General features: G+C 42.8%; 1 protein-coding gene across 1 annotated transcript; it reads left to right on the forward strand.

Moving 5' to 3' along the window:
* The first annotated feature begins 51711 nt into the window (after nucleotides 1–51711).
* LOC126259808 (G-protein coupled receptor 52-like) lies at nucleotides 51712–225369 on the forward strand. The gene is made up of 3 exons (XM_049956838.1): nucleotides 51712–51866; nucleotides 195239–195642; nucleotides 220029–225369. The coding sequence occupies exons 1-3, from the start codon at nucleotides 51743–51745 to the stop codon at nucleotides 220458–220460; spliced, it is 960 nt and encodes a 319-aa protein (XP_049812795.1). The 5' UTR covers nucleotides 51712–51742; the 3' UTR covers nucleotides 220461–225369.
* The last annotated feature ends 62989 nt before the right edge of the window (nucleotides 225370–288358 follow it).

Genomic DNA, 288358 nt, shown 5'->3' on the forward strand with positions numbered 1-288358 from the left:
TGTGAGCGTATGCTTCCGCAGCCGTGTTCACTGTCGATGAAATTCTTCTGAGCTGTTGACCACATTGTCAATATATAAAATTATCCGTTGTTTAGTCCACTATTGCAAGCGGCCTTCCTCACGGCTTTGTGCTGAGCTGCGATAGTTGCCGAAACGTCGGACAATTTTATGTATTAACAATGCGGTCAGTAGCCCAGAAGAATTTTATTGACATCACATATGAAACTTTCGAATCTCTATTGTCTTTTCCGTTTTTCTGCATATGGTTCCTGACGGAAAATTGGATGCATACGCTCTTAACTTGATTCTGCGATGGTCCTTGCACTTATCATTCCCTATTTCTTGCATGTCATCTCTTCTCGTATTTTGCCACGTCAGCATACAGTATATTTGCTATTATTTGTTGAATTTTTTTGCAGAACACACGGAGTCTTCCTCCTCTCTCACTCCCTCTACCCAGTCCGCTTTGTTGCACAACTTCGTCTCTTATTTCTTTCCCTACTTTAGTCACCAACGTTTATTAGACTTACATCTCTATTTACATAATGAAGTCCTTCAATATCCTCACACGGTTCCTCCATTTCTACACGCTTTTGTTATGACGTTCGCATGCGTACCCGAATGTTAGTTGTGTGTTGGTCATGTTGACTATTCTGGTGACAATAATCCTACCAGTTAATTGCTCATAGTGACTCATTGTCTGTATACTACCTTCATATTCATAACGAATTCTACTCTATTCATATCGAACTTCTGACATTTCCGACACGACACTATCTGTTGTTTATCCGGCCACAAAATCTTATTTTCTTTGTATTTCACTTCGATATCTCCAACTTTATTAGAGTGAGGCTCTGCGTTTCCTTTTATAGATTTTTTAATGTCCTTTCCACATTCAGATTTCTAACATCCCACGCTCCGCCTCACAGATAGGAACAGTTTCATTGGTTTTTAATCTGTTTCTCATACTCATCCTCCCGTTGGCAGTCTCCTCCTGGTGATCAGAATGACATATTATTTCCAATAAAGCCTTGATTACGATATTTTTCATCCTTATGGTGTCACACACTTCATCTTTCTTGGACTACACTTACCAGTTTCCTACACTGCACATTTCGTGTGTGATAACGTCGGCCAATTCGACTGAAGAAAACAAACTGATTGGATTGTACTGTTGTGTGGTGTCCAGCCGAGTGCAGCCGTTTTCGCAACACGATATATCGACAGCGTACTTTGTCGTTGCCTTCAGGTGATACTTGTAGAATGATCGTGGTTCAAATGGCTCTGAGCACTATGGGACTTAACATCTAAGGTCATCAGTCCCCTAGAACTTAGAACTACTTAAACCTAACTAACCTAAGGACAGCACACACATCCATGCCAGAGGCAGGCTTCGAACCTGCGACCGAAGCGGTCACGCGGTTCCAGACTGAAGCGCCTAGAACCGCTCGGCCACAACGGCCGGCTGTAGAATGATCGTCTTTGCTATATCCTGCCGCTTCATTCTCTTCTCGCCCCAACCCCTTCCTCCAGTGCCGGGCGCATTCCATAACGGATGAGGTGTTAGGTGAGACGGTGATACCGCAAGCTAGACGCCAATTCTGATCTCTCAGCATTCCTGTGGCCCGCGTCGGGATCGACAGTCGCTCTCGGCCGACGGTGTGGTTTTATTTGCCCGAGTGCTGGGTCCAAAGCTTTGCTGACAGTGAAAGTGTCTCTGTTTATCAGCCCGTCAGCCACTGGTATTTGAATAGCCTCCTTCAGAAGACGGTCCCAAAACGACGATGTCTGTGGTCATGCAGTGTTCTCTACGGCAGTTCTCGTTGTTTTCTTAAGTTCGGTGTTTCTTCTGCATTCCTTCCATCTTTCTTCGATTTTCCGTGCAATCTCCCCAATATATGCCTTACCACATTTGACTGGAATACGTTATCACCTGGTTTACGGATCCGCCAACCGTCTTTGGCCGTACCTGAAAGGGTACGGCAGATAGGACTTTGTCTTTTCCTCATCAACGTTTGCCTGTCTGCTGGACTTGTTGTTTCTGCCTGAAAGCACGTTGGAATTGTCTCTCATTGTATCTGTTTTTCTTGAAAAAACGTGCATGCCATAGGAGTACTGAGGGACCACGGTTCACGCCCAGCTTCGTGCGGCACCGTCGCTACCCCCAGTCCAACCGTCGCTTGCAGTGAAGGAATGGGTAAGAGGCGATAAGAGTATAAAGGCATCACCTGAAGATGACGAAAAGATAAGCTGTCGAAACATCGTGTTAAACGAAAACGACTGTACCCAACCGGACACCCAACAACAGTACTCAAAGTTGATTCGCCCTCCCGCCGGAGGTTCAAGTCCTCCCTCGGGCATGGGTGTGTGTGTTGTTCTTAGTATAAATTAGTTTAAGTACTGTGTAAGTCTAGGGACCGATGACCTCAGCAGTTTGGTCCCTTAGGAGTTCACACGCATTTGAACATTTGAGTTGATTCGCCGGGAAACCCTAAGATCACACATGCTGATCTGAATTTCACCGATTGGGGTCCAAAGTCTATACGCTCGGCCGATGAGACCGGCTATGTTGTAATCACGTACTTAGTGGCTCACTGATTCGAAGATATCGACGGTCCTAGGTCGGTGTCGGTCGTCGGCGTAATACAGCGGTGTCGGTGGCACTGCGACAGCAGCCTAAGCACCTGAAAATGGCAGATCGACGAAATCGGCCAGTCGTCTGAGGTAAATGACTGATCGTAAAAGAGCCCAGGAGGAGACAGGATTGTGTTTTGAATCACACTTCCCGCCACTGTGAGCGGCGTTGCCAGTGTGTGGCGTTTGGCGCAGTGTCGTGCGGAGTGGAGTCCGCGGACCCGGGCGCGGGTGAATGGGCAGGTGAGGCCTCGCCGCGCTCATCAGGTGGCCGGCACTCCGCACCACGCGCTGCAGCCGCGAGCTCAGCGCAGCTCGGGCGGCTCAGAGCCGCGGGATCGATACCGCCGAGAGCGGTCGGCCCCTCTGCCCGGGCAGCGCGCCGTTCTCGCCGACGACGGCTCAACAGGCAGACCAGCGCGGGAACGGGCAGCCTTCGAGGGCCGACCTGCGCAACCCGTTCGCCTCTTTCCCCGAAGAGGTCGCCTCCACAGCCGCGAACGCGGACTCCAAGCAACCGACACAAGCGCGTTCGTGAGATAGCTGCCCAGTCGCCACTTCCTCCTCCTTTCTGTGCTGTGGGAGTATCTACACTGGTATAGGCATGCGTTTTCAAATGCAGAGATATGTAAACAGGCAGAATATAACGCTGTGGTCGGGTACGCCTGTGTAGGACAACAAGTGTCTGCCGCAGTTGTTAGATCAGTTACTGCTGCTACAATCCCGCCCGGTTGGGGCTGCAGTACAACGCATTGCTTTCCGGGTGAGAAGGAGCGCCTAGTCCCCGGCACGAATACGCCCCGCGAACTTGTGTCGAGGTCCGGTGAGCCGGCCAGTCTGTGGATGGTTCTTAGGCGGTTTTCCATCTGCCACGGCGAATGCGGGCTGTTTCCCCTTATTCCGCCTTACCTACACTATGTCGGCGATTGCTGCGCAAACAAGTTCTCCACGTACGCGTACACCACCATTACTCTACCACGCAAACACAGGGGTTACACTCGTCTGGTGTGAGACGTTCCCTGAGGGGTCCACCGGGGGCCGAACCGCATAATAACCCTGGGTTCGGTGTGGGACGGCGGAGGGGTGAAGTGGACTGCGGCAGTCGTCGTGGGGTTGTGGACCGCTGCGGCTGCGGCGGGGACGGAGCCTCTCCGTCGTTTCAAGCCCCTGGTTAACATACAATACAATACAATACTGCTGTTACAATGGCAGGTTATCAAGTGAGTTTGAACGTGGTGTTACAGTCGCCGCACGTGCGATGGGGCACAGCATCTCCGGGGAAGCAATGAAGTGGGGATTTTCCCTTATGACCATTTCATGAGTGTACCATGAATATCAGGAATCCTGTAAAACATCAAATCTCCGACAGCGCTGCGCCGGGAAAAAGATCCTGCACGAGCTGTACCAACAACGAACTGCAGAGACTCGTTCAACATGACGTAAGTGCAACTCTTCCGCAAATTGTTGGAGATTTCAATGATCGGCTATCAACAATTGTCAGCCTGCGAACCGTTCAATGCAGCATCATCGATATCGGAACCAAAGGCCCACCCGTGTACCGTTGATGACTACACGACACTAATTCTTACGCCTCGCCTGGGCCCGTGAATACCGACATTGGACTGTTGATGACTGGAAACATGAAGCCTGGTAGGACGAGTCTCGTTTCAGATTGTATCGAGCGGACGGAGATGTAGGACTATAGAGACAACGTCATGAATCCATCGAACCCTCATGTCTGCAGTTGCCTGTTCAAGCTGGTTGAGGCTCTATAATGGTGAGGGGCGTGTGCGGTTGGAGTGATATAGGACCCCTGATCCATCTAGATACGACTCTTACTGGTGACACGTACGTAAGCATGCTGTGTGGTTCAAATGGCTCTGAGCACTATGGGACTTAACATCTTAGGTCATCAGTCCCCTAGAACTTAGAACTACTTAAACCTAACTAACATCACACACATCCATGCCCGAGGCAGGACTCGAACCTGCGACCGTAGCAGTCCCGCGGTTCCGGACTGAAGCGCCTAGAACCGCACGGCCACCGCGGCCGGCAAGCATGCTGTGTGATCACTTGCATCCATTCATGTCCATTGTACATTCCGACGGACTCGAGTAATTGGAGTAAGACAATGCGACACCCCACACGTCCAGAATAGCTACATAGTGACTCTAGGAACACACTTTCGTGTTTAAACCGTTCAGCCGGCCACCAAACTTCGCAGACATGAACATATTGGGCATTTCGGAGATGCCTTGCAAGAAGAGATCTCGACCCCCTCGTAATGTGACCGATTTATAGACAGCCCTGCCGGATTCATGATGTTAATTCCCTCCAGCACTATTCAGACATTTGTCGAGTCCATGCCACGTCCTGTTGCGGCACTTCCGCGTGCTCGCGGGGCCCCTACACGATATTAGAAGTATTAGTTTCTTTGGCTATTGAGCGTATCTCTGACATTGCGAGTACAATCTCGATGACAAAGCACGAAATAAATGATTCAATATCACCTCCATGCCCTCACTCTTTAGCTAAAGAAGGAATTTCCGTTACAACCCTCTTATGTCTACCAAGGGCGTTCAACAAATAATGCAACACATTTACTCTGAAACCAGGTTGCTTTTATTCAGCATTCCAGTACGATATTGACCACTCTTTTGCTACAGAACCCTGTTTTTCAACATAACCTCCGTTCAGTGCGACAGCCTTACCCTTCCCCACTGGGACGACCTGTATGACCGCGTGGTACCACCCGACTGGTCGACATCGGAGCCCATGTCTTGCTGCTTCTCTCATTGGGCCGAACAGGGTCATCCGAGATCAGAGCTGCAGGGTGGATAAGGAACAACAGTTCAGTGTATTTTTTGAGCTCTACTCAGGTGCGCAGACTCGTATGGAACCTTGCGTTGTCAAAGATAAGGAGAGACTTCCGTGGAGCCTTGCGTTGTCAAGGATAACGACAAGTTCGTTCGCATTTTTTTTAGCGAAGAACACGCAGAAATCGTTTCTTCATTTTCCTGAGGGCAGAACAATAGATTTGAGAGTTGATCGTTGCACCATGAGGGAGGACATCAAATAAAAAGACTAGAAGACGGTCGCCATTAATTTACAAGCTGAGGATACGGCTTTGAACTTTTTCTTCGGAGGAGAGATGGCGTAGCACCGCTACATGGATTGCCGTTTTGTTTCAGATTCGAAATTATGGACCCGTGCTTCATTGCCTATGGGGATGCTCCACAAAAATTGTCACCATCAGCCTCATGAGGCGCAAGCAATTCCGCACAGTAGATCCTACTTAGCTCTTTGTATTCTTCTGTTAGGTGACGTGGAACCCAGTGGAACACACATTTGAGTGTACCAACTGGTGGATTAGCGTGTCAGCAATTCCAACAGAGACATCCATTTATGCAGCGACGTGTCTGATTATGATACGTCGATAACTTTGTTTGAGAATGTCTGGACGTTCCAACATTGCAGGGGTTGCCGCTGTGTGCCGCCGGCCCCCATGCGGGACATCGGACAGATCTGAGCTATGATATGACGACAATGACAGACACGTCGTCCAACGGCTTGTGGTTTTTTGTTGACTTCCTCGTCTCCGTAGAAATTCTACAAGGCCATATGAATATCTGCGATGCTCTGACATTCCTCCAAAAGAAACTAAATGACAGCTCCCTAGTTGGAACGCACCTCCGTTACAGACGCCATTTTGAAGGCTACACATAGGGCAGTCAGTTTTCGGAACGTCATGAAACTATGAAGGCTGAAGCTGGAATACTCCGCGGTGTCCCACAGAAAATTCTGCATTTTTTGAGACCGAAATTGACCGAGAAAAAAATTTCTTCCATTCCTTATTGAAGGCCCTCGTACTTACATCAGATGGACAAAAATATGGAAACACCAAAAACACAACACATTACCATGCTCAACACGACATAAGAAACCCGTTGGCTTTGGAAAACCTTTCACCCGTCTCGAAATAGATAAATACATGTCCTGTATGGTTTTCAACAGAATCTTACTCCTTTCTTCCTGCAAAACAGAGACACGTGTAGGTAACGGCGATGGAGGAGGATAGTGATCACGCACAGTTCTGTCCACAGTAGACTCAATAGATTTGAGATTTGGTGACTATGTTGTTCCCAGGGGAGATTCGACACTTCATCACAGAGCTCATAAACCCAGTTCTGGATGATGCGAACTTTGTGAAGAGCCCCCAGTCGGCTTGAAATGCAGCATCGCTGTTGGGGAACAAACATTGTACCATAGGAGGGAGCTGACCAGCCAAAATGGTCACATAATGCTTGGCAGTAACGCGATCATGCAAAATAACCATGACGCCGCGTGGAGTAGCCGTGCGGTCTTGGTCGCCTTGCCACGGTTCGCGCGTTTCCCTTCGCCGGAGGTTCGAGTCTTCCCTCGGGGATGGATGTGTGTGTTGTCCTTAGCGTAAGTTAGTTTAAGTTAGATTAAGTAGTGTATAAGTCTAGGGACCGATGACCTCCGCAGTTTGGTCCCATAGAACTTACCACAAATTTAAATTTCATTAACCATGGCCCCATGGAACGCCACGATACAGCTCCCCAAATAGTCACGGAACCTCCACCATGAAACAAGACTCATCCGACCAAATGATATCCGTCCATTTCTCCAAAGGGCAGTTTTTTTGGCTTTGGCAACACGTTTTCCCATTACAGGCATTAGTGATTTTGGGATTTCTTTGTCTTTGGAGCTCCCATCGTATTTTTCTGGTGTTGACCGGGTTCATGAGTGCGACATTCAGTCCTGCAGTGACTTTTGCACCTGCCGTCCTCTTAGTTTACGTTACAGTCACCTTCAATGACGGCCCGTCAAGATCACTCGACACGCACTTTCGTCCGCGTTGTAACTTCTAAGACGATGTTTTTCCTCTTTCCCTGGATGGGGTATAAATATTCGGTTCGGTGTCTCTTGAAACGAGAGGCAAATGCCTTGCCGCAGTGGTCACACCGGTTCCAGTGAGATCACCGAAGATAAGCGCTATCGGGCGTGGTCGGCATTTGGATGGGTGACCATCCAGGCCGCCATGCGCTGTTGCCATTTTTCGGGTAGCACTCAGCCTTGTGAGGCCAATTGAGGAGTTACTCGACCGAATAGTAGCGGCTTCGGTAAAATAATACCATCGTAACGACCGGGAGAGCGGTGTGCTGACCCCACGCCCCTCCTATCCGCATCCTCAACTGAGGATGACACGGCGGTCGAATGGTCCCGGTAGGCCACTCGTGGCCTGATGACGGAGTGCCTCTTGAAACGCCAAACGCCTCGGCTACCTTGTTTACGGAAGTGCCTACCATAAGAGCACCAACAATTTGCCCACGTTCTAATTTACTTCGCTCCGACATAATGCACTCAGTACTACAGAGACACTGTCCTGACCACGAGTGACACTTGTAACGTATTGAGGATACTGCACGGGTGCCGTTCATGGTCAAATACAACAGCGTAACTTGCAGCTTTGGATGCCATTTGCAGTTCGAGAGGTGTTTCCTTAGTTTTTTGTCCGCCCTGTGTGTGTTCCGCATCCAGCATCGTGAGGGGTTGCATCACTTGTGCGATGTGACACTGCTGCTACGAGTCATACAGCTAACTGCGCCAGTTTTCGCACGCCGTAGCCTCCATAACACTCGAGAGCTCTACTATGCGATCATAGGAAGCGATCTGATGACGTCATGACCCGACTGTTGCGTTCCTACATATGAGCAGTTTGGCTTGTTGAGCTTGTTTAAGTCCTTATAGCCGCCGACGATATCTCCAGGATTAGAAGGTGAGGGGTTAGGCACAGAAATTACCACAAAGCACGATCTAATGGCCGTGTGATAAATGTCGACAAGGACACAAATACCGACCGCAGAGACCCGTGTTGTATGATTGATAAGCAATCGTCTGTGGTGTGTATATGGTGCAATTCATCACAGTTTACCTTTACAGGATGTAGTACGTGGAGATCCCGTCGAATGTAAAAAGCAACATTTCGGAAAGTGCGTCATCCTGACTCGGAGACATTGTTTACCTTGGATAGAAATAGTTGTTGAAGCCAAACAGAGCTGGAAAAGCTTCTCAATACACAATTGTTCGCACAGTAGAACTCGAGGCGATAAGACTGGATCGTCTAGGAGAACATTCATCTGAAAGAATCAAGTTCTAATTAAAAATACTAATCATCATGCTATACCACGAAAGCTGTCTTCCTACTGACTTATAATTCTGAAATCGCAGTCATTCAATGTTCATATATAATTGCTAGAAAACTAAAGACATTTGTCTTAATAAGATGTTAAACAAAACTTGCTCACAATTCGTATTTCAAACCGGGGCATACTCTTGTGGAGTGATAATGTCACTTTACCTCTCAGGTGAATGAAGCCCGCGAAAAGGGACAGAGCTTAAACGACGCAAGACGAGAAGCCAGACATGCGTGGGGCAGGTCAGACGTAGTAAGCTGAGGTGAGCTCGTTTGGAAACGGAAGGGATGATGAAGCTGCACAAAGACAACGAGTGTTCATTACGGCGGTATGGGCTTCCCTACAGTACTCGACAGCAAGTCGGCTTAACATCTGATGTCTTAAAATAGGCCGTTATACAGGGTGTAAGAAAAATACGTATTCTAAATTTATAGAAAAAATAAAAAGAAATACTTTTTTATGTGACAAAAAGTCACAGCTGCAACGTTTCCCCGCTAGGGATCCGTAAAGGTTTTGACGCAAGTGACGTCTGAGGCACGGTCTTCAACATGCCATGTGATGAATATTGTTTTAGAGATGTTATTTAAAATATCGTCCGTTTACATCAATGAACAAGTGGCGCCTGCGTGCTGATGACTGTCTATCACGCTCATAATAAGCAGGTGTTTCACGAATCATGGATGTAGCTTCAGCCAAACAGGCATCCAATTCTTCTAGAGTGTCTGTTGGTGTCTCGTACATTAAACGCTTCCACCCACGAGAAAAAATCCATAGGAGTGCGCCCACACGAAACAATCACAACAACTGTGCACTCTAGTTTAAAAGAAGTCCAGCATCAAGCCATTCAAGGAACCCTACAAGTTGCACGTTGCGGCTGCGACATTTGTGTTACATAACAAGCATTTCTTTTTACCTTTTCTAATGACCCTACAGCTTCCTTTATGAAGGTTTAAGAAGCGACTTATTTCATCGATCGCACAAGCACTGTAATTTCAGAAAACAATAATGATTTTGGAAAATTTTTGAAACAAATGCATCCACGTAAGAAGAATTTGTGACCGAACTTAGGTCTGAAAATTTTAAGAATCTATATTCATTTTAGGAGGATCAGAGTAGAGCTATGTGGTCAAATAATATTTTCTTTGCTTACTCAACTTTTCCAGTCTTGTAATTTGACTTTCAGCGTGATAGCTTCATAGAACTACAAAATGGTTTGACACACAGCTTAATTCCAAAGTTACCAAATGCAACTGTCTCTCTCTATCTGTCTCTGCTTCTGATATTTATCTCTTGTGATCCGCAGGTCTGACATATTAGTAAAAAAAAGTGTGAAGATTCACAAAATGAATGTTTACTCAGAGTATTGCGGAATTAGATCTTTCTTCAGCGGTATCAGAAAGTATTCCGCCTTTCATATTGAGTAAACCGATTGGTCCGCTGCGTAACTTACACGAGGCTGTTACTTTTTACCACACTCGCTAGCTGGATAGTGACGATTGCTGTATACTTTTGATGAGTAATTTCTTCCGAACACAGGTTGTGCAGTGATAGCTGTATGATTGTTTGTCTAAAATTGCACTGCGTGTGACGATGCTCGGATAATAAGCCTTACAGTCAGGTTACTTAGGTCACATGGTGGACATTTTGTTCATGACTCCGATAAGCTTCATACTCTATATGCGTTTAGCGACCTAGCTCGCACGTAACTCTGCACGTATCCGTCCGCAATGTCGCCAACGATCAACGGCCAAAAGACCGCGCTCTACAGCAGCCAACAGATCACTACATGGCGCGGCGCGAGGATCGGAGTGAATGCGGTTGTCAGACTCGAGATACGTGAAATAATCAGCTGGACTATATTAATGTATGTGGTAGCAGTTGCTTATCTTGTTGTTCTACACCTAAAAAAAGTGTCTTATCTTTAGGTGAATTGTTCCTTTTTGTTAACAACCTACACGTTCCTTGTGTGACTAAAACTGATACGTGCCTATCTTTTTGTGAACTGGCTGATGAATATTTGCAGCGCACATTATATGTTCCGTATATGGCAGATACATTGTATTATTACACATCTTACAAAATCAGACGTGTACTTGTCTGCATAATGCGAACAATTTGCTATGTGTGTGGATTTACATATGAATCAATTAACTTTGTGGCCCGCACGTACTTACGGTCAAGTTATGGTATGGATATTGATGACGTATCTATAACTGATTAAGTGAAACACATGTTTCCATGATACACTCTACTAACCATAGCAACGGAGTTAGACTGGATATTACTCTGTTAAACGTCAGGAGACGTTTATTTTCTACATTTTCAGTGGATCGTGACTCACAATTTAAATTGTCTTAGATTAAATAAGTTCCCGATACAAAAGAATGAACACACATTAATGCCGTTCAGATCTCTTTGTATGGTTTTGAGAAAAGAGTTTAGTTGCTTCTCTGTCGATTAAATTGTTCCGTATATAATCTAGCTTACGATTCCACCTGTCACTGTTAGATTTGACCACTGACATTATACCAGACCGAAAGATGAAACGCACACAAGATTAAAAAAAAAAAAAAAAAAAAAACGATGACTACTTTTTACTTTCAGCTTTCAGTGGAGACGAAATATAATCGCAGAATTATAGGATCGAGGATAATCTGAAAAATAAATTTAGAAAATAAAGGGACGATTTCAAAAAATTGGGCTTATGGGTGGGGCAAAACTAACATCTAACGTAAAACCTCAGAAACGCGAAAACATCACGAAAAATAACGAAACGTGGTATCGACAATCTCAGTTACTCAACTAGAGACAGTGATACCAAACCAAAAGAAGAAATCGTAAAAGAAAATCCCACAATACACGTAAAGAAAGAGAGGAAAAACACCCAAACGTGGTATCGACAACTTGAGCTATATAACACAGCTTATAATACCAATACGAAAACAAAAAAGAAAAACAACTACGTCCACGTAACACAAGGTTAAAGTGCACTTACGGTAACGGCGGATTTTCCGTTGCGTGCTGATTTTAGTAGCAGTTCACGAGATGAATGATCGGAAGTCAACATGACCAATGATGAGAAGTATGGAGATAGCTAATAAGATTCTCTTCGAAATTTCCTTTGCTTCGGAAGCGAAGTTAGCCGATACTTTGTTTCAGTTGCAGTAATTTAACCTATGCTCTTAGGTGTCTGCCTACCACAGACTCGGAAATTGCGACATATTTGTGATAAGCAAAAGTATATATGTGACTAATAATCGTTTCACTGGCACCAATTTAAACTGTGTCATTAAATCCCAACCTGAACACATCCCCGTAAACCGTGACACATTCGGAAAAAACAGCCCAACATCTGTGGAATTAGTAAACTAAAATTATAAGACTGAGTGATTCTCACTGGCTAATCTAAATTATCACCTGACTGGCTACGACCAAAACATCGTCCAACGAAAATCCGCAAATTGGATGCACTTCATTCGATGAAACTTACCTACCATGAAATATGATTTGAGAACAGACGTATATACCACAGAAACAAAAATACATACGCAACGTAAATTAGAACCGTAGTTCACACCAGTTGCTAAGACAATCACAAGTCACTTTTAATAAACAGTAACTTACATTCTCCTTCATCGTAAACTCATGACGTCACACATGACATTGCGATTCAAAGCTGAGAATTGGAATCACATGGTAGAGTGATCTATTGCTTCCCTACAAACTAGAAAGGAAAAAAAAACTCACCATTGAATTACTGCTATGCTTCCGTGAAACGTTAATGGTTTCATGACTCATGAGGAAGTACTGAACTTCCTACGCTGCTGCTTTGTGTGTCTGCAACCACCAGTCACGTAACACGATTTTGTTTACGTTTCCGCGGCAACGCCTCATTATTAACGCAGTTCTAGGTAACTCTGGTCTTCAGTCGGTACTGTGACAGCCTTCTTCACTCCATTGTTGAAATCTGGCAACTGCGATCCCAGGTGTCATGGAACTTATCCCACCAAACGGAATGTAGTATCATGCGGGTGTCCATGCTCCCATGAATCTACATAGAGGTGAAAGAGCAAAATATCATATAGTGTACAATACCAGTTATAAAAACCACTCTCTGTTGGTTTTCCTCCACATTTCAGTAGCTGCTGTGTGCTCTGCTACCTGACAGTATACGGAAAGGTTAATTTCTCCATGTAAGGAACATCTACCGATAAGAACGCAAAACACAGAATATCTCCTGGAAAATAAGGCGGACATTCACTAGAAATCCAAATCAGTGCTTTGCCCTGATTTGGATTTCGCCTTCATCTGCTCTTTAACTCCTGTTGAAATCTGTCAATGATACGTAGTACCTGTAGTCCATTGATCACCCACCAGTCACGCTTCAACAGAATAGTTCTGGAAAGTTTCTTTCTTTGCACTTTTTTTCGTTTCGGTAGCCTGCACATGGCATAAATGGTTTTTGTCAGACATAACGTCTGCAGTTTTTTGTGGCTTTTGCTGTTTCTATACCCAGAATCACCCTTACACTAAGATAGTAAGGAGAGCTGTTTCATGGTTTAAAATGGTTGATGAAGTGCAAAAGAGATGTACCAATTGAACGTCGTTAACCGCATAAATAGTACAGGTTGAAGAGCGTACCAAATCATTGAAGAGCGTACCAAATCACCATTGTGCTGATTCGATCTGTGTCTGACCAACTTGCCGTCTCGCAAGCTGGTGCGTTATGCATTAAGCTGAAAGAACTGGTCGAAACAGCGCTAAAACTATTAAAATGGAACCTGGACGCTTTACAACCAAACTGAGTGGGCGGCATGAACATTGTAACCTACTATCCATTTAAAACTAAGGAACAGGTAGGCAGCTCTTCAAGAAAATCCTTCTTTGCAGAATTTTGTAGTCTTTAGAGTAATGGGAGACTAAAGCTCGAAGCACATTATGCGAAAAGTTTCAGAATCTCATCAAATTTCCGCTGCCTTTCAGAGAAGCATTGCATTCAATAGAGAGGATATCGCGAAATGGAAGAAGAATTCCACCGACATCGTTGCTATTCAATGAGTTTCTTACAAATATACTAAAAGCATCAGACCAGTTGACGACGGAACACTGTTACAACATTACATTAGAATAGAGACTGCCTACATTACGCTTGTTTGTCATCTTTTTGAGTACTGCTACGCGGTATGGGATGCTTACCAGACAGGAATGACGGAGGACATCCAAACAGTTCAAAGATCGGTAGCTCGTTTCGTATTATCGCGAAATAGTTGAGAGAGGTCACGAATATTATAAGGGAGTTGGAGTGGCAATCTTTAAAACAAAGGCGTTTTTGTTTGCGGCCATATCTTTCCGGAATATTTCAATCATCAGCTTCCTCCTCCGAATCCCAAAATATTTATTGACACTCACCTACGCAGGGAGAAACGACCGTCGTAATAAAATAAAAAAAGTCACAGATCCCACGTAAAGATTTAGGTGTTCATTTTTCTCAAATGGTATTCGAGAGTAGAACGGTCGAAAAATAGGCTGAAAGCGGATCTATGAGCCTTGTTTCAAATCCATTAATGTGAAATGCTGAATTCCCGTGCGTGCACTTACGGAATGTGGAGAAGTGAACTAAATCTGAAGTCTATCAATGATGATGTTTGCAGCTGACTTCTTTCTGTACAGTAATTCGGTCCTTCAGAGTCTTTGGCTTGAGAGCTATCCTCGGTACAGTTTTATGCAGTAAGACCTGTTGACACTATTCTGCCTACACGCAAGGAAACCTCCCATACATCTGTTAACAACATTTGGTCTACCGCACAATATGCTGACGATCGAAGACTAGCAATAACGATCCACTTCGTCGAACCAGAAATGGATGGCAGCATCTTACCGGTAATAAACATGTAATCCTTTGTCAGAACTCACCACATACTCTACATTACCCTATTAACAAGAAAATAGGGTGAATTTTATGAAGTAGGAGTCTTAGAATTCGTTTCCAGTGCTAATTCAGAAAGTGTCAGTCTGTATTTCACAAGTGAAGCCCTCTCAAACCGCTAAACGATTACTTTTTATTGCAAAGAAATTTGTCATATGGTAACGTAGTCGTATGACCTGGGAGACCCTGAAGGATAGGTTCAGCCACCTAACTGGAAAAGTTTTTCCTATCCTTCGCGGCTGTAGGCACCTTTCCTTCGCGAAGTATGGGAACTGTGTACCTAAGTGTATCTGTTAATGGTAGGTTAGTGTGATGGGTGTATGTAGTGTAGTGTCATATTCGAGTTGGAGATGATAAGAGGGGGGGGGGGGGAGGGTGAAACCCGGTGCCGGCATATAGCCTACTCCTCTCGAAGTGCACCGAAGCGGTGGCCGAGGTTAACATCCCCACCCGACGGACGGAGGACCATCAACAGTGTCACATGCCCTCACTTCAAGAGAAACTATGGTGAGGTTTGGAGTTGAATCCAGGACACTTGGTGCCGTGACTAGTAATCAGACACTCCAAGCCACCACTCTTTCTGGTCCCTTTACCATAAAGGCGTAGGGCAAAATGCTAAGAATATTTACTATTGACAACAGTCTTGATCACAATTTACTTACGGGAATGGAAAGTGTTACCTCGTGAAACACTAGTCCGATATTTATTGAGTCATATGGAGAAGGTCATCACAGATCGAGTGGTCAACTTTAATTCGATTCAGAACAGATGTCTGTCAATAACATCAGTGTAAGATCTGACCCCACCTCACGAATAGACTTTTTCAATCGTTGTGTAAGCAGTCAAATAGGCTCTGCATCATCTCACGAAAATTGATGGCTGGAAGCTGGTTTGAAAGTATACCCCAATCCATCGCGTCCCAGCCTTCACCACTGGTGACAAATCAGGCAACCGAGTTGGTCAGTCAACGGTCTACACATTTTTCATCTGTACCTGAATTAAGTCTTTCTTTGCGGTTGGTACTGTACGGTAGACGTTTGTTGAACCTCTTCTCCCAACGGCGAGACCCTGGCGTGCTGCATTGCTGTCTTATAACTATTTGATCAAGTTCTACACATGCTATGTCGTTGAAGTCCTCATCGAAGGTTCTGCCAGCGCTACAAAATAAAATATATCGGTTCAGCGTTGTGCCAAAATTCGCCATCTATAAACTTTAAAAATTACTTCTATGGATGTCGGATGTTTGAGAATAGGTGGGTAGTGTGTTTCAGTGACTTTGGATTTCATACGAAAACGGCTTCATGAACGCTTCCGGAGACCGAATGGAGGCAAGGAAATATCAAGGACCAAGTGTAACGAAGCATTGTGGTGTTCAAGTCAACCTTCTACATCTACATCTACATCTACATCTACGTGATTACTTTGCCATTCAAAATAAATCGCCTGGAAGAGGGTTCAATGAATCACCTTCATGCTGTCTCTCTACCGTTGCACTCTCGAACGGCACGCGGGAAAAACGAGCACTTAAATTTTTCTGTGCGATCCCTGATTTCTCTTATTTTATCGTGATGATCATTTCTCCCTATGTACTTGGGTGCCAACAGAATGTTTTCGCAATCGGTGGAGAAAACTGGTGATTGAAATTTCATGAGAAGATCCCCTCGTAACGAAAAACGCCTTCGTTTTAATGATTGCCACTCCAATTCACTTATCATGTCTGTGACACTATCTCCCTATTTCGCGATAATACAAAACAAGCTGTCCTTCTTTGTACTTTTTCGATGTCATCCGTCAGTCCCACCTGATGCGGATCCCTCACCGCACAGCAATACTCCAGAATAGACCGGACAAGTGTAGTGTAAGCAGTCTCTTTAATACATCAGTTGCATCTTCTAAGTGTTCTACCAATGAATCGCAGTCTTTGGTTTGCTCTACCCACAATATTATCTATGTGATCGTTACAATTTAGGTTACTTGTAATTGTAATCCCTAAGTATTTAGTTGAATTTACAGCCCTCAGATTTGTGTGACTTATCACGTAGTCGAAATTTAGATGATTTCTTTTAGTACTCATGTGAATAACTTCACACTTTTCTTTATTCAGGGTCAATTGCCACTTTTAGCTCCATACAAATATCTTATCTAAATCATTTTGCAAGTCGTTTTGATCATCTGATGACTTTACAAGACGGTAAATGACAGCATCATCTGGAAACAGTCTAAGACGGCTACTCAGATTGTCTCCTATGTCGTTAATATAGATCAGGGACAACAGAGGGCCTATAACACTTCCTTACGGTGAAGTTTCTGTTTCCTTATATATTTATATACTTTAAAGAAACGCATAACACAAGCGTCGAATAGTAGCAAAAAAGGTTATCTTCGGGTATCAAAAATTCTGAGCTGACAACATTGTATCATGTCAGGCATAGGGGGCACTATTCTCTAATTAATTTCATAGAAATGCTAACTATACCCATCCTTTCTTAAGAGGAAATTATGGTCCATATACTATAAAGGAAGACATTTGAGACATAATTTAATTACTTGATATAGCCAGTTATCTCTTAAGTCGACACTGTAGCTGTTTTGGTTTCACAAACAAATATTTTCTCTGAATCAGTTAGTGCAAGAATTTGATACTGTTAGGAGCGGAATAGCACATGTTGGATCAGAGACGTAGCATGTTAACTCTGTGAGATCGACTAGGAGTGTGCATTATTGATTGCCACTTACTGCAATCAAACATGCTCGTAGTGTATCACATCTACCATCCAAAATACTCTTCTTGGTGCCGGTCGAGTGGCCGAGCGGTTCTAGGCGCTACAGTCTGGAACCGTGCGACCGCTACGGTCGCAGGTTCGAATCCTGCCTCGGGCATGGATGTATGTGATGTCGTTAGGTTAGTTAGGTTTAAGTAGTTCTAAGTTCTAGGGGACTGATGACCTTAGAAGTTAAGTCCCATAGTGCTCAGAGCCATTTTGAACTCTTCTTGGTAGTCCCGAAGCTGTTTATACAAGAAGGATGTCTCCATCAATGAGCTGTCGGCACGTAGGCCTCGCTAGGTGAGCGTGCGTCGCGTCATAACCGCAGGAACGCGTGGCTTTCTTGGCGGCGGGCGGCAGAAGCCGGAAGGGCAGAACCAGGTCACTGCCCGCCAGCTGCCAGCCACCAGCGCATTACGAATGCACGACGCCGTATCGATCAGACTGCCCACCTGCAAGTTATCTTTGCCGGGCTGTGACGTCTTGGGCCAATGCGTCATGCTTCGAATGCTGTGCCCCTCTATGCCCAGTTATTTCAGTCCACTGAATTTCTTACAACTATTCGATCGTCGGTAGTGTCGCTATAGTCCACTGATTCCCATGTGACCTTCCAAAAATAACATTTTGTTGTTACTTTTATGCTACTGTCGACTACTGTGGTTCGTGGTTACAGCAGCATTTTCATCCTAAATTTATCTGACTTTTTCTGGCTAATTAAAATTCATCATTACAGTGGTGGGATACATAACTGGACGGTAAACGGAAACAGATATTTTACTGACTGCTTCCAGTGCTAATTCTTACACAGCGACACTTTCTGGCATCATGTTGATATAACACATCTCTCACTTTTTTATCGCATAACACTTCAGCTCTTTATACTCATGAAGTAATAAGTGCTATCGACAGTGGATGTCAAATTGATTCCATATTTTTAGATTTCCAGAAGGCTTTCGGCACCGTTCCTCACAAGCGTCTTCTAATCAAACTGCATGCCTAAGGAGTATCGCCTCAGTTGTGCGACTGGATTCATGAGTTCCTGTCAGAAAGGTCACAGTTCGTAGTAATAGACGGAAAGTCAACGAGTAAAACAGAAGTAATATCCGGCGTTCCCCAAAGAAGTGTTATAGGTCCTCTATTGTTCCTGATCTATATTAACGACATAGGAGACAATCTGAGTAGCCGTCTTAGATTATTTGCAGATGATGCTGTCATTTACCGTCTTGTTAAGTGATCAGATGATCAAAATGACTTGCAAAATGATTTAGATAAGATATCTGTATGGTGCGAAAAGTGGCAATTGACACTGAATAAAGAAAAGTGAGATATACGTGAGTACTGAAAGAAATCAGCTAAATTTCGATTACGCGATAAGCCACACAAATCTGAGGGCTGTAAATTCAACTAAATACTTAGGGATTATAATTACAAATAACCTAATTTGGAACGATCGCATAGATAATATTGTGGGTAGAGCAAACCAAAGACTGCGACTCATTGGCAGAACACTTAGAAGGTGCAACAGGTCTACCAAAGAGACTGCTTACACTATGCTTGTCCGCTCTATTCTGGAGTATTCCTGTGCGATGTGGGATCCGCAGCAGGTGGGACTGACGGATGACATCGAAAAAGTACAAAGAAGTGCAGCTCGTTTTGTATTATCGCGAAGTAGGGGAGATAGTGCCACAAACATGATACGTGAATTGGAGTGGCAATCATTAAAACAAAGGCGTTTTTCGTTACGACGGGATCTTCTCATGAAATTTCTATCACCCGTTTTCTCCTCTGCTGGCGAAAACATTCTGTTGGCACCCAAGTACATAGGGAGAAATGATCATCACGATAAAATAAGAGAAATCAGGGCTTGCACGGAAAGTTTAAGTGATCGTTTCTCCCGCGTGCCGTTCGGGAGTGGAACAGTAGAGAGACAGCATGAAGGTGGTTCATTGAACCCTCTGCCAGGCACTTTATTGTGAATAGCAGAGTAATCACGTAGATGTAGATGTACATTAGTGTGAGGCTTTTTGTAGCTGGCGCTAGATGTACAGATTATTTCACATTCACATACGTTGGACGTTCAATATGTAATGCAACACAACCCTTATCTGCGCCAATTCCGGTTAAAAAATTGCAGAATTTTTTGTGGAAGGCACTTTGTGGAACACTCCCCCTTCAGCCACTATAGATTCATGAAGTGCAACAGGTGGGGGCGTTTTACGTAGCAAATTATGTGTATAACGGAGGTGTGTTCCATGCAGAGAGCTGCCGTAGAGTTTCTTTTGGTAGGAAACCAAAGCAGCGCAGATATTCATAGGTCCTTTGCAGAATGTCTAAGAAGAATTGGCAGTTACAAAAGTACGGTGCGTCGTTGGGTGATGCTACTGTTATTATCACAACAAGGTATAGCAAATCTGTCCGATGTCTCGAAGCCGACGGCGCACAGCTGTGACTCTTGCAATCTCGGAACGCCACGGCACTGTCATTCGATGTATCGACGGACCAAAACCAAGCACCTTCCTTCACGGCAGGACGTCTCTGTCAGTAGTTCTGACATACTCGTCCGCAAGTTGAGGCTCTCATAGGCATGTGCCAGCTGCGTTCTTCGCAGCGTAACAAAAGATCATAAACAGTTTCTATCTGTTTGGACCAATGAAGAAACCACTCTTCGGGAAGCAGTGCGTGGATGGTGGGGAGGTTATTGATGAAGCAAGACGTTGGCTCCGACGTTGACCAGTAGAGTGGTACCATGGTGGGCATACTGGCCTTCCTGGTAGAAGTACGTGGATGGTGGGGAGGTTATTGATGAAGCAAGACATTGGCTCCGACGTCAACCAGTAGAGTGGTACCATGTGGGCATACTGGCCCTCCTGGCAGCAGTATGTGGATGGTGGGGAAGTTATTGATGAAGCAAGACATTGGCTCCGACGTCGACCAGTAGAGTGGTACCATGTGGGCATACTGGCCCTCCTGGCAGCAGTACGTTGATGGTGGGGAAGTTATTGTTGAAGCAAGACATTGGCTCCGACGTCGACCAGTAGAGTGGTACCAAGGTGGGCATACTGGCCTTCCTGGTAGAAGTACGTGGATGGTGGGGAGGTTATTGATGAAGCAAGACATTGGCTCCGACGTCAACCAGTAGAGTGGTACCATGTGGGCATACTGGCCCTCCTGGCAGCAGTATGTGGATGGTGGGGAAGTTATTGATGAAGCAAGACATTGGCTCCGACGTCGACCAGTAGAGTGCTACCATGTGGGCATACTGGCCCTCCTGGCAGCAGTACGTGGATGGTGGGGAAGTTATTGTTGAAGCAAGACATTGGCTCCGACGTCGACCAGTAGAGTGGTACCATGTGGGCATACTGGCCCTCCTGGCAGCAGTACGTGGATGGTGGGGAGGTTATTGATGAAGCAAGACGTTGGCTCCGACGTCGACCAGTAGAGTGGTACCATGTGGGGATACTGGCCCTCCTGGCAGCAGTACGTGGATGGTGGGGGGTTAATGATGAAGCAAAACGTTGGCTCCGATGTCGACCAGTATAGTGGTACCATGTGGGCATACTGGCCCTCCTGGAAGCAGTACATGGATGGTGGGGAGGTTATTGATGAAGCAAGACATTTGCTCCGACGTCGACCAGTAGAGTGGTACCATGTGGGCATACTGGCCCTCCTGCCAGCAGTACGTGAATGGTGGGGAGGTTATTGATGAAGCAAGACATTGGCTCCGACGTCGACCAGTAGAGTGGTCCCATGTGGGCATACTGGCCCTCCTGGCAGCAGTACGTGGATGGTGGGGAAGTTATTGTTGAAGCAAGACATTGGCTCCGACGTCGACCAGTAGAGTGGTACCAAGGTGGGCATACTGGCCTTCCTGGTAGAAGTACGTGGATGGTGGGGAGGTTATTGATGAAGCAAGACATTGGCTCCGACGTCAACCAGTAGAGTGGTACCATGTGGGCATACTGGCCCTCCTGGCAGCAGTATGTGGATGGTGGGGAAGTTATTGATGAAGCAAGACATTGGCTCCGACGTCGACCAGTAGAGTGCTACCATGTGGGCATACTGGCCCTCCTGGCAGCAGTACGTGGATGGTGGGGAAGTTATTGTTGAAGCAAGACATTGGCTCCGACGTCGACCAGTAGAGTGGTACCATGTGGGCATACTGGCCCTCCTGGCAGCAGTACGTGGATGGTGGGGAGGTTATTGATGAAGCAAGACGTTGGCTCCGACGTCGACCAGTAGAGTGGTACCATGTGGGGATACTGGCCCTCCTGGCAGCAGTACGTGGATGGTGGGGGGTTAATGATGAAGCAAAACGTTGGCTCCGATGTCGACCAGTATAGTGGTACCATGTGGGCATACTGGCCCTCCTGGAAGCAGTACATGGATGGTGGGGAGGTTATTGATGAAGCAAGACATATGCTCCGACGTCGACCAGTAGAGTGGTACCATGTGGGCATACTGGCCCTCCTGCCAGCAGTACGTGAATGGTGGGGAGGTTATTGATGAAGCAAGACATTGGCTCCGACGTCGACCAGTAGAGTGGTCCCATGTGGGCATACTGGCCCTCCTGGTAGCAGTATGTGAATGGTGGGGAGGTTATTGATGAAATAACACATTGGTTCCGACGTCGACCAGTAGAGTGCTACCATGTGGGCATACTGGCCCTCCTGGCTGCAGTACGTGGATGGTGGGAAGGTTATTGATGAAGCAAGACATTGGCTCCGACGTCGACCAGTAGAGTGGTACCATGTGGGCATACTGGCCCTCCTGGCAGCAGTACGTGGATGGTGGGGATGTTATTGATGAAGCAAGACATTGGCTCCGACGTCGACCAGTAGAGTGGTACCATGTGGCATACCTGCCCTCCTGGTAACATTATGTGGATGGTGGGGAAGTTATTGATGAAGCAAGAGATTGGCTCCAACATCGACCGGTAGAGTGGCACCATGTGGGCATACTGGCCCTCCTGGCTGCAGTACGTCGATGGTGGGGAGGTTATTGATGAAGCAAGACATTGGCTCCGACGTCGACCAGTAGAGTGGTACCATGTGGGCATACTGGCCCTCCTGGCAGCAGTACGTGGATGGTGGGGATGTTATTGATGAAGCAAGACATTGGCTCCGACGTCGACCAGTAGAGTGGTACCATGTGGCATTCCTGCCCTCCTGGTAGCATTATGTGGATGGTGGGGAAGTTATTGATGAAGCAAGAGATTGGCTCCAACATCGACCGGTAGAGTGGTACCATGTGGGCATACTGGCCCTCCTGGCTGCAGTACGTGGATGGTGGGGAAGTTATTGATGAAGCAAGACATTGGCTCCGACGTCGACCAGTAGAGTGGTACCATGTGGGCATACTGGCCCTCCTGGCAGCAGTACGTGGATGGTGGGGATGTTATTGATGAAGCAAGACATTGGCTCCGACGTCGACCAGTAGAGTGGTACCATGTGGCATACCTGCCCTCCTGGTAGCATTATGTGGATGTTGGGGAAGTTATTGATGAAGCAAGAGATTGGCTCCAACATCGTCCGGTAGAGTGGTACCATGTGGGCATACTGGCCCTCCTGTCAGCAGTACGTGGATGGTGGGGAAGTTATTAATGAAGCAAGACATTGGCTCCGACATCGACCAGTAGAGTGGTACCATATGGGCATACTGGCCCTCCTGGTAGCAGTACGTAGATGCTGGGGAGGTTATTGATGAAGCAAGACATTGGCTCTGACGTCGACCAGTAGAGTGGTACCATGTGGGGATACTGGCCCTCCTGGCAGCAGTACATGAATGGTGGGGAGGTTATTGATGAAGCAAGACGTTGGCTCCGACGTCGACCAGTAGAGAGGCACCATGTGGGCATACTGGCCCTCCTGGCAGCAGTACGTGGATGTTGGGGAAGTTATTGATGAAGCAAGACATTGGCTCCGACGTCGACCAGTAGAGTGTTACCATGTGGGCATACTGGCCCTCCTGGTAGCAGTATGTGAATGCTGGGGAGGTTATTGATGAAAATACACATTGGCTCCGACGTCGACCAGTTGAGTGCTACCATGTGGGCATACTGGCCCTCCTGTCTGCAGTACGTGGATGGTGGGGAAGTTATTGATGAAGCAAGACATTGGCTCCGACGTCGACCAGTAGAGTGGTACCATGTGGGCATACTGGCCCTCCTGGCAGCAGTACGTGGATGGTGGGGATGTTATTGATGAAGCAAGACATTGGCTCCGACGTCGACCAGTAGAGTGGTACCATGTGGCATACCTGCCCTCCTGGTAGCATTATGTGGATGTTGGGGAAGTTATTGATGAAGCAAGAGATTGGCTCCAACATCGACCGGTAGCGTGGTACCATGTGGGCATACTGGCCCTCCTGTCAGCAGTACGTGGATGGTGGGGAAGTTATTGATGAAGCAAGACATTGGCTCCGACGTCGACCAGTAGAGTGGTACCATATGGGCATACTGGCCCTCCTGGTAGCAGTACGTAGATGCTGGGGAGGTTATTGATGAAGCAAGACATTGGCTCTGACGTCGACCAGTAGAGTGGTACCATGTGGGGATACTGGCCCTCCTGGCAGCAGTACATAAATGGTGGGGAGGTTATTGATGAAGCAAGACGTTGGCTCCGACGTCGACCAGTAGAGTGGCACCATGTGGGCATACTGGCCCTCCTGGCAGCAGTACGTGGATGTTGGGGAAGTTATTGATGAAGCAAGACATTGGCTCCGACGTCGACCAGTAGAGTGTTACCATGTGGGCATACCGGCCCTCCAGGTAGCAGTATGTGAATGGTGGGGAGGTTATTGATGAAAATACACATTGGCTCCGACGTCGACCAGTTGAGTGCTACCATGTGGGCATACTGGCCCTCCTGTCTGCAGTACGTGGATGGTGGGGAAGTTATTGATGAAGCAAGACATTGGCTCCGACGTCGACCAGTAGAGTGGTACCATGTGGGCATACTGGCCCTCCTGGCAGCAGTACGTGGATCGTGGGGAGGTTATTGATGAAGCAAGACATTGGCTCCAACGTCGACCAGTAGAGTGGTACCATGTGGCATACCTGCCCTCCTGGTAGCATTATGTGGATGGTGGGGAAGTTATTGATGAAGCAAGACATTGGCTCCGACGTCGACCAGTAGAGTGCTACCATGTGGGCATACTGGCCCTCCCGGCAGCAGTACGTGGATGGTGGGGAAGTTATTGTTAAAGCAAGACATTGGCTCCGACGTCGACCAGTAGAGTGGTACCATGGTGGGCATACTGGCCTTCCTGGTAGAAGTACGTGGATGGTGGGGAGGTTATTGATGAAGCAAGACATTGGCTCCGACGTCGACCAGTAGAGTGGTCCCATGTGGGCATACTGGCCCTCCTGGCAGCAGTACGTGGATGGTGGGGAAGTTATTGTTGAAGCAAGACATTGGCTCCGACGTCGACCAGTAGAGTGGTACCAAGGTGGGCATACTGGCCTTCCTGGTAGAAGTACGTGGATGGTGGGGAGGTTATTGATGAAGCAAGACATTGGCTCCGACGTCAACCAGTAGAGTGGTACCATGTGGGCATACTGGCCCTCCTGGCAGCAGTATGTGGATGGTGGGGAAGTTATTGATGAAGCAAGACATTGGCTCCGACGTCGACCAGTAGAGTGCTACCATGTGGGCATACTGGCCCTCCTGGCAGCAGTACGTGGATGGTGGGGAAGTTATTGTTGAAGCAAGACATTGGCTCCGACGTCGACCAGTAGAGTGGTACCATGTGGGCATACTGGCCCTCCTGGCAGCAGTACGTGGATGGTGGGGAGGTTATTGATGAAGCAAGACGTTGGCTCCGACGTCGACCAGTAGAGTGGTACCATGTGGGGATACTGGCCCTCCTGGCAGCAGTACGTGGATGGTGGGGGGTTAATGATGAAGCAAAACGTTGGCTCCGATGTCGACCAGTATAGTGGTACCATGTGGGCATACTGGCCCTCCTGGAAGCAGTACATGGATGGTGGGGAGGTTATTGATGAAGCAAGACATATGCTCCGACGTCGACCAGTAGAGTGGTACCATGTGGGCATACTGGCCCTCCTGCCAGCAGTACGTGAATGGTGGGGAGGTTATTGATGAAGCAAGACATTGGCTCCGACGTCGACCAGTAGAGTGGTCCCATGTGGGCATACTGGCCCTCCTGGTAGCAGTATGTGAATGGTGGGGAGGTTATTGATGAAATAACACATTGGTTCCGACGTCGACCAGTAGAGTGCTACCATGTGGGCATACTGGCCCTCCTGGCTGCAGTACGTGGATGGTGGGAAGGTTATTGATGAAGCAAGACATTGGCTCCGACGTCGACCAGTAGAGTGGTACCATGTGGGCATACTGGCCCTCCTGGCAGCAGTACGTGGATGGTGGGGATGTTATTGATGAAGCAAGACATTGGCTCCGACGTCGACCAGTAGAGTGGTACCATGTGGCATACCTGCCCTCCTGGTAACATTATGTGGATGGTGGGGAAGTTATTGATGAAGCAAGAGATTGGCTCCAACATCGACCGGTAGAGTGGTACCATGTGGGCATACTGGCCCTCCTGGCTGCAGTACGTCGATGGTGGGGAGGTTATTGATGAAGCAAGACATTGGCTCCGACGTCGACCAGTAGAGTGGTACCATGTGGGCATACTGGCCCTCCTGGCAGCAGTACGTGGATGGTGGGGATGTTATTGATGAAGCAAGACATTGGCTCCGACGTCGACCAGTAGAGTGGTACCATGTGGCATACCTGCCCTCCTGGTAGCATTATGTGGATGGTGGGGAAGTTATTGATGAAGCAAGAGATTGGCTCCAACATCGACCGGTAGAGTGGTACCATGTGGGCATACTGGCCCTCCTGGCTGCAGTACGTGGATGGTGGGGAAGTTATTGATGAAGCAAGACATTGGCTCCGACGTCGACCAGTAGAGTGGTACCATGTGGGCATACTGGCCCTCCTGGCAGCAGTACGTGGATGGTGGGGATGTTATTGATGAAGCAAGACATTGGCTCCGACGTCGACCAGTAGAGTGGTACCATGTGGCATACCTGCCCTCCTGGTAGCATTATGTGGATGTTGGGGAAGTTATTGATGAAGCAAGAGATTGGCTCCAACATCGTCCGGTAGAGTGGTACCATGTGGGCATACTGGCCCTCCTGTCAGCAGTACGTGGATGGTGGGGAAGTTATTAATGAAGCAAGACATTGGCTCCGACGTCGACCAGTAGAGTGGTACCATATGGGCATACTGGCCCTCCTGGTAGCAGTACGTAGATGCTGGGGAGGTTATTGATGAAGCAAGACATTGGCTCTGACGTCGACCAGTAGAGTGGTACCATGTGGGGATACTGGCCCTCCTGGCAGCAGTACATGAATGGTGGGGAGGTTATTGATGAAGCAAGACGTTGGCTCCGACGTCGACCAGTAGAGAGGCACCATGTGGGCATACTGGCCCTCCTGGCAGCAGTACGTGGATGTTGGGGAAGTTATTGATGAAGCAAGACATTGGCTCCGACGTCGACCAGTAGAGTGTTACCATGTGGGCATACTGGCCCTCCTGGTAGCAGTATGTGAATGGTGGGGAGGTTATTGATGAAAATACACATTGGCTCCGACGTCGACCAGTTGAGTGCTACCATGTGGGCATACTGGCCCTCCTGTCTGCAGTACGTGGATGGTGGGGAAGTTATTGATGAAGCAAGACATTGGCTCCGACGTCGACCAGTAGAGTGGTACCATGTGGGCATACTGGCCCTCCTGGCAGCAGTACGTGGATGGTGGGGATGTTATTGATGAAGCAAGACATTGGCTCCGACGTCGACCAGTAGAGTGGTACCATGTGGCATACCTGCCCTCCTGGTAGCATTATGTGGATGTTGGGGAAGTTATTGATGAAGCAAGAGATTGGCTCCAACATCGACCGGTAGCGTGGTACCATGTGGGCATACTGGCCCTCCTGTCAGCAGTACGTGGATGGTGGGGAAGTTATTGATGAAGCAAGACATTGGCTCCGACGTCGACCAGTAGAGTGGTACCATATGGGCATACTGGCCCTCCTGGTAGCAGTACGTAGATGCTGGGGAGGTTATTGATGAAGCAAGACATTGGCTCTGACGTCGACCAGTAGAGTGGTACCATGTGGGGATACTGGCCCTCCTGGCAGTAGTACATAAATGGTGGGGAGGTTATTGATGAAGCAAGACGTTGGCTCCGACGTCGACCAGTAGAGTGGCACCATGTGGGCATACTGGCCCTCCTGGCAGCAGTACGTGGATGTTGGGGAAGTTATTGATGAAGCAAGACATTGGCTCCGACGTCGACCAGTAGAGTGTTACCATGTGGGCATACTGGCCCTCCAGGTAGCAGTATGTGAATGGTGGGGAGGTTATTGATGAAAATACACATTGGCTCCGACGTCGACCAGTTGAGTGCTACCATGTGGGCATACTGGCCCTCCTGTCTGCAGTACGTGGATGGTGGGGAAGTTATTGATGAAGCAAGACATTGGCTCCGACGTCGACCAGTAGAGTGGTACCATGTGGGCATACTGGCCCTCCTGGCAGCAGTACGTGGATCGTGGGGAGGTTATTGATGAAGCAAGACATTGGCTCCAACGTCGACCAGTAGAGTGGTACCATGTGGCATACCTGCCCTCCTGGTAGCATTATGTGGATGGTGGGGAAGTTATTGATGAAGCAAGACATTGGCTCCGACGTCGACCAGTAGAGTGCTACCATGTGGGCATACTGGCCCTCCCGGCAGCAGTACGGGGATGGTGGGGAAGTTATTGTTAAAGCAAGACATTGGCTCCGACGTCGACCAGTAGAGTGGTACCATGGTGGGCATACTGGCCTTCCTGGTAGAAGTACGTGGATGGTGGGGAGGTTATTGATGAAGCAAGACATTGGCTCCGACGTCAACCAGTAGAGTGGTACCATGTGGGCATACTGGCCCTCCTGGCAGCAGTATGTGGATGGTGGGGAAGTTATTGATGAAGCAAGACATTGGCTCCGACGTCGACCAGTAGAGTGCTACCATGTGGGCATACTGGCCCTCCTGGCAGCAGTACGTGGATGGTGGGGAAGTTATTGTTGAAGCAAGACATTGGCTCCCACGTCGACCAGTAGAGTGGTACCATGTGGGCATACTGGCCCTCCTGGCAGCAGTACGTGGATGGTGGGGAGGTTATTGATGAAGCAAGATGTTGGCTCCGACGTCGACCAGTAGAGTGGTACCATGTGGGGATACTGGCCCTCCTGGCAGCAGTACGTGGATGGTGGGGGGTTAATGATGAAGCAAAACGTTGGCTCCGATGTCGACCAGTATAGTGGTACCATGTGGGCATACTGGCCCTCCTGGTAGCAGTACATGGATGGTGGGGAGGTTATTGATGAAGCAAGACATTGGCTCCGACGTCGACCAGTAGAGTGGTACCATGTGGGCATACTGGCCCTCCTGCCAGCAGTACGTGAATGGTGGGGAGGTTATTGATGAAGCAAGACATTGGCTCCGACGTCGACCTGTAGAGTGGTCCCATGTGGGCATACTGGCCCTCCTGGTAGCAGTACGTGGATGGTGGGGAAGTTATTGATGAAGCAAGAGATTGGCTCCAACATCGACCGGTAGAGTGGTACCATGTGGGCATACTGGCCCTCCTGGCTGCAGTACGTGGATGGTGGGGAGGTTATTGATGAAGCAAGACATTGGCTCCGACGTCGACCAGTAGAGTGGTACCATGTGGGCATACTGGCCCTCCTGGCAGCAGTACGTGGATGGTGGGGATGTTATTGATGAAGCAAGACATTGGCTCCGACGTCGACCAGTAGAGTGGTACCATGTGGCATACCTGCCCTCCTGGTAGCATTATGTGGATGGTGGGGAAGTTATTGATGAAGCAAGAGATTGGCTCCAACATCGACCGGTAGAGTGGTACCATGTGGGCATACTGGCCCTCCTGGCTGCAGTACGTGGATGGTGGGGAAGTTATTGATGAAGCAAGACATTGGCTCCGACGTCGACCAGTAGAGTGGTACCATGTGGGCATACTGGCCCTCCTGGCAGCAGTACGTGGATGGTGGGGATGTTATTGATGAAGCAAGACAATGGCTCCGACGTCGACCAGTAGAGTGGTACCATGTGGGCATACTGACCCTCCTGTCAGCAGTACGTGGATGGTGGGGAAGTTATTGATGAAGCAAAACATTGGCTCCGACGTCGACCAGTAGAGTGGTACCATATGGGCATACTGTCCCTCCTGGTAGCAGTACGTAGATGCTGGGGAGGTTATTGATGAAGCAAGACATTGGCTCTGACGTCGACCAGTAGAGTGGTACCATGTGGGGATACTGCCCCTCCTGGCAGCAGTACATGAATGGTGGGGAGGTTATTGATGAAGCAAGACGTTGGCTCCGACGTCGACCAGTAGGGTGGCACCATGTGGGCTTACTGGCCCTCCTGGCAGCAGTACGTGGATGTTGGGGAAGTTATTGATGAAGCAAGACATTGGCTCCGACGTCGACCAGTAGAGTGTTACCATGTGGGCATACTGGCCCTCCTGGTAGCAGTATGTGAATGGTGGGGAGGTTATTGATGAAAAAACACATTGGCTCCGACGTCGACCAGTTGAGTGCTACCATGTGTGCATACTGGCCCTCCTGTCTGCAGTACGTGGATGGTGGGGAAGTTATTGATGAAGCAAGACATTGGCCCCGACGTCGACCAGTAGAGTGGTACCATGTGGGCATACTGGCCCTCCTGGCAGCAGTACGTGGATGGTGGGGAGGTTATTGATGAAGCAAGACATTGGCTCCGACGTCGACCAGTAGAGTGGTACCATGTGGCATACCTGCCCTCCTGGTAGCATTATGTGGATGGTGGGGAAGTTATTGATGAAGCAAGACATTGGCTCCGATGTCGACCAGTAGAGTGGTACCATATGGGCTTACTGGCCCTCCTGGTAGCCGTACGTAGATGCTGGGGAGGTTATTGATGAAGCAAGACATTGGCTCTGACGTCGACCAGTAGAGTGGTACCATGTGGGGATACTGGCCCTCCTGGCAGCAGTACAGGAATGGTGGGGAGGTTATTGATGAAGCAAGACGTTGGCTCCGACGTCGACCAGTAGAGTGGTACCATGGTGGGCATACGGGCCCTCCTGGTATCAGTACGTGGATGGTGGGGAGGTTATTGATGAAGCAACACATTGGCTCCGACGTCGACCAGTTGAGTGGTACCATGTGGGCATACTGGCCCTCCTGGTAGCAGTATGTGGATGGTGGGGAGGTTATTGATGAAGCAAAACATTGGCTCCGACGTCGACCAGTAGAGTGGTAACATGTGGGCATACTGGCTCTCCTGGTAGCAGTACGTGGATGGTGGGGAGGTTATTGATGAAGCAAGACATTGGCTCCGACGTCGACCAGTAGAGTAGTACCATGTGGGCTTATTGGCCCTCCTGGTAGCAGTACGTGGATGGTTGGGAGGTTATCGATGAAGCAACACATTGGCTCCGACGTCGACCAGTAGAGTGGTACCGTGTGGACATACTGGCCTTCCTGGCAGCAGTACGTGGATGGTCGGGAGGTTATTGGCTCCGACGTCGACCAGTAGAGTGGTACCATGGGAGCATACTGGCCCTCCTGGTAGTAGTACATGGATAGTGGTTAAGTTATTGATGAAGCAAGACATTGGCTCCGACGTCGACCAGTAGAGTGGTACCATGTGGGCATACTGGCCCTCTTAGTAGCAGTACGTGGATGGTAGGGAAGTTACTAATGAAGCAAGACATTGGCTCCGACGTCGACCAGTAGAGTTGTACCATGGTGGGCTTATTGGCGCTCCTGGTAGCAGTACGTGGATGGTGGGGAGGTTATTGATGAAGCAAGACATTGGCTCCGACGTCGACCAGTAGAGTGGTACCATGTGGGCATACTGGCCCTCCTGGTAGCAGTACGTGGATGGTGGGGAGGTTATTGATGAAGCAAGACATTGGCTCCGACATCGACCAGTAGAGTGGTACCATGGTGGGCATACTGACCCTCCTGATAGCAGTACGTGGATGGTGGGGAGGTTATTGATGAAGCAAGACATTTACTCCGACTTCGACCAGTAGAGTGGTACCATGTGCGCATACCGGCCCTTCTGGCAGCAGTACGTGGATTGTGGGGAAGTTATTGATGAAGCAAGACATTGGCTCCGACGTCGACCAGTATAGTGGCACCATGTGGGCATACTGGCCCTCCTGGCAGCAGTACGTGGATGGTAGGGAGGTTATTGATGAAGCAAGACATTGGCTCCGACGTCGACCAGTAGAGTGGTACCATGTGGGCATACTGGCCCTCCTGTTAGCAGTACGTGGATGGGGGGGGGGGGGGGGTTATTGATGAAGCAGGACGTTGGCTCCGACGTCGACCAGTAGAGTTGTACCATGGTGGGCATACTGTCACTCCTGGTAGCAGTACGTGGATGGTGGGGAGGTTATTGATGAAGCATGACATTGGCTCCGACGTCGACCAGTAGAGTGGTACCATGTGGGCATACTGGCCCTCCTGGTAGCAGTACGTGGATGGTGGGGAGGTTATTGATGAAGCAAAACGTTGGCTCCGGCGTCGACCAGTAAAGTGGTACCATGGTGGGCATAATGGCCCTCCTGGTAAGGTGGTCAAAAGCCATCGCATGGAATGAATATTATGTTGAGAAATAAGGTTTTGTAGACAAAGAAGTGGGGAATAATATAGTGTACTCGTATTCCGAAAAAATCAACCTGTTTTCAGAAGAAACGTGTTTCATTATTCATTGAAAGCATCTCCTATAAAGAGGGAGAGGAACATGGTGAATGGAGGGGAGGAGTGTTAATGGTACCTAAACTGTCTGTTGAGAGAGTGGTACACAAGGAAATCGCTCGTAAAATGGAGTCCCATAAGACTTAGAAACAAGGTCGATTGTGAATAATGAACTTCTTGCAACATCAACAAGAATTCATCTCCTGCGTCAATCTTTTCACTTCAGAATAATACTTGAACCAACATCCGCAACTATTCATTGGATAAATTGCGACCTCTGTCTTCGAAGAAAAAGTTTATTCTCTATATCTCCCTCAGGTACAATGGCACTTTTTCCTTGATGTCTTCACGCATGTTTTATCATACAAACCCTTCTTATTATGAATGTTTTCCGTATGTTCCTCTGCTTCCCGATTCGGTTAAGAACCTTCTCAGTTTGTGTCTTACCTATCCACGTAATATTGAGCATCCTTGTGCAGACTATATCTCAAACGCCTTGATTTTCTTTTATTCCGGTTTTCCCACGGTCCATCATCCGCTTTCATACAAGCTGTACTCTGAACCTACCATATTAGAAACCTCTTTCTCACATTAACGCCAGTGTTTTTACCACTAGTGTACTATTCTTAGCCAGGAATGCATTCTTTGTCAGTGGTCTCTTTTCGTGTCCTCCATGAATCGTTCGCCATGTGGTATTTTGCTTCCGAGGTAGTCGAATTTCTTACCATTGTCTACTTCATTGTTCCTCACTTTGACGTTAAGTTTATGACCAAATTCATCACTATCGTTCTTCTTCTATTTACTCTCAATCCACAGTATGTAGTTACTTACTAGACTGTCCATTCCACTGAACAGGTCCTGTAATTCTTTCTCGCTTTTACTGAGGATACCAATGTCCTCAGTGAACCTTAATACTTATATCCTTTCAACATGAATTTTAATCCCAGTCCTTTAACTATCTTTTATTCCCATCATTACTTCTTCAATGAACAGACTGACTAGTAAGGGCAAAAAACAGCATTCATGTCTTACACTCTTTCTAATTCAAGTACATCGTTCAGAGTCTTCTTATTTTTCCTTCTTGTTTCTTGTGCATATGATATATTACCCCTCATTCCCTACATCATACACCTATTTTCCTGAGAATTTTGAACATCTTGCACAATTTTACATGCTATTGATTCAACATGGTTACTGGTACCAGTCACAGTTTATTTTATTTCCCTACGATATTAAGAGATTTAAACCTCCATCATCATGTGGATTTTGTGAGTTAACACTTTTATGTGTTGTGCTTATGACTTTGGGTAATCTGTGGAACCGACTAGTAGTAGAAGATAAAACAAAACACTATTGTAGCAGATATCTAATAGTTTTGTTGAGCTCTTTGGCTGCAATCGAAGGCTCTACCCCAAAGAATAGAACGCGAAGTCCACACAGTGAATATTCCATTGGCCATACGGGAAACTGCATTATTAAAAACGAAGTTGCGATATTGTGAACAATATATGTAAATACCAACTTTGCTAAGACTTCGCACCTTTTGTGGCCCAGAACTGTACTTCAGGGTACAAAAGCGAAGCTCTGCGAAAAATGTTTGTCTCTATTGGATTTGATATCGAAGATTCCTGAATAAATAAGCGAACGAGATGACAATTTGAAAGAAGGCAATCGAGTGGGAAGTTCAATATATATTTACACTTAACTTTTGTCCGGTTATTCATAGCGCACCTGTCGGTCCGTTATTACAATTAGAAGTACGTAGTCCTATGGTCTAACCATAGCTAGCAGAACCATACCTACACACATAAAAAAAGTTTTACATCACCCCTGTTCCCAGAACTCCTGAAGACAGACGTTGACTGTGGATATTGTATCACACACACAGTACATGTGACTGTTCAGAGATGTCACTAAACCCGTCCAAAGATGTAAACAACCATGCATGAGTATCGCGTATTAGACAGAAGGGGTCTGGCAGTCGATCAGTTGCAATCAGTTCCAGAGGTACACGGCTCGTATTGTCTGTAGTTCAACCATGCCTAGAAGGTCAAAAGCGCGGTTCGATCGCGTCCGTATTGTTCCTTTGTGCCAGAAGAGTTCTCAACAAGGGAGGTGTCCAGGCGTCTCAGAATGATCCAAAGCGATGTTGCTCGGACATGGAGGAGATACAGAGAGACAGGAATTATCGACGACATGCCTCGCTCAGGCCGCCCAAGGGCTACTACTGCAATGGATGACCGCTATTAAGGCTCGGAGGAACCCCGACAGCAACGCCACCATGTTGAATAAAGCTTTTCGTGCAGCCACAGGACGTCGTGTTACGACTCAAACTGTGCGCAATAGGCTGCATGATGCGCAATTTCACTCCCGAAGTCCATGGCGAGGTCCATCTTTGCAACCACGAGATCTTGCTGCGTGGTACAGATGTGCCCAGCAGCATGCCTAATGGACCGCTCAGGATTGGCATCACGTTCTCTTCACCGATGAGTGTCGCATATGCTTTCAATCAGTCAATCGTCGGAGAATTGTTTGGAGGCAACCCGGTCAGGCTGAACGCCTTAGACACACAGTCCAGCGAGTGCAGCAAGGTGGAGGCTCCCTGCTGTTTTGGGGTGGCATTATGTGGGGCCGACGTACGCCGCTGGTGGTCATGGAAGGCGCCCTTTCGGCTATACGATACGTGAATGCCATCCTCTGACCGATAGTGCAACCATATCGGCATCATATTGGCGAGGCATTCGTCTTCATGGAGAACAATTCACTCTTCCACCGTGCACATCTTGTGAATGACTTCCTTCAGGATATCAACATCATTCGACTAAAGTAGCCAGCATGTTCTCCAGACATGAACCATATCGAACATACCTGCGAGAGATGTAAAAGGGTGGTTTATGGACGACGTGACCCACCAACCTCTTTGAGGGATCTACGCCGAATCGCCGTTGAGGGGTGGGACAATCTTGATGGACTTGTTGATAATATGCCACGAAGAACACAGGCATGCATCAATGCAAGAGGACGTGCAACTGGGTATTAGAGGTACCGGTGTGTGCAGCAATCTGGAGCACCACCTATGAAGTTCTCGCTATATGCTGGTACAACATGCAATGTGTGGTTTTCATCAGAAATAAAAAGGGCGGAAATGATGTTCACGTTGATCTCTATTCCAATTTTCAGTACAGGTTCCAAACTCTAGGAACCGAGGTGATGCAAAACTTTTTTTGATGTCTGTAGAAGTATAATCCTTGTACAGTACAGCCAATTTCCCAAACTGCTGTCATTAAGTGAGCGGATAGCGCGGTGTGTGATCATCAGGGACAGCGTTGGACGACGTGATTTCCGTGGGAAGAGGGTGTAAACGCTGCAAATATCCAAAGGCTGTTGGTGGCGGTGTGTGGAAAGTGTGCACCGCCACGAAAAAGTTCTCTTCCAACATGTCGACGCTCGTCCCCGTACGGGTCAGAAAACCACGGCTACCATCGCTGAAATTGCGCATAGCCACCGTACTCCCCTGACTTGACCCCATCTGATTACCACCTATTCGGGGCTACGCAGAGAACTATGCGCGAACATCGTTTCGCAGACTTCCAGAAACTGATAGCAGCTGTCTCGCGATGGGTGCGACAGACTCAAAATTTGGCTCCAGGAGGGCCTACATAAGTTAAGGGACCAAGTCAGGAGAATATGATGTGTGTGGAAACACCTGGAACCACATTTCAGCGATGAAAACTGTGATTTTTTGGCTTAGAAGGGAACAAGCTTTGTCGTTTTGCAAGAGCATCTTTTCGAGAAAATGTACGCTTTCCACATACTGCCACCCATCACCTGTGAATATCCGCAGTGTTTATATCTTCCTTCTATAGAAACCGCGTCGTCCAGCGCTGTCCTTGATGCTCACACTCCGTGCCGTCCATTCACGTAACGACAGCGGTTGGGGAAATGGGCAGCACTGTGCAGGGATTCCATTTCTAATTATTGCTCTACCAAATTACTACATACTTGGAGCTGTAATGATGAGTCAATGATTCACAATGAAAAATGGGAAAAATAAACTGTAAATGAGTACTGAACGCTCTCCATTCATTAGGTTTAATTGGAAAATTTAGCATCAGAATTAAACCAGTAAGTAGGTACGTATACATTACATGACGAATAAATGCTATCAAAGTGATATTATCCAAAAGGTATTCTCATGTAAGTTCCCCGCTATGTTTTTCCGTAAGAAATTTAGCCCAAATTTAACTCCCATTCTATTAAAAGTCTACATATTACTGAAAACAAATACCCCCAAACTGTTATCCTAGTTAAACTCGTATGCTGACCTTTGACTAAAGAAAACCTAACTTGAATTGTTCTGTAACTGGTCTGAACACAACTTGTCTTTATATTACATGGGCAAGCGATGTAAAACAATTACACACCCCTAATCAAAATTTCAAATTGCCTCGCGTCTTGACGACATTGTTGCAGATTTCTGGAAAGCACAACAGAAACAGCAAGCTTTTAGCGGCTATGCTAGATTTCTATTTTTAAATAAAATTTCCAAATAATATTCATACTGTTACATACCACATGGTGCCGTGTGGTAATGCGTAATGATAAACATTCTTTAAACAGTGGGATGAAATGATATACCATGACAAGAATTTTAGAATGAAGTACGTATTCAAAAAGACAGAGTAAAACTTTGCGTGATCTTCACACACAACATTGGTCTGAACAGTACTATACTTAACAAAGAAAACAATGATTTAAAAAGGGCACATCGTTAACAGAGAATTTCTATAATAATCAAACATCTTAATCATGTGACATGCTAATGCATCACTCAGGGAAGGGGCGGTGGTCTTCGTCTCAGTTCTGAGCAAGTAAACAAAGTTAACCAGCTGACAATAATCATTCCGACTACCTGCGCAGTACTGCAGTCTTACCTGAAATTTCTTCTCTTCAAAAAATAGCATAGTTTAGAATTTATCTTTTCCCCTTTCAGTATGTACATCATATTTATCCTTGCTGTCTTTTCCAATAAATCTCTCTTCATCTAACAGATACAGTCACAAGTCAACACAACATTACTAAATACCTATCACACTTCAACTAAGAATGTATCGGACAGCACCTAGGCAAAGACTGTGTCACAACAAGACCAAAGATTGTTTAACGGTAACATGACCTTCTCTCTCTGATGAGCACGTCGATAACTTGCAAAAATCAAAATGACTTGTCCTCCTTACAGTCAAACAAAAGTGTTGGGCAATGTGCAATCTTTGTGCTATGGACGTAATTGATGTATAGGCGTGTAGCCCGTAACAGTTCTCCATCTGTATGAACAATGGAGTGCACGCTGTTATTTCTTCCCCTCCGTGATTCTAGGGAATGAACACGATGGTGCGTGGTACCTGCCTTCCTGTCTGTGCATTACATGATCACTCTCACAAACAAAGAAAACCCGGATGCACTCATCTCTTGGCCCAAGATCAATGACATTCCTGCTTCGAAGAGATCTATACTGGCAGAACAAAGATCTGCCCATATGAACACATCGATGAGCTGAAGTGGGAAGATATGTGTCCATATAAATGCTGCCAGTCTTTTGAATCAGGGCAAATATTAGAATGGTGAGAGATTTGTGAATTTGATTTCAATTGATGTAGAGTGCTCACAAACAGCTTGGCCCATTAGTATTAAGACTTACAACAGGGGAAGGGACAGTGGTGATGGGGGCTTTATTCTGAAAGATTTCGGGTGGCAGAGGAGATGTAGTTCGACAGCTGAGCCTCACAAACGCACATCTCGCATGACTTGTAAGCTGTAGTTAGCGAGTGTGTAAACGATCCTATTAACACGTCATATCTGTAACACCAATAATTCCACAAATATAGGCATCCAAAATGAAGAGTTCCTTACTATGATTCCGAGAAATAAATAGTCACATAAATAAAAGATCAACAACGGCAAAACAAGATCGACCACACGCTGCCAAAAGGAAATTCCATAAACAAAGAACGGGATGAAAGAAGTTAACTAACGGACAATGTCACTGTCCAAGATACTGATGATGTACTCTGCAGATACTGTAAAATGAAGAACATGTGTCACCTGGAAATGACACATAAACGCCCTGATTACCTGTGCTGCAGGCCGGCCGCGGTGGTCTCGCGGTTAAGGCGCTCAGTCCGGAACCGCGCGACTGCTACGGTCGCAGGTTCGAATCCTGACTCGGGCATGGATGTGTGTGATGTCCTTAGGTTAGTTAGGTTTAAGTAGTTCTCAGTTCTAGGGGACTGATGACCACAGATGTTAAGTCCCATAGTGCTCAGAGCCATTTGAACCATTTTTGAACCTGTTCTGCAATATAAAGGAAAAACAAAATTTTCTTCCTTAGTAGAGAAGCCTTAGGAAGCACTTTTGTTATGTTTTCCCCCCTTGTTTTTTCTTGTCTTTATTGAACGACGGGAACAGCTGGCTGTTCCTGAAACAATCACTAACATAGCGTTTAATGTTATTTTTGCTTCTTCGTTTCGCTCTCAAAAATGGCTCTGAGCACTATGGGACTTAACATCTGTGGTCATCAGTCCCCTAGAACTTAGAACTACTTAAACCTAACTAACCTAAGGACAGCACACACATCCATGCCCGAGGCAGGATTCGAACCTGCGACCGTAGCAGTCGCGCGGTTCCGGACTGCGCGCCTAGAACCGCTAGACCACCGCGGCCGGCGTTTCTCTCTCTTCGGACAAAAATTTAATGGCATTGCCTATAATCACACGTGCCTGATTATAAAGGACTTTCCCTATGGTGTGCAAATAATTTTCATATTTTACTTACTGCTTACATTAGTCCCGGTGCCTTATGCGGTATGACGGGTTGTATATCCACCTTAGCTGCTACTCCAGGGCCCAAATCCTAATAGTCCTCATTGATGAGTTTTTGGACCTCTCTGTTCACGGGCCTAGCGGTACACTGTGCGTGCACCGCGACGTTGAGACATGACACTTTAATCATTCATGTTTGATAACATCCCCATAGAGCACTACAAAATTCTATTTACAATAAAAGAAAAGCAGGATCAGCTTTCAGGTCAACAGTCCCATCTGAAAAATAGCGATCAAATCTGAATACTATACGTATTGTCAGAGTCTAACAAAACAAATAAAATTTGTAGTAACATTAAAAATTTTATTTTCTTGAAGTTTAGTAATATGTATCGCCGTCATTTCTCAGATGCACCTGATGATGGCATTGTTCTCTTGACACCTGTTTTTCCTCTCATTTTATTAGAAAATAAAATTTAGTGCAACTGTATGCGCATGTTGTCAATCACGAATAGCATATAAAATATTTGTGGATATCCTGTCAAGAGAAACATGGACTACTTAAATGTTTTCTCTCTTCAGCAGTTTTTTCTTTTAGTAATGAAACAAAGTATTAAATATAAATTATATGAACTGGAAAGCCAGAAACTTACAAATTATTTCTTGAAATCGCTGGAAGTTTAAAGATGATAGGAGATGTACGTAGATTCCGACCACCAAGGTCTAGTAGCGGAAGGATGTTGAAAGGGGGAAAAGTGGGGGGAGGAAGGGCGGAGGGTCGGCGGTGGGATACGTCGGAAAGACGTCGAACCATGAACCGACATCTGGTTCATATTGTGACTAAGCTACTTAACTACGTCTTCTTTAGAGGTTTTACGTGACTCTAGTACATTAAATAATCTGTTGAGGCTTACGTCTTAGGCGATTTACTCAAGAAAGTCAAAAATGGTTCAAATGGCTCTGAGCACTATGGGACTCAACATCTTAGGTCATAAGTCCCCTAGAACTTAGAACTACTTAAACCTAACTAACCTAAGGACATCACACACACCCATGCCCGAGGCAGGATTCGAACCTACGACCGTAGCAGTCCCGCGGTTCCGGACTGCAGCGCCAGAACCGCTAGACCACCGCGGCCGGCAAGAAAGTCATTGTCATGTATTGTTGCATGGATCAGTTTCACCATCTTCTTCTGATGTACCTGTCATGTTGATTGTGTGTTGTGTCCTTGGTCTCAGGTCCATTTTGTCGCTCATTTGTGTTCTGAATGTCAGACCTTGGAGATCGAGTCTACTGTGCTATCCATTTCTTTCCAGGCTGTTTCCTCTCTAATCGCATTCTATGACTCCTCGCATGTATACTCTAAGGAACTTCTATCCCCAAAAGTACATTTACTGCGCGTAAATGCATTGACTTACGCCCTGTTCCAGTAAGGAGCAAGTGAAGCATCTTTTCGCAGGGGTCAATGTATCTCATTTCTAACCGTTCACAGCTGTTGGGGAAAATGGTATAAACTCTCTGGTCCTTGTCACAGATGTCCCATTTCCGTTGCTAACTATCTGACCCCACCACTTTCAGTGGCATTTGTCTCTTATTCCTGCCACTGTTATGGTCTTCCCGTCTCGAACGAATACGATGTGACCTGATTTCTCATTTGTAATCTGTCAGATAGATTTCCAAGGGCACATACAGAGCTTCAAGTGATATGGCTCGGAAAGCCCCAGACAGTCTCACTGCAGAGACTGAGGTGCCATACTAATATGCATATCAAGAAAAGGTTTGCATCAAAACTTTATTTAGAAATTCATCGCACAGAAAACAAAAATTGTTTCTGAGCCATGTGTATGTATTCATTTGCAATGAGTAACCACATCTTCTCCAATCTTCATCTACAGTCTTGTGTATCTGGTGACGAAGCACTGGATTTAGGAATAATTTCACTTAGGGGATGCACTTCTGGGAAGATTTTCCAAAATCTGTACCAAGATTCAGATGCACACGGTAGTAACACTTCTCTTAATGAGATTTTCTCTCTGCAGCGAAGTGTGTGCCGATATGAAACTTCCTGACAGATTAAAACTGTGTGCCGAACCGAGACTCGAATTGGGAACCTCTGCAATTCGCGGGCAACTGCTCTACCAATTGAGTTACCCCAGCACGACTCACGCGCCTTCCCCAAAGCTTCAATTCTGCCAGTACCTCGTCTCCTACCTTCCAAACTTCACAGAAGCTCTTCTGCGAAACTTGCAGAACTAGCACTTCTGGACGAAAGGATATTGCTGAGACAAGGCTTGGCCACAGCCTGTCAGGAAGTTTCATATCAGCGCGCACTCCGCTGCAGAATGGAAATCTCATTCTGGGAACATCCCGCAGGCTGTGGATAAGTCATGTGTCCGCAATATCCTTTCTTCCGGGAGTGCTAGTTCTGCAAGTTTCGCAAAAGAGCTTCTGTGAAGTTTGGAAGGTAGGAGACGAGGTACTGGCGCAATTAAAGCCGTGAGGACGGGGAGTGAGTCGTGCTTGGGTAGCTCAGTCGGTAGAGCAATTGCTCGCTAAAAGCAAAGGCCCCGAGTTCGAGTCTCGGTCCGGCACACCGTTTTAATGTGTCAGGAAGTTTCAACACTCCTCTTCCTTCCACTTATGATTATTTTATAAGGATGATGGTGGTCACTAACACATAAACGGCAATCGGATTTTTCAGCTGGATGTCTCACGCTCTGCTACTCCTCTGTGTAACCCTAACTTATTTTTTAATTCATACATAAGCTGCCCTATCCCATTTGCTTGCTCCTGCTTCCAGGGTTAGATTAATAGAGGCAGTGTCCGGGGGTCGGCCTGTCTTCGAGGACCGATCACAATGTCTTTCTCACGTATGTCTACATCTACATCCACATTATACTCTGCAAGCCACCTAATAGTGTGTGGTGGAGGGTGCTTTCGGTACCACTATCTGATCCCTCCAACCCTGTTCCACTCGGGAATAGTGCATGGGAAGAATTATTGTCGGTAAGCATCTATTCTGGCTATAATTTCTCGATTTTTCTCCTCGTGGTCAACCCGCGAGAGGGGAGTAATATGTTGTTCGACTCCTCCTGAAAAGTGCTTTCTCGAAATTTCAATAGTAAATCTCTCCATGATAAGCAACGCCTCTATTGCAACGTCTACCAGTGGAGTTTGTTGAGCATCTACGAAACGCTCTCTCGCCAGCTAACCATTCCCGTAACGAAATGCGCCGCTCTTCGTTGGATCTCCTCTATGTCCTCTATCGACTCTATCTCCTCTATCAGTCCCTGATAGGGATCCCAGGTAGATGAACAATACTCAAGAATCGGGCGAACAAGCGCCTTAGAAGCCACTTCTTTCATGGATGAGTTACATTTCCTTAAGATTCTTCCGATGAATCTTAGTCAGGTGTCTGCTTTTCCCACTATGTGTTTTGTGTGTATGTCTTTTGACTTCCTATACGTAAGACTCTCTTTAATCAGTTATAAGACAGAATTTAGCCTATTCTTTCTCCTTTATATTTCATAACAAATGAACTCGATTCTTCCATAAACTCACCCGTCTGAAGTTAAATGAACTGCTTTAATCTGTTCGTAGGTAGTGTTATGAACTTCGAGTGCGATCGTAATATGTCTAGTTCTTCTTCTTACATTCCTTATTAAAACTCTTTGACATCTAATGCATCTGGCGCATCACTTCCTTTAGTTAGGTTATTTAATCTTCGTAGTTGTACATTGGCCGGATCACTGTAGGATCCTGAGGGTGTTGCATATTCTCATGAAAAATAAGTCAAACAGAGTAAACCTTGTTGATGAAGCCGGTGTGACGCTTTATACAAAAATGGTAAAATACATCCATTCAGGTGAGGTTTCATGCTTCGTTCCCACATAATGGATATTCTGTTTGCGTTCGATGTGTCCTTTCGTGTACTGCATTTTTCTGCGATTGGTACGCACCAGAGTTAATCTTCTCGATCTCCAGTACACATTTCCTCTTTAATATGTTGTTTAGGAAGTTTGTACCTCGGTTGATCAATAATACTGGCAGTATTCCATAGCTGCAAATTATTCTCTGTACTAAGACTCATGCTATTGTGTCAACATCCTTTTGTGCTGTGGGCCCTGCTACAAACTATTTCATGAGGACATCCTGAAACGTGAGTATATATCTATTCCCTTTCTCTGTAACCTGAAGTGGTCCTACTATGATGGTATCACAACGAGCGAATATCTGGTTGGATATTTCGGTCAGCAATAAGGTCATCTTCATCTGATTCTGCATAATCTTGTTCTTTGGAGAACTATCGTAACATAGAAGGTATTCTTCTATGTCTTTCTTCAATATCTCCATGATCTACATATATCTTTTGATATGGTCGTATGTGCGGCTGATTCCCTGTTATCCATCTACTGGTGAGTCGTGAAATAGCTTCAGGATAGTTCTCTTCTCGTCTTCACTGATCACCTTTTGCTGGTCGTCTTGTTCTTTCACGTCCATCTATGCCACATTCCTAATGAAACTACCTGGATCTTTTGCTATGTGTGACTATTCATCTGCTATTGTCCTTTGTGACCCCTTTTTGTTTGTTATTTCAAAATCTTATTCTGCAGGTTTATTGCTTAATTTCGTTAATCTTGACGATAGGTTGGTTAGAAGCGCCAGCCATGTCAAGAGCTTGTGATTATCACATACAGTGCATTTTCTTCCACACATGTAAAGTCGTTGGTGCTTCATTGGCCACACTATGGCTAAAAACTCTCACTTGAACATATTATATCCTCTCTCACCGCAGTTCAGCGTTCTGAGTGCAAAAGCTACTAGGAGATCCTAACCTACTTCTCTTGACTCGATTAAGACAGACACCAATCAATTGCTTGCAAGCGCCCCTTGTAATGATGAACTGCTTCGTAAAATCAGGATACTATACGATCAGGGGCTCACTACTTTTCTCTTTCAATTCCTGGAAAGCTGCTTCCTGCTAAGTCGACCACTGCTAGTTTGCTCCTCTCTTCAGTAATTCATGTAACAGTTCGCTATCGGATTGAAGACCTTCATAAAACGATGATAAGTTACACAATCCCTAGGAAGCTCTTTAATTGCTCTGTGGTACTGGGTCTTGGATGCAAATTTATGGCGTACACCTTCCGTGAGTCAGTTTTTAATCCTTCCGTCGTAATTACATTACCTAAGGAAGTTTCCTCTTACTGTAGGATTTCAGACCTGCCAATCTGCAGTTTTAAATGGTGCAATTGAAATCTCTCAAACGCTTCTGCATGTCTGGCATTATGCTCTTCTAACATAGCTCTGAACAGGACCACATCATCTAAGTTTACGAACATCTTGTGCCCCTGAAATCCAGTTTGTACTATGTTCATAGGTCTCTGAAAAGTGTCTCACATTATTCCCATTGGTTATCATTCGAATTCGTAATGCTCTTTCTGGAGGAGAGAAAGCTGTTTTCACCCTATCATCCTCATTCAACAGTATCTGGTGGTAACACTTTTCACAGCCTAAAGTAGTGAATTACTTAGTTTTTCATAAGCTCTAAAATATCATCAATACGCGGTAGTGATGACACAATGTTAATGCAGATGTCATTTGATCTCCAGTAGTCCGCAACTACTCTCTACTTTCGTTTCCCTGAGGCATCTATCTTCTTCGGAATCATCAACAACGGAAAATTTCACCCACCTGCGCTTGACGTAATGATATACTCCCTTAATATCGTGCCTATCTCGTTTCGGGGGGTTTCCTTTCGCGCCTCTGGCAGTCGATACGGGCGGATGTTTATCACATTTCCTTGGGCTTCTGGTTTCAGCTTACTTTGATGCTTCACCGTCTCAGTGTACGTTAATTTACCCCTGGGCTGGTGAAATCCATCATGATACGTAATACACAATTCTATAATTGCAGCCCTTTCTCCTTTGCTTAAGTGATCCACCGGCACCATTTCTTTTAATCTGTTGATTTGCGACTGTGTGTCTTGGTTCACTGAAACTATGCGACGTATGCAGCGTTCCTCGTCTTCTCCCATACCAGGTATTGTTTCCGTCTTCACTTTGAGACATTCCAACATGACTTCTCCTTGTGTTGCATTCAAAATACTCGTGACGCAAGTGTTTCTCTGCACGACCGCTGAGGCAGCAGGCAAATCCATTCCCGTTTGCAAGTGCTGCTTCTCCACCATTCCGTCAAAAAATGGTTCAAATGGCTCTGAGGACTATGGAACTTAACTTCTGAGGTCATCAGTCCCCTAGAACTTAGAACTACTTTAACCTAACTAACCTAAAGGACATGACACACATCCATGCCCGAGGCAGGATTCGAACCTGCGACCGCAGCAGCAGCGCGGTTCCAGACTGTAGCGCCTAGAACCGCTCGGCCACTTCGGCCGGCACCATTCCTTCGATCCGATCTGCGCTCTGCACTTTAATCCCTAAAATGTATTCTTTTCATGGTCTAATTCGTATAACGTCACAGAGATTCACTCACCCGCCTGTTGGTCATCTCTGTCCCTTGTTTCTGTTAGATGCGGCGTCCTATCGCATTTTATTCCTTCTGCATCCTCGCTTTGGATTTATCTCTCCTCTTTCTGCGCTACTGATACCTCTGGTGTCGCAATTGCTCTCGCGACCCATTTATCTCGGCGCGTTTCTCTCCTAGTCCGCAAGATCCGGCGGCAGAGCTCTTGTTTCGTCCGTAACCGGGCCTGTCTGCCCTTCACCAAGAGCGTCTTCGTTGCGTAATCTGTGGTTATTCTTACACTTTCGTAGAAGTCACTGCCTAAAATTCTTTCATTCGCTACATCTCTCTCCACATGGACGTCGTCATCTACGCTCAACGTTAACATCGCAACTTTGCGCGTCTTTGTCACTTCCTTAATGAGTCCTTTATGTTTTGTTCGTTCGTCAGCGTTACTGCCCACCACTTCCTTCAATGCCGATTCCTTTATTATGCTCACCTGATAGGCACTATGTGCAATGAATCTTAGTTCTCACCATTCCCTGAGCACGTCTTATACTGACAAAATCATTTGTGCCCCTGCCACTACTGAGTACAACTTTGCCGTTCTTTGATTTCCTGGTTTCAGGTTTCCAAGACTTCGCATTTGCTAGCTTGTCACCGACATTATACTGTCGGGCTAAGCGACCTGGTTCTTGACAAATGTAACATTTCACTGGTCTCGCCCGATTACATGGCCCTCGATGCCCTTGAAGATCGAAGTTACACCCCGTCAGTCGCAGGCTTCCAGTTTCCCTGTGGTGACCTATGCATAGTTTCCTCTTCCTTCTCGGAGGTGGTGGAGAATGGAGATACCGTTTCTCTGATACACTACAAATCGGCTGCATAGCGTCTATTTTTTTGATGTGTTCCTCCATAGTGGATTTCCTCGCATGCTGGTCTCCTCCCTTACATCTAAAACAGTTATCTGTCGGGCAACTGGACTCACAGAACTTTTGTTTGCAGGGAGTTCATGAATGCTTCTTCTGTTAATGTTTGGTCTTCTGCTTGCGCTAACGTTAAATGTGTATGTGTGTGAGAATTCCTAAGCGACGAAACTGCTGAGGTCATCGGTACCTAGACTTACACACTACTTAAACTAACTTATGCTAAGAACAACACTCACAGCCATGCCCAAGGGAGGACTAGAACCTCCGGCGAGAGCGTCCGCGCAATCCGTGACATGGCGCCTCTAACCACGGCCACTCCGCGTGGCTAACGTTAAATGCTCTCTTCTTGGTTCACGACTGTTTCAATCCCCTCATCTTCAACTCCTTGTGTGAAAACTGCTCGTGCCAGCTTCTCAATTAGAGCAAAGCTACGTGGAACGTCTGATGCCTTAACCACTACCTGGATGGCTTCCTGAAGTTGGTGTTGCAGACTGTCAACGCGACTCACCCTTTTTGATATACTTTTAGCCCTTTTCTATCTACCAGAGAACAATAAATAAACGTGGTAATCCATTTCCATTTTGACTCACAGATTGCCAGCAAAATATTTTTAACATCTGCTCAAGTTGCCGTCAAAACACATACGAGTAATTTACTAGGAGCTGCACCCACAATTCTAAACGAAGTTCAGTAAGACATTATGATTATGGCTTGACGTTAGTTCGAACGCTAGGTGGAGGTTCGAGTCCTCCCTTGGGTATGAGTGTGTGTTTGTCCTTAGGATAATTTAGGTTAAGTAGTGTGTAAGCTTAGGGGTTGATGACCTTAGCAGTTAAGTCCCATAAGATTTCACACACATTTGAACATTTTTTTGAACGCTAGGTCACAGCTCTCCACGAATTCCCCAACTTCATTTTTATTTCCGTCAAAATTTCTTGGAGTTAGCTTAAATGCCCCAGACAAGACTATGTGCTGAGAGCGGACCTCGCTGACTTTCAGACTCAAATTAATTTTTTTCGTCCTTTCTCGCAGCTGTAGACCTCCCATGCTTTGATCCACTCGCCACATTCCTCGGTCAGGAGGCAGTGCTGTGCTAACGTCGTGCAGCCTAAGGTTGGAATTTGGTGCGGTCAGCACTCACGTGCCACTGACTCTAGTGTCGGTGCCCCGATCTCGATTATCATAACTGCTGCGAAGGCGCCCTCTGTTGTTTACTGCTGCAGGCTGCTCGCTGCAGTTTCTTAATTATTCAACACAGGACGGTGACTTATTTCCGACTTCTTCTTGCCTGTCTCCTGCTGCATACTAAAAAGCACTACTCTGCCTGTGCACTTTACCTTGTCTACCTTGTAAGCCCAAGCCGATGCCTCCTAAGAAGGGGCTTGCTAATTCTCCTCAGGGAAAATCATGTCTTCCGTGCTCTAAGACACCTTACTTCTTTGTAAAGTTACTCAGCCAGTAATCGATGTCAATACCCCACTTCTCACCCCGGTTTCACATATCGTAACATTTCATGGGACGCGAGATACTTAAGAAGGTCAGTCGCTAATCGGAAGGGACGTACGATTTTGAGATCCTCTGTCTCTTGGTACACGAGCGGGTGTGTGCAGGAGTGAAACGGCAACGGGTTCAAACTGGGATTTTTCAGGTAGCTGTAATTGGAGACAGTACAGAAAGACTTATATGTCAGGCTAATGGAGGTAGTTATAATGATGACAGTGAAATGATGGGTTTACTAGAACTAATGCTATTCCGGGCTATAACTTTCTTAAGACCCAATAACATAGAACACTATTGACCACGGACCTTGGAAGTGCCAGATTCTGTTGTTTCGGCCGAACTCTTAGGCTCAAGTACTCGTCACTGTGAAAGAGACACAGAGACATAGGTACATGTAGACGAATGTCCAATGGAAATCAGTAACGCTAGTCCTGATGTGCCAACGGCAAGCTTTTGCAAGTCCTGAAACAAAACTGTTAACTGGATCTGATGCTCAGTTACATAGTATCAGATGTAGGCTCGTTTATCCGCGGCTGCCATCGTTCACTGGAGCTCCCGAATTCCACCAAACTCTTACCTTGCTTGGCGTTTGAAAGCCTTTATATATGCGACGTTTAGGGCTGTTTGTTTGCAGATGGCACGGGACCACGTCGGTATTTACTTTCAGTTCGTAGCCAACGACCTTGAAATTAGCGGTTTCCCAGCGCATGTGACCTCTTAATGGACTGACGAAAGCTGCTTGCACTGTTCGTCTCTACCTAAGTTACAAGCCTTACAAGTAATGTTTGTACCTCGATCATTTTTCTTTTACAGCCAATCTTTCATGATTCGGTCGTTACATAGCGAAGATTACGTGATCGTTGCCGACGTCCAAAAACAGTTCGTTTAAATCGATCCGACACATATTCAGTTGGGTTTATGTCCGCAGAAAATGCAGGCCACTCCATTCTGGTGATCCTAGCATGCTGAAAGAATGTGCTCACGAGAACAACAGGTTAAACAGAGGAGTTATCATCCATTAATATGAAATTCCCCCTAAATTTTGGGAAACGTGTATGGCGAGCCCATGTAATGACATCCCGGAAAGTCAATCCATCACCATCTTGTTGTACATGTGCAAAACAGTTTTAGAGCCGTTCAGTATTACCGGATTGTCTCCAGACACATTGTCTGCAATTATTATGGTGCCAAAAGACTCGAATTACATCTACAAACAACACCTTATCCTAATCCTGCGACGACCATTCTATATAATTTCTTGACCATCTCAAACGGACCCCTTGATGTTGTGAATAACGTGGTGCTCACCATGATCGTTGGGAACGGAGATACGCATCATGCAATCGTCTCCTATCAGGCTACTGCGATAAAAGACGTCCTATTGCCTCTTCTATCTTGAATTCAATTCTGGAGCACTTCCCACGGCTCCTTTGACTCAAAAGTCATAGATATCTATCATCCTGTGCACTTGTTGAATGTGAGCGGCCCGTGCGGTGTTGAGGACTCAACATTACCTGTTAACTGGAACCGATTTCGTGTCTGCAGTACACCACTTTGATTCCAGTGTACGCATGGGACAACACCCTTGGTTGACCCAGTCACAGGTCGCGATTGCCCTTCATGTTATGATGGGTGTACATCCTGCTGTCCCACAGATGTCCCTAATACTTCCCTACCGTTGCTTCACTTTCTGCTAAAATGCTGCAGTCCATTCGATTGAGTCGTTCTACTTGTAGGTAGAGCTCATGATAACTGTGTGTATGTTTACATACAACTACAGAGATGACCTTACGATAGTTACAGGAACAGTCACAATAGAAACTCCCCTGCACAATATATCGGGGTGATGCAACACTTTTTTTGGTGTATATACAGGATGTTTTTGACAATTCATGCTACACTCTTGCAAACGTCGTAGAGTGGAATTAGAAGGTCAAGTTTTACGCACGAAGCTATGTCCTAAAACGTCATCCAACAACGCTACAGAGCGTCAAAGTTCCAGACACCGGCGCTTGTAAATGTATGTATATGCAGGGCGATTTGATGATGATGTTACAAACTTTCAGTGACGATGGAGAAGGATAAATGTATCACTTTGAGGTATGGGTCCCTGGTTCGGAAACGAACGAGTCGGAAATTAAAAATGGAAACCGTTCCGATACCTCTGATAGTGGAATACGTGTACCGGTACTGTAAACTGCCCGGCTAGCTGCGCGGTCTAACGCACTGCTTCCCTAGCGGTAATGCGTGCCGGTCTCCAGCACGAATCCGCCCGAATGATTTGTGTCGAGGTTCGGTGTCCCGGCCAGCCTGTGGATGGTTTTTAAGGCCGTTTTCCATCTGCCTCAGCGAATGCGGGCTGGTTCCCCTTATTCCACTTCAGTTACATTATGTCGGCGACTGCTACGCAAATACTGTCTCCACATACGCGTACACCATAATTACTCTAACACGCAAACATTTGGGGCTACACTCGTCTGGTACGAGACGTTCCCTGTGGGACCACTGGGGGCCGAACCGCACAATAACCCTGAGTATGGTGAGGGGCGGCGGTTGGGTGGGGGACTGCTGTGGCCTGTTGTGGGGCTGTGGAACACTGAGGGCTACGGCTGGACGAAGCCTCTTCGTCGTTTCTAGGTCCACGGTTCAATACACAATATGCAATACACACGCCGGCACTGTTGCTGCTAAGCAAGTAGGGTACGCAACTTTCAGAGTTGCTAGTATGGACCAATATAAGGAAAAATGTTCAATAAACATGACCTCAGAATGCATACCTGAGGATCTATGAGCAGTTTTTCATCTTCATCAGTGTCAAACACATCTCATCTATTGAACAAGTGCTCGTAGCTCTTAAGGTACGCATTTTAGAGTACATGTTTACCGGACCTTTTTTCTTGTTTTGGACCATACTACCACCTCTGAAATTTACCTACCCTACAACCTTGCAAAAGCAGTACAGGTACTAGTAATCCACTATCAGAGGTATAAGAACGGTTTTCCCTTTTGACTTTCATCTTGTTCGTTTCTAATACAGGGAACTTTATCTCAAATTGATACATTTATCCTTCTCCATCATTCTCGATAGTTTGCATCATCACGGAATCACACTGTATATATTCGTACAACTGCAGGCGCCGACGCCTACAACTCTGACTTTCTGAAGCGTCGTTGGACGACGTTTCTGGCCGTAGGTTCTTTTGTAAAGCTAGATCTACTAAGTCCGCTCTACGACCCCTAGAAGTGTGTAAAATGAATTGTGGAACACACTGTTGTAAACAAATAGTAAGGGAACGCTCGAAGTAAGCAGATCGCCAGGCTACAGCCAACGAGGCGGCCGCACTTACAAAACAATGGGATGAAATCACTCAACACTCACGCCAAGAATGTGATTCTCCTCCAGTGCCAAGTTATCTTGCGCGAGTCCTAATAGCAGGTGTTGATGTTGCAGGAGGATGTATGGACAGGAACCGAGTGGCCGGTGACGGTGACGGAGGGGTGGCGGCCCACCGATGACGCGACGAGCACCGTCGGCGTCGTCGGCAGCAGCAGCGCCGCCACCCTCGCGTCGACCGCCGCCTCCGCCGCCGCCGCTGCCGCGGCCGCCGCCGCCGAGGGCCTGGTGGCCGCGGCGGGCGCGGGGGTGGGAGCGGCCGCCCCCGTCACCGCCGCCACCGAGCTCAACGCCACCGTCGCTGTCATGGCCGAGCTGCCGCACCCCTCCACCCTCGAGGCGCTCGTCATCACCGTCATCATTTTCATGGCTTGCGTCGCCATCATCATGGCTAACCTCATCATCATAGCCACCTTCCTCAACTTCAGAGGCAAGTGCACGCTATACTCTAGAAAACTGGTTGCTGTTATTGAGCTTATACGAAATCCTGGCATACTGTCTGCATGTTACTCTTACATAGGGCTGCTGTTAATGATCCATTCGTTTTCAAAGCTATATATTTTCCAAAGTATCACATGTACAAATATGACTGATGCGTGGATAGAAGCGTAAACTGACCAAGTGTGTATTTTACTCTCTACAAATGTTCCATGAGTGCCTCTCTGCTGGCATGACATATGTCCAAGTGGTAGTCAAGTTTGTTCCATACCTTACGTAGAAACATCCGTCAGCGGTCTTCACAGTAGCACAGGTGCGTTCTCTGACCTATTCCAGTGTTCTTGGTAGTGAGAGTACGTAAACACGATCCTTCATGTACATAAGAATAAAAAAAGTCACAAGGCGTTCAGGGGGCCTAGGGAAGAGAGTCACATTATCTACACCGCTACAGCCATTCCAGAGCTGTGATAATACGTCATTTAATTGGCGATGAACATCGATGTTGCAATGAGTGGGTGCCCGATCTTGTTAGAAGATGAAATTCTCAGAATCAGCAGTCAGTTGTGGAAACAACAAGAACTGTGAGACATAAAAGTAAGAGGTACCCATCACAGTCTTCTCACAGAAGAAAACAATGACCAATACAGCTTCGTCTGTGACATTGAACACAATCAACGTTCATGCACCGCAATTTCATGAGGATTTTCAGTGTCTCACGCTCTCACATTACAGCGATTCACCTCTCCCGATAAATAGATGTTCCTTCATCGCCCAGAATCAGCCCAACTGGTGGGCACAATGTAAGTTCAGTGGGCTCACGGCTCTATTCACTCATCAGTCTTAGCAGTACACGTAATATTTTGGAAAATATGGATCTCTGAAAACGAATGAATCATTTATAGTAGCCCCATACTTTTATATTTTTATAAGCCTCTTTCAGGAAATCGGCAGAGGAAGTTTCACCAATGTTGTGTAAAATATTATCCTTCAGCTAATATATATATATATATATATATATATATATATATATATATATAACGAAATTATATATATTATACGTTCTTATATATATAACGAAATTATATATATTATACGTTCTTATATATATATATATATATATATATATATATATATATATATATATATATATATATAACGAAATTAACAGCGACTTAGAACATTGACTGTTGCAATGGACTAAATGCCTTACCCGTGTGCTGAAGGCACAAGCAAGTGGTCTTCATTACTACCACGTAAATCTTCTACCCTGGGGAAAATACTGAGTTAATTACCTTAACAAGCCAACTTCATAACCACTCTTACTGGCAAGAAGTACCTTTACTTTGAAAGTAAATCGAACAAACCGAAATAAGTTCACACTCAAATGAGTTAACTGTCGCCTGATTGTAAAAGCGCTCATCTTCGATTAAGTATATGCGAGCCGATTTCCTGCACAAAGCTTTAAGTGAGCTGACCGTATTCTGCGTTCCACTCCCGACCCTTCTGATACGTCGCAGGCAACTGCTGTGTCCTGTGCAATTATCTCCGCTTGGCGAACGGAAGATCCGCGGCGACATCCAAATTCACGTGTAGTTAATGCTTTACTAAGATGTTTTTCCGTGCTATGACAATCGATCTTAGCAGCAGAGGCATGACAAAGCCATATTCATGTGATCACCACACCGACAAATAACCCTTTGCTAATCGATAAACGAGATAAATGAAACGTTAGGCAGTATACTGTCACCTTTCACCCTTTGTTAATCTTACTTTGCTTACCTCGTTGAATAATATCCACCATAACTATAGATCCTATCAGTTGAGACTGTAAGTTAGATTAAGAAAACTAACATTCCTGATTGGTCGTTTTTTATGGTCACCCACACACTAATCAATGATGTCGCTTGAGAGAGATCTAAGTACAGTTTGAATCCGAAATCCACCGACAAAATTTCGGAGGATGTTCAGGGATATTTTGGTATAATGGGCACATGGTCTTCGGTGATACGCTAGGGAGTAATTGTATTTAGTTTGACTTTCTACTATTTATATGTGCAACACACTGAAAATGTGTGCTCAACAGCGCAAATTTTAGTTGTATGTGCTATACCGGAGATCTTCGCACTAGCGATCGGCAATACTTCGGGCACCTCAGGCACGCGTTCAGCCTACATGGCCCCTGCACACCTCAGCGTCACGAACTCGCCCTGTCGCAGTGGCAAACGGACACGAGGCGGAGGTACCAGCGCTATCAGATGCCGACTCTTCCAAGGGACCTATTCACGTCTGCAACACACGTGACCAGAAAGATGTGCCGCTATAAAGGTCCGCATCAGAACTTCCAGGATCAGTTCTTCTGGCTTCGGGAGTCTCTCCCAGCCTGCGGGCGGGTGCTACTCACCGCACAGCCTTAGGACGCTTTCGAAGTCCATCGTAGGAATCGACGCTGATGTGTTCAGCTTTCGCCGCTGTTTCACTTGGTCCAATGAGACGGTATTCAGGATAAAATGTTCTGTTCCTACGTTCGTGTTATTCAGGACAGCTTCATCGGACTTAGAATATTTTCTATGCAAGGGTATCGGTCTGTGAAGATCCTAATTGAGCTACAGCGTCAGACTCTGGGATCACAATAGAATCAAGTCTTCATACCTATGACACGCTGTAATTGTGATTTTGTTATTATCGGAGAAGTATGCCGTTTTTTTCCTTCGTCAATAAAATTTCGTAATCTTTGATCACTGTTTTCCTTGTGTCGGTGTCAGCGCCACAGAATTATACATGTAGTGCCTTACGTAGAAACAAACATTCGGTGCTTGCTGTTGACAACAGTAATGCCCACTTTACTCTTCGCTGTCAAGCTTGCATTCAGTACCGCTCGTGTCTGTCCCAGATACGTTCCCCCGCCAGTGCTAGTTGTATGATAAATGTTACTCACAGCAGTGTAGCTAGATTAACTGATAAACGTTTTTTTTATTATTATTGGCAATTGGCCACCGCCATACAGTCATCAATCACATTTAAAAAGTATCTTTCTTAATGGTTATTCTACTATACAATTAGTGAATTGTTATTTAGAAAGATATGTAGGGTAGCAATAAGTGACTGATACATGCCATAACTATAAATTATTCATAAACTGATTACACCACAATAATAAAAAAGAAAACACAACATACAAAAATCCACACATCATGTACACAGTGTGCGAATATAGCTCCGTCTCACATATTTAAGTAGCTAAACTTCTTATTTAGAACTTCTTGGGTTGAAACTATATAGCAGCCGTCGTTGGAAGATCAATCTTTGCGTTAATCAATGCACTGATAAATGATTTCTGTTGTGTCTTGCATCTGGCATACGAGTACATTAGATGATTCACGTCTTCTGCTAAATTGCATACATCACATAGTGGAGATTCCTTCAATCCTATTTGGAACAGATGGGTTGGGAATTCGCTGCGATTTAAGCATTTAAGCGCATGGGCGTAATTGTCGTTATGCATCGTCTGCTCCTATTCCTACCAGTAAAACAATGGGATAACACTATTTTTTGCTGCATCTGGTCATATTGTACTCCTTTTGACACCTTGGGCGATTCCCATTGCATCCGCTAGTCGTTTGTCGCTTTTTCGTTGATGAAGCTCAGCATTTCTCATTTAGGATTTCACCTAATTTCACTACTAGCTTCAGTAAGCTCTCTACGTTATGAAAGACACACGACTGTACCCTGGAATCCACAACAAATTTGTTACTGATATGAAACTTCCTCGCAGATTAAAACTGTGTGCCGGACCGAGACTCGACCTCGGGACCTTTGCCTTTAGCGGGCAAGTGCTCTATCGAATGAGATACCCAAGCACGACTCACGCCCCGTCCTCACAGCTTTACTTCTGCCAGTACCTCGTCTCCTACCTTCCAAACTTTACAGAAGCTCTCCTGCGAACCTTGCAGGACTAGCACTCCTGAAATAAAGGATATTGCGGAGACATGGCTTAGTGAAAATTTCATTCTAAATTTGCTACTGTTTCTCTTTCCAAATTTGTAACAATTTCGCTAACAATGTTTATAATTGTAGGCGACTCTCTTTTATTCTATTTTTGTTTTTTAAGATTCTTTAGTATACTGAGAGAATCTGTTAATATCATCATACTGCTTCGTCTGCAAGATCTGCCGTACTTTACTGCTTAATTGCAATGGCTTTGGCGTAATAGATTGTTGCCTCCTGATGTAGAGAGTATAAGACTTGATAACTTTCTGCAGTGTTGTATTTGCATATCTTACTTCACCGCTAACGACGGTCTTGGATCCATCCGTGAAATTCAGGAAAACAGTATCGATTTAAACATCGATTTCAGTCTTCAAATTTCTAGAATCTATATACTGTACGATGTTATCAAAGGTTAGTATATTTTCTTCTTGGTAGCTGTATGGGGCTTGGAATTCTGGTAACACATCGTATTTCTGTAACTTATTTTCATAGAAGGTCCACCATTCAATTGATTTCATTGTCAGTGGTGTTTCTCTATTACTAGAGAAATAGTCAAATTTTTTAGTGTTTGACCAGTATTTCATTATGCCACTGATTAAAGGGTGTCCTATTGATAAAAAGTTATCCGTTACGCACCACTTATACGGGTTCGCTGGCTGCAATGGAAGAGCTGCTCACGGAGCCTATGTTGAGCTACTCCCGCAGCGATGGCTGCCATTGCGAACTAGCCCTATTGCTGTGTAGTCTGTTAACAAGAATCTAAAGATTAAATTCAGTATGCTTTACCTACTTTGCTTTAGGGCCTCCGTTTTCCTCAGATGCAGTCCTACAAGTTATGTAGGTTAATACCGTGTTTTGCGACTGTATACTTTTGCAGTGACCACTGAAGATGCTTTAAAATAAAGTGAAACGCATTTGGTCTTACCAAGATATTTATTACAGTCGTAAAATACGGTATTAACCTATATAACTAGTAAAGTAGCCTTTACTGTCGTCAATAGCAGGTATCGTAAACGAGTGCAACAAGCATTTATTTTTTAGAAAAGATATGCAGCAAATACCTCGTAAATTGCAATGCTCTGCAGATATTTTCAGCGTAATACACACACGAAGATAAATGAGGACAGGAAGCCGAACTAAATTCAATTATCCTGTAATAAAACACTGGAGATCTTTGGTCTTCAAATGGTTCAAATGGCTCTAAGCACTATGGGACTTAACATCTGAGGTCATCAGTCCTCTAGACTAAAAACTACTTAAACCTAACAAACCTAAGGACATCAAACACATCCATACCCGAGGCAGGATTCGAACTTGCGACCGTAGCGGTGGCGCGGTTCCCGACTGAAGCGCCTAGAACCGCTCGGCCACAGCGGCCTGCATCTTTGGTCTCATACACCAAAATATTCAGAAAGTATGGTCTGTGGACTTAGCGTTCACGCTGTGTACAGCAAGATTCATTTGGATACTGTATGTTTGTACAACCTAGCGTATTGTTGAAAATGGTACAGCCACCAACCACAGATACGTTTTAACCTGCAAACTTGGTTACGAGAGGCCGAGATACCAATCTGACATACACCGGCAGTAATGTTAACATAGTCATGCTGTCACTGACAAATATTGCAGGGTTCAGGAACAAGTACAGGAACTAAACACGTTTTGAGGTGCAAATTAAGGTAAACTCTTACAGAAAAGAGTAACATTATTGTAGTGGACTGACAAGGCAGCCAGTCCACAGAGACGGGTAGGCGAAAGGGCACACGTACACACACGCCGACTGGTGCGAAGTCTGGAACAGGATACGTGATGAATGTGATAAAGAAAAGAACGTAGCTACTAGAACACTTAACTTTTATATCGTCCTTTGGTATACAGCATTCTTGATGATACAAGTGAGACTATCTTGAGATACATGCAATGGTACAAATGGCGCCTTGCTAGGTCGTAGCCATTAACTTAGCTGAAGGCTATTCTAACTGTCTCTCGGCAAATGAGAGAAAGGCTTCGTCAGTGTAGTCGCTAGCAACGTCGTCGTACAACTGGGGCGAGTGCTAGTACGTCTCTCGAGACCTGCCTTGTGGTGGCGCTCGGTCTGCGATCCTGACAGTGGCGACACGCGGGTCCGACATGTACTAATGGACCGCGGCCGATTTAAGCTACCACCTAGCAAGTGTGGTGTCTGGCGGTGACACCACAATTATAATGATTTCTTTGTTTGTCTAGTGCAAATATATGGACGTATATAAAGTTTTAGCCCTCACTTACTGGTACTTACGTGACCATAACCAAAATGTTTTATATTGGAAGTAAGTAAATCTGAGTTTATTTAAAAATTTAACCCACCTGACGTTATCAGGCTACATCACAATACAAATCTTTATGCTTACAGCTGCTTGTATTTCAGGCATCTATGTCGTAGAAAAGCAACGTGTGGTGCCATACCTAATAAGAATTTTGCACTAAGACAGTAGGTAAAGGCACAATATATGTTTCTTGATTTCAGTTTCCACGACTGACTTCCTGAAGATTAATTAATGACAACACTAGGCAGACTGTATGGACTTTACGTAACAAATAAATACATATGTACATTTCACTGCTCTCAACTATAGCCAGCCACAGGCTGACTGGCATTGTGCACGACGCCTATTTGGAAACGCTCGTACTTCTATTTCTACGAAACGATAACTTATACTGCTATAACATCTTCAATAGTAACGAAAACGACAGGAGAAGAATAGAATACATATGTACATTGACTGTTAAGATACTTTGATTTATAATTCCTTAAGTAACATTAAATTTAAATAAATCATGGTTCTATTTAATGAAGTGGAAGTTTCAAGGTTCACTGGGATTTATAAAAGCCAGCCAAGATTTTTCTAGAAGCTCAAATATTTTATTTGAGATATTTCCTTAACTAACATGCTACTGGTGAAAGTACACATGTTTTGGAATCAGAAAAATTAGAACAACAAAACAATGGCCATGGATTTTTGAAAGGATTATATTGTAAGATGAGGGTATTCCAGGATTCTAATGACGACAATAAATTTGAATAAAGAAAACTTTGAAACACAAAATTTTCAGGAGGGGAAAAATAATCTTTGGAAAGAAGAAATAGAGGGCCTTCAGTTAAGCTGTGTAAATCATAAAATAAAGTATTATTAGTGTGCGCGAATTTTGAAGGCAAATGATATTTATACATTGTTACTTTTTAGTATTTCTTTGAACAAAACGTTAATGCGTCAGCTATGTACACAGTTGTTATCAACAGCCCCGGAAATATACACTGAATAATAAGGAGTATGAAAAATAAAATTTGGATGAGAATTTGTATCTTTCCTATCCACACAATATATGTAATACAGAGGATCAAGAGCAGAAAACAGAAAAATAGTAATGTATAAAATGCATGTTAGACCATCAGCTTTATTTTTAATTTTAAACACAAATATCAACCGGTTTCGGTCTTGGACCATTGTCACGGATAAAGGATCTTACTATGTATCGTTTTAATCAGAAAAAGAATTAGAAACTGTAACAGTTGATGTTGTTGTTGTTGTTGTTGTTATTGTTGTCTTCACTCCAAAGAGTGGTTTGATGCTGATATTCACTCTGTTCTGGTCCGTGCGTCTTCATTCTGCATAAATAACCGCAGCAGACACCCTTTTGAACTTCCTTACTGTATTTAAGCTTGACATCCTTCTCCCTCCTCAATTTTTACGATCTCCACACCCACCAGCACTTTCCTCATTCTTCCAGCACAAAACTGACGATTCCTTGATGCCTTTATCATTGTTCTGTAGCACCAAGTTTCAAAAGCTTTTATGCTCTTCTCGTCTGAACTGTTTATCGTCCACGTTGTACAAGACTACAGTCTGAACAATTACTGCCAGGAAAGAATTCCTAACATTTAAATTTACAATAGAGTTTACCATATATCTCTTTCTCACAAATGTTTTTCACACTACTGCCAGTCTACATTAATAACTTGTCTACTTCTGCCATCATCAGACATTTTGCTGCCAAAATAGCAGATTTCGTCTGCATCACTACTTTCAGTGTCTCATTTACTAATGTGACAGCATCAGCATCGCCAGATTTAATTCGACTGCATTTCATTAGCCTTATTTTTCTTTTGTTGATATTCATATTATAACTTCTTTTCAAGACTCTGCCCATTCCTCCATTTTGTTCAGCTGGTATCCTAAGTCTTTTACCATCTCTGACAGAATTGCAATGTCATTGACAAATATTTTCTCATCACCCTGAACATTAGATCATTTTCCGAACTTCTTCTTTGTCTCCTACACAGCTTGCACAGTGTAAAAAGTAAAGTAAATGAAATCCCTGTGGTAGCTTTACAGAGTGGATGAGGTTATATTTGTGAAAAGGGGCCAAAATAAGTTACTGTCAGTGGCACTCAACATATAAAATTTATTTGTTAAAACACACAAGCACACAAACAAGAATGGAAAACGCTTAAGGTTTTAATGAAAGAAGTCCTTTGATTTAATTTAGATCGTCTGAAGACCACATCGAATATCCAAGGCACAAGGCCTAAGCAAGGAATTGAGGTACAGAAGTTCTTCTGGAGATTTCACTTCTTCAAAAAAAAAAAATTATTTTATCTTCAATATAAATGGGCTGAGAGCCTTAAATGTTTTCCATAGAACTCGGCTGAAGGCCACACATTAACCAAGAACAGTGTTACGACTTAAGTCCAAGACAAAGATTTTCAATGTTTAATATAAATAGGGTGAAAACGCGGCTGAAGCATATCAACAAAACAATTTAACGGCTTAAGGCCTAGGAAAAAGAAGTTTCAATTTAAAAAGGAGGAAAGCACTCCGTCTTGAGGCCGCGAGTGGCCTATCGGGACCATCCGACGGTTTCAGCACACCGCTCTCCCGGTCGTTATGATGGTATTCGTAACCGAAGCCGCTACTATTCGATCGAGTAGATCCTCAATTGGCATCACGAGGCTGAGTGCACCCAGAAAAATGGCAACAGCGCATGGCGGCCGGGATGGTCACCCATCCAAGTGCCGACTACGCCCGACAGCGCTTAACATCGGCGATCTCACGGGAACCGGTGTATCCACTGCAGAAGGCCGTTCCCGAAAAGGCTGAAGGCCTTATCCTAAAATATTTCGTGTAAAACTCGGCTGAAGGCCTCATACTAAAGAATAACAATCTAATGACTTAAAGAGAAGACATGGATTCTTAATTTTTAATTTAAGAGAGATTAAAACTCGGCTGAAGGCCACACACCAAGCAGAAAACAATTTTACAGCTGAAGGCCTAAAGGGAAGAGATTCTGAATTTTAACTAAAATAGACTAAAGGCTTTATCCTAAAATGCTTCACATAAAACTCGGCTGAAGGCCACATACGAAACACAAACAATCTCACGGCTTAAAGCCCAGACGAAGAAATTTACAATTTTTAATTTAAGCTGGAAAATTCGGCTAAAGGCTACATAAAAACTAGAAAATATTTCTTACAGCTTCAGACCTAGACAAAATTTTTCAACTTTTGATTTGTAAAAGCTGAAAACTCAACTGAAGGCCACATACCAACTTGAAACCCATTTACAGCTTAAGGCCTAGGCACAAGGAATTTTCAATTTTAATTTTGAACGGCTGATACTCGGCTGAAGGCCACATACCAAACAAGAAACTTTTTTTTTTTTTTTTTTACGGCTTAAGGCCTAGGGAGAAAAACGTTGCAATTTTAATAAGCTAAAACTCGGATGAAGGCCACACAGAGTACTTAAAACTAAAAGGAAATCACTATGTAAAACACAAGGAGCAGAGCTCAGAAGGTTCCAAGGATCGGCCTGGGAAGGTAACACTAACGCACTTTTGGGTGAGACTGACAGTTTCTTCGAAAGCCAGCCGACGAACCAAACAACAAGATCAGTTCTTCTCCACCCGGTCAGGAAAACGACAGCAAGATGTCAATAGCACAACGTTCTGGATACTCTTGCCCAATCCAGCCAAATCAGAAAAAACGCCCAATACTACCAATAACACCTCAGCCGTCGAAATACACTCCGTGCTGCACAGCATCAACACGACGAGGAAAATACACTGCGGAAAACTACGTCAACGACCAAGGCAGGTAACCGGAACGTCAACCGCCCCAAGGAGAACATACCGCTGGTATACTTCATTAGTGAAGGAATGAATTAAATTAAGTTAAACACCACACAATAAGACGGCTGCAAGCCTAGCCGGCTTCAATGCACACACGTTGTTGCTCGCGGGAGTCTCCCAGAAAGCGACAACCAGGATCAAACGAAGAGAAGTGATAACAGTTGAGGCTTGATAGTAGGTTAAGTGAGCACTCAGTGTGTCCAGGATCGGTGGGCGACGAAGTTTTTAACCCTCTCAAGAAGCGCCTGACAACTCCAACAGCGCGTGCACGCCGCCAGCAGCTCTGGCCTGACTTCCTCACTGCTCACCCCCAACCGACCGACTGCTACACAACGCACACACATAAAATATATCTGCCACATCAAAGACAGTACAGCAGTACTAGTATCGATACATGCTGCTGCTGCCACTCACGGAGAGAAGTCAGCAACGTTATGACGGTAACCGTACTACAACCAATGATAAAAAAACATGGCACGACGCGAGCCAGCCACGGCTCAGTAAAGTCGTAAGGTGTCAATAGCCAGGAGACCACGAAGGTCCAGATAAAGTAGTCTAATTGGATACATTTCTTCTACCGTCCGTGGTGTATGAGAGCTGTGTGTATATCTGCAACTGTAGGTGGCTGTAATGGTGGGTGTGTTCAGTGTAGTGCTCTGTTTGTGTTGAGAGATGATGCGAGAAGGAAAAGGGTGCCGCCACACAGCCTATTTCTCTTGATCAACGGACTGTTCACCATCACATAGTGACACATAACTTTACTTCAGGAGACGCTACAGAAATGCCCGGAATTTAATCCAGGACATTGGAGAAAGACTGGTGATCAAGAACGTTACGCCACCATCCCTCCGCCATTACCGACAACATGCTGTGAAACTTTCATCCACCACAAGGAATCGAACCGGCGCACTTTTGGGTCTACCGCTGCAGCCCAGACGTGTGTGTACAGAAAGAATAACACTGGGAAAGGTTACAGCTCTGTCTCACTCCCTTTTTAAATATTGCCTCCTTCGGCTCTAATTAACTCCATTCTCTTTTCTGTGCAAGTTAGGATAACGTTTCGCTTCCTGTCTCCTGCCTGGAACCTCATGGACTGTAGTAGAATTGTCTTCAGTGATAAATTGCGCTTCAAACTGAACCTCGATAGGGCAGCGAAGACGTGTAAGGAACTCTCCGGCCTGCACTGGGAGACCAATCTGCCTCTAGCCGCCACACGGCCTGACAACCAGGTGTGATGGTATGAGGCGCCATTTCTTTTCATAGCAGGACTCCTTTGGTCGTCATCCGCGACAGCCTTATAGACAGCGGTACACCTACGATATTCTGCGCCCTGTCTCGTTACCTTTCATGGCAAGCAATCCCGGACTTACATTTCAAGAAGATAATGACAGCCCATATATGGCGAGTTTTTCCACTGCTTTTCTTCGTGTTTGCCAAACCCTACCAAGTTGACCAAGATTGCCGACTCTCTCCCCTGATAACGTCTGGGGCATCATATCCAGGGATCCAGCTCGGGATTCTGACGATCTAGCGTGCCAGACGGATAGAATTTGGCACGATGATCCTAAGAAGGACATCCAATCATTCAATCAATGCCAAGCTGAGTAAACTATTGGTTTGCCAGAGGTGGACCAACTTATTGAGTTGCATAACTTGCGAAGCCCGCCAAGAACCATGGACCTTGCCGTTGGTGGGGAAGCTTGCATGCCTCAGCGATACAGATAGCCGTACCATAGGTGCAACCAAAACGGAGGGGTATCTGTTGAGAGGCCAGACAAACGTGTGGTTCCTGAAGAGGGGTAGCAGCCTTTTCAGTAGTTGCAGGGGCAAAAGTCTAGATGATTGACTGATCTGGCCTTGTAACACTAACCAAAACGGCCATGCTGTGCTGGTACTGCGAACGGTTAAAAGCAAGGGGAAACTACAGCCGTAATTTTTCCTGAGAGCATGCAGCTTTACTGCATGGTTAAATGATGATGGCGTCCTCTTGGGTAAAATGTTCCGGAGGTAAAATAGTCCCCCATTCGGATCTCCGGGCGGGCACTACTCAAGAGGACGTCGTTATCAGGAGAAAAAAAGACTGGCGTTCTACGTATCGGAGCGTGGAATGTCAGATCCCTTAATCGAGCAGGTAGGTTAGAAAATTTAAAAAGGGAAATGGATAGGTTAAAGTTAGATATAGTGGGAATTAGTGACGTTCGGTGGCAGGAGGAACAAGACATTTGGGCAGGCGAATACAGGGTTATAAAAACAAAATCAAATAGGGGTAATGCAGGAGTCAATTTAGTAATGAATAACAAAACAGGAGTGCGGGTAAGCTACTATAAACAGCATAGTGAACGCATGAACGCATTATTGTGGCCAACTAGCTCTGCAGATGACGAAGAAATTGAAGATATGTATGATGAAATAAAAGAAATTATTCAGATAGTGAAGGGAGACGAAAATTTAATAGTCATGGGTGACTGGAATTCTGTAGTAGGAAAAGGAGAGAAGGAAACGTAGTAGGTGAATATGGATTGGGGCTAAGAAATGAAAGAGGAAGCCACCTGGTAGAATTTTGCACAGAGCACAACTTAATCATAGCTAACACCTGGTTCAAGAATCATAAAAGAAGGTTGTATACATGGAAGAAGCTTGGAAATGCTGACAGGTTTCAGATAGATTATATAATGGTAAGACAGAGATTTAGGAACCAGGTTTTAAAGTGTAAGACATTTTCAGGAGCAGATGTGGACTCTGACAACAATCTATTGGTTATGAACTGTGGATTAAAACTGAAGAAACTGCAAAAAGGTGGGAATTTAAGGAGATGGGACCTGGACAAACTGACTAAACCAGAGGTTATACAGAGTATAAAGGAACAATTGACAGGAATGGGGGAAAGAAATACAGTAGAAGAAGAATGGGTAGCTTTGAGAGATGAGGTAGTGAAGACAGCAGAGGATCAAGTAGGTAAAAAAGACGAGGGCTAGTAGAAATCCTTGGGTAGCAGAAGAAATATTGAGTTTAATTGATGAAAGAAGAAAATATAAAACTCCAATAAATGAAGCAGACAAAAAGGAATACAAACGTCTGAAAAACGAGATCTACAGGAAATGCAAAATGGCTCAGCAGGGATGGCTAGAGGACAAATGTAAGGATGTTGAGGCTTATCTCACTAGAAGTAATAGATACTGCCTACAGGAAAATTAAAGATACCTTTGGAGAAAAGAGAACCATTTGTATGAATATCAAGAGCTTAGTTGGAAACCCAGTGCTAAGCAAAGAAGGGAAAGCAGAAAGGTTCAAATGGTTCAAATGGCTCTGAGCACTATGCGACTTAACTTCTGAGGTCATCAGTCGCCAAGAACTTAGAACTAATTAAAGCTAACTAACCTAAGGACGTAACACACATCCACGCCCGAAGCAGGATTCGAACCTGTGACCGTAGCGGTCGCGTCGTTCCAGACTGTAGCGCCTAGAACTGCACGGCCACTCCAGCCGGCGAAAGCACAAAGATGGAAGGAGTATATAGAGGGTCTATACAAGGGCGACGTACTTGAGGACAATATTATGGAAATGGAAGAGGATGTAGGTGAAGATGAAATGGGAGATACGATACTGCGTGAAGAGTTTGACGGAGCACTGAAAGACCTAAGTCGAAACAAGGACCCGGGAGTACACAACATTCCATTAGAACTACTGACGGTCTTGGGAGAGCTAGTCCTGACAGAACTCTACCATTAGGTGAGCAAGATGTTTGAGACAGGCGAAATACCCTCCGACTTAAGAAGAATATAACAATTCCAATCCCAAAGAAGCAGGTGCTGACAGATGTGAAAGTTACCGAACTATCAGTTTAGTAAGTCACGGATGCAAAATACTAACACGAATTCTTTACAGACGAATGGAAAAACTGGTAGAAGCTGGCCTCGGGGAAGATCAGTTTGGATTCCGTAGAAATATTGGAATACGTGAGACAATACTGACCCTAAGACTTATCTTAGAAGGTAGATTAAGGAAAGGCATACCTTCGTTTCTAGCATTTGTAGACTTAGAGAAAGCTTTTGACAATGTTGACTGGAAAACTCTCTTTCAAATACTGAAGGTGGCAGGGGTAAAATACAGGGAGCGGAAGGCTATTTACAACTTGTACAGAAACCAGATGGCAGTTATAAGAGTCGAGGGACATGAAAGGGAAGCAGTGGTTGGGAAGGGAGTGAGACAGGGTTGTAGCCTCTCCCTGATGTTATTCAATCTGTATATTGAGCAAGCAGTAAAGGAAACAAAAGAAAATTTCGGAGTAGGTATTAAAATCCATGGAGAGGAAATAAAAACTTTGAGGTTCGCCGATGACGTTGTAATTCTGTCAGAGGCGGCAAAGGACTTGCAAGAGCGGTTGAACGGAATGGACAGTGTCTTGAAAGGAGGATATAAGATGAACATCAACAAATGCAAAACGAGAATAATGGAATGTTGTCGAATTAAGTCGGGTGATGCTGAGGGAATTAGATTAGGAAATGAGACACTTAAAGTGGTTAAGGAGTTTTGCTATTTGGGGAGCAAAATAACTGATGATGGTCGAAGTAGAGAGGATATAAAATGTAGACTGGCAATGGCAAGGAAAGCGTTTTTGAAGAAGATAAATTTTTTAACATCGAGTATAGGTTTAAGTGTCAGGAACTCATTTCTGAAAGTATTTGTATGGAGCGTAGCCATGTATGGAAGTGAAACATGGATGAAAACTAGTTTGGACAAGAAGAGAATAGAAGCTTTCGAAATGTGGTGCTACATAAGAATGCTGAAGATTACATGAGTAGAACATATAACTAATGAGGAGGTATTGAACGGATTGGGGAGAAGAGAAGTTTGTGGCACAACTTGACTAGAAGAAGGGATCGGTTGGTAGGACATGTTCTGAAGCATCAAGGGATCACCAATTTAGTATTGGAGGGAAGCGTGGAGGGTAAAAATCGTAGAGGGAGACCATGAGATGAATACACTAAACAGATTCAGAAGGATGTAGGTTGCAGTAGGTTCTGGGAGATGAAGATGCTTGCACAGGATAGAGTAGCATGGAGAGCTGCATCAAACCAGTCTCAGGACTGAAGACCACAACAACAACAACTTGCGAAGTTCTTTCTGTTGAATAAATGATTCAATTTTTCTGTAATAGTAATTATATATTTGTGTGAACATGCACATCTTCCGGTTTCCGACCTGTTCGGATAATTCTTTCTTGGTGCGTTGGTGCGTCGTTCCCTTTTCTTTTTTTCTTTTTTTATCTTAGAGTATATCTTTGCAGTGATGTGGTAAGCAACATATTTCTATGACACCAGAATATGTTCTCAGTTTTTCGGATACAGGTATGTTACATACAGAAAAAGATAACTGTTACTTGATTCGACTGATAAGTGTGACATTTGGTCCTTAGAACTTTTGACACTTTCATTCTTCAGTTTTTTTCTTGAAAAATACCGTATTATAATTTCAACCTCCATTAAGTACACTACTGGCCATTAAAACTGCTACACCACGAAGATGACGTGCTACAGACGCAAAATTTAACCGACAGGAAGAAGATGCTGTGATATGCAAATGATTAGCTTTTCAAAGCATTCACACATGCTTGGCGCCCGTGGCGACACCTACAACGTCCTGACATGAGAAAAGTTTCCAACCGGTTTCTCATACACGAACAGCAGTTGACCGGCGTTGCCTGGTGAAACGTTGTTGTGATGCCTCGTATAAGGAGGATTAATGCGTACCATCACGTTTCCGACTTTGTTAAAGGTCGGATTGTAGCCTATCGCGATTGCGGTTTATCGTATCGCGACATTGCTGCTCGCGTTGGTCGAGATCCAATGACTGTTAGCAGAATATGGAATCCGTGGGTTCAGGAGGGTAATACGGAACGCCGTGCTGGATCCCAACGGCCTCGTATCACTAGCAGTCGACAGGCATCTTATCCGCATGGCTGTAACGGATCGTGCTGCCACGTCTCGATCCCTGAGTCAACACATGGGGACCTATGCAAGACAACAGCCGTCTGCACGAACAGTTCGACGACGTTTGCAGCAGCAGGGACTATCAGCTCGGAGACCATGGCTGCGGTTACTGTTGACGCTGCATCAGAGACAGGAGCGCTTGCGATGGTATCCTCAACGACGAACGTGGGTGCATGAATGGTAAAACGTAATTTTTTCGGACGAATCCAGGTTCTGTTTACAGCATCGTGATGGTCGCATCCGTGTGTGGCGACATCGCGGTGAACGCACATTGGAAGCTTGTATTCGTCATCACCACACTGACGTATCACCCGGCGTGATGGTATGGGGTGCCATTGGTTACACGTCTCGGTCACCTCTTGTTCGCAATGACGGGACTTTGAATAGTGGACGTTACATTTCGGATGTGTGGCGACCCGTGGCTCTACCCATCATTCGATCCCTGCGAAACCCTACATTTCAGCTGGCTAATGCACGACCGCATGTTGCAGGTCCTGCACAGGCCTTTCTGGATACAGAAAATGTTCGACTGGTACCCTGGCCAGCACATTCTCCAGATCTCTCACCAATTGAAAACGTCTGGTCAATGGTGGCCAAGCATCTGGCTCGTCGCAATGCGCGAGTCACTACTCTTGATGAACTGTGGTATCGTGTTGAAACTGCATGGGCAGCTGTACCTGTACACGCCATCCAAGCTCAATGCCCAGGCGTATCTAGGCCATTATTACGGCCAGAGGTGGTTGTTCTGGGTACTCATTTCTCAGGATCTATGCACCCTCATTGTGCGAAAATGTAATGTCATGTCAGTTCTAGTATAATATATTTGTTAAAAGAATACCCGTTTATCATCTGCATTTCTTCTTGGTGTAGCAGTTTTAATGGGCAGTAGTGTAATATTCCAGGAACAGATATATTGGCACTCATTACGAGATGTCAAGGCTCCAATGGGAAGCATCTAGGAAGCTCAGTGGCGGTAGACAGACGGCCGCCAGCGGAGGGAAGCGCTGGCGGGGCAGCAGGGAGGCGACCTGCGTGTCCGCTGCCACTAATTGCGGCCGTAATGAGCCCGACCCGCCCGCGGCTGCTTCCCGTGCCTACTTCTGTCCCAGCCCACCTGCTGGCCCAGTCACCAGGGCACCACCCACCTTGCTAATACGTCACAGCGAGATCCAGACGCGCCCAGTGCCTTATCGCCGGAAGCCCTTCGCCACTTTCAAAGCCTGTCACTACTTTAACTTTAATCCGTGATCAATAATTGAAGAACAGTATTAATCGCATTTATTATTATTATTATACCGCCAACCTGTTTCAACCCGACGTAGGGGCCTTTACACCATTCGTCGACTGCTGGTGGTGTCACTCCTGTCTACATCACGGCAGGAAACTATCAGTTTAGACAGGAGTGACACCACCAGCAGTCGACCAGTGGTGTAAACGCCCAGAAGATGACCCCTACGTCGGGTTGAAACAGGTTGACGGTATAATAATAATAATAAGTGCGATTAACTCTGTTCTTGAATTATTGATTAATCATACTAATCGCTGCTTCTCTCCACAACCATGTTGTCCAAAAATTTAACCCGTGAGTTCATAGCAGACTATTACACCAGTTTTCGATGCGCTGAAATATTTCTCGTTCTATAACATCTAATCCATAAGTAAACAAATGCAATCCGAGTAGCTTGAAGCCGTCCTAAGAGACAGTCTCCACTCCTTCCAATCTGAATGTGTAAGCGCAGACCAGATGTGGTTTAAATACAAAGAAAGAGTATCGGTGGCTATTGTGAAACATATATCAAATACATTAGTAAGAGATGTACTGATCCCCCACGGCACACTAAATAGGTCAGGACACTGTTGCAGAAGCAAAGACAAAAAGCACGCTAAATTTAAAGGAATGAAAAAGTCTCAAAATTGGCAAAGTTTTACGGAATCTCGAAATGTAACGCAAACTTCAATACGAGATGCTTTTAATACTTTCGACAACGAAAGTCTGTCTAGAAATCTGCCAGAAAATCCCAAGAGATTCTGGTCGCATGTAAAGTACACCAGCGGAAAGACATAATTACCACCTTCACTGCGCGGTAGCAATGATGATGTTACTGGTGGCAGTGCCATTAAAGCAGAGTTGCTATATACGGTTATCCGAAATCGCTTCACTAAAGAAGACGAAGTAAATATTCCAAGATTCCTGCCAAAACAACTGCCAACGTGAGTAACTTCGAAGTAGATATCCTCGGTGTAACAAAACAGTTTAAATCACCTAATAAGGGCAAGACCTCCAGTCCCGATTCTACATCATTCAGGTTCCTCCCAGAGTACACTGACACAATAGCTCCATATTTAGTAATCATAAACAACCGATGGCCCGTTGAATGATCCGAACTTAAATACTGTAAATTTTCACAAGTCACGCCAATACACAAGAAAGGGAATAGGATTAATCCGATGTATTGCAGATCAATATCACTAAAGTCCATTTGCAGTATGGTTCTGTAACATATACTGTGTTCGAGCATGATTAATTACCTCGAAAGAAAAGGAGTTATTGACAAATAGCCATCACGAATACAAACAATATCATTCTTATTCTCATGAAGTAATGAGCACTATCGTCAGGGGATGTCAGATTGATGCAATATTTTTATATTTACGGAAGGCTTCCGACATCGTTCCTCATAAGTGACTTCTAATCAAATTGTATGCCTATGAAGTATCGACTCATCTGTGCGACTGGATTTTTGATTTCCTGTCAGAAAGGTCACAGTTCTGAGTAACTGACTAAAAGTCATCGAGTAAAACAGAAGTTATCTGTCTGTTCCCCGAGGAAGAGTTGTACGCCATCTGCTATTCACGATTTATATAAACGACACAGGAAATACTCTAAGTTGCACTCAGATTGTTTGTAGACGATGATATCATTTAGCGTCTTTTAAAGTCATCAGAAGATCAAAACAAATTGCAGAACCTTCTAGACTAGATATCTGTAGGGGGCGAAAAGTGGCAATTGACTTATAATGATGAAAAATGTTAAGTCATCCACATTAATGCCAAAAGGACTCCGCACAGTTTCGGTTACACGATAAATCACGAAAATCTAAACGTTGTAAGTTCTACTAAATACTTGCGGATTACAATCACGAATAACTTAAGATGGAATGATCATATACATAACGCTCCGGGTGAAGCAAACCAAGGACTAAAATTTATAAGCACAAAACTGAGGAAATACAAAAGGTCTACTAAAGAGACTGCCTATACTAAGCTTGTACCTTCTCTTCTGGAGTATTGCTGTGGAGTATGCGATCCGCATCAAATGGGATCCACGGAGGACATCGAAAAAATTCAAACAAGGGCAGCTCGATTTGTACTATAGCGAAATAGTGGAGACAGCGTCGCGGATATGACACGACAAATGGGGTGGCAATCGGTAAAACAAAAGTATTTTTCGTTGCGGCAGTATCTGCTGATGAAGTTTCAATCACCAACTCTCTCCTTAGAATCTGAAATTACTTTATTGGCACCCCCCTACGTAGGGAGGAATGATCATCATAAGAAAATAGAAGAAATCAGAGCTAGCTTGCACGGAAAGATTCATGTGTTCGTGTATCCCGCGCGCGGTTCGATAGTCGAACGATAGAGAAACAGCTTGAAGGCGGTTTGGTGAACACTCCGTCAGGCACTTAACTGTGAACCGCAGAATAATCATGTAGATGTAGATGTAATGTAGATTAACTTTCTTTTAGATCTCTTTGTGACAAGGAACTTTATCGTGAATTACATTTTACAGATATAATTCGTCCAGTGCTAGTACTTCTTCTTTCTGTAGCTTACAATACCTGAAAAACTGAAATGGTATCAGCTGGTGTGATAACAAAATATCAAAGTCTCCGTCGATGCAACCACGAAGCCTTGAAGTTCCACCGGAAATCGAACTTACCTTACTAGCCGGAAATTTCGTGCAAAGATACGAAAATGCCGCAAGCGCTGAAGGTAATTTACTGTCTCTATGCTTGAGATATACTAAAACTGAAACGTGATTCCTACAAGAACACAGTTGTTAAGTTAACACACGTAAAGTTTTCAATAAGGATCAGAGGTGTGAAAAATAAGCTCGTAAGCATCCCAAATTTTATGAATATAATTAATATACATTGTTCATAAAGGAATACAAAGTATCATGTCTCAACTCCAAGTGCTCTTGAACAGACCACATGATGCTACGTCATCAACCACATACCAAAAGACGAGAAAAAAATCAGCCTATATTTGTATTAATGCAAATGATATTACGTACATACGACTGAAGCGACGAATTAAAATTTGAACCAAGGCTGGGATTCGAAACCGGGTCTACTGCTCGCTAGGCAGATTCACTTATCACTACGCCACGCATGCACCTTTCCGATAATCAACTATACCAGGATGATATAATGGTTAACGCATCTGTCTAGTGAACAGGAGACACGGGTTTGAATCCCGGCTGCTGTGGTACAAATATTCATTCGTCACTTCAGTCTGCATATATACATAATTGATATTTACGAGAAGAAATCTGTCTCTGGAACCACGCGGTTCCATTTGACACATGATACTATTTAATGAGTGGGAAAGGGAAGAGATAAACAACTTGCAAGCCCAGATTACTGAATAGAAGCTGGATGTGATTTCTAGGCCGTCCAACGAAATTGTTAACTTAAACGAAGAACTTACAACGAGCACTCCAATTTCACGTGTCCTCAATTACCCATTCTTTGATGCGGCGAAGCACATGTAATCAAACCTAATACATCCGTAACAGTGTTTGTTTTATCATTATTGCGTAATGACGCGTATGTGACTTAGTTACTTCTTTTCGATTCGGTTTATATCATTCTTATAGTGGTTACACTCAAAAACTGCCGATTGTTCGACAGTTCGCGCAAACTCGTTGTGTGACCTTGGCTGAGCAGCGTAACGTAAGAATTTATTATCGCCACAAACGGTTACAAAGCTTACAGCCCTATTTTATCCAACTGAGCAAAGGCTTTTTTCTTATAAAATACAAACATATTACCAATTATAATTCTGAATAACTTTGATGATATATAATTCGAACTGAATATTTTATTTTTTATTTTTAGGACAATTAACTGTTTCTTTCCAAATTTCAGATGCATATGGGAATCGATCTAATCTACAACACACACGAATATTTCACTTTACTGCCTGTGATAGCTATTCTTCAGACATGCAAACTTCCTTTGAGCCGCAGTTGGGTTGTTATTGCTCGCGTAATAAGCCTTCACAAGGACTATACGCTCAGACACTCTGTACCGTGACGTTTTCACGTGCAAATGGCCGACAACAACAAAGCGCGTGCGCGTGCACATACTTATTCCCATCATGCCCGCGGTAAACGTGCAGTTTGAACGTCCTAATGCAAACCGTTCAGAAGTTATGATGATTTTATTTCATGTAGTTTAATAATTCTCACCCTATATGTTGAATTATGACCATCATGTTTTTAAAACCATCAGACATAATAATTATTGAAAGTAATTATTAAGAAATTGTAAAGGGATTACAAGAAATTTACCACTCATAAGCATAAGCATAAGGCTGAAGATTAGATGGGTAGATCACATAACTAATGAGGAGGTATTGAATAGAATTGGGGAGAAGAGGAGTTTGTGACACAACTTGACAAGAAGAAGGGACCGGTTGGTAGGACATGTTCTGAAGCATCACGGGATCAAAAATTTAGCGTTTGAGGGCAGCGTGGAGGGTAAAAATCGTAGAGGGAGATCAAGAGATGAATACACTAAGCAGATTCAGAAGGATGTAGGTTGCAGTAAGTACTTGGAGATGAAGAAGCTCGCACATGACAGAGTAGCATGGAGAGCTGCATCAAACCAGTCTCTGTACTGAAGACCACAACAACAACAAGCCTAAGGTAACTACATCCATTGGTTCATAGGAAATAACAGTTTCTTGAGCTACTGAAATCTCTACGAACTTTGACAACTGCCAAACAATTCTTAAGATTCTTTTCTCCAGCTATTGAGATCTTTACTAACTTTGACAACTGCCAAACAATTCGTAAGTTTCTGATGCGACATTTGGAATAGTGTATGTGATACAGAACATGTAATATACAACGACATGGAAATCAGGAATAAAACATGTCTTTAAATAATTGTATGTCAGAAGCTATTGAGAATATAAAACACTATCAATCGCGAACAACTGTGGCCCTGTGACATGGCACACTGTCATCCATATAAATTCCATAGTTGTTTGGGAACATGAAGTCCATAAATGGGCTGCAAACGGTCTTCAAGTATCCGAACGTAGCCATATCCAGTCAACGACCGTTTCATTTGGACCAGAGGACCCAGTCCATTTCACGTAACACAAGCCACAACATTATCGAGTCGCCACCAGCTTGCAAAGTTCCTTGTTGACAACATCGGTCCATGGTTTCGTGGGATCTGCGTCACACTCGAATACTAAGATCAGCTCTTACCAACTGAAATCGGGACTTATGTGACTACTCCACGGTTTTACAATAGTCTAGGGTCCAATTGATCTGGTCACGAGCCCAGGAGAGGTGCTGCTGGCGACATAGTCTCTCTCGTGGCTCCTTTACTGCTATAACCCATTAACTCCAAATTTCGGCGCGTTTTTCTAATGGATACGTTCGCCGTATGATTATATGATGATTATATGATGATTATATGTTGATTATATGATTATATGATGATGGCGTCCTCTTGGGTAAAATATTCCGGAGGTAAAATAGTCCCCCATTCGGATCTACGGGCGGGGACTACTCAAGAGGATGTCGTTATCAGGAGAAAGAAAACTGGCGTTCTACGGATCGGAGCGTGGAATGTCGGATCCCTTAATCGGGCAGGTAGGTTAGAAAATTTAAAAATGGAAATGGATAGGTTAAAGTTAGATATAGTGGGAATTAGTGAAGTTCGGTGGCAGGAGGAACAAGACTTCTGGTCAGGTGACTACAGGGTTATAAACACAAAGTCAAATAGGGTTACTGCAGGAGTAGGTTTAATAATGAATAGGAAAATAGGAATGCGGGTAAGCTACTACAAGCAGCATAGTGAACGCATTATTGTGGCCAAGATAGATACGAATCCCACACCTACTACAGTAGTACAAGTTTATATGCCGACTAGCTCTGCAGATGACGAAGAAATTGAAGAAATGTATGATGAAATAAAAGAAATTATTCAGATAGTGAGGGGAGACGAAAATTTAATAGTCATGGGTGACTGGAATTCGAGTGTAGGAAAAGGGAGAGAAGGAAACGTAGTAGGTGAATATGGATTGGGGCTAAGAAATGAAAGAGGAAGCCGCCTGGTAGAATTTTGCACAGAGCACAACTTAATCATAGCTAACACGTGGTTTAAGAATCATGATAGAAGGTTGTATACATGGAAGAACCCTGGAGATACTAAAAGGTATCAGATAGATTATATAATGGTAAGACAGAGATTTAGGAACCAGGTTTTAAAATGTAAGACATTTCCAGGGCCAGATGTGGACTCTGACCACAATCTATTGGTTATGACCTGTAGATTAAAACTGAAGAAACTGCAAAAAGGTGGGAATTTAAGGAGATGGGACCTGGATAACTTGAAAGAACCAGAGGTTGTACAGAGTTTCAGGGAGAGCATAATGGAACAATTGACAGGAATGGGGGAAAGAAATACAGTAGAAGAAGAATGGGTAGCTTTGTGGGATGAAGTAGTGAAGGCAGCAGAGGATCAAGTACGTAAAAAGACGAGGGCTAGTAGAAATCCTTGGGTAACAGAAGAAATATTGAATTTAATTTATGAAAGGAGAAAATATAAAAATGCAGTAAATGAAGCAGGCAAAAAGGAATACAAACGTCTCAAAAATGAGATCGACAGGAAGTGCAAAATGGCCAAGCAGGGATGGCTAGAGGATAAATGTAAGAATGTAGAGGCTTATCTCACTAGGGGTAAGATAGATACTGCCTACATGAAAATTAAAGAGACCTTTGGAGATAAGAGAACCACTTGTATGAACATCAAGAGATCAGATGGAAACCCAGTTCTAAGCAAAGAAGGGAAAGCAGAAAGGTGGAAGGAGTATATAGAGGGTCTATACAAGGGCGATGTACTTGAGGACAATATTATGGAAATGGAAGAGGATGCAGGTGAAGATGAAATGGGAAATACGATACCGCGTGAAGAGTTTGACACAGCACTGAAAGACCTGAGTCGAAACAAGGCCCCCGGAGTAGACAACATTCCATTGGAACTACTGACGGCCTTGGGAGAGCTAGTCCTGACAAAAATCTGCCATCTGGTGAGCAAGATGTATGAAACAGGCGAAATACCCTCAGACTTCAAGAAGAATATAATAATTTCAATCCCAAAGAAAGCGGGAGTTGACAGATGTGAAAATTACCGAACAATCAGTTTAATAAGCCACAGCTGCAAAATACTAACACGAATTCTTTACAGACGAATGGAACAACTAGTAGAAGCCGACCTCGGGGAAGATCAGTTTGGATTCCGTAGAAATACTGGAACACGTGAGGCAATACTGACCTTACGACTTATCTTAGAAGAAAGATTAAGGAAAGGCAAACCTACGTTTCTAGCATTTGTAGACTTAGAGAAAGCTTTTGACAATGTTGACTGGAATACTCTCTTTCAAATTCTAAAGGTGGCAGGGGTAAAATACAGGGAGCGGAAGGCTATTTACAATTTGTACAGAAACCAGATGGCAGTTATAAGAGTCGAGGGACATGAAAGGGAAGCAGTGGTTGGGGAGTGAGACAGGGTTGTAGCCTATCCCCGATGTTATTCAATCTGTATATTGAGCAAGCAGTAAAGGAAACAAAAGAAAAATTCGGAGTAGGTATTAAAATCCATGGAGAAGAAATAAAAACTTTAAGGTTCGCCGATGACATTGTAATTCTGTCAGAGACAGCAAAGGACTTGGAAGAGCAGTTGAACGGAATGGATGGTGTCTTGCATGGAGGATATAAGATGAACATCAAGAAAAGCAAAACGAGGATAATGGAATGTAGTCGAATTACGTCGGGTGATGTTGAGGGTATTAGATTAGGAAATGAGACACTTAAAGTAGTAAAGGAGTTTTGCTATTTGGGGAGCAAAATAACTGATGATGGTCGAAGTAGAGAGGATATAAAATGTAGACTGGCAATGGCATGGAATGCGTTTCTGAAGAAGAGAAATTTGTTAACATCGAGTATAGATTTAAGTGTCAGGAAGTTATTTCTGAAAGTATTTGTATGGAGTGTAGCCATGTATGGAAGTGAAACATGGGTAGTAAATAGTTTGGACAAGAAGAGAATAGAAGCTTTCGAAATGTGGTGCTACAGAAGAATGCTGAAGATTAGATGGGCAGATCACATAACTAATGAGGAAGTATTGAATAGGATTGGGGAGAAGAGAAGTTTGTGGCACAACTTGACCAGAAGAAGGGATCGGTTGGTAGGACATGTTCTGAAGCATCAAGGGATCACCAATTTAGTATTGGAGGGCAGCGTGGAGGGTAAGAATCGTAGGGGGAGACCAAGAGATGAATACACTAAGCAGATTCAGAAGGATGTAGGTTGCAGTAGGTACTGGGAGATGAAGATGCTTGCACAGGATAGAGTAGCATGGAGAGCTGCATCAAACCAGTCTCAGGACTGAAGACCACAACAACAAACAACATTTGCCGTACGTCCCACATTGATTTCTGCGGTTATTTCACCCATTGTTGCTTGTCTCTTAACACTGACAACTCTATGCAAACGCCACTTTTCTCGGTCGTTAAGTGATGAGATTGGACACTCCGTTGTAAGTGAAGAGTAGTAAGCCTGAAATTTGCTACTCCCCGCACGTTTTTTACGTTATGGATCTCGGAACATCGAATGCATTAACGATTTCCGAAATGGAAACCTGCTGCGATGATCACATCTGAAAGCTTTAAAATATGAATCACATGAGTACAAATGACGGCCCTGCCAGTGCATTACTCTTTTGTAACTTGTGTACGCCATACAACAGCCATTTATATACGTGCTTATCGCTTTCCCCTCACTTTTGTCACTACAATGCGTACTCCACAGTCACACCAAACTGTATCTGATTCGCCTCACTTTTAGGCACTTTTACAAATTAACGTTGTCAGAATTGGACACCACGTGCATGTCTGCGCTGAGTGCTACCATGTCTGCGAGTTTCTGTCCCGCACACCGTGTGGCGCTAGAAGGCCACCCAAACAAGAGACGAAGTAAACCCCTTGTGTAACCACACCTTGCATGATTCAATGTTCGAAAAGTGAATTTAAAAAAATACTTTCAAGAGGAATATTCCGTCATCTCCAATAATATTTAAATTCTATGTTATCATATTATAATAACTATTAAGTACTTAGTAACATATCTTCATTTAGATGGCACCATAGATTGACAACAGTGTCTGAAGGTTAGTATCAGATACATTGCTACATTTTTTTTCAAAAGTTTTGTGATTTTTGTGGTGTGTGTACGTTAAATAAAGCTGTTACATTATATACGCCCTGTAAGTCTTTGATTTATTCTATAATTTTAGTTTCAAGGAAATTTACCCTTACATAATATAGCATATCTTTGATTAACAGTGCAACATGGGTTAGATATTCGTTCAAATTATCAAATCATGAAATGCTCATAAATTATTTATAAAGTATATGCGAATTATATAAATTCTTTGTTAACTGTTCTCAATAAAGTCTGCGTCTTCGTTTCATCACACTGTGTTACATCTTGTAAATTCATCTTATTCCTCAATGAATGAGTTACATTTTCTTAATAGTTTTCAGTATCACTATACCTTAACTGTTCTAATCCGTTAATGCAGAACCGATTTACGCTGGAAGACAACTACTTCCTATTTTAGCCACCACGTGCAAGCCTGGCGCTGTGCAGCATTTCGCCGCGACGTATCGGGTGATCATATTGAACAAATTATGTAAGCGGCAGTTGGTAATAAAAAAAACATTATACCTGCCTCACTTGTTTGACTTTTTCTGTCTACATACCGTTCCCAGTCCATTACATATGCAAACATCCATGGTTCCAGATTTGCACCTAGTGGCCAATGTTGGAATGAATACATTCCAGCGTTATTCGGTTCTGCATTGACGGGTTAAATTATCTACCAAATTCGCTGCCATACGATAGTTGCAGCTCAAATGTGATTCTGTGAGTAGCTGCTCTTTAATTATAACCACCCAGTCAATTTATATAAACGAGTTTCTGTTTTGTCTGAAAGATGTTTTCCTTAATCAGATATTTTCTTATTTATATTCGTCTCTAATTTACTGTTTTCAATTTTCATCTGACTTGTGAGATTAGATTGTAGGACAGCAATGGTAATGTTTCAGTCGTCATTTTATGAGGATACATTTTTAACAATTCCATTAATTCAGAGTTGGAAGACTGGTGCTCTGCTTCCTGTTCTACATTTTCTCGTGTGTAAGATATTGCTTCACCCAGTCTGTTAACATGCAGTGGTGTGGATTCGCTTATGGGATGTGTAGTACCATGAAACGCTCTACAACTTATTGTTAATGGCTCGTTCGTGCATCCGTCATCTGCACATGCAGCGTCATTACTTACATTGTTCGACTACAGCTTGATGTCTACTGGCACATTATTGTTGGGAATTAAACTGATATTCTTATGTCATCTCTGCAGCCTGAAATATAGCCTAATACAATTTGACGCGATGTCTTGGACTATGCTGAGCACAGTTTCGCAGGTTTTCGTCGTAGAATTCACCAAATTCGATATGTCTTTTAATCGAACCACTAATATCGGAGGGGACTTAACGAACCCATCGCAATAGCAGCCTATAGAGGGTGGTTCAGTTTCCCCTACCAAAATCGTTTTACGCAACCTGCAATGTTACATCTGGCCTTCAACAACCACACGCGACGTTTTCATATTCTGTCGATAACTACATGCAGACTATCAGTCCCACTGATAAAATGAACAGGACCTTTTTGTAATAAATTTAATGCAGTTATACTATGCACTGGGATACGTTATTGATAGACGCCGTAGTTTTCGAGTTATTCAAGGAAAGCATACAAAAGTGGCCTTCAAACGCACCGCCTCTCTCACACTTAGCTTCCACGTTGTTCATGGCACTCCCTCCTACCACTGTACGAATACTAAACATTGCGACTGCACGAATTAATTCCCACATTCGAACTTCTTTTGGTCTTAGTTGACTGGCCTTATTACGCCACCGTCTAAGTCGAGCAGTTACACATTGTAAAAGTGATATCTGTGTAAATTTTACATAACAATTATTTGAATTTTAACAGTATAAAATAAGCAATTACATCGTTGTATTTGTCAGGCCTTCTGACTAAGAAACTACCGTGCTTGTAAGGGTTCAGTTTGAGTCTGTCAGTGTAAATATTTTCAGCGTAATGTTTTGTTGCAAAAGCTTTTTTCTTTCATTACCACCACGGTCAGGCTTAAATTAATAATGTTAACTACATTGTCGACTATGCTGGTGGCGTATCAGCCAAAACAATAGAGATCAAGAAAGGTCGAATATCGGGATTAGTTCGTGTACTCGAAAATTTTTGTGTAGCGGCAGGAGGGAATGCCATGAGCAACATATTAGAAAATGTGACGTGATGCCTGAGTGTGGGGGCAGAGGTGGGTTTGAAGGTAACTCTTGGACGTTTTTCTTGAATAACTCGAAAACCGGGCTTCCAGTGAAATCGTATCCCAGTACAAAATTTAACTACATTAAATTTCCTATAAAAAAAGTCCTGTTAATTTTTTCTGTAGGGCTAGTAATTTGCTCGTAGGCAGCGAGAGAATATGAAGATTTCGTGCATGGTTTTTGAAGGCCAGATTCAGAATTGCGAGTTGCACAAAATGACATCGGTAGGAACAGCTGAATCACCCTGTATAAGGTGCGGCTGGTTATCCACGTAACTGGATAACCACCGCAGGTACTTTATCCAACGTGACACGTCTTCTGTCTTCTTCCACGTTCCTGATTATTCTTCCCCGTGTCAAGTCATCCTGATGTCGTCTTCGGGCCAAGCTGTAATGAAGAACACCGCCACAGTACACGGTAATGGCTGCTGATTGATATAAGCTGTCTTTTCAACTGCTTTGTGTAGCTGGGTCAACTCCATTTAGCACTATAGCCACGCTGATCTCACGCCATGTAGGGCTCAGCTATCTGTACGTTACTGGGACACCTCTGACGACATCCTCCCGCACTTCCATTCATTTACACCGATTAGATAATGTGTTATGATACTTTATCTATGTTGTCCTTAAGTATTGAAGTGCAGTGTATCATTTTATGCCCATCACTGAAGCAAAATAATAAATATCTGCTGTGTGTCAGTAGTGTAATCACGTTTACAATTGTTGTTCGCATGGAAGTGGCACATTTTCAGTTGTGTGGAACAACACGATACCAACGAGAAAAAAAAATTGAAAAGTTCAGCTCTAAAAACGTTCTATCTCAGTCTTATTCCTAAATGAAGACAAAATTATTGTTATTATTATTGTTCTGTTTTGCTTGGGAAAATAATGCTTGTGGTTCGTATCGCTGCACTTGACACGAGGTTATGAAAGTTGTATTGTTTTGACTGTTTTGGCATAGTTAGTCAGATTCTTTTTTTAATTTTTGTAGCTTGCTTCACTGGTAACTATGCGTACTAGCTTGCAACAATGTATAACTAGTCATGAGATGCACATTGACCCTCAACCCTTGTTAAAAGGTTGGCAGCTGATTCTCAATAAAAATAACTGTTACGAAATTAATTCGTTTACTGCGAATTCCTTGACGTCATATGTTTTAGATACAGATCTACTACCAAACAGTGACACATTAAGATTTATGTCGGACCCAGACTCAAATCCGTCGTGACAAAAATTCTAATGTGGCACTATTGGGTAGTAAATCTATATCTAACACACCTGATGTCATGGAATTCATAGTAAACAAATTAATTTCGAAATATTTCGTACAGTTGTGGACCGTCGACAGTGTCTGTTCTTTCAAACATGCATATAAGTATAAATAAATGTAACGTAAGGTGCATAAAACACGAAAAAATTAGACTTCGAATGTGCTATTGGCGATCAATTAAAGTTCCCTAAATACCTTGGACTATCTATCTATAGTTAAACTGTCTGACAAGAAAAGTGAAGCGCCCAGGAGACGTTATCGTATGTAAAATGTATATTTGTATCCGTATACGCCATTGGTGAATAAGTTAATTATTAGGATTGTAAATCTTTATCACATGTTGTTCGGCCAACAGAGTGCGGTACTCTTATTCGATTTTCATTTTGTTACCAGGCTTGGTAGGGCGTATAAGGGGTCAGAACAGATGTTGAGTGATCACTGTGAGGACACGGTAATGCCGCGAACACGTGCGAAACGGTGTTATTAGCACCTTAATGAGTTTGAAAGTCCGGTTACGAGAACTGACAACGGCCGGGAGAGCGGTGTGTTGACCACATGCCACTCCATATCCGCATCCAGTGACGCCTATAGTCTGAGGATGACACGGCGGTCGGTCAGTACCGTTAGGGTCTTCCGAGACCTGTTCGGACTGAGTCTTCTTAGTTTAATGAGTTTGAAAGAGATCTCACTATGGGTCTCCATTTGGCTGGCTGGTCGAATCATGCAACAGCCAGATTTGCGGGACATTTGATGCGACAGTGGCCCATTGTTGGACTTCATGGAAATATGAGGTCAAGTATATTCGTCGTCAAGGCTGGTTCGTCTAACTGTCACAAAATAGGATCGTCGTATTGCGCGGAGGGTCCCTTTGTGTCAAGAACGACTTTACATCGGCGCTTGCAATGTGGGAACAAGTAATTCATCCCCTGCAACATTCTGTTTCATCCTACATCATCCATAGGGGGCTGGAAGCAGTCCGATGCGTAGGCTGCCGTAAACGCTACAATACAAACAACTGTGTCTGGAGTGGCTCCGTGACCATGATTGTTTGTTGTGTGTTCACCGAGCCGCGCGGGATTAGCCGAGCGGTCTCAGGCGCTGCAGTCATGGACTGTGCGGCTGGTCCCGGCGGAGGTTCGAGTCCTCCCTCGGGCATGGGTGTGTGTGTTTGTCCTTTGGATAATTTAGGTTAAGTAGTGTGTAAGCTTAGGTACTGATGACCTTAGCAGTTAAGTCCCATAAGATTTCACACACATTTGAACATTTTTGTGTTCACCGATGCGTCATTGTTCTGCACTATCCCGGATGACCATCATCAGCAAGGTGATCTAGGTGAAAGTTTTATTCTTCCGACGTTCTGTGGAGAGACAGCGGTGTTGGTCCTGGTCTCATGGTGTGGAGAGCTACATGATTTCACATCAGGTCACGGCTGGTAGAGATTGAGGAAAGTCTGAAGGCGCAACGATACATCAGTCTTCTTGCGTTCTCATGTGTTACATCTCATGCGCCAGTATCGCGGTGCCATTCTTCAACAGGACAATGCTTGTAAGCACACGGCACGTACCTCCATGAACTGTGTGATGATGAGGTACTCCCATGGTCAGTGAGATCCTCAGATCTGTACCCGATAGATAACTTGTGGGATCTGATCGGACGTGAACTCCGTTGCAGTGCCTCCAATCAGTAAATTAAGGACTTATTTCAGTAGGTCTGGACCAGTCTGCCTCATCAGAGGATACAATGGCTGTACGACACCTTCCCCAACCAATCAGCAAGTTCATCCATGCCAGAGGGCGTGCAACGTCGTAATGATGCCGAGGCTCATACTTTCAATTTCGTTGTAAATCTGACTCGATTTTGTAGTTCCCTTCTGTGTGCTTCATTTTTCTGTCAGACAAGGTATTTGAGGTGAGATCACAGATAAATGCATACTAGTGAGTATACAGGATGAGCCAGAACTCCACCACAAACATTCAGCTGTTGTAGGATGGACGAGAACAAGAAAGAAGTCGTCTAGTAAATATGGGCTTTAAAATGCATGCCTTAAGAGCTATGAGCATTTTTCATCTTCGGTACTGTATAATAGAAGAAATAAAAACTTTGAGGTTTGCCGATGACATTGTAATTCTGTCAGAGACAGCAAAGGACTTGGAAGACCAGTTGAACGGAATGGATAGTGTCTTTAAAGGAGGATATAAGATGAACATCAACAAAAGCAAAACGAGGATCATGGAATGTAGTCGAATTAAGTCGGGTGATGCTGAGGGAATTAGATTAGGAAATGAGACACTTAAAGTAGTAAAGGAGTTTTGCTATTTGGGGAGCAAAATAACTGATGATGGTCGAAGTAGAGAGGATATAAAATGTAGACTGGCAATGGCAAGGAAAGCGTTTCAGAAGAAGATAAATTTATTAACATCGAGTATAGATTTAAGTGTCAGGAAGTCGTTTCTGAAAGTATTGGTATGGAGTGTAGCCAAGTATGGAAGTCAAACATGGACGATAAGTAGTTTGGACAAGAAGAGAATAGAAGATTTCGAAATGTGGTGCTACAGAAGAATGCTGAAGATTAGATGGGTAGATCACATAACTAATGAGGAGGTATTGAATAGAATTGGGGAGAAGAGGAGTTTGTGGCACAACTTGACTAGAAGAAGGGATCAGTTGGTAGGACATGTTCTGAGGCATCAAGGGATCACAAATTTAGCATTGGAGGGCAGCGTGGAGGGTAAAAATCGTACAGGGAGACCAAGAGATGAATACACTAAGCAGATTCAGAAGGATGTAGGTTGCAGTAAGTACTGGGAGATGAAGAAGCTTGCACTGGATAGAGTAGGATGGGGAGCTGCATCAAACCAGTCTCAGGACTGAAGACCACAACAACAACACCTGTATGATGCACCTGCCTTCAGGACACGCATTGTCTGTTGAACAATTTCTGATAGATCTAAACATAAACATTTCAGAGCCCATGTTTACAGAAATTTTTTCTCTTGTTTTGATCCATTTTACCTCCTCCCAATACACAGAAAGCGAAGAGTTTGCAGTCGAAGGAGCGTGTTGGACAGTATCTCGCAAGGTATGCCCTTTAGAGGCCATGTTTATTAGGCTTTTCTTTATTTCTTGCTTTGGCCCATACCACCATTTCTGAAAATTAATCGGTTCAGTTTTGGTTCTTTCTTCTTTCTCTTTCTTGAGCCTTTCTCCTACATCGGCGCAGGGTCGGCATTTTTACTATCGGATTTGACACGTTTATTTTCGAGGAGATGGGTGACGGATGTCCTTCCTCTTGCTTCTTTACTTCCAGGGACAAAAGACGCGAATCCCAGCTGTCTCCTTGCAGTGTTATTCATGTGAAAGCGGGCGACACTCTTTGAAATGTTTGTGAATCGTCTAACTGAGACAGGACTTGGATACCAGCCCTATAATCGCCTAGACAATCCAGGTAGGTAGACTGATTGTTTAAAGGGTAGTGAGATAGCAACTTGCCCCGTCGCAACTGTTTTAAGTAGTGTTCCTCTCTTTGTTTCACGTAGTCTGCATCCGCAAATGTTCCCTATAGGCGAAGGATGACGCTCTCTGTTTGTGCCTAACGAACCAAAACGACGTAACGAAAGTTCCTGTTGGCTGCCGCACAAGTTTTTGCCGACTAAGTTGTGCCGTTTTCCTTTGTTGCTACAGAAGAGCCACGACTGAGGCGAAACGAAAATGAAGACGGACGGGCATCATATCCGTAGCTTTACTCTCCAGGCATTCCGCCAGAAAAATATCTACCCGCACACGGCAGTCCGTGACGTGAGAGTTTGTCTCGTCGACGTGGAGCGCATAAGAGATGAAGCGATCGACGGTGAAAGTTGGGGAAGGAAGTGGCTCCACGGTCTTTTGGGAGGACAGTTCTGACATTCAGCAGTAATGGTTCAACCCTCTGCTTACCAGAAAATCTGTATAGCGTTTCCTATCAATCGGACGACTCAATCCTGTGTTGTTTAAATTGACATAAATTGACGCCATTTTGACTACTTATGATATGAATGACTTTTGAGGTATAAATAGGTTTGAAATAATTTTATTTACTTAAAGTTTCCATTCAAAAACACATAATGTTTATACTTCTACAGGTGAATTTTATTCTTACAGCAAATTTGCGCTATGTGTATAGGCAACAGCAGAATGTTCCGAGCATACACGTTTTGTGCACATACAACATGTAATTTGATTTTTTCTGTCTTTCGTCTCCACACTATATTCACAACTTCTCCTTTTCGTAGCTGGTGGTTTCATTGCCCTTTCTGGATTCGGTGGGACTAATGAATTCATTGACTTCCTTACCCCTGCTAGTTGCTTTCCCAAACTGATGAAAGTTCGACGTATCATTTTTTTTATTGGTATCCAGCATCATGCAAATTATGTACGCATTCATTACACTTGCTTCGACCACGTTAATGAAAACCACCAATGGCCAACACCTACTTTTTCTTTTCACACTCTAGTATCGCGTCTTTTTGTCCACGGTGTCAACGCCGTCTTTTGTGACACTGTATGTCACAACAATTTCAGGCTTCTTTGTGTGTGATGATGACACCGTTGGCTGGTCATAAGAAAGAGCTGAGAACGATAGCAAATTTGTTTCTGAACATAAGAGGCTATCATCACACCTGGTTGAAAACCAAATAATGTAGAATATACTTCACGTTCTTTAGATGTAATGAAATTGGCAGGCAATTAATCTTTGCTTTTCGGATAGTACCGATTAGAATCAGATCTTTGGACAACAAATAATAAGATAAATCGAAATATGTAAAAAAATTATCACAGGTGTTATTACGTCCTGACTTATCAAGTTCAGTCATTACGTTTTCATAACATTCTCTCCAAGTCTCATTGATCTGGTTTCTGCCTCCTTCCCCAAATACACTCTCATCTTCCAGCAGTAGATTGTTACACTGCCACAAATTGCCCAGAACTGTATTCCAAATCTACTAGGTTTTGATGGTATTTTTGTCTAAATAGACAGCAAACTCGGAATGTGACTAACTGTTCATCCACAGTCATGAACCATCTTGGAATGTAGGCTTTCCTATGGGTAACTTCCTACATGTTAAAACCTTCTCTGATTGGTCCCAATTTGTGACTTGACCTATGTTCATGTCGTGTTGCTGCATTGTCAAAGCGCAACATCCTCAGAGTATCAGGGAAGCGGTTGCGAGATATAATTTCATTGAACCGTGGACGGCCATTCTCAACACTCCACAGCTGACTGATATCTTCATTTCTTGACTTTAAAATTCCAATTAGGATCAGAGCACAAAGAAACCTTTTCATTTCATTGTATATCTATAGTCATCCAGTTCACGTAAGCGATTCCACCTTCCCTGTTGGTCCACACACACACTTTGTCAATGAGGGGTACGAGAAAACAACATAAAACAAACTTCCTGGCAGATTAAAACTGTGTGCCGGACCGAGACTCGAACTCGGGACCTTTGCCTTTCCTGGGCAAGTGCTCTACCAGAAGTAAAGCTGTGAGGACGGGGCGTGAGTCGTGCTTGGGTAGCTCAGTTGGTAGAGCACTTGCCCGCGAAAGGCAAAGGTCCCGAGTTCGTGTCTCGGTCCGGCACACAGTTTTAATCTGCCAGGAAGTTTCATATCAGCGCACACTCCGCTGCAGAGTGAAAATCTCATTCTGGAAACATAAAAGAAAATTCTACACTATCAAAATTCCTAATAGAATGATTTGTAGGTACTTAGTCTTTTTTCAGTGCGTCCTTTTTGCTTCGCCTACCAGATATTCCAGCATGATTAGCTCTAGATCGTATTTCATTCCCATTACCAGAAAATAAAGTCACACTCAACAGAGTTTGCATTAAATTGTTCTTCTCCATCAACTTAAAGGGATTCTTCATGATCGTCATCTTCGTGTGTTTCTGAGTTTTCAGCATGATCCTCCTCATTATCATCATCACCGGAAGATTCACATAGATTTTCAGAATTAGAGGACTGCTCCGAACAATTCCATTACATCCTCATCTGATAGTCCTCTTCTCCGTAACATTTCAGTCTGTGGAACATACAACTGTTACGAAATAACGCACGAAAATGAACATATGCTTATCAGAAGAAGGGCTGTGGAATGGGCTGTTGAATGCTGAAAGAATAAGAGCATGAGTCAACAATGGCAAATAGCGTAACGGACTCTGCGCAGACAGACATCTGGCAGCTGAAAAATTGCTTCTAACCGCACGGTACCGCGATTCCCGTACGGGAGGACACAAACACCTTAAGACAAAGCCATAGGTAAATTTTTATAATTATGACTTACTTGAAAAATTCAGAAAAGTCACGAAATTTCATTAAAATACAATGTATAATTATTGATAAAGAAGGTATTAAACACCAAGGACAGGCCTCTGAGCCCCGATAGCATGTACAGATTAAGTATACGTGAAATTAGGACGTTTTTGAAAAGACATTTGACTCAAATACCACCAGCTTCAACATACGTGTTATCTGGTAGCAATTTAGGATATGTTTCAGACCAAACGCGTTCTCACTGCCCTACATGTCACCGAGCAACACTTGTTCACTAATACAACTGCTCTTTATGAATAAATATTTCGTATTTAATGATGAACGTCGTCTGTAATAACAGCCAACTATCAAGTATTATGTTTGACACGTCAGTTACTCGCCAGCAGTCATTGCTGTGATATCTGTCTCCACTAACCTATTATCCGTGTAGTCACTCGTGCTTCTGCCGCTCTAATTTGTCTTAACTACGGCCTTTGTGACGAGCACTGGCTGAAGGAAACTTTGGAGACAAAACGGCTTGCACAGTCGAAGGTGAACAAAGGTTTTTCTTTCTACTCTGTTCTGTGCAGGCTTTCGACTGGTTCACATCTTGTGTATGTTACCGCGTGATAAAAAACACGGCTGCTCTGAATTATACCGAGAAGGAAGGAGAGTGATGTCCGAATGCAGGCTGAATTTGAACATGTGAAGTTACGATGTGGATTTTGAGCGACATTTCTGTATGCACCTGCGCTGAAAGACAAGGTAAAATTTTTCTGGAAGTGCGAATTTGGCGACCCATTTTGGAACTAGAGGTTCTTATCTGTGCTGAGTCATGGAGGTTCCTATTAACCAGTTGTATTATTTGGTTTTCAATAACTATCGAGTGCTACGAAATCTTTACATTTCTTTGCACGTCGTTCCCGCATCAGTATGAGTATTAATGTGCATTATTATTCTTAGAAGAACCTTGAGGCTATTCATGTATGCATCGTGCAGTGACGATAATTGACAATAATCTTGTGCCTTCAACACGATAATTACCTCCATGAGAATTATTTCTCACCTCACACAGACTTTTCGACAGTATGAGGTTTCTTATAGTTTTCTGGCAGATTGCTTTAGTTCTGGAAGGTAAACTGCCGTGCAAAACTATTGATCAGCAGTCGTGGTACCATGTTCCATACAATTTTTTATGAAAATTCTATGTTCTCAGCTTCTTTAGTAAAATGTGTTCTGAATTACAGACGACACCCAAGCATGTTCCTTGCAATTGTTATTCCTGTATGGTGTAACAAAGGAAATGTTTATAGGGTCACGTCTTCGTTTCTGTGATTGGAGGCTACTCAACACAAAACGATAAGTATTTCAGAGGTACGATTTTTACCTTTGCGCTCAGTATGTGAGTCTGTGTCAAGTTATTTGCAAAAGATAGTCAGATTTCGCTATGATATTATCTTTCTGGGTCAAAATTCATATAGTAAAGAGGGTATACTTCATCAGGGCAGTTCTCTGTGATACTTCAGTGTCCACCAGTTCAATTCTATATGACTCACAGACAGCATACCACATCCATGCTACTTACATATGACAATCTATTATGGACAATATTTACACGCCAAAATATCGACAAAATTCTTTTAAAATGTAATAGGACACTATTAGTGATGTGTCGGCAGCGGGGCCAACACCTTGTAGATCGAAGTGGCTGAAAGTGCACGCTAAACTAACGCAGACGGGCGTGAAGTACTGGAACATGAGACTTATTAATGAATAAGAAGAAAAGTACGTAGCTGGAATAATATACTTAACTTTATTCTCTTGTTGGAATACATCTCTTGAATAGTAGTAAGCTATAAGCACTGATACACATGGCGCCTTGCTAGGTAGTAGCTATGGAATAAGCTGAAGGCTATTCTATCAGTCTCTCGGCAAATGAGAGGAAGACTTGGTAGGTCTGGTCGCAAGCTATGTCGTCCGTACAACTGGGACGAGGTCTAGTCCGTGTCTTGTGACCTGCCATGTGGTGGCGCTAGGTTAGCGATTACACAGTGGCGACACGCGGGTCCGACATGTACTACAGGACCGCGGCCGATTTAAGTTACCACCTAACAAGTGTGGTGTCTAGCGGTGACACCACAATTAGCATTACATAAAGCGGTGTAACTTCACATATGTGCATAATACCCAGTGCTCCCTTCTGTACCCTTTACGTATTGCGCACCTATGACTTAATGTCCGTAACGACGTACAATACTGTCAAAATATGGTGGCTTGAAGTTCCAGCAGCTTGTAAAGCAGCCCAGAACCTTAACTATATCGCAGCCACAATCTGCCCACCGGGCAATGCATTTGCCGATATTAATAATAAGACTACTCCTGTAAACATTTTTCGTTCGAAAACATGCATATTTACTTATTTTCATCCACAATATACTTCCCTCCTCCATCCCAAAAACGCTCCATGCGAATTTTCAATTGACAGAAACAATGCTGGAAGTCTTCTTCGTCTGAAATCTCATTGATCGTACATGACACTTTTATTTCACTGCTTCAACGGAATGAAATTCTGTTCCTTTTAACGGAAGATATCACCTTGGGGAATAGACAGAAGTCACATGATGCTAGGCCAGGCGAATAGAGTTGTTGGTCTAACACTAGGATGCTATACCTCACTAGAATCTCTTAACAGACTGTGGGCATGAGCCAGTGCGTTGTCTTGATGCAGCACTTATGACTTTATCTTCCACAGTTTGGGGCATTTTTTCTCATTTTCCCACGGTGATGAGCAAGATTCTCAAGTCAGTAATATTGAACAATAGTTTGACCTTCAGGAACCCAGTGAAGATATTGCTTTGAATCTTGTTTTGCTCATTCGAGCTTTTTTCGCTCTCGGTAAAATTGGGCCCTTCCAATGCATGAATTGGTGCTTAGTATCTGGATTATAAGTGAAAACCACGATTCGTCTTTTGTTATAACTCTTTCCAAGAAATTTGCAATCTTTTTCAGTGGTATTCGAAGTGTCAGTATAAACAATTTGATGAGCTTTTTGTTTTATTGCGAGAATTTTCTCCACAAGTTGCTGTCACTCTTTTTTATCTTAAGTTGGTCATGAAAAATTTGGCTTATTAGTTCTTTGTGTTTTCCTAGAGTTTCAGCAAACACTCGAACACATCTGTTTTTGATGTTGACTGGTGTTCCGGTAGTGAGTCATCTTCATCGTCCTCTCGGCCATTTTGAAGACGCTCTAACCACTCGTAAACATAAAGAGGCCCAGATCTAAGCGGCGAGCAGGACGTGGCGGGGGGGGGGGGGGGGGGGTATCTGCCCCGGGCGGCAATTTCACGGGACGCCAAAGTAATATGCTTGAAGAAGAAAACCTTGTTTCACGAAGCGTCTAGCATCCAGCTTACGTTCGTCTATCGATTATTTTGAAATGCATCTCTCTTGGTTTTTCAACATTTTTGAAAACATTCTGAGTTGCTTTCTGAACGAATTACAAAATGATTTTAGAATCCGTGGATAGCGTACGTTACGTCTCTGCTCCAAGAATTCCCGTCGCATCTTAAAATTAAAAAAAAAAAAATGTCCCGCAGACGAAAAGAAACGGAGTTATATGAGCTGAGCCGAATAAACCCGAACGGATGAATGCCAATCGCTGTTTGTTTATGTGGTTGATTTTGTGTGCGAATGATCAGCGTTGTTATAATTATTAACGAAATTCATAGTTTCAGAATGGAAATAAACGACTAACAGGAATAACAGGTAAGAAAGAGTGTGTATTATCTTCCCGGTGTATCCAATGAAATGAAATTAAATTGAACTTTTTTCTAGATAGCAACAAAACTATGGACCAGTTTTACAGTCCCTGGTTAGCAGCCCCTTAAATTGTTTTCTCGGAACAGCTCGGAAAACTAATTGTGCGAACGCACAATAACGCCTAACTAGAGAATAAAGGCAGGATAACTGAACCGGTGATTCTGGCAGGGTTAGTGAAGTTAACCGGAGAATAAGTTTCGACAAAGGCAGGAATACTTACAGAATTAGTGATGACGGAATTGTTTGTTGCCGGCCGGTGTGGCAGGGTCGTTCTAGGCGCTTCAGTCTGGAACCGCTTGACTGCTACGGTCGCAGGTTCGAATCCTGCCTCGGGCATGGATGTGTGTGCTGTCCTTAGGTTAGTTAGGTTTAAGTAGTTCTAAGTTCTAGGGGACTGATGACCTCAGATGTTAAGTCCCATAGTGCTCAGAGCCATTAGAACCATTTTTGAATTGTTTGTTAGAACGAGGAAAAAGAAGCAACGGGGACATCATACAAATTATATGGACGAATATGACCATTTTAGATGTATATAAAAATTTCGTGCTACTACTTTTCAATCTCATGCTTAGTGACCTGGAGAGTGTGAATGGAGAATGGAATGTGAAACTGTTCCCCAGCACAAAATTTTTTGCTTGTAGTAGAACTAATTCGCATTTGATATTGGTAGTACATGAATTATATTCTGTCGTGTTATGTATGTAAATGAGGTGGATAAAAATAACCGTTGTGCCAAAACAGTCTCGATGATTTGGCGTGTGTTGCCGTTGCTGCAATATTAGACAATCTACTTAGTTTTATCTAGCAGACAGTGACATAACAGACACAATCAAATCGAGAAACCACATCAATCTTGGGAACTATTCGTATTAACCGCTTCTTCAGCATTAGGTTAGAGAGAACAAAAAAAAAAAAAAATGCTCGGACCTAAGGATTGAAGAAATGTGTGCTGTCTTCCTCGTCTCTTGTCTTTACTGGTTTTATATATCCTATATTTAAATTTACGGTACACAGAAGAGAAAGTTATTAGCAAACAGGCAATAAAATATGCAAATTTTCTGAAGAGTTCTTATTCTCCCGATTATAAAAAATCCCACCCGGTAATAACTAAGAGGTTTTTTTTTTTTTTTTAACGGGGTAGGATATCAAACCGGCCGACTGGGAGCACGAGCGGCACCAATGGACATTTTAATTTCCACTGTCCTGAATATAGGTTAGATGCCTTCCATTACAAAATATACCCATTTGAATTCCACAGAATGAAATGCAGCGATGTGCGACAGAAGAATTTTGTGTACAGAGGCGTGGCACTGACTTTGGCACACTTAAGGGACAAATAATATGTCTTACATTTCCTCAAACGTATACGTTTTACACATCAAACTTCACAAAGATGAGTGCTTCAAAATAAAAATATTTTTGAGAAAACTTTTTTTCTAATTTTTGACGTCCTATCTCCAACGCTCGAGGTGGGGGGCACTATCAAGTTTCTGCCCCCGTTCGGAAATATCATTTTTCTGGCAAAACAGAATAACAGCTCTTACAAAAACAGAGGCCACGGCCTCGCTGATTTCTCTACAGAAAGCAGAGACGCCGAATTCGACTGACGAGGCTTCATACTGTACAGCTTCTGGTCTTGACCTCTGGCACATGCCAGTCCCGTAATTTTACAGCCACGCCTCTCAACGCAGCAGACGCCAACATTTTCGTGCCGTCGCGTCTGCGTGCTAACGACCTGACTCTGTGTCCGGCTGCTGCATTAACAACACCCGGAATCCAGTCATTAGCCTCCGCCGCACATGTTTTCAGCCAACACAGGAACATGATTCTTTCACAAACTTTTTACTAGGCCGCGGTATTTCCAGGTCGAAAATCGAATGGCTCTAAGTACTACGGGACTAAACATTTGAGGTCATCAGTCCCCTACACTTAGAACAACTTAAACCTAACTAACCTAAGGACATCACATACATCCATGCCCGAGGCAGGATTCGAACCTGCGGCCGTAGCAGCAGCGCGGTTCCAGACAGAAACGCCTAGAACCGCTCGGTCACAGCGGCCGGTTCTCCAGGTCCACTCCAACGTAATCGGCAGAGCTGCTGCTTACTTGCATACAGGCGATTTTGTTCACGACTTGCCTGCGCGGTAGATCCGCGCTCTTCATTTACACTGACGAGCCAGAGAGACTGGTACACCTGCCTAACATCGTGTAGGGGCCCTGTGAGAACGCAGAAGTGCCGCAACAAGACGTGGCATGGACTCAACTAATGTCTGAGGTAGTGCTGGTGGGAACGGACACCACGAATCCTGTAGGGCGGTCCATGAATAAGGGTACGAGGAGCTTGAGATCTCTTCTGAACAGCACGTTGCAAGGCATCCCAGATATGCTCAGTAATGTTCGTATTTGGGGAGTTTTGTGGCCAGTGGATGTGTTTAAACTCATAAAAGTGTTCCTGTAGCAATTCTGGTCGTGCGGGGTGTCGCATTATGCTGCTGGAATTGCCCAAGTCCTTCGAATGCACAATGGACACGAATGGATGCAGATTATGAGACAGAATCCTTACGTACGTGTCACCTGTCGGGGTCGTATCTAGACGTAACAGGGGTCCCATTCCACTTCAACTGAGCACGCCCCACACAATTACAGAGCCTTCACGAGCTTGAACAGTCCCATACTGCATGCAGGGTTTATGGATTCATGAGGCTGTCTCCGCACACGTACACGTCCATCTGCTCGATTCAATTTGAAACGAGACTTGTCCGACCAGGAAACATGTTTCTAGTCATCAACAGATCATTGTCGTTGTTGACGAGCCCAGGCGAGGCGTAAAGCCTTGTGTCGTTCAGTCGTCGAGGGTACAGAAGTGGGCCTTTGGTTCCGAAAGCCCATACCGATTATGTTTCGTTGAATGGTTCACACGCTGACACTTACTGATGGCCCAGCATTGAAATCTGCAGAAGGGTTGCACTTTCGTTATGCTGAACGATTCTCTTCAATCATCGTTGGTCCCGTTCTTGCAGGATCCTTTTCCGGCCGCAGCGATGTCGGAGAGCTGATGTTTTATAGGATTCCTGATATTCACGGTACATTCGTGAAATGGTCATACGAAAAAATCGTCACGTCATCGATACCTCGGAGTGGCTGTGTCCCATCGCTCGTGCACCGACTGTAACACCACGTTCAAACTCACTTAAATCTTAATAACCTGCCATTGTAGCAGCAGTAACCGATCTAACAATTGTGCCAGACACATGTTGTCTATGCTTTACTGACCTCAGCGGCGTATTCTGCCTGTTTACATATCTCTGTATTTGAATACGCATGCCTATACGAGTTTCTTTTGCGCTTCAGTGTATAAGGTCGTTCATAAAGGCTTCTTCTAACAGATTTGCTGCCTACATCCTCTGCATCTCCATCCAACTCTAGAAGAGAACCGTTCTTTCGCATCCCATTACACATACTACTTCAGGACGGTCAGTCGTCATTGTATGGACCCCTGGTGATCTCAGGGAAAGAACATGCTGACTGGTTGGCCAATTAGGCTACCAGCATGCTGAAGAGGCTCGCAGTGCAGATTGGTATGTGCTTCTTTCACCGAATGAAACATGAACCACAAAAAGAACAGTTAGGACTAGTAAATCGGTTTTCGATGTCTTTGAGATTGTAAGTGGCACGTGTTTCGAATGTAGAATTTACTTTGGAACATGGACTGTTCAAAAAGAACAGTCAGGACAAGTAAGTCGGTTTTCGATGTCTTTGAGATTGTCAATGGCAAGTGTTTCGAATGTAGAATTTTCTTTGGAACATGTCTTTTGTGCGGAGGTTATATTATTCGTTGAAGATAATATATCTCCAAAAACCATGGTTTTATGGATAATTTTATGAGCAGTATTTAACCGCACTATTTTCCTTGGCTTGTTCAGAGCCGCTATTACCTAAATACACTGCTGTCCATTAAAATTGCAATGTCATGAAAGGCGAGTGGAACGAATATCACACAGGCCTAATATTCGCTACTTACTTCTGTATACACTGAAGCGCCAAAAAACTGGCACAGGCATGCGTTTTCAAATACAGAGATATTTAAACAGGCAGAATAAGGCGCTGCGGACGACAACGCCTATATAACACAACAAGTGTCTGCCGCAGTTGTTAGATCAGTTACTGCTGTTACATTGGCAGGTTATCAAGAATTAAGTGCGTTTCAACGTGGTGTTACAGTCGGTGCACGAGCGATGGAACACAGCGTCTCCGGGGTAGCGGTGAAGTGGGAATTTCCCCGTACGACCATTTCACGAGTGTGCCTTGATTCTCAGGAATCCGGTAAAACATCAGATCTCCGACGTCGTCGTGGCCGTTAAAAGATCCTGCAGGAACAGGACCAATGGTGGCTGAAGATAATTGTTCAATGTGAAAGAAGTGCAACCTTTTCTGCAAACTGCTGCAGACTTCAATGCTGGGCCATCAACAACTGTAAGCGTGCGAACGATTTAACGAAACCTCAGCGATATGAACCTTCGGAGCTGAAGGCCTCGTTAAAAATTATATAGAATGAATGGACGTGCACGGGTATGAGGCAAACTCATGAATTTATGGACCCTGCATGTCAGCAGTGGACTGTTTAAGCTCGTGGAGGCTCTGTAATGGTGTGGTACATTTGCAGTTGAAGTGATATGGGACCGTTGATACGTTTAGATACGGCTCTGACAGGTGACACGTAAGTCAGCACTCTGTCTGATCACCTGCATCCATTCATGTCCATTGTGCAATCCGACGGACTTGCTCAATTCTAGCACGATAATGTGACACCCCACACGTCCAGAATTGCTACAGAACGGCTCTAGGAATACTCTTCTGAATACACTGAGACATGAACACTATTAAGCATACCTGCCATGCCTTGCAAAGTACTGTTGAAAAATGATCTCCACCCGCTCGTCCGCTTACTGATTTTTGGACAGCACTGCAAGATTCATAGTGTCAGTTCCCTCCAGCACTACTCAGACCTTAGGCGAGTCAATGTCAGATCGTGCTGCTTCACTTCTGCGTGTTCGTGGGGGCCCTACATGATATTAGGCAGGTATACCAGTTTCTTTGTCTCTTCAGCGTACAAATGATTAGCATTTCAACACAATCTAACAAAGTAAAGAGGGATAGCACTAACTACATTATGCATACAGAGTTTTTATTTTAACTTGAGTCAACTAACTATCTCAGAAACGACGAATCGTACGAAAAAATGTTCTAGGTGAAAAATAAATATTAGTAAATGGGACATTTGTCTGTGCTAGAACTGGCCACCTCCTAGCCGCCCCTCCTTCATGGGCAGAGTCAAATTATATTTTAAAACGGGAAGACCCCTTTGATTGCACATTCGAATTCTACGCCAAAAAATACGTACGGTTTACTCAAATATTCCTTTTCCGTTCGTTGCAGATGGCGCTGTGATAGACAAATAGTAACTATGGCTGTTTTTGCAAGCTAGAACTGACGCATTTGATGCTAGATTTCATTTATCCGTAGTAAGTAAATATAAGCTTCTGTGTTCTAACGTTTGATTTTAATGTTCGAAATTTAGTATTTGCAAATTTGATTCTACAGTACAGTATATGGCTTGGCTCTGAGCACTATGGGACTCAACTGCTGAGGTCATTAGTCCCCTAGAACTTAGAACTAGTTAAACCTAGCTAACCTAAGGACATCACAAACATCCATGCCCGAGGCAGGATTCGAACCTGCGACCGTAGCGGGCTTGCGGTTCCAGACTGCAGCGCCTTTAACCGCACGGCCACTTCGGCCGGCCAGTACAGTATAGTAAGCCGTTTTAGAGTCTGGTTAGAAACAATGTTTGACCTGATCCAGGAACAACGACGTAGATGTAATATTTGTAATTTTCCGTTCGCATATGGATACCTGATGTCAGTGAGTGCCCTTGCTTCTCAGAATTGGGATGGTTGGTTCGTTGATTGACTTGGGAGAGGAGACCAAACAGTGAGGTCATCTGTCCAATCGGATTAGGGAAGGATGAGGAAGGAAGTCGGCCATGCCCTTTCAAAGGGACCATCCAGGCACTTGTCTGAAGCGATTTAGGGAAATCACGGAAAATCTAAATCAGGATGGCCGGACGCGGGTTTAAACCGTCGTCCTCCTGAGTGCGAGTCCAGTTCGTGGGGATGCTTGATTTCGGTGAGTATCCATGGAAGGTGCACCTGTAACCATCACTTCATGTACATTTTTTTCTTAATAAATTGGTCAGCGTTTGCATTCCGCCGGTAGCCACGTAGCGGCCAGCGCGAGAGTTACGACGGTTGGATGGAAACACATACCAAAATCAGTCACTGCGTTGGCGGGGATCGAGACCAGCCACCGAAATCAAGCATTCAGATTTTTTGGGCACTCACCACAATCAACCCCGGGGGAGTAGAACACCAGCTTTACCGTACAAGAAGCTTCTTCATCAGAAATGTCAATGTCAAGCCATATATTTATACAGCACGATCACATTCACAAGACTCGAGTACCGTTTAAACATCAGCAATTAGAACACAAAGGTTTACATTTACATACTACCGGTAAATCAAATGTAGAATCTTGGTTGTTAATTGTGAAAACAGGCACATTTGAGATTTTTCTATTGGAGAGCCATGTTCCACGTATGTGAAACTGTGGTTTGAGCATACCGTAGGTATTTTTGGTCTTAGACTCCGAATATGCAATAAAAATGGAGGCTTTCCATTTGATAATACAAAGCTGAGTCCGCCCACGCAGGATGGGTGGTTAGGAGGTGACCAGTTGTAGCGCAGACAGATTTACTAATACAAACTTTTCACCTTTAACATTTTTTTCGTACGATGCCGCGTTTTCGAGATATTTAGTTCTGTAAAGTGAAAACAAACACAGTGTATAAACAAAGATTACACAGCAAGTCTTTCAGTCAGACATCAGGTTTTAATATCAACTGCTTGTAAGACAGTGATTAACCAAAAGGATACGAAATTCGACAGCAGTAGATAACGGCCTAACGATACTGGTTCGTCTTTCCGCTGTAACGCTACTCGAGTTGATCGGGATCCCACCACTGTCGTGCGAACGTGAAGTCGATAAGTTCAGGAGAGCAATACTCAACGGCAAGCAGGATCTCAACAGCCACGTGCGACCAGCGAACCTAGAAGGATACACATTGATATCTCAGCCCTGCTGAATCGTACAGCTACGGAAAGTAGCTTGAGACACGAAATAAGCTGGTTTGCAGCAAGACAAGTGTCCTTAAGACAGTGCGACTACATCTTAAGCACCACTGACTGTCAGCACGGAAACAAATGTTCCATGTTCCCCTCACGTGGTGACAGAGACAACAGAAACAGTGGTATGGCCAAACACGGCACTTTACTCAGCAGTGGCACCACGTGTACTTCCCAATCGATGACCTTAATGTTCAATATTACTATTGTGCGACTGTACAACGTTTTTATGACATTCATTAAATGCAGAGGACGTTCCCAAATACTACATAATTTACACTGAACATACTACAGAAGAAATAAACATTGCGAAGGCAAGATTTACTGATATACAGAGTGTAACAGGTATAAGTGGTCTATTGGTGACCTAGGACGGCGGACTGAACATTAAATCAGTATTTACGTCATTACCAGGCTAATAATTATAGCCATTACGAGCCATATGTTTTTAGGTTTGTTGGTCCCTTTAAGTACATGTGGCAAGCACACTCCATTAAAGCTTATTTACCTCTAGGCAGTAAGTAAGATTTTGTAGGATCAAGTTATCGACGCAGAACGGTTACTCTACACCGACAAGTTTAGTCTACTTAGTGGAGCAACGACCACGCAGAAAACATCAGGTCGTAAAGTTTGTGAGATGTCTGTGAGAAGACTGTTCAACAGAAAGAAAAAACAACCAGCACACTGATGTTTGTACACATTAAGGTTCCGCATACAAAAAATATCCGCCATTATTCCCGTTACACCCTGTATAATACAGCATGTTATATACAAAACATCAAAGAACGATCGAAAACATCTAGAAACTAAAAACAGACGCTTATATGATAGGAGAAAACTACTGCGTGTTTGTATTACTTTCTACAAATGACAAGAATAGTGAGTGGTGACTCCGCTTTAAAGGGCACTACAGAGTATTACCACTATGGCAGTCAATATCTGGCTTTTTGCGTCGTTTTTTTCCCAATGAGAATGCAATCTATCAACATTCTAGAGTATTTTGTTTGCTATCTTGCCTACTTAACATTGTCACAATGAGTCGTGCTTAGTAAATAGGAATATGGGTTTCAGGAATACGAGAAATTTCAATAAGGAAAAGGGAAAGGTACGTAAGTACTGAAATGTGATAAAGAAAAACACAGTTACCTAGGAGGTTAGCCAGAAAGCAGTGTTTCCGAAGAGCCTCCTCTGAAACTGTATATTATTGATACACACAATGGTTACAAGGTGTCTAACGCACTGTGGACATTTCCAAGCGCTTTATTTCAATTCAGCTAAGTCTTAGTCGGAAAGTTGACGTCTCAAAAACCACGCTATCCAAATGGCTGTAGAGGTGTGTATCGAGTGGACTTAGGTGGCCTGGCACTAGGCGTTGGTTGCTATGAATTTGATTTTTAAAACTGCCGTTACATGAGGTTTGTAGACATGGCTTACTGCCCCAGAATACTTCCGCTAGGCACTTTCTCAAAGATTTTTGGTATTATTTTGGACCACCCTCAGCTTAGGAAAAAATGAGTGTGGTTCACATTTACCTTTTCGTTTCAAAGTTGTTGTTGTTGTTTAATTCGGTTGAAGCGGACCAAACAGCGAGGTCATCGGTCCAATCGGATTAGGGAAGGACGGGGAAGGAAGTCGACCGTGCTCTTTCAAGGGAACTATCCCGGTATTTGCCTGAAGCTATTTAGGGAAATGATGAGAAACCTAAACCAGAGTGGCCGGACGCGGGTTTGAACAGTCGTTCTCCCGAATGCGGATCCAGTGCGCAAAGCATTGCGCCACCTCGCTCGCTCGTTTGAAAGTAAAGACTGACCTATATACAAAAACCTAAATAGTCGAATGTTGACAGCAACAGTAATGACTATATATGTTCACATTGTTCTACTTCTTTTGTCATGTAGTCATTAATGCGTTTAAAACAGCTAAAAGAGATTTGGTTGCAACTAATCAGATCATTATGTCACCAATATGAAACCCGCTTGCCGGCCGGAGTGGCCATGCGGTTCTAGACGCTACAGTCTGGAGCCGAGCGACCGCTACGGTCGCAGGTTCGAATCCTGCCTCGGGCATGGCTGTGTGTGATGTCCTTAGGTTAGTTACGTTTAATTAGTTCTAAGTTCTAGGCGACTGTTGACCTCAGAAGTTAAGTCGCCTAGCGCACAAAGCCATTTGAACAATTTTTTTGAAACCCGCTTCTGCGGTCGAGGGCGATACCGAATGGTAATCCGTTGTAATTCTGGAGACGACAGAAATATTTACCGTCGGTAATTTGTTCACAAGCGCAAGAGAAACTGCACGTAGAGTTTATCACCAGATTGGTTTGCCCTAGCGTTAGACTGGATCCAAACAGCGTCTCATAGAATGATCTCGATAGTATCCACCAAACGGAGACATTATGCTCTGCATTTTAATTGGGGTATTCAGGAGGTGTAAGCTACGTGATTGCTTCAGATTTCACAGTCTCGCGATCGATCACAGCAGCGACAGAACAGCGTGGTCTAAAGTCAGTTATGCGTAACGTGCAACATTAAAAGGACGAAAGTTGTCCCACCCTGCAAAGAAAGAAAATTTTTCTATTTAGGTACGTGAAACTGTATACCAATGATATTCATTTGTCGTGTCTGTATTACAAAATACCAATGTAGTATTTGGCAACATTAAGATCGTTGCTACTGCCATCAGTGCATTCTATTTCCCGTGGGTTGTCCCATTTGCGTACACGTCTAAAGAGGTTAAGACTGTTGTTGTCCTCCACCACAGCATATAAATTTCTCCTTCAGGTTGGATCTTCCATCCCTGTGGATACACCTTGTACTTGGAGTTTACAGTGCGTAGTCCGTTGAACCCTTTCCATATGGAAAGTGGATAGGGTGACGAGGTCATATGTTTTGGGTCTAAAAATGTTAAATTATCAACTCTTATTACACCTTTTCATTTCCTTCCAGTTGTTTTGTCCTTCAAAATTATTTTTTGGATGGTCTGAATGAAGTCGATCAACATATAAGTAGAACCCATCCGTCTTTCATTTGTTTCTTCCTTTCCCTCTTAACAGAAACTACCATTGTATTGGGCGTTGCTATGAAAGCCGGAACACGTGTGGACGTGTTAGCAGGGTGGTTTAAAACATTCAAACAGACTCGCCATTTGATCTGCCCCAGCAGCCGTGCGCATTAGCACAGCATTTTCGGCACTCGGGGAGGTGCGTCGGCTCTGGGTCTACGGCACCCGGCCGATTAACTACGAGAGCTGGTGTGCCAGCCATCTTGGACGTGTTTTTGAGGCGGTTTTCCACATACAGCTAGGTGAATACCGCACTGGTTCCCATGTACCGTTTCAGTTAGACGATTTGCAAACATTTAGTAAACATTCTCACATTTTCACGTGAAATAACAGTAGACCAGTTGACAGACAGGTGGAGGGTCTAAAGAGCGGCGACAGGAAAACTATCCGGCCACCCACTACCATTAACATTGTCAAACCCAGATTTACATACTGACGCCGTAAATACACGAGATAAAGCCAGGAAGAAGAAGAATAAGTAGGAATACCGTTTGAATGATGGCAGCATCAACGTGGTTCGCATCAGAAAGTACACACCATATAGAAATAGCACATTCAGCTACAGAAAAGTGACAAAGACTGACGTCCTAAGCTCTGTATGCTCTGTCCCCAGCCTTTCTCAGTATACGTTAGGCGTGGGTAGGTTCCTCTAGTCTCCTTAGTATCCGTCTTGAGACAGAGTTGACTGTGTTTCAGAAACTAGGCATCGCGACATCCTTTCGCCAGCTCACATAGATCAGGTGACAGCTACTGTTACATGCCATCAAAGTTCCTGCACTGTGTAGATACGGCAGCAGGGCCTAGATCAATTTCATTCCATGTCAGTATTCAATCAGTCAACAGTGTCATACGGCTGTACATTAATCTTGCCACCATCAAATTCCCTGTACGATGTTGACACATCAGATAAGAGCTGCCTCCGCAGACATGGTCGCTAAAGCGCACCTGTGCGTAGTGCTCGAGCAGGAGGTAACTACCGAATCTTGTTGGTGGCAGAAACGTTCATCACCAATATTTGGCAGACAAACGGAGAAGATATGATAGTGTGAAGTGCCTGTGCACCAGACATTGTTCCAGTGTCCTGGATGAAATTCTAAACCTCACTACAGCGCCTCATAACGTGCGACAGTGTGGACGATGATCCCTCTGTTAAGGAAGGCGGGCCACTGGAGCTACAGAGCTATATCGGCTATATAGCGGTTTCAATCACACCATTCTGTCCCCACTATGACAGAAACATGACACCACACTACATACATTCATTACAGTTACGCACACTCAACAGATACACCGAAGACACGACTCACACACAGACACATACCTTGAGGTAAGGAAACAATTTCTGGTTAGGAGGGTGAACCTACCTCTGAAGGTCTCGCCACCCACAATTTCATACGGCCATTTTGCTCCTTTAGAAGAAATAAACGACTGATGAGTCACCGGTAGATATACAAGGTCGAGAGTAATCGGAATCCCTAAAGCAAGAAGGGATGGCTAGTACTTGTGCGAACTTTTGTTTTAAAATCTATCTACATCTCTCTTTTCCAGTAAAACCCAAATTACTCGGAGCTTTTACGACTGTCGGCACGTCAGCTTTCAGTTTCGCAACCCTCGTCTCACCCAGTCGTTTCGGAGCAGTCTGATCAAGGACGGGCGCAGGAAAGCCTTTTTACGACTGAGGTCTCTGGTCGATCAATTGGGAGGCGGCCAGATGCGTCCGGCCAATACCCGGCAAACGAGGACTCTCATTCTCACTCGCGAACCACAGAGCAGGGCTAAGAGGGCCCGCTCACATATTGATCTGCCTGCCAGGCGGTGCCGGCCCATGTGGGAGGACTCCCGGAAGCTCCTTTGCCAACCAGTAGGGCCATTCGCACGCCCAAATACCTCATAACGTCTGCCTTACGCAATTCGCTCTGTAGAAACTACACTATCCGTTCTGCGGCTCATTAAAACTGACTACCATGAAGACGGCTTGCGACAAACGCCACACTGTCGTGAAGTGTACTACATACTTGGATATGCAAATGATTAGCATTTCGAAGAAATCGCACGAAGTAAATAGATGTAACGCCATTTACATTTTGTTCACACGTAAGGATTATGTAGTAGGTTTCTCAGTAAGATACCGCTCTTTAATGAGAAATGAGAATTATGTCTCCTGTAAGAAGCATCAATCTGCACCAGCACATGTCGTAATTCATGGCCTGTCGACATTGGTTAATCGTTCTGCAGTACTGTTTTCTCATTGGTCCCTGCCCCACCACTGACATGCGGATATGGAATCGATGGGTTCATGAGGGCCATATTCAACACCATACAGGATCCCAGCAGACCCAAGCAGCTAGTACTCAATAGCATTGGCATACACTATTTGGTGAAAACTATTCGGACACCTATTAGTGCACTTTATCGACTTTATAATGTTTTTAACTCTGGCTGGTGATACTTCCGGTGAGGTGCCAGAATCTCTGTGGAGAAATGACTGTCCGTTCTTCCGCAAGAACCGAAACCAGAGATGGTGATGATACTGGAGGGTGGGGTCGGCAGCGAAGTCGACGTTCTAACTCATCCCAAAGATCTTACATAGAGTTCAAGTCACGACTATGGACATGCCAGTCCATTTCATGAATGTTATTGTCCACAGCGAAGTCAACGTTCTAGCTCATGCCAAACGTATTCCATAAGGGTCAGGTCGGAACTAATGTTGTTGTCTAGAAACAATTGCCCCACCGATGCTGATTTAAGACGTGGTGCACTGTCTTGCTGTTACAAAGTATCATTGTCTCTCAAGTGTTTCTCCACTGAACGCAGTACGCAGTGTTGTAAAATGTGTTCATATCTTTACGCATTTAGCGTTCACTGAGGTATAATAAGGGCACCACATACTAACGACAAAAAAAACTCCTCTGCACATCACTGTTGACAACAGACAAGAAAGAACAAATAAAAAACGTTGTGGAAAAGGCAAACCAAAGACTGCGTTGTATTGGCAGGATATTAGATGCAACAGATCTACTAAAGAGACTTCCTACACCACGCCTATCCGTCCTCTTTTGGAGTAATGCTGCGCGGGTGGGATCTTTACCAAATAGAATTAACGGAGTACATAAAGTAAGGTCAAAGGAGGGCAGCACATTTTGTATTATCGAGAAATATGGGAGAGAATGTCACGGACGTGATACAGGCTTCGTGGTGGATATCATTAAAACAAAGGCCTTTCCCGTTGCGGTGGGAACTTCTCACGAAATTTCAGTCATTGATTTTCTCCACCGAAAGTCAAAATATTTTGTTGACGGCGACTTATATAGGGAGGAATGACTATCATAATAAAGTAAGGGAAATCCGAGATCGCGCAGAAAGATAAAGGTGTTCGTTTCATTCGCCCGCTGTGCGAGAGTGGAATAATAGAGAACTGGTGAAGGTGGTTTGATGGCCCCTCTGTCAGGCACTTAACAGTGATTTTCAGAGTAGTTACGTAGATGTAGACGTAGATGTAAATGGCAGATAATGTTTTCCAGGCATTCTGCAAACCCAAATCCTTCCATCGCATCACCACACGGGTGTACCGCAAGTCATCCGCTGTACAATGGTGTCGTCCATGACTCTAGTCACTCGTCCAATATCCAATGGTGTCGCTCTGTACACCACTTGAAGCGTCACTCACCACTGACTATAGAAATGCGTGGCTCAAGAGGTGCTGCACGGCCAATGTTAGGCGCTACAGTCTGGAACCGAGCGACCGCTACGGTCGCAGGTTCGAATCTTGCCTCAGGCATGGATGTGTGTGATGGCCTTAGGTTAGTTAGGTTTAATTAGTTTTAAGTTCTAGGCGACCGATGACCTCAGAAGTTCAGTCGCATAGTGCTCAGAGCCATTTGAACCTTCTTTGAACGGCCATTGTACTTCATCCTTTTCAGCTCCATAGGCATTGCTCATCGTGCTAGAAGGACTACTGGTAGCAATTTGGAACCCGCGAGCAATTCCTTCCTCTTATTTCATGAGATTTCTTACAACCACACTCCTCAGTGCTCGTTGGTCCCTGTCCATCAGTGCTTGAGGTCTACCTGGTTTAATTTAGCTGTGATTGTTCCTTCGCGTTTACAATTAACACTCACCTCACCATCAGTCGAACTGTGGAGGGTGCAGTTTCCCTGGTGTATGTCTTACTCAGGTGACTTCCAATGACTATACAAATTTTGAAGTCCCTGAGCTCTCTTGACTGACCCATTGTGCTGTTACTGCGTCTCTACTGATAACACAACACCCCAGTCTTCTTTTATACTGTTGGAACGACATCTCGAGTCATATGGTGATCTATCCCGCATTCCACAGGGGTGTCCAGATGCTTTGTTCCGATAGTGTTGCGTTCACTCAGTTGTGCAGGGTCCTACAGCCATGTCATGCACCTTGAATGTGGAATGGGTTTGTTCCCATCAAGATATCCACACAGGCAGTGCGACGACCTATAAAGCACACGGCCTGTCGGCACGCCGGCAATTGTTGCGTCTTTCCTTGACGCTACAACAAAAATCGGCGCGCCAATAGTGGGGTACCCAAAGACTACACTGTACGATGTAGTGGCATCCTATCGCCTTTTCACATGAGCCCAAGTTCTGAGTACCGCACCAGGATAGACATATACGTATGTGAGAGCCCCAGGTAGAATGAACGTTGTCAGATTGCATTCGTCATCGTGTTAAGAGCCGAGCATCTAGTGTGATGGGATGGTGTACCATTGGATACACAAAACAGTCACCCCATCGCCGGTAACTAGGACCATAAGAATAATATTTCCAACTAGCTAAGGCTGGTAGCTTTGATTTATCAGCGAGGTCTCTGTGGCGCTACCTTTCAACAATGTAACGCAAGACCCATGCTGTCTTGATGTACCTCGATAGAACGGGTGTCTAGCTGCTGCCCTGGCCAGTATATTCGTCATTTCTCTCACTCATCTGGTCATGGATTGCCGAGACATTGGCAAGCCACAATAGCCAACCGCTACGAATGATGAATTCTGTCACCTATTTTAAGCAGCATCGAGAGTTGTATCAGTCATCCAAGCTCAGATCGACTCGGTGCCCAACCGGGGTGGAGCGGTTATTGTCGCAAGAGCTGGGATTTTGTTTTTTACCTCATTTCGCGCCGGCAGGTGTGGCCGAGCGGTTCTAGGCGCTTCAGTCTGGAACCGCGCCACCGCTACTGTCGCAGGTTCGAAACCTGCCTCGGGTATAGATGTGAGTGATGTCCTTAGGTTAGTTAGGTTTAAGTAGTTCTAAGTTCTAGAGGACTGATGACCTCAGATGTTAAGTCCCATAGTACTCAGAGCCATTTGAACCATTTTTGGAACCTAATTTCGCGCCTATAAATCGCCAGATCACCTACAAATATTGTTGTGTATTCTTCCTACCACACTGTGCCTAAACAATATATTTCGTCACATGATGGCCTTCCTGGTGTTGCACGTCGAACGGCCATCAGTAGACGACTCCGGATAACATATTGTACTCTTATTCACAAATTACACGTTTGAGGGCCTGCTGAAAATTAACATGCCCGAACTTTTTATTCCGTTCTCAACATCGTTTGAAGTATTACATATAATGAATATTACTTGGTCGACATTCCCGATTCGCTGACGGAAGTTGCAACCTCCTGCCGCTAGAGGGCTCCGAATTGCAGCGTGTAACATGGCGGCGTGTAAGAAACATCTCAGAAATCTAATGAGTTTGTCCAGACATGGATCATCCTCTCTTTCAGCATGACAACGCCAGACCACACACGGGCGCTGCGACATCTGCAATGATCCGACGCCTTGGGTTCACTGTCGTATATCATCCTCCACACAGCCCCGACTTCGTCCCACCCAGTTTATATGTGTCTCCAAAGCTTGGAGAACACCTCCGAGAACTTCACTTTGATGGTGATGAAGTGGTTGGGAGGAGCACACCACAGAACTGCAGAAACGCCTTAAAAAATCTGTATTTGCAATTCGAGCGTTAGCTGACATAGGCGACATAAAAATGCAAAAGCTTGCATACTTTGCCTACTTTCATCCCATAATGTCATATGGTATAATATTTTGGAGTAACTCTTCAAGTCGAACAAAAGTTTTCAGAGTCCAAAACCATGTAATACGTATTATTTGTGGAGTAAACTCACGAACGTCCTGTAAAAAAAATGGTTCAAATGGCTCTGAGCACTATCTGACTGAGGTCATCAGTCCCCTAGAACTTAGAACTACTTAAACCTAACCAACCTAAGGACATCACACACATCCATGCCCGAGGCACGATTCGAGCCTGCGAGCGTAGCGCCTAGAACCGCTCGGCCACCAGTTGCCGGCGGACGTCCTGTAGAAAACTCTTCAAAGAACTGGGTATACTAACTACTGCCTCTCAGTATATTTACTCCTTCATAAAATTTGTCCTGAATAATATATCTCTTTTTCCAACAAACAGTTCAGTTCATACATAAAGTACCAGGAATAAAAATGATCTGCACAAGGACTTAAAAGCACTTACTTTAGTTCAAAAAGGGGTCCACCACTCAGGAACACTCATCTTCAATAATTTGCCAGCAAGCATAAAAAATTTAGTTACAAATAAAGATGAGTTTAAAAGGAGCCTGAAAGGCTTACTAGTGGCCAACTCCTTCTACTCCATTGACGAATTTTTTAATAGTAACCGATGAGGTATTGTATATACACTCCTGGAAATGGAAAAAAGAACACATTGACACCGGTGTGTCAGACCCACCATACTTGCTCCGGACACTGCGAGAGGGCTGTACAAGCAATGATCACACGCACGGCACAGCGGACACACCAGGACCCGCGGTGTTGGCCGTCGAATGGCGCTAGCTGCGCAGCATTTGTGCACCGCCGCCGTCAGTGTCAGCCAGTTTGCCGTGGCATACGGAGCTCCATCGCAGTCTTTAACACTGGTAGCATGCCGCGACAGCGTGGACGTGAACCGTATGTGCAGTTGACGGACTTTGAGCGAGGGCGTATAGTGGGCATGCGGGAGGCCGGGTGGACGTACCGCCGAATTGCTCAACACGTGGGGCGTGAGGTCTCCACAGTACATCGATGTTGTCGCCAGTGGTCGGCGGAAGGTGCACGTGCCCGTCGACCTGGGACCGGACCGCAGCGACGCACGGATGCACGCCAAGACCGTAGGATCCTACGCAGTGCCGTAGGGGACCGCACCGCCACTTCCCAGCAAATTAGGGACACTGTTGCTCCTGGGGTATCGGCGAGGACCATTCGCAACCGTCTCCATGAAGCTGGGATACGGTCCCGCACACCGTTAGGCCGTCTTCCGCTCACGCCCCAACATCGTGCAGCCCGCCTCCAGTGGTGTCGCGACAGGCGTGAATGGAGGGTCGAATGGAGACGTGTCGTCTTCAGCGATGAGAGTCGCTTCTGCCTTGGTGCCAATGATGGTCGTATGCGTGTTTGGCGCCGTGCAGGTGAGCGCCACAATCAGGACTGCATACGACCGAGGCACACAGGGCCAACACCCGGCATCATGGTGTGGGGAGCGATCTCCTACACTGGCCGTACACCACTGGTGATCGTCGAGGGGACACTGAATAGTGCACGGTACATCCAAACCGTCATCGAACCCATCGTTCTACCATTCCTAGACCGGCAAGGGAACTTGCTGTTCCAACAGGACAATGCACGTCCGCATGTATCCCGTGCCACCCAACGTGCTCTAGAAGGTGTAAGTCAACTACTCTGGCCAGCAAGATCTCCGGATCTGTCCCCCATTGAGCATGTTTGGGACTGGATGAAGCGTCGTCTCACGCGGTCTGCACGTCCAGCACGAACGCTGGTCCAACTGAGGCGCCAGGTGGAAATGGCATGGCAAGCCGTTCCACAGGACTACATCCAGCATCTCTACGATCGTCTCCATGGGAGAATAGCAGCCTGCATTGCTGCGAAGGGTGGATATACACTGTACTAGTGCCGACATTGTGCATGCTCTGTTGCCTGTGTCTATGTGCCTGTGGTTCTGTCAGTGTGATCATGTGATGTATCTGACCCCAGGAATGTGTCAATAAAGTTTCCCCTTCCTGGGACAATGAATTCACGGTGTTCTTATTTCAATTTCCAGGAGTGTATTTATACTATTAGTATTGTTATTTCAGCTTAAAATAATAATAATAACATTTGCTATACATGGATGATCTAAAACTACTGGCAGCAACAAATCAACAACTCAACCAATTACTAAAGATAACAGAAGTATTCAGCAATGATATAAATATGGCTTTTGGAACAGACAAATGTAAGAAAAATAGCATAGTCAAGGGAAAACACACTAAACAAGAAGATTACATACTGGATAACCACAGCGACTGCATAGAAGCGATGGAAAAAACAGATGCCTATAAATATCTGGGATACAGACAAAAATAGGAATAGATAGTACAAATATTAAAGAAGAACTAAAAGAAAAATATAGACAAAGACTAACAAAAATACTGAAAACAGAATTGACAGCAAGAAACAAGACAAAAGCTATAAATACTTACGCTATACCAATATTGACCTACTCATTTGGAGTAGTGAAATGGAGTAACACAGACCTAGAAGCGCTCAATACACTTACACGATCACAATGCCACAAATATAGAATACATCACATACATTCAGCAACAGAAAGATTCACATTAAGCAGAAAGGAAGGAGGAAGGGGATTTATCGACATAAAAAACCTACACCATGGACAGGTAGACAATTTAAGAAAATTCTTTATAGAACGAGCAGAAACTAGCAAAGTACACAAAGCAATCACTCATATAAATACATCGGCTACACCATTGCAATTTCATAACCCCTTCTACAACCCTTTAGATCACATAACATCAACAGACACGAAGAAAATAAATTGGAAAAAGAAAACACTATATGGCAAGCACCCGTATCATTTAACACAGCCACACATCGTTCAAGACGCATCCAACACATGGCTAAGAAAAGGCAATATATACAGTGAGACGGAAGGATTCATGATTGCAATACAGGATCAAACAATAAATACCAGATATTACAGCAAGCATATTATTAAAGATCCCAATACCACAACAGATAAATGCAGACTTTGCAAACAACAAATAGAAACAGTAGATCACATCACAAGCGGATGTACAATACTAGCAAATACAGAATACCCCAGAAGACATGACAATGTAGCAAAAATAATACATCAACAGCTTGCCTTACAACATAAACTTATAAAACAACACGTTCCCACATACAAGTATGCACCACAAAGTTGACTGGAGAATGATGAATTCAAATTATACTGGAACAGAACCATTATAACAGATAAAACAACACCACATAACAAACCTGACATCATACTCACCAATAAAAAGAAGAAATTAACACAACTAATCGAAATATCCATACCCAATACAACAAATATACAGAAGAAAACAGGAGAAAAAATTGAAAAATACATCCAACTGGCTGACGAAGTCAAGGATATGTGGCATCAGGATAAAGTTGACATCATACCAATTATACTATCAACTACAGGAGTCATACCACACAATATCCACCAGTACATCAATGCAATACAGCTACATCCAAACTTATATATACAACTACAGAAATCAGTAATTATTGATACATGTTCAATTACCCGAAAGTTCCTAAATGCAATATAACACATACCATACAGTTAAAAGGAAGTGACGCTTGATCAAGGTCCGCGTCACTTTCCATTTTTAACCAGACTTAACATCTGAGAAAGTAAAGAATAATAATAATAATGATAATATTGACATGTTCCACATCCACGAGGATCTCCTCAGCACGGATCTATGGAACGAAAAACTAATCTAATCTAATCCAATTTCGGTGGAAGCAGAGGTCAGGTCGTGGCTACGTCAGAAAAAGTCAAACATTCTGTAGTGACGTATCACCAAACTGGTGTCTCATTGGGTGAGTGTTCAGAAATAAACAGGTAGACCTGAAGAATAAATATGTAGAACGCTAATAATGTTTGCTGTTTTTAAGAAGCTTGCAGAATTTTCACAGAATAAATTCTGATGCGTTGCTTTGTAGCTCGTCCTCGTACAAAGATTTTTATCATATAAATAATTACAAATTAACGTCATCGTTTCTGCCAGAAACTAATCAATCGTTGAAAAACAGACTTATCTGAATTACCATACGCTGTGTCAGGAAAACCTACACTCTCCGAAGTAACAACGTCCGATGTGTTTCGGAGTTATCTTCTTTAATGGTGAGGTAAGAATGGAGATTGCCGTTTAACGTACTTGCCTTCAATCTAAAAGTGACGTAAGAGGCAACATACCTAATTCGACCGGTATTCGTAGCCGAGGAATCTCATCAACACCTGTGCAGTGGCGCATAGCCTGGCGGTACCCGCATCGAAATCTGTTGGTGGAAGAAATTCTCATCGCCAATATTTAGCGCACATATGCTACGGAACTGGTTGAAGTAAGGTTCGCAATCACAAGACTCTGTGCTCGGCGGCTTTGATTGACATCCGAACTTCTCCTCAGCACCTTATAAAGTAAGCACATATAACGGTTTTGATCAAGATCCGTTCGTCGAATCAGGTTGCGAAACTAGGCGGTCACCCTCGTGTCTTTCGACAGGAAAAGGATACGTGTCAACGACAGGTTTCGCCAGCTCCTTTCTCTTTCTCATCGCCCTCACCAAAACAAACAATTGCAGTCATCCACACTTAACAGATGCACTGATTTCTGAGGCTTTCTCATCAGAGTTGGTGGTATTTAATCTGCTGAAAAAATCTTTTGCATCACACTCATAGCTTTTGTTGTGAAGGATTTGGGTGGAGTGGCGTTCGGCCTTAGGGCTCTGGAGGCGTCGTCTCAGTTTTGGATAGAATTTGTTAAACATAAAACATGCCTCTTGGGAATAGAGAAATGATAACAAAATTTGCGAACCAAACCACTTTTTGGATGCAGGGCTCAACAAGAGAATAACGAGATAAAATTCATTTAGCAGAATTAAAACAAGATTCAAGTACACTCCTCCTGAGCAGCGACAACCGGGTCAATAATAGTTTCCAATAATAGTTCGCAATATGTAGCCCCTGTCTACAGCCGAATAAAATTAGAAAAAGTTAATTTGAACAATTAACCGCAGGACAATCAATTAGAAGATAACTCTACGATTTAATCAAGGCTTCGTACATTAGCAGTCAACTAAATATACAGTGTGCCCCGAAAAGTACATTGCAACAAACTTATATCACTTGGAATTAACTTCGATAAAAAATTAAAGGGCAAAGATTAACTGATGCAGTAACTCAGAAAGTTTCATTTCGGTCATTTAATTAAATTCCACATCCGGTCCCCCTGCGGCACATACATTATCTAGTCGATATTCGAAGTTTGTCCATACCCGTTCTGACAACGTCAACTGTCTCAAAAGCTGCCGTTATTCCTGTCTTCAAATCACTAACCATTGACTTGTCATGAGGTCTGATTTGCCGAAAAAATTGCCATCCGTACGGAAACAGATGAAGACGCTTTCGCAGTACACGGCGCACTATCCTACGAGGGTTCTCAGTTCGTTCGATACTTTACGAATGGACTTTTATGATCACTGCTGGAAAACCTGCTGAATTCTCTCAGTATTTTTGTCTCTTCTCCTACATGGTGCTTCAAAACCGCACTCCCGTTTCCATGCAGTTGACGTGCAATTTTCTTATGGCTGGCCGAGTGGGTGGTGGTTTCCCACATCATGTTTTGAAACTACTCTGAACTTTTGTGACGTTTCAGTAAACCAGTCTGCACACTGTGCCTTTCCCTGTACAGATTCCATTCTTCGATTCAATTATGGTTCTCCTGCCACCGTGCAACAACAAAGAAAAAAACTTCTTTTCTGTTATATTGCTCTTGTCATCTGGAAGGGCAAGATATTTATAAATTACCTTACATAAAAATACTTTTTGAGTTGGTGAAGTAGACAAACTTCGCTTTGTTTCCCTAAGCTAATTACAGGTCGGGTTATATGACACTGAAGTTGCAACGTACCTTCTGGGACACTGAAGCGGTATTGTTAGTACCTTCCATTTAAAACATTTGCATGCTAGTAATATTAGAATTTCTGTAGATTGACTGTCGTGGTACTTTGTGACATAACAAGAATTTTTCTACATTTCAAATGATGAAATATGGTCTTTGGATATGAGAATGAACCCATCTGTGTCACACTTCCCATTTCCTATCTATACCCTTCCATGAGTGTATCATTGCGTGATGTTTGAATGTGATGTGAGGTAGAAAGGTGAGGGGCTAGCCAGAGCGCAATTGGTCTTTTTAATGAATAAACCCTAGGAAAGACAATCAGGCTTTCGGAAAATATCGACTGAGAATACAGAATGACAGGTGGCTACAGCCAATAGGAGAGGTTGCCCTCCGAGCAGTTCTAACAATGTGACGTTGTCTCCGGAAGTCCTCCACGCTGGGGCGCCATTTGGGGAGCTGGCTGGAAGTGCGGACGCTGCTGAGGAGATATCGCTGATATCGTGAATAAAATGTATAACATGAGCTTTATCACTGTGAATAAAGTTCGAAATGACTATCAGCGTTAATTTAGGCAGGAAAGAGAAAAGTGACTGTTTAATTATCATAAGTTTGATGGTTAAATTAATTGGTATATTGTGTTCGAGACCTTTGAGCATGAATGTTGCTTATCAGCTCTGCAATCTGAGAAAAAACTGCAAGTAACATGTCTTCAATTGAGAGAAAGTGCCGAGTTGTTGCACAATTACTGAAGTTCTAGAGTTAAAGTTGCCGGTTACAAAAGTTTGTAAGTCGTCATGAACACAAGTTCTAACCAATTCTGTGAGTGCGGATTCTTTCTTTCTTTCTTTCTTTTGCTACAGCCTGTATCCCGCATTGTGAGCAGGGTCAGCAGGGTTAAGTACGGATTTGGCATGGTTAATTTTAAGGGGTGGCCGGAGGCCCTTCTTGCCGCCACCTTATACCCCCCGGGACGGAATTAGTGTAGCCCAGCTGCCTGCGTCTAGCGTAAATCATGAAATAGTTTGAATGTGTTTCAAATGTCTGCGAGTCGGGTAACTGAGGCGGGACCTGGGGACCAGCCCGGCATTCATCTAGTAGGATGTAGGAAACCGCCTAAAAACCACATCTAGGCTGGCCGGCACAACGGCCGTCGTCGTTAATCTGCCGGGCGGATTCGATCTAGGGCCGGCGCACCTACCCGAGTCCAGGAAGCAGCGGGTTAGCTCTCTCGACTATCCTGGCGGGTTCTGTGAGTGCGGATTAACAACTATAAAATACGAAGTTTTGCTAAAGAAAATAGAAGTCAGGTCGTAGTTATGATTAAAGTTACTGTACCAAGAACCCACAGACAGAGGTTACGATGGGCATAGGAAATACCAGAGAGTAGATAAAGGCATAAGCACAGGCTACATAGGTATGATTACAGACCTAAGATCACACAATAGCAGAGTATTTGCAATTCATCTACCAGAGCTCCAGTTAACCCCTCCGACGGCAACTGTGCGACACCCTGTAGATATATGACCCATCCTATCACCAAGGAGTCACTAAAGCAACCTACTGTCAACCATCTACCGTGCTACCTACTCTAATTACGTCTGCTAAATTTCCTGTGCAATCTGACATAAATAACAGATAACTCACAAGGGGTGAAATAAAAAAATTACTGATGATTTGCGAAACAATAGCATAAACAAAATCTGTCATTCACACAGCGTAACAATGACAAAATCGCCTTCTGTATGTACACTATGTCAACGAAAGTATCCCGATACCCCCAAAAACATGCGTTTTTCATATCAGGTGCATTGTGCTACCACCTACCAGGTACTCCGTATCAGCGACCTCAGTAGTCATTAGATATCGTGAGAGAGCAGAATAGGGCGATCCGCAGAATTCACGGACTTTGAACGTGGTCAGGTGATTGGGAGTCACTTTTGTCATACGACTGTACGCGAGATTTCCACACTCCTAAAAATCCCTATATTCACTGTTCCCGATGTGATAGCGAAGTAGAAACGTGAAGGGACACGCACAGCACAAAAGCGTACAGGCCGACCTCGTCTGTTGACTGACAGAGACCGTCGACAGTTGAAGAGGGTTGTAACATGTAATAGGCAGACATCTATTCAGACCATCACACAGAAATTCCAAACTGCATCAGGATCCACTGCAAGTACTATGACAGGAGCGAGGTGATAAAACTTGGATTTCAGGGTCGAGCGGCTGCTCATAAGCCACACGTCACGTCGGTAAATGCCAAATGACGCCTCGCTTGGCGTAAGGAGCGTAATCATTGGACGACTGAACAGTGGAAAAAAGCTGTGTGAAGTGACGAATCGTGGTACACAGTGTAGCGATCCGATGGCAGGTTGTGCGTATGGCGGATGCTCGGTGAACATCTCCTGCCAGCGTGTGTAGTGCCAACAGTAAAATTCTGAGACGGTGGTGTTATGGTATGGTCATGTTTGTCATTTTTCTTGTAGTTTTGCGTAGCACTATCACAGCACAGGCCTACATTGTTGTTTTAAGCACCTCCTCCCTTCCCACTGTTGAAGAGCACTTCGGGGATGGCGACTGTATCTTTCAACACAATCGAGCGTCTGTTCATAATGCACGGCATGTGGCGGAGTGGTTACACCACACTAACATCCCCGTAATGGATTGGCCTGCACGGCGTCCTGATCTGAAACCTACAGAACGCAATTGAGATATTTTAGAACGCCGACTTCGTGCCTGACCTCAGCCGCCGGCATCGATACCTCTCCTCAGTGCAGCGCTCCGCCAGTCCCTAAGAAACCTTTCAGTACCTGCGAGAGTGGAAGCATTCATCAAGGCTAAGGATGGGCCAACGCAATATTGAATTCCAACATTACCGATGGAAGGCGCCACGAACTTGTAAGTCATTTTCCGCCAGGTGTCCGGATACTTTTGATCACATAGTGTATATGCTACACACAAAATGAGCAATGCTTACCGGCTTACAGTTAACAAAATCAGTCTGGCTGCCGCTCTTACCAAAAAGACCTGTATGCCCAGCGTACCACTACACAGCCACCAAATTCGCCGCAATGTGCCCAAGGACCTCCGGCGTGTAATGTTACTGACCATCAGATACAATTAACGCATGCCTTGTACACTTCGCTGTACATTATGTTACATCACACGTCCACAACAAACTACTGCTGTCGACCACTAAAATATGCAGTGGCTGCCGCTCCTGCAATCTGAAAACCCCCGTCTACGTCTCAGCTGGAATCGCCGTCCTCGGTGAAAGACACCAACTGCCCCACTGGGTTGCTCGCGTCCACACAGCGGCACCGCGCCATGCTGACCATCAGTGAGATCCCGTAGACAGCACCTTGGCGTGTCAGCTTGGAGGAGACATCCTGTTCTTGGCTCTCCACCAACTGACTGCTTCCTTGAGCAACCACATGACTGCACGGATGGCCCTACTTAGCGTATGCACAGAATCAGGAGCAGCACTTGCTCTCCACCAGACAGATGTGCCGCGAACTACACTCATGTTCAGAAAAGAAACAGAACATCTTGAAGGACTAGAGATAAGACATCTATATTCGCAGGACATGTGTATTAGTACGTTCTGCATAAATGATTAGCATTTCAGTCACCTCGGTTCAGCATGTGTATTGTTGCCGAGTAGGCACGGGGTCTGCCATAGGCCATGATAACTTGTTCCATGCGTTCGACGCGTGTAAGGTGCGAATGGTGTCCTGTTGTTCAGCCATCCATGCTGCATTCACCTGGTTCCAAAGTTCATCTGTGGTGGTTGGCATTGGGTTATAGCTCTGCACCCGTCATTTCATCATATCACACTCATTTTCGACTGGCGAAAAGTCTGGTGATCCGAGGGGCCAGGGAAAAAGGCTGACATCCTGTGACACCTAGAAGGCAGGTGTACATGCAGCGACATGTGGCCGTGCATTGTCTTGCTGAAAAATGGAATCTTGGGTGTTTTGCAGAAAAGGTATGGCTACGAGTTCCAGGTCTACAGGATGTCATTCACATAGATTACACTTGTCACAGTGCCCTGGACACGCACCAACTGTAATCTGCGGTTGTACCCAATAGCACTCCACACCATAAGGCCTTGAGTTGGCGCTGTGTGTCTTATGCGAATGCAGTCACTGTGATGTCGCTCCCTCTGACTGCGGCCAACCAAAATGCGGCCATCATTTTCAACAAACACTATCTGATGCCATTCCTGTCCCCAGTGACGTCGTTCCATACACCACTGTCATCTAACCGGTTTCTGCACATTCGTCCAAGGTAAGCGAAGCAGTGGATGACGCAAACGTAACCCATGCTATAATAAAAGGCGACGGACTGTCACTCCTGATAGTGTACGATGTGTTAGGCTGTTACACTGTTGCGCCAGAGATGATGAGGAGGCAGATCTGTCCTCCAATGCAATTTAAATGAGGTGTCGATTTTCTCGGGGCTGCTCTGGGTGGAGCGACCTGATCCACCTCATCGTGTCTTATGGGCTCCCCACACACCTTTTCCAATCCGAAACATTTCGTCCCACACGCATATGTCTGCGAGGCATCCTGCACAGCTGCTCGAGTCACACTGGTCCATTAGCTTCGATTTATAGCAACGAGAGCCGCAGGCACGTTTTAGCGGCAGGTGGTATTGCGTCCCGAGATCGATGTTGAAGTTGAACCCGCGGGCAACATGGTTCAAATGCTAATCATTTCTACAGAACATACTAATGTATATGTCATGTCTAGTCGTTCAAGGTGTTTTGTTTTTTCTGAATATGAGTACAAATTCACAGCACAGTTGCTTAGATTTTTTATTGGCAACCTAATTCTCGTTACACTTCCCTGTGTAATCAGGGTCAACGGAAAGTGTGTGCAGCTCAGTTGAGCGTGCTGTGTCTTCAGCCATAAAACCTACACTACAACTTGCGTATGTTTTCATTGCGTCGACATCCAGCGAAGAGTCGTTTCAAACTCGTGTGTGCGTCGTTGTACAGGACATGGCAAAACGACCTCCCGTATTTCAAAAAGTAATTACAAACAAACAAACAAAGGTACAGAGAAAACATGTTTATTTGTGAACAACAAATACTATGTCATTTTAAATTAGCAAGTTTTTAAAATTTTGTCCGGTAAATGCGTCCTCCGTTGTTGACACTTTGACGAAACCTTTCTCGGAAGCTATCTTTCTTCGGTGAAATAGCAGCCATTTCCCGGGTGATTTCCTCCTTAAGTGCCTTCAGGTCTCTGGGGTGATGTGGGTTCACTTGAGCCTTTAAGTGTCCTCAGTGAAAAAAATTACAAGCGGATAACTCGTGTGACTTAGGAGGCCAGGCGATGTCTCATCGCTGGGAAAGAAGACGTCTAGGAAACAACTCTCTCCAAATTTTGGAGGTCGCCAAGGACCAGACTTTTCCCTCTTAATGAGGGTCCCAACAAACTTGTTTAACTTAAGTCGGAGGATGCTTTCTATCGTTTGACAGACGCGATTTGAGTTAACCGTTATCTTTACGCTATCTTTTTCGAAAAAATGCAGACGTCAGCACCAGATTCAGCAAAGGAGCTTCAAACTGCCGCACGATGGCCGAGAATCGGTCGCTGGCGAAGTTTCTGAGGCTTTCTGCTACCCAGTAGCGGAAATTATCTTTATTTACAGTATCTGACAAGTGGAAGTGGGCCTCGTCGGAAGAAATCAAAACAGCGCCAGGGGGAATGCTCTGAAAAATTTCCTCACACACAGCTATGCGAGTTTCTAAATCTCTCTCACTTAATTCTTGGGTAAACATCAGTGTGGGCGCGTGCGAAGATCTCTGTGGAGGATTCTTCTTACACACTAATCAGACAATCCCAGGGCAGCTGCATGTGTAAGTGTTGAACGCTTTCGAGATTGCCGGCAGAAGCTCTCACACGCACCACGTTTCCCGGCATCTTGACAGTCCGAACTCGACCAGTAGACTTTCTTTTCAGTGCAGATCCTGATGCTCTAAAGTTTGCTACCCAAACTGGAGCAGCTTTTCGTCCGCAGCTCGTGGTCGTGCGGTAGCGTTCTCGTTTCCCACGCCCGGGTTCCCGGGTTCGATTCCCGGCGGGGTCAGGGATATTCTCTGCCTCGTGATGACTGGGTGTTGTGTGCTGTCCTTAGGTTAGTTAGGTTTAAGTAGTTCTAAGTTCTAGGGGACTGATGACCATATGTGTTAAGTCCCATAGTGCTCAGAGCCATTTTTTGGAGCAGCTTTTCTAGTAAAAACAAAATATCAGTGAAGCTCGAACCGAATGCGAAATGCTAGCTGAGCAGTAATCACAGAACCACCGTTACGAGTATACTCCTCCACAATAAAAGTGCAATGCTTACCTAGCCAAGCCTTTGTACCCACTGAAAATGGAAGGTATACCGGTATCGATCGATCCCTCCTCCACATGAGTATTCCGACCACAGCTCACACAGCGGTCTCTCCAAATATGGAAAGTCTTTTTGTCGGACCCTGTATTACAGCAAGTCGCATACTCTGCACGAAAGTAAACTGGAGTGCACTACAGTGACGCCATATGAGCATGCAACCGTTATCGTGAGACACAAAACGACGAACATCGGCCTTCCAGTTGTTGGCCGCGGTCCACAATAATAACTGATAAGTGGTACCCACAAATTATAGCGAGCAGAGGATGTAACAGATTTGCCCACAGTCTTCACCAAGGTATCTAGGAAGGTTTTATCGAAAGTAAGAAACCATCTCTATACAATGTTTTTGGGGTCTTGGTGTCCTGGCCGAGTGGTTCTAGGCGCTACAGTCTGGAACCGCGCGACCGCTACGGTCGCAGGTTAGAATCCTGCCTCGGGCATGGAATTGTGTGATGTCCTTAGGTTAGTTAGGTTTCAGTAGTTCTAAGTTCTAGGGGACTGATGACCTCAGAAGTTAAGTCCCATAGTGCTCAGAGCCATTTGAACCATCTTGGCGTCCTTTATGAAGAACAGCAACGCTCTCTGCATTACGGTGCACGAACACGGTGGCTGAAGGCACATCTGGTCTGGATCGTGCATCAATGGTGCCCACCTCTCTTCAGCGAGGAGTGTAAGATTCGTGTGACACATGATGCTCGTGTTAGGTAAGTGTGCAGGCCGCCAGGTATTAATGGACGTTTCAATCCTAAAGTTCTACGCATTAACCAGGGAGGTGAAGTATTCGCTAATATCATGTATGGTTGTAGGACGTCTCTCACTGCTACAGGACGTGCACTATCGAGACAGAATGTTCCAGTCTGTTGTTCGATCTACAGCCAAAATTTCGTCTTTCATGTCGATAACGCCCGTTGGTGTGCAATCATCTTTTAAACATCTTCCTCCAGGAGATAGGACTGAACGGAATAATTGCAAATCCACTGACATGAGATCATTGCCTAAGTATCTGGATACTCCTATGTAATCCAGAATTGACCACTAGACATCACGAGTGGTGGACCGGCCGGAAGAAAAGGAGGTATGGAGTACTGTGTTGTCAGTAGGGAAGCAGTAGGGGCAGAGTGGGTCATCAGAAGAGCTCAGTGACTCTGAAAGTGGACAAATCACTGGATGTCACCTGAATAGCAAATGCGGTCTAAGGCGCTGAAGTCATGGGATGTGCGGCTGGTCCCGGCGGAGGTTCGAGTCCTCCCTCGGGCGTGGGTGTGGGTGTCTGTATTTAGGATAATTTAGGTTAGGTAGTGTGTAATCTTAGGGACTGATGATCTTAGCAGTTAAGTCCCCTAAGATTTCACACACATTTGAACATTTCTTTTATTTTTGAGTAGCAAATACATCAGGGACAGTAAACACTCCCGATGCTGCGCAAGTCGACATTTGATGGCATTTTGTGACGTGCAAACTTGAAGAAACAATTGCAGCTAAATCAGGACCAGGTAGACCTCATGTACCAACGGAGAGAGAACGGGGAGTTTGAGGAGGGCAGTTGTAAAACAACCGTGAAATCAGCGAAAGATATTCCTCCTGAGTTTCAAAGCTCTATCAGCAGTCCAGCTACCGCAGTAACTGTGCTTAGGAATTTGAAAAGATGGCGTACTATGTCCGAGCGTCCCCTCATAAGCCACACAGTTTTGTAGTCAGTGCTAAGCGACGCTTGAGGTGGCGAATTAAAGCAACGCCACTTGGCAGGGGATGACATGAAACGAGAGATTTGGAGTGATGGAAGTGTTTGACTTTGGAGAACGTCTGAAGAACCTTTACGTCCCATCATGTATAGAGCCACCAGCGAAGTTCGGAGGAGGTTGTGTTACAGTATGGGAGTGTTTTTCGTCGTCATAATATCGTCCCCTGCTTCTGCTTAAAATGCTACACGCTGAAGGATGTGAATACATATCACAACAACGCATTCTGTGTACAAAAGTGGAGACGCTGATTGTTTGCAAAAACATGACAATCTACTCTGACATAAAGCACCATCTGTGAGTCAATGGTTTGCGAGCAATAACATTCCGGAATTGAACTGGCCTGTTCAAAGTCCCAACTCGAAACCAATGGAACATCTTTTGGATGAGTTAGAGCGTAGATTTCGCTCCAGATCCCAGCGTGAAAATACACTACCTTCTCTGGTTTCGGCTCGTGAGGAAGAATGGGGTGCTATTCCCCCACAGATATGCAGACACTTCGTTGAAAGTGTACGTAGCAGAGATCAATACGCAATACAGGTGAAGGGTGGATAAACGCCATGTTAATATCTACTAATTGTTGTCCGAATACTTTTTATCAGATAACGCTACTGAGAGATGAAATAGTGAAGGCAGCACATGATCAAGTAGGTAAAACGACGAGGACTAGTAGAAATCCTTGGATTACAGATGAGATATTGAACTGATGAAAGGAGAAAATATGGAAATGCAGTAAATGAAGCAGGCAAAAAGGAACACGTCTCAAAAGTGAGACCGACAGGAAGTGCAAAATAGCTAAGCAAGGATGGCTACAGGACTAATGTAAGGATGTAGAGGCTTATGTCACTAGGGGTAAGATAGATACTGCCTACTGGAAAATGACAGAGACCTTTGGAGAGAAGAGAACCAATTGTATGAACATCAAGAGCTCAGATGGAAAACCAGTCCTAAGGAAAGAAGGGAAAGCAGACAGTTGGAAGGAGTATATAGAGGGTCTATACAAGAGTGATGTACTTGAGGGCAATGTTATGGAAATTGAAGAGGACATAGATGAAGATGAAATGGGAGATATGACAATGTGTGAAGAATTTGACAGAGCATTGAAAGACCTAAGTCGAAATAAGGCCTCGGGAATACAGAACATTCCATTAGAGCTACTGGTAGCTCCAGGAGAGCCAGCCATGACAAAACTCTACCATCTGATGAACAAGATGTATGAGACAGGTGAAATGCCCTCTGACTTCAAGAAGAATTAAATAATTCCAATTCCAAAGAAAGCAGGTGTTGACAGGTGTGATAACTACAGAACTATCATTTTAATAAGACATAGCTGCAAAATACTAACACGAATTCTTTACAGACGAATGTAAAAACTGGTAGAAGCCCACCTAGGGGAAGATCAGTCTGGATTCCGTAGAAATGTTGGAACACGCGAGGCAATACTGATCCTACCACATATCTTGGAATACAGATTAAGGAAAAGCAGACCAACGTTCCTAGCATTTCTAGACTTAGAGAAAGCTTTTGACAATGTTCGCTGGATTACTCTCTTTCAAATTCTGAAGATGGCTTGGGAAAATACAGATAGCGAAAGGTTATATACAATTTGTACAGATACCACATGGCAGTTATAAGAGTCGAGGGGCATGAAAGGGAAGCATTGGTTGAGAAGGGAGTGAGACAGTGTTGTAGCCTATCCCCGATGTTATTCAATCTGTACACTGAGCAAGCAGTAAAGGAAACAAAAGAAAAATCTGGAGTATGAATTAAAAACCATGAAGAAGAAATAAAAATTTTGACGTTTGCCATTGATATTGTAATTCTGTCTCAGACAGCAAAGGAGTTGGAAGAGACAGTGTCTTGAAAGGAGGATATAAGATGAACATCAACAAGAGTAAAACGAAGGTAATGGAATGTAGTCGAGTTAAATCAGGTGATGCTGAAGGAATTATATTAGGAAATGAGTCATTTAAAGTAGTAGATGAGTTATGCTTTCTGTTGGGGGGAGGGGGGGGGGCAAAATAACCGATGGTCGTCCAAGCAGAAAGGAAATAAAATGTAGACTGGCTACGGCAAGGAAAGCTTTTCTGAAGAATAGATATTTGTTAACATCGAGTATAGATTTAAGTGTCAGGAAGTCCTTTCTGAAAGTATCTGTATGGAGCGTAGCCATGTATGGAAGTGAATCATGAACGATAAATAGTTTAGACAAGAAGAGAATGAAGCTTTCGAAATGTGGTGCTACAGAAGAATGCTAAAGACTACTTGGGTAGATCACGAAACTAATGAGGAGGTACAGAACAAAACTGGGGAGAAGATGAATTTGTGGGACAACTTGACTAGAAGAAGGGATCGGTGGATAGGACACGTTCTGAGGCATCAACGGATCACCAGTTTAGCACTGGAGGGCAGCTTGGAGGGTAAAAATCGTAGAGGAGACCCAGGGATGAATATGTGAAACAGATTCATAAGATGTAGGTTACAGTAGTTACTCGGAGATGAAGAAGTTTACACAGGACAGAACAGCATGGAGAACTGCATCAAACCAGTCTCTGGACTGAAGATCGCAACGAAAACAGTGTATGTTCGGAACCAATTGAAGCTTGCTGTGCTTTGTCGCAGGAGCTTTCCTGACTTACCGGATGACCTTCGTAACACCACCGTCAATGTAACATGGAAGACGGAAAGAAATGTGACACTACTTGTGAAAAAGGGTAAGACGGATTCAAAGAATCAAAATTCCGCTTTGACAAGAAGGAGCAGACAGGATCAATTTGAGACAGCTTTTCTGCCAATCTTTATGCTGAACAAATATCAACGTTTACGCTTAAGGTGACAGCTAAGAAGCAGAGTGAATAAAGTTAACATTAATTAGTGGACTGGTATTGAAGAATCTTGCGCGTTTTCTGAGTCAATGGACATAACGCTGATTTCCTTAGACATACTGTTAATCCATTGCACATATCTAAGAACAATGAGGATGTTTGAATTAATACGCTGTTCGCGAGAAACGTTGTCTCTTTATTTGTTCTACATGCTGTAAGAAATATTTCATTTTAATACTATTGAGGGTTGCTTCGAATATTTTATCCCTTAGAAAAATAAAGAAAAGAGGTTGGTGCTCGTGATATAATCCTCTTTCTGACTTCGGAAGTCCGGCATAACCAAAATCCTGTATGCACAGCGCGACAAGGAAGGGTTATGATTTCACCGTTACGATCGCGCATCATAGATGTTAATAAACTGGGCAAGTAGTGAACAATAAATTAATAATGTGCACGTGAGCATCCGATTCACAGGCATGACGCAGTGCTACGCTATCATTTATTTATCGGGAAAACATAAACGTGTTGTTCATTAATTCAGCAGTGTACTGTACAACTGCCAACGTTCGAATTCTAAATTACTATTGTCATGAAAGAAATATGGCTCCCTCGTGGACAATACCCTATCTCCAACACATATTCTGTGCCGCACACATCTCCAAGCGGTTAGCTATTTAATGTTCTTCTGGCATAAACCCTTCGTAGGACTTCGCAATTTAAAAATAAGATTACTAAATTCAAAGCTATCTACTGATCTGAGACATGTTTCTAACACTAAAAATAGAAATAAAATCTCATGATACTAGGGAACAGAAAAACAATATTTGTGATAAGTTTCTAACAGTTCTTAACGCTTAAATATTTTTTTGGTACCATAGTAGCTACGAGTACTTTACTGAATCAGCAATTAGGCGAACAATTTCTCTTAAGTGATTAAAACGCTCATCGCGGTCTCCACACTAATAAAACGAAGTTTTTTCTAAAATGGTCACAAGTCTTTTATTAAAATCACAGTTTTATTTCTTCTACATCAGACTTTCCAGTTTATAGTGATCATTTTAGAATATCAGAAAAAAAGCTATTTAAGGAAAATATAATCAATTATTTAGACCAATATTTTCACCGGAATCGTCATGCACGCTTAACTATCGATCTTAAGTAATGAACAAAATCCTTGAATAGATATTCACAATACTTTCTCATGCGAAACTTACCGTAAAAGAATTTACACTTAGACACAATAACGCAAATCTGTCATGTCACCTGCGATGTAGACACGCAGAGTTAAGATTGCTTTGCCTAGCTGAATACATACACTTCGCATGCAGTTTTACGCCATTAGTTCAAGAACTTTCGAGACTGGGTTAAGCAGAAATAGAGTGAAGTTAAGATGGTGATTTTAATGCTTAAGCATTGTTCTACATAGTGTCCTCCCCGCATGAGTACAACATACAGAAAATACATATAACGCTGTGAAACTGTAACAAAAGTCCTTCGTTGCGATGTTGTTCAATTCCCGCGTCATATTGGCTCAGTATATGTTACGTCGTCAGCGCCTCAATCCCTCAAGCGAGTCCCTGCACTTCGGCGTTTTGTGGCTCGTCTCTTATTGATGATACCTAATCTCGTCACCCGGAAGATTTTTTCCAAAAAATATCTCGTTAGGAATTTAAACATAAAGGTGAAAAAGAAGCTTTTAAAATCAGAATTTAAAAAAAACGACAATGGCGTGCACGAAAGTGAGAAATTTGTACAATAAAAAATGTTTTTCTAAAGACGTTAAATTAAGGAGTTATAATGTAGTTGTAAACCCAGGAGTTCTCTGTGGGTCAGAAGCACTGCTTATACAGGGATACAAAATGGCGTTAGAAGACTTGGAAAAGATGTAAAGAAGAATCCGACGAAAAGCATTAGCTTCAATCAACAACAACAAAGATGACAACTAGAGTTGGAGACCAAATAAGGAAATATACTCACTCTGTCCTAACATAACAGATGAGATCAGAAAAAGACGTGTTACATTCTATGGACATCTGGAGTCAATGAAGGAAGAGGGATTAACAAAGGAGATCTGAAGATTCTCCCAAATCAGGAAATTGGTGGATAGTCATGACTAAAAAGAACTGAGAAGAAATGCAGACTGCACAGGATACCTTACTCAACAGCGATAACTCTTGAGACAAGAAGTCAAGAAATTAAATGGATTTCAAAAAGGTAAACAGAAAGAAACTGGAGTCAAATGAGAGACAGCTCATTCTGAGGAAATGAAAAATTTATGGTGGAGGATGGAGGTAAAGAGAAATAAAAGATTATCTTGACGTGGTCCTTAATTGGCCTGTAACGTTATATATAAATAACTAAAATAAATTAAAAAACACAAGATAGAGGAACTAGCCACATTGTGCTTTGTATCCCATTTCCTCCTCGCCTCCCCCTCGGCAGCCAGTCACAGCGTAATATTAAAGTGACATGTTATCTCCCTTAGGAAGTAATAGGGTAATTGCGTGTATAAACCGTTAAAGACGTAAACCGGTAAAACGCGTAAATACTTAAGCAGTTAAATAGCTAAATGGTTCAACCTGGAACAGCTGCTGAGTGAAATGGAACACATTACAAGGTGTACTCAACAAAAGTAAATCAAAGGTAGGAATGCAATCGAAATGCACCAGGCAAGGCTGAAGCCATTAGATTAGGAAATGCAACACTAAAAGTAAGTAAATGAGTTCTGCTATTCGAGCGGCAAAATACTTGATGTTGGAGAAAGTATAGGAGGTGTAAAAAGCAGATAGATAATAGCAAGAAAACTATTTTAAAGAAAAAGGAAACTAGTGGCGTATAAGATAAATTCAACTGTTAAAAGTCTTTTATCAAGGTTTAGTGGAGTGTAATTTCGTACGCAAGTAAAATGTGAACGATGGACAGAAACTGAATAGTAGCTGGCGAAATGTGATGCTACCGAAGAATGTTTAAGACGAGAGAGATGGATTGAATAACTAATGAGGAGGTGCTGACTCGAATTGAGAATAAATTAAATTTGTGGTGCGACTTGATTAAATCAAGTGATTGGATACATCGCGAAGGACATGATTATGGAGGGGTAACTGCAGGGGGCACGATTTTAAAGATCGGCCTAAGCGTGAATAAAATAAGTATTTTCTGGCTTATGTAGCTTGCAGCAGTTATTCAGAGATGAAGAGTGTTGCTCAGGATACATTAGCGTGGAGAGTGTGTCAAATTAGTCTTCGGAATGAAGACCGTATCAGCAATGAAAGAAACCAATAATAAAATAGCTTAAAACTAAACCATTCAAGTCAAACGTTGAGTTGTCTCTTGTGAGTTGTTTACGACTAGTTTCTTGACCGTACCTTTCCACTCTTAGCATTATAACTAAATAAAATTAAAATAAAAAATACTATTATTACTACTCAAGTATTTTTAAATGTTGGGAGACTGTAGGGATTTTAAGTGTTTTATATATAACTATGATCTCTGGATTTTATATGCATCGATGGTGCAAAAGTATTAGTCTTAAGCCCGAAAGCTTTCCAATTATATTTTCTTACTTTGCATTATGAAAGTTATTGCCTTTTTTGCGTAACAGGTCCAAACCAAGCTAAAGTTCCAGTAGGGATTCCTTTTAAATTACGATATAATTAATCGCCATGTCGTCTATAGAAAAACTATCGGATTTCTTTAATATAATGTGGTGAAGATGCAGATTTCATTTCGCAGATACAATGGACTCACTAATTTTCGGTGAAGGCAACCAAAAATTTCTCCCACGATATATTGAGTTATAATGCGGAAGGCCACTTCTACTAATTATCTGAGTATCGAATGTGATTCTGGTTATCTAAATAATGCAAACGACTTTATTTAACACTCTCTTTTGAAATTAAATTTTTCAACTTGAGTACACATACATGACTCGACATCTCAGTAGGAATCGCTTACGGAGAAGTGAATGATATTTTATCGTTTCGTCACATTTATACTTTTACAAAAGAAACAAATTAAGCACGTTATTACGTATTCTGCGTCACGTCTCTGTTTAACTTAGTTCTTTGCTCTGATACTGTATCATCATTACGCACATTTCCTCTTTATTAATTACAATTTATTGCTCGTAAGGAAGGAAAAATGAACAAAAATATGAAAAATAACTTAAATCTATGATCTGTCTGTAATTATCTCGTCATCGTGACGTTTAAAAATTAATCTCCATTTCCTGTTTTCTGTAAATTACTTTTGCTAACATGTTATCCAGATTTTCCGTGACCTGTAGGACAGACAAACGAATCGCAAATCACAGTTGACGAAAGGGTTTGTAATGGATAACAACCAAGTGACTTTTCCAGCGCCCTGTAATGTCGTTCTGTTTTAGATCTTATCTTGGTCAATGACGTCAAAATAACATTGCTAAAGCTAACCCGCGCAAAGTGTCACATGTTACTCAAATCATTTCATTTATATGACTACAGCTCTGAATCTACAAACATTCGGCCACTACAGAAAATAGAGATCCTACAGAACACTTCGGTTTGTAAATCAGAGGCATTCCTTCATTTCCGCAAAAACGACTTTTCAAAGAAAACATATGCGTCACTGGTGTGTTATTAAGTCGTTGGCATTTTTGCTAGAACACCTGGCCACCAGTCTAAGCAGGTAGCATGTTCAGCGCTGCTACGCAGTAGCCCTGTCATGTTTGTGCGTATCGCGCTTCACAACACCGCATTCAGTATTGTCCCGGGAACAGAGAAACCGCAGTGAAAATGGGATTCTGACACGATCGATGCCGCTTAAACGAAGCGTTTTGAAATGCAGCCACTGGAATATACAGCCGTCGCCAGTAAAAACGAGGTCACTCGACAGGGTCAATACTGTCTTTACGTGCACTCACAAAATGGTTTCTATTAGAGAAATAAAACAGTCCTAGAAAAAGGATCCAAAGTAACTTATCTGCTTCATGTCAACTACACAAACTCAACGGAATAGTCCAGCGCTAAAGACAATCATCTCGTAAAGGGGAACTGACATGCAAGTAAACTGAGACTCTGAGCATGAGAAAGAAATCATCAAGCTGGGGTACAGTAAGGGAGAATATCGCAAAATAAACCATTTTATCACATTACCTCGACCGACACTCAGCATATCTTGTGTCTGGTGTTTATCTCTGATCAGTTTGGCATGAAGTGTCTCTGTATACAGAGCGTCCCAGGAATAGTCAGTATTCAGGAACTCGACATGAACGACCATTCGAATCAAAAAACCTAGTAAAGATGGGCTCTGAAGTATTTACCTTAAGAGCAATGAACTGCTTTTCTTCTTCCATAGTGGCTCTGAGCACTATGGGACTTAACATCTGAGGTCATCAGTCCCATAGAAGTTAGAACTACTTAAACCTAACTAACCTAAGGACATCACACACACACAACCATGCCCGAGGCAGGATTCGAACTTGCGACCGTAGCCTAGAACCGCACGCTTCTTCCATACTGTGAAGCATATATCTTCTACAGCAGTCTCGTTTTCCGTATTTTGAGAGGTCGTAGTTTGGAGCAAAAGAAGAAAAAGTGTTCAGTAAACACAGGTTTTAAAGTGCATACCTTATGAGTCACGAGCATTGGTTCGTCTTCGCTACTGTGGAACAAATCTTTCCTACTGAACACATGCTCATAGCACTGAAGGTACCCAGTTTAGACCCCATGTTTACTAGACAACTTTTACTTCTTTTGGTCCGTAGTACCTTATATCAAAACAGAGAAAGTAAATAACATGCAGTAGAAAAGATTCATTTCACAGTATCTAAGATGAAGAGGTGCTCGTAGCTCTTAACGTATGCGATTCAGAGTCCTAGACTTATTGCTTCGAACGATCGTTCCAGTCACATCACCGAGAATTTATCATTCCTCCTCGGACAGCCGGTGCAGTCCAGAGCGCCCTTACACTTGTAATCGGCATGGTACGTCAAATCTATTTTGAAGACTCTAAGTGTCATGTCAGTAAACACAAAGTCCAGGAATGTAGTAAAATGTTATATTATACAATGTTTTCCCTTACTGTACGGTAACCATTTTTAATTGCAGTGAAGTTTAATTTTATTGCATATTACGACAACATACTACGATTTTTCACTACTATGTGATTTGACGAGCGCTTAGACGGCAATCCATTTATGTCCGTATAGTGGATTATGCTGTCTAAGTATTTTCAACTAAAAAAGCAATATTTTTTTACTATTTTGTATTTCGCTGATGTTGTATCTGAAATGTATTGTAACAATTACTTGAAAACTGCTACACGATGTAAACGATACATTAATGTCAAGTGTAAAAAAAAATAATCTTTTAATCCAACCCGTGACAACCAGTGCTGTAAACTATTATTGTTAAGAAAATTGATCAATATGTATGGTAGCCGACGATGTCACCACCACGTACTCCTTGCAGTCTACCGTTGGCCGTTAAAACTGCAGCATCAGGTACTATAGCGAAAAATAGTATTTTAACTATTGGGCGCATATCGTATAGCAGGAAGAAAATCAGATTAAATTTGTAGTTGGTTTTGTGCTATATAGGGGATGAAATTGAGCACACATAACTACTATGCCTGACAGCAACATAGCCCGGTTGGTCATTCAGCCGATCTCCATTGTATGACATCATACCTGGTGGCGACAGCTCTGTTGTAGAGTTCATGAAACGTAGTGACTGTCGAATGGTGGTGAGCGAGTCTCTTGGTAACCCATAGTGAGACGTTTTGAATGCCTGAGAAATCTAGAGAACGTGATGGCCAGCGCAAGAGACCGACCCCTTTGAAACGACATAAGTCAGAGCAGCACGAGCAGTGTGCAACTTTCCATTGAAAGGTAACGTAGTGGAGACCTTGTAAATAGGGCACAGTCACCGGCCGTCCAAAATGTAACGCTACATGTCCAAATTATCGACTATGTGAAGACGCAGTGATCGTGTTAGAACCCTATGGCACACTACTACATCACGCCAGGTGCCGGAACCGTTCTCGATGACGAATCTACTCTGCCACAGTTACTTCACTTCTGAGACACGACACACGAATACGCCAACTGTGATGCTCGACACAGAACCAAGTTGAAGTTGAAGAATGCCTATAACACCCATTTTGATAAATGCAAACTGATAAGTGTTGCCTGTTTTCAGGATCAAGGATTAGAGCAATCGGACTGTTAACTTCGTTTCCAAACAGACCATTGTGTTAAAAGAGAGAGAAGAAAGCTGTAAACGGGATTAGAACCAAGGATCATTAATCAATAGGAATAGTATGTAATCATTTTTTTTACTTTACACTCAGAATTCAGAAATAAAATATGAACACTTAATATCAGAATTAGGCGAGAACATGTTAGCAACACCAGTCACTCACAGCTTCTATAAAATACCAAGCTGTTAAGTACGGTCAGAGAATTAAAACTTTCCATAGTGTAGCGCATACCAAACGTCTAGCTTCATAAACATAATATGTCTTTAATGAGAATGAATCAATCACTGATCAAAACAATTTCTACAATGTGGCTACCCTAGCTCTGTGATATCATTCAACAATACTTTTAGTAGCATTTTCTCACTGTGATATCATTCAACAATACTTTTAGTAGCATTTCCTATACAGAGAAATACATGGTACATATGTTAAACTTTGTAGCCTTAATTTGGCAAAAGAAATTTCGGACCAATATGAGAATTTAAACGAGCTGTTTTCTGCACAGATGTGATGTTTAGATAACGTTCAACTGTTTACAAACTCCAGTACCCCTGAAACTGATTTGAAAAGTTGACACACGTCAACGAATACTTCAAATACACTGAAGTTACAAAAATCATGGGATTCCTCTTAATATCTTGACGGACCTCCTTTTGCCCGTCGTAGTACAGCAACTCGACGTGGCATGAACTCAACACATGGTTGGAAGTCTCCTGCAGAAATATTGAGCCATGACGCCTCTATAGCTGCGCATATTGCGAAAGTGTTGCCGGTGCAATATTTTGTGCACGAACTGACTCTCGATTAAATCCCATATAAGTTTGATCGGATTCATGTCCGGCGATCTGGTCGCCTAAATCATTCGCACGAATTGCCCAGATTGTTCTTCCAACCAGTCACGAACAATTGTGTCCCGGTGACATGTTGCATTGTCATCCATAACAATTCCATCGTTCAATGGAAACATGAAGTGCGTGAATGGCTGCAACTGTTCTACAAGTATCCGAACATAACCATTTCCAGTCAATTATCGGTTCGATTGGTCAAGAGGAGCCAGTAAATTTAACGTAAATACAGCCCACACCATTGACACCTCATGTCCGTGGCTTCTTGGGGCCTGCGCCATATTCGAATCCCGGCATCAGCCCTTACCAACTGAAATCAGACTCACCTGACCAGACCACGTCGTCTAGGGTCCAACCAATATGGTCACGAGCTCAGGAACGGCGTTGCAGGCGCTGTCGTCCTGTTAGCAAAGGCATTCACATCGATTGTCTGCTGCCAGAGCCCATTAACGCCTAATTTCGCGGCACTGTCCTAACGAATACGTTAGCCGTACGTTTCACATTGATTTATACGGTTGTTCCACACAGCGTTGCTTGTCTATTACCACTGGTAACTCTACGCAAACGCCGCTGCTCTCGATCGCTAAGTGAAAGCTGACGGCCACTGAGTTGTCCGTGGTGAGAGGCAATGCATGAAATTTGGTATTCCCACCACTGTGGGTCTCGGAATAATGAATTCCAAAACAGTTTCCAAAATGGAATGTCGCATGCGTGTAGCTGCAACCAACATTCCGCTTTCGAAGTCCTTTACTTTCCACCGTGCGGCTATAATCACTTGGGAAACTTTTTCGCATGAATCACCCGAGAACAAACGAAGGCTGTGCAGTGCACTGCCCTTTAATATCTTGTGTACGCGATATCACCGCCAACTGTATGTGTGCACATCGTTATTTAATGACTGTATTGATGTTAGCAGAAACCTAAACTTCACATATATGGATACTCAAAGCTTCGGTATCAGGAACATGGCCGTTAGACAGGTAAGTCACATGTCGGTGATGTTCTCGTTACAGGTCTACATTGAATTTTACAATCGTTTTGACGCACTGCAATGAAATGACTGATACGAAATTAAGTGAACTCTTCATTGCCACGAGGTTTCGAACTGATGATCTGCTGTGACGACAGTACTAGGAAGTATTACACAATCGCGGCTTTTCATACGAATTGCTCGATTACCTTAGAGTGGTAGACTATTTGCTCCTTACCGCCCACTAGTGAGCGTTTCGGCTTTCATGGTGGGGGGTAGGCGGTATGGATTTTAAAAACATTGTCATTAGATCTACATAAAATGTGAACATAAAGCATTTGTTAGTTGTAACTCCAAAAATTTTTCCGGCGTATTTCTTTTTTCTGATAATTATCGGGTGTTCGGCCTGATCCCGTCGAAGTTCTGTCACAATATTTCGTCCAAGAGACGTCCGGCCATCATCTGATGAGAAGACAGCTCTGAAGAGCCTTGGTGCATCCACGGTAATTATGCTGGATCTCGCCCTTGCGATATGTGCTGGCGTTTTTCGGTGCATGCGTCAGGTGATGACATGCGAGGGACAGCCGCGTTGTGCGTGCTGCCCTCGGTGATGGAAGTCAGAGATGAGTATCGAACAATCCCGTCGATTCCGCTGTGACTGGACAATTATAATTACCGGATTCGAATTTTTATCCAGTTGAAAGCCGTTATCACGATTTATATGATTATCGGCAAGGCGTATTTCGTCCGACTCTTTGATTACTGAATCCCAGAAAACTGGAAACTGGAGCTAAAATTTCTGTTCTGCTGTATTCCACAGAGTGTCCCGTGGAAACTGTGTTCTGCTGCTGCTGATTTTAACAGCTGCCGAAGACGGGCGTATCTTTCGTGTTCTGTACAACGTTCCTGGAGAGTTCATGTCGTCTGGTCTGTATATGCAGCAGCACACCCACAGGAAATTTTGTAAATGCCCGTTTTTTTTCAGTTGTATGTCATCTTTAACGGATCCAACCACGGACAAACTCTTACATGGTGCACGGAAGATGCATGGGTCATTGGGACATTCTGTGTGTAGGAAAACCGACGCACACAGATCTCTATCTCAAGGTGTCTAGCTGCCTTAACCCCACACAAACCAACCGTGTTCTCAGCACCTTCATACGTAGGGCGCATGTAGTATCGGACGATGAAAACCTCCACGTGTAATTAGAACACTTGGAGAATGCTTTTAAAGAGAATGGCTACACTTAATGCCAAATAAAGAAGGCCATGCGTAAATATAATAACAAAAAGCAACACATTGAGGACTCTGACGACGACTATAAATCAATTACGTTCCTTTAACATTCCGGGATTGTGTCTTCTAAAATAGACAATCGCTTAGGAAAAATTAAACCAAGATTATCTTGGTCCTCGTTCTTTAAACACGACTTAAAACTCAAAAAGCTAGCATTTACAAAATTCCTTGTGAGTCTGGTGCTGCAATCACAGGCCGGATGAGACGAACTGTCCAGGAACGTTGTACAGAACACGAAAGATATTCCCGTCTTCGGCAACTGTTAAAATCATTAGGCGCAGAACACTGTTTCCTTGGGACACTCAATGGAATATAACAGCACAAAAATTTTAACTCCAGTTTCCAGTTTTTTGGGATTCAGTAATCAAAGACTCGGTGGAAATACGTCTTGCCGATAATCTTATAAATCGCGATAACGACTTTCAGCTGGATAAAAATTGGAATCTCGTAATTAAAATTATCCAGTCACAGCGGAATCGGCGGGATCGTTCGCTACTCAATGATTAGATCATCTCTCACTTCCACTACCGGGGGCATCACACACAACTCGGCTGTCCCGCGCATGTCATCACCTGACGCATGCGTCGAAAGACGCCAGCACATTTAGTATGGGCGAGATTCGGCATAAATACCGCGAATGCACCAAGTTGTCTACTCATCTGAAGATGGCCGGATGTCTCTGGGCAGAAATATTGTGGCAGAATATCGACTGGATCCGGCTGCACATCAGAAAAGTATTAGCAGAACACTTCTTTAGTAATTATTATAATATGCTTTGACTTGCGGTAAGTCGCTTCATAAATTTTATAAATAAATGTTACATCCTTACTTCATAAGTTACCATTACTGTGGAACTTGTGTGCGGTTATAAAATTTTACTTTTAAGACGGAAGCAAAAGTGGGTGGTAAATAAAAAGGTTGACTACCCCTGCCTAAGAGCATTCCAGATTATGCCACATTGCAATACCATTTTATAACGATTTGGAAATGATTTTGCCTCACTTTCCACTTCTGGACGTACAAAATTCCGCAGTTAGCTATTTGTTGTCTGAATTGGTCTTGACGCGCTAACTTCGCACTGTCTCACCTATACCTTTGGCAGGTAAATACCTCCCATAAATAGAGGGACTTCCTTCCACCTTTTCTTTCCTACCCCTTATAATTCTGCCTATCGATTCCGTGTGTATGAACCAGGGAAAAGACAAATTCGCATTACATTTGAATTATACAAGGAACATATCTCTTAATTTCATTCACACCTCTTGATTACATTACATATTTCTTAGTTACATTCAGTGACTAGTCCTCCAAATTGATGGTTCTGCGATGCGGGTGGTAACATATCCAGGTAAAAATTTTCATACTCTCAAGCCCCAAAGTAAGCCTCATATAAAGGAAGACCGAGGGGGAGATGCTGAGATCCGAAACAGGTCATAAGGCCTAATCCTGAATTGGTTTACATTCAATAAGGAAAAAGCATACATAATACAACAATAATAGTACAATAATAATAATAACACATCAACGTTTATTTAAATGGCCATAAAGTGTTGGTGCTGCAACATTAGTGAGAAAGAGTATTGGTAAAACAAGGCCAATCTTGTGTCAAGTGGTACAGTTCACTGAGGTGGCGAAACTCATACCTCGCAACATCGTGTCAGACGTCTTTTGCCCGGCGTAGTGCGAAACTCGACGTCGCATGGACTCAACAAATCGTTGGAAGCCCCTGCAGAAACATTGGAGCCATCCTGCCTCATATGACGGCCCATAATTGCGAAAGTGTTGCCGATGCAGGATGTTGAGTACGCACTGACCTCTCGATTATGTCCCAAAAATGTTCGATGGGATTCAGGTCGGTCGATCTGGGGAGCCAAATCATTCTCTGGAATTTTCCAGAATGTTCTTCAAACGCTAGCGAACAATTGTGGCACGGTTACATAAAAAGTTCACGAACGGCCGCAAATGATGCTGATGATATATGGTTTTGAGGGACGCTCATCGGCATGGTTATCAGCACTCGTACAAATTCCCAGTCTCTGAGCTGTCCAATCTCAACATTTCCTGAATGGTAATGAAAGAATGAGTACAACACAAACACCCTGTCCTCAACCGAAGAAAATCCCCGACCCGGCCTGGAATCCAACCTAAGACCCCGTGACCCAGGGGCAACAACGCTAACCATTAGACCACGAGGTGCTTACGTTTGCAAATGGCCTTCAAATACCCGAACATAACCATTTCCAGTCAATTATTGGTGCAATTGGACCAAGGATCCAGTCCATTAGATGTAAACACGGCCCATGCCATTATGAAGCTACCACCAGCTGACACAGTGCCTTGTTGGCAACTTGGGTCCATGGCTTCGTGGAGTCTGTGCCTCATTCGAACCCTGCCATCAGCTCTTACCAAACGAAAGCGGTGCTCAGCTGATCAGCTCACGTTTTCCAGTCGTCTTGTGTCCAACGGGTATGTTCACAGATCCAGGAGGGGCGCTGCAGGCAGTGTCGTGCTGTTTGCAAAAGGCACTCGCGTCGGTCGTCTGCTGCCACTGGCAGTTACCGGCATATTTCGCCGCACTGTCCTGATACGTTAGTCGTACGTCCCACATTGAAGTGTGCAGTTCTTTCAAGCAGTGTTGCTTGTCTGTTAGCACTGACAGCTCTGCGCAAATGCCGCTGCTTTCCGTCGGTTAAGGATAGGCCGTCGGCCACTGCGTTGTCCGTGGTGAGCGGTAATGCCTGAAATTTGGTATTCTCAGCACGCTCTTGGCACGGTGGATCTCGAAATATTGAAACAAAAATGGTTCAAATGGCTCTGAGCACTATGGGACTCAACTGCTGAGGGCATTAGTCCCCTAGAACTTAGAACTAGTTAAACCTAACCTAAGGACATCACAAACATCCATGCCCGAGGCAGGATTCGAACCTGCGACCGTAGCGGTCCTGCGGTTCCAGACTGCAGCGCCTTTAACCGCACGGCCACTTCGGCCGGCCTAAATATTGAAACCCCTAACGATTTCCGAAATGGAGTGGCTCATGCGTCTAGCTCTAAATACCGTTCCGTGTTCAGAGTCCGTTACTTCCCATTGTGTGGCCGTACTCACACAATCACGCCGGAAACCTTTTCCTACGTATCACCTGAGTACAAACAACAGGTGCGTCAATGCAGTGACCTTTAAAACCTTGTGTACGCGATACCACCGCCATCTGCATATGTGCACATCGCAGTCCCATGACTTTTGTCATTTCAGTGTACGACCACAGCTCTGTCTGCTACAGCAGCTGCAATAATAGCCTCCGCGCTGTCAGCCCGTAATGCCCCAGATGTCGATGCACTGTTCACGTCGATATTTGTCCGGCTTCAAAAAAACGCTTCTCCTGACTCACGATATTCGACGTGACTATCATACGGTCTAGAGAACGATATGTCTGTCCTCTCAGGCGTTAGTTGCGTGGGGCTGTTGAGGACCTACTTGATGTGGAGTACGACCCTCTCGAACCCGTCGATTCCATATACGGATTTCGGTGATGTCAACCCGATGAATGCAAGCAGAAATATCGCTAAACGTTTAAAGGCGCCTCCGATTGGCCATTATCCTGCCACTGCCGCTTTTAAATACACTCCTGGAAATTGAAATAAGAACACCGTGAATTCATTGTCCCAGGAAGGGGAAACTTTATTGACACATTCCTGCGGTCAGATACATCACATGATCACACTGACAGAACCACAGGCACATAGACACAGGCAACAGAGCATGCACAATGTCGGCACTAGTACAGTGTATATACACCTTTCGCAGCAATGCAGGCTGCTATTCTCCCATGGAGACGATCGTAGAGATGCTGGATGTAGTCCTGTGGAACGGCTTGCCATGCCATTTCCACCTGGCGCCTCAGTTGGACCAGCGTTCGTGCTGGACGTGCAGACCGCGTGAGACGACGCTTCATCCAGTCCCAAACATGCTCAATGGGGGACAGATTCGGAGATCTTGCTGGCCAGGGTAGTTGACTTACACCTTCTAGAGCACGTTGGGTGGCACGGGATACATGCGGACGTGCATTGTCCTGTTGGAACAGCAAGTTCCCTTGCCGGTCTAGGAATGGTAGAACGATGGGTTCGATGACGATTTGGATGTACCGTGCACTATTCAGTGTCCCCTCGACGATCACCAGTGGTGTACGGCCAGTGTAGGAGATCGCTCCCCACACCATGATGCCGGGTGTTGGCCCTGTGTGCCTCGGTCGTATGCAGTCCTGATTGTGGCGCTCACCTGCACGGCGCCAAACACGCATACGACCATCATTGGCACCAAGGCAGAAACGACTCTCATCGCTGAAGACGACACGTCTCCATTCGTCCCTCCATTCACGCCTGTCGCGACACCACTGGAGGCGGGCTGCACGATGTTGGGGCGTGAGCGGAAGACGGCCTAACGGTGTGCGGGACCGTAGCCCAGCTTCATGGAGACGGTTGCGAATGGTCCTCGCCGATACCCCACGAACAACAGTGTCCCTAATTTGCTGGGAAGTGGCGGTGCGGTCCCCTACGGCACTGCGTAGGATCCTACGGTCGTGGCGTGCATCCGTGCGTCGCTGCGGTCCGGTCCCAGGTCGACGGGCACGTGCACCTTCCGCCGACCACTGGCGACAACATCGATGTACTGTGGAGACCTCACGCCCCACGTGTTGAGCAATTCGGCGGTACGTCCACCCGGCCTCCCGCATGCCCACTATACGCCCTCGCTCAAAGTCCGTCAACTGCACATACGGTTCACGTCCACGCTGTCGCGGCATGCTACCAGTGTTAAAGACTGCGATGGAGCTCCGTATGCCACGGCAAACTGGCTGACACTGACGGCGGCGGTGCACAAATGCTGCGCAGCTAGCGCCATTCGACGGCCAACACCGCGGTTCCTGGTGTGTCCGCTGTGCCGTGCGTGTGATCATTGCTTGTACAGCCCTCTCGCAGTGTCCGGAGCAAGTATGGTGGGTCTGACACACCGGTGTCAATGTGTTCTTTTTTCCATTTCCAGGAGTGTAAATGTTGCTAGACATCTGTTGGATATGTTCCAATCTGTGTCTTCCCCTACAGTTTCTACCATTGCCTCTCGTACCATGGAGTTCATTCGTTAATGTCCGCCTGCTTAGCTGAGTGGTAAGGTGCTTGTCTCCCATGCAGCGGGCCCGGATATGATTCTCGGCCGGGTTGGAGATTTTCCCCGCTCGTGGACTGGGTGTTGCGTTGTTCTCATCATCATTTCATTCTCATTACCTGCAAGCAAGTCGCCGAATGTGGCGCCGACTAAAATAAGACTTGCACTCGGGCGACCGAACTTCCCCGGATGGGGCCTCCCACCCAACAATGCTATACGATCATTTCATTTCATTTTGTTCGTTGATGTCTTAACACATGTGCTATCATCCTCTCCCATGTACTTCTGAGTGTTTCCCATTTCTTCCTTACTTCGGCAATTGTGTTTCAAACGTACGTTTCCAGAATTTTCTTCCTAAAATTAAGGCCTACGTTTTACACCAATAGACGTCTCTTGTCCTGGGATGGCATTTTGACTGTGCACTCTGCTTTCTATGTTCTCTTTACTTCGACCGTCATGGGATATTTTGCTTCCAAGCTAGCAGAATTCCTTACATTTGTGGTCTTCAGTTTTGATGTTAAGATCCTCGCTATTTTCGTCTTTACTTCTTCTCATTACTTTCACCTTGTTCCTATTAACTCTCAATCTATATGCTGCACTCATTATGTTGTTCACTGCACTCATCAGATCGTGTATTTCTTCTTCACTTTCAGTGATGACAACAATTTCATCTGTGAATTGATATCCTCTTTTTCCGAATTTTAATTTCCATTGCTTCTTCCACGCACAGATTGAACAGTTGGGGCAAGAGACTGCATCTCTGTCTTACACCCTTTCTCTCCGAGAATCTTATATGAACGAGATTATCTGATTTCAAAAAAGATATTACATTTGATTTTTACAAAAATATTGAAGCATCAAAATTAAAATATTCAAACGAAATGTATATTAGGTTTCCAGCATATCCTCTTGCCACTGGTTTTATTGATAAGTACCATTTATGTCGCGTATTACGTTCAGGTCCATTACATTTCTTTAGGACATTGTATTACCAGTAGACGTAGAAACCCGATCCACAGGTAATTATCGTTACATTAGAAATAGGTCCAGATACCCGACTCATAGATAATTAGCAATCTCTGCCGCTGTATGTAAGAACTGGTAGTTTCTCTTGTAACAGCGGATGCCGCTTTGCAGCCAGCAGATCAGAAAAACGGAGAGAGTAGCTAAATGCAGTAAGGATTGACGGAGGATATCGAAAAGTGCAAAAAAGGGCAGCTCGTTTCGTGTTATCGAGCAATAGGTGTGAGAGTATCACTGATATGATATGCGAGTTGGGGTTGGCAGTCACTGAAACAAAGGCGGTTTTCTTTGCGGCGAGATCTATTTACGAAATTTCAATCACCCACTTTCTCTTCCTAATGCGAAAATATTTTGTTGACACCCACCTACGTAGAAAGAAATGATCATCATAATAAAATAAGAGAAATCAGAGCTCGAACGGGAAGATTTAGGTGTTCCCTTTTCCCACGTGCCAGTCGAGAGTGGAATGGTAGAGAAGTAGTATGAAAATGGTTCGATGAATCCTCTGCCAGGCACTTAAGTGTGAATTGAAGAGTAACCATGTAGATGTAGATGTACATTTCATTCTTTTTGTCTTATAGTCTTACTGCTCCCTCTTGGTTCTTGCACGTATTGTATTTTATCCGCCTTTCCCCATAAAGTACTTCTATTTTTCTCAGATTTTCGAACATCTTGCATCATTTTACATTTTTAACGCTTTGTCTAGGTCGACAAATCCTATGGGCGCTTCTTGACTTTTGGCCAGTCTCCTTCAATTATCGAGCCCAACGTCAGAACTTTCTCACAGGTGCCTTTACCTTTGCTGAATAATAGCTGCTTACCATCTGACATATCATAAATATTCCAGTCAGCAGATTGGATTTAAGAGCAGTTAAGCTGATTGTTCTCGCACTTATCTGGTCTTGCTACCTTTGGAATTGTGTAGATGATATTTTTTCGAAGGTGTGACGGTACGTCGCCAGTCACATAGACGCTACACACCAACTAGAAGAGCCGACTGGCTGCCTCTTCCTCCAGTGATTCGGTGTAATGTTATCTACCCTTTCTGCCTTTTTCGAACTCAAGACTTCTAGAAGTATTTTATATTCTGACTCTAATACTGGATCCCGTATGTCTTCCAAATGAACGCGAATTACTTCTTCTATTAGGTCATCGCATAAGTCTTCGCCCTCATGGAGTCACTCAATACACTCCTTCCACCTGTCTGCTCTGTCCTTTGCATTTAATATTGCACTCTTTCAATTTCAACGAAAGTTGTTTTGACTTATCTCCATGAAAAGTCAGTCTTCACCTTGCTTCCACTGCATTTCCTATTTATTTCATTGCTAAGGGATCCATATTGCTATATTCCTGTCTTCCCCAGTACATTTTTGTATTCTCTTCTTTCGTCGATCAGTTGAAGAACTTCTTCCATTACGCAAGGTTTCTTCGCAGTTACCTTCCTTGTACCTACGTTTGTCTGTTCAACATCTATGATTGCCTTTTTCAGAGATGTGTATTCCTCTTCAACCGGTATTCCTTGCCACTGCATCTACAGCCTTAGAGAACTTCAAACACGTCTCATCATTCCTCAGTGCTCTATTGCCCGTCTTCCTTGGACACTGTTTCTTCCGGACGATTCTGTCAAACCTCAGGCTACTCTTCATAGTTACTAAACTGTGTACAGAGTCTACATATGCTCCTGTGTGAGCCTTACAACCCAATTCCGGGTTCTGGAGTCTCTTTCTCACCATGTTGTAATCCAGCTGGAATTCTGGGGTGTCATTCGTGAACAGAGCATTCGCTATTGTCATCGAAAGTTATTACAGAAATCAAATAATCTTTCTCGTCTGTCATTCCTACAGACAAACCCTTACTTCCTGTAACCCTTTCTTCGATTCACTATCACGCAATAGCTTCTTATCCCCCATTATTACTGTATTACCCCTTCAGTATGATCATATACTTTCTCTATGTCTTCATCTTCTGCTTGCGACGTGGGTATGTGTACCTGATCTGCGGCGTTGGTTTGCCGTCGAATCTGACGAGATTGAACCAATCACTGGACAGTTCACAGTACCTCACTCACCACCATTTTCCTATTCATAACATCCCTCACTAGATCAAGACTGAACCTCTGCCTTTTGCTTTCCAGATTTTCTAGCTATTCTATTATTTTCAAATTTCTGACATTCCATTCTCTGACTCGTAGAACGTTATCTCGTCGTTAATTCCATCCTTTTTTGATGATCACTCCTCTTCGATGGTCCCCTCCAAGGGATCCGAATGCGAGAATAATCCGGCATCATTTGCCAATACAGAGATCACCATGACACCTTTTTTTCGATTACAGGCCACATATCATGTGGATACACATTCCGTGAAGTTAACGTAGTGAATTCCATTACCTGCTTCATCCTCATGCCGCTGATCTCTGCTGATTCTTCAGCTTTTTAAGGGACGTCTCCTCCTCTTCCCCCCCCCCCCCCCCAGCCCCAAGGTCAAGAGGGTGCCCTGTAGCTCCGTCTTCTCTTCCGCCTTCTTTGACGAGGCTGTTGGAAGAAGGGGGATGAATTGATATGGCAGAAGTCTTCTGTCGCTATTGCTGACAATTTTTATTCACTACTGATGATTTTTATGCGTTCAAACCCGAAACCCACGACCTTTCGAGTAGTAGTCAGCGATGCTATCACTAAACCTTCTTAAACGAGAGAGATAATACGAGTATGTTGTTCTCAGAAACAACCAAAATTCAAATGCGATTTCTTAATGAGAGACATGGCACGTGATGTTTCCGTACATAAAGAATGTAGACTGCATTACTCTTGCCTACTTTGCACAGTTGCGCTGTAATGCAAGTACTTTGCATATCCAAGCACGTAGTATACTTCATTCCTATTTGATGTTCGCTGCATGCCGCGTTCGTGGTGTTGCAGTTTAAATGGGCAGCAGTGTAAATGTTTTTGTATGTCAGTGTGATTAGAAACAGACACGCCAGGGTCAAATTGCAGATATTTTCGCCAGATAAAAAGACATTGCCTGTTTTGTGGAAACGTCATTTCGTAACCACGTTTCCTGGAAGATTCCTCCTAACCCGAAGCAAAGACGTTTAACGACTGAAGCCCTCGGTGCGTTTACTGAAAACGGCAGCTACCATTTTTCACCCAGTTTGATAGTCTGGTAGCTCGATTTTCCATCCTTCAATGTTTCCAGAAAGCGGAGTCCGTCAGCCTTAAAACGTTGCCGTTACGCTCGTGAGGGGGGCGCCAATGGCGCGTCGATATCGCTGAAAGATTCAGGCGACCCGCTTACTACCTTGAGACCCAGCCCTCTGCAGACTTCACCGGCCGCTGAATAAACAAGAGCTTCTGCGCCGCGCATTATGTGTAACTCGCCTCCACGGCTTACGTCTAGTCATTTTTAGTAGCCATCATACTGCGGTATTCAGGAAAAGTGTTACGGCCAGACGAAATTAAAACCGTCTAGCCATAACTGTGGGTTCTTTGATTGCTCTGGGAAACAGCTCATCGTACCACAAGAAAAATTAGTTTACTTCGTTACATCAATGAATGAGAAGATTAACATAACTTGATACAATCATTTGCCACAGGAGTGCATGATAACTTATAACTGTCACTGGTTATTAAAGCACCACTGGATGCACTGATTAACAATCTGTTCAACATTTACAAGTGTACATTTCCATCTTAGACTTGAGTAACACTTTAGACCTGCTCGGTGATGCTGACAGCCGGCCGGGGTGACTGAGCGGTTCTAGGTGCTACATTCTGGAACCGCGCGACCGCTACGGTCACTGGTTCGAATCCTGCCTCGGGCATGGATGTGTGTGATGTCCTTGGGTTAGTTAAGTTTAAGTAGTTCTAAGTTCTAGGGAATTGATGACCTCAGAAGTTAAGTCCCATACTGCTCGGAGCCATTTCTCTTTTTTTATGCTGTCTGCTTCAGATGAGGTCACCAACTGCGCAGAGTGCTTCCAAGTTCGGCTCTATATTGACCTCCGTGACAGGGCGCTGCTGTGTTGAGAGTGAGGGGTTTCTTCTTCAGATTCTCCCATTCAGCACTGCGGATTGCAGCTACCTGTCGATAATGTCTGTGGTATCGATGTGCGCTGCCGGCTTCAGTGTAGCACTGCAATCTCTGGACCATACTATGAAAAGGGAACTGCAATCTCGTGGTTTCCTTCAAACACACCGAAAAGTTCACCAATTTGACCTAAACTCGTGTCTGTCTTCAAGTGGAATGAACATCACTTTGAACATCTTAATTTGTGTTAATACGGGGTGGGAAGAAGAACTCCGCCTTATGCTAGACACATTTTTTTCTGTTTTGTTTCACCCAGACGTGTTTCACCAGATTTTGTGCTATCTTCGGTGGGTTCTTTTCTTATTTTCTAAGTTACACGATACTGTTGAACATTTAATTTGGTAGCTTTTCTGCTGCACAAGCTACTACTTCTCATGGTTTTGATGTTCAACCTTACCATGTAAGTTAAAAAATAAAAAGAAGAAGCCACTGAAGATAGCACAAAATTTGCTGAAACATGTCTGGGTGAACCAAAACAGAAAAAAATGTCTTCCGTAAGGCGGAATTCCTCTTCCCATTTCGTAGCAAGCACGGACATAACAAGAAGAACTGCAAAACCACAAGATGATTATGTGTGAATACCTTTTTTGAACCGACTTTCACTGAGACAGTAGATTGACACATTCAGCTGCAAAACCTAAATTTGCCAAACACATAGACGCGAAGATGATAGTTACAAAAATATGAGCGTGAAATTGGGAAACAGTACAAGTCCCGCAACAGAGGGAAGACAACAGAACCTGATCAGATGTTCCTTAGGTTCTGTAGAGTGTGAACAATAGAACTCACCTGGAAAATATTTACAATAAGACTGGTGTGGGATTTCCCCTTGTTGGTGAACATGACAGAAGATGCTGCAAATGGCCACCACTGCCGCTGATGCAGCGCTGTGCTTTATTTATCAAATTCTTAGTGGCGTGTAGCACCTCTGCCCGAGAAATAACAACAGTGCCGTTGTCAGTGTTCTATTGTAGCTCTTCCAGCGTGTGAGGATAATCTGTGTACACCTCATCCAACAATATGTTCCTAAGGTGATAATCAAGGGGAGAGAGATCAGGTGATGGAGGTGACCAGGAGATTGCAGTGCCGCTGCTCACTGTCCACTTTTACATCTACATACATACTTTGCAAGTCACAGTTCAGTGCTTAGCGGAGGGTACCTTGGACCACTACAAGTCGTTTCCTATTCCGTTTCATTTGAAGAGAGAGCGAGAGAAAAACATCTGTTTGTATGGCTTCGTATAAGCCCTAATTTTTCACATCTTCGTGATCCTAATGCGAGCTGCATTTTGCCAGCAATATGACTGTTCTAGAGCCTGCGTCAGATGCTGATTCTCTAAACTTTCTCAGTAGTGTTACTCGAAAAGAACGGCCCCTTCCCTCCAGGGATTCCCGTTTGAATTTCCGAAGCATCTCCGTAACACTTGCGTGTTATTCGAACCTACCAGTAAAACATCTGGCAGCTGGACTCTGAATTGTTTCAGTCGTTTCCATTCATCCGATTTGGCGCGGATCCCGAATACTCGAGCAGTAGGCTTACTCAAGATTAGGTTGCACTAGCGTCCTATATGCGGTCGCCTTTACATATGAGCCACACTGTCCTAAAATTCTCCCAATAAACCGTAGTCCACAATTCGCCTTCCCTACCTCAACCCTCACATGCTGGTTCCATTTCATATCGCTTTGTAACGTTACGCTCAGGTACTTAAAAGACGTGACTGTATCAGGCAGGTCACTACTAATGCTGTATCCGTACATTACGGGCCTGTTTTCCTACCCATGCGCGTTAACTTACAACCTCATGAACTCGTGTGGATGTCGTCAGAATGGTTGTGCTGTTATTCCGTCACGCTGAAAATACCGACACAGTCTTTCTTTCGCTATGAGTTGATCCACGTATGGAATTAACATTTTCCGGGCATACTGGTTAGCAGGAACAGTTTGGTGAAAGAATCATGTTACCAACTTGAGATTATGCAACGCCTCTTTAAAATACTGATAGGGATTTTCTAATGCGAAAAGGCGTTAGCTGAAGAAATGAAAAAGTGAGGATCCAAAAGGCCTGATTCCACTTCACTAAGAAACCAACGACAGGAGTCAACGCGTGAACGTTCGTCAACACTTTTTAACTTATGCACAAAAACAGTCGTTGTAAGGATACAGGAGCTGCTCCTTTATGATAATTTTTCGACACGACACTCACTTAATTTCCATTTGCAAAGTTTAACGGCGTTGAGATATCGTCGAACTTCATTTCGGGATTCCATTCATTTGAGCAATGTTTTGTAGTGCTCGAACTCTTTTGGGATAACTACAGTTCTTGCTCGCTACCGATCCAGTTTCTTGCCATTTTGGCACTATGTTCTACGGCCAGTTCTTGCTGGAGGTTTTACCAAAGCATTTACAGTATTAACACTATGCATCCGGCCACACCACAGTGGTGTCATGCCCGAAATAGAGGTCAACGGCAGGTGGCACCACAGTGGTGTCGTCTGCATAGTATCGCGCAGTGGCCGGCGACAGCACTTTAGTATCTTTTGCATTCTGTTGGTGTTTTGTTTAGGTAACAATAAATTACAGACGTCAACAAGTTTTTTTGTTTTTATAAGAACTTGTGACCTTTCATCGTGGCACACGACACAGATGATACGATTATTTACGATGAATGCACGGACGTCTTGTCTGACGTTTCGGACGACTAGGCCGATTGGGAAGAAGACATTGGATATCGAAAAAAATGAAAGTGAAGCAGAATCGACGGACGATTGTGAAATACGTCCTAGAAGAATTCGGCGAACTCTACGGTTGCCAACTGATTGGGATGAATCAGACGAAGAAGGCAGTAGATAGTTGTCAGTCTTTGATTTAGCGAGGACAAATAATAAATAATAAATAATAAATTTGAAGGATCTCCGGGTCCAAACATATTTCCCAAAGATACATAGAACGTCGAGGATATCGTCGAATTATATATTGGGAACGATCTATTTGAATATATTAGCAACGAAACCAAGAAATACTACAATTAAAATTGCAATAGAAGGAAACTAGATTTAAAAAATGCCAAATTTGTTGACGTTACGGTCCCGAACTTAGAAAATGGTTTGAGCTTGCTGTCCTTATGGAAATTGTAAAAAAGGCAAGCATTGACGATTATTGGTCAACGAATCCATTGATAGACACCGATATTTCGCCAAACTATGTCCCACAACCGATTCAGACAAATATTATCATTTTTACATTTTTCCGACAACAACAATAAACAGGATAATGCCGACCAGCTTTTCAAAATGCAATTCGTATTGATTATTTTTCCAAAAAGTTTAAGAAATTTCGTGAAAGTAGGGGCTCTGAACAATATGTGACTTAACTTCTGCGGTCTAGAACTTAGAACTAATTAAACCTAAATAACCTAAGGATATCACACACATCCATGCCCGAGGCAGGATTCGAACCTGCGACCGTAGCGTGAAAGTAGGGGAACAGGGTTGAGAACTCAAGAGAACTAACGATGAGATTAGTAACACTTAACAATTTATAATCTCCCGATAATGTCAAGAACGGCCGGCGACAAGCCAAATAATCCGAATTAAGGCTGCCGGCGCCAAGCGAATCAATTTGTACGAGACGTGCGGACGGCAAAGTGTTAAACTCTTGTTCAGAGAATTCCGTACACGTTTTCCAAGAACTGGACTTCGCGTAACACTCAACAATAAACACTCGCTGTTTTGTGGTGAGCACAATTTTCTGTTGCATTCAGCTGGTCACTAAAAACGTCTGCTCCTTCGCTCACTCAAATGTAATAATGTAGTGAAGTACTTGGGACAGAGTGTCTGGGAACTACGCACGCGCAGACGAATGGCAGCACAGGTGGGTGCACGCAAATCATAGTTTCCACCATTTTCTGTGATGAGCAGTTCCCGTGTTCATTAATATGTGTCAATTCTCCGCGAGCTTTATAAATATTTTCCAGGCCAGGTTTATTTTACGCACTCTGAGTACTGAATATATAGAGAAATAGGCCTGTCTTCTAGCTTCAGCTTACCGTACTTCATTCGATCGAAGAACTGTGCCACCTGCCTGAAAAAGTGCAATACTTAAGTGACCGAAGTCTTGGACAATGATATGGGCACATTCAGATGGCGGTAGTATCACGCACACAAGATACAAAGGGGCAGTGCATTGGCGGAGCTGTCGCTTGTACTCAGGTGATTCGTGTGACAAAGTTTCCGACGTCATTATGGCCGCACGGTGGAAAGTAACAGACGTCGAAAGCGAATGTTGGTTGGAGATAGACGCATGGGACACTCCATTTTGGAAATTGTTTGGGAATTCGTTGTTCCGAGACCCACAGGGCCGAGAATACCAAATTTCGTCCATTACCTCTCACCACGGACAACGCAGTAGCCGTCAGCTTTCACTTAGCGATCGAGAGCAGCGGCGTTTGCGTAGAGTTGCCAGTCGTAATAGACAAGCAACTCTGCGTGGAACAACCATAGAAATCAATGCGGGACGTACGGCTAACGTACCTAACGTATTCGTTAGGACAATGTGGCGAAATTAGGCGTTAATGGGCTATGGCAGCAGAAAATCGATGCGAATGCCTTTACTAACAGCACGACAGCGCCTTTCCTGGGCTCATGACCATATTGGTTGGACCCTAGACGACTGGAAAAACGTGGTCTGGTCAGGTGAGTCCGATTTCAGTTGGTAAGGGCTGATGCCGGGGTTCGAGTATGGCGCAGACCGCAAGAAGCCATGGGCCCAATTCTGAACAAGGCAGTGAGAAGCCGGTGGCGACTCCATAATGATAAGGGGTGAGATTGCATGGAATGGACTGGGTCCGCTACTCCATCTGAACCGGATGGTTACGTTTCGCTACTTGTAGACCATTCGCAGCCATTCATGGACTTCACGTTCCCAAACAACGATGGAAATTTAATGACTGGCAATGCGTCGTTTCACTGGGCCAAAGTTATTCGCGATTGGTTTGAAGAAAATTCTGGACAATTCAAGCGAATGATTTGGCCACTCAGATCGCCCGATATGAATCCCACTGAGCATTTATGGAACATAATAATAATTCGTGCACAAAATACTGCACCGACGAAACTTTTGCAATTATGGATTGCTACAGAGGCAGTATGGCTCAGTATTTCAGCAGGGGACTTCCAACGACTTGTTATGTCCATGTCACGTCGAGTTTCTGCACTACCCCGGGCAAAAAGTGCGACACGATATTAGGAGGTATCTCCTGACTTTTGTCACCTCAGTGCACATAAACGTCCACAATATAGACGCGTCGAAGTTCAAACCTTTCTCAGTGACGTCAGTTTCTTGGAATTATTACTATTATTACCATTATTTTGAGTCATCCGTCTTCTGACGGGTTTTCTGTGTCCAACCACGAATTCCTCTCCTGTGGCTACCTCCTCATCTCATAGTAGCACTTGTATCATACGTTCATTAATTTTTGATGATGTATTCCAATCTTCCCCTACAGTTTTTACCGTCTAGAGTGGAAGTTATTTCTCAGTATCATAAGACATATTGGTCATCTTGTCCCTTCTTCTTGTCAGTGGGGAGCCTCCTCATTCCTCATCTTGTTTCTGATATTTTCAAGCCACCTAATTTTGTACATACTTCTACAGCACCAAACTTCAAACGCTTCGATTCTCTTCTTTCCCATTGTTCCCACAGACCATGGTTCACTACCGCAGAATGCTATGCTCCAAGCTTACATTCTAAGAAATTTCTTCCTCAGATCAAGGCCTATGTTTGATCCTGGCATTCTTTTAGCCAGGATTGCCTTCCTTTCCTGAGTTAATCTGCTTTTTTATGTCCTCCTTGCTTTGTTCGCCATGTGTTATTTTCCGTCGAAGGAACAATTGCTTATCTTCGTCTGCTTCGTACTTCTCAATTTTAATGTAAATTTTATTCATAGTCTGAATTCTGCTATTCCTCATTAGTCTTGACTTTCTTGGCTTTAATCTCCACCCATATTCTTTACTCATCAAACCATTCATATCATTCAACAGGTCTTCACATTTACTGAGAATAGCAATGTCACCGGCTAATGTTATCACTGACATCCTTACACTCTTAATTTCATCCAAATTCTTGAATCTCTATTTCCAAAAAAAAAAAAAAAAATGGTTCAAATGGCTCTGAGCACTATGGGACTTAACATCTATGGTCATCAGTCCCCTATAACTTAGAACTACTTAAACCTAACTAACCTAAGGACATCACACAACACCCAGCCATCACGAGGCAGAGAAAATCCCTGACCCCGCCGGGAATCGAACCCGGGAACCCGGGCGTGGGAAGCGAGAACGCTACCGCACGACCACGAGCTGCAGGAGATCTCTATTTCCGTCACTGCTTCTTCAATGTACAGACTGAACCCAGAGGCGAAAGACTGCATCCCTCTAACTCCTTTAATCTAGCAGTTCGTTCTTCGTCTTCCATATTTATTGTTCTCTCCTTGTTCTTAAATATTGTCTGCATTATCTGTCTTTCCCTATAGCTTACTGCAGTTTTTCTCAGAATTTCGAATATCGTAAACCATTTTACATTTTCGAACGCCTTTTCTTGTCTTACAAATATTATGAAAGTGCCTTGAGTTTTTCATGTCTTGCTTGCATTATCAAGTGCAATGTAAAAATTGCCTGTCTGTGGACTTTATCGTTCCTAGAGACAAACTGATCGCCCTCTAAAAGCTCCCCAGTTTTCTTTTCCGTTATTACCAAGATTATTAAAGAATATGTATTGTGGCCGCGTGTGATGATTTTTCTGTAAACCGAACAACTATCGGTTGCATAGGCACAGGTCGTGGTACACTTGCATGTCTTGACCATTTTTGAGATGTACAAGGCAATAGCGGAGCTAAGACTGATATCATGTTTCCTTATGCCAAAAAAGCATTTTATGCGATTCCGCACCGCTTCTACTGAACGTCATATTTGCATAAGGAATATCCGATCAGATATGTGAGTGGAATAAAGACTTGACAGCGAACAGTTCTCAGTAGGGCGTTTTTCGTGGAGAGGCGTTGTCAAAGAGAAGGTAGCTTCTAGCGTATCTGATGGTAGTGTGACATAGCCGCCACTCTTCACGATACATTGCAATGTCTACAGCCTTTTTCCATCTGTTAGTAGAGAACGGATTTGTGTGCAGTGCTTTCACAGTACTCTAACGTTGTTACAAAATGCAGAGACTGTAGTTTATCCGTTTTTATCTGCACAGTTAGCCTCGATAGAAGTGTCTCCGTCGAAACAGACTGAAAAGTTGATGATCAGCTCACTACCAATAATGTAGTCCACACCAAAATTTGCAGTTCACATACTGTAATTGCACTTGGTTGCTGAATAAACTATTGTTTCTGCTTTTTGTTATCCCACAAACTGCAGTGTATGCCAATCAATCATGTTTCGTGTGGGAACTGCGTGCAAACCCCAGTTTATCGTTCTAGCAATAGAAAGATGAAGTCGCTTGTGCGGTCGACGAATGCTGTGACACATTTGCATACAACAATGCCTGTGATTGCTGTTTCCGCAGCTTTATACATTCTTGGGAAACCTCAAGGCCAATTAGCACCTAAAATTTAAAAAAAAAGTACGACTGTTTAGTTGCAAACATCTTGTAATCGACGTAGCAGAATCTAGAAAAGGGGAAGAGATTAATTTTCAATATTCCATCCAGAATGTCTTCTTACTAGTTGCAGTAAATAATCCACTACTTTTGCTGCACTCTTCGCCTGGATTTAAGATCACATCTGTCTGTAGGAGAACGACGAAAAGACTCAGCCTGTTGATAAAGAAAGTTTTTGACTCTGCATTTTTCAGAAAATTGTTGGACAGTATAATTTGTGATAGCTCTTTGTCATTTCACGTTTATCAGCGGAATAGTATTGTTAAACTTCAGTCATTTGTACACTGTGGGCTTGCATCACCAGGTTTTAAGAATTTGAACAAGTATGCCTGATGCGTATCACTGTATGCAGAACAAAGGCGACAACCATATCTTACTCCTCCAGTTTCTGTCTAAATGAAACTATTAATTACTGTGAATTCCTAAATGTAGTAAGTATTCTCTTATCACGTTTGCCTGGTGTAAAGGAAATGTTTGTTTCCTTCATCCAATAGGCACTTCGCATATTTGTGACAACCACTGCAAATAATCAAGCAACTGTATCATTGTTAGTACAATAAAAATTATTCAAAAATTATCGTAAGAACTGTGAGACAGAAATTGTTTTAAAATATTCCATGTCGACATACTAAAGTCTCGATTGATGGGCGTTTCTGTAAATTAACATTATTCGCTGCCTTGAATTTCTTTCCTCTGCTAGTCACTTGTGTAACAGTTACAATAGCACCAATTTAGTTGACAATATGAACTGCAAGTTATTCACACAATTAATGATTTGAGATACTTTTGATATGGTTCAAGTGCTTAAAATTAGCGTATGTGCATTTCGGACTTCGCGCTCCGTGACGCTATGTTCTCTTGTCACGGCTGCGTCTGCTTATTCACCGATTCGCGCACCAGGCAAGAAGGGCTATACAAACCGCTGCGACAAGCCGTTCTTCGTGCAGCAAACGTAACTTTAACATTTTTTTTAATTACATGCAATGCACCTTAGCTACTAAAGCTCTGACTGCGTATTTCCTTCGGTGTATTCCACCTGTGAGAAAAATTTCAGCTTAGATTTCAACATGTCGGATGGGACCAATCCCTAGAATGGTAATGCATTCTCCTTTTATTGAATCGCATCACAATTCCAATTTTTTCAACGAAATGGACATAATTACGAGACCTGAGAACGTTTATGTGTATCCAGGTCAGTATGACGTGAAACCTTCTAACCTCAGATTTTTCCGGGTGGTGCTGAATTTCTGTGAATGCAGCTTTAACGAGAATTTCATTCGCTTCATAAACCGGCATCAAATCCTCATCAGGTCATCAAATACAGCTTCGGACGTAAAGGTTCTGCAGAACAAAAATAACTCTCTTTTACGAAGTCTCATCAAAACAGAATTTAGCTTTCCTTTCTCCGAACCCAGCTGCCCATCTCTCTCTCTCTCTCTCTCTCTCTCTCTCTCCTTCTGTGCGCGTGTATGTGTCTGTGTATGTGTGTGTTTTGAAACTCGTATACATTATAGGTATAGATATTACCATTATTACTTCTGCTAACGTGGCCTGCGATAATTACTTGCGTGTATCGCACCTGATTTCTATCAAATGCGCAAAATGATGACATGAAAAATAATCTTTATCTTACGGGTAACTGTAGGCAGTGGGAGTGTGATGAAAGAGTAGAATGCAAACTATTAAATACTTAAGACTCGTTTATTATCTAGGCATTGCTGGTAATACTGCGACATGGACCATAGGGCTACATGGTTTGTAACATCATCAGGTAATCACCAGTAATTGTTGTGCAAGTCCATGAAAGGTACTCACACACCCATCCATACCTTTCACTTTCCACTTCAGTTCCGCGTTGATATCACTTTCTTCTTCGAGACTGTCATTAATTGGTGTATTCTTTATCCTCCTTTCTTTCTCGTTCCCTTTGCCTTCCCTTCAGTTGCTTTCTGGAGGGAACAATGGCTTCTCAAGGTGTGGCTTAGCCATCTTTTCTTCCTTTTACTTATGGGTTCTAAGAGGATTCTGTTCTTTGAAGCACTCCTGAATATTTCATCATTACTCTCTCCGTCTTCCCAGTCCTCACCTTCGAGTCTCTTCCATGACCACATTTTCACTGTCACCAGCCTTCATTACTCGTCTTTTTGTAAAATATAGGTTTGCACACATATAAAACTATGTTCCATATATAGGATCTGGTCAATCATTTCCTTTGGTTGTTATTTAGCGACCAAAACAGCAATTTCATCTTATTGTTGATCACTTACTCGGCTGTCGCTCATCTCGATATTATGCCAGTAATATAATTTAGGTTCTTCATTATAACACACCCAAGTACTTCAATTTTACACCCTGGTGGTTGTCCGTCTATTGTGAGTTTGTTCTTCTCCCTTTTGCATCCATTAGGGTGCTTTTCTTATCTATTTTAATTCCTAACACTTCGAATTTTGGTGCTTATGTGTTACACCTTTTCATTAAGCACTTTGTGGATTTCCACCAACACTACCACGTCGTTAGTAAAGCGCATACACTCCACCATTTTGTCTCCTACACACATTCCTCCCATCCATGCACTCTCCTACGGTCTCTTCCAGGTAGGTGTTAAGCGGTGTATGTGAAAGGCTACATCCATATCTGACTCTCTTCCTATTCCTATTCCCTCCATTAGTTCTCCACCAACTCTGATTTTCTGCTTCAGCTATAATTCCTTAATCAATTTTCTTTCTCGCCAGTGGATGTCATCTTTCCTTAGGATATGTGTAAGGGCCTACAGCAATGAGTAAAGAACGATTGAGGCAATAGTGTCACGAATATGCTCAAATTTTCGGGAAAAAGGGAAACTGACAGACCCAATACCCCGACTGGCGATTTCGTCGAGCGTGTGAACCCACGAGCGCTAACCATGCAGTGACGAGCTTTTCTCGGTCTTTCTCTAGAATTCCAGGTGTTTCTGGGTCAACGCTGTGGAGAATTCAGATTTAGATTTCGAAATGAGATCAAGGATGGACCTCACAACTGATCGAATTTGAAGCTACCACACTCATTCTCAACACATTCTTGGTAAGATGGACAACGGGAACTGACGGCGGCCATATTATGCCACTATACATGTTTCCTACAGTCTAATAAGACATGGTTGCAAAATATTGACCTTAATAATTCACAAAAAAAGAGTGAAAAAAGAGGTAGAAGCTGGCCTCAGCGACGATCACGTGTGGTTCCAGAGAAACACGGTGCGATATTGACCCTATGACCGTTCTTGGCAGACAGGTTGAAAAAAGGCAAACCTACGTTTATAGCCTTTGTAGCTTTAGGGAGAGCTATTGACACTATTAACTGAAATATTTCCTACGAAATTCTGACGGTAGCAGAGCTAAAGCACAGGGACTGAAAGGTTATCTACTACACCTGCAGAAGCCTGACAGCTGTTGCAAAAGTTGACGAACATGAAAGAAAAGTGGTACTTGAGATGCAAGTCCGACAGTGTTGTAGGCTATCCCCAACATTATTTAATATGTCCATTGAGTACAGGAAACCATGTCAAATCTGGAAACTGAATTAAAGTTCAAGGAGAAGAAATAAAAACTTTGAGCTTTATCGACGACACTGCATTCTGTAAGAGACTGCAAGGAACTTGGAAGAACAGTTGAACGGAGGTGGTAGTGCCTTAAAATATTTTATTAAATAATCAACAAAATTAAAATAAATGTAAGGAATGGAGTCCAAAATAACTGGTGATGACCGAAGCACGTAGGACCTATAATGCGTACTGGTAACAATAAGAAAAATATTTCTGGAAAACAGAAATTTCTTAACATGTAGTATAAATTTAAGTGTTAGGAAATCGCTATTTTTTTTTTGGGGGGGGGGGCTATTCTCTGGAGTGTAGCCTTGTACGAAAGTGAACATCGACAGTACACAGTTCAGACAAGAAGAAAATAGAAGTTTTTCAAATATGCTGCTACAACAGAATTCTGAGCATCAGATCGATAGACGGGATAACTAATAAGGACAAACGTAATCGACGTGAAGGATAAACGAAATTTATCGCACAAGTTGATTAAAAAAAGGAATCAGTTGATAGGACACATCCTGAGGCATTAAGGAATCGTGCGTTTGGTAATGATGAGGCGTTTGTGGTGACATGGGTGGGAGAAGGGAGAGGGGGTTGCAAGGGGAGACCAATGGTTCACTATACTAAGCAGGTTCAAATGAATGTAGGTCGTGGTAGTCATGCAGTCATGGTAGAGAACAGTATAAACTAGAGTGTGCTGTTTAATCAAACCAGTCTTCGGACTGAAGACCGCAACAACAACACTACACATGCACGAACCAGCCTTTATCACGACTCATTTCCAGGGTTTCGCACCTCAGTCCTTAAAAACGGAGCTGTTGGGCGATCACTTTGTTGTCCATCTCTCTGTCAGACTGTTAAGACCCCTTTCTCTCACGAACTGGTAGAGGTATCAAATTAAAATTTATGTCACTATTAACGTCTATGGTCGCTTACCGATGTAAATAGATTAAGCTTCTAAGTCAATGCAATCAGAAGATACGGCCATTTGTGTCTCATATGTTGATGCTCGCAAACTCAGTCATCAAAACCTATAGGGTATTTCTCGTTGACGTAGAATCATAAAATTTGTCAAGAAGCAAAGTTTGACAGTACAAGTGAAGGAAAAATCCGAAATTTGTTAATTAGTGATTATATCACACAATTATTAATGGTGCATGCCTCAACTCGTAAAAGAGGAACGCTTATGGGACCAACTTTCTGTCCGTCTGTCTATACAGGGTGTTACAAAAAGGTACGGCCAAACTTTCAGGAAACATTCCTCACACACAAAGAAAGAAAATATGTTATGTGGACATGTGTCCGGAAACGCTTACTTTCCATGTTAGAGCTCATTTTATTACTTCTCTTCAAATCACATTAATCATGGAATGGAAACACACAGCAACAGAACGTACCAGCGTGACTTCAAACACTTTGTTACAGGAAATGTTTAAAATGTCCTCCATTAGCGAGGATACATGCATCCACCCTCCGTCGCATGGAATCCCTGATGTGCTGATGCAGCCCTGGAGAATGGCGTATTGTATCACAGCCGTCCACAATACGTGCACGTAGAGTCTCTACATTTGGTACCGGGGTTGCGTAGACAAGAGCTTTGAAATGCCCCCATATATGAAAGTCAAGAGGATTGATGTCAGGAGAGCGTGTAGGCCATGGAATTGGTCCGCCTCTACCAATCCATCGGTCACCGAATCTGTTGTTGAGAAGCGTACGAACACGTCTACTGAAATGTGCAGGAGCTCCATCGTGCATGAACCACATGTTGTGTCGTACTTGTAAAGGCACATATTCTAGCAGCACAGGTAGAGTATCCCGTATGAAATCATGATAACGTGCTCCATTGAGAGTAGGTGGAAGAACATGGGGCCCAATCAAGACATCACCAACAATGCCTGCCCAAACGTTCACAGAAAATTTGTGTTGATGACGTGATTGCACAATTACGTGCGGATTCTCGTCAGCCCACACATGTTGATTGTGAAAATTTACAATTTGATCACGTTGGAATGAAGCCTCATCTGTAAAGAGAACATTTGCACTGAAATGAGAATTGACACATTGTTCGATGATCCATTCGCAGAAGTGTACCCGTGGAGGCCAATCAGCTGCTGATAGTGCCTGCACACGCTGTACATGGTACGGAAACAACTGGTTCTCCCGTGGCACTCTCCATACAGTGACGTTGTCAACGTTACCTTGTACAGCAGCAACTTCTCTGACGCTGACCTTAGGGTTATCGTCAACTGCACGAAGAATTGCCTCGTCCATTGCAGGTGTCCTCGTCGTTCTAGGTCTTCCCCAGTCACGAGCCATAGGCGGGAATGTTCCGTGCTCCCTAAGACGCCGATCAATTGCTTCGAACGTCTTCCTGTCGGGACACCTTCGTTCTGGAAATCTGTCTCGATACAAACGTACCGCGCCACGGCTATTGCCCCGTGCTAATCCATACATCAAATGGGCATCTGCCAACTCCGCATCTGTAAACATTGCACTGACTGCAAAACCACGTTCGTGATGAACACTAACCTGTTGATGCTACGTACTGATGTGCTTGATGCTGGTACTGTAGAGCAATGAGTCGCATGTCAACACAAGCACAGAAATCAACATTACCTTCCTTCAATTGGGCCAACTGGCGGTGAATCGAGGAAGTACAGTACATACTGACGATAGTAAAATGAGCTCTAACATGGAAATTAAGCGTTTCCGGACACATGTCCACATAACATATTTTCTTTATTTGTGTGTGAGGAATGTTTCCTGAAAGTTTGGCCGTACCTTTTTGTAACACCCTGTATATCTGTCCATCCGACCGTCTGTTAAGACCCATTTTTTCTCAGGAACGGGTTGACATATAAAGTTGAAATTTATGTCACACACTGAAGTCTATAGTTCTTTGGTGGTGTAAAAATGTTAAGCTTATAAGACAGGCCACTCAAAAGAAACGGCCATTTGTGTCACATATTTGATGCTCGCTTACTCACTCATTAAAACATGTTGAGTACTTCTCCTTGACGTAGAATCATGAAATTTGGCAACAAGGAAAGTTTCACAGCGCAGATGACAAAAAAATCAGAAAATTGTTAATTTGTAACTGCAATACACGAAAAAATATTTCTTTCGTCATTTGTAACCCGACTTCAGAGTTGAAATTAAAACATTCACGGAAGTCTTGGAATCTCTGAGACCGATATCTTGCCGTTACCAGTAGCGGTAACAAATAAAACTGTCGAGATCCTTGATTCCTGGAATGAACGAACTTTCTATAAAACTAATTAAATTTGTACGAAACCATCAGTGCCCGGGTCCTTCTCGTACCTGGCCATACTTTTCTTTTCTTTTTTGCCACTTCATGTTCCTCTGTATGTCTGGCCGTCTGTTACGACCCCCTTTTCTCAGGAACGGATAGAGATAATAAATTGAAGATAAGAATCTGTGCTCCCTTGGCGGTGTAAATAATTTAAGCTTCTAAGTCAATGCAATAAGAATATACGACCGTTTGTGTAACATTTTGATACTCTCAAATTCACTCATCGAAACATGCAGATGAAGTACCTACGTAGAGTTCGGAACTAGTTACCTAGCGGTGCCGGCATGGTAGCTCGGCGTGTTTTATCAGATGGCTTCGTTTTTAAACTAGTCTCTACCACACAACACTGTGACGAGTCGCCGGAAACAACATGGTTCGGATTCCACGCTTAAACTGTAGGCTCCTTTCCCCAGTTAGATTACTGGCGTAGATTAGGGACACGTAAGTCGCCGAAGTGCCGTCCAAGAGGAAGACCAGCACTAGGCCGCTGATCCAAACGAAATTATTATTATCTATAATTATAAATTATCTATGATTATGTATACAATTAAGTTTGTACATAACCCAAAGAGCGCGAGTCCTATTCGCACCTATCCGGTGTTTTAATAAGAAATTTGCCTTCAATTTCGAACCACGGCTGGTATTATCAGCTCAGTCTTTCGAATCCTTGTCATAGATGAAAGTACATAGTAGCGCTAAATAATGGCAACACTCCAAGTAACCCCTTGGCGAAATGTTAAATGTGGTAAACAATGAGCTATAGTGCCGTATCCGTATACGAATACAATTACGTACTAATATAACTAAATCACCGCTAATCACATAACGTTTACCTTAAACAGCCGTGAACTGCCACAGGACCTCTTATTTCACGACCGGGAAACCAGCAATAGATTCAAGTATTTTTCAGATAGTGCTGCCAGGTCTGCTTCGATCGAAGTCCACAATTAATTGACACTCACTGGAGGGGGCATTGATAGGCCCGTTGCCAACGCATCAGTCGTCATAGAATTCTACTACGATTGGAACCAAAATATATGGCAGAATATTTTCTCAGAACACTACGTGTAATCCGGACATGTGCTATACTTCTGTTGCGTTTTCATCTTCTTTGTTCGTTTCTCATTCTTCTTTGCTTCTCGTCAATCTACTGTTTTCGTGAAATACTATTCCAGAGCAGCTCTTTACTGCCCTAAGTTATTGGCACAGCTTATCCCAACACGAAATTGTCCCTAGCTACAAGGGTACTGTTTCAAATGAAAAACAGGGCAGTTTTGTGCACCAGCCGGGCAACTATTTCATACAGATGGAATCTTTCTCCTAGAAGGTTGACGGTGAAAGGATTACAGTTTCAGTCCCGTTCAACTAAAGACCTCATTAAAGAGGCACTTATATCGACGTTAAGAATCCGTGACGCCACAGATTAAGGAGAATATCTAAACGGACTTGTGTCACAGTTTCCAGTATCCATTGACCCAATTACATTTAATCGCAGGATTTTTGCCTTAGCGGTACCACCAAGCAGACATCAAAGGCAGCGGCCGGGCCGTCCACAGCAGTGACGCAGAGAGAGCTGTATAATTACGCTGACATTTGTGAAAGCTGAGGCTTTCCAGCATAATTTACGCTCGAGCCTTTGATGTTGTTGTGTTAAAAGAGCATTTCTGAGCACATATTAATAGAATGCACGTGTTTTACCATCTCATAATAACCGATTCATGCCATTAATTAGGTTGTTCAATGTAGATGTCACCATAATAGAAATTATCACCGAATATCTAGATAATCAGTGACTCACGGGAAAATCGAGCATGAAACTATCACAAAGATGTTCAGAGTAATACATCATTTGTATGGGGATCAAAAGAACCAGTAATTTCAGTAAACTCTCTCGCTATAATTTAGTCTAAACAGAACAAGAAATTGCCTTAATAAACACACTAATGCAGGAAAAAAATGTATTTAGCTGATTCTAAATATAAGAGAACTCTATACTCAGTCAGTATTTTACATCAACTCAAATACGAGGGCTATTCTGGAAGTAAGATCAGATAGGTCACGAAAAGGAGACGACAGCGAAAATCCGATAGAGCTTTGCACAGATGTGTCGGTCAGTTTCTTTAGTATGCCTTGCGATCGCGTCACGTCACTCTTTTCAGTCCTGCTGGGCATACAGTGTGCACGTAAAGATGATAACAACAACAGTGTCTCCCCCCCCCCCCCCCCAAACATGGGTGCCCACTGCGAGGTTCACCTGATTTCATGCACCCCCACATAACGTATCTGTCATGCATTTCCTGCTTCGCGACAGTTCTCGACCGCACATTGCAGGCCAATGAGGACGCCCTTGTAGCCTTTTCAAAGGAAAGTGTTTGATCTCTCAGCACACAGCCCAGGCTTGGCTCCCTCCACTCACATTATCCGATAGCTATGAAGATAACTTCTTGACACAGACGACGAACAGCAGACTAACGTAGAGAAGTAGTGAAAAGGATATTCGAAGAGGATGGCGGGGATAATCGAAAGTTAGTGCAACACCATGACAAATGTCTAAGTTGGAGTGGTGACAACGTAGAGAAGTACCTGGAAGGTACTGCAAACTGTTGCACAGAAAATACTTTTCATTTTCACTGGATTTCCATTTCACGACCGGTCGGCCTTACTTTCCGAATAGCCATCGTACATTTGTGTGGCCTTGTTACCGATACGTGTTTACAACTGTCACCTTACTTGTTACATAACGCAAATTTCGTTTGCATATTCGTGGCGTTAACATTTCGACAGCAGCGCATATGAAAAGGAAGAAAAACAGGCGAGTGTTGATAGCAGTACAAAGATCGTAAATGTTTTGTGTGACAAAGTTTGATGTCTAGCTTCCATATGTGGATATCAAAACCCGAGAATCATTGAAGGGTAACAAAATAAATTAGCAGACCTAAGTAGTGACTGGCTAGTTTTCGGTTCCAAGCCTGTTTTTAATGTTACTGGGCCAAATATGTTATTCATGGTAATTAATGCACTATAAAACAATGAATCTGTAATTAAAGCCACCTGGCCACCCTTCCAAGATATGATGCAAGGTAATAATTTTCCTTGCAGGAACATGAAAATAAACAACGACCGGCAGGAAATATAGCGATGGGTGAATCAAATGGATGTATCCCAGAACTCCCGTATTACATCTGAAGTGATATTATTTAAGAATGTACTCAATACATTTGTTGCGCGACCGCGTGGCGAAACACGCACACAAAAATATTTTAAAAGAGAATACTATGTCAAACGAAAAGAAAATGAAATTACGCAACTATAATAAATACACAGCCCCCTTATAGCCACAGCCTATCTCAGATTACCAGTCTTATTTCAAGTACGAAGAATGACTCCTCAACGAAAAAGAGCTCTCTAATAATCATTGGCAGTACTCTCACATAGCTACTAAACCAATGCTCGGATTCCGTCGAACGGTGCCAGTCCTACATGCGTTTCAGGTTTTTTCTCACCAGAGGTCTTCCGCAGCTTCATGCAAAGACATATGAATGATTCTTTGGTGGCAGCCATTACATCGAAAACCCCCTTCACGCTTCTGAACTAAATGATTCCAGGGCTACGCGATGAAGTGTGACATTATAACTCAACACAAACAGAAATAGCGCCAAGCTCACTAGTATGGGGCTCCATTCAAATTATCTTTCTGTAAATTTACCTCTAATCCTACTCTGTTCTTAACTTTAGATCTCTATTTTACTTTTAGATCAAAAAATGGTTCAAATGGCTCTGAGCACTATGGGACTTAACTTCTGTGGTCATTAGTCCCCTAGAACTTAGAACTACTTAAACCTAACTAACCTAAGGACATCACACACATCCACGCCCGAGGCAGGATTCGAACCTGCGACCGTAGTAGTCGCGCGGTTCCGGACTGAGCGCCTGAACCGCTAGACCACCGCGGCCGGCTTTTTAGATCATCCCATGAGCTACACATGGACAGATAGTTATACGAATATAGTCGGTTTTAGTGATTGTGGATTGCAACTGCTGGACACTCGCGTTGCCGATCCATTAATATAAAAACTGCTGTCATAATTTAGCTTAGAGAGAATGATTATAAAACAATTTTTTCCGTTAAATTAAAAGGAAAGTCTTTAATTTGTGTATTGGTTAAAGATATTAATGTTTTTTAGACTTTCAGTGCATACGTAATTCAAGTCTTATTTGTTCGATTCTACTGTTATCAAGGACGTATGCAAGTAAACAGTACCTACGTAGTGACGTATGAAGACTGTGAATCGTAGTGCCGTCCCTGGCCGGCCGCTGTGACCGAGCGGTTCTAGACGCTTCAGTCCGGAACCGCGCTGCTGCTACGATCGCAGGTTCGAATCCTGCCTCGGGCATGGATGTGTGTGATGTCCTTAGGTTAGTTAGGTTTAAGTAGTTCTAAGTTCTAGGGGACTGATGGCCTCCGATGTTAAGTCCCATAGCGCCCAGAGCCATTTGAACCATTTGAACTAAATAATAGCGACCCCTATTTTTAACTGCAAACTTTTTCAGATTTCGGGCATTGTCTTACTTCCATGTAACTATGACAATAATTAAGATCATTAACGAAATGATGGGCACATCATAATGGACCTGACGTATAAAACTACAAGTAAAGCAAAAATGAATTTTTTTACCGAATAGTTTCTGTAAAATCGTTTGAGAATAATTGCAGGACATGTGCGTCGTGTCCGTCATCGCCGACAGGCCGAAAGGTCGCAGACTCTTTTCGGCCTCCCTTTCTGAAGAAACAAATGAGCTAGCCCAGCGCTTTGGACGAAAACTGATCACAGCGCATCGGCCACCGTATTCTGCGCGACTTGTACCCAGCACATCCGTGTCCTTCACAACGATCATTAATCTGACGCTGTTCGCGCTCCTTAGATACTCTACAAGATCTGGTATTAACACTAAGCTCAAACAAATGTAATGCACTTCTGTGACTGTTCTAACAGCCACAGAGAATTGCAACACTGATCATTTACGTACCCACTGACGGCGAGTACGAGTACAAAGTCACACTGACGTCCACCCATGTCTTCTGGACGCTTCATTTGTTTTGTCAGCCAGTGAATATAGCAAATCGTATACTTGGTCTGTCATAATTCCTTTTAGACTTTAACATTCGACTTAGACACTCTGCTCTCAGTTTACATGTCTTTCAGCACCAGTAATTAATTCTTGGTGTCTTCTAGTGCACCTGTAAGTGCCTGTTGCGAATTTTACCATCAAACATTACTACGCTACTCTCTCAAACAGCAGTGCCCTTAAGCTCTCTTCCTTCATTCCACACTACATTACACACCGATAATTAATTATTAGTGTCCTGTACCAAAACTTTTCGTTCTTCTCTCACGACCAATCGAAGGACTAATCTGTCAAATAGGGGCCATTGCACGTTCCTCCCCACACTATCACCCTTCAGTTGACTCCATCTGCCTGTTCCTCTGAGATTACATGGTATTTATTTCTCAGGCGTAGCACTAAAATAATCAGACATACACAGGTACAACATTTACATACATTTATAAAACTAACTGTTACCCGCTGCTTCGTTCGAATATCAGTAGCCTTGCTATGAGTGATGCTAAGAAAGTAAGGTGGCAATTTTACGAAATGTATCTGTATACAGTGATGTAGAGACGTACGTATAAAAATGTATGCAGTGTCGGTACGTAGGTACATAATGAATATGTTTCTGTTATATTACTGTATGTCGAATCTGAAAGCTTGTATTATATTTTCTAATTACATTTAAAAATGCCTCGGGTCGCTACATTTGTGGAGTAGATAAGGTTTTTTTTTGTTTTTTTTTTTTTTTTCAGGATGTGAGATTTTTCCACCAGAGAAACACATACCAACCGTTTCTCCTTGCCTTTTTTTATGCATTCTGGCGCCTAAATTTTTGATCCATCCCCCTATGACCTATGATGACTGATGTATGATGAACATAGTTAATACATCATAACCAAATGCAGCATCATCAAAAGCCTCCCCCTTTTCACATGTAAAAGTATGACCCTCTGTTTCTTAAATGACGCTGTCATTGTGACTCATCAAGGGTGTTGGAAGCTATAAGAGAGGCGTCACGCTCAGCCTCTTAAATGCGACCGACTTACGACTTTCTAATGACCCTGTAGCTGTTAAGGCTGCCTGACGTTCTGCATCCAAGTTCCGACGGAAGCGAGATTGCTCTGACGTGTGTTGGATTCGGGTAACTTTCGCAGCTTGAACTCGCTTAAAACTAGGCGCTACATCAGACTTACGTTTGCGAGGCTTATAATAATAATTTTAAATGTGGTTCTCGGGCGTACCCCCTGATTTTATTGTCGTATCTCCACCAAAACTCTCGAGCTATGCCAGATTTTGTAGGACCTCAATCAATATCATAAGCCACGTGCACAATAACATTTGATTTGCGCTGTCACGGAATAATCTATAGATACTAATAGTCGCCGACCATAGCGCCATTGTAGTCTGCATGCTACTCACGTACATCACATTTAAAAATTTAATTATACTCAAAAAGATACAATTTTGTAAAGCTGCCTATGGTCTTCCTCAGGTTTCAAACTATCTCCTTACCAAATACCATCGGAATCGGTTTAGCGGTAGACTCATGGATACGTAACAGAATACTTACTTTCGCAATTCATAATACTGGTAGTAGTATGGAAGTATGGACTAAACACATTGAGAATTCAATAAGATTTGTATTGATTACGTTCAGTCATACTGCGTAGAACATACCAGCCAATTAAAGCATTTTCACAAATACGATAAAGTTCAAAAGTGAAAGATAGCTTTTTTAACGAGTAAATATATTTCTTTCTAAATCAATAAATAGCTTGTACAACACACTTTGCAAAGTGGCCTATTTTCTTCAAAAGGGTTCAAGATATCACACGCCAAATTTTGTGGACGTGGGTCCAGTGGATTGGCAGGGATTAAACTCGTAGAAGATTGTATAAGGATTGCATTCATTTCGTTGAATCGTGTTATGTACGACACGTCAAAGAACAAAAGCATTTTCACAATTATGATAAAGTTCGAAAGTCAAGCAGTAAACATCTTTTACAAGGAGTAATTGTAGATCCGCATTTCATTTTCGATCCTTCAAATCAATAAAGATGTACTATACGCTTTTTAAACTATCGTACGTTTTCCCTCGGCGATCAAGCTAATTCCAAGCCAAATTTTATCAAAATCGTTTCAGCGATTTAGTAGTAATACCATAATAGATAGAGCTACTTTCGCGCATATGCTACTAGTGTGAATATGGATTTGTATTATGTGCCCGATACATGGAACACCCTGAGATCGTTTAGGCACTTTGCACAGGTCACCATCCCCAGAATGTATTTCAACTCGATTTGGAGAAAAACCTCACCGCCAGAGTCAACTGCCTTCCGGAAAACCTATTGCCGAAGACCGTCGTCGACTACCACGGAACGCAGCAACAGAGAGACGAGTTACAGTGCAGCGAATAACCAACCAGTTCATTGCTAGGCGAGATCTGCTCGCTGGCAGCAAACAGTACACAACAATTATTCGTTAAGGAAATAAGTCCAAATGGTTAGTAACGAATAATCCTGACCGGTCGTTGTGGCCGAGCGGTTCTAGGCGCTTCAGTCTGGAACCGCGCTGCTGCTACGGTCGCAGGTTCGAATCCTGCCTCGGGCATGGATGTGTGTGATGTCCTCAAGATAGGTTTAAGCAATTCTAAGTCTAGGGAACTGATGACCTCCGATGTTAAGTCCCAAAGTGCTTAGAGCCATTTGACCATTTGAATAATTCTGCTTATGAGATATTCATAACTGACTGGAGAAGATTCTGGATTCATTGAGGGCCGTCAGTTTGTGAGATAGGACGTGGTGTATGGCGAACGAATTCATCACATAGTTGTATTCAGTTGGTGACATCTTAGGTAACTGGAGACGATGAAACCGTTAGCATCCAATGCTTACGGCCAAAATCTGAACAGCAATTAAAGGGCTGTTCACATCGAACCAATTGTTACTTTTTTTTCATTCCTTACTGTAGTACTGAGTGGTTGTTAAAGGTTAATCGTAATTTGTAGTATGTCATCGTATGTTTGTTGATACTTTCCCCTGGTTCGTATTTTCGATGCTCATATTTGATGCAGAAGCAAAATGTCCGAAGTATGTGAATGCATAGTGTCTGTTGCTTTGGTCATGTGTAGAAGAAAGGATACTATGCATTCATATAACTATTTCGCCTCGACGGGTAATGAACTCATAGCCTTCAGTGCGGATGCAAAATATCGTTCGACCTTCGGCGGGAATCTAAATATTAGCGAGTATGGGGGACATGGAGGGGTACTGCGGATAAGTGCCGGTAGGTGGGAATGTGGTTCGGCCGGGGGGAGTGTAGAGACAGTCCATGCATTTCCGACAAACACATTGTCCAGACGGCACAGTGGTTAAAGCAACTGGCTAGTAAGCAGCAGATCCCGGGTTCGCACCCCAATCTGACACAAAGTTTCTCTCGCCGCCGCCGATTCTGCGTAAAGTCCCGATGTAGCTGATATCGTCAGTTCCTTTCCTTTCCTTTCGTTTCATTTCTCTCTTGCGCCACCTTCGATTTACATAATAATCATCGCCGAAGTTGCCATAGCACTTTCTTAATATGTAAGTCGACGTGTAACCTGTAGCTCATGTTGACGCTATTGTTTTTCTGGTACGGATGTCGGAGCTTCTCAGGATAAACAAGGTCTCTCGTGTCGATGTAATCTGGATCGTGTTGTTCTCTAACGGTCATCTTGTGATGCAGAGATACAGTTATTGTGCAGACTTTTTCCCACGCAAACATATGGATGATGACATCGTCCTGCCCACGAATCTCGTACGCTATTGTCGGACACAGACGAATTTTGTTCAGTTTCTTGCATGTCGGGTCTTCGGGATTTACGGTGACGAACCACTATAATCTACATCCGTGGTGGTAGATTTGGATTGTAGACGTTTCTCTTGGTGATATTCCACTTCAACAATAGCTACTTCTCTTCGATATGGTTTCTCCTATTGGGTAGTTTAATGTTTAACGAAGCTGCTGACGTTTTGTGCATAGCTCTACTCGGAGTTGTGGAACCTGATGTGGCAGTAAACTCAGGGTATCGGTGCTATGTTTGCACTGGGCTCCATATTGGCTGGTCACTATCTAATTGTTAGGTTTACGACCAGGCTCGACGTCTGTGCGTAAACAGTCTTTCTAGGGTAACTAGAAGAGTCTTACATCGTTGGTGCATATGTGTGAGACTGAGACCAGCCCCTGGTAGAGGCAGCGTTAGAGTGTCCAACCTTAAAGAAGTTGCCCGTCATTAAAAACCAGAACATTGCTCGTTGGATACTTTCGGCGAGAAGACGCGAAATCGGGAATCTATGCGAGGTAGCATAGCTTGCTCTCTGCAGAAACATTGAGTGTCTGCACCTATCTGAATGTATAGTCTTGTATTTCCAGCTGCGTGTGAAAATTCATTCTTAAACGGCCTCAATGTTGAAACCAGGGGATTTGCCATGGGCCCTTTCTTCGCAAAAGTCGACGTTGCTAATATTACCAATACTACCTCCAATCGGCAGAAGGGTGGCTTTTGGTTCTATACAGGTTGCTCCTGTGTTTGGCGGTAGTTCACGGATAATATGTGTTGCGACAGCAAGATCTGATGCATTCGAGTCTGTGGCATATACATAGAAAACTTATGGATTTAAATTTTGAAATTATTTCGTCTGTCTGTCTGTCGATAAGGAAGAATGAAGGAAGACAAGATCATTATAACGGAACTGAAGGTTGCAACTCATACGTTTTTTGCAATGTCTTGCCCAATAAAATACTTTTATCGTTATTGTCATATTCGCTGTTACTGCAACCCCGACAATCTGTTTTAGAAGAACGCCAGACAAATGTTAACATCTTGTACAAACAGATAGCTGTTCCATTATCAAGACAACGCCTTTTGTCTTGATAATGGAACAGCTATTTGTTTGTACAAAGCACTAAGCTGAAACTGATTCCGTACATACACCGAAATGCATATCCCATGTACTACTACGAGAATTAATCTTACCGTTTCCATTCTTTTAGGCCTTGCTGACATAAAAAGTCTACGTCTGGGAGCCCAACTGTACCGTGTGTTGTGAAGAGAAAACAGTTGTAAGGGACAACTAAGACTAATGCCATTTGTGGTTGATATATCAAGCTATCTGCCATGGAGAACCACTAATATTAGGAACCATTTCAGACTCTCGTTAAAACTTGGTCATTCCGTTGTTCACGCACGGTGACAACAATTTCCAACCTCTGGTTAGTCATTATGAACAATCTTCCACGGTCTTCCAATGTTACGAAGTGTTAAGGACTGGCATTCAAATCAAAGCACAATGACTGTTCCGCATCTACAGTCTGCCCCTTCTTCAGTCACCTACAGCGCAGTACCGTATAATACAGTGTGTGGAAGGTTCACTGAAGCAATGTCTGCGCTAAGTGACGAATATTTGTGTCGCTCACAGCTTAACACAAGGGGGCGCATTTGCGTTGAGTGGGCTGCTATGTTCGCAGGGTTGTACGAGGGCAGTTCAATAAGTAATGCAACACATTTTTTTTCTCGGCCAATTTTGGTTGAAAAAACCGGAAATTTCTTGTGGAATATTTTCAAACATTCCCGCTTCGTCTCGTATAGTTTCATTGACTTCCGACAAGTGGCAGCGCTGTACGGAGCTGTTAAAATGGCGTCTGTAACGGATGTGCGTTGCAAACAACGGGCAGTGATCGAGTTTCTTTTGGCGGAAAACCAGGGCATCTCAGATATTCATAGGCGCTTGCAGAATATCTACGGTGATCTGGCAGTGGACAAAAGCACGGTGAGTCGTTGGGCAAAGCGTGTGTCATCATCGCCGCAAGGTCAAGCAAGACTCTGATCTCCCGCGTGCGGGCCGGCGGTGCACAGCTGTGACTCCTGCAATGGCGGAGCGTGCGAACACACTCGTTCGAGATGATCGACGGATCACCATCAAACAACTCAGTGCTCAACTTGACATCTCTGTTGGTAGTGCTGTCACAATTGTTCACCAGTTGGGATATTCAAAGGTTTGTTCCCGCTGGGTCCCTCGTTGTCTAACCGAACACCATAAAGAGCTAAGGAGAACCATCTGTGCGGAATTGCTTGCTCGTCATGTGGCTGAGGATGACAATTTCTTGTCAAAGATTGTTAAAGGCGATGAAACATGGGTTCATCACTTCGAACCTGAAACAAAACGGCAATCAATGGAGTGGCGCCACACCCACTCCCCTACCAAGAAAAAGTTTAAAGCCATACCCTCAGCCGGTAAAGTCATGGTTACAGTCTTCTGGGACGCTGAAGGGGTTATTCTGTTCGATGTCCTTCCCCATGGTCAAACGATCAACTCTGAAGTGTATTGTGCTACTCTTCAGAAATTGAAGAAACGACTTCAGCGTGTTCGTAGGCACAAAAATCTGAACGAACTTCTCCTTCTTCATGACAACGCAAGACCTCACACAAGTCTTCGCACCCGAGAGGAGCTCACAAAACTTCAGTGGACTGTTCTTCCTCATGCACCCTACAGCCCCGATCTCGCACCGTCGGATTTCCATATGTTTGGCCCAATGAAGGACGCAATCCGTGGGAGGCACTACGCGGATGATGAAGAAGTTATTGATGCAGTACGACGTTGGCTCCGACATCGACCAGTGGAATGGTACCGTGCAGGCATACAGGCCCTCATTTCAAGGTGGCGAAAGGCCGTAGCATTGAATGGAGATTACGTTGAAAAATAGTGTTGTGTAGCTAAAAGATTGGGGAATAACCTGGTGTATTTCAATGCTGAATAAGACAACCCCTGTTTCAGAACAAAAATGTGTTGCATTACTTATTGAACTGCCCTCGTATATCAATGGCGGACTATCTCTCCGTGCATGGCCCGTGTTCATCGTTGTACCGGTTCTTTATTTACAGGGAAACGACAAGGAAAACACTGTACAGTGGCTACAGCCATCGAAGACGAGTCCCTTCGCGTGCAGAGCTGGAATCGCAGACTCGTAGAGATAAACTAGTGGCTGTGGCGTAGAGCATTGTTACACGGCTGTGTCGTCTCCAGTCGACTGCGCTTGCCCACGAAGACCAGACGATAAGACACGGGGTAAGACTCTGCTACATTCAAAATATCAAGACGAACTTCCAGCATGCTGACGTAGCTCGGTTCAGCAACTTCTGTTAATCAGTAGAACGAAAAGACAGTCCAGTTGGAAATTATTAGTTTTTTTTTGTTCTTCAATGATTAGTTTCGCGCCGAGATGCACGTTCAAATCGTCATAACAAAATCGAAAATGGCATTTCCGAAGATGTCAAAACCGGACAGTAAACATTTACAGCGCATACAGATAACGGAATATCAAGACAACCGCTCAACGCGAGACTGTCTGCCGCCTGGTGGCTTTTATGGCACGGGTCACAGAAAAAAATACACACATCAAAAATAGTTTCTCATCACCCCGGTTCCCAGAACTGCTGAAAATTGACTGTGGATATTGGATTGGATAGAGTGACTTGCGTTGACTGTGGATATTGCATCACAGACACAGTCCCTTTGACTGTTAAGAGATTCCACAGATGTCACTAAACCCGCCAAAAGATGTAAACAACCAAGCATGAGCAGCGCCTATTACACGGAGGGGGTCGACAACCTATCAGTTCCAGTCATTCCACCAGGAAGAAGATACACGGCTCGTGTTGTCTGTAGTTCAACCATGCCTAGACGGTCTATCTCGCGGTTCGATCGCGCCCGCATAGTTACTTTGTGCCAAAAGGGCTCTCAACAAGGCAGGTGTCCAGGCATCTCGGGGCGAACCAAAGTGGTGTTATTCTGACATGGTGAAGATACAGAGAGAGAGGAACTGTCCATGACATGCCTCGCTCAGGCCGCCCAAGGGCTAGTACTGCAGGGCATGACCGCTACCTACGGATTATGGCTCAGAGTTACCCTGACAGCAACGCCACAATGTTGAATAATGCTTTTCGTGCAGCCACTGGACGTCGTGTTACGACTCAAACTGTGCGCAATAGGCTGCATCAAGCGCAACTTCACTCCCAACGTCCATGGCGAAGTCCATCTTTGCAATCACGACACAATGCAGCACTGTACAGATGGGTCCAACAACATGCCGAATGGACCGCTCAGGACTGGCATCACGTTCTCTTCACCGATAAGTGTCGCATATGCCTTCAACCACACAATCGTCGGAGACGTGTTTGGGGGCAACCCAGTCAGGCTGAACGCCATTGACACACTGTCCAGCGAGTGCAGCAATGTGGACGTTCCCTGCTGTTCTGGGGTGGCATTATGTGGGGCCGACGTACGCCGCTGGCGGTCATGGAAGGCACCGTAACGACCTTACGATACGTGAATGCCACCTTCCGACCGATAGTGCAACCATATCGGTAGCATATTGGTGAGTCATTCGTCTTTATGGACGACAATTTACGCCCCCATCGTGCACATCTTGTGAATTAGTTCCTTCAAATGGTTCAAATGGCTCTAAGCACTATTGGACTTAACATCTAAGGTCATCAGTCCCCTAGGCTTAGAAACAACTTAAACCTAACTAACCTAAGGACATCACACACATCCATGCCCGAGGCAGGATTCGAACCTGCAACCGTAGCAGCAGCGCGGTTGCGGACTGAAGCGTCTAGAACCGCTCGGCCACAACGGCCGGCCGACTTGGTTCAGGCTAACGACATCGCTCGACTAAAGTCACCAGCATGTTCTCCAGACATGAGCCCTATCGAACATGCCTGGAATAGATTGAAAAGGGCTGTTTATGGACGAGGTGACCCACCAACCACTTTGAGGGATCTACACCTTATCGCCGTTGAGGAGTGGGACAATCTGGACCAACAGCGTCTTGATGAACGTGTGGGCAGCATGCCACGACGAATACAGGCATACATCAATGCAAGAGGACGTGCTACTGGGTATTAAGGCTACCGGTGTGTACAGCAATCTGGACCACCACTTCTGAAGGTCTCGGTGTATGGTGGTAAAACATGCAATGTGTGGTTCTCATGACCAATAAAAAGGGCGAAAATTATGTTGATCTCTATTCCAATTTTCTGTACAGGTTCCGGAACTCTCGGAACCGAGATGATGCATAACTATTTTTGATGTATGTATATAAGAGATGAAGAGACGAATAGGAAAATCATTTTAGCGACGACGGGACCAGAAATGAGAAAATTCACTATCATCGATTTCGGCAAAGGAAAGTTGTTCTGGTACGGTTTCTGGAGCCGAGTAATTAGGAAACCGCGCAGGTGTTGCAGGGCTGTTATTTTCATGAATATCTATAGATACTGGTTCAAGGGTGAAACCACGAGTAGGCGACAAGGTGTTGGACGTCAATGGTTCTTCACAGGACGTGGAGTTCTGAGGATTGACCTCTCTATACAGCAGGGAAGGAGGCAATCTGTGGTAGTTCTGTCGACAGAATACCATGCAGTAAGCGGTAGTTTTACGTAGGACACCGTCCAGCGTACACTGATAAACATGGAGTTGCTGGGCACACGATCACTACGTGTTTCTATCGATAATTAGGGTGGCAATGAGTAGGGGATCATAGACGTCCGACTGTGGATAAATGGAATCGCCTCATCTGGCTTAATGAATCACGTTTCTTGTTCCGCTAGGTCGGTGGTCGTCATCCAGGTGAACGGCTACCCGTAACGGATACCGCACTACGAACGCAGATCGCTGCCACCAGTATTATTCCATCGTTGACATTCACATGGAGTTCCATGGGACCTGTGTAGTAATCGAAGACACCACAACAGCTGTGGACTAAGTGAACATTATTGCGGACCACTTGCACCCTTTCATGCGTAATGTCTTCTCCGATAGAGACGGCGCCTTCCTGTGTCACAAGGAAAGAATCTTGCTAAAGTTGTTTGAGAAGCATGATGGTGAACTCATAGTGGTGTCTTATCTTGATTTGAACCTAATGGAACATATCTGGGACACTATCGGGTTGCAGCTAGGCGCCGACAAACCACCGGCTAGTAACTTACGGGATTTGCCTGAGACGTGCGTAGATATCAGATGCCACTCTTCTGGAAAATTTCCAAGAATCGCTAGAATCGCTAGTTCTTTGGACTAACGTCCGCCCCGGTAGGTGAGTGGTCAGCGCACCAGAATGTCAATGCTAAGGGCCAGGGTTCAATTCCCTGCTGGGCCGGAGATTTTCTCCGCTCAGGGACTGGGTGTTGTATTGTCCTAATCATCATCATCTCATCCCCATCGACGCGCAAGTCGTCGAAGTGGCGTCAAATCGAAAGCCTTGCATCCGGCGAACGGTCTACCTGATGTGAGGCCCTACTCATACGACCTCACCTCGTCATTGGACTAACACCAGTGATCGTTAAGTTTTGGCTCGTTAGTATGAGTATAGCCTCAAATGCCTCTGTGAGTAATTGTAGTAAAGTGAGGAGTGCAGTTCCTACGGTGAGCTAGTACCACATAAAATATTTGTGAGCAATACTTCCCACGAATGTTTAATTTGTCTGCCAATAAATAGCACAAACAGCACTACTGCTGTTTGGACGGGATCTCTCGCCTGAGTTCAGGTGATATGTACCTTGATTCGAGCCACAAAAGCCGAAAGTTATACTGAAGACCAGAAGAAACGGAAAATAGAACGTAATTGTTTTATTAAAAGTGAAAAGACAGGATGTTGCTCATTTACAAATGTTCGCCAGTCGCAAAGAAAGAGATTACCGTTACCGCTCAGGGAGCTCACAACATTGCAACGAAGGAGAAAGTTTAGGGTTTAACATCGTGTCGACGAAAAGGTTATCAGAGATAGAGCAAAAGTTCAAATGCGGAACAACGGCGATGGAAATCGGGCTTGTGTTTTACGAAGAAACCGCATCATTAATACACGGAAACCACGGAAAACATAAATTTGATAGACCGAACGGGAACTGAACGGCGGAACTCCAAAATACAAGTCAAGGGTTCTACCACTACCCGTCTAGTTCTGTTCTAAATGCAAAGATACGTCTAAGTAAAAATATAGAATGTTTGGTGCTCCACAGATTTCAGATATTGCTTAAAGGTGTCTTCAGTACGTTATGAGCTGCCCGCCCAGCTAGCCGCAAGGTGTAAAGCACTGCTTCCCGAGCGGGAAGGCGTGTCGGTCCCCGGCACGAATCCGCTCTGCGGATTAATGTCGAGGTCCGGTGTGTCGGCCAGCCTGTTGATGGTTTTTAAGGCGATTTTCCATTTGCCTCCTCGAATGCGGGCTGGTTCCCCTTATTCCGCCTCAGTTACACTATGTCAGTGATTGGTGCCCGTACACCATAATTACCTCGCAAACATTTGGGGTTTCACTCGTCTGGTATGAATCGTTCCCGGGGGGTCTACTGGGGGCCGAACCGCGCAATAACCCTGGGTTCGGTGTGGGGCGCCAGTGGGGTGGGTGGACTGCTGCGGCCTGTTGTGGGGTTGTGGACCACTGAGGGCTGCTGTTGAATTCACAATACACACACACACACTCTATGAGATGCACTAGCGTTGTTTTATTTTCCAAAATTGGTTTTCCGGTTTATAATCCATCATCAGTGGCACATCATGTACTTCTATAGCAATGACGTGCTTGTCAGTCAATGCGATATATCTGAAATATGTCCTTTCACACACTACGCAGTTTGTCATATACATTATTGCTGTCTAATTCATACTTACTCTATATTGCAGTTACGTCAAGCATTAACAAGAATTGTCACTGCCTAAAATTTGACAGCAATAACATACATGATAATCTGTGTACTATGTTACAGGACATATTTCAGGTCCTGTCGTATTAACTGACAAGCATGTTATTGCTATAGAACTGCATGGTCTCTTACTGATGATGGGTTATATAACCAAAAACCGGTTTTGGAAAATAAAACAGTTCTAGTGCAGCTCATGGTATACTGAAGATGTCTTTTAATATATACCGCTAAGTGTCGTCACCTTAGGTGCAGTTTAGACGACAAGGAAATCGAGAGAAATTGTGCGTAACCATGATGAGTGGAAGTAAACACAAATAAAATAGATGCAGTTACTGCCGGATATTTTCATCTGTTATGTTTGCCTTAAAGAATAAAATAAAAAATCTTAATGAAATAGCTGCCAGGTCAAAACTTGTTTCGTGCGGTAAAGCTTTCTACGAATAGTGACGCAGCATACTATATGCCCCTCCAAATCGGAAATCCACCTCTAAAGTGATCCACAAGTAAACGTTGAATCCAAACTAAGACAGAATTTTGCATTTTTAAATACGTAAAATATCAGCAGCGGTCACAGTGATATTAACTGGCAGAAAAAGTTCCATGACCTATGGATTTTCAGTCAGGCACCCGTGGAACAAATCCAGCAATACTTAGTAATTTTTAAAAAATTGGAATAAAGATTACCTCAAATGCACAATAAAATATGTGAAAAATATGCAAGGAATTTTACGTATAGAAGTCTGTTTCGACTCTCATAAAGTAGAAATACCATAAACGCATATCAACTCACGGATGTCTTCATGCTGAATCGAAATTGTTCGTGCTTTGTTAACAGAACTTGCTTCTTATCTTGAAATGAACTGGTAAGTTTCAATCCGAAACACTGGTTAAAAAGATGGATGAATCGTTAGAAAGCCTTCATTAACAACATAACAAATAACTGTAAGAGACATTACTGTCACAAACGCGAAGACAACTACGAATTAATACCTTTTTAGCTTTCACAGGCTAAAGAACTACACGCCAAAAAGATATCACCAATTACCCCAGACTGTTTTAACAATGAAACTCCCGTGTATAAAACAGCTTGAAACTTTGCTACTGAGTCAATGGTTCAAATGGCTCTGAGCACTATGGGACTTAACATCGGAGGTCATCAGTCCCCTAGAACTTAGAACTACTTAAACCTAACTAACCTAAGGACATCACACACATCCATGCCCGAGGCAGGATTCGAACCTGCGACCGTAGCGGTCGCACGGTTCCAGACTGGTGCCTAGAACCGCTCGGCCACACCGGCCGGCTACTGAGTCTGTATGTTGAATATTTGCCTTTAATCATGTAAGTGAGAAAAAATTTAGAAATGGTTTAAAATTATGCTTAAAGTTTGTTTGAAGCTGTAAATGCTCTAAAACACTGGATGAATATAAAGCGGATAATTAGCGCTCTGTTTTAAGCAAAATCTAATTTCTCATGCATTTCGATGTTTATCACGTCATATCTCCTGCATTATGATACAGTGACGTAGTTTTGCAGGTACTTTCAGTGGTAAACGCGTGAAAACTGTCTGCTAACTGTGTTGCGAATACAAGTAATAGTAAAGACGTAATAAATTAAGACGTTATACACTGAAGAGACAAAGAAACTAGTACGCCCGCCTAATGACGTGTAGGATCCCCACCAGCACGCAGAATGCCGCAGCACGACGTGGCATGGACTCGACTAATGTCTGAAGTAGTGCTGAAGGGAATCCATGTATCCTGCAGGGCTGTCCATATATCCGTAAGAGTACGAGGGGGTGGAACAGCACATTGCAAGGCATCCAAGAGACGCTCAGTAATGTTCATGTCTGGGGAGTATGGTGGCCAGCGGAATTGCTTAAGCTCAGAAGAGTATTGCTGGAGCCACTCTGTAGCAATTCTGGACGTGTGGGGTGCCGCATTGTCCTGCTGGAATTGCGCAATTCCGTAGGAGTGCACAATGGACATGAATGGATGCAGGTGATCAGACAGGATGCTTACGTACGAGTCATCTGTCAGAGTCGTATAAAGACGTATCAGGTATCCCATATAAGTTCAACTGCACATGCCCCGCACTTTTACATAGCCTCCACCAGCTTGAAGAGTCCCCTGCTGACATGCAGAGTCCGTAGATTCATAAGGTTGTCGCCATACCCGTACACGTCCATACACGCGATGCAATTTGAAACGAGACTCGTCCAACCAGGCAACAGTTTCCAGTCATCAACCGTCCAGTGTCGGTACTGACGGCTCCAGGTGAGGCATGAAGCTTTGTGTCATGCAGTCATCAAGGCTACACGAGTGGGCCTTCAGCACTGAAAGCCCATATCGATGATGTTCCGTAGAGTGGTTCGCACGCTAATACTTATTGATGGCCCAGCACTGAAATCTGCAACAGTTTGCGGAAGGGTTGCACTTCTGCCACGTTGAACCATTTTCTTCAGTCGTCGTTGGTCCCTTTCCTGCAAGATCTTTATCCGGCGGCAGCGATGTCGGAGATTTGATGTTTTACCGGATTCCTGATATTCACGGTAGACTCGTGAAATGGTCGTACGGTAGAATCCCCACTTCATCACTACCTCGGAGATTCTGTGTCCCATTGCTCGTGCGCCGACTATAACACCACTTTCAAACTCACTTAAATCTTGATTACCTGCCATTGTAGCAGCAATAACCTATGTAACAACTGCGCCAGATACTTCTTGTCTTATATAGGCGTTTCCGCCGCAGCGCCACATTCTGCCTTTTTACACATCTCTGTATTGGAAAATGCATGCCTGTGCCAGTTTCTTTGGCGCTTCAGTGCACCTGATGCACAAATTTCACTGAGTGAACAGCGAATATGTCGTAAGTGTTCAGCTCTTTTCTTTTCGTCATTTTATGTTGGTTGTCTATGAGAAAGTGTTTGGTAGATATTAGAAATTATGTGTAAAGTTTGTAGGAAGTCGCTAAGTGCTTTCATTCTGAAAAACAGCATGAAAGAAGTCCGTGTATTTGTTCGCCTTCAGTTAAGCTGCCTCAAGAAAAACTCAGTTCAAATGGTTCAAATGGCTCTGAGCACTATGGGACTCAACTGCTGTGGTCATTAGTCCCCTAGAACTTAGAACTACTTAAACCTAACTAACCTAAGGACATCACACACATCCATGCCGGAGGCAGGATTCGAACCTGCGACCGTAGCAGTCGCACGGTTCCGGACTGCGCGCCTAGAACCGCGAGACCACCGCGGCCGGCAAACTCAGTTCCATCCGTAATATTTGTCTAACTGTGTTAAACTTTTAACATGTGATTATACCTGTTAAAATGGCTCAGATGGCTCTGAGCACTCTGAGACTTAACTTCTAAGGTCATCAGTCTGTTAGAACTTAGAACTACTTAAACCTAACCAACCTAAGGACATCACACACACACCCATTCCCGAAGCAGGATTCGAACCTGCGACTGTAGCCGTCGCGCGGTTCCAGACTGTAGCGCCTAGGACAGATCGGCCACCACGGCCGGCTTATACCTGTTAATTAGTAGATTATGGCAGTATTTTAAATTTTTAAATTGGGTCAATAATTACTCGAAATAACGAAAATCGAGTTTTTATTGCTCTTACGATGCAACAGGGACCGTGTGCCAGTTCCGGATTCCGGGTTTCGAATACAGGTATAGCGTTGTAGTAGTATAGATTACCGGATTATTGTGGACGCAATCCGGATCTATGTTTTTCTTGCTCAATTTTAATTCTGAGAGTTTTGTGTTAGATATTTTATTGTGACTGAATGATATCTCTTTCTTTTTCTATTCCTTGAAACAAAAATAGGGCATATGCTAGAGATTAACGTATTGTACGATGTATTTTGTCTTCTGTAACCCAGATGCCGAAGAAAATAGATACATACCCCATACTAGTGTCGAAATAAAATGAATAGATAAAAAAATACACTGTACTGAGCATCAGATATGGTTGTTTGTCATCTCATATATTCGACACATCCCAGAGACAGATAAACAGCAGTAGCATCTTACACTCTGTCTTAACGTCTTCGGCTCCGTGCACAAACGCGGGTGATTGGAAGCAGCAGAGCCACGTAGCCATGCTCTTGGCCACAGCTGTTGCTGTATCTCCAACTACACCTCTGCACGCGAGCAGACTCCTCTGTAGCGGCGTGGTCTGACTAGGCACTATACAGCGTTTCCGGTGCCGTGTCGAACAATTTATAAACTAAATTTCCCTCTAAATCATTTATCGAATAGAATTTTATGATAGACGGTCATATTCACGACATTCAAATGCTCTGGGACAATGCCAAACGCGCACCCACACGTAGAGAAATAGTCCACCATTGATTAGCGACCCAGTGGACATGGCGGCAGACCCAGGGCAAACGCGCCGCTTTGCGACAAGCGGCGAACGGCGCACACAGTCGTCACTTTGCAAACACACTGCTTCAATCAATCGTCCCCACAAATAGTACTCCACGGTACTGTGCTGTCGATGGCTGAAGTAGGGGTAGACGGTAGACGCGGAGAGGTTTCAATGCACGGCACCAAATGTCGATCTTTGATACCTCATAACACTGGTAGACCGTGCTCCGTTATTTATAATGGCGAGCCTGTGGTCAGAAATTGCTGTCACAGTGTGTGAGCAACGGAAAGACCAAATTTCAAACAGAATTTGAAATAGTCTAAATATACCAACAGTCCTACAAGGCAGGTCGTTCGGTAAATGATTTATAAATGCTACTTGTTTCAGTTGTTCTTTACAGCTGTCTTCTCCTTCACAACACCAGATACAGTCCTGCTCTGAGATACACCTTTTTAATAAGCAAGTTGTATAAGGGTTTAACTTGTGATATTAATTCTCGTAGTAGAGTGTGGGATATGTAAGGGGTGTACGTAAGGAATCTGTTTCAACTTAGTACTGTGTATACAAGGTGTCCGGAAAATCCCGTTACAGATTTCTAAGACGTGTAGAGGGCATTGAGTACATAATATTTTGAATATTAACCCATTTCCGGAAACGTATTTTCCCGTTCTACGACTGTTTCAATTGAGATGTTTAACACAGCTGAATTAGACGCCTCGCAGCACAATTATTAGGTAGCAGTTCAAAAGAAATTGTGCTAATTTCTGAAAACAAACTTGAAAGGAAACGTAAAGAAACATCATTTACCACTTAAACACATTTGTTTGTATTAACACTTAAACATTACATCTACATCTACATGGTTACTCTGCAATTCACATTTAAGTGCCTGACAGAGGTTTCATCGAACCATTTTCATACTACTTCTCTACCATTCCACTCTCTAATGGCGCGTGGGAAAAAGGAACACCTATATCTTTCCGTTCGAGCTCTGATTTCTCTTATTTGATTAGGTTCAAATGGCTCTGAGCGCTATGGGACTCAACTGCTGAGGTCATTAGTCCCCTAGAACTTAGAACTAGTTAAACCTAACTAACCTAAGGACATCACAAACATCCATGCCCGAGGCAGGATTCGAACCTGCGACCGTAGCGATCTTGCGGTTCCAGACTGCAGCGCCTTTAACCGCACGTCCACTTCGGCCGGCTATTTGATTAGGATGATCATTTCTCCCTACGTAGGGAAAAAATATTTTCGCATTCGGAAGAGACAGTGGGTGATTGAAATTTCGTAAATAGATCTCGCCGCAAAGAAAACCGCCGTTGTTTGAGTGACTGCCACCCCAACACGCGTATCAAATCAGTGACACTCTCACCCCTATTGCGCTATAACATGAAACGAGCTGCCTTTCTTTGCACTTTTTCGATGTCCTCCGTCAATCCTACCTGGTAAGGATCCCACACCGCGCAGCAATATTCCAGCAGAGGGCGGACAAGTGTAATGTAGGCTGTCTTTTTAGTTGGTTTGTCGCATCTTCTAAGTGTTCTGTCAACAAAGCGCAGTCTTGTTTCGCCTTCGCCACAATATTATCTATATGGTCTTTCTAATTTAAGTTGCTCGTAATTGTAATTCCTGGGTATTTAGTCGAATTGAGATCCCTTAGATGTGTGCGATTTATCTTACACCCAAAATTTATCGGATTTATTTTAGTACCCATGTGGATGACCTCGCCCTTTTCTTTGTTTAGTGCCAATTGCCACTTTTCGCACCATACACAAATTCTCTTTAGATCATTTTGTAATTGGAATTGATCGTCTGACGATTTTACTAGACGGTAAATTACAGCGTCATCTGGAAACAATCTAAGCGGCTGCTCACATTATCACCTACATCATTTGTGTAAATCAGGAACAGCAGAGGGCCTATGACACTACCTTGCGGAACGCCAGATATCACTTCTGTACTACTCGATGATGTACCGTCTATCACTACGAACTGTGATCTCTCTGAAAAGGAAATCACACAACTGAGACGATTAATAGTCGCTTGTGACGAACGGTATCAAAAGCCTTCAGGAAATCTAGCAATACGGAATCGATCTGAGATCCCTTGTCGACAGCACTCATTACTTCAAGGGAATAAAGAGCTAGCTGTGTTGCTGAAGAACGATATTTTCTTCAAAAATGGTTCAAATGTCTCTTAGCACTATGGGACTTAACAGCTGAGGTCATCAGTCCCCTAGAACTTAGAACTACTTAAACCTAACTAACCTAAGGACATCACACATATCCATGCCCGAGGCAGGATTCGAACCTGCGGCCGTAGCGGTCGCGTGGTTCCAGACTGAAGCGCCTAGAACAATCAAGAGCCTAGCATACTGTACGTGCGGAACAGCACTGATGCATTACAACAGTGACTCGACGTGGTGACCACCACGTTGTTACAGACATTGTACCTACAAAGCATGTTTTGGTACACACTCTCTATGCCACCTGGTATCTCTTCAATTTCTAGTGCAGCGGCCACAACTCGTGCCAGTAGATCTTCCCACCAGATCTGTCTCTCCAGTAATCTCTTAAATTAAAGTTTGCATACGTTAAGTGGCATCAAACATGTTGCGGTACAGCGTCAGTGGTGTAGAGCTGTCTAACTGTCTTGGTGCATCATCGCAGTGACATCGTTGCATAGCACGTGAAGGGTGTGATGGTGGGTCTTGAAGTCCCGTAGGGCTCCCCGATGGGAAACAACTAAGTAGGTAACTGCAGTGGTAGACGTTGCAAGGATGTCGTGCAATGAATGGCCTTATCAAAACTGACACACAACATCGGTGGCCTTACCGGGGCTATCGTTAGCCGTGGTCCGAACTCAAGTCCTCGAAGACGGTAACAGGAACTAGATCCCCAGTGAAGAAGACCTCTGTTTGCAATGCTACTCCGTCTGCAGGGTTGCCCATCCATCAGGCGAACTGCTGGTCTATGACGTAGACAAACATTGGCATTTATACAAATGGAGGTTGGTGGAGTCGGGACAAAGGGGGAAGGGATATGAACTAACACGACGTACGAGTGGTAGACCAGTTTTAAAGTTACGTAATTCAGTTTTTATTTGTTTGCAGATTAATGTTTGCAATCGTGATACGTACTGAAATCTTCGAAGTACAGTACCGTAGGACGGCGCTATAAGAGACTAAACAAACTGGTATAGGCCATCTACAACTTTAGAAATCGGCTACACCATTGTTTACGGCGTGCTATGGTACTGCGGCGCGGGAATTTCAGTGCCTACCAGAACTGCAACAGAAACTTAAATACTTATTTTTATTTTCTTATAACTCTATGACAGCTTATCGTATTAGTCCCCACTCAGTCCTTGGTAAACCACCATGTGGCCAAGTCTAACAAATTGCATCCACCAAATCACAATTTGTTTATAACAAAAAGCTTAGCATGGCACTATTTCAAAATTTACCTGACGGATAGCGAACATGGTAATGAACAATTTTCAAAAATTATAATATTACTATGCGAATTCTAGAAAATACTGGCCAAGAAACGAAAATTTGTATAAAATTAACTCCAATGTTAGAGAGTTAGCATCTTAGTGGTAGAAAGGCGAAAACTATTGCATTCTCTAAATTATGGCTTAAAAAAGATTAAAGGGAGGTAAGAGACTAAAGTGTCACCTATGTGGAACTTCTTAGTGACTGAGTTCTAGTTGAGTTGGAAAAGTTTGGAGAAACGAAAACAGAATTTAACGAAACCTTGTAGGAAGAGTCGTGTTTGGTAGCCGAAATCAATTTGATTATATCCCTATGTCTCCCAACTGCGCCCGCACGGTTAGCCGCGCGATCTAACGCCCTGCTTCCCGAGGGGGAAGGCGTGTCGGTCCCCGACACGAATCCGCCCGGCGGATTACTGTCGAGGACCGGTGTGCCGGCCAGCCTGTGGATAGTTACGCTATGTCGGCGACTGCTGCGCCAACACTGACTCCACGTACGCATACGCCATGATTATTCTGCCAATCAAACATTTGGGGTTCTACTCGTCTAGTATGAGACGTTCCCGTGGGGGGGAGGGGGGGGGGGTGTCCACTGGAGGTCGAACTCCACGATAACCCTGGGTTCGGTGTGGGATGGAGGTGCGGTGGGGGACTGCTGTGGCCTGTTGTGGGGTTGTGAACTACTGAGAGCTACGGCTAGGTCCCCGGTTCAGGTACACAATACACACACACGCTATACTGCGCGTTTTGTCCTTTCCGCATTGCGACATCTCATTCGATAATGTTCATGGCACGGTGAAAACTTTCCTGTCATTTAGTTAAACAACAAACAGAATCATATTCATACTGTTAGACAGATCATTCCTTTGTTCAGCAATAGGGTGATAACTAAGTAAGTGTCACATAGTTCTGCTGTGTATTGTGTATGAAGATGGAAGTAACATCGGCAACCTGATGGACAGCAATGAGATAACGGGTTGTTTCGCGATATGTAACTGTGATCGATACAATGGAAGAATGTTAAGACGGACGGAATCCAAATCCTGATCTTTTCCTCAGTTACAACATCATAATTGTGCACTTTCAGCCGGCCGTTGTGGCCGAGCGGTTCTAGGCGCTTCAGCCTGGAACCGCGAGAACGTTACGGTCGCAGGTTCGAATCCTGCCTCGAGCATGGATATTTGTGATGTCCTTAGGTTAGTTAGGTTTAAGTAGGTCTCAGTTCAAGGGGACTGATGACCTCAGAAGTTAAGTCCCATTGTGCTCAGAGCCATTTGAACCATTTTTTAACCACTTTCAGTTAGATTCATCCATGTACGTTTGAGACAACGCTTGAACTCAATTATGTCGACATTAACTACATGCTAAACTATTACCATTACAGTCACTATAAGCTGTTTAAGATGTACTACTAACGATGGTTATTATTTGTATCCCTACGTAACAGTAACATGGGATATAGAAAGAAAAAGAAAAGAAAACGCTAATTCGCCGATCTCTGCGTTGTAGCGACATGGTTAATTCTTTTATCAAACTATACGGGACACAAGTTTTGCTCAGAGAGCCATATCAGTAGCTCGGCATTCCATTTGTTTCCCCGCAGTTTTTATTTTGCCCGCAATCCGATTAACGGTTCACGGAGTTTGCAGCTGCAATTGCTAGTAAAAACTCCGACGAAATTAACTGTTCCTCTAAATTTGTTTTTCAGTGTTGTCGTCTGCCTCATCCGTACTAGCTCAGTGTCATTTTAGTATACATGTGAAGAGATAATACTTTCTCACGTGGCGAAGCATGCGACGAGTATTCGTTTACTAAGCGCTTAGTCCCAAGTACAAAATCAGCATGCAGAGTAAAGAAAAGCTGCATTGTTTTCATCCATCACGATTGACTGTTTCATCACGATACCGATAAACTGAAACTTATAGAGGAACGCATTCATTGCCCGTCCGTTTGAAAGTGCTGGCAGTTGGTTTTTCTTGCCACCCATTTAGCGCAAGTGAAAGAGATGAGTAAAATTCATTCCAGAAATATTTTATTTTCTTAAATAACCAGCATATGGTTCAAATGGCTCTGAGCACTATGGGACTTAACATCTGAGGTCATCAGTTCCCTAGAACTTAGAACTACTTAAACCTAACTAACCTAAGGACATCACACACATCCATGCCCGAGGCACGATTCGAACCTGCGACCGTAGCGATCTCGCGGTTACAGACTGATGCGCCTAGAACCGCTCGGCCAACCCAGCTGGCATAACCAGCACATGCTCCGGAAGTTTACGTGAGGTGCAGCTGGGATTAACAAACATGTTACATTACCTCAGCACCCTCTTTGGAAAAATTTTTCTTGTTCTGGTTTCACTCCTAGCATACATACTACTTTATTAAATGAATAAAGGCTCCATTTACTCCTAACACTAAGAACTGTTTATAGTTTTCTAATATGCAAACGCAAAGAACGCTTGACACACATGCTTTTTTACCAACGGAGATATGTCAGAAGATGCGTTACTTAAATAGTAAGGTCGATGCTGCGATCCTCGGGGTTGTTATGTAACATAGTTCTTCCTTTTAAAGGCTACTACTTCCTATGCTTCCACGTTCGGTATTCTCTAGTTGGGAAAATTCCGGTAAACAAGCCTAGGAATGTGATACTGTTGTTTAAGCTGCGTAATTACCGCATGCGCCTAAAGTTCTGGCTCTAGGATAAACCGAATTTCACCCTTTACAGCACCTCGTAGTCTGGCCAAGGTCTTGAAATCAAGTGGAGTGCATGTCAACGAATTTAACAGCACTGTATTTCATTTTAAGACATTGAACACCCCATATATATTTCCATTGTAAATGTTACGCTAATGTATTGTAATTTGTTGTACGTTGGCACAGTGGTAAATCCTACATAAAGATCGCATTTTATTCTCTTTTACATACTGACTTCACGTCTGAGATAAATGTTCCCATAAATACCATGGCTATGAGAAACCACTATTGAGGACGTCTTCAGATATTATTTCCCCCACACAGACTAGCGGAATACTATATAATGTTATATGGTTACGATTCTTCACTGTGAATCAAGTAAAAGAGGTAGCCTGAAAATGCCCCAAGGGGACGAAATAAGTGTTTATCTGAAAATAGAAAAGAATAGCTTACCGAGAAGAACGACTTCCCTCATTAACCCTTCACATAAATATGCGTATAATTTCCTTCACACGCAAATAACTTCATTTCAAATCAGAATCAATGACATTTAGTACCTTGTGGAACCATATTTGGTTTGTAGAGCATCCAGATATGGTCTTTGGTAAGATTTCTTATGTAACTGCGACAACGTAAGAAAGTTATCGACGTAATGTTAAGTCTCAAAGCTGATAAAACGCACTACAGGATATTACAAAGTACTGCACATTACGCTAAATGACATAAGCATACCATGGAATGGAGTGGAGGGTGTTCGGTTCTCAGACCATCAAGCCGGCCGCGGTGGCCGAGCGGTTCTAGGCGCTTCTGTCCGGAACCGCGTGACTGCTACGCTCGCAGGTTCGATTCCTGCCTCGGGCATGGATGTGTGTGATGTCCTTAGGTTAGTTAGGTTTAAGTAGTACTAAGTTCTAGGGGACTGATGACCTCAGATGTTAAGTCCCATAGTGCTCAGAGCCATATGAACCGTTTTGATCAGACCATGAAATTATTTTGACCTGTCTGGAAGTCTGATTACAACGAATAATCAGTTGAAAACTGAAAGTATTATTCAGTAAACAGTCATTCGGTAAAGCATTTTTCTGAAAATCATTTTTTGGCACGCCTAAGTAAAAGAGAATGCGAGTATGTCCTAGCAGAGAGTAGTTCCAACCAAAGCAAAAGATCATATTTTAGTGTCTGTGTTGCAAAGACGCTGATTATGGCAAGCAACTATGTTTCAGCACACACATCACACTCCAGTCTTGTTAACAGGAAGTGGTATGACAGTTTTGGGCAGTGAGCTATAAAAATTTATTCAACAACATTGAAAAGGTTTTATATCAAATCAATCTTAAAAAACGTATAAGAGCAATGCTATAAGATCCAACAACAAGTGTGTGAATAACAACAGATATTCAGTAACAGCCAAATGCCCTCTCAATTAAAGCAAAACGCAAGAACCATTATAATTAATTAAAATCCAAGACCAGGTAGAAAAAATGCAAGATCCATTGCAATTAATTAAAATCCAAACCAGTTAACTGGCCCTAAAGGTATCAAAAACAAATAACATAATAAAATTACGGCCGCGCGGGATTAGCCGAGCGGTCTCATGCGCTGCAGTCGTAGACTGTGCGGCTGGTCCCGGCGGAGGCTCGAGTCCTCCCTCGGGCATGGGTGTGTGTGTTTGTCCTTAGGATAATTTAGGTTAAGTAGTGTGTAAGCTTAGGGACTCATGACCTCAGAAGTTAAATCCTATACGATTTCACACACATTTGAACATTTTTTGAACAATAAAATTACGCTGGGCCAACCCACGGAATGAGAACAATTTAGAAACACATACCATATTCAAAAATGAATTGACTGCACTCGGACCAGAGCACCAAATACAGTCTTACCATAAAAGTGACAACATAGTCCGCCTCGATAGCTGAGTGGTCAGCGCGGCGGAATGCCATGCAAAGGGGCCTGGGTTCGATTACCGGCTGGGGCGGAGATTTTCTCCGGTCAGGCACTCATCGATACGCAAGTCGCCGAAGTGGCGTCAACTAAAAAAGACTTGCACCAGGCGACCGGTCTACCCGACTGGAGGCATTTCATTTCATTTCAATGACTACATCGATATTGAAGTTTTCTCAGAAAAATAGTACCCACAGTCTCTCCCAAATAACACAGTACCAAGTAATCAGAAATATAACAAAGCATAAGGAATTTTGTTCAAAATGGTTCAAATGGCTCTAAGCACTATGGGACTTAACATCTGAGGTCATCAGTCCCCTAGACTTAGAACTACTTGAACCTAACTAACCTAAGGACATCACACACATCTATGCCTGAGGCAGGACTCGAATCCGCGACCGTAGCAGATCCGCGGTTCCAGACTGAAGCGCTTACAACCGCTCGGCCACAGCGGCCGGCAGGAATTTTGTTACAATTCAAAATTACAACAGGATGAGAGAAAATTTCCAAGTACATCGTTAACAAGAATATGCAACGTTTGTAGTTCTCTCATTTCTGAAGAAATCAGAGAGGTAATTGCAACACTATACTAAAGGAACCAAAATACGCCAAAGGTTTGCTTTATTTGGATATGCATGAATCACTTTGGAAAAAAGTTGCAGTACTACGACGCATTGGTTTACTAAGTACTACTGCACATCTGACCCAAATGATTATACTGCAAATATTGAGAATCAGGGATAATCTATTATAATAATACTAAACAACCTTACAATAATAGTAAGTCACTCTTGCACAGACTAAGAACATTTGTACACACCAATAGCGCTGTCTGCTCTTTCCTATTAGCACGATATCGGTTGTATAAGAGAGAGACAGTTAACAACTTGCACCTGAAATAAGGGACGCGTTGTATGACGACACATTCACACAGCTCAAGGCGCTGCCAAAATTCATGTTTACAAGGAACCGTCGGGAACAGACTGCCCGGATAGCACATACTTCTTATCGGGCGCCAACTAGACTGCGGCTACCCAGACGCCCGGTCGAAACCGTCCTTTCCGGCTGCTCGCCGGTTCTCCAGGGTTCGCTCTCTTGTTACTCTCTCGGTCGGACTCCCAGTTCCTTCCGATGCGTCCAGCTGGTCTCGTACGTTGACTCGCTCCAGCTACGCTCTCGGTGGCAGCGTCCCCATGGAGACGCTCTGCCGCAAGCGCAACTGTTCGCACGTCATTTCAAATTGCTGCAACTGAATGACGTCTTGTGACGACACATATTTTCATATGTTCTCCGAGTCTGTTTAGTTTTACACTGTTCAGAGCATTTTTGAGCGATCGAGTAGGGTCAGTATGCGGGTCTGCGGCATCTTCTGCAGCTTGTCTGCCAAATGCATGCACTCACGGAACAAAAGCACCTAGGACGAATGCCTAGATAGAGGATCAATGATCATATTTGCAATCATTTGCGACGCCTAGAATGGCTATCACATTTCTCGTGTTATCATATTGCCTCATGTGTCGTGTTATTAGATCCGACAGGGTATGTAACTGGCGTACAATGTGCCTGATGGTTATTACTCTCCTGCCCATTAAAATTGCTACACCAAGAAGAAATGAAGATGAGAAACGGGTATTCGTTGGACAAATATATTATGCTAGAACTGACATGTGATTACATTTTCACGCAATTTGAGTGCATAGATCCTGAGAAATCAGTACCCCGAACAACCAACTCTGACCGCAATAACGGCCCTGATACGCCTGGGCATTGAGTCAAACAGAGCTTGGATGGCGTGTACAGGTACAGCTGCCCATGCAGCTTCAACACGATACCACAGTTCATCACGAGAAGTGACTGGCGTATTGTGACGATCCAGTTGCTCGGCCACCATTGACCAGACGTTTTCAATTGGTGAGAGATCTGGAGAATGTGCTGGCCAGGGCAGTAGTCGAACATTTTCTGTATCCAGAAAGGCCCGTACAGGACCTGCAACGTGCAGTCGTGCATTACCCTGCTGAAATGAAGGGTTTCGCAGGGGTTGAATGAAGGGTAGAGCCACGGGTCGTAACACAACTGAAATGTAACGTCCACTGTTCAAAGTGCCGTCAATGCGAACAAGAGGTGACCGAGACGTGTAACCAATGGCACCCCATACCATCACGCCGGGTGACACGCCGGTATGGCGATGACGAATACACGCTTCCAATGTGCGTTCACCGCGATGTCGCCAAACACGGATGCGACCATCATGATGCTGCAAACAGAACCTGGATTCATCCGAAAAAGAGACGTTTAGCCGTTTGTGCACCCAGGTTCGTCGTTGAGTACACCATCGCAGGCGCTCCTGACTGTGATGCAGCCTCTAGGGTAATCGCAGCCATGGTCTCCGAGCTGACAGCCCATGCTGCTGCGAACGTCGTCGAATTGTTCTTGCAAACGTCCCCATCTGTTGACTCACGGATCCAGACGTGGCTGCTCGATCCGTTACAGCCATGCGGTTAAGATGTCTGTCATCTCGACAGCTAGTGATACGAGGCCTTTGGGATCCGGCACGGCTTTCCGTATTACCCTCTTGAACCCACCGATTCCATATTCGGCCAACAGCCATTGGATCTCGACCAACACGAGCAGCAATGTCGCGATACCATAAACCGCAGTCGCGATAGGCTACAGTCTGTTCGACCTTTAAATTCTTACATGATCTGAGTTCAGACCGGCGTGAGACAGGTCGGTTTCTATCCTATCCGACCTTTATCAAAGTCGGAAACGTGATGGTACGCATTTCTCCTCCTTACACGAGGCATCACAACAACATTTCATCAGGAAAGGCCGGTCAACTGCTGTTTCTGTATGAGAAATCGGTTGGAAACTTTCCTCATATCAGCACGTTGTAGCTGTCGCCACCGTCACCAACCTTGTGTGAATGCTCTGAAAAGCTTATAATTTGCATATCACAGCATCTTACACCTGTCGGTTAAATTTCGCGTCTGTAGCACATCTTCGTGGTGTAGCAATTTTAGTGGCCAGTAGTGTATACACTGAGAAGGGCCACAGAAAATGCTGTGTGTTCGCGGGAGACACTGTTAACCATTAACAGGACTCGGCAGGGTGTGAAAGGAGCACCGTTTCAGGTTTCATGTCGCTAGATGGTCTAATTATGCAATGTCTTAGTAGGAGAGGCCTTTGCATGCGATGGAAGCCCAATGTTATATGGAACGAGAGTACGAGGGAAACTACACGTTTAGCAAAATTTATGATAGAAAAAGTCTGACCACACCTGGGAAGGATTTCCATATCGTGCCCCAAGGGCAATGTAACTCCTTCATATCTGCAACTGCCGTTCGGCAGAAAGTAACGTTCTCACTGAAATTCACACTACCTGCTGGAGCCATTGACAGGACACTAACAGTTGAGTCATTATCCAATGAGCAGGCTGCCGTTAGCACCACGCCTGTCTTTGAAATGGCGTCCTATTCGAGAATTATGCGCTTCTGACGAGTGATGTGTCATTTTCAGAGATATATCTCGGTTTTGCGCTACCTAGGATGATCATAGTCTCTCTGTATAGTGGCTCTAAAGTGGAGAGACTGATTACTGTGGTCCTTACGACACTGAGTGGGGAGCCAAAGGCTATGAATTCAAATTGTCCTGGTGGCGATTCACGGGACTCTGATGGCGCAACAGCACATCACGATGTGATCCCACAGGTTTTCTCTGCCTGACTGGTTAATACGTTAAACGTATTCCCAATTGCGAATGATGGACATCCATCGGCTGTAGAATGGAATGACTGCAACGGAACTGTATGCCGGACCTGGACTCGGACCCGGATTTCCCGATTATCGCGACCAGTCGCCTTAACATTTGGCATTTCAAACTTTCATATGTCGTTAACCATGTGTCTACAACCTGTACTCGCACATCCATTACGTATATTCCTGTTCAGGTGAGACATTTAACTTGAAAGTTACTTGCGCGATGTCGGCGGATAAATACGGTAATTCAGGCCTGTATTATTCCAAATTACGATGCAAAGTTCCTTCGGACACCCATGCATGAACAAAGGAACTTTGTATCGTAATTCGAAACAATACAGGCACTGCACAACCGTATGATTGATTAAGGGAGTCTGTAGAGATGTTCAAGTGGATCTATTGATTCGATTCGTTTCCAAGATGTGTTGTTAAAGGTATTTGCTGGGTGGATTGCGTCCGTAATGCGACTCTGAAAAAAAAGCATCAAACAGTCATAAAGGGGCCCGGGAGACAAACTCGCTATAAATAGCAGCATTACACCCAATCTGATATGAGTCCAGGCAGCGAGAACCCATAATAAAACATCTCTTAACACTTGAAGAAGACAGCTAGCTCGGTCGCCGGAATACCGAAGATAAAATGGCATCAACAAATCGACTAAAGACCCAGAAGACCCATTTAGTGCATCACAAACATGCGGGGTCCTTCTGGACTATTTCACATCAGATAATATCCTGGTACCACCATACAGCAGGGACGGCCGCGGTGCCCGAGGTGTTCTAGGCGCTTCAGTCTGGAACCGCGCTACCGCTACGGCCGCAGGTTCGAATCCCTCCTCGGGTATGGATGTGTGTGATGTCCTTAGGTTAGTTAGGTTTAAGTAGTTCAAAGTTCTGGGGGACTGATGACCTCAGAAGTTAAGTCCCATAGTGCTCAGAGCCATTTGAACCATTTTGAACCATTCAGCAGGACAACACTCCCACATATACAGCAAGTGTTGCAAGGAATATTCTGCACGATATCGAGGTACTCACGTGTTCGATACAACAGGTGTGGACCAGCTCGGATATTAACTCTGACCCATTGCCAGAATTCAGGATATCAAGGACGACTGGCAAGAGGGAAGTTCCGTCTACTGAACTCCAACACGTAGACACACAGTGGAGAGATAGAGCGCGGAAGGAACATTTTTATACTTCGCGTGCACAGTGCTGTCACCATAGACGTTCTTATTGTTCTTGCTTGTCACGGCTCGACAGTCACTTCGTAATGGCTAATGTAATGTGTACACTGAGCTACTGTATTCTAAGGTCGTCAAATTTAACACCAGACGCCACAACATACTCTTTGCCGGAATTCGACCGACTTCTGGCGACTTCATCCGTTCCAGCCCTCGGTCACGGTATCGTAAACAGATACCCTCTCAACACATGACGTTACATAGCCTCTGAACCTGCGAATTCACATAGCCCTATCAACCTGTGAAATTTGAGTTCGCTTTCCCCTCTCCATCCAGACGAGTGTAGACTGAGCTGTACCGTGTGTTCCGCAGGCCCAGCGGAGGTGATCAACATCTACCTGCTGTCGCTGGCGGTGGCTGACCTGCTGCTGGGGCTGCTGGTGGTGCCGCTGTCGGTGTACGCGGCCATGGTGCAGCAGTGGGTGTACGGCGACCTGGTGTGCCGGCTGGTGGGCTACGTGGAGGTGACGCTGTGGAGCGTCAGCGTCTTCACCTTCATGTGGATGAGCGTGGACCGCTACCTGGCCGTGCAGCGGCCGCTGCGCTACGACACCGTGCAGAAGCACACGCACTGCCGCTGCTGGATGGTCTTCACCTGGGTGTCCGCCGCCATGCTCTGCTGCCCGCCGCTGCTCGGCTTCAACAAGCCCAGCTTCGACCGCGACGCCTACGTCTGCATGCTCGACTGGGGCAACATGGCCGCCTACTCTGTCACGGTCAGTTTCGCCGCCGACAATAGTCGCTTAAAAGGGACGCACAGAAACAAAGTTCTGACATGTAAGACACGCATAAACAGCAAAGAGAATGTTGTAAACGTCACTCGTGTAGAGAAAGATCGTCACCGGACTTAAGGCAACGCCCTGTTGACGTAGCCATATTTCTCTGTCTCTCACCACCCTTACCATTTAGTTTTAGTTACTGCATTTCATTCAGCTGATAAAGCTCTATAATACGGGTGTTCTGAGCCTGCCTCTTGATTTTTCCCCCGGTATTTTTCTCTATAAAAAGTCTTCTTATTAAAATGTTACTAAGTTGGTGCATAAGTTGATATGTTTTTTTCCTGTATGTTGGTATTCCGTTTGAAATAGGTTCATTGATCGACTGCCACTTTTATTTCTGGTTCACTGTTGCTGTTTCAGTTTACCCATTGTCATTTTTTCATTTCGAAGTAGCGAGTAGAGCTGTGTACGCTAGAAAATGGAGTGCCATGTGGAGAAATCGGAAGATGATGATGTTTGGCTTACGGGGCGCTCAACGCTCAACTGCGTGGTCATGAGCGCCCGTACAAATTCCCAACCTTTGCTCAGTCCAATCTCGCCACTTTCATGAATGATGGACGATGAAATGATGAGGACAGCACAAACACCCAGTCATCTCGAGGTAGATGAAAATCCCTGATCCAGCCGGGAATCTAACCCGGGCCCCGTGCTTGGAAAGCGAGAACGCGACCGCAAAACCACGAGCTGCGGACTTATTCTTCGTAGTTCTGAGTTGATAGGGTTGACAGCAGCGGAAGCAGCCAGAAACATTTGCGCGGTATGTGGCGGTAATGCCAGTCGACAGAACACTGCAAGAAACTGATTTTCTCGTTTTTAGGAGAATAGTTTTGATATTAGTGTCTCTCCACTTACGGAAAGACCATCGAGGTTTGATGAAGATGGTCTAAACGCAATATTCACAATGATCCTTGACAGTATACTCAACAACTGGCAAGTGTGATGAACTGTGGTCATTCCACCATCGTGAGACATTTTTATACAATGAGGAACTTTCAAAAATCGGGATTATGAGTACCGCATGCTCTAAGCCAAAATCATAAAAATCGGCAAGTGGCCATATGTGCATCTCTGCTTCCTCATCATCAGTTGGCTCTTCAACAATACCGACCATTCCTATCCTGCATCGTTACTGGTGACAATAAATGTTGCCTTTATACTACCATAAGGAAAAGAAAGTAACGGCTAAGCCCAAACAAAGCAGCAACTGTCCGTGCAAAGAACTGTGTGCATCCATAAAACGTAAAGCTACGCATCTCGTGGAACAGCGACGGTGTGGTGTACTACGAATTGCTTCCCCGAAGTGTAACCATCGCTGCTGACATTTATTGTCAGCAACTGAGTCGTCTTGTAGACGTAGTCCAAGAACAACGACCAGGAACGTTGCGTGAAGTGATGCTAGTCCATGATAACGTCCGCTTGCATTCTGCTAGAATGATAAAGAAATCTCTACAGGAATTGGGCTGGAAAGTCATTCAGCGCCCTCCTTATTCACCTGATCTTGCGCCCTCGGATTTCTCCTTTTCCGCTCTCTATCGCACAACCTTCCAGGAACTTCCTCTCCAGATTAAAATGTGCCCCGAACACGGCTCGACGAGTTCTTCGCCTCAAAACCACGTGGCTTCCACGTCCGCATAATTGAAAAGTTACCCCAGCTTTGGATGACTGTTGTAGATAGTGAAGCACAAAATATCATTGATGACTGAAATGTCTTTTATGTGTGCCTGTTGTGTTTATTAAACTTACGGAAAAACGCTACGAACTTACTCGTATATACCTACCCAATACCTCGGTTTAGGTGTCCGGATAATTGTTTTCTCTGTATCTAATTAATCAATACCCTTTTCTCTTTCAGTTGCTTTTGGATGTATTCACAACTTTTTTTCGATCTGGGATGTGTTCCTGATGCTTCTCTAAATCCACATTTCTATTTATTCTATATTTTTCTTTTCCTGTTTGTCCAGAGTTCAAACTCTACGGTCTCTGCATAAAATATTCCAAGTAAATGTCTTGATGAATTCCTTGTTTCTATATTAAGGTACTTGTACATTAAGAAATTATTCATATTTCGGAAGACTTCTTTGGACACTGTAGTTCTTCTTTTAATATTCATTATACACTGAAGAAACAGGCACATCTGCCTAATATCGTGTAGGGCCCACCCGAACACACAGAAGTGCAGCAACACGACGTGGTAATGACTAGACTAATGTCTGAATTTTTGCTGGAGGGAACTGACACCATGAATCCTGCAAGGCTTCCATAAATCCGTAAGAGCACGAGGGCGTACACATCTCTTCTGAACAGCACGTTGCAGGGTATCCCAAATTTGTAAACAGGCACTATACTGAGCTGCGGTTGGCAACGCCTTTATAGGACAACAAGTGTGTGGCGCAGTTGTTAGATCTGCTACTGCTGCTATAATGGAAGGTTATCAAGATTTAAGTGAGTTTGAACGTCGGCGCACGATCAATGCAACACAGCATCTCCGACGCAGCGATGAGTGGGAATTTTCCCGTGCAAGCAGGAATCCAGTAAAACATGAAATTTGCCAGATATGTTGATGTCTGGGGAGTTTGGTGGTCATCGGAAGTGTTAAAACTCAGAAGAGTGTTCCTGGAGCCACGCTGTAGCAATTCTGGACGTGTGGGGTGTCGCATTGTTCTGCTGGAATTGTCCAAGTCCGTCGGAATCCACAATGGACATGAATGGACGCATGTGAACAGACAAGATGCTTGCCTACGTGTCACCTGTCAGAGTCGTATCTAGACGTACCAGGTGTCCCATATCACTCCAGCTGCACACGCCCCATACCATTATAGAGCCTCCACCAGCTTGCACAATCCCCTGTTGACATGTAGGGTCAGTGGATTCTAAATGGCTCTAAGCACTATGGGACTTAACATCTGAGTTCATCAGTCACACACATCCATTCTAGTGGCAGGATTCGAACCTGCGACCATAACAGCCTCGTGGTTCCGGACTGAAGCACCTAGAACCGCTCGGCCACAGCGGCCGGCTCCAATGGATTCATGAGGTTGTCTCCGTACCCGTACACGTCCATTCGCTCGAAACAATTTGAAACGAGATTCGTCCGACCAGACATGTTTCCAGTCATCAACAGTCCAATGTCGGTGTTGACAGGCCAAGGCGAGGCGTAAAGCTTTGTGTGGTAGAACCATCAAGGGTACGTACACGAGTGGGCCTTCGCTTCCGAAAGCCAATATCGATTATGCTTCGTTGAATGGTTCACGCGCTGACACTTTTTGATGGCCCAGAAATGAAATCTGCAGCAATTTACGGAAGGGTTGCATTTCGGTCACGTTGAACGATTATCTTCAGTCGTCCTTGGCCCCATTCTTGCAGGATCTTTTTTTCCGGCCGCAGGCAAATTTGATGTTTTACTGGATTCCTGGTTGTACGGGAAAATCCCCGCTTCATCACTACGTCGGAGATGCTGTGTCCCGTCGCTCGCGCGCCGACTATAACACCGCGTTGAAACTCACTTAAATCTTGATAACCGGCCATTGTAGCAGCAGTAGCCGATCTAACAACTGCGCCAGACACTTTTTGTCTTATATAGGCGCTGCCGACCGCAGCGCCGTATTCTGCCAGTCTACATATCTCTGTAATTGAATATACATGCCTATACCAGTGTTTTTGGCGCTTCAGAGTACTTCAGTTGCCATCTGGTATTGTAGTTCCCAAGTATCAGACTTTATTTACATCTAAATCTACGCTCGACAAGCCACCTTATGGTGTGTGAAGGAAGGTATTTGTGTACCAGAGTTACCTCGCCCTTTTCTTCTTCTAGTTGAGTAATGTTCGCGGAAGAACGATTGCTTTTAGGCCTCCGTCAAGGTCGAATCTCTCTAATTTTATTTTCATGTTCTTCTCGCGAGATGTACACAGGAGGAAGCAATGCATTGATTGACTCTTCTAGGAACGTACGCTCTCGGAATTTTTACATTGAACCATACTGCGATTCAGAACGGCTCTCGTGCGGAGTCTACCACTGGAATTAACTGAGCATCTCCGTGGCTTCTCGCTCTTACTAAATGAACCTGTAACGAAATGCGCTGCTCCCCTTCTCGATCTTTTCTGTTTCCTCTATAATCCTACCTGGTATGGATACAAGACTGAGGAGCAGCATTTAAGTACTGGCCAAGGAATGTTGAATTTGCATTCTATTTCTTATATTAGCATTTGCTTTTAATAGTCTGTTCGATTTATTTTTCACCATTATCTTAATCTCGTTTTTTCAGTTTGTGGTTGTCGAAGGCACCAGACCGAACTTTTTGTGGATACGTCAGAAAATCGAGAACAATGCATTTGTTCGTCGCCAACTTTGATCCCCATGGTACCGCTTTCCATTATTAATATCGCACATCCTATATATAAATAAAATGAATAGCGAGAGATAGCATAGCCCTATCGTACATCTCTTCTTATTCTAGCCTCCTCCTTAATGCCATTGCATCTATTTCTGTACTCTGATTTTTGTATGGGTTAAGGATTAACCTTCTATCTCTCCAATTCATTCCAAGTTATTCAGTTGTTCAAGCAGTATCTTCCAATCCACTACATCAAGAAGATTACCTGGACCAATGAATGCGGCACATATACGTCTTCCTGTTCATCTCAGCTCTACTTTCAAAAATCATTCGTAATGGCATGATAGTTCCCGGGTTCCTATTTCCTTCTTAAATCCAAAAATGATTTTCTCCTAAAATTTGGGCAATCTTACCTTTTACTCGTAATGTATCTTTAGTAATACTGAGTAGAATTTTTGAAACGTGGCTTTGTAGTCCTAAGGGAGAGAGACCGGTTCTTATTTTTCACAACAGAAAATTTTACTGCCAAAAAGCACCTTAGGGACATGTCATTTCAGTAAATGGTTTTCATCTATTTATTTACGTATTCCGTTATTAAACTGTGTGTCGTTTCCAGTCACACATAAGACTCTATTTCTTCCTTCACCTGGTTCCAAACAACATGTCTGTTCCATGTTTGGAACTACCGAATCCCACAGATGACGAGGAAGCTCTCACTCTACCGGTAGGTTGCAAGATAGTTCATTATTTCCTTTAATTAAGGTGACTCTAAAGCAAACTTCGCCTAAGAAATAAAAGAATATGGTTGGTTATGCTGTCAGGAGAAGCGCAGGTGATTATTTACGATTCCTAACAAGAGAATTGTTCCAGCTCGGACAAATGAAACCTGTTAAAACTATTTCAAATACGGAAGTGTCTTTCCCACCACCCATCGAAGTCATCTAGCTGTAGAGCTCTATATTTGCACACAATCAATGACTGAAAGTTAACTAATCTAATAAGTACGAAATAACAAGGCACTACAGCAACAATACCGTGTAATGGAAATTATACTTCCGCAGTCGGTAAAAACTCTGTGCTAGAAACTTTTAATTTTGTCCGGTTGCAAAGCGACAAACTGCAGGCCCCCTTACAAAATTATGTGATCGATATTTCATCATCCGTCCTCACTTTGTTATCTGCAACCAACTTCTACACCGAAATACCGAGCTACGTTAAACCAGTCCCAGTTACGACGCTTCATTATTTGATAATGCGATCACGGTGGCTTTTGGTAATTGACTATTGTATTCTAGATGCACCCAAAATTATGTAGCATGTCCACATGTTGGCCGAGTGAGGTGTGTATGCTGTTCCATTCTGCTGTATTTCAACCACTTCACAGAAACTCCAAATTGACTCTTCGATGCCGATTAAGGGAAGAAGGAAGGAACATCAGTGTTTAACAAGCCTCCGCCAACGCCATCATTAGGAACGGAGCGCGTCCCAATATTGGTCAAAAGCGATTAGTGATCTCAAGCAAAACCCAAATTAGGATGACCGGACGCGAGTTTGCATCTTAATCTTCACGAATGCGAGTCCATAGTGCTTACCATTGCACTACCTCGCGCGGTATGAATAGAGGAAGAAATAAATAATTAAATTAAGACCCTCCACTGCCGACAAGGGATGATATACATCAACGGGGACAGTTGAAAATGTTTGCCCCAACTGGGACTCGAACCGGGGATCTTCTGCTTTCATGGCGGACGCTCTATGCATCCGAGCCACCGAGGGCACAGAGAATAGTGTGACTGCAGGGACTTATACTTTGCACGCTCCCCGTGAGACCCACATTCCCAACTTAACGTCCACACACTACGTTCGTAGTGCCCCTGCCCATTACACTCATTACTCGCGACAGACAATCTCACCGAGTCCCGTAAAAGTTCGGGCAACACGTGTGCATCCGCACAGAAGAAGGTCAATGGCCGGTTAGCCTTAACTATATGAAGGTGGTATCTGTTCTTTTGGACATGTCCGAAGGAACAGATACCATCTTCATATACGAATAGAGGAAGACCTACGTACCACACACTAACTTTTATTTTGAGAAATTTGATTCTCTGAGAACTGTAAGTATTAACATATACTATTTCTTGTAAATGCTTAGCTTCTTTGCCAAGTAATTATTTATTTCACTGTTCGTAATTTTTATTGTTCGGCATAGTTTCTTCAGCGATTCGTACTTCTACAACCTTTTCATTCGTTAATTTCAGACATCGATTTGAAATAAACGGAAAGTGTTAGAGATCAGTATTCTTTATGTTTGGTTCAACACACACAAGTTCATATTTTAAAATCATTTTATTCGGTTTTTTACCCCTTCAAATGTTGTAGTATATCCTTGCAAGTATATGTTGGTAAACTTAGCTAACTCGATAGCCATACAAAGGAAGTGACACAATTTCGAACACTCACACAGATATGATTTTGTGTATATGAACAGAAGCGGCGGATTCGAACCTAGGTCGCCTGCTTACTCAGCAGATGCACTAGCCCCTAAGCCACCTTGACACAGCGGTTTGCACAACTGGATCGAGAAGGGAGTCTTGCCATAGTAATCCTTGCAGGTGGCTTAGTGTCTAGGGCACCTGCCTAATAAGTAGGAGACCCGGGTTCCAATCCCGGCCTTGCTACAAGTTTTCATTAGCCCCTTCAGTCTATACACATAAAATCGATAGTGTTATATGGTATGAGATTGGTGACAACAATGACTCCCTGAATATGCTACCCCAGATTCCTTCAGCATTTCCTTCTTTCGCTGAATTTGAGCTCCTTCTCTAATAGGGTCACCATCAGCGCCACTTTAGGCCGTAACCTCAGTTCTGTGTTCCAGAAGGGGGTATGCGTTATCTGTTGACAAACAATTCACTCTGATTGTTTCGTTGTAGTATGTAATAGCTCACTACCAATCACTATAGTAAAATAAAATGTAAAACATAAAGTAAAGTGTAAGATAGTAGGATAACATCGCTGACGGTGCAATACTACTCGTAGCAAATAAGAAAATTTAGGATCGTAGAATCTGTGTGCGACAAACTTCAAGTCAAAATAACGAAAGCAGAGATAAATGTAACAAACTGTAGTAAGAAATTAACAGCGACGTGCTAAATCTCTGTATCTGGATTAATTTTCACATGTGTGCGCTATGCAGAGTTTTTCAAAACAGTAGGGGCAAAAATATAAAGAAGATAAAGGATCCACATTTCACTGTATTCGAATAAGGAACCGGTGTGATTTATATAATAAAAAAGGTTACTTTTTTCAGTGTACAGCACCATGCGTTTCGATGAATTTATTCTCATTATCAAGTGAAAATATGTACGTCTACATCTTATATGGTGTTTCCATATGTGTTGTTCTGCCTCTCTTGCCATGTCATCGACTTTTTCTGATTTAACTAATCCGCCCCCCGTTAGCTGAGTGGTCAGCGCGGAGGAAGGCTACGCCAAGGGCCTCGGGTTCGATTCCTAGCTGGGGCAGGTGATTTTCTCCGCTCAGGGACTCGGTGTTGTGTTGTCCTCATCATCATTTCATCCCCATCTCCGACGCGTCAGTCGCACAATGTGGCGTCGAATGCAATAAGTACTTGCTCTCGGCGGTCTAACTTAACCAAATGGGGGACTCCCGGTCCAGAATGCCGTATGCACATTTCCGTTTTCTGATTTTGCTGCAAATGGAAAATCTGAAAATATTAACCTTGTGTTTTTCTACATGCTAATGTCAGAAAATAGAATTTTTTCTGACTGCTAACATGTACAGTGTGTCCTTCACAATGTAGATATTCAAACATACGCAAAACATCATTCACACTGCCAGAATTAATTTTCACTCTGTAGCGGATTGTGCGCTGATATGAAACTTCCTGGAATACTAAACCGTGTGCCGGAACGGGACCCGAACCCGCGATCTTTGCCTTCCGCGGAAACTGTGCCACCTGAACACGACTCGCAACCTTACTCACCACTTTGCTTCCAACAGTTTTTCGTCTCCTATCTACCTAACTTCGCAGTCCTACCGTGCAGCTTGCGAGACTAGCAGACCTGGAAGAATGGATATTGAAGAGACATGCCTTAACCACAATCTAACATTCTGGAAACAATCCCACAGGCTGTGGCTAAGCAATGTCTCCGCAATATCCATGCTTCCGGGAGTGCTAGCCTCGTAAGTTACACAGTTTCAGTAAAGCCGCAAAGAGACGACTGCAGGGAAAGAGAGACAGAAAAACACATATGTAAACGTCACATAAAACATCAGTATAGTGTTTGAACTTGATAAAGAGTATAAACTCTCGAAACGCATTGCGCTATGCATGAAAAAAGTAACTGATGCAGTGTTTTATTATTTAAATCATGTATGTCAATTGCAAGTTACATAAAATCAGTGCTTATTATGAATAAAATTAAGGAACCAATAGCGAGAAACGCATTTTTCCAGCATTACGTCTTACTGAATTAATGATATACGTTATGTATTTCCGTGTTTGCAAATTGCTTATGGTTTATAACAAACAACTGTCTGCTGCCAGATACAGTCAATGTCAGTTGCTCTCATAGCGCACATGATAGCGAACGAGACTACTTAATCTTTGGTTCGACTTCGATCTTTACTACCGTCCCACAGCGGATTTTTATAGCGTCCTCTTGTTCGATTTTAGCAAACCAAACCAAGTACACATTTGACGACACCGTTTATGGCGGTCTGGTTGAAATTGCGCGCGAAATGGCGTGATTGGCTAACTTCAGTGCTAATTAACTCGGAAACCGCACACCGTATCGAAATTTTTTCTTAACAATTATTCCTCAGCACAATCTACCCTGCAGCACCATTACAAGCTTTATAGGCCGTTTCTTACCGCCCTGTATGCGCGGGGAAGTTTAAAACTATCTGCCAAACAGTCTACGGCCAGGTCATAGGATATACAGTTCCTAAGTACTTGTAACTTCATGCAAGGTAAGGGAGCGTATAACAGTGATTTCTATAAGTAATAGTGGCTGATTTTATGTTTAACGAAATGAAGTCCAATAGATATCGAAGTGTTTTACATACAAAAAGGTACAGTTTATTTGCAGGCGACCTGCTCTCTTACTAAACAGGGAAGAGCATTACTAGAAACTGTGTTTTAATTTAATAACGTTTTACAGACTTACAGAATCTGTAAATGAAGCACAAATAATGGCACTGGAAGGGAAAACTCGTAAGAAGGACAAAAATGTGATAAACAGTAAAATAATAGAGGTCAGAGATGTCAAGACACAAAACTAATTGTTCATAATATACAGAACTATAATGCTATAAATGGTTGTATAATGAGGTATCTTGGCGAACCATGAGAAAAAGATAATACTAAGACTACATACCGTGGTGGTTAGGCCTGCTCTTAAGAATGGTGGTAAAAACTGAATTCTAAGAAAAGGAGAGGAACGAAGAATCGAAACAGCTGAAACGAGGTCTCTGAGGTCACTTCTTGGATTGACGTTAAGAGACAGAATGTGGAGTAAAGGCATGAGACAACAACTAGACGTGAAAACAACAATGAGAGAAGCTATTAGGCAACTCCAAAATAAAAAAAAAGATCTGATCACATCAAAACAATGCCACCTGAGCTCCTGTCTTGGCGAGTATTTAATTTTTTAAAAAGCTAAAGGACGGGTATAGGACGACCGGTGTACAGATGGAAATAACTATTTTGCCAGATTCTTTTGGTAACAGCCGCTCCTTGAAATGGAAGAAGAAGAAGAAGGAGAAGGAGAAGAAGAAGATGAATGTTACATAAGTTCGGGTATAAAAACAAAGCATGTATAAAATATGAACCACCCAAGCTCGGCATAATTACCTATAATCATGGCATATCACCAACTACTAGAAAAAAAAAAAAGGAAAATGAGCCGGCCGGAGTAGCCGAGCGGATCTAGGTGCTACAGTCTGGAGCCGCACGAGCGCTACGGTCGCAGGTTCGAATCCTGCCAAAGGGCATGGATGTGTGTGATTTCCTTAGGTTAGTTAGGTTTAAGTAGTTCTAAGTTCTAGGGGACTGATTACCTCAGAAGTTAAGTCCCATAGTGCTCAGAGCCATTTGAACCATTTGAAGGAAAGTAAGGGAGAAAATAACAAATTTATATGTGCAAAGTTCCACGCATTCTAAAGTAACGCATGTAGTATACGGGGAAATAGAGGCGTATAACGCAAAACGTAATTAATGTGAGCATAAAAGTGCAAGGAACGAAAGCGTGAGAAAATTGAACAATGTCACACATATACTCAGGTACAAAAGTACCTTTTATATAAATTCCTGGGTATAAAAGTGCAATCAACACACGATAATTGCTGAATAATAATAGCATGACAGTGCCACGTTTAGTAAATACCATAGCAAAGCAGTTTGTAACAATAACATTTGGGTTTTGATCTGTTGTTAAAGACCGGCATAAAAATGTCTTCATGAACGCCATTTTCCTGACTCTCTTTAAAGTAGCAGTATTTTGATCTTAACTTAAATCGGATTAAATGTCATTCCGTGAAGCTTACAAAGTTCTTTGCCTTAGACGAACCGTCATAAATGGAAATTGATACTAAGCCGGCGAACGCTAGCGAGATACCTGCCCCTTTATTTGCAATAGGCGGTTGAGGTTAAAGGTGGATGTATTTCTCTCGAATATTATCCTCATGAAGGAAATCGGAAGATAGAATGACAGAGAAAGAGCACAGTACAGTATTGGATGTCCGCCGATGAAGGATATATTAAAAACAGCTAACTTCATAAACTAATCTGAAGAACAATCACAAGCTCCTTTACGTTAGGTATTAGTAGTTTTTGTAAATGAAGGGAGCTCCATTTGTTAAACGTTGAGGGAAGTTCCCTATTCAGAAAGGAATCCAACCGATTCTGTGCGGCATTTACATAGTAGTTGAGACATGGTGTTTGGTTTGGGGGCGCTCAAATGCGTGGTCATCAGGACCCGTACGAAGTCCCATTTGTTACACAGTCTTATTTTTTACACAGTCCAATCTATTCGCTGCACGAATGATGATGGTGATGATGAAATGATGAGGAAAACACAGACTCAGTCCCCTGGCAGAGAAAAATCCCCACCCCGCTGGGAATCGAACCCAGGACTCGAAGTTCCGGAGGCAGCAACAATAGCCACTACACCACGAGCTGCGGACGTAGTAGGCATGGATCCACCTCTTCAGACCGAGGACTAAGCACCAAATAAGGCCTTGGATTGAAGACGGTGACCTCGCAATAAATTTCATTTCCAGGAAAGATTCTGGTCAGTGTGTCCCAGAACGCAAGTCATGTGAGTAACTAAATAAGAAACAGATGTTTACAGGTTTTCATCATCAAATAAAAAAGAGGAAGACAAAGCACTTGCCCGCAAATATGTTTCGGAAATTGGAAAACTGTGAAGCACGAATTGTTGGAATCTTCATTTTATGTACCAGATATCGCCCAGTCTTGTTCTCTATGTACATCGATTTCCAAAGGCATTTGAAACTCGAAAATCTTAGGTACAATAAAAATATTATCAAGAGCGGTAAATGAGTTTTTTATAGTCCTTCCACAATCGCACAACAGATATGGAAACAACTGACCAAAAAGCATTTGACGAGTAGTTTTGATCTGAATAAACACAATTTATTGCTGCCAAGTCAGTATATGTTTATCAGAAAATGAACATAATATAGCGGCCTATGTGGTACAGCATTCACAAATAGATAGCAGCCTTGGCATTCGACGGACAAATACAGGAGACATATAACAGAAGCTAACAAATACTGGAAACGGAAAGAAGATCAAGGTTTAACGTCACGTCGACGTTGAGGTTATTAGAGACTGATGACAAGCTCATAGAGAAATCACGGAAAAGCTAGACGCGGATGTTCTGACGAAGATTTGGACCTCTAACCTCCTGAATGCCTTACCCACTGCGCCACTTCGCTCATTACAAGGTTTACTGTAAGCAAACCGGCCTATTGTTGGGTGGAGTACTTTGCAAGAAAGAATAGCAAGAGGTAAGAAGAACTGAAACAAGGATTACATCAGTAGACACATCACAAAAATTGCACTAGTAGTTGTGCGCTACCTCTCTAGTGATATTTCTTATGTTCAGTAATTTTGTTTTGACAGTACCCTGGTGCCATTTAACATAAATTGAGAATATGTTACGTAATAACTGGCCAACGCAAAGCGGATACAAAAACTTCACCTCACGTAACTGAAGCTGACCTACGTATTGCTACTGTAGTAGTGATACCTATCGCAAATGGTTCTCTTCAAATGGTTACGCAACACCGTGCTGATACACAGACCGGCTTTCCCATTGCAAGTCTGTCAATAATACCTAGGTAACGTATTTGAAAGCAGAGCTAGCCTGTAATTAACCTTGGCTGGTAGCGTGATGCTACTTTATTCTTGGCTCTCTCCCGGTGCAGCGTTACGTGAGGTTCGCTGTCAGAATCGCTTCACTCGCGGATTACAGGTAATGCCCTCCCATTATCCTGCCACTGATGGTATCACGAAGACACGAAAATCGCTGCCACTTGCAGGAGGAGAATTCCTGCGGTCAGTAGTGAAGGGCGCACTGAAGTTAACTGCAGTATAATTTATAGGGTCATCCTCAACAGTTTCACATAATTCGCTGTAAATTCCAGTACTGCTGTGCGACTGAGATAGGATTGAATAGAATCGTAAAATAAGCAGCTGTTTATCATCTTCGTTAACTCCAATTGTACATATTTTCAAACTTGTAGTAGAGCATTTTTTGTTGCGTAACTGCTGAACACACTCTCAGATAGTAAGAACCCTCTGTCCGTCATTTTCGTTCACTTAGCCGTAGGAGACAGGTGGAGATCTATGGTCATTGAAAGTGCAATTTCAATACTGTATTGGACAAAACAGTAGTGTGTAACATTTTATTTTATTGCCAGTTCGGTATTGACTTAATGTCCAATTTCAATGACCCTGTTTATGGAAGACGAATGACCCGTGTAATTAATTTCAAATCAATGTAATAAATCGTCGACATCGAGAAAGACAGTAACAGTAATACAAAAATCTAAGATATAATTATAAATTGGTATAATGAATCGCCCTTTCAGAGTAAACTGGTCAACATTTTTTCTTATCGAGTTCTACCAACATTTATGGTTAATCGCTAGTGGGGTTACTGAAGTATAGGAATAGGATGAGATAGGTTCTCCAGTGTTGGATTTACTTCGAGTAACCATACTACCATTTTTATTCATTCATAGTTATCCCTATAGACGTAAAAGGTCCCTTCCTTTCTTTTCTTACGGTATGCAGCTACGTATAACAGATGCTATAGCTGAAACTTCCTGACAGAATAAAACTGTATGCCGGATCGAGACTCGAACTCGGGACCTTTCGCGGGCAAGTGCTCTACCATCTGAGCTACCCAAGCACGACTCACGCCCCGTCCTCACAGCTTTACTTCTGCCAGTACCTCGTCTCCTACCTTCCAAACTTCACAGAAGCTCTCCTGCGAAACTTGCAGAACTAGCACTCCTAGAAGAAAGGATATTGCGGAGATATGGTTTAGCCACAGCCTGGGGGATGTTTCCAGAATGAAATTTTCACTCTGCAGCAGAGTGTGCGCTGATATGAAACTTCCTGACAGATAAAACTGTGTGCCGGATCGAGACTCGAACTCGGGTAGGAGACGGGGTACTGGCAGAAGTAAAGCTGTGAGGACGGGCGTGAGTCGTGTTTGGCAGCTCAGTTGGTAGAGCACTTGCCCGCGAAAGGCAAAGGTCCCGAGTTCGAGTCTCGATCCAGCACACAGTTTTAATCAGTCAGGAAGTTTCATATCAGCGCACACTCCGCTGCAGAGTGAAAATCTCATTCTGGAGATGCTATAGCTGATGAACTGCTGTAACACAACTACACAACATTAAAATCATGTGGAACTTAAGGGTGGGAATCCTACTAGGATTCTACTGCCTATATGAAAAAATTCGTTCATTTGTATCTCACGCAGTACCTTCCCCACGCAAGGTGTCAATGTTTGGTAGGAGGCGAAAACTGGAGCTCTCGTGTAGCCTGTTCCTCTTGTACAAAATGGTTCAAATGGCTCTGAGCACTATGGGACAACTACCGAGCTCATCAGTCCCCTAGAACTTAGAACTACTTAAACCTAACTAACCTAAGGACATCACACACAGCCATGCCCGAGGCCGGATTCGAACCAGCGACCGTAGCGGTCGCGCGGTTCCAGACTGTAGCGCCTAGAACCGCTCAGCCCACTTGTACAGTTCAGAGTCAGTTTCGGTGGTTGAATCACGCTTTCAATTTTTGTCCCCGCCACTGTTTTGAAGTGCAAACATCAGATTAGCGAAGTTTCTTCAGTGACCACCATTTGTAGGAGAAATATAGAAGTATTAGGAACTTTTCAGTCGCCGAATAGACAACGTACACGAACAAGGACATTGGGAGCGAAGGCGAGGTGGGACATTTCCGCTCCTTCATGGGTCCCATTGGCTAATATTCGATGGGTTTCCCTGTAGGGACCGGAACTATGATCTTTAATTAGTAAAAAACGTGACCTGCAAGTCCTTAAAAATGGTTAGACTGCATCGTCCACGTTATGCTGAGAATTTTCGGCATGATAACATCTGCCTGCGATAAACTGTCTTTGTCTGATAGAAGAGTCATTTGTTAGTCACACTTAATCTCATTCCAAAATTTCACCACCAAATTGATTAACAAATTCGTTAACAAGTTCGCTTCTTTTAGTATATAAATGTGAACTAATCGCATTGCCTATTATATTTCACATGCACAAACCTACGCTCCTCTCGTTGTCAGCAGTGACGAAGTACGTGAACCGTGTAGTGCGATCGTTTAGCTAAGAACTTTATCCACAAAGTTATTGATGACTAGTGCCTGTACCACAGTACGCCAAAAACAGCGAAGGACACAGAAAGTTATGTTCCTTACGTTCAATTTTCGGACGTGCATGTTACGACGGGAGACGTTATTACGTCATAGAATGAGATTTTATTTTGCTTGTCACGTACACATTAGCGAGGTACGTTATTACGTCAGCCTGCTAGAAGTGCCACATATTCCCTCCGAGCAATATCCATTTGCTGACTATCGTCGGCTAGACGGGGTGAAGGTATCTATTTTTTCTAGGTCTCCAGGAGTAAAAAATGGTTCAAATGGCTCCGAGTACTATGCGATTTAACTTCTGAGGTCATCAGACACATCCATGTCCGAGGCAGGATTCGAACCTGCGACCGTAGCGGTCGCTCGGTTCCAGACTGTAGCGCCTAGAACCGCACGGCCACTCCGGTCGGCCTCCAAGAGTATGCAGAACCGAAGTATCTATAATTATTCCCACAGCTGCTGTAGCATACAAGGGAGACGTTTCGCATAACGAGGGCATGCATCTGACGATTTATGTTCCACAGACGTTCAGTTGGGTTAAGGATATGGGATATAGGTATTAACGTTCTCTCTGAGCCACATGCTGTCTCTTCCAGCCACTGACAAGGCACTTTATCGTTCTGAAATTGAATTTAGTTTCCAGGGAAGACGATAATCTTCCACAGATTAATGCAGTCTCGAGGGATTTATTCTTAACCACGACGACGAAAAGTGAGATCTTCACACAGTAACTGTTCCAGTGAATTCCATAGAACCTAAACCAACTCCCCCGTCTTGAGTAGCGCCGTAAGTAAAGTACTTAGACAGAGCAGAGACGAATGGGAAATCGTTCTATCGACGATACGAGACACAAGAGGGGAAATCCACTGACATGAGCGACTTGAACAATGTGTAGGGAATAAATATCTCGAAACGACGAAGTTCATCGCTTGTTCGTGTGCAACTGGAGCGAACATCTGTAGCCGGCCGTTGTGGCCGAGCGGTTCTAGGCGCTTCAGTCTGGAACCGCGCGACCGCTACGGTCGCAGGTTCGAATCCTGCCTCGGGCATGGATGTGAGTAATGTCCTTTAGGTTAGTCAGGTTTAAGTAGTTCCCAGTTCTAGGGGACTGATGACCTCAGATGTTAAGTCCCATAATGCTCATAGCCATTTGGACCATTTGAGCCATTTGAGCATCTGTGGAAAGTGGGTGAAGGACGGTGGAACTTCACTTGGCGACAAGCTGTTGTACGTCCAGGCTTAATTACAAGAAGTGGAGTACGGAAGTTTATCTGCTTTGTAAAGGCGGCGATTTGTGAGAGATACCACAAAAGAGCACAGTACTGTTGCAGGCACAAGTGTTTCGGAACACACAGTTCAGTGCACACCGTTACGACGGGACTCCACAACAAACAACCCCTAATTTTTCCCATATCGCCCAACTTCATCGTCAGCTGCGATTGCACTGGGCACAGAATCATCGTGACAGGACCGTGGATCGATGGCAACGTATCTGCTAATCGAACGAATCACATTTCTTGTAACGTCAGGTCGGTGGTAGTGACTAGATACGCCATCATTCACGCTGCCCGAAATGTCTACCGCGCTTCGGACACAGGACAGCAGAAGCAATATTCTGCTGTTATGTACGTACACCTGGGCTTCCCTAGAACTGGTGGATTATATGAACATTCTTATAGGCCGTCTACATCCCTTCATGTCTGATTGCTTCTTCCAGCAGGATTATTATCCCAGTCACAAAACCAGACTGTGACTACAGTGGTTAGATCAGCATGATACTAAAGTCACGTTGACGTCTTGGTCACTGATTTACCCTTATCTGAAACCGATGTAACACATTTGGGACGCTCTAGGCTTCCAGCGTAACGCTCAAAAGCCGCAGGAGTGTTATTTAGGGGAATTATGAGACCTGTGCGCAGATATCTCAAGACACATACCCCTCGGAACCTATCATGGACTTCTCGAATTCATGTTACACAGACTCCCTCCTGTAATGCCTTCCATAAGTGTACCAATACGCAGTTAAACAGGTGGTCATAATGTTTTCACTCATTAGTTTAGTTTTCTCATTACAAGTTCAAATACGTCTGGTCAGTTTCAAGAGTACTCCTATTTCTTCCATGGTCTTCCATTTTCTTTCCTTGCTGACATTATCATTGGCTCGCTCATAGTTTAAATAGGCAATATACTTTCTTACGATGATCCTATATCATTTCAGTCACTTGTGTGAGTATGAATATTTAGTTTGTCACTCATATGTTTTTACTTTTTCTTAATGATTCCATTCTGCCTGCAGCTATCTTTATTTTCTTTTTTTCTTTTTTTGTACTTTCCTAGAATTATGGCTTTACGTCATTTTTACTACCTATATGTGTTCAATGTATGATCATCAACATCTGCGCTGACAAATGCTGTCACGCTGATCTCTTGAAAGCGTTTAAATTGAAGCCGGCACGTCATGTGTGGTTATACGGTTTAATAATACAAGATGATCAGTATCAGTCGGAGAAGCCCGTCAAGATGTTGAAAGGTGGGTTGTGTTACGAAATAATTGTTAAGAAAAAAATTCGATTCGTTGCCCCGTTCCCGATTTAATAATACAAGATGATCAGTATCAGTCGGAGAAGCCCGTCAAGATGTTGAAAGGTGGGTTGTGTTACGAAATAATTGTTAAGAAAAAAATTCGATTCGTTGCCCCGTTCCCGACTTAAATAGCATTGAAGTTAGCCAATCAGACTGCTGTGAGCGAAAATTGCACCGGCCCGCCAGATACAATCAGTGTCTGTTGTACCCATGGCGTAAATTATAGCGCCCGAGACTGCTCATGGTTTGCTTCTGGAATTTTCGCGCACAGTGGCCTGATTGGTTAACTTCAATGTTAATTAAATTGGAACAGGCGCAGCGTATCGAATTCTTTTTTTTATAATTATTTATGAGTGCAACCAACTATGCAACACCCTTACAAACTTTCGAGACTATTTCTGATCACCCTGCATATCCGATTTTAACATCGTGGCGTGCTGCCATACTGTTGGTGGTTCTTGTACAATTTCAAATATGCATGTGACAGGAGCACTCAGAAGTACAGCGCTTTACACATGATTCATATAGAGATGCAGGAGAACAACATTAATGTTATGCTGCACGTGGATTAACGTCCCCTCACCCTACACCTACAAACTTCCTATAACCTTTCGCAACGATACTTTGTCTATCCCCACTCCCCTATCTGACAATAAAATCCGTTAAAATATTTACCCACCTTTCCAGCTTCGACAGTACATTTCACTTCTGCTCCAGGACAGAGCTCCTCTTCATTTCCTTCCCCCTCTAAGCAATCCTGCTTCACCTACTGCTTATTTCCTGTAAATTCCATATTATTAATTTGCTGTGTTTAAAAAGAACTATCACCGTAATTTACTTAAATCCTACCGTTTACCAAAGCCTGATTTATCAACTTCAAAACAATGTACATGTTTTACATTTTTAATTTATAGAAGCTGTGTCTTTGTATCCTATAAATGTTCTCGGCCGCAGAGTTGCAATTAATCGCTGCTAGGCATGGGATTGAAATAACAACCAACCAGAGAACAGAATGGCAACATTTTCCATTGAAACATTTTTCATCGTATTGTCAACAAATGTATGTAGGCACTTAAAAATGGCCTATGGTCGAAACTGTATGTAGGTACAGAAAATAAACTAAAAATTGACCGTTGCAGCTAAATTGGAATCATTTAGACATTTCTTGGAAATTGTGGACTCAAGTTCAAATACATCACCTGTCCGGTTACTTTGTATTATAGTGTTCCCTGTCAGGAGAAACCGCCATATTACGGGGGGGGTGAAGGAGGACGAGTCAGGAAAAGCAATAGATATAGCTAGCACTTGCTGTACCAAATACAATACGACTGTAGCAGTTCATTTATATGTCGACTTTCTTCAGTACTGAGATGCTTTGTTGCAGTACTGCAAAATTACACATCACGTGTCGTGTGTTGTAACGGTTACCATTTGATTATAAAACGATACTAAAACTCACGGCCGTCCTTAACATGATGATTTGACTTTAAAATAATTTGCGAGTGATTTTATTGGTAAAATGAACCAATATACGTCATTAGGAGGCAAATATCGAATGATGATGTTACAATAACATGAATTCTTAGTTGTTATTAGCTTCGGTTGATGAAAGACAAGGTCCTGCTTTTTTGTATGTTTATAGCCTTGACGATTAAACATCGTTTCACTTAGTAACTTATTATAAACGTTGGGTCACAGTTAACACAACGTCTGCCCGCCGGGTTAGTCGTGCAGTCTAACGCACTGCTTTCCGGGAGGGGAAGGTGTGCCCGTCCCCGGCACGAATCCACCCGGCGGATTAGCGTCGAGGGCCGATGTGCCGGCCAGTCTGTGGATGGGTCTTAGGGCGGTTTTCCATTTGCTTCGGCGAATGCGGGCTGGTTCCGCTTATTCCGGATCTGTTACGCTATGTCGGCGATTGCTGCGCAAACACTGTCTCCACGTACGCGTGCACCATACTTACTCTACCACGAAAACATTTGGGGTTACACTCGTCTGGTGTGAGACGTTCCCGGGGGTCTGCTGGTGGCCGAACCCCGCAATAACCCTGGGTTCGGCGTGGGGCGACGGCGGGTGAGTGGACTGCTGTAGCGTGTTGTAGGCTTGTGAACCACTGAGGGCTACGGCGGGGACGAAGCTTCTCCGTCGTTTCTAGGTCCCCAGTTCAATACAATACGATACAGTACTACACAATGTCTTGCACAATAACGAATCTCATACATATGATAATCGAATTCACCATTTAGTAGTGTCTAAGTCGTATAGCAAACAACAACTACTATAACTGAGCTAGTACTACTCTCTCTCTTTTTCTCTCTATGTAGCAGTCAGTTCTGCTGGATATATACAGGGTGTCCCAAAACACACCGACAAGTTTTGGGGGCAGTTTTCTTACAACAAAACTAGAATAAATGTTTGGCAAACATGTGCTCTAAAACACATACCTTAAAAGGATGAGCACTCGTTCAGTAGAAGAGGTGTGTTTCGCACTAGCGAAGATGAACAAGAGCTCACAGCACTTAAAGTACTCATTTTAGACCCCATGTGTATAGGACATTTTTTTCTTGTTTTGGTTCATACTACCACTTACAAGATATGAAAAGGAAAGAGCTTACAGTGGAAGAGATTTGTTTCACAGTATCTAAGATGAATAAGTGCTCATACCTCTTAAGATAAGCGTTTTAGAGCTCCTCATGTGTATTAGACTTCTTTTCTTGTTTTGGTATAAGGAACATCTTACTAAAGCTTGTCGGTGTTTTCTGTTTAATGCGCAATAATAATCGTTATATACTTTATTGTTTTAAAGAGAAAAGTTATTAGTGCTACAGCTGAAATTTTTAGAACGTTGAGAGATTGCATACAGAATCTATCGCTGTAAAATACGGTTTTACGTTTTACATAAGTAGAATTTAGGAAGAAATACATTTTCAGATCGGAAATGGAATAAATAAGTTTCGTAAACATTTAATACAGGGTTGTGATTTAAGTTCTAATTTCAAAATCCCTTTTTCACTTAATATTTGCTAAGAGTCAAGGTTTAATGTTGAACAGATTGGTGTAGTCTTGTGTTCATAGCACACATATTATTAAAAATCTATATATTCTCATTATTTATCCTGAAATATTCTGTACTGCAATTTTACAAGACATTACTTGGACCTCATTATTGCTATTGACGACGACAAGCTTCCCTTAAGTATTTTTCGTAAACCCTCTGCTACAGATCAAATTGTGCCCGCTAGTTCAGTCCATCCTCATACCCATAAGAAAGCATTTTTCCATTCAGCCATTCATCGTGCAGTCTCCCTCCATACCTTCGTAACCTGACAAGCTTAATAAAGAGATGAACACAATAAAAACTATTACAGTTACTCTTGGGTATGATCCCACGTTAGTTGACAAAATCTTCAAAGTTAAAACTGACGCTAAAGTGACCACTTTAGGCAGGAGTGCTATTCCAGACAGTAGCGAGTATAAAAATGTTTTCTCGGTTCCATTTTTAGACCCTCTTTCGTATAAAATTCGTCGTCTTCTGATTAAGAAATATGGATTCGAAGTTGTCTTTTCCACGAACAGTAACTTACAAAAAAGTCTCATCCACAATCTCAGTTTCACAGTTGATCCGATACATAATTCAGGAGTTTATAAAATCACTTGCGATACGTGTCCCGTTTATTATACAGGACAAACTGGAAGATCTGTTAGTGTCAGGTACAAAGAACATTTATTGGCGAAAGGAGGCACTGATGTACACAATTCCACTTTTGCTGATCATCTGCTGATTTCCAGACACGTTGAACACATTGAAGATATTTCCATTTTGTGTAGAGAAAGGAAAGGTCATAGGCTCAATGTACTCAAAGAGCTAGAGATTTTCAAACATATTTCTAAGAACGATGGCCGCGTCCTCAATGAACAGTTACAACAACGTCACAAAAAAATTTTCCGATGATTTCAATCCACTGCTCGCGTAATTTTGATTCCTCTATTTTTTACTACACTCATGCTCATAAATTAAGAATAATTGCAGAATGTGGTGCCACACAACGTGGCACTATACAAAACTGGCCCTAATAGCATAGGCACATAGTGAACACACACGACACAGATTTGTATGTCCACGGTATTGGTGATAAGTTGACAAAACCGTCCCGAAACACATGTGCTACAAAACTCCACTGTTTCCTGCGCATGTACCCCGACATCAGTATGGGATATGATCACCATGCACACGTACACAGGCCGCACAACGGGTAGGCATACTCTGGATCAGTTGATCGAGCAACTAGTGGGGTGTAGCCTCCCATTCTTGCACCAGTGCCTGTCGGAGCTCTTGAAGTGTCGAGGGGTTTGAAGACGTGCAGCGATACGTCGACCGAGAGTATCCCAGACGTGCTCGATGGGGTTTAGGTGTGGATAACAGGCAGGCCACTCCATTCGCCTGATATCTTCTGTTTCAAGGTATTCCTCCACGATGGCAGCCCGGTGGGACCGTGCGTTATCACCCATATGGAGGAAGGTGGGACCCACTGCATCCCTGAAAAGACGGACACAGTGGTGCAAAATGACGTCCCGATACACCTGACCTGTTACAGTTTCTCTGTCAAAGACATGCAGGGGTGTAAGTGCACCAATCATAATCCCACCCCACGTCATCAAACCGCGACCTCCTTACAAGTCCCTTTCAAGGACATTAAGGGGTTGGTATTTGGTTCACGCCAGATGAAAACCCGGCGACAATCACTGTTCAGTGATACCTGGACTCGTCCGTGAACATAACCTGGGACCACTGTTCCAATGACCATGTACTGTGTTCTTGACACCATGCTTTACGGGCTCTCCTGTGACCAGGGGTGAATGATATGAACCTTGCAGGCCTCCGGGCGAATAAACCATGTCTGTTCAGTCGTCTATTCAGTCGACTGTGTGTCTGGAGACAACTGTTCCAGTGGCTGTGGTAGGTTCCCGAGCAAGGCTACCTGCAGTACTCTGTGGCCATCTGCGGGCACTGATGGTGAGATATTGGTCTTCTTGTGGTGTTGTACTCCGTGGACGTCCTGTACTGTAGCGCCTGAACACGTTTCCTGTCTGCTGGAATCGTTGCCATAATCTTGAGATCACACTTTGTGGCACAAGGAGGGCCCATGCTGTGTTTGACCAGCCTCCAGTCGCCCTAATATTCTACCCCTCATAACGCCATCAATATGTGTTCTTTGAGCCATTTTCAACACGCAGTCACCATTAGCACATCTGAGCACGTCTGCACACTTACTCGCTGCACCGTACTCTGACATGCACCAACACACCTCTGCGTAGGTTGACTGCTGGCAGCGTCACGGTGCGACGACCGCAGGTGAAATGCACAGCATGGTCATACCCCGAGGTGATTTAAACGCGCAAACCCTCCACCAGAGCGTTGTTTCACCATGTGTCAGCATTATCCTTAATTTATGAGCATGAGTGTATATTTTTCCTGCTTCTGATTTTGAAGCATTATTTTCTTCTAATCTCATAGCTATGTGCTGCTAAAGTTACGTTCATGCAAATACTTTCTGCATTGTACAGCTGTTCTTAAAAACAAATTTCTTTCTCTCTCTGCCCTTTACGTAATAGTAATTTCTGTAAAATCTAACAGATGCCACTGTGATACTTAATCTGCTCCACTTCTGTGTAATTTCAAAAAGACACTAATATCTCTTTATATTTTGTTTTTTTTAGTTAACTGTCGTTTTTTCAATTATTTTTGCTACAATGTTTTAATAGAGCACATGTTACTGTCCACACCAGATAGGCGGCGCAGCTCGTATGTTTTCGTGGCGGCAGTGCAAGCAACAACGCCGGTCAGTCTGATGTTGTTCCCAGCTGAGTACACGTGGTAAAGGCTACAACGTTTTGTTTTACTTTTGAACTGAGAGCAGCTGCTGAAAATGCTGGCTATTGCTACTTAGCTATGTAATTTTACGTAAGTAACCTTTGTACGTGAAGAAAAATTATCACCTTGATTAATGTGGTTTTTTTTTTGTTATACCTGATTTTGTATGTATTATTTTATACGATTTAGCAACTGTTCATTCAGATGAACACGCCACTAGTAGGTGTCGAAACCTACGTTTACGTCCAACCGGTTGGGTGTTTAATGTTATATTTAAACTAATATACGGTTGCTGAATAACAGTCATGTTCTGAACTGTAAGAAATGATAATAATGCACATTTGAAAGTATTACTGCTAAATACATCATTCTGTACGCTAGGTGATAATGCATTTGATGTTCCATGTGCAAAATGTTTAACATGAATGATAGACAGCACCATACTTACGTACCATTTCACATTGTGAATCGTGTTCTTCATTAAACCTAAAGTGCCAGCTGCTGCATTAGTACCACTAGCGTCTTCATGTTTTCGGGAAGCCTCTACCTGGTAGTGAGTGAGCCGTGACTCTCTGCACCACAGGTGGCGTTCCTGGTGCTGGGGCCGAGCCTGATCACGATCGTGTACGCCTACTCGTACATCTTCACGATGATGAGCCGCCTGCGCAGCGGCGCCCCCATGCACGACAAGGAGTACGCGACGGCGCTGTCCGAGAACCTGTCCAACCCCAACCACGTCATGTCGTTCGTGCTGGTCGTCTCCTTCTGGGTCTCGTGGACGCCGTACGCCGCCGTCAAGCTGTACGAGTACTTCGCCAACACCAAGTTCCAGATCCCGTACCTGCACTTCGGCATCGTGTGGCTGGGCATCCTCAACTCGTTCTTCAAGTCGGTCATCCTGGTGACGCTGAGTCCGCAGTTCCGGCTGGCGGCGCGCATCGTCTGCATCAAGCTGTGCCGCCGCTACAAGGGCCGGTTGCAGAGCGAGCTCATCAGCATGGAGGAAGACGACTGAGGCGCCTGCTGCCGCAGCAACCCTGCACACACCACTCGTCATCAGCAACACTGAACACCACCCCACCCGCGATCCCTCGCGCTTTTTACGATACGTCACTTGTCTACCAGACTGTGCTAACCAGAAGCTGTGATAAACCTCCAAATAAGAAAAATAAACTGGAATTCCACTTTCTTTGCACCCCCTCAAAGCTTAATCCGTATACAACCTAAAATACACTCGTGATAGAAAATATTCGGCGAAAGCGGCGTATAAAGCAAGTGAAACGGAGACCACGGCCTTGACACCACTATCTGCATAAAATGTTAAACCATAACGTATTTTTTCCTTGTGGAATCCTGCTTTGTTGAGTCATCCACTGCTGATTTCCCATGTTTTCTTTTTTATTAAGGTAATGTCTTTTGTGGTTTCAGTAATTTTTTCCACATATCCTTATTATTTCCCATATTCTATAATTTCCTTCTTCTCTAACATTTTTCTTTCCTAATTAATATGTTACCCATTTCTATACTCTCTATTTCGGCCTATTATTTTGTTAAGGTCTGGTATTCACAGACATAAATCACTGCTCGCACTCCTACTAGTATGGAAATTATGGTATTATGTCACATCTGCCGCAATTTATTATAGTTTTTGTTAAAAATATAAAACCAATGCAGTAAAACTACTGTGATTATTGATACTGCTTAAAACGGTTTATACGCATCTTTTATGTAAGTTTTGTGAAGTACAATTCACGCCACCATTATAAGCCTATTTTTCAGCAACTGGCCTAACGAAAGCCATGTCATAATTATTTGACGTACTGAAAGAGGCCTCCTGTTATAAGAATAATCTGTGCCAACGTCTTTTTCTTTTCTTCATTTTCGGAATACTGATACCTCAGCGTCTCACATATATTACGTACCATCAGTATCTCAGGTCATAAATTATCCCAAGATTCTAATGTCAAAATTCGACATCTCAGTCTCCAAATTTATAACGCGACTTCATCACACGAGGTGCTACGTGGAATAATTACTGGATGCAGAACACGTTAATCTTTATAGGTTCCTGTCCACTGGTTCGACGTATTTATTCATCCGTACTGAATGTGCGCCCCATGGGTAACGCAGCACTAGATTTGTGCGACTGGTGAAGTTGACCTGATTGGACAACCATTATTTACAATGCTTTGGTGACTATTCGGTATTTTCTCATGACTGCAGATTATATTTTCTTGAAAGACGACACATCCGTGCATAGATCTGCAGAAGATAACAACATTGTTTTAACATACCAGATTGCACAGAGATTAAGCAATACTGAAGAATTATGTACACAAGGTGATTCAAAAGCCGCAGCACATTGAAGTAATCAGTATACGAATTGCGAATTATGAAGTTCGTATCAAGTTTTGGTCAAAATTCCCAGAACTCATACTACACGAAGAGACTCAAAACTCATTTCAAACTACGAATGGTATTCGTAAAGGAAAATTGGTAGACCAACCCCGAAAATAATCAAAATAACATAAAATCTTATGTTTCGTCCTGCAAAAAAAAAAAATACAAATACGAATCGAAATTTACCATTTCAGTTATAGCCAACTGCAACGTCACTCGTTTTACTGTAAACAGAAAGGAATATTATTCTTACACCGTCGTCATCGATTAACGGTGTATTTCTGCGTGCTCAGCCGTGTTGTTGAATCCCTTTTTATGCACAATAATTCGACGACTAACCTTGCTCGCAACTTGGGAGGGTCGTCGAAATTTTGTGTATAAAATCAGTGGAACACGCATATGCACACAGCTATCATTCCTACAAATGACAATTGCAAGGAAGAGGCTGACATCACAGTGTTCGAGGCAACGATTTTAGGTTATTCGATCAATGAGATGCCAGATTATGCACAGACAGCAGTGTTTAACATAAGAATATGAAGATCCGTAATTATGCTTGGCAACAGATGAGAAAATTACGGCGTCCATTCCTGTTCCTGTTTCCTTCGGCATTTTTGAAATCCACCACCCGTCGTTAGTTACTGACTCCACATTCACTACTTTGCTGTGGAAACTTGAATTACAGTTCAATAAGTAAATAGTTCTGACCAAAAGTGATTTGGTACGTAACACATACTAGGACATCCAAACTGTCAACTTGCGAGATAATGGCCACAATGTTTCGAGAACAGAAATGAGTTCTCAAACGGTTATAAGTTTTGGTCACAGATTATACCAGTTACAAATATCTGTTTAATTTTAACAACTTATGTTCATGAAACTGAAATTACCATAAGGTAGTTAAATTAATTTATTTATTCGAAGTGAAGCGTCTTCTGGATCACCCTGTATCATAATGAAATATGACATCTTACATTTATCGCATTACATCTATACAAAGAGGGGTGGTTTTTTTTCTAATCGAATTCGACAGTCACGTGCAATGTCATTTTATTGATAACGTAATGCGCTTTCAGTAATTTAGAAATTTCCTGAAATTTTTATGAGATCTACGTCAATTTAATTAATTTATAAATTTAAGATCATACAGTCTTGTACATTCTGGAATGTTCAGACTACAATTTTGTCTTAAGAAGTTGTTCGATATTACTGCATAAAATTAGTGAGCTGATTTTTAAATACAATAATTTTTTTCCAAAGAAATTGTTGGGAGGTTTTATAAGAAAATATGTGTCGATCAAAATACATTCGTCTGTTTTTTTGTAGCTATCTTTGTGAAGTTAACCCTTTACCAAAGAGTATGTATTCATCATTCCAAGACATTCTGATTTTGTAATTCAATGTCTTTCATTCAATTCGTGGTAGTTAAATTACAGTTTACAACTATTTTCTATTGACAGTGCTGAAACTGTATGTCGTCACTTTGTAGGATTGTAGTTTCTGACACGTAACACTGATAGAACTGTGCAAAAAACAACCAGCAATCAATATTTAATCCAATGCAATAATGAGATAATTTAACAAAAACAACTCTAACACTTGCAACTGTGATTCTTAGACATTTTATTCCATGTTAGACATAGTGTATGATTCAGTGTTCTGTTACACACATTATGCTAATCTGTGTTTAACATCTTGCACGTACTGAATGAGCTCACTTTGTACAGACAAGTATTACTTACGGCCTGTTTTTACAAAAAGCAATAATGATATATTTAACTAACTTGTTAAGAGCAATGGGAAGCTTGTATCTCGTTTTTAATCTCATTAACTGTCCGCCCACTCTTAACACGTCTTATCTTTTTCCAACGGCTATCATATTTCGGTGTTTGCTCAATACTAAGATTCTATTTTTAATAACGCACTATTCTTAAATGCCTACTTTATAAACTTTTTAAAATCTTATCTGCTGGCACTTTATCAAAGGCTAATTATTTTTAAAAAAATACAGTGGCGCTTGATATTTTAAATTCTTGTAATTTTATCGTGAACGAGAAGTAAATATACATAGACTACATTGTTGCTGAAAGGGAGGTACCTGTCTTTCACGTTTGTATCACATTTGCGAAACTAAGATGCTCGAATTACGTTTTATTTGTGTCCAGATTGTTATTTTCGTACAGTTACGGTTATATGCTTGTAAGAAGGATTGATCGTCTTTCCAGTGAAACTTACTGTAATGTAAATATAATAACAACGTTAGTGAAGGCAATAATTTTGTGTGCAAACTCACTTATCGGCTTAAACAAACAGTTAAGGACGACATCTTGTCATGAAAATCAATATATAAGTAGAAAATTATTCTGGATTTTTTCCTCACCTTCAACTGGTGCTAATGCTGTTCTTTAAAAGACAATCATTAATTCTTCCTGTTTTACACTGTGACTTCTTACTTTAGTATTTGACTAGTGACATACGAACATGTTCTTTTGCTATTTCCTTTCATGCTCTTTGCGTAATGATACTGATCTCTCGATAATTTTGTAAAATACCTTCACTTGGAACAATGTTCTCTCGAAATACAGTTATCTTTATTTACGAATGAATGCTCTACTAGCAGTTAATTCAACTCTGAGGAAGGACGTCACGACATTATCATCTTCCACACAGAAATGTTCCTATGACATAACCAACACTTAACTAAACAAATCCTAAATATTTTGTTTCTTCAGAGAGGGATATCACAAGGTCTGCGTGTTACACGAACAGCAGAATTTCTCTCATTTTGAAACATCCTGGAAGACAGACGAAAGTTGGAGCAGAATAAGAGACAACGTTTGGTGAAAAATTACAGGCGACACGTAGCTAGTGCAATAAAATTATCGCTTTCCGCGCTTCGTTTTGTTCACTACTTAGTCAATCAGACCAAATGTACTTCGGTTAGTTTGTACTGTTTCATAGGAAAAAATTACCTTCATAAAACTCCATCAGCTAGAAACTTGAATTATTAGGTTATATTTTAGGATATTTTCTCTGTCTCAGTGCTTAAAAATGCCATTCATTAAACGTAGCGTAAAAGTATTCCGTACAAGAGTTGGTAGATGTAGCTGAGAAACTATTGCTTACTTCTTTATAGTCCGCTAGCATTCTTCGCTCCCCAACACTAGCAGCCCATTCTTCACACGACTTGTCCGACGAGTGTACGGATCCGTGCCTAAGTTAGTCTCGTCAACATATCAGAACGCTCCTGCTGTGTACAAAAACTCCGTTCTGTTAGGCATTGAAATTATAAACACCTTCGTGCGTCCCAGGGACTAGGAAACGAGCACGGAAAGTAGAGATTTTCTCAAAGGACGTTTGAAATGAAACACATATTTTCAATGACCAACAGACTGACAAGATATGAGCTTCCAGACCTTAATAAAAATTGATCATTTATGTGATTTTCTGTAATATTTTATGATGTAAATGCCGTATATACGTGTCTGATGGAAATAAAAGCCTTTAGTTTAACAGATCATTAATGCACTGTACTCATAATTTTATTTGGGAATATGTGTCCTCCTGAAACTTTTCACATGTGTCCCCTCCTATGCTTTAACTGTATCTCATAGATTATATAACTCTCATCATATGACGGTGTTCCCCATGCTCATGGTGTCCAGCCGACTCTCTCCACACCTTACTCAGTGACCATCACAGACACACTCAAAGCAACAACTAGACGGTATGTACATTTGAGTTTCTCTTCGATATACTGTTTTTTACACTTAATTAATATAGCGTACTCCATCTAGGGTAAAATATGTCGTCAACAGTTACAACCCGGACCACAGAACCAACAATGTCCATAATACGAAGGGTAGTGATAAGGTTTTAATTATTCATCTCAAACAAAATGTAAATTGCAATCCTGAAACCTGGTGACGGTGTTAACCCTTCTAGTCATTCTGTAAATGCCTCCCAATCAATGGTTCGTTTATCTGAAGCAAGAGTAAGAACTAAATTGGTGCCATGTAAAGAGAATACGAGAGTAAGCAAAATCTGATAATAATCTTCAACAGCGCAGATCCCATAAATATTTCTGAATTTAAGACATTCACTTTCTACGGGCTTTGCTGTCATATTCAGGTCTTAAAAAATCATTTTGTTGTGAAAAGCGTTCATTTTACGTTGTATCTCACGCCAAGTTTTCATATGGTGAAAAATCAGAGCATTATAAAAGAGTTTTCGCAACTAAAATACCTGAAAACATAAAGCATACTGTGCAAATCACCATCTCCGCCTTATGTTAACAGATGTGTTATTGTGTACTGTTTTTCTGTGGCGTACCAAGCATCTGTGAGCGATATATATATAATCACGTATATATATGGTTATTTGCACATGGTGCTTTGGGCTTTCAAATATTTTAGTTTGGCAAACCTTCTATAATATACTGATTTTTATCCACATCACAATCTGGCGTGAAGTCCAACGTAAAATGAGCATGTTTCATAACAAAAAGATTTTTTAAGAATTTAAGATGGAAGCAAAGTCCGTCGAAACCGGTTGTCTTGAACACAGCAATATATATGTGATCTAGTCTGTTGAATATTTTAAGCATGTAAACAGATAGCTCTTTTGGTCTTCCTAAAATGAGAGAATTCAATCAAAATCCGATAACCCAAAGCGACAGCCAATGCGACACTTCCGTGCGGAACGATAATGGGGCGTTGTTGTGGTGAAAAAATAGCGCTTTCGACGGGTTCCCACGACCTTTCGTCTTGGCAGTCTCCCGTAGAATCGTCAGTAGATCTGGGTAGTAGGCTCCAGTGACGGTTTGCCCTTACGAGTACAGCCTGTGAGCACCGCCCTACGCCGGTTTCAAAAGACACTGAGCAAATCCGTACCAGATGATGACTGAGTCTTTGTCTTCTTCGGCAGCGATGAATCAACATGTGTTCACTACATCTCTTATTCTTCTTTTGTGCTTGCTATTACTCCGTGCGAGGTCAGTATGGTTGTTATCGAACTTGGCATTGTTAATGTTAGACGGTGACCTAATATCCTTGCTGTCACCACGCCTTTACCCACAATGACGAAATTTGTGGAAGGGAAACATATTCCCAACTGTGAATATGAGTCACTAATGTCTATGCATTAGAATGATCACAATGGCAATTTGCACTATACCGGGTCTCGAACCCGGATTACCCCCTAAACGCGACCAGTTGCCTTGACCGCTTCCATTATCCGTGAACGGATCACGGCCAGCCCAAACTTCCACATGTCGTTATCCATGTATAACAACTTGCACTTGTACGTTACGCATACTTCCGTCCACGTAGGACATACTTACTCAGGAACATTGCAACGTACTTGTTAATACTACAGGCACTGCTATTTCGCATTTATTCGACTTTAACAGGCCCTCGATTCTGAATAAATATGTTCTTCCTGGACGGGAATATAAGTACCGTACGAGTGCAGGTTGTGACTCATGGACGACGACATACGAGAGTCTGGGTCTGGCCGTGCCTCGCACACTGATTGCCGCAACGGTTAGGATGACCGCATGCATGACGTGGGAAATCCAGTTTCGAGTCCCAGACCAGCACAAATTTTCACTGTCGTCATTCCAATAAACAGCCGATTGGTTCCATATTTGCAGTTGCGAGTATATTTTCTGTATTTCTTGACGACTGTAGTCGTCGCTTCACCCTGTATAACGGCTTGCGGAGTATATATGTAGATGTAGATGAAGATGTAGATCCTGCTTAATGATACTAACTGAACTATTCCTAACAGTATAAAGAGCAACATTCACGGGCAGAACAAAAGGCTGGACACAAAAACTGAGAATAAGGTCAAAGCAGTGTTCGGAACATCTAATCGAACAAATCTTCCAGATACCTGTAACTTGGAACTGCACCGCCGTGGAGCCGCGACAGCAAGACGACACCTAATCAGCTGTGAGCAACCAGGAGAGCGTGCGTTTCAATTAACTTGCTCAGTTAATATGTGTCATGCTAAAGAGTGTAGTTTCTAAATAAATTAACAGAAGATAATGGTTCAAGCTGAACAGTCAAAGTTAGAGAACCTCTAAATTCATATTCATATCCGGTTACGGTAAACATAAATTTTCTGTGGTGTTCTATGGTTAAAGCTTGACTATTAAATCAGTTACGCTAAATGTACTGTAATGCCGTTAACATGTTAGCATAATAAGCTATACTGTAGAAATGACACTGCTTTAAGATGGCTGACACTTGGTACTGTAAGGTGCAATGTTATCTATAATGAAATCTAAAGTCACTTGCTTTAATTTTTGTTAATGTACAGAGAGAGTTGTAAAAACTACAGTAGATAAGTACGTGTGAAGTAAGACATTGGTAAAAAAGAAAGCAGGAATTAAATTTTAAACACAATTTTTTAAAATACCGTTGTTTTACAATAAACCAGTAAATCCATGATTACACAAAGAATCGAACTTCCATACATAAAACAGCTTGAAACATTTGATTACTTTACAGATGAGTGAATACGTTAAATATTTGACGATAAGCATGTAAATGAGAAAATGTTTAGAAAAGATTTGAAATTATGTTTCAAAGGTTGTTGCAAGTTGTTCAATGCTCTCATTATCACCGACTGGATGAGTATAGCGTGGGTAATTTGCACTCCGTTTTATGCAAACTCTACTTTTTCACGCATCTGAATGTTTATGACGTTATATATCCTGAACTAGGTATAGCACAATGATGTAGTTTCGCAAGTACTTTCAATGCTGTATGTAAATACGTCTGCAAAATGTGTTAGTATTAAAGAAATAATATATTAACGCTGAATTTTTATACTATGACCAGCGAAAATGTACTAAGCGATAACCATTTTCCACATGTATCATTTTCTGGAGTTGTCTCTGAAACAAACTTTCGTAATGATTTGAAATTACGCCCAAGATTTGTTGGGAATCGCTAAGTGCTGTCATTCTCAAACACTGGATGGTTGTTTTCTGGAAATATTTTGTCCCCTAAGTTACGCTACCTCAAGACAAACACACAGTTTATAACTGTAGCACTTGTCTTACTATGTTAAAACTTTAACATAAAATCACACCTCTTAATGCAGAAATTATAGCAGCAATTTAAATTTTTTATTTGGTCAATAATTCAAAAAATAATGAAAATAAAATTTTTGTTGCCCATGGAAGCTTGCTCCTTGGACTGGGTGACACTACCGCAGGTTAATCGTTTAATAATAAACATGCTCGAAATTCATGGCTCAAACACCGCTGTAAAGTTGACATCGTCGAACAAATGATTGGAGCACACTCTCGAGAAAAAGAAAAGAAATCTACAGCGCCATGCAGCTAGCTACTAATCTGTCGGCCTAAACCGCACTGTAACACACAAACAACTCAATATCCAACACTGGCTAGATGTACGGATTTGTTTGCGTCTAGGAGTGCGGTTCTGTTTGAAGAAAAATGAGTATCTGTGTTATGCCCGGGTTCTTAGACCGAAACATTCCGGTCAGTATCGCTGTACTGTAGTATAGACTTAGATGAAAGCAATTTTATCCAATAAGATAATGACACTAAGCGTACTGATATAAATCCTACAGCGTAGTTCCTATATAACAATCCAATAAATCTGAAGGCACTAGCGTCATATCTTATGATTCTGCATTAAAAGGAATCATATTGCAAATAGAATCGATCTCATGAAGCTACTTCCTGTATTTTGGGGCACAATATCGCCAGTGAAGTCATCGAAAATGATAGACTATATTAGTAAATGGTTTCTAAGGGTACCTAGTGGAAGATATCAGACATATAGTTACGTTGGTGCTTGGTGTGGCAGTATGTGCTGTGTTTCGTTTAAGCGGGTATGCTATTGTGTCTCCAGGCTTTTTTGACGTCATCAATGACCTTGACACATGCGCTGCATATGACATCATCAATGGCTTCGATCACATGACATCGTCAGTAGGGTGGTTGACTAGAAATATAAAAAGTAAACATGATGGTAAATTTAAAAATGAAAAATGGCAGATGGCAGGAAATTTACAAATTAAAGATGACACATGGTGGTAAACTTAAAATTTAAAGATGATGGTGAATTTAAAAATTGAAGATGACAGATGGTGCGAAATTTGAAAATTTAAGATTTAGCCAATCACTGCAAGATCGCGGGAGTCGATTATTTATCAAAAAGTTTTCTCGTAATATCATTCTTCCCCCCCCCCCCCCCCACACACACACACACTCAAATAGTATACTGCCTTGGCGGCAAATTTCGCTCCTTTCTCAGTTTTACTACTCCTCTAATGCTTATGTCAAAATATGTTGAACCTCATCATCAACACAATTCATGTGTCTCTCTTTATGTAAGATACTTCACTGCCTAATTATAAGTAAAGTCCGTCTTTGTGATTGTAATACACTACAGAGAGTACGGAAAAGCAAAACTTCAAACAAAAATACTTCAACTATGAAATGCATTGTAAAAACCCTAGCTGGTGCTCCCAGCTTTTCTCGGAGAGTTTATGTGAGAATGTGTGGTAGTTGGAATAAAATGATAAACTTTATAGTATTAAGAGGTAAAAAAACTTATTAAAAGCATATTATAGCTATTTACAATACCTATTTACAAGCAACAATTTTCATTTGGTTATCCGGGTTTTTAGAATATCCTACTCGAGAGCAGCTACGTATAGTTGATCTTGAGAGAAGGAGACTTTTGAGGTTGATGCAGCAATATTTTAAAGTTTGTACTTGTGCTTTGTTAATTGTGAAATTGTAAACTAATTTGATTGGTAATTGCTATCTTTTAAATTAGAATGGCAGTTCAGTAGAGATCAGTAGTATCCTGGGAATAAATAGTGCCTGTTCTTTGTACTTTCCAGTCATAAGTTCGGCTTCGACGACGTTATTAGATAGCTGTTTGACGATCATCTTTGTTCCATTACATAGTTTTGGTCAGTTGAGATTTCTGAGTATATGATCGGAGATCCAATTTTAAGTCGAAGGCAGTGTAATGGCATTCCTGGTATTTGCAAAGAGCTTAGAAATTCTGTAGGGAAGTTCACACTTTCTTCAACATTTAACGTCGTGTTGATCGATTTGTATATCTTCTCCTCACCGAAAATTTTCTTTTGAATATTAAAGTTGATACCGTCGACAATATTATTTTTAATTGTCATCCCGGATTGGTACAGTTATGAACGATGTTAGGTTAATTTGGTCGATGAATACGTTTTCAGCAGCAGCTGAGTTGCAGAAATCAATGTAGAGTTTAAAAAGGCTGGTCGCCTGGTGAGCAAAATTATGCCTTCGCCTATTTGTAAAAGTTGTAGAGCAAAATGTTCTGTTGTTTCGTCTTCCGACAGTTCAACTCTCATATAATTTGTTAGTCGTAGTATTTGTATGTGTGGTCAGAGATGTGATTTCTTTTCTAAGTATGCACTGATCTCGAGTGGTTGTGCTGACTTGGGAGTAACTGGAGTGTTTATCGAAAATCTCTGAGAGTATGAGTAGAGCTCCTTCCATCGCTTCAGAGTTTCCTCGTAACTCTTGTAACGTTCTGTCCACGGCATTCAGTGATTTTTTTATGTGCCGTTGTGCATTCGTCCCAGAAGTTTATTTTAGTTTGCTTTAGAACTTCACCCCGTCCAGATGCTATTAAGAGGACATTCCGGGAATTGTTTTTCGGCTATATTCAACAATAATTGTAGATCAGAATGGGCAGTTCGTCTTCTTTCCGTAAGTGTGGTTGCAGTGGCGCACTGTCTTGTTTACTACGTATTTCTGTCAGCAATAGATTTATTAGAAACGTTTCCCGGTGAAGTCTGGTGCGTCCAAGTAAATCATTCTGGCACTGTTGTTGTCGGTCCGGTTGAGGACAACGCTGTAAATTTCCTTTTGATTGTCATTGAGGAGTGTTTTGTTGTGAGCAATGTACTACAGAAGTTTAGCCCACTGATAGCATCTTTCCGTGGTGCTTACATCCCAAGTTATATTAAATATTGGTCGTTTATTGCTAAACATTTATCTTCTAGGCGAGTGAATGTTTCACTGAAGATGTCGTTGAATTCGACGGTCAGTTCAGGATGAGCCTGTCGGATTTGGTGCAGTGTGTCAGCACTCATACTCTCTTTGAAGGAGTCGCATAGCTGTTTTGGATCGATGGTTTACAAATTGACAGAGCTTTGGTGAATAAGTTATTTGATCAGCTGAGTCTGTGAGTGAGGCTTCTAGTTCATTCCCAGTGGCTGTCGTTTTCCAGTAGCCCGAGGAAGGCATAAGTAACCGTCAACAGTCTTAAGATCTGTGAAACTTGTTGGTCCCCGTATTTTGTGTAGCAACATCCCGAGATAGATACATTCGGTGTTGTTCGGATGTATGGTGTATACTCTACCTAAAGAGCCTCGTTGAAAGATTTTTCTTATTGTGTTACACATGTAATAGGTAAGGACGCCGACATATAGTAATGTTTTCGTGAATGGATCCGTTCGACACATTTCGTTAAAAGCTGTTAATGTTGTTTTCTGAGGTGGCTTGCTCGCAAATTTTCTGGCGGTGTCTTTTGTGAAGTAAACTCTCTGTCCATTCTCCAAACGGACTTATAGATGGTACTCAGTCGGTTCGCGTTTCTGTAAGGGAAAACCGAAAATCCGCAATGCTGTATCGTTACTATTGCTGTATCTTCCCATTTGGTACATGATGATCTCGTCGTTTCTGTTTTGTTGTTCACTTTCTTTGGCTATTCGAGATACTTCCACATCACTGCATCTGTTCATATACTTGCAGGCATGGTTACTGGATTTCACTGTGTTGCAGTAGTCTACGTTTATGTCTGCTTGCAACATTTTGGAAAGTAAAGTGTTATATGGTACTATCCATTGACTATCTATTTTCAGTTCGTCGCAACCTTGTTTTCGTATTTTTGTTGTGAATCCACTGTGTTCGGCTGATCATCTTTTCTATATGGTACAGCCATCAACTCTCGGTGCGTGTGACGTCCAAGTATGGTTTTGGGTATTTGTTTGTACATTTTCCATCACTCATACATTGCAAATTCGGGTTTAATGGCCCGCATGATCCGTGAATCATGTTTTCACTACTGCGTCGTACAGTTCCGGATCTTCTTGTGGATTGAGAAATTCTGCAGAGATGATTTTGTCGATAAGCCTGCGATGAATTCTGTAGCCATATGAGACTCTGTGCGGGAGGCATTCCTCGTCTTTGTCTTCGATTGTGTACATCCAGCATCCAACGGTTCAAAAGATGTGGTATTTTGTGATGACTTCAACGAATCTCATTTGGTTTTTCTCGGAAAACCTGGGCTCTTACGTCGCGTCGACGCATGGGGACTTCTCGGTATCTTAGATGTCCTTTTATTTCTGGCCACCACAAGTTGCGAATGTAATGAAGAGGTCAGGTGGTCCAAATTTTCTTATGTAGGTCGTAGCATCTTCAGTGTATTAGTGCATGTGTCTCGGAATTCCTATGTATAACGAGGGTAAGATTACCACTGTTCCAATATCGTCAATATTTCCGCCGTTTGTGATTGCGTCTCGAATGTGGATGTATTCTTCCGTGCGTAGTTTATTCTTATGCAGTCATGTAGAGCATCCGTTCCACTTCTATTTTTTCACACACATTTATCATGAATTGTTGGAATATACGGCGAGTGTTGAGAATGTTTCATAGTCTCTGATCATTAAGTGGTAAGCATAGAACTCCTTAGAAGTGACTTTTTTGTTTGTTTCTACGCCTGTTTCAGATTGTATTTGTTTCACATTAAAATTATATCCATCCTCTGCAGATGTATTAATGGATATCGGAGAGCAGCGTGTCTCTGCAATGTGTTGTAATCTTTCTCTTCTTTGTTTTACAATTATGTCATGGCTTGTGTTTTCATTGTCCACAATTATGATGTCTACTTCGTCTACCTAAAGTGCATTAAATCGACGTTTGTGTCGACCAGTATGCCATCTCTCCGTTTAAACATTATTTATTTCTACCAAGTGAAATTTGCGAGCTGATAGTTGTTGCACATTTCCTTTAAAATCTGTTCATTAGTATTCGTTTATAATATTTATATTTGCCGTTTAAAGTCACTTACGTTGCGTTTATTATTTATTTATTTGTTTATGCTCATGCAGAAGTCACACACGTCAGTTTTGCCTCCGTAGAACTTATTTAGGATCTGTATTAATACATACTGTGAGAGAAATATTTTATTGTTACGTTAGTTAATGCTTTTAAAACGCCCTGCTAAGCCCGCAGGACAGAACAGGTAGTTGCAACTGTGGAAAGGGGCCAAAATAAGCGGCTGTCAGTTACACTCGTACACATATAACTTTATTTATTTGACCAAACATTACAGTACAAATTCTTGAACTTAGTTATCAGCTGAATACGCCACACTATCTTATGCCTTAAGAGCACAACCACTTTAATTTAAAAAAACTGCTAAAATTCATTAACTCAAAATTCATACGCCAAAGATAATATCTAAAAGTCAGAAGGCCTCACGTTGAGTAAATTCTATAATGTGGCTGAAGGCCTAAAACTTGAAAAGCAACAACCTTAATTTAAAGACGGCTGAAGGACCATGATTTAAGACTCAAGGTAAAATTAATTAAAAAACACAAGGCAGATGGCCTTATCTTCAATTAGGCTGAAGGTCCCAAACAGTCTGATGCTCGAAAGACTAAGATCCTTAATCTAAAAACTTAAATTAAGCTGAAGGCCCCAAACAGTCTAACACTTGACAAGAAAGGAACTTTAATTTTAAAACGGCTGAAGGCCCATGACTTAAAACACAACTAAAATAATTTTTGTAGGCAGAAGGCCCAAGGCTTAAAAGTATATTAATCAGGCTGTAGGCCCAAACAATCTAACACGTGACAAGCAAGAAACCTTTAATTTTAAACCGGCTGAAGGCCCAAGACTTAAAACACAACTAAAATAATTCAACTTTCATTCAAAACCATACAAATACAACAGAAAATAAGAAAAGGCAGTGCAGCGGACGGCGCTCAGAAGTTTCGGGGGTCGACGAGCACTTGATATACCAACGATCACTTAGGTGAGACAAGCAGTCGGCCCAACCATTCTCGATCCGACGACAACCCAATCGACATACAGTCAACGGACCCACCGACAAGGTAACTTGTGCGCCACTCTACCAGCACACAACCGGGAGTTCAATGCAAAACGTAAAAGGCATGGGCGCCCACAACCAACCATACATTAAGCTGTCAAACTACACGCCGTCTGCACAGGGACAACACGGTGAGGGAAGGACACTAGCTGATTTTACATCAACGGCCAGTGCAGGTAACCGGAACGTTAACGGCCACAATGATGAAATTCCGCTGGTGCACTTCAATTGCAAATAACCAAATACAGTTAGACTCTACCGGACGGTGTTGCTCGCGGGAATGTCCAAACAGCCAACAACGAGAACCAAACGGCACAATGTGAACAGTCTCGACTTGATGGTAAATTAAATCCAAACTCAACTTTCGTGTCCAGGGTTGGTGAGCCACGGACCTCGTAGCAATGGGAACAGCCCCACACACTCAGACACTGCGTAGAGATCGCCAGCGGGGTCCGGCCAAACTACGCCCCGCGGAGATTTCCTCGATGCTCCACGCCAACCGACCGACTCCTCGCACACTAGCACTAGTCGACATCACAAGCTACACACAATTTTACAAATACTAGGACGAAGAACGCAACCAATGCTAAAAGCGGTGACCGAGCAATGACACGGCCGAACCACAAGTTGAGACACGCACCTCCAAACCAAAAGCGACCGGCGAGCAAATACACGTCGTCCGGTAAGACGACCAACCGACGATCAACCAAGACCGTCCCCAGTTCATGTCATGTGTGCCGGCAACGGTCGGGCGTGTCATGTCTATCCGAGTCTCACTACAACCCCACCAACTTCCGCCACGTCCCAACTCAACGACTGCCAGGTTCGAACTGCTCTCCAGGCGCGTTCCCACTTCCTGGCAGATCCGAACTCCCCGCTAACACACGACTACCGGGAAGTAATAGCAGTCAGAAAAGATAATACGCCAGGGCTTATATCGATAAGCGCCGCTGCTGCCGCTTATGGGCCGGCAAGGCAGCAACTCAGTAACACCAGTAACTGAAATTAGCACAACGAGGTGATAGTACAGAAAAAAAGGATGTCAAATGAGATATGGTACGCACACGAGGCACGCACGTCTCACCTTTCATTGATTTTATACAGTAAAAATCTTGACTGTTCAGAAAAATATTATAAGTGCCTAAGTTATACCAGGCCAAGTCTCAAGTTGGGCGTCAGAATTCAGTAAGAAAATGTTTTTAAATCTTAGCAGGTCCTGTGCCTTTTTTGCACGGTTAACTTAAGTTCATATTTGCTGCGCAATGACAGCCGCTCAGGCTCGTAAGCAATGATGCTCGAACAGCTAAAAATGGTAAATACTGAAAAATGAATTTGACATGGAAGGGTATTTACACTACTTAAATAATTCCAACAAATGATCTATAATCATACATTGAACTATTTAATAGTTTTACACACACACACACATCCCTGCTGGCTCGACAGATACAGTTGGACCATTAACTTCGAAAGCAAACAGAAGAGATAGCGAAAACCATGATGGCGCTCGTGTTTTAGTAACGAAAAATTAATATGACCTCAGATATTATTATAATGTAACTCTAAGATACATCTTTTTTAACATATAGTTATTCTTTGACGTCCAAGAACGCCGCCGGCTTGACAGTGGCTTGATATCGGCTCCGCGTTGAGATGTTTCCGTGTGGTAGAAATGGTATTTAGCAGTTGATACTTATTCTTACAGATGGCAGAAGTGACGTTTGATGTAGTGCGCGATATTTGACAGAGACAGAAAGTTTAAATAAGGTGCTACGAGTGATCAGAGTTTTAAAGTGCAATCGGTCGCCGCTGCAGTGGTGTCGCTGCCCTGCTGCGGTGCTGAGCGTGAGCCGGTTCCTGCTACGTCACGCGTCGTGCAACGTCAGCAGAGCTGAGGGAGCAGCTTGCGGATTCCAGCGACCAGTGCTGCGTCAGGTGTTTCCAGTTGCCCAGCCGTCCCTGCCAGCTGTGAGCGACTCAGCAGACGCCGACTACAGCGCTTCGTTGAGGTATAGCCTACCAACAATGGCTAATAAAGGAAAGAAGTAGTAAGCTCAAAAAAAGCCTTAGCTCCGTGTCTGCGTTGAAAAACGCAGTCACTTTGCCAAACAAATTGGTGAGAGTTTGCATAGTAATCTTTAGACGTAGATCCCTTCGCAGATGTAATAAAAGACATAGCACGATTTGCAACTGAAAAACGACTAATGATTCTAGGACCCATTGCACGCTCAACTCTTTTGCACACCGATAGAACGGGCGAAAAAGGACACTTAATAGAGGACGTAATAAATTAATACAATCTATTTGCTCTAAATAAAACTGGTCAACCGCCGACATACTCCAATAATATAGGAAATAAAAGTAACAAGGACTTCTCACTTGTAAACAGAACATCAATTACACATGTTACAGACTAGAACGTCTTAGATAGCGTAACACAAAGCGGCCACAATGCAACAGTAAAACATACGAGAACTAGGAACACAAACATACACAACACACTAAAGAAACGACTAATCTTAAACAAAGCAGACTGCTTACCCTGAAACATATAATTGAGAACACGCCTCTAAACATAATTCAAGGCAGTCAGACATCATAACAAATATTCTAGCACAAGCGCAAAGCCGCGGGCAGTAGCCGCGCAGTCTAGGGCGTTTTCTCACCGTCCGCGCGGCTCCCTCGTGCATGGGTGTGTGTCTTGTACATAGCGTAAGTTAGTTTAAGTAGTGTGTAAGCTTAGGAACCGATGACCTAAGCAGTTTGGTCCCATAAGATCTTACCTCCAATTCACAAATTTACAAGCCCAAAGACAAGCAATTCCAACAACACAAACCACACAAAAACAAGTCTGCCATGGTCGACCACCTTAACAAGACAGAGGAAAGAAACACGTGACAAATGACGCTACTACCAAAAATCTAAGACAGCTGAGGAGAGAACCATTAGACTACAATTTTACTTAGACGCGCAACAACGATACAAAAACGAACTCAACCTCCAAAAGACCAGACAAAACCACTGGGATAAATTTGTAAAGACAAACACACAAGACAACACCTTGAAGGGCCCCCTTTAATATACAAAAAGAACGTTCCCCTATAGTATTGTAAAAATTCAGGAGATCTGATGGTGATGCTCTGCTCAGTACCTTTTGAGTAAACTCCTTCACAATGACGACCATACACAACACAACCGACAACATGCAAACAAGGAACTGAACTTAATGCGAAGAACTGAGTCTCTGTCCCTTTTGCACTTAAAGAGGTTGCCTTGGCAATCAGAAAATTAAAAAATTAAAAAGTCAGACGATCGAGACACGACTGACCCTAAGACCTATAGACCAATATGCCTTAACAACAATCTTGCAAACACACAAGAAAGGCTAATATGTGAGAGACTACAATCGCACAGACAGCTAGTCGTACTAAATCCCTAACAGTATGGCTTCAGACAACAAAGATATCTAAACGACGGAGTAAACATAGTAATAGAAAAAATGGAGACAACTGACGATAAATATGCAGCGGCTATACTGATAGACATTGCTGGAGTTTTCGACAACTCCTGATGGCCGGCTTTCTTCGGAAGACAAAGAGACATAGGGACTTCATCAGCTACGTATGTCTGGTAGACTACTGTAAGCACAAAACAGCTGAATGGAAGTCTGACCACCGGAAGGTTATCAAAAAGATTGCCAAAGGATGTCCACAAGGGTCAATTTGCGGGTCAATATTCTGGGACATAGCTTCTACTGAATAAATTTGTGAGGATAACAGAGCAGTAGGGGTAGTGACATACGCTGACGACCTACTGGTTGTAACCTCAGCAAATTCAAGACTAGAATTGGAAACGAAGGCCACACAACTCTTCGAAAGTATCAACAATTAGTGTACAAAAAACTGTATAGCAACTAACTAAACAGTATACCTGTTGTTAAAGGGGACTCTTAAAAGAAAGCCTATAATATAACTAAACAGTGTTTCAATTAAGAACAGAGAAGTAACTAGATACCTTGGAATACATCTGGATAATAAATTAAACTTCAACGAACACGCAAGACTGATTACTGACAAAGTGACGACAATAATGCATTAATTAGCTAGACTTAACACGACCCATTTCGACTTCCATTACAAACTGCACGGTGTGGGATCTCTGCCAGATAACATCGACGGAGTACATCGAAAAAGTTCACAAAAGAGCAGCACGTTTTGTATTTTCCCATAATGTGGAAGAGAATGTCGATGAAATGGTACGGAATTTGGGGTGGACATAATTAAAACAAAGGAATATTCTCACGAAATTTCAATCACCAACTTTCTCCTCCGATTGCGAAAAAAATAGGGAGAAACAATCAGCATAATAAAATAAGGGAAATCAGAGCTCGCACGGAAAGATATAGGTGTTCGTTTTGTTCCGCACGTTATACGAGATTGAATTAATAGAGAATTACGAAGGTGGTTCGATGAACCCTCTGCCAGACACTTAAAAAGTGGTTTGCAGAGTGTCCATGCAGATGTAGATGTAGACCATGCGGATCTATCACATGGCACTCTTCGAGTCATCAGTTTTTTTTACTGCCAGCACTTGGGTGCGCCGCCTCAGACTGACCACATATAAGAACATTATAAAACGTGGACAAAGTAGCGCACTCATCACCATATCCGGAGCTCTTAGAAAAACTGTGTGGATTAATTCATAACTCAGTTAATGAAGAAAACTTTTACGTAAAGCAAAAGATATCAGTTGTAAAACCAAGTATCGAGCCCTCGTCACTGAAACGGCTACGCTTTCAGGATCAAATTTTCTTGTTCATTAACTTCCCTCGCACCTTTCTTTACTTTCGTATTCTCTTTAATCACTATTTATTTATGTTTTCCAATATTTGCATTTTATTTTATAACCTGCATTTATATTAACAAAGAACAAAGAAGAAATTGTAATTGTTAACACAATGCCGCAGTAGTAATTGCACTAGTAGAATTGTATTAGTCATTATACTGTCCAAAAATTGTTATATGGATAGTGGGATAAATACAGCAAATGAATAAATAAATATTCTTTGATGATTACATCAATTACAAAAAATAATTTTTGATAAATGAAATATATGTTACACTTTCAACGCGTTCTTAACGTTTTGTGGATGTTTGTTAGAAAAAGGTTTATTTTATTGTTTATTATTCATCGTTCGTAAGAGCATATTATACCAGGTGGTCTTTTGTCGACTCGAATTATGACTTTATAGTCATCAGAAATCGTTAGGTCTAATGCTGTTCAGAATATGTGAATCGGTTGATTGTGTTTTTGTAAGCTCCTCTGTACATCTTGGACTGCTTCTCGTCTCAGCCCATTAGCATTTGTGCATCGTTGATCAGTTTCTGTTTCTTCATTTCCGATGTAATATACTTGCAGAAATTTACGGTCTTCGTAGGGTAGTGGTAGTAATTATCCCATGTCGTGATAGATTTGTCCATGGATGTAAAAAAATAATCGATTTCATCTTTTTTAAGATTATCCATTACGGATGTTTTCGAACCCAAGACTGTTTACTCAGTGTACATGCAGAAACTACAACCACCCACTTTTTTAAACACTTTTTTATTATTCCATGAACCGGTTTTCGAATCTTTTTCTGGCTCATCTTCAGATGGTTTTCCGGAAATTACATATCTGTTTCAAGCATTATGCTGAGTGCTGGCTTGTGACAGTATGGGCGGCATCTTTTTGTTAGTACCCAACTGTCTGCCTCCATTGTGATGGCACTTGGCACCACTTTACATACTTTTACACAATATGTATGTATATACATGGGGAAAGAGACGTCAGTAGACCAATGTAAAAGTAAATTGTGATATTACCACCCACTTATTTCGTTCTTACATAATGTAGTGTTTAGAACAATCATTTTTGCAAAGTCAGCTCTTCCTGAGGATGCTGTACGGGGTGTTAATAAATTAGTTACACAAAAGTAATCTTTAATTGTGAAAAGGGTAAGCAACTTACAGAAATGTTTGATACAGCATTGAATGCAGCATAATTTCAAGTTTTATTCCCGACGTGCCCGCTAGGTAGCATGCGGTAATGAATCATGCCAGCAGTCATCATGGAGTCGCATAATGGTACAGAGCGTGCATACTGTTGTTTATGGTTTCATGAAGCCAGATCCGCTATTACAGTTCAAAAACAATTCAGGACTAAATATCGCAAGCCATCACCTCGAAGACATACTGTTATTAATTAGTACAATCATTTCACCAACACTGGCTGTGTATTACATACGACGCCGGGTCAGCGTCGACCAGCAGTCTCTGACGCAGTAATTGAACAAGTTCGGCAGTCTTACATTCGTATTCCGAGTAATTCAGCGAAACGTGCTAGTTAAGAATTGAATATGCGTAGTGTTACAGTGTATAAGGTGTAACGGAGTCGCCTGTCAATCAAATCCTACAAACGGAACTGTTGAAAGTTGTAGCTAAGTAATACGAGTTGAATTCTGTGTAGAAACATTTAATAAAATGCAGACTAGAGATGATTTTCTTAGCAGAATTATGTTCAGCGACGAAGTCACTTTCCACACCGGCAGTAAAGTGAATAGGCACAATTTTTGGATATAGGGTGAGCACAAACCATGTTACGTTAACGAACATCTACGGGACTCGTGTGAGATTTTTTTTTCTTTTTCTTTGCGCTATAATCTTTAACAAGAATTATGGTCCTTTATATTTTTCCGAGTCAACTGTAAGCGGCATACAGTACCTGGACATGGCTGAACATTATTTTAATGCTTCAATTACAACAGGAAATGGGGACACGATTTATTTTCAAACAAGATGGCACGTCACTATATTATCACTGTGAGGTTGTCGCTTATCTCCGTGGGAATGTACCGACTTGTATTTGACATGGGGTTAGAATATCCTAGCCAACACGGTCAAGTGCTTTGATCCCAATGGACTTCGTGTATGGGGTTACCTTAAGGACAGAGTGCTTGTTTCTCCGCTTCCGGGAAACGTCTACTAGCTGCGACAGCGGATAGCACTAGCAGTTACCAGTATACATCAAGAATTACGTCATAGGATTTGGCAGGGAATTGATCACAGCTGGGAGAATTATCGTGTTACAGAAGGTAACCACACAAAAAGTTAGTAAATAATGCTTGAAGATGTACACCATTCAGTGCTGTATCAAACATTTCTGTAAGTTATTTACATTTTTACAACTAAAGATTATTCTCGTATAGCTAATTTATAAAAGCCTTGTTTTTAGTTATTACAAAGAGAGTAATATTCTGCCAAGGAAATGAGGAAGCCGTCAGGCCTGACGATGGCCATGCTTCTTCCATTGTCGTTCCTGGCCCAGTGAACAGGGTTGAGACACTTTCGCATGTGTACCTTGTCGTTTCCGTATTATGAAAGCATTCTATGTGCAACGGAGTATTCTACAGACAGACTGAACTCTAAAAAAGTGGCCAGTTGGCCGTGGTTGGGTGAGATAACGTGCTGGTACGCTCCGCAAGGCATTAATTTTTACATGCTAACATTGCTACATGCAGTGTTGGTTTATTAAAACAAGAATGTGGATGCACGCGATAATGATGGATCGCTTCTAACTGTACTTGCTTAAATTTCGTTTGCTTAATTCATTTACTTAAAGTCTCAAGTCTGAAGTAACTTGAGTGTAATGACAATTACTAATTTCATTTTATTCTGTGCAAACTTCTTGAAACGTTGTTTTAAAAAGAAATCATTTAACATCTTGTTAGTTTGTTACAGAAAGCTGTAATTGTATTTATTAAAATAATTTGCTTTTCCAGTTTGAGTGAACATATATACTTTTAAAATTCGTCCCTTCTGGATGTGTAAGTAGAATTATTGATTTCAAACATGAAAATTATCTACGAGAGTCAGTATTGGTTTCTGGCTCAGTGATGGATGCTGACGCAGAGCAATCATGACAGGCAGTTGTGAAGCGAGGCATATACGTTGTTTGTGGATACAACGAGCCCCTAGTCTGTCCACTAAACACTCCAGAACAAGTGTAATAGCCCAGTTAATACCCAGACATGTACAAATGTGGTTAAAATCTGCATGAGACTTTCATGTTCCTCTAAAATAGTATTTAAAGTGTTAATTTTATTACTTTAGATGAGATTCCTCAGTTATACTCTATGTTAGACTACCAATGATCTAGCAAGGTCGCGCAGCGACTCCCACCAAAGTGATAAAAATTATAGTTTTAAAATTTTTCACAAAATCCACCATTATTGACATCGTAAGCAGCAAATTCATCAAGAAATTGTCAAAAGGAACACACGCGATTATTTTATGAACATGGTTTCACTTTGGAAGCACTGGAAAATACAGTTATCAACCTCCCATCATTTCTTGTGGAAAAAACTTCAGAACACCTCCACGGGAGATTCACGGCTTACATCAACGTTCGCTCCGACCTCTTCAGAGAACGTACAGACAACTGCTAATATGTACGATGTGACCATCTTATTTGTGGGTTTATCTTGGCAGGCTCATCGTCACTGTCATAATCAACATCGTCATGAACTGCATTTTTAATGAGTAGTTCAGGACATGGCAAAGTAGTTGATGTCTCTGATGTACTTGCCCAATGGAGAAGATTCACAGAAGCATACTATGGGTCACTTTCTGCTTCAGACTCCTCTGAATCAAAATCAGCCTGAGTTTATTCTTTTAAAATACGGACGTTTGGATCATGGCTGACGTCTTGAAAAATCCATGAACACATAATGTCGAAAACAAATTGTTGTTGTTGTTGTGGTCTTCAGTCCTGAGACTGGTTTGATGCAGCTCTCCATGCTACTCTATCCTGTGCAAGCTTCTTCATCTCCCAGTACCTACTGCAACCTACATCCTTCTGAATCTGCTTAGTGTACTGATCTCTTGGTCTCCCTCTACGATTTATCCCCTCTACGCTGCCCTCCAATGCTAAATTTGTGATCCCTTGATGCCTCAAAACATGTCCTAACAACCGATCCCTTCTTCTAGTCAAGTTGTGCCACAAACTTCTCTTCTCCCCAATCCTATTCAATACCTCCTCATTAGTTACGTGATCTACCCAACTTATCTTCAGCATTCTTCTGTAGCACCACATTTCGAAAGCTTCTATTCTCTTCTTGTCCAAACTGGTTAACTTCCATGTTTCACTTCCATACATGGCTACACTCCATACAAATACTTTCAGAAACGACTTCCTGACACTTAAATCTATACTCAATGTTAACAAATTTCTCTTCTTCAGAAACGATTTCCTTGCCATTGCCAGTCTACATTTTATCTCCTCTCTACTTCGACCATCATCAGTTATTTTACTCCCTAAATAGCAAAACTCCTTTACTACTTTAAGTGTTCATTTCCTAATCTAATCCCCTCAGCATCACCCGATTTAATTTGACTACATTCCATTATCCTCGTTTTGCTTTTGTTGATGTTCATCTTATATCCTCCTTTCAAGACACTGTCCATTCCGTTCAACTGCTCTTCCAAGTTCTTTGCTGTCTCTGACAGAATTACAATGTCATCGGCGAACCTCAAAGTTTTTACTACTTCTCCATGAATTTTAATACCTACTCCGAATTTTTCTTTTCTTTCCTTTACTGCTTGCTCAATATACAGATTGAATAACATCGGGGAGAGGCTACAACCCTGTCTCACTCCTTTCCCAACAACTGCTTCCCTTTCATGCCCCTAGACTCTTATAACTGCCATCTGGTTTCTCTACAAATTGTAAATAGCCTTTCGCTCCTTGTATTTTACCCCTGCCACCTTCAGAATTTGAAAGAGAGTATTCCAGTTAATGTTGTCAAAAGCTTTCTCTAAGTCTACAAATGCTGGAAACGTAGGTTTGCCTTTTCTTAATCTTTCTTCTAAGATAAGTCGTAAGGTTAGTATTGCCTCACGTGTTCCAACATTTCTACGGAATCCAAACTGATCTTCCCCGAGGTCCGCTTCTACCAGTTTTTCCATTCGTCTGTAAAGAATTCGCGTTAGTAGTTTGCAGCTGTGACTTATTAAACTGATAGTTCGGTAATTTTCACATCTGTCAACACCTGCTTTCTTTGGGATTGGAATTATTATATTCTTCTTGAAGTCTTTGGGTATTGCGCCTGTCTCATACATTTTGCTCACCAGATGGTAGAGTTTTGTCATGACTGGCTCTCCCAAGGCCATCAGTAGTTCTAATGGAATGTTGTCTACTCCTGGGGCCTTGTTTCGACTCAGGTCTTTCAGTGCTCCGTCAAACTCTTCACGCAGTATCTTATCTCCCATTTCATCTTCATCTACATCCTCTTCCATTTCCATAATATTGTCCTCAAGTACATCGCCCTTGTATAAACCCTCTATATATTCCTTCCACCTTTCTGCCTTCCCTTCTTTGCTTAGAACTGGGTTGCCATCTGAGCTCTTGATATTCATACAAGTGGTTCTCTTCTCTCCAAAGGTCTCTTTAATTTTCCTGTAGGCAGTATCTATCTTACCCCTAGTGAGACAAGCCTCTACATCCTTACATTTGTCCTCTAGCCATCCCTGCTTAGCCATTTTGCACTTCCTGTCGATCTCATTTTTGAGACGTTTGTATTCCTTTTTGCCTGCTTCATTTACTGCATTTTTATATTTTCTCCTTTCATCAATGAAATTCAATATTTCTTCTGTTACCGAAGGATTTCTATTAGCCCTCGTCTTTTTACCTACTTGATCCTCTGCTATCTTCACTACTTCATACCTCAGAGCTACCCATTCTTCTTCTACTGTATTTCTTTCCCCCATTCCTGTCAATTGTTCCCTTATGCTCTCCCTGAAACTCTCTACAACCTCTGGTTCTTTCAGTTTATCCAGGTCCCGTCTCCTTAAATTCCCACCTTTTTGCAGTTTCTTCAGTTTCAATCTGCAGTTCATAACCAATAGATTGTGGTCAGAATCCACATCTGCCCCTGGAAATGTCTTACAATTTAAAACCTGGTTCCTAAATCTCTGTCTTACCATTATATAATCTATCTGATACCTATTAGTATCTCCAGGATTCTTCCAGGTATACAACCTTCTTTTATGATTCTTGAATCAAGTGTTAGCTATGATTAAGTTATGCTCGGTGCAAAATTCTACAAGGCGGCTTCCTCTTTCATTTCTTCCCCCCAATCCATATTCACCTACTATGTTTCCTTCTCTCCCTTTTCCTACTGACGAATTCCAGTCACCCATGACTATTAAATTTTCGTCTCCCTTCACTACCTGAATAATTTCTTTTATCTCGTCATACATTTCATCAATTTCTTCATCATCTGCAGAGCTAGTTGGCATATAAACTAGTACTACTGTAGTAGGCATGGGCTTTGTGTCTATCTTGGCCACAATAATGCGTTCACTATGCTGTTTGTAGTAGCTAACCCGCACTCCTATTTTTTTATTCATTATTAAACCTACTCCTGCATTACCCCTATTTGATTTTGTATTTATAACCCGGTAATCACCTGACCAAAAGTCTTGTTCCTCCTGCCACCGAACTTCACTAATTCCCACTATATCTAACTTTAACCTATCCATTTCCCTTTTTAAATTTTCTAACCTACCTGCTCGATTAAGGGATCTGACATTCCACGCTCCTATCCGTAGAATGCCAGTTTTCTTTCTCCTGATAACGACGTCCTTTTGATTAGTCCCCGCCCGGAGATCCGAATGGGGGACTATTTTACCTCCGGAATATTTTACCCAAGAGGACGCCATCATCATTTAATCATACAAATTATAGTCCTAAATAACAAGCAAAATACTGGCCTAAATTTAATAAATTTACTTCCACTTACGTAATTAATTGTAAAAGTACATACAGCCCCGGTGGTTTCCTATTGACACCACTCATACGAGCTGTAGTCCAAACTCAGATTTACGTTACAGTATCTTTAGATGTGTTACCTTTCACTGTCAATTATCTCTTCATTGTGGCCAGTATACAAAAACCACACGTCAAATAAATTACTTTAAAAAAATTTACAAAAACAAGTCTCCTACAATCATATAGCAAAAGCTCCGCGCGTACTGTTCCTGTGAATGGTGTTAAGCGATTGCTGGATTGCCCTGTATTCATAGAAGTACCTCAGCGTACAGTTTGGAGTTTCCGTCTTGCAACAGCATCTTTGAATTCACGCGAAAGGCACTGTTACTTACATAAAATTAATGAAATGCTGGTTGGGCAGAAAGTACTAGGGCTCAAAGGGTTAATAGGTATCACCAGACGCTCATAACAAAATACAATAAGAGAACACAATAGTTACACATAGAAAACAGAGTCTAGGGTCAATATGCGTCGACTGTGGATATTTTAAACGACTGTTGACAAACGATATTTTACCGCGCTCTCTCCCTCACATAGCAGTTTTAGATGTGCGCTAATCGGAAGAATTGTAAATATTTCCCTGAAACGCAGTACTAGGGACTAAACATATCAACAATAACGAAATGTGGTGTAGCATAAAACAGAACAGATGCATACTTACACTCACTTCTTACTGCTGCGCAACACATAAACTGAAAAATATACACTGATGAGCCAAAACATTATGACCGTCTGCTTAATAGCGTGCACCACCATTAGATTAGATTAGATTAGATTAATACTAGTTCCATGGATCATGAATACGATATTTCGTAATGATGTGGAACGAGTCGAAATTTCCAATACATGACATAATTAGGTTAATTTAACAACATACTTAAGTTAATATAACAACTTTATTTTATTGTGGTTTTTTTTCTTAATTTATATCTAAAAATTCCTCTATGGACTAGAAGGAGTTGTCATTCAGAAATTCTTTTAATTTCTTCTTAAATACTTGTTGGTTATCTGTCAGACTTTTGATACTATTTGGTAAGTGACCAAAGACTTTAGTGCCTGTATAATTCACCCCTTTCTGTGCCAAAGTTAGATTTAATCTTGAATAGTGAAGATCATCCTTTCTCCTAGTATTGTAGTTATGCACACTGCTATTACTTTTGAATTGGGTTTGGTTGTTAATAACAAATTTCATAAGAGAGTATATATACTGAGAAGCTACTGTGAATATCCCTAGATCCTTAAATAAATGTCTGCAGGATGATCTTGGGTGGACTCCAGCTATTATTCTGATTACACGGTTTTGTGCAATAAATACTTTATTCCTCAGTGATGAATTACCCCAAAATATGATGCCATATGAAAGCAATGAGTGAAAATAGGCGTAGTAAGCTAATTTACTAAGATGTTTATCACCAAAATTTGCAATGACCCTTATTGCATAAGTAGCTGAACTCAAACGTTTCAGCAGATCATCAATGTGTTTCTTCCAATTTAATCTCTCATCGATGGACACACCTAAAAATTTGCAATATTCTACCTTAGCTATATGCTTCTGATTAAGGTCTATATTTATTAATGGCGTCATACCATTCACTGTACGGAACTGTATGTACTGTGTCTTATCAAAATTCAGTGAGAGTCCGTTTACAAGGAACCACTTAGTAATTTTCTGAAAGACAGTATTGACAATTTCATCAGTTAATTCTTGTTTGTCAGGTGTGATTACTATACTTGTATCATCAGCAAAGAGAACTAACTTTGCCTCTTCATGAATATAGAATGGCAAGTCATTAATATATAATAAGAACAACAAAGGACCCAAGACTGACCCTTGTGGAACCCCATTCTTGATAGTTCCCCAGTTTGAGGAATGTGCTGATCTTTGCATGTTACGACAACTACTTATTTCAACTTTCTGCACTCTTCCAGTTAGGTACGAATTAAACCATTTGTGCACTGTCCCACTCATGCCACAATACTTGAGCTTGTCTAGCAGAATTTCATGATTTACACAATCAAAAGCCTTTGAGAGATCACAAAAAATCCCAATGGGTGGTGTTCGGTTATTCAGATCATTCAAAATTTGACTGGTGAAAGCATATATGGCATTTTCTGTTGAAAAACCTTTCTGGAAACCAAACTGACATTTTGTTAGTACTTCATTTTTACAGATATGTGAAGCTACTCTTGAATACATTACTTTCTCAAAAATTTTGGATAAAGCTGTTAGAAGGGAGATTGGACGGTAATTGTTGACATCAGATCTATCCCCCTTTATATGCAAAGGTATAACAATAGCATATTTCAGTCTATCGGGGAAAATGCCCTGTTCCAGAGAGCTATTACACAGGTGGCTGAGAATCTTACTTATCTGTTGAGAACAAGCTTTTAGTATTTTGCTGGAAATGCCATCAATTCCATGTGAGTTTTTGCTTTTAAGCAAGTTTATTATTTTCCTAATTTCAGAGGGAGAAGTGGGTGAGATTTCAATTGTATCAAATTGCATAGGTATGGCCTCTTCCATTAACAGCCTAGCATCTTCTAATGAACACCTGGTTCCTACTATATCCACAACACTTAGAAAATGATTATTAAAAATATTTTCAACTTCTGACTTTTTGTTCGTAAAGTTTTCATTCAATTTGATGGTAATACTGTCTTCCTCTGCTCTTGGTTGACCTGTTTCTCTTTTAATAATATTCCAAATTGTTTTAATTTTATTGTCAGAGTTGTTGATTTCAGACATGATACACATACTCCTGGATTTTTTAATAACTTTTCTTAATATAACACAGTAGTTTTTATAATTTTTGATAGTTTCTGGGTCACTACTCTTTCTTGCTGTCAGATACATTTCCCTTTTCCGTTTACAATATATTTTTATACCCTTAGTAAGCCATGGTTTGTTACAAGGTTTCTTACGTGTATATTTAACTATTTTCTTGGGGAAGCAGTTTTCAAATGCATTCCAGTTTTGGAATGCAACGCAGCCTGCGCAGTATACATTGGAGCGGGGTTCTATAGGTTTCCGGAGATATGCGGTACCAGATGGTCGCACACGCGTCAGTTAGTTATCATGTGCACAAATGAAATGTCGGCGTAGGACTAACGTCCAACACGTGTTGCGTCGGGTTCAGGTTATGCGAAATATGTGGTCAATACATGAAAGTAAGTTCACAATCATGCTCTCCAAGCAACTGTCACACTATACTCTCATTGTGACACAGACAGTGTCACTTATCCTTACTTCCTGACTGGCAATAATGTTAGAAAAATAATTAAATCGAGCAAAAAGTATGCAATGCCTCGGAAACAACACGTCACAAATGCGATGGCACAAAGCAGTCACTAATAGAACACCTTTCAATAAGTCTACATCTACATCTAGGTGATTACTCTGCTATTCACAGTAAAATGCCTGGCAGAAGGTTGAATGAACCGTCTACAAGCTGTCTCTATACTGTTCCACTGTTGAACGGCACGCGGGAAAAACGAACACTTAAATTTTTCTGTGCGAGCCCTGATTTCTCTTATTTTATCGTGACGATAATTTCTCCCTATGTAGGTAAGTGCCAACAGATTGTATTCGCAATCGGAGCAGAATATCGGTGATTGAAATTTCATGAGAAGGTCCCGTCGTAACGTAAAACGCCTTTATTCTAATGATTGCCACTCCAATTCAAGTATCATGTTTGTGGCACTATCTCCCATATTTTGCGATAATACAAAACGAGCTGCCCTTCTTTGAACTTTTTCGATGTCATCCGTCAGTCCCATCAGATGCGGATCCCACACCGCACAGCAGTACTCCAGAATAGGGCTGACAAGCGTGATGTAAGCAGTCTCTTTAGTAAACCTGTTGCACCTTCTAAGTGTTCTGCCAATGAATCGCAGTCTTTGGTGTTCTCTACCCACAATATTGTCTATATGATCGTTCCAATTTAGGTTATTTGTAATCGTAATCTCTAAGCATTTTGTTGAGTTTACAGGCTTCAGATTTGTGTGAGTTATCGATTAATCGAAATTTAGCGGATTTCTTTTAGTACTCATGTGAATAACTTCACACTTTTCTTTATTCAGTGTCAATTGCAACTTTTCACACAACACAGATATCTTATCTAAATCATGTTGAAATTCTTTTTGGTCATTAGATGACTTTACAAGACGGTAAATGACAGTGTCATCTGCAAACAATGTAATAGGGCTACTTACATTGTCTCTTATGTCGTTAATATAGATCAGGAACAATATAAGGCCTATAACATTTCCCTGGGGAACGGCGGATATTACTTCTGTTTTACTCGGTGACTTTCCGTCTATTACTATGAACTGTGACCTTTCGAACAAGAAATCACGAAATCAGTCGCACAACTGAGGCGATATTCCACAGGCACGCTGTTTGGTTAGAAGACGTTTGTGAGGAACGGTGCCGAAAGCCTTCTGGAAATCTAAAAATATCAAACCAATATGACATCCCCTGTCGATAGCATTCATTGCGTCATGAGTATAAAGAGATAGTTGTGTTTCACAAGAACAATGTTTTCTGAATCTGTGCTATGTATCAATAAATTGTTTTCTTCTTGGTAATTCATAATGTTCGAACACAATATATATTCCAAAACCGTACTGCAAATCGACTTTAGTGATATGGGCCTGTAATTAAGCGAATTACTCCTACTTCCCTTTTTGGGTATTGGTGTGACTTGAGCAATTTTCCAGTCATTAGGTACGGATCTTTCTGTGAGCGAGCGGTTTTATATAATTGCTAAACAAGGAGCTATGGAGAAATCAGTTATCTTGTCACATTGTCTCATTTTCATTTGATTTTGTAGGCCATCGCTTAATGTCTTTTTTTTTTTTTTTTTACATATCAAGCTCTGGCGTGTATTGTACATCATCATTGTTTGACAGAGTTTTCACGGTGGAAATACTTTTCGAAAATGTAGTATTTAATCGAAGCTACGCGATAAGCTAATGGTCGTTCTGCCTTCAGACAATGTGTCCAAAATTCCTGACACATTCATCTGGAAAATAAAACTCATACAGTAAAATCAATACGTCATTAATAGAAGTGTTCTACTATGAATTGCACTGCATTTACTGCCAATATGACCAATGATTATTAAATAAATGGGATAACTTACAGAGCCCAGTCACACACACCTTCTATAGGTTCGCAGGCAACATCTTAACTGAGTTACAAGAAACTTCCGAATCTCTCGTTTTACAAAATACTGAATGACTTTATAGACGTTTTTCAACATTCCGCGTATACACTCCCTTTGAATTGCAATCAATATTCTTTCTCTAATCTTTGAAGTCCTACAAACATTTTATGACATTGTTCTCTTACGGATAATTATTTCATCCTAATTTTTTTTTAAAGGAAAACGTATACATACTTTACGAGATGCGTTTCGATAGCTATCCTGCTGGAAGGTGACATCACTGTCGGCCAACACAGAGATTAGATTAGATTAGATTAGATTAGATTAGTACTTGTTCCATAGATCATGAATACGACACTTCGTAATGATGTGGAACGTGTCAGGTTAATAAAAGGTGTCTATACAAGATATTACATTACACAAAATATTACATGACACGTATTTTTTTTGGGGGGGGGGGGGGTTGAGGAAATTACTCACTTAGTATATCCAAAAATTCATCTAATGAGTAGAAGTAGTTGCCACTACGAAATTATTTTAATTTCCTTTGCCATTTGGCTATCTGTCAGACTTTTGATGCTATTATGCAAGAGACCAAAGACTTTTGTGTCAGCATAACATACACCCTTCTGAGCCAAAGTTAGATTTAACCTTGAGTAGTGAAGATCATCCTTTCTCCTAGTGTTGTAGCCATGTACACTGCTATTATTTTTAAATTCGTTCGGATTGTTAATAACAAATTTCATAAGTGAATATATATATTGTGAGGCTACAGTGAAGATCTCTAGCTCTTTAAATAAGTGTATGCAGGATGATCTTGGATGATCTCAAGCAATTATTCTGATTAAACGCTTTTGTGCAAAGAAACACTCTCTTACTCAATGATGAGTTACCCCAGAATATGATGCCATACGAAAGCAGAGAATGAAAATAGGCGTGGTAAGCTAATTTACTGAGACGTATTCCACCAAAATTTGCAATGACGCTAATAGCATAAGTAGCTGAACTTAAAGGTTTCACCAGACACTCAGTGTGTTTTTTCCAGTTCAACCCCTCATCAATGCATACACCTAGAAATTTTGAATATTCTACCTTAGCTACCGATTTCTAATCGAAGTCTATATTTATTAATGGTATCATTCCATTGACTGTGTGGAACTGTATATACTGTGTTTTGTCAAAGTTTAATGAGAACCCATTTGCAGAGAACCACTTAATGAAAAACATCGTTTACAGTTTCACCAGTTAATTAATGTCTGTTGGGTGTGATAGCTATACTTGTATCATCGGCAAAAAGTACCAGCTTTGCATCTTCGTGAATATAGAAGTCATTAATGTATATTGAGAACAGCAGAGGTCCCAAGACCGAACCTTGCGGCACCCCATTCTTGATTCTTCCCCAGTTTGAGACATCACCAGTTTTTTGCGTATTATGTGAACTGCTTATTTCAACTTTCTGCATTAATCATCAGCGGATGTAGGTGGTCCTCAGTACTGTTCATGTACTCTACGGCAGTCGCGGTGTCATCGATTAACCACAGGACCCTTGGAAGTCCAGGTGAATGTCCACAGCAGTGTAAGACTACCTCCAACGGCCTGCATTCGTGACGCGGTGCATGTTCCGAGCAGCACTTCGCTCTTGTGACGGTTTATCTGGACACAACCGTCGACCTGGTGTAACGAATAGCGTGATTCGTTCGAAAGGCTCACACGTCTTAACGTTGTTAGCCGCAGAATACGTCAATAGCTTTCATCATGTCCTGTACACGGTAGGCAGATTGTAATGCATTTTGTATTTTCGTGGAGAAATAGACGATATTATGTCTGCTTGTCCTATCAGGTGGCTATATGCGAAGAAAATACACAACTAACCATTAAATTGCTACACCACGAAGATGTGCTACAGATGCGAAATTTAATCGACAGGAAGAAGATGCCGTGATATGCAAATGATTAGCTTTTCAGAGCATTCACACAAGGTTGGCGCCGGTCGCGACACCTACAACGTGCTGACATGAGGAAAGTTTCCAACCGATTTCTCATACACAAACAGCAGTTGACCGGCGTTGTCTGGTGAAACGTTGTTGTGATGCCTCGTGTAACGAGGAGAAATGCGTACCATCACGTTTCCGACTTTGATAAAGGTCGGATTGTAGCCTATCGCGATTGCGATTTATAATATCGCGACACTGCTGCTTGCGTTGGTCGAGATCCAATGACTGTTAGCAGAATATGGAATCGGTGGGTTTAGGAGGGTAATACGGAACACTGTGCTGGATCCCAACGGCCTCGTATCACTAACGGTCGAGATGACAGGCATCTTATCTGCATGGCTGTAACGGATCGTGCAGCCACTTTTCGATCCCTGAGTCAACAGATGGGGACGTTTGCAAGACAATAACCATCTACACGAACAATTCGACTACTTTTGCAGCAGCATTGACTATCAGCTCGGAGACCATAGCTGCTGTTACCCTTGACGCTGCATCACAGACAGGAGCGCCTGCGATGGTGTACTCAACCACGAATCTGGGTGCACGAATGGCAAAACGTCATTTTTTCGGATGAATCCAGGTTCTGTTTACGGCATCATGATGGTCGAATCCGCGTTTGGCGACATCGCGGTGAACGCACGTTGGAAGCAATTATTCGACATCGCCATACTGGCGTATCACCCGGCGTGATAGTATGGGGTGCCATTGGTTACACGTCTCAGTCACCTCTTGTTCGCATTGACGGCACTTTGTACAGTGGACGTTACATTTCGCATGTGTTACGACCCGTGGCTCTACCCTTCATTCGATCCCTGCGAAACCCTACATTTGAGTAGGATAATGCACGACCGCATGTTGCAGGTCTTGTAGGGGCCTTTCTGGATACAGAAAATGTTTGACTGCTGCCCTGGCCAGCACATTCTCCAGATCTCTCACCAATTGAAAACGTCTGGTCAATGGTGGCCGAGCAAGTGGCTCGTCACAATACGCCAGTCACTACTCTTGATGAATTGTGGTATCGTGTTGTAGCTGCATGGGCAGCTGTAGCTGTACACGCCATCCAAGCTCTGTTTGACTTAATGCCCAGGCGTATCAAGGCCGTTATTACGGCCAGAGGTGGTTGTTCTGGGTACTGATTTCTCAGGATCTATGCACCCAAATTGCGTGAAAATGTAATCACATGTCAGTTCTAGTATAATATATTTGTCCAATGAATACCCGTTTATCATCCACATTTCTTCTTGGTATAGCAATTTTAATGGCCAGTAGTTTTAATTTGTTACGTTAAGTATTCTTTGGAGATATGGAGCAGCTGCAGGGTCGAGTTGGGTTGCGTTGGGGGAGGAGACCAAACTGCGAGGTCATCAGTCTCATCGGATTAGGGAAGGAAGTCGGCCGTGCCCTTTTCAAAGGAACCATCCCGGCATTTGCCTGAAGAAATTTAGGGAAAACACGGAAAACCTAAATCAGGACGGCCGGACGCGGGATTGAACCGTCGTCCTTCCGAATGTGAGTTCAGTGTGCTAACCACTGCGCCACCTCGCTCGGTGCAGGGTCGATTTATCGCCAAAATAAGTAAGAGCGTCTCAATTAATGACCACTGCAGATATGAACATGAATTCATCACGCGTAGTAAATATTAACAAGTTGCAACATAGTTACGATAATGCCTCCAGCGGTCCAGGGTCACGAATTGTATTTGTAATAAGGTTATTAGTTTCGGTCGGTAACGATCATCTTCAGACCTCAGTAAAAACATGTTGCATTATGCACAACACGCTATTACATTCGATGGTGCAGCCAAAATTATTAGCTATTTCGGCTTTGTTAAATAAATAATATTTGGTACCTTTAGAGCACCACTGAAACGTGCACTCTGCCCATGAAGGGAGACTCAGTTATACGAATTATGAGTGTAACTGAGTCGTCTTCATGTACGCTTCAGCAGTGCTGTTTAGGTACCATAATGTTATTTGTTTGACGAAGCCGAAATGGCTAATAATTTTGACTGCACCATGGCCTGTAATACCGTGATATGTTGAATGCAGCACGTTTTACTTCAGGTCTCAAGATCGTTACCGACCGAAATTAACGCGACTACAAATAAACGTTCTGATCGAAAACTGAAATTATAGTAAAGCAAGTAAATACTAACCATTATCCTCTTCTGGACTCCGAATTCTAGAGTAAGATTTATGATGTGCTTTTTTAAAGATTTTCTGATAATGAATAATGATGTACTCCAATCTTCAAATTATTTTCGATTTTTAGGCCATAGCGTAACACAGTTTCCTTACCTTTCTTCTCTAGCAATCAAGGAACAAGAACAAACTGTGGTTCTGTATCGGCTGACAGTTCTTTTTATAATTTCAACTAACCAACCAGTACTCCTACAAGATACTGCAGTTTGAATTTTCCGTGTAACATTGCCTGTGGAGTACCCTTTATTCGCTAGCAGAGATTGCAAACATCACAAATGTGTTTATAATATTACGGTATGTTACAGTGCTCTTAATGGTGACCGGTTCTATTTGCGAAGTAAACACGGCTGTGGCCATTCTTATTCTACTCACTTCATTACTGTTAAAGTTTATTTATTTATTTATTTTTTGTAACGTTCAACGTACTATATACATTTCTTCTCATAAGGTACTTTGACTGTCTGTGGCTGATACAGGGACGTGGGTGTACGAAAACCTTTGGGTACTAAAGTCCGCATCACCTAGCATGACGCTTCTGCGCATATGGTAGAGGTGGAGCGGAAAAGAAGCGTGGGAAGATAAGAACTGCACATGCTCCGCATCAGAGAGCTGGCAAACAAACTCCATGTTGCCGAACTGCATTGCTGCAGACAACAGTCAGGCTCGTTTGAGTACGATACATCATATTATACGTTCAAATGTATGAAGGGAGTCGTGCTTGGGTAGCTCAGTTGGTAGAGCACTTGCCCGCGAAAGGCAAAGGTCCCGAGTTCGAGTCTCGGTCGGGCACACAGTTTTAATCTGCCAGGAAGTTTCACATCAGCGCACACTCCGCTGCAGAGTGAAAATCTCATTCTGGAAACATCCCCCAGGCTGTGGCTAAGCCATGTCTCCGCAATATCCTTTCTTTCAGTAGTGCTAGTTCTGCTAGGTTCGCAGGAGAGCTTCTGTAAAGTTTGGATGGTAGGAGACGAGGTACTGGCGGAAGTAAAGCTGTGAGTACCGAGCGTGAGTCGTGCTTCGGTAGCTCAGTTGGTAGAGCACTTGCCCGCGAAAGGCAAAGGTCCCGAGTTCGAGTCTCGGTCGGGCACTCAGTTTTAACCTGCCAGGAAGTTTCATATCAGCGTACACTCCGCTACAGAGTGAAAATCTCATTCTAGAATATATTACAGTTTATTTTTCACAGTAGTTTGGGTAGTTTCGATTTCATGTGTTAATAAGTTCACTGTTCGTCACTTAGTAATCTATGATAATATTAACCACAGCTAATTTTATTTTTACAGTGTCTGAGGGGCCAAACATTGTATACGATCCACAGCTATATATCATGTATTACGAAATGTAATCGCAGATTGCGAATTTATTTGACGTTAGCTGTAGAAAGTATATATATACAGTGTATTAGTGACACATGAAAGTTCTGAGTAGTACCTGTCCCACAGAAATGTTTGTGTGTCACTAATAGATTATACATCTATAACTAGTACAGCTGATGTCAAATGAATTTTCAGTCTGCTAATATGTTTTGTAATTTAACCATAGCGTTACGTCACAATTCATAAAAGCAAAAAGTGTTTTAACTTTGCGTCCATGTGATCACTTAATTGCAATCATTATGAAACGTCTTCTTCAAGTTGAAAGTGCCAACTACACGTAGTCACTTTTAACTGTACCGCTTAGTAGTACATATTGTCGGATAATCATACTTCCTTATTCGTGTTTACGTGCGCAGTGCAAGTATTTTCGGATGACACCAGAAATACTATTCACGACTTCAAGTGCTCCGATTACACATACACACTACGAAGTTCACTTCATGGGTAACGGAGTCGCTGTCCAAGGTGTTACTCACAGTTTCTCGTTATAGGCACAGCTGTAGTTCATCGTTTTTGACTCACACCATTACGTTAGTTGAACACGCCAATGCCTTACGTTCTAGGTAATGTTTTATTGTTCGTACTGTCACTTTGCATTGTTTAGTCTATCATGCTCAACTCGAATCTTCCCAGATACAAAATCTTTTAAACTGCCATCCCAAATCCTATGAGACTGCAGACTAACCTCCAGACGCTGATCCAGTAACACTTCATAGCTTCTAACAGCTTACACGGGTTTTATTATCTGCAAATGTAAATGCAGCATATCCTCTAAGTACGTCTGATCTGCTGCTGCTGTGGATACACATCTGGGATTTTAAATCAGTTGCGCAAATGGTTCAAATGGCTGTGATCACTATGGGACTTAACATCTGAGGTCATCAGTCCCCTAGACGTAGAACCACTTAAACCTAACTAACCTAAGGACATCACACACATCCACGCCCGAGGCAGGATTCGAACCTGCGACCGTAGCTCAGCACGGTTCCGGACTGAAGTGTCTACAACCACTCGGTCACAACGGCCGGCAATTCAGTTGTTCAAACACAGACAGTACAGAGCACTATAGTTTCCTTTACTTATATGAGGTATTTTCATAGAGGTCGCTTCTGCCAAGCATTGAGAGGCAAAAGTTAAATTCGTGGCTAAGTGAATCAAAAAAATCTAAAGGAAATCCACACAGAGTAAAATCCTAGACCTAATTTATAATAATTTATTCACTTAGTATTCAAAGCCAGCAAACTTTTTCAGATTATTGAATTATCTAATAAATAGCAACTGCTATTGCCAGAACATGGATTTTTTCAGCACTTAAATATTTATAACAAATGTCTATATCAATAGAGCAACAATTATTTCACACTGCATTACGTTATGTATTACACCATTTATACACTAAAAAACTTATCTCCTCAGCAGCTTGTACATGTTAATGACTGTCTTCGGTTTCTTAACTAGAACTGTCTTTTCCATTACTTACAAATATTATTCCGTAACTTCAAGTACTTCTTCTATATCAAATGTCCTTACAGCTTGTAATTTATCATAAGTACATTATTGTCGACACAACGTAATAAAATTCCTGAAACTCACACCGCTGTTGCCAGCTTTCAACTGCGATGATGATGTTTGTTTTGTGGGGCGCTCAACTGCGCGCTTATCAGCGCCCGTACAAATTCCCAACCTTTACTCAGTCCAAACTCAGCACTTTCAGGAATGATGAGCGCAACACAAACACCGAGTCATCTCGAGGCAGGTGAAAATCCCTGACCCTGCAAGGAATCGAACCCGGGACCCCGTGCTCGGGAAGCGAGAACGCAACCGCGAGACCACGAGCTGCGGATTTCAACTGCGAAATCCTAACGGCTGTGGACCTCTCACATGGTCGATGACGTTAATAGACGATAAACGACAGCATCATCGACAAAAAAAAACCTCGAACAGCTGCTCAGATTGTCTCCTAAATCGTTTATATAGATGAGGAACGGCAGATGGCCTGTAACACTACCTTGTGGAACGCCAGAAATCACTTCTGGTTTACTCGGTGACTTTTTGTCAGTTACTACGTACATACTGTGACCTCTCTGACAGGAATGAGGTATTCAGTCGCATAACTGAAACGATATTCCTTAAGGAAGTAATTTGTTTACAAGCCGCTTGTGAGCTACAGTGTCAAAAATCTTCTGGAAATCTAGAAATACGGAATCAATTTGAAATCCCTTGCCGATAGCACTCAATAGTTCATGTGTATAGTGGTCTAGTTCTGTTTCACAAGAATGATGTTTTCCAAATCCCTATCGATTGTGTGTCAATAGACTGCTCTCTTCGAGGTGATTCGTAATGTTTGGACACAAAATACATTTTCCAAAATGCTGCTGTATACCTACGTTAATGATACGGACCTATGATTTAGTGGATTACTCCTATTGCCTTTCTTGAATACTTGTGTGACTTTGAAACTTTCCATCTTTGGGTGCGGACCTTTCATCGAGCGAGCTGTTGTATTGAAAGGTATATACACATGGTAAATAAATTCAAGTTTTGTAAGAAAATATAGTTGTTATTGCGGTCTTCAGTCCAGAGACTGGTTTGAGATCGCTGTCCATGCTATTCTATCCTCTGCAAGCTTCTTCATCTCCCAATACCTACTGCAGCCTACATCTTTCTGAATCTGCTTAGTGTATTCATCTCTTGGTCTCCCTCTACGATTTTTACCCTCCACGCTGCCCTCCAATACTAAATTGGTGATCCCTTGATGCCTCACAACATGTCCTACCAACCGATCACTTCTTCTAGTCAAGTTGTGCCACAAACTCCTCTTCTCCCCAATTCTGTTCTACACTACCTCATTACTTATGTGATCTACCCATCTACAAATACTTTCAGAAACGACTTCCTGACACTTATATCTATACTCGATGTTAACAAATTTTTCTTCTTCAGAAACGCTTTCCTTGCCATTGCAAGTCTACATTTTATAACTTCTCTACTTCGACCATCAGTTATTTTGCTCCCCAAATAGCAAAACACATTTACTACTTTAAGTGTCTCATTTCCTAATCTAATTCTCTCAGCATCACCCGACTTAATTCGACTACATTCCATTATCCTCGTTTTGCTTTTGTTGATGATCGTCTTATATCCTCCTTTCAAGACACTGTCCACTCCGTTCAGCTGCTCTTCCAGACAGAATTACAATGTCATCGCGAACTTCAAAGTTTCTATTGCTTCTCCGTGGATTTCAATACCTACTCCGATTTCTTCTTTTGTTTCCTTTACTGCTTGCTCAATATACAGATAGATAACATCGGAGAGAGGCTACAACCCTGTCTCACTTCATTCCCAACCACTGCTTCCCTTTCAGGTCCCTCTACTATTGTAACTGCCATCTGGTTTCTGTACAAATTGTAAATAGCCTTTCGCTCCCTGCATTTTACCCCTGCCACCTTCAGAATTTGAAAGAGAGTATTCCAGTGAACATTGTCAAAAGCTTTCTCTAAGTGTACAAATGCTGTTAATGTAGGTTTGCCTACAACTGCCGGGGCTTTGTTCGGGCTCAGAACTTTCAGTGCTCTGTCAAACTCTTCACGCAGTATCATATCTCCCATTTCATCTTCATCTGCATCCTCTTCCATTTCCATAATATTGTCCTCAAGTACATCGCCCTTGTATAGCCCCTCTATATACTCCTTCCACCTTTCTGCATTCCTTTCTTTGCTTAGAACTGGATTTCCATCTGAGCTCTTGATATTCATACAAGTGGCTCTCTTTTCTCCAAAGGTCTCTTTAATTTTCCTGTAGGCAGTATCTATCTTACCCCTAGTGAGATAAGCCTCTACATCCTCACATTTGTCCTCTAGCCATCTCTGCTTAGTCATTTTGCACTTCCTGTCGATCTCATTTTTGAGACGTTTGTATTCCTTTTTGTTTGCTTCATTTACTGCATTTTTTATATTTTCTTCTTTCATCAATTAAATTCAATATTTCTTCTGTTACCCAAAGATTTCTACTAGCCCTCGTCCTTTTACCTAGTTGATCCTCTGCTGCCTTTACTACTTCATCCCTCAAAGCTGTTCCCTTAAGCTCTCCCTGGAGCTCGGTACAACCTCTGTTTTAATCAGTTTATCCAGGTCCCATCTCCTTGAATTCCTACTTTTTTGCAGTTTCTTCAGTTTTACCTACAGTTAATAATGAATAAATTGTGGTCAGAGTCTACATCTGCCTCTGGAAATGTCTTACAATTTAAAACCTGGTTCCTAAATCTCAGTCTTACCATTATATAATGTATCTGATACCTTCTAGTATCTCCAGGCCTCTTCCATGTATACAACCTTCTTTCATGATTCTTGAACCAAGTGTTAGCTTGTAAGAGGTCCGAACATATGTAATTCCGATGTATTGCTCACGCGCTGCCTGCGATATCCAAGTTTATAAGAGAATCTCAGACCAGAGAGCAGTGTTGACTGCAGTAGGAACTGAGTATTATTGTAATACAGACTTTGAATAACAGTCCCAATGTCTTATATTTTAAATTTGTCTTATATCACTTACATGATATCATATATGAATACCAGTAGCTTGATGCTACATTCATTATCTCCTGTTTTTAATGATGACTTCTGAATAATACTGAATAATGTTTTGTAAAACTATATGAATACTTTGTAACTGGCCAATGAGTGCCAATAATTACCGCAATCAGATGAGTTATGAAAAGTGTTTTGTAATATTCAATACTTGCTACATGTTTACTAACTGGCCAATGAATGCCACTGTTTACTGTAATAATATGACTTATGTATAAATGCTATGCCATTAATTAACTCTTGCTTTGAATGATGACTTCTGAATAATGCATAAAAATGGTTTGTAACTGGCCAATGAGTGCCAATATTTACTATAATCAGATGACTTATGAATAATGTTCTGTAATACTCGATACACAGTACAGAAATGTTTAGTAACTAGGCAATGAGTGCCAACAATTACTCAGATCGGTTGATAGACTAGTGTAATTCTCTATGATGACTAGCATAAGACTTAATGTCTTTCATCTTCTGACCTAATCACCAGAAATTACTGCAATATCCGTTTGTCCTGTCCATCCTAATGATCATGGAGCACTATATTTGGTTTTTTCACTAATTCTACGTTGGTGAAAGAGTATGGATTCTACAAGAATGTGGTGTTGACACAACTTGATGTCCACCACCTTGAACGATGGAGATGTTATTATGGTCCTACTGTTTGGTATACCTAATGTACTACCAAAATGATAACACTGAATACTAATACAACATTTCAGTGTCTTGGCTACACTGATAAATACTTCAGGGAAGAGAACTTCAGATTGTCTCACTTGGTGTTGTGCTTCTGTAGAAAGATATGGACTTTCAGTGCAACTACGTGCAACCTACTGTGCTACAACCATGATGCAATCCTTCCCATTCCTTTCCTAGTTCTTGTAAAATGATAAAGATTTTTACAGTGCGTGTGCACTTTATTTCATTTGTTAATATGATCAGTTGTCCTAAAAATACTAAAGATTTATACAGTGCGTGTGCACTTCATGTTATTTGTTGATATATTTTGTATTCAGTGCGTGTGCATTTTATTTCACTTCATGATATGTTATGTAAAAATGCTAAAGACTTATACAGTGCGTGTGCACTTTGTCATATGTTAATATCTTTTGTACTCATGCGTATACGTTTTGTCATTACTTAATCTGTTCTGCACTTATCAATAATGTATATACTCTGTGACTGTAGACTTAGTTAATTAAGTAGATTATAGAAAAATTTGTTGCTCATGGCAAGTCCAATTGACTCACCATCGCTGCCAAATTTTTGCACCCCCCAGTGGAGGGTTATGTAAGAGGTCCGAGCAGATGTAATTTCGATGTATTGCTCACGCGCTGCCTGCGATATGCAAGGTATAAGAGAATCTCAGACCAGAGAGCAGTGTTGACTGCAGTAGGAACTGTGTATCAGTAGCAGTAGGTTGTTGCTAGCGAGCAGTCTGGTCTGGTGTATCGTGTTGGCCGGGCCGGTCGTGGTGCAGCGATGCCGGAGCCTGAGCATTATTGTATAAGGTAAAAGCAGCCTCGCGCATTTGTAGTATTGTTATATCAAGTCCCATGTAAATGTTTTAAAAATCTCCTAATAATAATCTTTCTCATAAAAAGTAACTTTTAACAACCATTCATTTCAATTTAAATAATTTACTAATTTCTCCAATCCATGATCATCCCGATTATTGCAAAAGAAAAATCAGTTGTTTCCTTTTATAAATGACAAATCTATCGGCCAGCATTGCACAGGGCTGTGCCAGAAAAATCTATTGTAAGAGCAGATATATATGCGTTATCCGGCGACTTCATTGAGGTAAGAATTTTTCTTTTTTTTATTCAGAATGATCTTTCAGGGCCATGACGCAGCATTGCTGACGTCCAAAATTTACCAGGTTAAATTCACAGTCAATTATTGAAAAGTTATAAGTGAGCGACAATTTAATTGCGAGGTTAGTTACATTGTATTATTACCAGGTTACTGAATTTATTTTTTGTTGGAACGTTACACTGAATGTGAAAGACATAATTATAATATTTTACTGTTGAGAAGTTTAGGAGTTTTTCTGTTTTGAGGTTACACTAAATGTGAAGGAATTTTGTGCGGAGGTTACAAGCTATGATTAAGCTATACTCTGTGCAAAATTCTACCAGGTGGCTTCCTCTTTCATTAGTTTTCCCCAATCCATATTCACCTACTACGTTTCCTTCTCTCCCTATTCCTACTATCGAATTCCAGTCACCCATGACTATTAAATTTTCGTCTCCCTTCAGTATCTGAATAATTTTTTTTATCTCATCATACATTTCACCCATTTCTTCACCATCTTCAGAGCTAGTTGGCATATGAACTTGTACTACTGTAGTAGGCGTGGGCTTCGTGTCCATCTTGGCCACAATAATGTGTTCACTATGCTGTTTTTAGTAGCTTACCCGCACTCCTACTTTTTTATTCATTATTAAACCTACTACTGCATTACCCCTATTTGATTTTGTATTTATAACCCTATATTCACCTGACCAAAAGTCTTGTTCCTCCTGCCACCGAACTTCACTAATTCCCAATATACCTAACTTTAACCTATAAATTTCCCTTTTTAACTATTCTAACCTACCTGCCCGATTAAGGGATCTGACATGCCACGCTCCAATCCGTAGAACGCCAGTTTTCTTTCTCCTGATAACGACGTCCTCTTAACTAGTCCCCGCCCAGAGATCCGATTGGGGGACTATTTTACCTCCGGACTATTTTACCTCCGGAATATTTTACCCAAGAGGACGCCATCATCATCATTTAATCATACAGTAAACCTGCATGCCCTCGGGAAAAATGACGGCTGTAGTTTCCCCTCGCTTTCAGCCGTTCGCAGTACCAGCACAGCAAGACCGTTTTGGTTAGTGTTACAAGGCCAGATCAGTCCATCATCCAGACAGTTTCCCCTGCAACTACTGATAAGGCTGCTGCCCCTCTTCAGGAACCACACGCTTGTCTGGCCTCTCAACAGATACCTCTCCGTTGTGGTTGCACCTACAGTACGGCTATCTGTATCGCTGAGGCACACAAGCCTCCCCACCAACGGCAAGGTCCATGGTTCATGAGGGGGGGGGGAGGGGGGGAGAAGGGGAGAAAATATTATACTGAACTATTGATGGTCAAATGTGGTATCGATTGTGTAGTAACGTCGGTGTTCAACAGTGATGAAGAGACGTACGGAGGAATCTCAAGTGTAAAGACGTGTTGTATCTGAAGTGTGCTGGATATATACTTACTCGCTATGGGTAGTAATAATTTTTTTTATTTGAAAGATACTATAATATTTGCTAACTGTAAAAGGAAATAAGGTAAAGAAAGTTGTTTTGTTACTGATGCAATGTGCGTAGTCAACAATGATGATTGATACAATGTATAGCACTCACATCCAATGATTTTGTAAAGCTAATTGTTAATGCATAATTAGGTTATTGAGTGTATGACTTGTGAGCATTATTAAGTTTCAAAGAGTCACAATACAAGTTTTAAAGTTCCATACCCCAAGTGAATACCAGTTCCCAGATCCATGTCCCTTTTGATTCACTATTTCTCTTAAGAATTTACTATCTCAGTCACATTCGATTTAATTAAAATGTATGCTAAGCAAGAGCATTTCAGAGTAGCTGTTTGCTAACTGTACAATCTAAAGTACTAACAGAGAGCAGCGCGAAAAGCGTTACCATTGCGCTGATAATGGTAAGAAATTTTTATTATTTCAGGGATAGCGTTCATTTCAAATTGAACGAGCTATGTTTTAATACCAGAACCAGTTTCAAATCAAAAGTGTTGCATCAGGTTCCGTTTATTGTTACGTAAATTCACGCAGTTTTGGTTTGGTGTAAAGCTATTGAAAGTTTACATTCTCGCAGCTACCTTAAATTTACATTCTCGCAATCAGAAAAGTTCCGTATAGGGCAAAGCGCATAAGTGACGAGATAAAATACATGTTCACATGGCATTCCCATTCTGACAGTTGTGATTCAGACTAGTGTCATTTACGTAATTTTAATCATATTTCAAACGTACATAATTCGCTTAGGGACAACTTTGTGCAGATAGAAATTCTTTTTGGAATATTTTAAAATAATACAGCCAGGCATACACTTTGCTCTTTGTTACTTAGTAAGTGTAGTTAGTAATTTTGCTGTGCGCACTTACTAACCTGTGTCAGTTATTCCTAACAGTTCAACGGCACATTGCTCTTTATTTCTTGTCTAGTTGTTTGTTCTTTGATTTTATTTATGCATCATACCGCGTAAAACGATTAATAGTACTGAGCGTAGCTCATTCATAGACAACGCCGAAAATATTCATTTGCGAAATAACTGTTGCAATGAATGCCACTTCTGACAATATTGCAGACGACAGTGCATCAAACGACAGTTAATGAAAGTGTATCTACAAAGCCAAACATCAAACTAACTTGAATTTTGCTTTTCCTACCAATGTCGCAATTAATCAGACTGCACATTCCACAAACGCGGAAGCTACTGATACACAAATTTCCCATGCACAGAATTTACACTTTGATCATTTACCTTTAGAATCCAATCAAAATGGCAATACCCAAACATTATCCGACATGTCAAATCCTGACACTATTGAACGGTTTACGCAAAATACTTTAAACACACATGGACAGTTATCGAATAATGCCATTATAATTATATTTCGATAAATCATGGATGACAGTAAAGTCACAGCGGAAACAAGACGAATGTTTCACTCAAATTAGTGACGCGATGAACCAACAGACAGAAAAATTCAGTGACGAAGTTAACAAAGTCTCACAAAAACAAGAGGAGCTGACACACAGTATAGAACAACAAACTTACGAATGTTTTGAACAAGAAGAAAAGCTACTTAATGTACGTCTCAGTCGGCACTTAGAATCACATAATCAATTTCAATAGCAAGTTACAATTGCAATCCAAGCGCAAAATTAGACCATTCACCAACAAAAGCAAAAGATCGAACAGATACACGTAACTCTCGTTCACGAGCAACATGAAATCAACAAAAATGTAGTAGCTCATGTTCAAAAATACGTACACAATTGCTACAGTAACGTTTTCGATGATCTTAAACCCGTACGAGACACGAACACACAACTTCTAAGCTATTTTAGAGAGCATAAAACGCAAGTAGAAACACGTTTGAGTCAACAACACAAAAACACCAAGAAGACATACAAACTGTCACCAGTAGACTTGAACAATTACAACTTGATACTAATTTTACCGTAGTGAAATCTGACATAGCCAAACTTAACAAATGCACAAAGAAACGGCAGAAACAGATCGACGAAAATGACACCAACGACACTGCGCACATTTCATCACTTACAGAAAAACTTGATCTTTCGAAAAGATAGAAATTTTAGAAAGTAATAGCGATACTAAACCTGAAGACACATTGCCTTCTCCTTTCATTCAGTCTGAATAATTTAAATCTATGAACCGTGCAGTTAATGAACTGAACTCATAGCAATGCACTGAATCTTCAAGTTAATTATTTTGCACCATGAATTTGCCACGTTATAAGATCAGACATCATACTACCAAAGTAACAACCAATATAACCAGGTAGAAAAATTCGGCACTACGCTGCTAGAGCACATCTTGGCAGATTACGACGTGTGAGAGAATTAGACGCGGAACAACGTCCGCAAAACACATTTTTTAGCAGTAATGAACCGACACAAAATTTCCGACACGATGGTTTCCATTACAAGCGTTTCTTGTCAGTACGTAAGTTCAAAGTGTTCCGCGATAACAAAACAGATCTCCATCCCTTAGACCCGGTACAACAGTTTTCGCTCTCGTTACCACCTAATTGGCCTATTACCCATAAACTGGAATTCATTTAGAGATTTTTGGAGGGCAAGCCCACCACGAGGATGCGTCCCATTGCAAGACAATGCTACTCAGAAGAATTTCAAAATGACGTTTTATCAGCTTATTGGTCGGAAACTACACAATGAGGAATTAAAGATCTGTTAATCAGTTTACCGTCCTCTGAAAATTCCATCTTCCGAACCATAACGCAATTTTTTGAACTCGTGGTTCAACAAAATCAGCGTCTATCGAGCCATATATTCAATCAGCATTGATACAGCTATTCACCTATAAATTACGGCGTTCATTATGAGTCTGCCTGTTAACGGGGCAGCAGAAGGAAAGCATTCCAGCATTTCGCATTCTTTTACAACTTTTGGAAGTACAACATTCTGATAGTTCCATTGTAAATAAAAATGTCTCCCAAAACAGTAACAGTAACAGCACGTATGGATATCAAAACTCTTACGAAGACTTTAATGACAGACGTAATAAGAGGTTCAGGAATGGTAATAACTTTCAGAATAATTTTCACAGACTTCAAAATTTTAGTAATCAGTTTTCACAAAACCAACAACAATACGACCAGTTTGGTAGCAACAACCAGAATTTTCAACAACAAAAGCAGCAAGTTGGAAACAATATTCTCAGCAAGAACAAGCCAACTTCAATGGTTCGCTGCAAACTTTCTTGAACACGCAACAGCATAGCAATAATACTACACCATAAGGCAATAATTTCGTGTGTAGAAACCAGACATCGCATTTCAGCAGAAATGTTCCGTATCGGACTAATTACAGCAACAAACGAAAAGGTCATAATCAGAATTTTCAGCGTTAATTATGGCAACAACAAGGACGATTTCAGGAACAACGTCCACTTGTTCTGAATGAATCTGACGTACGTTTACACCCACCTCAAAACCCTTATGACCACAATAGGAGAAATGTACAAATTATTGAGATGCAACAACAAGTTTCGACAGGCAATCAAATTCCGAATACCACATGACAACCCGGTTGCTTTAGCCTGCAACGACGATCATCAATTAGAACCTCACGAAACAGTAATGACATTAGAAAAACGCTTTTACAAGAAAAGAATCAGACTAAGAAGACAGCTTCACACCTCATCATTCAGATACAAATAGGTACGCTTAGATTTACTGCTGTGATAGATTCAGGTTCGCCTGTTACTGTGATAGGTGATGATGTATTTAGTAAGTGTAACCAGATAATTGCTCTCCGGATTTTCCACTGAGCAAAACAAAACTGCGTGACGCAGTATCTAGCAAAGGTGTCGACGTAAAACTTCAAACACATTTGTCTTTCTCTGTACATGGTCACACATTTTATTCTAATTTTTGAATTGTTCCCTTACTCACCAACGATGTAATGTTAGGTATGAACTTTCTGCTCAAACGTATAGCTATTTCGGATTTCAAGATCTCGTACCGCATGTTAAATGAAATGACAACCAGGTTGCTTTGGAATTTCACCAAACTTTATCATCTGAGGAACAAAACGTCAATAGAACTGAACTCACTTCTGTTACCAAAAATACACACTTGCATACATCCTTTTACACTGACACTTATTTTCATTGAAATAACGTACCATACGATATGGAATACGGCGTTGAACAAAGAATTACCAACAAGGTAAGTGAAAGAAAAACAACAATTGATGACGAACGGTGAAAATTGCATGACATTTTACTACAGCATTAACAAGTCTTTGGTAATGTTCCAGGTACTATGACAGGTTTCTCATATGAATTTCGGGTCAAACCTAATGATTCTTTCAAAGCTAAACATTATTCCATACCATTTATTTATAGAAAACAGGTTAAACAGGAACTTCAAGCCATGCTCGCCTAAGGAATTATAGAACCAGCTGTTGGTCAGTACGGAAGTCCACTACAAATTGTTATTAAAAGGATGGACCATTACACCTTGTCCTCGATTCACGCAAGATCAACAACATTATAATAACAAAAACTGATCGAACACAGATTTTAGACAAACTTTTACAGAAATTTCATGATACATTTGTTTATTCAACACTAGATTTGAAATAGGGTGTTTGGCTGTTTGTACTTCACTCCAGCTGTTGAAAAGTACATGGCATTTCCCTGATTTGGCAGTTGCTATTAGTTTTGTAAACTATCATTTGATTTGACAAAATCTTCTGTTGCATTCATACGAGATATGAACACAGTAAAACCAGCTGAATTGAGAGGCAAAACAATCACGTAAGTTGATGACATTTTAATTGCAGAATCCACTTGGTCTGATCATAACAATACTCTTGAAGTTATACTTCAGACTTTTCTTCAGCAATGCCTCACAGATAATCAAAGTAAATCCCACTTTGGTAAAATTTCTTTTAAATTTCTAGGTAATGTCATTTCTGCCGACGGCATAGCTCCCGATCCAGAAAACCTTCAAGCAATTGGAGGTATTACTATTCAAAACAGGAATTTCGTAGCTTCCCAAGACTGATCAATTTTTTCATCCCTCATTCATTATTATGCACTGGATACCTCGAGATTATGTCAATTAACAGGCAAAAATACTATCTGGACATGGGATGAACAAGCTCTTTCCGAATTCTTGAACCTTGAGCATGCACTCTTGAATGCACCGATACTATCACATCCTGATACCAATAAGAACTATTCGATCGCCACTGACAGTTCCAAAATTACCGTCGGCGCATACGGGGCCCTGATGACCGTGCAACTGAGTGCCCCACAAACCAAACATCATCATCACTGGTGTATACATTTTCCAAGAGATGGAAGAAGATGGCATCATTGCTATTAAAATCATTGCATTTGCGAGCCGCACTCTGCGTGCTGCAGAACGCAACTATTCGATTACAAAGTTGGAAACCTTATGTCGTTTGGGCCTTTACTTAAATTTTGCACTGAAGACATACCACTGTTTATACCATCCACAGTGCAATTCAGTTTCTGATTTCTGCAAAATTTTCTCACGGCCACCTTGGACTATGGAAGCTATATTAACATGAATTTGACTTTACTGTAATCGACATTCCCGGGTCTGAAAACGTGGTAGCTGAATCTTTATCCTGCTCTCTCATTACAAGACAACAAGACACTGCCACACATTTTTGCCAAACTAATTACAATATTTTGCACATATAGCAAGTAGCGTTTGAAAACTTTATTTCTTCACCTCTTAAACACATTTCTAAAGAACAGGATAGGGACAGTATCCGGAAAAATATTAAGCAGCTTTGGCATGACAAGACCAATCCAACAACTAACACATCACTACTTAGTACATAACATCATTCTCTTTCGGCCCTACACATCCCCACAGCGACAATTGAGTCTTATGTATACCTGAAGATTTAGTCAACAAATTAATTTAGTACATGCACTTAAGTTACACATTATGGTCCACGAAAGTATTTCCTCAATCTCAGACAGAACTGTTACTTTGCAGACATGGAAAAACGTGTACGACGTGTACTAACAACATTCAAGCTTTGTCAGCAAACGAAATCATCCAAGACTTCTCATCTCGTTCCATTATTTCCCATTATACCAATTAAATTACGTCACACGGCCACCGTGGATATTTATGGACCAATTCCTAGAAGTAAAAGAGAATTTTCTTACTTTTTCTTAGCTGGACAATTAACATATCAATTTATAATACTCACAGCATTACGTAAAGCTACAGCCAAAACCGCTTCAGCAGATTTTCCAGAACATTTCTCACCGATTGTTGCTCACATACAATAATTTATTTCTGGTAATGGACCACAATTCAGATCAGATATATGGACACACACTCTGATAGCTAGGAGGATTACACCTATATACATATCCAGTTACTATGCTTCATCAAACCAATCTGAATGCATTATGAAACAAATTGGTAATCTTTGTCGACTATACTGTCATAAGAAAGACACCAATTGGGATAAATATATCTACTAATTTCAAGAAAGTATTAACTCCATTACAAATGATTGTATATTGTTGACTCTGAATATGGTATTAAAGAATGTTGGACCTCTGAAGAAAATTAAGGAATTAATACTATTTCCTACTTCACGACGGCTACGTCACCATGAAGTCATCAAAAATGCAATCAACAATATTAAAAGTGCAGCTGATCCAAGAAAGAAACAACAGGTAAGTCTCCGTAAGTTTAAAATATTTTAGAAAGTATTGGTACATATCATCATTCCAACAAAACCAAAAATAGCTGCAACAAGTTCGAGTTTCTGTGGAGTAGTCCGTAGAGAATAAGACATATTCTGCATCCAGAAGTTGTTCATGTAGAAACTTAGGGTACGAAAAGTCACTAGGGAACCATCATATCAGTAATGTAAAACATTGTATTGAATGAAATCATTAGTTTTTCCTAACTGAGACGATACTTGATATTTCACTGTCACAGTGTGACATAATAATTCATTTTGCACTTTTGAATTCTTCTCTAGTTTTAGCGCCTTTATTTCCACTATGTACGATGTATTTGTTACTTGTCTTGTAACTTTGTACCATTTTATGCACTGCTATGATTTAACAGGTAGCCACCGCTTAGGTTGAGACAAGATTTCACATGCTTACTGTAGGTTGTCATTACTATTTACTCATCATGTTCATTAACTGTTTCAGAATAAGTTGTTACTGTGCGAAGTGAAATAAAAAGAAGTAAACATACATACATTTTGAATCATCGGGGATATGTAACACATTAATGGAAAGTAAACGAAACAAGTGCAGCAAAGGTCATCATTTTCTTTTCTAGCAGATTTTACAGGAAGCAACAAAGTATTAACTTATGGGTAACATCCGTGCTGTCACTAATCAGTTCTTTTTCAGCATGCTACATGAGTATTACACCGATACCAAGAATGACATGTAGTAAAGATTTTTCTATGTATGCCAGAAATAAGTTTCAATTTGATTATGGTAATATTTTGTTGTTGTTGTGGTCTTCAGTCCAGAAACTGGTTTGATGCAGCTCTCCATGCTACTCTATCCCTTGCAAGCTTCTTCATCTCCCAGTACCTACTGCAACCTACATCCTTCTGAATCTGTTTAGTGTATTCATCTCTTGCTCTCCCTCTACGACTTTTACCCTCTGCGCTGCCCTCCAATAGTAAATTGGTGATCCCTTGATACCTCAGAATATGTCCTACCTACCGATCCCTTCTTCTAGTCAAGTTGTGCCACAAATTTCTCTTCTCTCCAATTCTATTCAATACCTACTCATTAGTCATGTGATCTACCCATCTAATCTTCAGCATTCTTCTGTTACACCACATTTAGAAAGCTTCTATTCTCTTTTGTCAAAACTATTTATCGTCCACGTTTCACTTCCATACATGGCTACACTCCATACAAATACTTTCAGAAAAGACTTCCTGACACTTAAATCTATGCTCGATGTTAACTAATTCCTCTTCTTCAGAAACGCTTTCCTTGCCATTGCCAGTCTACATTTTACATCCTCTCTACTTCGACCGTCATCAGTTATTTTGCTCCCCAACTTCCTTACTACTTTAAGAGTCTCATTTCGTAATCTAATTCCCTCAGCATCACCCGACTTAATTCGATTACATTCCATTATCCTCGTTTTGCTTTTGTTGATGTTCATCTTATATCCTCCTTTCAAGACACTGTCCATTCCGTTCAGCTGCTCTTCTAGGTCCTTTGTTGTCTCTGACAGAATTACAATGTCATCGGCGAATATCCAGGTTTTTAGTTCTTCTCCAAGGATTTTAATTCCTACTACGAATTTTTCCTTTGTTTCCTTTACTGCTTGCTCAATATACAGATCGAATAACATTAGGGTTTGGCTACAACAATGTCTCACTACCTTCCCAACCACTGCTTCCCTTTCATGCCCCTCGACTCTTATAACTGCCATCTGGTTTTTGCACAAATTGTAAATAGCCTTTCGCTCCCTGTATTTTGCCCATGCCACCTTAAGAATTTGAAAGTGAGTATTCCAGTCAACATTGTCAAAAGCTTTCTCTAAGTCTACAAATGCTAGAAACGTAGGTTTGCCTTTCCTTAATCTATTTCCTAAGGTAAGTCGTTAGGTCAGTATTGCCTCACGTGTTCCAATACTTCTACGGAATCCAAACTGATCTTCCCCAAGGTCGGCTTCTACCAGTTTTTCCATACGTCTGTAAAGAATTCATGTTAGTATTTTGGTTCAAATGGTTCAAATGGCTCTGAGTACCATGGGACTCAACTGCTGTGGTCATAAGTCCCCTAGAACTTAGAACTACTTAAACCTAACTAACCTAAGGACAGCACACAACACCCAGCCATCACGAGGCAGAGAAAATCCCTGACCCCGCCGGGAATCGAACCCGGGAACCCGGGTAGTATTTTGCAGCCATGCCTTATTAAACTGATAGTTCCGTAATTTTCACATCTGTCAACACCTGCTTTCTTTGGGATTGGAATTATTATATTCTTCTTGATGTCTGAGGGTATTTCGCCTGTCTCATACATCTTGCTCACCAGATGGTAGAGTTTTGTCAGGACTGACTCTCCTAAGGCTGTCATTAGTTCTAATGGAATGTTGTCTACTCCTGGGGCCTTGTTTCGACTCAGGTCTCTCAGTGCTCTGTCAAACTCTTCACGCAGTATAGTATCTCCCATTTCATCTTCATCTACATCCTCTTCCATTTCCATAATATTATCCTCAAGTACATCGCCCTTGTATAGACCCTCTATATACTCCTTCCACCTTTCTGCTTCCTGTAGGCAGTATCTATCTTACCCCTCGTGAGATAAGCCTCTACATCCTTACATTTGTTCTCTAGCCATCCCTTCTTAGCAGTTTTGCACTTCCTGTCGATCTCATTTTTGAGACGTTTGTATTCCTTTTTGCCTGCTTCATTTACTGCATTTTTATATTTTCTCCTTTCATCAATTAAATTCAATATTTCTTCTGTTACCCAAGGGTTTCTACTAGCCCTCGTCTTTTTACCTATTTGATCCTCTGGTGCCTTCACTATTTCATCCCTCAAAGCTACCCATTCTTCTTCTACTGTATTTCTTTCCCCCATTCTTGTCAATCGTTACCTGATGCTCTCACTGAAACTCTCTACAATCTCTGGTTCCGTCAGTTTATCTAAGTCCCATCTCCTTAAATTCCTACCTATTTGTAGTTTCTTTAGTTTTAAGCTAATATTTTATGAAGTGATAATAATGAAGACACAGTGATGTTCTACTAATGATAATAATGCTTATATGTGAACGATATGATAACGAAAAGCGATGACACAGAGGTCACACTGTTGTAATGAGAAATGTTTTACGATAGTTTGAACTTAATGGAAACACAATAATGGATTAATGGAGGCACAAGTACCATTTATTAACTATTGTAGAAGAACATGACATTATTTGGTATACACATATATTACTAATTGTAGTACAAAGAAAAGATTTACTTTTTAATGGTAGAGTAGTCATTCATGTTCCCCTTGATACACAGCGTTTTTCTGAACTAATGATCCTTTTACATAATATGTACACTGACATTTAGCACCTGCTGATATTACTTTTGTTTCCATTAACTATGCCTTTAACAATTCCAGCATAATAATTTCCTCACGCTTTATAGGCACAATGAGTGCCTTTTTTCTATTTACAAGATACTATGATGTTTGCTAACTGTAAAAGGAATCTCAACAGATGTTGGAAATATGGTAAAGAAACTTGTTTTGTTACTAATGCAATGTGCGTATTCAACAATAATGATTGAGATAATGTATAGCACTCACAGCCAATGATTTTGTAAAGCTGATTGTTAATGCATAATTAGGCTTTTGAGTGTATTGATTGAGACCATTATTAAGTTTCTATGAGTCACAATACAAGTTTTAAAGTTACCCCAAGTGAATACCAGTTCCCAGATTCAAGCCATTTTTGACTAACTATTTTTCTCAAGAAGTTATTGTCTCAGTCACATTAAATTTAATTAAAATGTATACTAAGCAATAGTATTGTACAATAGCTGTTTGCTAACTAGCAGAGAGCAGTGCGAACGGCGCCACCATTGCGAAGATAAAGGTAAGCAATTTTATTATTTCAGGGATAGCGTTCATTAAGCACAGGGACCATCATTTTGAAAATGACCGAGTTATGTTTTAATACCAGAGCCAGTTTCAAATCAATAGTGTTGCATCAGATTCAGTTTTTGTGTTACGTAAATTCCTGCAGTTTTGGTTTGGTTTAAAGATATTGACAGTTTACATTCTGCCAGCTACATTATATTTACATTCTCGCAGTCAGAAAAGTTCAGAATAGGGCAAAGCGCGTAAGTGACGAGATAACATACATGTTCACATGCCATTTCCATTCTAACAGCTATGTTGCAGACTACTGTCAGTTAAGTAATCTCAAACGTGCATTATACAGTATATGATTGTTAAGTATGGAGCTATCGCATCAGCGTACTCCGAGGATATCTTTTTCTAAGTAACTCATGTTGGCAGTTGTTCTTGATTCTAATTCTGGAATATTTACTTCGTCTTCTTTGGCGAAGGCAAGTTGGAAGGTTGTGCTTAGTAACTCTGCTTTAGTAACACTGTTTCTATTGCTATCGCGCAGAGAAGGCATTGACTGTGTCTTGAGACCAAGTTCCGTTGTGGAAACTATCATGACCATCTCGCATTGAAGTCCGCGCTTAAATTCGGGCTTCTGTAAAAGATCGCCTATCTCGATGATTTTGATATGCTTTTTTGGCTGTTTCTGAAACAGTGCTCTGATCTGTTTTGTGTACCGTGGGGGATCAGCTCCGTAATTTTTAACTTTATTCCAATTATCTCAATTGCTGTCGATAATATTTCTTTGAATTTAAGTCAAATCTGGTGTACACTTAATTGGTAATTTGGAAGGAGTGTAAATTGTTGTCATGAAGATGTCAAGCAAATGTTTGACTGCTTTTTTGAATAGATACATCTTTCGTTTAGTTTTGAAGAATTTGAGAGTTACGATATCCAGTGACGCTACGATACAGGGTTGTGTTCACTAATTCCTGTATCCGTTCTGATGCTCATTTTTAGCTCAAGATTATTTGTTGATAAGAGGCAAGTGTTTACTGTTTGAGTGGGCTCTGAACTAACTGCTCGAAATCATTTTTGGAGAATCATTTAGAACAATTTCCGATGGTATTTTACACTTATCTCGGGATTTAAACATGTATTTTCGTCAACATATCGACGGTAAATTGAAGTTCCCACGAACTGCAGCTGTATGAATCGGATACGTGCTTGAAATCAGACTCAACTTTCCTTTGAACCTTTCAGTAGTTCTATTATTTAGTTGGGAGGTCGGTAGGCCTAGGAGGATCCAGTTATTATTTTATTCCTCTACCTATACTAACACACATGAACTATCTACATATCTAGGCCTACTTCAATTTCGCTACAGGGTAAATTGCTTACAATAGCAACAAAAACGCTATCGCCGACTGTATTCAGCCTATCTTTTCTGAACACCGTAAGGTCCTTAGGAAAAATTTCGGCTTAACTTATATCTAGCTTCAGCAAATTTTAGGGTCTATAACAATTTGAGAATCAGTTCTTTCTAATAGCACTTGGAGTTCTGGTACTCTACCAACACAGCTACAATTTACAACCGTTATACCTGTGGTTCCTAGATTAACGTTATACGTATTATTCATGATTGCTCTTATATTATATAATGTATCTGAGTTTCACATGAACATACTAATTCCTCTACTATATACACTGCTGGCCACCGTAAATGCAACACCAAGAAAGACAAGAGGTAGCACAACACGATTTATTTTGTAGATAACATGTTGACCAAGTATCAAGTGATTACGTTTACAGACGTCTGTGACATGTGGTTCCTGCCAGAATCAGTAGCCAGAGTAGCCGCCATTGTTGGAGATCACCGCTGCCAAACGTCTCGGCATTGAGTCAAAGAGACGTTGGATGTGTTTCTGGGGTACAGCAGACCAAGCAGCTTCCACACGTTGCCAAAGATCATCTGGTGTGGCAGCTGGGGATGTAATCTGGGTCACTCGTTGAGCAACCATGGACCACATGTTTTCTATCGGCGAAAGATCCGGAGAGCGAGCCGGCCAGGGAAGCAATTCAATGTGGTTATTGACGAAGAACCTTTGGACAATGCGTGCCACGTGTGGTCGCGCATTATCCTGTTGAAATACGGCTGTGGCCGAGCCCTGAAGGTAAGAAAGGACAACTGGCTCCAGCACCTCGGATATGTAGCGCCGGCTATTTAAAGTACCGGCAATGCGTACTAGAGGCGTGCGAGAGTAATATCCAATACCGCCCCATACCATAATACCCGGTGCAAGACCAGTGTGGCGGTGCATAATGCAGCTGTCCAGCATCCTCTCTCCACGGTGTCCCCACACTCGAATCCGACCATCGTGGTGCTGCAGACAGAAGCGTGCCTCGTCAGTAAAGACAACGTCATTCCATTCTGCCGTCCACATCCGTCTGTCATCACACCATTGGCGACAGAGACGTCTGTGGTTCTGCGTCAATGGTAGACGAAGCAATGGACGTCTTGTGGACAGACCACTCTGCTGTAAACGGCGTCGAATGGTACGCGCAGACACTGGATGATGCGTTACAGATGCAATGTGCTGTGCTATGGTTCGGGATGTCACTGAGCGATCCGTCACTGCCATGCGCACAATTTGCCTATCAGCACGTGCAGTGGTGCACCGAGGTGAATGCGATCGACCACGTCGGTCCGTCGTACCCTCCTGCATCCAACGGTCACATATCCGCATTACAGTTGTTTGGTTTCGTCCAACACGACTAGCGATTTCTTTGTATGATAATCCACAATCTCGGTAAGCCACTATCCTTCCTCTGTCGAACTCAGATACTTGATCAAAAGATGTTCGCTGTTGTCTACGAGGCATAACTGATCATCTTGTGAAACAACCACAAGGTAAACACACGTGCCGAACGTACACTCGTCGAAATCGCCAAGCCTTAAATGGCGCTATGAGGTGGCGCCACAGGCGCGCGTGATGTGCGTCTGCGCTGAAATTCTAATCAGTTGCATATCTCATCGCTGCAAAGTCATGGTGTAAATTTCACTTGATTCGGATGCTTCCTTCAGGGTGTTGCATTTACGGTGGCCAGCAGTGTACATTGTACTGTATTGTACGGAACTGGGGACCTAGGAACTAGGGAGACGCTTCATCCCTGCCGTAGCCCTCAATGGTAAATAACCCCAGAACAGGCTACAGCAGTCCACTCACCCCACCACCGCCCCACCCAGGGTTATTGTGCGTTCGGCCCCCGGTGAACACCCCCCCCCCCCACCCTCGCCTCCCATCCAACTCCAGGAACGTCTCACACCAGACGAGTGTAACTCAGATATTTGCGTGGTAGAGTATTTATGGTGCACACGTACGTCGAGAAAGTGTCTACACAGCAATTGCCGACATAATGTAACTGAGGCGGAAAGGGGGAACCAGCCCGCATTCGCCGAGGCAGATGGAAAACTGCCTTCACAGACTGGCCGGCACACCGGACCTCGCATTGTATACGTACAGATTTACACTTTTACATATAACACATCGCTAGTGTAGGTATATCAGTTCTGTGAAGTTACTTCTGATACTTTATTCTACCAGAAAATATCACAGCTACCTGATATTATCCTGAAACACATAGACCACATTAAAATATCTACACATCTCCGAACACACAACTATTTACAAAAGACTGCTTGACGATGATAATGACCTTTCATTCCACCGGGCCCAGGATATGCGAGCAAATAAACACCAGCAGGTGGTATCTCGATGATTTCATATTGGCCAATATACAGAATTTGCGACTTTTTATTTGGAAATTTGTGGTAACGTCTTATGGGACCAAACTGCTGAGGTCATCGGTCCCTGAGCCTACACACTACTGATTCTAAGTTAAACTAACTTAGCTATAGACAACACACACACACACACACACACACACACACATGCCCGAGGGAGGACTCGAACCTACAACGGGGGAGCAGCACGGTCCGTGACGAAGCGCCTAACACCGCGCGGCTACTCCACGCAGGCTGAATTTTTTATTTCTTTTGCTTAGAACAGAGGATTCTTTTTTTAGTGATTCCAATTGACTTCTTGCTCCTGTATGATAATTTTCATATTTTTTATTAATCTTCAACATATGTTCAGTGGATCTTTTTTTCTACTTTCCCATCAATGGCAGCCAATCAGCTCTTGGAATGTGGCAGTGCAAAGAGCAGAGTGTGCAATGTGGTATCACAATTAAGCTATTATTACGTATTTTATATTCGTGGATTGCACCAGGACTTTTCTCAGGTACTTCGGCACCAATTAACAAAACACTTGTTAGTATCTCATACTAATGACTATTTAAATACATAGGCTATTTAGTTTTGCTTAGTATGTGCTTCTTAATATCGGTAACAGCAACCTGTTTAGGCAACTGCCTGGCCATGCATTTCGACACTCTACCTATCGTTTCAGTTTTCAGATCTTGTCTGTATTTGCCATGCCATATGTCTGATCTACCAGCGCCTCTATACCGTTAATTAGGAGTCGGCATTTCCTCAGACACAGGCCGATTGCGTCATTCGCTTCTCGAAGAAATTCCATACCTATATCCAATTCGCATTCAGTGAATGTACTCCAAGGAACGCCCATAGAATGGCTACATTCTGTAGCCTCATGGGAATGGAGGGCTTGCCACTTCGAATTGCAAAACCTGGTGCCTGTTACTCTCAGAAATCTGCGGTTACTAACCGGTAAGGTGAGTGCATGAATCTGTTAACATATTTTGTTAAAAAGGTCAGTCGAGATCACCTTCAGGACAGCCGCTGTGAGCAATATAATTTTTGTTGAGGTATCAGCCAGGTATACATGGTCCAGTCATATTAATGTGACCACCTGTCAGACGCCTTAGTAAGCATCTTTTGCAACGTGGGAGTGAAGGAAAAGACTCAGTGAGGCTCTGTAAGGTACTGGCAAGTACGCTGAGATATATCGACACCAGTGCCGTGGCCAACTGCGCTATGTCTCACAGGTGAGGATCTACGAAACAATCAGTCCGATTGCGGTGGTACCACAGATTCTCGACTGAGTTTAAATCCGGCGCGTTTGTTGGCCAGGAGAGTATGGTTAACTCATCCTGATGCTCCTCAAATCAAGTACGAACACTGTGAGCTGTGTAACACATTGCGTTGTCCTGTTGGTACATGTATCGCGTAGAGGAAAATAAAACCTGTGTGTAGGATATATTGTAATGGCAAATTCTGCCACCGAATGTAACAGCAATACCAAATGTAGTGAGAAGAGGTAGAAGGCACCGTATTAAAACTCGTCCGAGCTTTCCAAGTGATTTAGTGTTTCCAACCTACAGAGCCGCCCCCCCCCCCCCCCCCCCCCCCCTGTTCCTCTCGATCTGCGTCACTGGGTCTCGCAGTGCTGAGGACATGACTTCACTGTCTGCGAAATGGTTTGGCACGGAATGGCTGCCTCAGCGAACTGTGCATGGACTGCTGTATGTCATCTTTGTAACGGCAAGCGGAGTTGCGTCGTCGTCAGGGGTGCTGGCAGTTGGCTCAGCAGTATGCATCCCTGCTGACTCAGCACCACTCTGTGTGAACCGCAAGCAGCCAGCTGCGTGCTCTCGCCGGCGTGGCTAAGCTCGTGGCGACAACAAGATCCGACGATTCGGAGTCCGAATCTGTGGCCATCGCCACGGGATGCCTGCATGTGTTGGAAACAAGGACGACTGCCCATGGTAGCGAGCTGTGGAGTGGTCCGCCACTGGCTGGCTAAGGACCCCACATCAGCCTCAGAGGGTTGAACCAGCGACCTGCTGTGGACTGGAATGCTGACGCCCCATCTGCTGCTGCGTGTAGCTGCTGGTGTGACATGCTCCACCGTTCAGGAGAGCTGCCACACTTGAATGAATCTCGTTAGAAACCCGCACCTATTTATATGCGGCTGTGCGCCTCTGTTTTGCCATACGCGCCGCTTCACGTCACGTATTCATAACATGCTAGGTTGGCCAGTGGGCCCCTTCTGCCTGTGATCTGCGACATGCAAAACCACTACGTATACTCTTTCAGCAATTTTATGGCCCTGTGGGCTCTATTCTACTTCGCAACTGTTAGTATGCGTAGCTCACTGCAATCCGTTAGAAACCCGCACCTATTTATATGCGGCTGTGCGCCTCTGTTTTGCCATACGCGCCGCTTCACGTCACGTACTCATAACACGCTAGGTTGGCCAGTGGGCCCCTTCTGCCTGTGATCTGCGACATGCAAAACCACTACGTATACTCTTTCAGCAATTTGATGGCCCTGTGGGCTCTATTCTACTTCGCAACTGTTAGTATGCGTAGCTCACTGCAATCCGGCCTGCACGTGGCTGTAACTTGTGCTCAGAATATTGCACAAAACGAACTTTCCCTATCCTAAATGGTGGTGTTGCTACAATCTGCATACTTGTATTGATCCATTGTGCCATCCAGAATGACGATATCACTCACGGAATGCCACAGAAACGTTCCCCAGGTCTGAACCACTCTGATGACTGTTACAGGGCTATACGCCCTAACAGTCATCTTTCCGATAGAGCATAAAACGTGATTCATGTGAGAAGTCCATCTGTCACAGTGGACATCCAGTTGCGGTATTGGCGTGTTTTCGTTGTCGATGAACAGCTGTGAGCTTGGGAGCATGAAACTATCGCCAGCTGAGGTTGGCATTTGCATTCGCTGAACGGTTGTTGAAGACGTACTGTTGGTAGCCCCTTGGTTCATATGTGAGCTCAGAAGCTCAGCGGTTGCTCGTCTATTCGCCGGTACACATCTCCACATCCGTCTTGCAGGCCTGTCATCTGCGGCCGCTTGGTGGACTACAGTTCCAATGGTGCCAGTGTTGGAGAGCTCCATTTTGCCAGTCACAGTATATTAAAACTTCCGGGCTAAGAGGCCGTGGTCCAATAGTAGAAATACTTCTCCCTGACGTTTCGTTGCCAGCTGCGGGCAACATCATCTGAGGTGAGTCTACGACTGGCTGCTAGGCCATGGAGGTCCTGTTTATATAGAGCGCGTAGAGGACGCCACCACTCGTCACGTGTTGTCAACAGTAAAACTATCTCTGGCTGGCGTCATTACTCTCGATCGAAGGTAATCGATTGTCACATCTTTGGTACAGAGTCGATCGCCAAATCTTATCTAGCTTCAAGCCTTCTTCTTTCCTGTTAAAATTATTGTGGTGTTTAAAAATCTCTACAGCCTCTCTATACATACGTGCATAATAATGCGATGTCTTAGCTAGCACGCTCGTCTCACTAAATTTTATTTCATGGTCACCCGTTTCAAAAACATGTTCAGCTACAGCCGATTTGTCCGTGTGTCCCAGTCGACAGTTCCTTTTATGTTCAGTTAGGCGAGTATTGATACTTCTTTTTGTGGTTCCAATGTAAACCTTCCCACAACTACACGGAATCTTATAGACACCAGGAGTAGCTAGAGGGTGTCGTGCATCTTTCGCCGATCTTAAGCATTCACTAATCGTCTTGGTGGGTCTGAAGATTGTTTCAACTCTGAATTTGGCCAGCACTTTCCCGATACGGTCCGTAACATTGTGGATGAATGGAAGAAAAACTTTCCCCACCGATGGTTGTTGTTGCACGTTTTCGGACATTTTTCTTCTGGGATGGAGTGCTCTATCTAGCTCCTTGCCAGCGTACCCATTTTTCTGGGAAGCGTTTCGCAAGTGGTTTAGTTCCTCTTGCAAATAAGCTGGCTCACAGATTTTATTAGCCCTGTCCACCAATGTCTTGATAATACCTCTCTTCTGCCTGGGATGATGGTTTGAATGCTTATGAAGATAACGATCGGTATGCGTATCTTTTCTGTAGACTTTGTGACCCAGAGTCCCATCTGCTCGTTTAATTACTGAGACGTCCAAAAAATTTATCTGTCCATTACTTTCTGTCTCCATAGTGAATTGTATTTTTGAATTAATGCTATTCAGATGCTTCAAAAAACGGTTCAGTTCTTCTTCACCGGGATTCCATATGACAAAAGTGTCGTCCACATACCGATACCACTTCAAAGGCCTTTTTCTGGCTGACTGCAGTGCTTGCTGTTCAAAAAATTCCATAAAAATATTAGCAACGGCTGGACTTAGAGGGCTACCCATTGCCACTCCATTAATTTGTTCATAGAACTCATTATTATACTGAAAATAAGTCGTGGAAAGGCAATGTCTAAACAAAGCTACTACATCAGTCGGAAATATGTCAGATATGCAAGCAAGAGCTTCGTTGACAGGAACCATGGTGAACAGAGACACCACATCAACGCTGACAAGAATATCACTGGGGCTGACGGTAATCTCCTTCAATTTTTCGATGAAGTGCATAGAGTTTTTAATATGATGATCAGTTTTTCCAATAAGCGGTTGTAACAAGGTGGCAAGATGTCTAGCCAGCTCTTGAGTAGGGGATCCAATAGCACTTACTATCGGTCTAAGTGGGACATTAGGTTTATGCACCTTAGGTAGCCCATATAATCTAGGAGGATAAGCTTCCGTTTTACAAAGATCTTATTTATCCTCTGAAGGAATAGAAGACTTTTTTATTAATTGATTGGTAACTGTCAACACTTTCGTTGTAGGATCCTTTTTCAACTTTTTATAAGTGGTAAGATCCAAAAGGTCACTGATCTTCTTGAAACACCGGTTATAGACGATTCTCGAACGGTTATAAATTTGTCCGGAAAAGAGTTATCCAGGGAAGAAACTTCTGTTCTCTCGAAAGGAGGTAATTTTGCAATTACTCCACTGAAGATTCCAACGGAGGATATTGTAGCTAATATAGAGGCGGGGATTCGGCTGTTACCATCACACACTGCTGATGAAGTTAGGATAGAAACAGCCAGGATACTGCATAAAGCTAAGCCACCTAGCAGTAATCTGTCTCAAGGAGAAAAGAAAGCATTACGGGAGATTAATGCGGACAAGAGTATTATTGTACTTTCTGCTGACAAGGGAAATGCTACCGTGGTGATGAAGAGTGAAGACTACCACAAGAAGATCAGTGACCTTTTGGATCTTACCACTTATAAAAAGTTGAAAAAGGATCCTACAACGAAAGTGTTGACAGTTACCAATCAATTAATAAAAAAGTCTTCTATTCCTTCAGAGGATAAATAAGATCTTTGTAAAACGGAAGCTTATCCTCCTAGATTATATGGGCTACCTAAGGTGCATAAACCTAATGTCCCACTTAGACCGATAGTAAGTGCTATTGGATCCCCTACTCAAGAGCTGGCTAAACATCTTGCCACCTTGTTACAACCGCTTATTGGAAAAACCGATCATCATATTAAAAACTCTATGCACTTCATCGAAAAATTGAAGGAGATTGCCGTCAGCCCCAGTGATATTCTTGTCAGCGTTGATGTGGTGTCTCTGTTCACCATGGTTCCTGTCAACGAAGCTCTTGCTTGCATATCTGACATATTTCCGACTGATGTAGTAGCTTTGTTTAGACATTGCCTTTCCATGACTTATTTTCAGTATAATAATGAGTTCTATGAACAAATTAATGGAGTGGCAATGGGTAGCCCTCTAAGTCCAGCCGTTGCTAATATTTTTATGGAATTTTTTGACCAGCAAGCACTGCAGTCAGCCAGAAAAAGGCCTTTGAAGTGGTATCGGTATGTGGACGACACTTTTGTCATATGGAATCCCGGTGAAGAAGAACTGAACCGTTTTTTGAAGCATCTGAATAGCATTAATTCAAAAATACAATTCACTATGGAGACAGAAAGTAATGGACAGATAAATTTTTTGGACGTCTCAGTAATTAAACGAGCAGATGGGACTCTGGGTCACAAAGTCTACACAAAAGATACGCATACCGATCGTTATCTTCATAAGCATTCAAACCATCATCCCAGGCAGAAGAGAGGTATTATCAAGACATTGGTGGACAGGGCTAATAAAATCTGTGAGCCAGCTTATTTGCAAGAGGAACTAAACCACTTGCGAAACGCTTCCCAGAAAAATGGGTACGCTGGCAAGGAGCTAGATAGAGCACTCCATCCCAGAAGAAAAATGTCCGAAAACGTGCAACAACAACCATCGGTGGGGAAAGTTTTTCTTCCATTCATCCACAATGTTACGGACCGTATCGGGAAAGTGCTGGCCAAATTCAGAGTTGAAACAATCTTCAGACCCACCAAGAAGATTAGTGAATGCTTAAGATCGGCGAAAGATGCACGACACCCTCTAGCTACTCCTGGTGTCTATAAGATTCCGTGTAGTTGTGGGAAGGTTTACATTGGAACCACAAAAAGAAGTATCAATACTCGCCTAACTGAACATAAAAGGAACTGTCGACTGGGACACACGGACAAATCGGCTGTAGCTGAACATGTTTTTGAAACGGGTGACCATGAAATAAAATTTAGTGAGACGAGCGTGCTAGCTAAGACATCGCATTATTATGCACGTATGTATAGAGAGGCTGTAGAGATTTTTAAACGCCACAATAATTTTAACAGGAAAGAAGAAGGCTTGAAGCTAGATAAGATATGGCGATCGACTCTGTACCAAAGATGTGACAATCGATTACCTTCGATCGAGAGTAATGACGCCAGCCAGAGATAGTTTTACTGTTGACAACACGTGACGAGTGGTGGCGCCCTCTACGCGCTCTATATAAACAGGACCTCCACGGCCTAGCAGCCAGTCGTAGACTCACCTCAGATGATGTTGCCCGCAGCTGGCAACGAAACGTCAGGGAGAAGTATTTCTACTATTGGACCACGGCCTCTTAGCCCGGAAGTTTTAATTACTGAAGACGCCGGCCGTGAAAGCCTACACGCTATGATTAGTCACAGTATAGTTTAACCACGGCGGCACACGAACAGTTTACAGACTTAGCCGTTTCGGAAATACTTCCACCCTTGGTCCGAAAGCCATTCACCATGCCCTTTCGGACGGCAGATAAATTGCTCTTCTTTCACATTACGACAACGATCGCACTATTTTTTTCCACGTCCTCCCGATACGCTTTATATACTCTCATCTGCTGGTGCTGCTACATGCCTTCTGCGAGCGGCTATTACAGGCTGATGTCGAACAGGTGGGGTGGTCACATTAATGTGACTTGACCTTGTATGTTCATAGCGAACTGTATCATAGACATATGCCTAGTATCATACTTGGTGTCATCAGAGTACAAATCGTTCCTATTGTCTATACCTTTATCGTATCTAATCAGGTCAATTTGTAAATCACTGCCTCTGCTACATTCCTTGACTGCCTTCATGGGGCATAATATGGCTGTGGTTCGTTTTCCTTAATAGATACAGACGATCGATTCACGTTCTCCACTGTATATCCATCAGGTACTGAACTCTGAGAATTTGATCAGTTTGGTTATTCTGTGGCGAGTTTTGACACTGACTACGGTTATAACGCTTTACTTAACGAGAGGTGTATCTCTTATCGTCATGCTTTTGCTTTTGCTTATTTGCCTGATTATTAGGATTCTGTTGATTATTGTTTTCGTCGCACTGTCACTCGACAAAGTTAGCTTTTCGCTATGAACTGAGCGATGTTTTTGCACATATTTGTGGTTTCTGTCATTGCTTTTACTAAGTTTTCCGTTAATTATTGCTACTCCCACACCATCGTGGAGTAAATATGTTGAATACAAGACCGGTAAAAATTACCCCAACTTCACATAGGATACTGTAATTAATTTTTCTCTGATGTGTGTTCGCAATTTTGCCTTTTGTATTCGGAACACATCTTTTTGTGACATTGGTTTATGGTTGTACCTAGGTTTGTAGTTCTTTTCCAGTAATAGAAAGACGGGCAGCGGCGCAGCACCCATGTTACGCAATGTATCGTGCAACGATGTAATTATCGATTCCAGTTCATTCGCAGCGGCCTGCTTGATGTAGTTTGTGAAACGTGGTTTATTTCAGAACCGTGCGCTCTTGATGTCCGTCATTCACTACACCTCTCACGTCTATAAGTTCTTGTTTACCGTTTGGTACTTCTGTGTTAAATTCCTCTCCCCACTGCACAAATATTGGTATAATTTTTCCGTTGCGTTACACACTTCGATTTCTGTCCGATTCGACGAACGATCCTGTTCGTAAATAGTCTCAGTTATAATCCTTTCAGTAGTTTTCTGAACCTTCGTGGCTATTGTCAGTGTTATCTGATTGTTCTTTAGGACATCCAGGAATCAAACTCATCCGTAAGT

Source organism: Schistocerca nitens, chromosome 5, assembly GCF_023898315.1.
Source record: "Schistocerca nitens isolate TAMUIC-IGC-003100 chromosome 5, iqSchNite1.1, whole genome shotgun sequence".
NCBI classification, from domain to species: Eukaryota; Metazoa; Arthropoda; class Insecta; order Orthoptera; family Acrididae; genus Schistocerca; species Schistocerca nitens.

Bases quoted from the DNA above. Each gene is read 5' to 3' on its own strand.
- LOC126259808 (XM_049956838.1), top strand. From the start codon at position 51,743: ATGGCCGAGCTGCCGCACCCCTCCACCCTCGAGGCGCTCGTCATCACC. The intron at 51,867-195,238 runs GCAAGTGCACGC...TGTGTTCCGCAG, and splicing joins CACCTTCCTCAACTTCAGAG to GCCCAGCGGAGGTGATCAAC. The intron at 195,643-220,028 runs GTCAGTTTCGCC...TCTGCACCACAG, and splicing joins TGGCCGCCTACTCTGTCACG to GTGGCGTTCCTGGTGCTGGG.